The sequence below is a fragment of the Podarcis tiliguerta genome, assembly GCF_965153285.1.
Source record: "Podarcis tiliguerta genome assembly, chromosome: Z".
NCBI classification, from domain to species: Eukaryota; Metazoa; Chordata; class Lepidosauria; order Squamata; family Lacertidae; genus Podarcis; species Podarcis tiliguerta.
In genome coordinates, this window is record NC_139553.1 from 21,898,935 (window position 1) to 22,187,292 (window position 288,358).

A 288,358-nucleotide genomic window follows, 5' to 3' on the forward strand; every position below is an offset into this window, starting at 1 on the left:
TCTTTTTCTTTATTGCTGCTATTCTTGCTTTTTTGCATATTAGAAAGTATAAATAAAATCATGCACACACACACACACACACACGCACACCTCTGTAGAGCACCACATATACTTTGGTTCCATAGTAGTAAAGACTGGTGTTAGGCTAGCTATGTTCCAGCCCTCTAGAATGCAGAATCTTTTTATTCTATGTGGTCTCTCCCAACTGTTGTCATACTCCACTCAAGGCAGCTTATAAACGACAACAAAACTAAAGCACACTGTTATTTTGAAATAATTCCAAGCCATGCTCATAAAATGCTGCTGTATCAAAAAAATTAATTAAGAAAACTCCCAACATTTTATACCAATACATGATTTGGGCCTCTTATGTGGAAAATACTGTCCAGGGATTTGAAAAACCAGCAGATTTACTTTAAAGCTCAGGTCCTTCTTGATGGTTCCTCACAGGCATCTGGTGGGCCTCTGTGAGAACAGGATGCTGGCTCTCCATCTAGCATCTGGCAGAACTTGAGATGTTTGAAGAAGGCAGAAGGCCTTTTCAGTAGTGGTGCTTACCCTGTGGAATGCCCTCCCAGCAGGTGTCAAACTATCTGATATGTTATTTTTAAAAGACATCTGAAGGCAGCCCTTTTCAGGGAAGTTTTAGTTTCAGGGAAGTTTTTAGTTTTGATGCTGCCTTGTGTTTTTACTATTTTTTGCTGAGAGCTGTTCAGAGTGGCTGGGCCAACCTAGCCAGATGGGCAGCATATAATCAATAAATTATTGTTGTCATCCTCCTCCTCATGATATCTCCTCTCAGTCTTCTCCTTTCCAGGCTAAACATACTCAGCTCCTTCAACCATTCCTCATAACGCGTGGTTTCCAGACCCTTGAACATCTTGGTTGCCTCCCTCTGTACACATTCCAGCTTGTCAAGATCCTTCTTAAACTGTAGCACACAGAACCACACACAGTATTCCAGGTGTGGTCTGAACAAGGCAGAACAGAGTGGTACTATTACTTCCCTTGTTCTGGGAACTATACTTCTGTTGATGCAGCCTAGAATAGCATTGGCTTTTTTTGCTGCTGCATCACACTGTTGACTCATGTTTAGCTTGTGCTCCACCATGACTCCTAGATGCTTTTCTCATGTAGTGCTAGTAAGACTAGTGCCCCCCCCCCATCTTATATTTGTGTGCCTGGTTCTTCCTGCCTAAGTGCAGAACCTTCCATTTGTTCCTATTGGATTTCATTTTGTTAGTTTGGGCCCAGGTTTCTCAACTGTTAAGATCATTTTGCAAAAAAGGAGATTTCAACTAAATATTAGGAAGTACTTTCTGATGGTAAGAGCTGTTCAACAACAGAATGGTCTCAGGAGGTGGTGGGCTCTTCTTCCTTGGAGGTTTTTAAACATAAGTTGGATAGTGATCTGTCATGGATGCTTTAGTTGAGATTCTTACATTGCAGGGGGTTGGACGAGATAACTCTTTGGATCCCTTTTAACTCTACAATTCTATGATTCTAAGATAAAGAATTATGCAGAATTGGAAAACTGTTATAATTCTTCATGTCTTTTTTGGAAGAAAATGTATATTCCGCTAAGAACAAAAAAATAAAATTGTTAGTATTAAAATGGATAAAAGATAACTATTGTTAAATAGATGAATTGTTTGCAAATTGTTGCCTTTCTTTTCCTGATTTTTAAGAATGTGAGTTGTATTTGACCGTAAGTCATACTGAGAGAAGACCCGTTAAAATCCATTACCGGATTTTTTGCTCTATAAGACTCACTTTTCCCCTCCTAAAAAGTAAGGGGAAATGTGTGTGCATCTTATGGAGCGAATGCAGGCTGCGCAGCTATCCCAGAAGCCAGAACAGCAAGAGGGATTGCTGCTTTCACTGCGCAGCGATCCCTCTTGGTGTTCTGGCTTCTGAGATTCAGAATATTTTTTTTCTTGTTTTCCTCCTCCAAAAACTAGGTGCGTCTTGTGGTCTGGTGCATCTTATAGAGCAAAAAATACGGTAACAAGTTAGTCTAAACTAAGCCCATTGATTTCAGTGAGTCTATTCTGAGTATGGTTTAGTCATATATAACACGCGATTTCTAAACAAATCTCATGTGTAAATAAATCACAAAGTGTTTCTGCAGTGTGTATATTCCCTAGAATCTTATCTTAACTCTTTGTAACTGAAAATCCTTTCCTGCCATGATTTATAAAGTTTATTTACCTTTTCATGAAGCTGTAAATGTGCAGTGAGGAAGGCCAGCTTAGCTTTTTCTATGTAGCTTCAGTCACTTCACAGTGCTAACGTAGCATAATATTTTTGGATTTGCAGGTTTACGTGAATGTCTTTAGCTCTCTTTGTGAAAAATGGACATGTTTTCAAATTATGGCAGGCAACTCTACACTATTGCATTTAAAATTATCCGCGAACCTTACATTTTCCAGTGTAAACTATCTGACAACATGCCCTTTAATTTCACTTGCGCAGTAGACCAGCTGACTTCTACAAATGAAGCGTTGACCTTGCTACCTATGTTGATGTAAAGCCTGTCTTTCATTTCTTCAGTGAGTGATTTTTCTCTTCCCTCCCACCTACTCCTTTCGAGTAATATCATAATAATTGTATCATCAATTTGCTGCTCCTGATTTTCAAGAGGTCTCTAATTTAGTTTCAAATCTATCCTCATGAATGTGGTGTCCCTCCTGATTTGGGCAGGTAGGCTAATGACTTTTCATTTGCAGAACCCTATTTGTCCAAATTAAATGTATCAAGAGACCCCCACAGCTGAATTTACTGCAAGAGTTCTCTCTACTGTAATTGTTAAAGTACATTCTAAAATCATTTTTTAAACTGTTAAAAAATAAATAAATCTAGATTTAATTCTGGAAACGTGTGATGCTGCTGAACTCTTTGCTGTTTCCTGCAGAACGACAATGGCCACAAACTTAGATGGCTTTCAAAACTATTAGACAAATCCATGAAGGATTTGGTGGTGTATCAGTGGCCTTACTCCACATATACCCACTTGACCACTTAGATCTGCAGGACTAGCATTGTTTCAGGTGCCATATAATGCCAATTCCACATTTGTAGGAACTTGGTATTTTAGTGTGGAAGCACCTGCACTCTGGAACTCCCTGCCTAATGATATTGGGCAGGATCATTTACTGTACTCTTTTCGGTGCCTGCTAAAAACAGACAAGTCAATCCAAATATTTACAAAGTTGATGTGAGTTTTAATTTGTTTGTTTTTTTAACTTTTCAAAGGTTGAATATTATTGTTACCAATCCTTATTTACAGTTTTACTGTTTTATCTTTTTATGAGTTTGGGGAGTAGTGGTTTGTTTGTTTGTTTTTTAAACAATCAAGCAGTGTATCCATTTTATGATATAAATAGCAAATAAAATATTTAGCCATGATAGCTAAAGGAAGGCAGAGACTGTATATCTTTGGATTAGTTAGGGATGGTAGTGGAATTCGCTAATGAACTGGCCAGGAGTCTGCTTGTCCACTCTGCAGCAAGTAGATGTAGATTTTTCCAAACATGACATTTGTTACAATAAAATTTAGTCAGTTACCCTCATAATCAACAATTGATCTTAAGTGTCTGCTAACTGGGAACTGCTGAAATGTGTATTCACTGTAACTTCTGCCTCATTGATTCACTGTTGAGTTGATTAGGCTAGCTAATAACTACCATTAGCATTCAATTTTTTTGTTGTTGACCTCCCTCTTTTTCTTTTGCTCACTGTGACTTAGCCAAACACACACATGGAAAGTGCAGCCATTGTCTTACACCTTAATGTGAACCTGATATTTATTAATGAATCAAAAAAATGGGCTTTGCTTGTATTTTGTGAGTGTTAAAATGTAAGCCTGATGCATTTATTTTTTTCTAACAATATCATTACATGATATCATTATAACTGTTAACTTTCTAATCACCCTGTTTATGCTTACAACTTTTCATTATAAATCTTCCATCGTTTTTGTTATTTTTTTTCTGGGGGAAAGTGTGTGACTGGGTTTGGGGAGAAATCATAAGCACACACTGCAAGCTATGCCTTGAATAATGTGAACTGGGTTTCTTTGGGATGCTGGGGGTTGTGTGTTGCAGAATCATAAATACACAGTGCCCTGACATCTGTCCCATTCTAGAACTAAGTGGTGCATTTAATGGTTTGGGGAAAACATAGCATCACCCTAACCCCATCACTGTTCTACCCCTGCCCTGTCGAAACCCAAATAAAATTAATTTTACCACCACCACCCATTTCCCACCAGTTCATCCTAAAAAAAAAATATAGAGTTTCCATTTCTGGGGGACTGTGCTCCATGTACAATAATTTTTATGTATAAATTCAGCGGATATTAATTATTACAAACCACCCTTTTAACTTAAGCCACTCCTTCTGCAATTCATTACAATTTCAACAGTACCACTAAAAATTATAGCACCCAGTGGAGCCTCCACCTTCAGTGGCAGTCACTCTTTCTGCTCAGCACAACAAAGTAACCGGCTGCGATAAATTCACAAAGCATCCACTGTGCCCATGCTTAGCATGTGTGACTGGGGGAGGGAGAATTACTGGCAGCATTGAACTACAGTGGTACCTCGGGGTACATACGCTTCAGGTTACATACGCTTCAGGTTACAGACTCCGCTAACCCAGAAATAGTGCTCTAGGTTAAGAACTTTGCTTCAGGATGAGAACAGAAATTGTGCTCCGGCGGCGCGGCAGCAGCAGGAAGCCCCATTAGCTAAGGTGGTGCTTCAGGTTAAGAACAGTTTCAGGTTAATTACGGACCTCTGGAACGAATTAAGTACTTAACCCGAGGTACCACTGTACATTTTTTATACCACCCTTTAATTCTGGCCTATGCATAGTGTTATTTTGCAGAAATACAGTGCAGTCTGCACCACTTCAGTTCATGTTGTGGTGGGGAGGGCAGGGTGGGTTTGATAGGAGGATGAGTAGTGCCAGAGCAATGTCTCCTCTCCACCTAGGCTTGGAGGGAGGCAGGTGACCAACCTGCTGTGCTTTACAAAGCACTGAGGGCAGTAATTTATACAGCCAATCAATCAAAACCCCACACAGAGATAATTGCATTTGCAAATGTAATGCTATTTGCAAACTTCCCTGATGGACACCAGCATGTCCACAGGTCATATTATCACTTTTGGATTTTGCTTCTGGCTATTACAATTTCCCCTGCCATTTGCAGAGTATTTCTACAGGTCACTTTATAAAAGGGAAGTTTGTGTTGCTCTGGAGGTGATGGGGTAAGGGCATGGAAAAAATGTGTAGGCTTCAGTGAGGTAGCCCATGAACTGACCTGGCTGCACAAACTCCTCCTTTTAACTTCAGTGTCAAGTCCAAGCCCTGCAAACTTTTGGGAGGCACTGCCATTTGCAAGCAAGAACTACCATGAGCTCAGCTCAGAATACTTTAGGTGTTTTTCTCAAAGAGGAGTTGGTGGTGGTTGTTTTCACAAAACGCAAACCAAGGGTCAATGACATAGGCCACTCATTTGCTTGACAAGATAAGCTGTTAATAGGCTAGTTAGCTGACAAGGAACAGGCACTGAGGATTGATGAGTCCATCACTTCCTCATCCTCACATAAGCAGACAGATAGCAATCCTGAGAGCAAGATGCATACATTAATGTGCAATTATTGGCTCATTGAGTTTTCAGCCAGCTCATAAATCAATAACTGTTATTTTCGAAAAGATAAAGGATCAGATCAGGAACAGTTAAAAATAGTGAAGTGAGAACCCAAGCAAAATGGTACAAGTGTCCGTTGAATCGTTAGAATTGCATTAGATCCCTCCTTTAGGGAAGACTGTTGCATCCATGCCCTGCTTGTGTGACAGACAGGTGTTGTGGACAGTATCTCCATCTCTCATGTAGGACACTGAGGGTTTGGTGTCCTGTCAGGGAGTTCCCACTTCTTTAAGGGAAGTCTCCATGGCTCGGTGGTAGAGCCCATGCTTTGCGGGCAAAAGGCTCCTGTTTCAATTCCTGGGATCTCCAGGCAGGGTGTTGGAATCTGTAGACCTCAAGATGTCATTGGACTACAACTCCGAACATCCCTGGCCACTGGCCATGCTGCTGGGGCTGATGTGAGTTGGAGGCCAACAACATCTGGGGTGTTGTTGGTTCCCCATCTCTATGTTACAGGATTAAGGATTTCTAATGGGACACGGGTGGCAATGTGGTCTAAACCACAGAGCCTAGGGCTTGCCGATCAGAAGGCTGGCGGTTCAAATCCCCGCCACGGGGTGAGCTCCCATTGCTCGGTCCCTGCTCCTGCCAACCTAGCAGTTTGAAAGCACGTCAAAGTGCAAGTAGATAAATAGGTACCGCTGCAGCGGGAAGGTAAACCGTGTTTCCGTGCACTGCTCTAGTTCACCAGAAGTGGCTTAGTCATGCTGGCCACATGACCCGGCAGCTGTATGCCGGCTCCCTCGGCCAGTAAAGTGAGGTGAGAGCTGCAACCCCAGAGTCGCCCATGACTGGACCTAATGGTTAGGGGTCCCTTTACCTTTAAGGGACAATCCTCAGCCATTTGACACGATTTCCAGGATTCCTTGGTGGAAACCATGACAGTTGAATTGGTATAAAATAGAGACTAGCTTGCAGTGTACATGTGCCTCTAAAGGAAGGAATAGTAAGATGATAGAAGCACTCTTAAGAGTTAATTTATAAATGATCCTAACAGGTTGTTCTAAAGATTTGAGCCACGTTTTTTCTTTCTAAGAGGTCATCACTAAATCACTCAATGATGTGGACACACACACACACACACACACACACACACACAAACACACTATTTTGGCTTCTGAAGGTGCCTTAAAGGGATGTGTTCTTAATGTGGTGCAGGCCATAGTGAATTGTGGTATTCTTTTAAATTCTACAATACTTTTAGCTATAGGCATTTACAAACAATTACAATAAAGATGGATACAATATACATCTTTGTCTCAGAACAGAGGGTTACTTTTAAAGGAAACAACTATGATCATACATTAATAGAAAGAAAGAAAAAACTTATCAAAACTTAACAACATATCAAAACCATACTGAACTTTCCAGATGTCATAAAACAAATGGAGACCATACCTCTAGAAGGACTGTTTTGTTCATATTTCATTTCATCTTACATAATACATTGTTATTTTTACATCAGAGTTAACTCCCACAGCTTGTTTACCCCATCACTGCTCTAATGTTATATCTGAGTTTCCATTTCTGTCATGTTTCCACACCAGTCTATTATTTTTCTTTTTTTAAGAAAACAACAATCCAATGAAAAATCGAATTGTCGTTTGTTTTGATAGGGCAGTACAACACTGGGAGGGGAAAAAAGAGCACTCAGACACGACACTTTAAAGTGAGGACCTGTGCCTGCAAAGTGTGGGGCAAAACGCAAGTCTGGATGAGCCCTTGGTGTTTATTTCTCCTAATTTTTGTATGTAATATTCACTAATATAATGCATTTCTGCATATATCATTTTCACTAATACATGCTTTTTAAATGAACACTTTCCCCTAACATATGCAAACAATACACAAACAGAAAAGTTGTTATCCTTAAAAAGTCACATTTCTCTGAATTTTGTGATGCAGTTCTCCAGAAAAAAAATGAGCATAAAAGTGCCATGAATTAGTAAGAATAACAGAAAAATCAAATATATTGGGTGGAATTGCTTGCAAAAATCTGTGTCATAGACAAACTACACACAAATACGCTACAAATTTTCATGAGGGTTCCTTCAGGGCAGTGGTGGAATTGCAGCAAACTGCAATTTAAGATTGGAAAAATGAGATACTGAGATAAACCTAAATTGGCAGGTGTGCCCACCCCTAGATTTCCAGACAGTCCTACCAGCATGAGAGAAGTCCAAATTCATGAAGTATTTCTCATGGCAAACAGTTCAGCAAACAGGTGAGTTCAGCACCTTTTGAAAAGAAAGTAAGCCCTATGCATTTAATTTATTTTCCTTACTTTGTGCTGTTTGAGTGGCTTATCTAAATTTACTTCAACCAGGAACCTAGTTTTTGAAAATGGGTAGAAGATGTACTTTCATCCTATGACTCCATTTTAATGTGACAAGGACAACAACGTAGACCTAACCAGTGGGAGAAACCAGCTTATAAGCCAAAAGTTTTAGGCTTAATATGCAATTTTTAAGCTTAGATGGAGACTCAGTTCTATTTTAAAACTTAGTTTTTTTATTTGAGTTTTAAATATGTTGCACACTGAAAAGTGCATATGAAGGGAGGTGCACAGGGGGATAGACCTTTGCATTATCAAAGGAATTCAGTTTGCCCAGATCCTCTTCTTACTCAGTATTCATTATTGACTCACACAATAAAAGTTGCTGTCTCCAGGTTGGGTGGGGTCAGCTAAGTCAAATCCCCCTTTAAAATTATCTTTCCAGTGCATCAATATCAGTCATTTGGACACAGTAAGAGCACAAAAAAATCCATCTATGTTGTCTAGTTGTCAAATTCTGTATAGTAGGCACATAATTCAAGAGAATATTTTCCTCTGAAAATTTAAACTGTTTTCTGCAGTCATGCTTATACAATCCAATACTTTCTCCCAAAACTTAGTAAGCATTGGACATTGTAAAAAACATGTGCTTCAAAGAAGCATTATCCTTTTAACATCTCCAACAGAATGCTGTCTTAGACAGTCCTTATCTATATAAATGTAATGATAGCCAGTAAATTCTAAATATTATTTTCTGTTGTATAAATCATACTTTAAGATCCATAGTCACATTTACTATGGAAGCTAAAATACTTTCCACAGTTTAGGTAATATATGAACCTCCAATTTTTTGTTCCACCCATTTCTTAAAATCTTCATATTGGATTGATTTATTGATAACAAATAGCTAAAAAAAAATAGCCTTTTTGTTTCAAAGGATCTGATCAATTGTTCTAATATCTCTGGTATTCCAGAAGCTGTAAAAGCTGTCAGTCCAAACAAAGTTGTTAACAAGTGTCACAGCTGCAAATATTGCCATTGGGCTCCATCCGATAGATGGTATTTATTGCTTAAAACAGCATACGTGTAAAATTAATCTTCCTCATCTATCAGTTGATTCAAAGTCAGTATGCCAGTTTCCATCCAATTTTTCCATGTTACCATATTTTTCCAATTTCTGAAGTTGGGTTTCTTCATGAAGTAAATTTAGCATAGAGAATTTGATTGAATTTATTCTTTATTGGACATTATATTCCATATCTTTCTGAAAAAAAAAGTTTTGAGAGGCTCCCAAGTTCTACTATATTTGATCCTAATACTGTCCATCCAACCAGAGGACATATACATATACACATACACATATACACACACACATTCTAAAAGCTCCAGATTCATAATACTGAATCCTCCTTCATTAATTTGTAGTTGCATTTTTTTGTAAAGATATTTTTGGAGTCAAATAATTTATTTTTTGGAAATATTGTCCAGATATTTGAACTGGAATTCCCCTCAGAATATAGATTAATTTGGGAATAATATTCATTTTGGGAGATTTCACCCTTCCCCAAAGGGCAAGGTGTACTGACTCCCATCTATTAATATCTGAAGGAACCTATTTAATTATTTTATTTATATTACATGTTACTGAGTTATATCCTAAACCCAATGAAGTTACAAAAACAAAGGGTTGTGGGGCCTATCACACCTTATGACTGCTGGACAATTGTTGTTTGGTGGATACCATGGAACAAATTCAGTCCCTTGAGTCCAAGGCAGCTGAACCTGAGAAGCTGAGGGAGGCAAAAGAATCTTTGGAGGAGGCCTTCAGGGAGAAGATGCTAGTGTCCCGCCACCAGGGTAATACTTCGAAGCAAGATTAGGCAAGCCTTTGCCCATAAATGTTCAAGTGGACTCTGAGTGCACATGCGTCCTGCTGTTTTAATGGGCTGCTGACTCTAAGTGGTGGTGCTATTTTATTCTGCTCCTATCATGTTTCTATGGCTGTCTTGGGGGAAGTTATTTTGTGCTGCCTAATTCTAAGCCTTATGCTGTTATTGTGATCCAACTTGGATGAGACAGTAGTGGCCTGGTAGTGAGTCCCAACATATCAGATGAAGAATAATGAGACAAACCACCTAAAATTCTGCTTCCACTAGAATTTATCGATATTATGCAATAGGTATATCATATATGTATCTTATAACACGGGTTGTTACTTGTGTAGAGTTCCCTGCCATGATTTAAATTTGCCTCCATTCATTAATTACTCAGAGGTTTAGCTGACTGAAGTATCAGTTACACAGATTAAATTCTGCCATCCTATCCAGCAGTTTCTCCCTTTCCTCATTATTTGGAAAGGGCCCGGATACAAGGGGCATTCTGTGCATGTTTGTAGTGTTCTCTTTATTTTGAGATTCTAAAATCTGCAATTTGGCAGTGGAAAGCAGGTATGGGACTACAATCCCTGTTTTGAATGAGAGGTGTGGATTCTGCACATACTGCCATTATTATGATGCCACAGCTATATGCGTTAATAAGATATTAGTGCTGTATCAGGTAAAGGAACAAGCCTTTTGCTTAATTATACATTGGGTGGACACAGCTTCATATGTACTATAGAGCAGATCAACCCAATCTACTTTACTTCCTCCTTTCAAATGGAAGTGTTCTTTTTTTATTATGACTTTACAAGATTTTAGTGATTTTTAAAATTAATTTTGTTGATATGTAGGTTTTTAAAATGGTAAATTGCCTTCTGCCACACAGGTAAAGTTCAAATACTGTTACCAGATCAAAATGGTATATACAAGTCTAGGGGGACAAAGATAACAACTTGGTGCCTTCCAGATGTTGTGGACTAAAACTATCAGCCCCAACCAATGGATGGGGGGTCGGGGAATGGGAGTTTTGGCCACAACATCTGCATGGTAGCTACCTCTACTTTACAGCAGTCTGGCATGCAGAAGAGCCCCCAGGTTCAATCCCTGACCTCTCCTGGTATGTCTGGAGAAGAATGTGGTGTAGTAGTTAGTGTGCTGGTGAAGACCTGAGAGACCAGGGTTCAAATCTCCACTTGGCCATAAAACTCACTGGGTGACCGTGTGACAGTCACTGCCTCTCTGCTTAACCCACTTCACAGGGTTGTTATGAGAATTAAATGAGGAAGGGGAGACCGTGTATGCCACCTTGAGCTTCTTGGAGGAAAAGGTGGGATATAGCCACAATAAAATACATAAAATACATACACACATGAATGTGCATCATTCCCAACCTGATGTCCTGTGATGCTCTGGGTGGAGCTGATGAGAGTTGTGGCCCAAAACATTTGAAGGGCACCAGCTTGGGGAAGGTTGTAAAGACAGTGCTGGGCTAGAAGGGCCACTGGTCTGACTTCATGGATAGTATCTTCCTTTAGCCTGTAAATCAGAAAAGTCCCTTATTCAAATCTCAGTAAGCGGAGCTTTAAAATGCTTGGCTCCTCCCTCATACCTCCAACTTTAGGAGCAACGTGGAGACTGCACTGATCTCCTTTATAGGCTTGTCATAAGGATAGGTTAGGTATTGCAAAAGTTCCAAAGGGTAGTCATGCTAGTGTTGAGTCTTGTGGCACCTGAGCATGAAGTACGTGTATGAAGATTTATTTTTTTTGTAGTCTAAAGACAGAAAAGATACATAAAACTGGCTCTAATGTATGTGGCAAAGAGTATATCATTTGCTTTGTAAGCAGAAGGTCCTAGTTTCATTTCCCTGCCCCATCTCCCTGGAGAGCTTCTTCCACTTATTTATTTACCTTATTTATAGAAATACCACCTTGCTGGTGGAGATGTACTTGGTCCTCCTCTCCCCAAATTTTATCCTCACAAGAACCCTGCGAGGTAGGTTAGACTGGGAGCGAGTGACTGGCCCAAGGTCACCCAGTGACCTTCATGTCCGTGTGGGGATTGAACCCCGGCCCCTCAAAATCATAGTCCAGCACTCTAACCCCTGCACCACACAGGCTCTGCAGTAAGCGCAGGTAACGCTGATCTAGATGAACGAGTGTCCTAACTTGGCACGAGCGAGATAGCTTCCTAAACCTATTTTAATATAAATACGAGGTAAGGCAGGAGATGCGCTTGGAGACGAAAGAGCCGCCGTAGTTGCGGCCGTCGCCTTACGCTGCCGTTGCTTCGAGCGGCTTTGAGGAAAAGGGCCATTCTTAGGAGCGGCCCCTCCAATTTCAGAACTTTCTGCTCTCCTCTGTGATCAATACCCTGTGGCGGCGGCGGCGATGCAGCTCGCGGGAAACGGGAGCGGCGGCGGAGAGCAGGTAGCGCAGGGTCGCCGCTGGCGCGCGCTCGGTTGTGCAGCTACCGCTGCCTGCGCCGCAGCCTCCTCCAAGCGCGCCTCCAGAGCGCCGGGGGTTGCGCGCCCTTTATATGCCAGGTGGCCGCGCGTCGTTGCGCGCGCCGCTTTTCAGTGGGGTGGAGGAGGAGGAGGAGGAAAGACTGCGAGTGAAGAGAGGAGAGAGACTTCATAGTATTAAGGGGGTGTGGGGAGAGAGGGAGAGGCAGAAAAGCGAGCGCCGGCTCTGCCTGCCTAGCGGGCGAAGGGAAGCCTCATCTGCCCGTGAGAGCGAGACGGAGAGCGGCGCGGCTGAGGCAACAATGGCAGCGGCGGCGGCGGCGGCGGCGGCGGCGGCGCATTAGGCACCTTCTGAATGGGCAAAAGCAACCCGGGTGGGGGAGGCGGAGGAGGCGAGGAAGCCCCAGCAGCCGCGGAGGAGGAGGAAGGCGGCGGCGGCGAGGAGGAGGAGGAGGCAGCGGCGGCGGCGGCGGCAGTAGTAGTAGCGGCAGGAGGAGCAGGCGCGCCCCCCTTCCTGCCCGGCCGGCGGGAGCTGCTCGGGGCCGAAGCTTGCGGGCGCCGGCTGGCACAACTGCGGGGACCCTCGTGCCGCACGAGCCGCGCCGGCGGCTCCATCATCTCCATCTCCATCCTTTTCTCCTCCCAGAGGAGGAGTAGGTGGCGGCGGCGGCGGCGGCAGCAGCAGAGGCACCAGCAGAGGCAGCAGGAGAGGAAGGCGCGTCCACCTGCACGCGCTGGAGCGCCGGGCTCATGGAGAAGCGGCGGCAGTCCTGAGTGCCGCAGCAGCAGCAGCCGCCGCCGCCGCCACCACAGACTCGCTCTCACGCCTGCTGTGGAGCAGCCCCTGCCCGGGCAGGCCTCTCCGCCTCCTTCGCTCCAAGGTAAGCTTTTTTTCCCCCTTCCCCATTCTCGTATCAAGGCGTCGCCTACTCAGGGTGGGTAGACCCTTTTGTGCGAATCCGGCGGGGACAGCGGCGGCTCTTCTCTAAGGCTTGCTTGGCGCTGCAGCTGCATCAGACCAGGAAGGAGGGGAGGGGGAGCGCTGATGCAGGCAGCCCGAGCACTGCAATCCTTCGAGGGAGGGCCCCCCACCTCGGCTCTCTTTTTTTAATACGGAGAGGAGGCCAAATAAGCTGCAGGGATGCGCGCGCGCGCGCGTGTTTGTGGGGGCAGATGATGGCTAGGAATGGCTTTGCTTTCTCTCGCTCTCTCTGTCTTAGGAGAGAGCCTGCAGGTCTGGGTTGCTGGGTGGGGGGTGTCCGCCAGAATTGAAGCATAAATTGTGCCAATCAAAATACCTCCGATCCAGGGCGGTGAGCGCGAGGGGGATTGTAAAGGGTTGAAAGGAAAGGAGGGGGGAGCGTGCGAAGATGGTGGGGGAGCGCATGGTGTTTTAAGTTCATACATCCCTTTTTAGAAAATCTGTCAAAAAAGAAGGGGGGAAGAGAATAGAATCAAAATCACATATCCTCCCCCCCTTTGTTAAATGCGGGCTGCTTTAAAACCTGAATCCTCCTTGCTGGTTTTCTGTGGAATGCAGGGGCCAGAGGTTACCATAATTAATTAGCAGCTATTTTAATGTATGGTCCCCTGGGTGGGGAGAGGGTAGAAAAAGAGAGAGACTGTGTGTGCATGTGTGTGTGTGTATGCATGGCATTGAATATGTTGGCTTGCTAAAAAGTGAATGAGTGCTCCAAATTGGATGTTTCTCTGTGCGTGGATGCATGGAATCTGCTGATTTGGGGATGAAATTATAGGCCCCTGAATTAAAGATTTCAAGATGCCTCCTTCTTGACATCCTGTGGGCTTTCAAAAGTTAAATGCAGCAGCATTTTAAGCCATTTCTTGAGAAGGATAATGCCCACTTTATTTGTGTGCAGAGAAAAATGTTTATCAGATGGTTCTTCGCCAGGGGTGTGATTATTTATTTCATGGTTCATGCTTAGGAATTTAGTGTTCTGCTAAATTTTTGAATTAAAGCACTGTGTGTGTTCAGTGCAGGGAGGGGGCTGGAAGTGGATTTCCCTATTGCAGGGGTTGCTCCTCTGTTGGTCAGCAATTTGCTTTAGGTAGCAACTGAGAACTGCTCCACATTATGAAAAGGAAAGAGGTCACTAAGTGATCCTTCCTTGCCATCTTATTTTTTTTACACACTGGCCAGCACATGACTCTGTGCTTCTTGTTTACTGCAGATAAGGTTTTAATGAGGGAGAGAATTACTTTAGGGGGGGTGTAGTGACCAAGGAATGGCCAGAAGACCCTAAAAACATTAAAGTTTATTGTCACTTCCCATATTAAACAGGGTAATTGGACAATGCTGGTTGACTATCTGAAACTCTTCCCAAGTGAGAAACACAGCTATGAATATAATTAACCATCTGTCCAGTGAGAAATTGGAAATTGGGCTTTTATCCTTCACGTTCTTTAGTTTGATGCCTAAATTTATTGACTGCTTGTGCACATGTGCCACACAAGAAGAGGGCTTTGGCTTGCAAAGTGCATTTCACCTGTGTGAATATTGATCATGGACTTCTGGTGGTGGTTGTTTTATTAACTATACAGTACTAATTGCAGGTGATATGATAACAGTATGTCAGAGCAGCTCTGCAGAAGCTTAATGATGCAGTAAAGGGTTCACAGACATTGTCTTAAGTGCCACCTAGATAAATGTAGTTCCTACTGAAGATATTTCTTTCTGCTCCCAGCGAATTCTGTATGTTCACATTAATTGAAGAACTGTGCGGAGAGCCAGAAGATATGTGTGTGATATTTTTTTGGTGTGTGTGTGTGGGGGGGGGGACTCGTTCTGTGGTCATGTTTCACTTTTCTTTTTATAGCTTTTTCCACCCCTTTCCCCAGTGCCCTGCTAGCTTTTCTCCATAGCCACGTTCCCTTCCTAACTACAAAAACCCTTGCTTTGGTGGCAGAGCATCCGCTCTGCCTGCAGAAGGTGCCATGTTCAAGCCCTGGCATCTCTAGGCACAGTTGAGAATGGCTTCTGCCTGAAACCACGGATAGCTGCTGCCAGTCAGGGTGGACAGTACCGAGCAAGATGGACCAAGGGGATGACTTGGTAAAAGGCAACTTCCTATGTTATTTAGGCACCTATTGACAGAACTTCAGTGTTGCCTTGTAGTAGTCACCTAGCCAACTGTGTGTGTGTTTGTGTGATCCAGCCTGATTGCTAGTAAGTGAACTATACATATTTGGTGGGGGGGGGGCAGGTGGTATTTTATGTTTTGTAGCTTACTCTTTTCTATGGGCTTGGAGTATGTGATGCATGTAAAATACCTATCCTACCGAGGGAGTGACTTCTGTTTGTTTTCCATCAAAAGGTTCTGAAACCATTCAATGGATTGCGTTCCGACGAGTTATCCTTGCCTAAAAGGTAGCCTTTCTGAACCTGGTGTTTTCCCCATGTGGTTTGGACTACAAACAGTACAAGCCACTGTGCTAGCAGGTGCTGGTGGGAGTCCAAAACATTTGGAGGGCCCCTGGTTGGCAAAGGCCTGACTGTGGTGTCCAGGTAATGCTTTATTAGAAGAAACTTGTTCTTAGGTTCCTAGAGCTACAGTTTTCAGAGTGCTTTAACAATCAACCCCTCTTCACAGGGATTGTGGGAAATGTATCTTTTTGAGGGGAATGGGTCTCCTAACGTCTCTCAGCACCATGGGCGTAGCCAGTATTTATGTTGGCGGGGGGGGGGAGAGAATTGAGCTATCTGTGACGTGATCGGTCAGTTAGTTAAGTATTTTTTATATATTTACTTGATGGGGGGGGGTTAGCTGCATGGGAGCTATGCCATACTCAACCTTTAGCAAACTACAGCTCCCAGGATTATTTGTAGGAAGCCATGACTCTTTAAAGTGTTATCATAATGCTTTAAATGTATGGCGTGGAATTGGCATTTTCTTCACACAATATATGTATTGGAGTTTGGGAAGGGGGGATCTTGTGGACTTCCCACAGGCATCTGGTTGGCCACTATAAGAACAGGATGCTGGATCAGATGGGCCCCTGGCCAGATCCAGCAGGGCTCTTCTTATGTTATTTATCAGTAACAAAATCCAGAGAAGATCCAGTTTTGACTTTGAGCTACTGGAATATAGTGGGACTGAATATATGGGCCAGTGCAGAAAATGGCAATCATCAGCGCACTGCTTTTTAAAAACAAATATTTGACAAAAGAACAGACTGGTTAAATAGTCAACAATTATGTAAGCACATGAGTAGGGTCTGACGTGCTGCGTCTCTGTTGAATCAACCTGTTCAGTGAATAAATCTGCTATGCACCACTGCTTTTGTTTCATTTCTAGGAGAGAATAAACTTAACTTGCACACTCTGAATCTCTCTTACCTGTATTAGAATCTTCTACCCCCAAATCCTAACTTTGGAGAAAGGAGTGCCTATCCTACACACACGCACACACACACACACACACACACACACACACGTGCTTTAGAATTCATGTTGACAGTCATTCTCCATTGGTCTGTGTCTTGATTATTGACATTGAAAATGGCAATGGGCCGTGCAAGGCTACATGTATTTGGGGCTCTTGGCTTGCAGGGGCAGTTCCAGTGAATAATTATCCTCAAAGCGTTAGCCAAAGGATGGTCATTGAGCAAGTCAGTTGCGCATTATCTTTTCATACATCTGGCTTACAACAAAGACGGTTCAACTGTACTTTTTCTAGCCAAAATGAGATAGTACCAGAGAGGTTTGCCTGTTTCTCCATTTGTTTGGGACTCTCCTTACAAAGTGTTTATTATGTTTAAAAGGCTGTTGTGTGACTTTTCATTATTGATGCTGCTCAGAACATTTTATTCACGATATTGTCCATGCCAATAGGATCTTGAACTATATTCTGCTTTAATTGCCGTGGTGCATGTTTCATACGTAGAATTTTATTGGAATGAGAGCATTCAGTAGAAGGATTTCTTTTAACCAGAGGATTTAAATTTTTCATCCTCTTATTCGGGCAAGCTGCAAATGTCCATTGCCCTTTCTTGAAATTCATTTGTATCTAAGAGAAGGTAATGAAGACCATGGCTATTAAGCAGTAAGTCCTATTGGATTCAATGGGGCTTACTCCCAGGTAATTTCAGTTAGGGCTGCAGGCTCAGATTTTAAAATCTTTGCAGAATGTAGCTGATCCTACTTTCTTGGAAATACAATATCCGTTGTTCCATATTTGTTAAATTTTGATCTGCTTCCCTTACTCCCAAGTGCCTTTTTGTATTCCTTCCTGAACACTTGTTGGGCATAATCTGATCCAAAATCTATCAATGCCTCAAGGAAAATTTCTGTAACTATGAAGAAGCAGAAGACTTGGAGGCTCCACAAAACTAACTCCCCCTCATATTGCCTATCGTTTTTGGGTCTGCACTTCAGGTGAGTTGGTGGCAGCAGTTTAAAGACCTTAAAATTGGTGTGTGAAGCAATCAGAATGCCATTGCTGATTAGCAATTGCAATTTACAGCCCATTCATGGCTTTAGACAATACGACTAAAGGAATACTGGGAAGCAGCTCAATCTAACGTGGTACCTATTTTCATCTGGAAGGTAACCATGTATGTGGTGCCAGGCATTTCAAAAGGGGTTTAGCATTCACAATATAGTCAAATTTTCAAAAGGTGATAATCAGTTCTTGTTTACTGAAGGTGAAGTTTTGGGGATAGATGCTGCAGTGGGAGCTGTCTCTAAACCTTCATGATTTTTTAAAAATAAAAATCTAATCCCATTTATGTATGCAAAATATCGAAAAGTCATTCTCTGTAGACTTATTAGGATTGTAGAGTTGGAAGAGACCCCAAGTGACATCTAAACCCCTGCAATGCAGGAATCACAACTAAAGAATCCCTGATAAACCTCTCTTTTAAAACCCCAGTGATGGAGGCTCCATCCTACTACTGAACTGCTCTCACTGTCACAAAGTCCTTACTAATGTTTAATCGAATTGTCCTTTCTTGTAGCGTGAATCCATTTGTTTGGGTCCTACCCTCTGGAGCAGCAGGAAACAAGCTTGTTCAATCTTTCGTGCATCTTCTCCATGCCGTATATGAAAGTCTCGCCAAAAACAAACAAACATTTTCAGGTATCTCATTGCATGGAAACCATGAACATCTTTGGACACTACAGAACACTGAGCGAACCATTTTCTTCACTGGTCCTTTTTCTAGCCCTCTTTCACTGCAAGGGCTACACCATTTAGTCCTCCTTCACCGCACACAGTTATGAAAGGATAGAGAAGAGAACCATTGGGGGGAAAGGGGGGGGGATAGGAGGCAGAACCGTAGCTGCAGCATTTGGGAGATGAGAAGAACAAGAGCTCTTGGGAGTACGAGTTTGCACAATTAAAGCCACATATACTAACTTCTCTTGGGCCGAACTTTGCACCTCTGTTTAGTGAGAAGTGTCTGGTTGTGCTTTCCATCTTCCGATCCCAAGCGGGTGGCAGAAACCCTGAGCAGGTGTACGGAGGCATTTTGGTGTGGGTGAGGGCAAACAAGCTGCAATTAAACCAATACAAAGTGGAGGAAGTGCTGCGGGTCACTGATATGCATGGAGGTGTACAAATGTTTCTGGATGGCATTGCACTGTCCCTTAAGGGCTAGCTATGCGCTTTGGGGATGCATCTGGACATGTGCTTCCTCCCTGAAGAGCTGTAACTCAGTGGCAGAGCACCTGCCTTGCATGCAGAAGGATCCAGGTTCAGTCCCCAGCATCTCCAGGTATGGCTGAGATTGCCTTCTATCTGAAATTTTGTAGAATGGGTGCCAGGCAGTTTAGGCAGTACTGAGCTGCATGGACCATTGGCCTGACTCTGTATAAGGCTGCTTCTAATGTTATTACATAGATGCAGATTTTATTGGTGGATAGGTGTGATTTCCTCCCCAGCCTTAGCTAGTTTGTCAATTGCCACTGTATCTCAAGAATTCCAGTCTTGACTCAATGACACTTCAGTTGGTTATGTCCATTATTGTAATGGGACATTGTAAAGGCACATGCAATTCAGTGTAAGCAGGTGTAAAATGCTGCACACTGCGGCAAAGAATCCTAACTTAACATATTTTGCTAATGAGGTCTGAATTTGAGGTGACTGACCAGGAATCTTGGTTGTCATGACTATTCATCAAGATCATGGTGAATAGCTTGATGAAAATGTTGACCGAAAGTGTGGCAGCTGTGGAAGGCAAATTCTCTGTTAGGAATCATTACAAAAGGGATTGAAAACAAATCTGCCTCTATCATAACGCTGTTGAACAAATCTATGTTGTGGCCGCTCTTGGAGTACTGTGTACAGTTTCGGTCTCCATACTTCAAAGAAAACCATGTATAGCTGGAAAATGTGTAGGAAAAGGGCAATCAAAATGATCAAGAGACTAGAGTTTGCCAGACTTTTTTTGCCCATGGGCACATCTACAAGCCAGAGAAAATGCTGTGGGCACCACCCACACTGCAACCAAGTACATACCTGCAAGAACGCTCTACCCCACATGTGCCCACTCAACTATTTCCATCTGTGGAACTGGCATTGTTACAGGTGCCATACAGTGATCACTCTGCATTTGTAATAAATCAATCTTTTAGCAGCCCTCACACTTTGGAACTCTCTTCCAAAGGGAAGGCACCTTTGCTGTCTTATTTCAAGCTCTTTCTTTAAACATTTTGTTCAGGCAAGCCAACCCAGGTACATAGAGTGTTGATATGTGTCTTCATCTATTGGTTTTTAATGTCTTGAATGTTGTAGGTCATTTTTAACTGATTTCTCTCTCTCTCCTGATACTATCATTGTTTTATTCTTTTTGTGAACTGCTTTGAGGGTGCTTTTGTGTTGTTTTTACAATCAAGAGGTATATAAATTTGGTGAAATAAAACAAATAAATGCCCAGCACATTTCCTATTGACTCCTATAGAATGCAGCTTAGTTTCAGAGCAGGGAGGGGAACATGTGGGCACCAGACAAGGCTCTGTGAGTGCATGTGCACCTATGGGCATCAAGTTGATGACCTTCAGACTAGAGCAACTTATTTGGTTAACTCCCCTTCCCAGTTCACTAGAGGGATTGAATCTGGGACCTTCCACATGAAAGGCATATGCTGCCCATTGTGTGTTTTTTGGAACACTTTATTGCTGTGCAATGCAAGGTTTTGAGAACAAAGCACTGTTTTGGGGTTTCTTGACAAGGTTTTATCACAATAATTTCTAGGCTGTTGCAGGAGTTCAGAAAGACTAATCATTGTGAGGTTACTTGCAGTTGATCCTCATTCAGTGGATGTAGAGATAACAAGCTGTTTGTGCGTGCATTTGGTGGTTTTAGTAAATATCCCAATGAGAAAATGTTACAACATTTGGGCGTGTTTGGGGGAAAAGATGTGTAAAAGGTGGTGGGGAGAGCATGGTACAGCTTCATAAAGTTATGTATAGCGTGGAGACAGCAGAGAGGTTTTTCTCCTCCTCAGTGTTAGAACCTGGTTCATCTGGTGAAACTGAATGTGGTAAGACTCAGGACAGAGAAAAAGAGCTGTTTTTTCTGGCCACCAACTTGGAGGGCTTTAAAATAGGATTGTATAAATTCATGGAGGAGGATAAGGCTGTCAGTCACTGCAAGGCATGATAGCTATGCCCTGTCTTCACAGTTAGAGGCAGTAAATGTTTCTGAATGGAAGTTACAGAAGGGAAAGTGCTCTTGTGCTCTAATCCTGCTTCCAGACTTCCCATTAGGACCTCTGTTCAGTCAGTTATGAGAACAGGATGCTGGATTAGATGGGCCACTGGCCTGATCCAGCAGGGCAGTTTTTATGCTGCTTCACATAACGTGCTTTACATGAGGCTGCCTTTAAAGACAGTTCAGAAACTTGGTGCAGAATGTAGGTAGTCAGAATACTTGTAGGAGCCAGGGGCTCAAACCATACTGCACGTGGTCTGCATCAGTTGTATTGGCTGCCTGTTTGTTTCTGGCCCCAGTTTAAGGTGCTGTGTTTTTTATTTGGTAACATCATTTTTATTCATTTTCATCTCTAAGTTATTTAACGTGGTTGCATTTAGATATATCTTTGTTTACATTAGGGACGCGGGTGGCACTGTGGGTAAAAGCCTCAGCGCCTAGGACTTGCCGATCGAAAGGTCGGCGGTTCGAATCCCCGCGGCGGGGTGCGCTCCCGTCACTCAGTCCCAGCGCCTGCCAACCTAGCAGTTCGAAAGCACCTTCGGGTGCAAGTAGATAAATAGGGACCGCTTACCAGCGGGAAGGTAAACGGCGTTCCATGTGCTGCGCTGGCTCACCAGATGCAGCTTGTCATGCTGGCCACGTGACCCGGAAGTGTCTGCGGACAGCGCTGGCTCCTGGCCTATAGAGTGAGATGAGCGCACAACCCTAGAGTCTGGCAAGACTGGCCTGTACGGGCAGGGGTACCTTTACCTTGTTTACATTAAAGCATATGACACGCAGCAGCTACATAAAACTGAAAATAAAACAACAATAAGCAGATAAATGTTCCTGAATATATCAACTAAGTTGCCTCAAAGTTATTACAATTTGTTACAGATATGAAATGATGTATAGTAACGTCTATTGCTTAGATCGGTGACCATAAGTAAAAGGCATTTTGTGTCAAGAACAATTAGACTGTGCTGCAAACTATGAGTAAACTAGTACACTACAACTAGTACAACTACCACCTACCCCAGCAACATCATCAGTGGCTAGGGTTGATGGGAGTTGTAGTTCAGCAATATGTGGAAGGCCAAAGGCTCCCCAAACCAATTCTAGATATTGCTTATCAGTGGGGTGACTACTCTGGGACCATAGAAGTATGTTATGTTGCTGTTTTTTGGCCTGGACTTGAACCTTTTGGTACTGGCGTTCTTGAGGACTGGGAAATGAGTCTGCCTCCTCCTCTGCCAGCTCCAAGGGTTCTTCAGCAGGTCTCAACACCAACAGAGATTTCAGGGGAACTTGCCCACTCATCAAAGTCTGTGGGCTGTCTATTTTGACCTCTGTGAACTCCATAGAATTGTAGAGTTGGAAGAGACCCAAAGGTCAGCCAGTATCTGATGCCTGGCCAGGACTAGGTGTGACACTGTCTGGATATCAATAGATGGATTGCTGATGATGTTTGATGGATGCTTGTTTGTGTGGAAGATGAGGATTAATTTGCAAAAACGTTTTTTGTAGTTGGCATGGACAGTACCTGTGATGGAGGGCTTGTTGCATGTGTTATCTTCACTCTGTAAGGTCCTGTTCAGCTCCACCATTAGTGCTTTATTTACTACATTTATATTACATCCCACCCCTTCCTCCAAGAAGATCAAGACAGCACAGTATACCCGAGTTGCAGTGAGTTGCCCTTTGATTTTATACACTAAGTGTGGATCATACTTCTTAACAGTGCTTTTTAGAATGCACTGAACTTCCCAGACATAGCTGGAATACTGGAGTTGGAAATTGCAAAAATGTCTGGGATGTATGGCAACTTCATTTTTTTGCAATTTTGCAAAAAATGCTCAACAACTTTTATGTCCTGATGTTCACTTTTTGAAATATGGCAACTATATATATATATATATATATATGAGATTGGTCGTGGTCTAGGGTTGATGTAATGTTCCTGACATGGTTCTTGCACTCTCTGTTTTATCCTCCCAAACAGCCCTGTATGGTAGGTTAGGCTGAGATGAAGTGACTGGCTCAAGTAACTCCAGTGGGCTTTCGTGGCTGAGTAGGAATTTGGAATTCCCTGCTCCAACACTCCCTAACAATACCCCACACTGTTTTAATTCCCGGTGCCTTTCACCAAGTTAGCTGTTTGGTGGCTAACCTGTTGGAGGAGAACAGTGCAGGGAGCCATGACTAACCTATAGGAGGGAGCAAGTCGGCAGTGTCCATGTGCTCCTTTTCATTTGGAATTACAGCTGCGGAATCTGTGGTGAACTCCTGTGTTTTTAGGTTGGCTTAATCTGCTGCCTTCTCTTCTTCTTCTTTAAAAAGGTATTATTCTTTTATCCAGCACCATCTGTGCACATGGTGCTTTACCTTCCAGTTGTTGGAAGCCACAGGAGGGCAGAGTAGTCTTGTGCTTGCAGGTTTCCCACAGGCATCTAGTTGGCCACTGAGATCAGGATGCTGGCCTAGATGGGCCATTGGCCTGATCCAGCAGGTGTTTTTGTTCTTAATGCAATAGAATAGGTCCTTGCCCCTGTTTCTCTTGTGTCAAAACCTAGATTGTAAGCTCCTCTGGAGGTTATTGAAGGCTGCAGCACAGTGCAGGGAGGTGAGAGGTGACTGGTTTTGGCATCAGGGTACTGGACAGAGATCAGAAGGCCAAGATGAGATGACAAAAGACCAGAAAACAAAGGATTTTCTGCAGACTGTATGACAGCTTAGCTGAGTGCAGGTCATATTTTTTTCAAGGGAACTGAGAGAAATGCCATAATTTTGCTTCTTAATTTTTGTTGGGTTATATCTTTTGAAAAACTGTTGAAAGCTGCCCAGAATACAGTGTGCATAGTAAAATGTATGAATATTCAATTGCTGTTGATCTATGGGTAGGCTAGCCTTCACCAACTTGGTGCCCTCTAAATTTTGGACTATGACTCCCATGTGCTCAGTCTGAGCTGATGGGTGTTGTGGTCCTAACATATGGAAGACACCAGGTTGGCAAAGGCTGGTGTAGGAATTCCTGCATGGAAGTATACAGCAGAGAGTGGCCACAACAATAATCACACCTATGAAAGATCCCAATTGCCTTGTTGGTTGTATGGCAGAAACCTGTATGAAGTCTATGTAACAGGGGGTAGGAATGACTGAGGAAGCCCTCTCTTTTATTGCTACCTTCAGAAGGAAGGCGCACCCTGAGGAGGTCCTGTGTAGATTATCTTGGGGCTCCATTAGGAACTCATAGGAAGAGGCGTTTCATTAGGTACAGGGGTGTACCAAGCTGTATAGGTTAAAGTCAGCCTGGAAGCAAACTGAATGCCAGTGAAGGACCAATGTGATATGTGCATGATGGATGCTTTCTGTTAGTAGCCTTGTTGCCACATTTTGCACACCTGAAGTTTCTGCCCTGTTTTCCAAGGCAGCACTGGATAAACAGGATATTTACCTGAGCATGGGCCACAGAAACCAGGTTATTTGGTTATAAAGGGGCATAGCTGGGCTACACAGGTCAAAGGCACTCTGTGACACTGAGACCACCTGCACCTTGAGTATCTGTCTTGGATTCAAGAGTACTCTGAAGCTGAGAACTTAATCATTCAGTTCAGGGTTGGGTAGAAGATAGCTCAGGATCTGCTGGTAGATCTCTATCTATGGTAGGTGGTTTGCAGGACTGGTCAGGGTTTCTTTTAACAACAGCAGCAAAAAAATGATTTCTCCTTTTTTGTGGGAGAAACTATGAGCTCCATTCAGTTTTGGTTCTGAAAACAGATTCCTCTGCTCAGAACGTGCTTAGGGGCACCCTGCTATTTAATTTTAGCTGTGGTCACATAATTTAATGTGCATGGCATTCCCCTAAATAATCTTTGGAACTGTAGTTTGTTAAGGGTGCTGGAAATCATGTTTGTGAGAGAGGAGGAAGCCATGCTTTAAGTGTATGGTCTGGTGTGACCTGTGTTTCCTTGCCCTGGCTCTGGTTGGTAAATCTTGGTAAAGATAAAGGGACCCCTGACCATTAGGTCCAGTCGTGACCGACTCTGGGGTTGCGGCGCTCATTTCGCTTTATTGGCCGAGGGAGCCAGCGTACAGCTTCTGGGTCATGTGGCCAGCATGACTAAGCCGCTTCTGGCAAACCAGAGCAGCACACGGAAACGCTGTTTACTTTCCCGCTGGAGTGGTACCTATTTATCTACTTGCACTTTGAAGTGCTTTTGAACTGCTAGGTTGGCAGGAGCAGGGACCGAGCAACGGGAGCTCACCCCGTTGCGGGGATTCGAACCACCGACCTTCTGATTGGCAAGTCCTAGGCTCTGTGGTTTAACCCACAGTGCCATCCACGTCCCGGTAAATCTTGAGGTTGTAGTAAAAAAGAAAGGAAGTCCAAAAAGATTGCCCACCCAGCTTTAGGGGGAGTTAGCCCCACCCCACCCCAGTTAAACACTACTCATCTGGACAGAGGAACAACCTATTAATTGTGTTTGGGTTGAGCTTCAGTTTGATGGTTCTCATCCAATCCCAACTGATTATGGCAGGGATGTGGGACTGGCTTGGACATGACTCTAAACAGGGGTGGATAACATTTGCAAGACTAAGGGCCACATACCCTTCTGGCTGACCTTCTAAGGGCCACATGCCAGTGACAGCAGATATGTCTGGAGCAACAAGTATAATTTTCAACTTTGGGCAGGAGGCTAATTTCTACATATACACCCTCTCTCTGTCTTCCATCTACAAAAGTAAAAGGCATGATTACAGTTCCGAAATGGCAGGGAAACACTTGTGGGTGAAGCAGGGGCACTGGTCTGGGGAGAGTTTGAGGGCTGGATAAAGTAGTTCATAGTTAAACTATGCAACAGCAGGGATACAATCTGTGGGGGACCTCCAGATGTTGCTGGACTACAACTCCCTTTATCCCTGACATTAGACATGTTGGCTAATGGGAGTTGGAGTCCTAACAACAAAGGGAGGGTCACAGTTTTCTCCAGTCTCTGGTTAGGAGTTATATTCAAATTGAGCATAGCCTTTCAGAGCGGCCTGAGGAACCCCCAGTAAGTAGCCAAGGAATCCCAGGTTTCTCCACAGCATAGTTGTGAAAACCACATTCTTAAGAATATTTGCTAAAGTTATTTTGCAGTTCAGCTGAATAGCAAGATGAGCTATCTTTGAACAGTGTAAATATAACAGTCTTGAAGAAACTGATTATTTCACGTTTCAGGGTGTCAGAAATGGAGCTTTGCATATCGTATCTACTACTTAAGAGCTTTTGCAGAAATTGTGTTGCTAACTTCAATTTCATGCCTGCTAGCATATCTGTCTTTGCTGATAACCTAAGACACAACTGGATACTATTTCATTTGTTCTATGCTTTATTTTTTGAGGAGGTGGGATCTTTGGCCCAGAAATAATATATAATAGGGCTTCCTCAGAAACCAATTGCTTTAGTTTACTTGCATTGCAAAGCACTGTGGCTTCTGGTAGTCCCAGTTATGTTTTCGTTAGTGCACCATGGGGTTATTATAAGCATGTCGGCCTCACCAGATCTAGGAGTTGGAAGAGATCTGTTGCTTCAGCAATGAAACAGCTCACATTGAGTGTTTATATAGGAGTGGGAGGCTCCATCCCCTTCCAGTGCTCTGCCTGGCCCTGATCTGAGCAGGTGATCAGGGATTACCAGGAAAGGAACTGAAAATAAAACTGCCAGTGTCATGGTGCTGTTATACAAATCTGTGGCACTTGGAATACAGGTCTGGTCACCTCACCTGTAAAAGCTTATGGTAGAGTTGGAAAAGATTCAGAAAGGGGCAACCAAAATGATAAAGGGAATGGAACAACTCCCCCATGAAGAAAGGTGGCAGCATTCAGGACCTTTTGGCTTAAAGAAAAGGTGAGAAAGAGGGGACGCGCTAGAAGTTCAAAAATTATGCATGGCATGGAGAAGAGCTCCCTCCCAATAACACAAACTCATGGGCATCTGAAGAAGTTGAATATTGGAAGATTCAGGAAAGACTTCTTCACAGTGTCTATTTAAATTATGGGATTGACTCCTACAGCAGGGAGTGATGGCCACAAACATGGATGGCAAAGCAAAATATCTGTGCCAGCCAGCAAATGGGTGGAGTCCCACCCTGAGCTTCTTAGATAGTTAGCAGAGACAAAGCAGAGTGGAGAGTTTCATATTGCAGCTAGAGATGATGCCGGCTGGAGGAAAACAGTTGCACTCTGTAATATGCAGCAAACTGGAGCAGAGGGTCAGAGAGCCATGTTGGATTTCTGTTTGGATCCAGGGCTGTAGCTCTGGGGGAAGCAAGACCCTCTTGGGTTGTTAATGCTGTGAAGCCCTCCATTGTAGGCTCCAGTTGTATATATGTGTAAATACCATATATCCCAAAGACATCACAGTCCCCACTGTGCCTCATTTTCCAAAGGAAAAATGAACTTTGAGTGAGTGAGTGCCCAGAGCCCTGGAATCTCTCACCTTTCAGAGATTGGGGTGATGTGTAACAATACTCATGCCACACTTGTAAGAACTTGTGGCAGCCCTATACCTTGGAACTACCTGCCTACTGATATCAGGAAGACACCTTCATTGTACTCTTTTTGGTGCCTGCTAAAAACAATCTTGTTTAGACAAGCCTACCCAGAAGCCTAGAAAGTTGCTGCGAGTTTAAATCTGTACTGTCTATTTTTTTAATTTAGCTGTTAAAAAAATCTTAAATTATTGTTTTTCTCTCTCTTATTGGTCATTTTATTGCTTTATCTTTTTTGTAAACTGCTAGATTAAATTTTTTTTTAAAAAAACCTAATTGGTGTATAATTTTTATGAAGTAAATCATTTATTTATTTATATCCTGTCTTTCCCCCAGATCAGGGCTCAAAAAGATGAAAGAATTTCAAATAAATCAAACAGTATGGAATTGCTTCATTCTGGCAAGTTGAGAGGCTGGGTCTTCAGTGTGAACCACGTCCTACTCCCACTCCCTGACTGGACCTCATCTCTCCATTTTAAGCCTTCATTTTTGTGTCTCTTTATTCTCCTTTCTTGCCCTTTTGTCTCTGTCCTTCGGAACATTAGCCTGCCGACCCTCTCAAAGAGTTTCCAGGACATTCTGATGAGAACTTCTGTACCCCTGCATGTATTTCACTCAAGGTTTTTGTCTGTGATCCCATTTCTTAAAGAATATTCTGTGAAAGCGTTTTTTTTTAAGGGCACTTCTGAGCAGCAAAGAGACATTACTGTGTTGTTTGGTAGGAATTTCTAAAAGCTGCTCGTGAGTCAAATTTCCTTGTGGTAGTTCTGAATTTGATACTTCGTACATCTCATTCTGATGATGGCTCTTGGCTAAGCAACAATTTTTTGGTTTGATATGACGTACATTTCATTCTTTCTCTCTGAAAGAGAGAGGGGAGGTAGGGACAGCAACTAAATGTTGCAGCGCTGAATACTGCTGTGTGGGCTGCCAGTCTTTCCCTTCCTCGTGATATTTCATTCCGTTCTCACCCCACCTCATTTTCTGTTTTCCTCATAGTATTCTGTACCCCCTGAGCATGCATATTCCTCACTAAGCTATTTTGGGAGCTCTCCCTCTTTATGTCCCCCCTTCTAAACATCTGTAAATTTGGGTGTTTCCCTGAACCCCTGATACTTCTTTCTTGTGCACAACTGTTGTTGTTTTTCAACTTTGTAATGATCTACACCTGGAGAATGGGTTTCCTATTAGTGTACAGGTGACTCTCAACTTACACAGGGGTTATGTTCTTTGGATAGTGTGTGAAGTCAAATAGCAGCATATGGTCAAAACACACAGGGTTCAATGACAGGTGGGATTGCCAAAGTCTTTTTTCCCAGATGCTCGCCCCCTTTCTGCCCCTCCCTTTAATTTTATTTTCCCAAGTGCGTAAATCTGAATGTGCACAAGTTAAAACATGTGCAGCTTGCGAGTTACCTGTATAATATTTCCCCCCATCTGTATGTTTGTGTAGATTTAAGTAAGGGGCAGGAATCTTATTTACTAATACGATAAAAGTTGCAAACCAAAGAACTGCAGCTGGTAAACTGCAGTTTACAGAGTTGCCCCAGACTAGTGGTTGCTTTCTGAGTACATTATGTTTTTTTAATGTGCAAAGCATTTGTTTCATGCCTGAAAACCTGTGCTAGATTTTTGCTGTGCAAGTGGGAAAGGACATTCCCAGTCATCGGCCTTCTGTATGTGCAGGTCACAAATGTGCTGTTGAATGGGAGTAAACAGGGCAGCACTTTGGGACAGGGGCAGCAGATGCATTACAATATGTGTAGAACTGTGTGCCAGTACGATCCTGGCACTTTCCCAGGTGTGCTTTTCCTGCTTCTCTCTCTCTTTATGCAGAGCTACTCTCTAGTAATTAAACTGGTGCCACTTGGCAATAAAGATTTTGCAATTATAGAACACAAAGGTTGTCGTTCATTAGCAGAGCTCTTGCAGAGCCCATGTATTGCATGTAGAAGGTCTGTGTCATTGGGATCTTGGGTGGAGGGGGTTTCTGGAACGCAGCTGCCAGTTGGAGCAGGCAGCACTGCACTAGGTGCCCCAGTTAGGAACATAGGAAGCTGCTTTATACTGAGTCAGAACCTTGGTCCACCCACTCAGGAAGGATCCAGCTTCACAAATATAACATGGGGGACACCTGGCTTGCCAGTAGTACATATGGAAAGGATCTAGGGGTCTTGGTGGACCACAAGCTGAACATCAATAGTGTCAATAGTGTGATGCAGCAGCAGCAGCAGCAGGAAACAAACAAACAAACAACACCCCCCCAAAAAACTGACTCTATTCTATTCTAATGCTGCATCAACAGAAGTCTAGTGTCCAGATCAAGGGAAGTAATAGTCCCGCTCTGTTCTGCCTTGGTCAGACCACACCTTGAATCTTGTGTCCAGTTATGGGCGCCATACTTTAAGAAGGATATTGACAAGTTGGAACATATGTAGAGGATGGGGAGACCAAGATGATAAAGGGTCTGGAAACCAAGCATTATGAGAAGGTTTTGAGGGAGTTGGGTATGTTTGGGCTGGAAAAGAGGAGACTGAGAGGAGATATTATGTCCACCCTCAGATATCTCAAGGGCTGTCACATGGATGAGGGAACAAGCTTATTTTCTTCTTTTGCAGAGGGTAGGACACAAACCAATGGCTTCAAGTTACAAGAATGGTGATTCCGACTAAACACCAGGAAGAACTTTCTGACAGTAAGAGCTGTTTGACAGTGCAACTGATTCCCATGAGAGGTGGTGAACTGTCCTTTCCTGGAGGTTTTTAAGCAGAGGTTGGATGGCCATCTGCAATGAATGTTTTAGATGAGATTCCAGCATTGTACAGGGTTGGACTAGATGACCCTTCCAACTCTACAGTTCTATGATTCTATGTCTACATGACTAGAAATGTCTCTCCAAATTGGGGGGTGGGTGGGTCTCTCCTAGCCCAGCATGCAAGGCAGATGTTCTACCTTTCAGCTATAGCCCTTCCCTGTCTCAGTATAAGAAAGGCAACCTTTGCCAGATGTTTTGAATGACAACTCCTACCAGCCCCAGCTAGCACAGTCTGATATAAGGCAGCCTCACATGCTCTTCAGGCATCTTGGGTCATGGATGCTGCATTAATTAACAACAAAACCCGAAGAGGGGAATTAAACATTAGAAGTCCTCACAACTTTTAAGAAATAATGTTCTTTGCTTTCAGAATGCAACTGTGGACTAATCTTCTACCAGACATTGATTCCTGGACCTGTATTACCTGAAAGGCGGCAAGGTGTAGTGGTTAGAGTGTTGGACCAGACCTGGGGAACCAGGGTTCAAATACCCACTTGGCCATGAAGCTCTCACTGGGTGACCCTGGGCCAGTCACTCACTCTCAGCCACATGTACCTCACAGGATTGTTGTGAGAGTCATATGAGGAGGAAGAGAACGATGTACGCTGCCTTGAGGTCCTTGGAGGAAAGGTGGGATATAAATGTAATAAATAAATAATAATAATTAAATAATAACTCCAAAGTAGTAGAGTTCCACAACAATTGAATTGCCTTGGGAAGTTGTATGTAGCCTGTTTGTTGCTGGCAGGCCATCCCTGTACTAATCTTTTTTGAGTACTCAAATAAGGCCAGCCCTCCTAAAACATATAAATAATCGAAGAACTTGGCTTGGATAAGTCCTATCTAGCCATTTCCGATAGTGGTCTTCTGAGATGTTTCTGTGCAGGCTTAATTTCCACAACCCTATGCACTTCCCCTCTTCAACTGGCATTCAAAGGTATTCTGTACATGGAGGTCCGATTTAATTCTCATGGCTGATACCCATTGATAGGCCTGTTCTCCTCCATAAATATGTCCACATTAAAGCTATCTAAGTTCACAACCATCACCATACCTTGGCTTCTGTTGAGCATAATCTGTCCTCATTAGGTTTGTGTGAAGTTTGAGCTGTATTTGCGCCAGTGAGAGCCAGTGTAGCATAGTGCTCAGAGAGTAAGACAGAGAGTAGTACCTGGGCAGACCAGGGTTCAGATTCCCAGTCCAGCCACAAAGCTCACTGCCTCTCACCCTAGCCTACCTCACAGGCTTTGAGCTCCTTGGAGGAAAGATGAGATAGAGTTGAAAGGGACCCCAAGGGTCATCTAGTCCTGCAATACAGGAACCACACCTGACAAATCCCCAATAGATGGCCACCCAACCTCTGCTTAAAAGCCTCCAATGAGGGAGACTCCACCACCTTCCGAGGGAGTCCATCCCACTGTTGAACAGCTCTTACTGTCAGAAAGTTATAAATGCATTTTTTTTAAAACCTCCCCCCCCCCCCAATAAAGTAAAATTTGCTGTCCTGAGTACATCTGAAAAATGAAACAAACACTTTTCATACTTCTGGACAATCCCTCAGAAGTTGCTCTAGGCATTTCGAGTGCCTTCATGGCAACTACAGACCTTGGAAAACTAAGCAGAGTTTTGTGCCTGGTACAGTTTACTAAGGAAGGACAAGTCTTTGATGCAGTAATAACTTTGTGAGAAGCTTATTTGTTGGCATTAAAAAATATTTTAGTCACTTCAGTATCCACTAGCAGCCGTGGAAGAGCCCAGAGAAAGAATATTAAATCTTCAGAAGTTCTCTCCCTCCCCCCACATCCTTCCAGAGATTGCATTTTTCATAAGTAACTTGTGAGAGTTGAAATCTAAAGCTCCCAAAGCCTTTTAAATGTCTTCAGAAGTGCTACTGAGGCTTAAAAAAACCCCAAAAACTGGGGTTAGCTTTTAGTATTTTAGCTGTGCTTAGTTCCATAAATCAGCAAGGCTTCTCTCTGCTGTATCATTAGCAGTTGAGTCGTATATGTGTTCACTCAGAAGCCAAGCCAAGCTGAGTTAAATGGGACATACTCCCAGGTAAATATGTACAGGATAGCAGCCTAAATGAACGTTTTGGCCTTTGGCTTGGACAGTCATTTTTCCTCCCATGTTATAATATTTGGAACTACCTGCCTAGAGAGACCAGACTGGCTTCCTCCTTGTACTTCTGCTGGCAGATGAAGACTGCTTTATTCTGACACACCTTTGGGAACTGACTGTTTTGTTTTGTTTAAGGAAGGGGCTGCTGCTGCTGCTGCTGCTGCTGCTATTGCAAGAACACATTTCCTCTGGCTTGGTGTTTAGTGTGTGAGGAGGGAAGAGGGCTCTTACACTTAAATCCTGCTTGTGGGTTTCCCACAGGCATCTGGTTGGCCACTGTGAGAACAGGACATTGAACTAGACGAGCCATTGGCCTGATCCAGCAGGCTTCTTCTTTTATTCTCAACAGTCAGATCCATTTCAGCTGCATCACTCTTTCAACAGAGCCTAATTGTTGAGTAACCCAAAGCAATGAGACATTTTTTGATGTGTTTATTTATTAAATTTCTGTATCACTCTTTATCTGAGGATAACAAGCTGATTTACAGTAAAAAATATATATATATAAATGCATACCATAGAAACAAACAATAACACCCCCATGCATGGGTGGAACAGGTCAAGGTGAGAGTCTAGCGCACAGCGACCAAAATTCTGTCTTGCTTTAACTGTGACTGTATCCGTCTCCCACCCAGACTTTAAAGTATTTTAATTGGGCCTGAAATAGGTACACACATTTGTGTGTGTGTTGGACTTCAGGTTCTTGTGATACATAAACAGCACTTGAAATGGTCCCACTTCTAACCTAAGCAGAATTGGTGGGAGCCTGTGGGGTAGAGGTGCCATATTTCAAAAAGTAAAAATCAGTACACCCCTATGGTTGTTGAACTTTTTAAAGACAATCCCCAAAGCAAAAAAACCCACCAAAACAAAACACAAACACCAAAACAAAAAAAGTGAGTTTTTGATTGACTTGCCTAAGATCCAGGACTTGGTGCCACCTTTTGGAACCGCCCCCCCCCCCGTCACTTCCATCTTTGAAATCCCGGTAATGTCCAGACATATGTCAGCCCTACTGTGGGGGAGGTTTTCTAGAGTGCTTCATGAACAGCAGTTGTTAATTAGTGTATTGCTAATTGCAAGCTCTTGTGAAATTTTTGTTCTGGAGGGAAAGGCAAGAGTGTTTAAGGAAATATCTTTCCTGAAAGTCTTCATTCCTGAACTTTGATATGGAGAAGCAGGTTTCAGTTATTGGCTTGTGGTGAAAATCTGTTCTGTACATGCTCAGACAGTGTTTTTGAGGGACTTGCACACTCTTCACAGCTTTTGGTGTCTGACTCTGGTTCGAGGTGAACTCTTGCCACCTTACCAGCTTCTTAGCTGTAGAATTAGGTGAAGCCTCTGACAGTGGCTGAGCTGGTGTAATGGCACAGAATGTTAATGAATATTTCAACAGCTCGAGGAATAAGCTGGAGGAAATCTGCATTACAGCTTCTGTGACTGACAGCAAAGTTGTCAGTTTGCCTAGGATTTTTTCTCTTTTAAATGCACTCCTATGAAGTGGACAGGAGAGGGAGGTGTTGAGATACTGAGCAAGAAAGACATGGGATTTCTGAACTTAAAATTTTGACAAGAGCACTGTTCCTTTACATAATGCACTGAAGGTGAATTTCGTCAGCTCTGCATTCTACTGTAATGCAGCATCATGGTCTGAAAACCCAATGAGGGTCAAGCCCCAGTTGGGCTACATTTCACGTACTGATTCAAGCTACATCAGCTAATCATTTTGGCTGCAGGCTTCTAGGGTATTTTGAAGAGCTTTAATGGGTGCTCAGAAACTGTAACTTTGTACGTAGCCAAGAACTCGGTAAACCATCATATCAACTCTTGTAACTATTAATACTCCTGAAATGTCAAACGCTTTAAGTGTGTTGAAAGGAATGAAAAGCACCCTGTATAGTCAGCCCAGTCAAGCATGACAATGTGGAATAAAACTCTTTAGCTGAAAAGGCGCTGTGTGCGTGTGTGTGTGCGCACACACGTGTTACCAAACCCCCCAACATTCATTCATAAGATTGTGCTTTCATTCATAAGATTGGTAGTCCTAAAAAAGTAAGGCGAGCCTCTAGGTGTTGTTTAACTCCAATTCCCACCAGCCCTAGTCAGCATGGCCAATGGTCAAGAATGGTGGGAGTTGTAAATATAGGTTCTCCATCCCTAAATAGCTTTTCTAGTGCCCAAAAAACAGAATAAGCATTTGCCTCCACCCTGTTGATTTCCATCTCTGCATAGTGATCCTTGTTTGAACCTGCTGGAACGTATGCAGAGGAGGGAAACCAAGATGATAAAGTGTCTGGAAACCAAGACTTATGAGGAACAGTTGAGGGAGCTGGGTATGTTTAGCATGGAGGAGAAGAGACCAAGAGGTGATACCACAGCCATCTTCAAAGCCATCTTCTAAAGGACTGCCATATAGAAGATGGAGCAATCTTGTTTTCTTCTACTTCAGAGGGTAGGACCAGATTCTGACTAAACATTAGAAAGTACTTTCTGACCATAAGAGCTGTTTGACAGTGGAAACAATTCCCTTGGAAGGTTGTGGACTCTCTTTCATTGGAGGACTTTAAACAGAGGTTGGGGGTCCATCTGTCAGGGATTTTGAGGTAAGATTTCTGCATTTCAGTGGGCTGCACTAAATGACCCTATGAATCCCTTCCAACTCTACAATTCTGTGATTTCTTCCCACTGTGGGTTTTGCAGTTTGGAGGTTGAAAATGACCCCCCCAAACATTTAAGCTGCTTGAATAGCAGTTAGGAGAGCATGTGTACAGTCACACAAGTATTTGCTACTTCACCAGTACTGCAACAGAGTCCTAGAGTGTGGCAGCTGTTCCTTTGTGCCAGGAATAAGACCCTGGGAAGACATATGGCTTAAGCATCTGCCTTGCATGCAGAAAGTCCCAGGTTCACTTCCCAGCATCTCCAAGAAGGGCTTGGGAAAGACTCCCTGTCTGAAATTCTGGAGAGTTGCTACCAGTCAGTGCAAGCAGTACTGAGCTGGGCGGACCATTAGGCTTGCCTTTGTACAAGGCAGCTTTCTACATTCCCTCACTCTTCTCTTGTCAGGTCATTTTGCTCAACCAGTATTTGATGTGAGCAGGCTCTGAATCTGTTGGGCTTTGTAATTTGTTTCCAAGAAGGATAATACACCAGAGAGAACCAGAGCTGTTTCCCCTTCTTCCAAAATCATTTCAAAGGACCCCTTCTCTGATGTATTGCCTCTCCCTTTTCTCCTGTTCTTCCACTCTACTTTCTCTTTGAGCATCCTGCTCAAAGTTACTTGCTAGAGTCAGTCAGTTTCAGCACCTGAGGGGCAGTCTTCCAAATGCAGAAAGGAAAAACACACACAAAACAACCTGCAGTTATTTAGGATACAGCAGATGTCTTAATTTTAATTTAAGGAAAGTGGGAGATTGCAAGACTGTTCTTAATGCCTGCATTTAATTGGACCTGGGTCTCTGCTGTTTCATCTATGACAGTGATATATTAATGGTATTTATTATTTATTTAGCAAATTTGTACTGCTCTCTTCAGGCAATCAGTTAAGAAAAGACAGTTCCTGCCCCACAACCTAAAAACACATGACAAACAAGGGAAAGGGGACAGGGAGGGAAGAGGAAAATAGAAATCAAACACAGGCACCAATTATTAAACACAGTTCTTCTTTTCTTCTTCTTCTTTGGTGATCACTTATAGCCGAGTAAGATTGGTGTTCCATAAACACAATTTTAAGAGTGAGTCGATGAGTGACTTGTGAAGGCTAATTCTGGATCTACATGTCCTTCCACAGTGGGGACATAGGTTTCTGAGTGGGAGTTGATCATGGTGAGGGTTTGCCAAGCGTGCCTTCCTCTTAGCGTGTTTCTCCCTTTCGTCCTGAGTTCTAGTGTCTTCAAAGCCCATGACACCTTTGGTAAAGGCTGTTCTCCAATTGGAGCGCTTGCAAGCCAGTGTTTCCCAATTGTTGGTGTTTATACTACATTTTTTTAAAAATTGCCTTAAGACAGTCTTTAAACCTCTTTTGTTGACCACAAGCATTACACTTTCCATTTTAAAGTTCGGGATAGAGTAGTTGCTTTGGAAGACAATAATTCCAAAGACAACAATAATCATAGTTCTGTTAAGAAGCAAGCATTGTAAATGTGTGAAATGACCCACACTTTGGGCTAATTCCTGATTTGTTATAACTATTCACACAGTCATTGATTACTGCTGCTGCAACATTATTGATCTGAATGCAACAGAATTTAAGAGCTTGCATTGGGAAAGATGCATAGAATCATAGAATCATAGAGTTGGAATAGACCACAAGGGCCATCGAGTCCAACCCCCTGCCAAGCAGGAAACACCATCAGAGCACTCCTGACATATGGTTGTCAAGCCTCTGCTTAAAGACCTCCAAAGAAGGAGACTCCACCACACTCCTTGGCAGCAAATTCCACTGTCAAACAGCTCTTACTGTCAGGAAGTTCTTCCTAATGTTTAGGTGGAATCTTCTTTCTTGTAGTTTGGATCCATTGCTCCGTGTCCGCTTCTCTGGAGCAGCAGAAAACAACCTTTCTCCCTCCTCTATGTGACATCCTTTTATATATTTGAACATGGCTATCATATCACCCCTTAACCTCCTCTTCTCCAGGCTAAACATGCCCAGCTCCCTTAGCCGTTCCTCATAATGCATCGTTTCCAGGTCTTTGACCATTTTGGTTGCCCTCCTCTGGACACGTTCCAGTTTGTCAGTGTCCTTCTTGAACTGTGGTGCCCAGAACTGGACACAGTACTCCAGGTGAGGTCTGACCAGAGCAGAATACAGTGGCACTATTACTTCCCTTGATCTAGATGCTATACTCCTATTGATGCAGCCCAGAATTGCATTGGCTTTTTTAGCTGCCGCGTCACACTGTTGGCTCATGTCAAGTTTGTGGTCAACCAAGACTCCTAGATCCTTTTCACATGTACTGCTCTCAATCCAGGTGTCACCCATCTTGTATTTGTGCCTCTCGTGTTTTTTTTTGCCCAAGTGCAATACTTTACATTTCTCCCTGTTAAAATTCATCTTGTTTGTTTTTGCCCAGTTCTCTAATCTGTCAAGGTCGTTTTGAAGTGTGATCCTGTCCTCTGGGGTGTTAGCCAGCCCTCCCAGTTTGGTGTCATCTGCAAATTTGATCAGGATGCCCTTGAGTCCATCATCCAAGTCAATGATAAAGATGTTGAATAAGACCGGGCCCAAGACAGAACCCTGTGGTACCCCACTAGTCACTCTTCTCCAGGATGAAGAGGAACCATTGATGAGCACCCTTTGGGTTCGGTCAGCCAGCCAGTTACAAATCCACTGAGTGGTAGCATAGTCAAGACCGCATTTTGACTATGCATTAGGCATGATCCAGAAAACATTATTTTTTATCATACTAGGTTGTTTTTTTTTTGTAAACTGCCATGATAGCCCTCTGTGGTATTCAGTGGAATGTAAATGTTAATAATGCCCATGCACTGAACTTACCATGTCATTGGACATTCACCATGTGAGTAACATAAGCTATGAACTTACTCTGACTTCTCACAAATACCGTATGTTCACTCTTGCACTGAGGTCTAATGTATGCAAAATGGCTACTGCATGGAGAAGACTTTACATTGTTTCCGCATGCCAATTCTGTCCATGCAGCAGGCTGCGCGTATGCAGTCATTTTGCTATGTGGGTTGGTGAGTATGGCTTAGCCGCCTGACCGCAGTCTTCATGATGAGCTACTGCACATACAATACCATGTTCAAACATGTTCAGCACAAATAACCATTAAAAATTGCCTCCATTTGGGTTCAGTCACTGATCCTGAGGAAATAAATGTGAAGAGGGTGCTAAAAGAATGGAACAGTCCCCTCCCTTCCCTGGCCGAAATGAAATAGCTGAAAATATTTGTTGAAAGTGTGAGGCTCAGAGTCATGCAGAAGCTGTGTTTACCTTTTCAAAAAGCTGTTTATTAAAATAAAGTCCTCGGGACTTTTTGAATCAGGGATGCTGTCAGATCACCATTTCTACAAATAGTGCTTTTCCAAATTGCTTTTTAGAAGTTGTTACCTGTGCAATATGAGTTGGCAGAGGTCACTAAGGCCGTTCTGAAAGTGAAGAGAATCATGGATGAGATTAATATGTTTAGATTTCTCCTCCCCCTCAGTACTTTTGATGTGGTGAATCATGGTATGAAGCTTTTTGACCTTCCTTAGATATTTGCAGTCCTATATTAATATAGTCTTGTGTAAGCAACATTCGAAATTACTCAAACTTGGATTTTACCAAAATATCTCTACAGGTACTTAAGAGCTCTTTCAATGTGTTTATACTGGTGTATTGAAGACTGTGGAATGTGACTGGGAAGGAAGCAGCAGAGCACATGATAGGCATACAAAATGTCCTGAAGTTTGATCCCTGACATCTGTAGGTAGAGCTTGGAAAAGCTTCAGCCTGAAGCTCTGGAGAGGCAGAGTGGCAATACTAACCAGTTGCCATACTGATTTTTTCTTAAAGCAGCTCCCTGCAAAGCAAAACATCTGTTTAGCATGTAGAGGGTCCTACAGTCAGCCCTAGGCATCTCCAGGTGGAACTCAGAAGGGTTCCTGCCTGAGACCTTGGAGAGCCGCTGCTGGTCATAATGGAAGACAATACTGATCTAGATGTATTATGTGGCGTCTCCTTACTTTGCTGTGGCTACCTACTTTGAAACCAGACACATGGACTCACACTAGGACCCAGCACCTCAAAAAGTCTATGCTTCACCCACTAGGCAGCTGAGCTGAAATCTGTTGCCCCATGCTAACAGGATTGTGATGAGGCACTACAAATCCCTCAATGGGGACTGTGTGATGACAGCTTTACATTTTTATGTATATAGAAAGAAAAGAAAATTGTATGTGTGTGTTTTTCCATTATCATAAATGTAAGAAATTATGGCTGACTATTCTAGTTCTTAAAAACTATAGGATGTTGGCTTTGGACGCAAGAAGACTGCAATCATAGCTGGTGGGTGATCACATCCATTTTAATAATGTTGTTTGTATGTGATAACCAGTTTCACATAACCAACATACTTAAGTCTAATGAGGGATTAAGACCATAGAGTAAGCTGTCTGGCCAAGCTTAGTTCAACTTGGGAAGGACCATCAAGTCTTTGTTCCCCTAGTCTACCTGAGAAGCTCAACATGTGAGGAGGTCTGAGGGGGTTGCTCCAAGCTCAGACTGCTTAACTCTCACAAGCCACTCTTGCATTCCCTTACTAATTAAGCCAGGTCTTACTGGTTGTGCAATTTTTTCTAACTACTACTATATGGAAAAGTGCATGAATCTGTCTTTTGGAGCATTCGTAAGTAAAACATTTTAAACTTATCAAACGTGATCTTTTTCTATGTCAGGGGAAGAGGAGAACTTTGGAAGAAACTTGGAAGGGCATATTTTAAAAGTCCAACACCCTATATTTCCATGTGTACTTGGGGGCATATTATATGTTTATTATCTGTGCCACCTTGCAGTACCTCCTTCAATATGCTCAAAAAGACAATTGTATTATAGCTAGGCGTCTTCTTTAAAAACCAATTTAATTTTTATTTATTTATTTACCTTAAAAAATACAGGTACTTACTTTTATCCGCTTTAGGTGGATGCATGAATTCACAAGTTAGTGCCATTCCAGTTTGTGTCAGTGTGCAGATTTGTGTTAAAGAAATGAAACGTTCACCAAAATCAGAACCCCCCCTGCCCCCTCAAACTCCAAAAGAAATAAATTTTACAATGTGGTCAGAGTGCTTCTTCTTCTTTCTTCTTCTTCTTCTTCTTCTTCTTCTTCTTCTTCTTCTTCTTCTTCTTCTTCTTCTTCTTCTTCTTCCATTAAAGCAACTATTTTAAAAGCAAGCAATAACTAGCTAGAAAATGTGAGGACTGAGGCTTTAGGTGCCCCTGGGTGTGAGGGGATGCCATAACATGCCATCCCAAACATTTACATTTTGCCCTTGGAAAATCACCATGGATCTGTGCATTCTGGCTGCTCCAGCTGGCAACTGCTACTTTTAAAAAGTACGATCTCTCTTTCTTCCTCCTGCTTTTCCTCCTTTTTCTTCTTCTTCTCCTCCAGCCCTCAAACCTCCTTGTACAATTTGTTGTGCAGATTCCTCAGACCTGTGTTTTGCTCTGAACATTAGTTCAAGAGGTGTGACTCAAGTGAGTTGGCCCAGGAGTGAGTTTCCCCATAACAAATTCCTTAAGCGTTCCCACTGAGGATAGCTTTCATTTGTTTAATCAACTTTCAGCTTAATGAACCAATGCTTCTGCTCCTCCCCAGAAGGAGAGACAGTCAGAAGGGAACAAGAGAGAATATTACCATAAAGTACCATTATGAAATTGTCTTAAAAAACAATGAGCCAAATTTGCCCTTAACCGTGCTGATTATAATTGACCCCTGTAGATTAAAATCAGCCCCCTCACATTAATCAAGTAAACTTTATTTGATTGCAGCCCTAGTTTGGAGGAGACATTCAGTCATTAAGGTTCACCTGTTGGGGAACATGAATTCATAGCATTGAAGCCTTATCTACTGTTTCTTTTCTAACTTGTAATAGTTAATTTGGGCAGCAGAATAGACCTACTGGAGGCCCCTCTGTACAAAAACAGTTGTGTGTCTGTCAGCTGGCTCATGTCATTAACATCACTGAAATCACCTGTAGGAGCATCATTGATTGTTCCCCAAGTTGGCAAGGCTCATTTGGCAACCACAAGAAGCTGAACCTTTAATGTTGTTGGCCCAGTCCTGTGGAACACTCTGCCACCAGAGATTTAGCATGCTCCTTCTGTGCCAGCTTTTAAATGCCTGCTGAAAACTTTTCTATTCTATCAGGCCTGTGCAGGCAATTAAGAATACACTCTTCCACACTGACTGACTGATGTCTGTTTTTAACTTTTTAATATGGTTTTTATTGTACTCTTTTATGTTTAGTTCCTGTAAACTGCTTTGATATATTTTTATGACATAAAGGTAAAGGTAAAGGGACCCCTGACCATTAGGTCCAGTCGTGACTGACTCTGGGGTTGCGGTGTTCATCTCGCTTTACTGGCCGAGGGAGCCTACGTTTGTCCGCAGACAGCTTCCGGGTCATGTGGCCAGCATGATTAAGCCGCTTCTGGAGAACCAGAGCAGCGCACGGAAACGCCGTTTACCTTCCCACCGGAGCGGTACCTATTTATCTACTTGCACTTTGACGTGCTTTTGAACTGTTAGATTGGCAGGAGCCGGGACCGAGCAACGGGAGCTCACCCCGTTGCGGGGATTCGAACCACCGACCTTCTGATCAGCAAGCCCTAGGCTCTGTGGTTTAATCCACAGCGCCACCCGCGTCCCTTTTATGACATAGCGGTATATATATTTTTATAGTTAAGTTGGATTTGAAATGAAGATTGTGGTACTTACTAGGTGGCACTAAGTTATGATGTCCCATTTATGCAGTGGACTACTTCTTGCATAAACATGATTTACCCTTCCTCCCCTCTCTCCGAATGCTCCCATGCAACCCCAAAATCTGCTTCAGAAAGAAGGGGTATCCTTTGGCACCCATGGGGGGATATAGGGGAGAAGAGGAGAGGATAGGTATTTGTGCCACATTCACTGGCATGTGGTCTGATCCAAGGTGAGTCTACAACAGGAACACTACCATTGTGCAAACAAGAGGTTAAGAATGCATGTTTTGGTTAAAAGTAGGTCCCAAGTCTGAAAATGTGGGAAATACCTGGCTTAGAGGTTCTGTTTACAATCAAGTGGTATATAAATGATGTTAAATCCTGTAAATAAACGAAATAACTCATTGGAACTACCCAACATTTCTGACGGTCCCACCCAGACACACAGTCTCTACATTGTACTATTGCTGTCACTCTACTTGGGCCAAGGTCTTGATAGGCAATGAAAGTAGTTTCCAAAAGGAAACACAGCTTTATAGGTACACCAGCTTTCCTAGTTGCAGAGGTTTTGTGTGTGTGTGTGTGTGTATGTAGTCTGGAGTATCCAGTTGAATCTCCTCAGCATGATGCGAGGTGAGTGGCCTGCATGCCTCATAACTGTAGAGAATCCCAAGTCTTTTATCTTGTGTTTTCAGCATGACAGTGACAGGTGGTGACTTGAAAAATTGCTGGAGTCACAGCCTCCCTTGACCTCCTGATCCTACACTCAGTCTTACACAATTTCCTGAACACCTCTGAGAGCCTCACATTTATTCCTCTGCCTGGCTGCTACCATTCTAGATGTCTGATACATTTGCCTAGTTGCAGGGGTGAGGTGTTCTTCTTTCCTGCTAATGATAGGCGATTTGGAGTATAAATTTACTGGTTGTACTTCAATTTAGAATGCTGAAGTTCTATAAGCAATTTTACTTTAAGCAAACTATAATGCTGGTTTTAAATGTGTTTTAAGGTGTTTTAACTATGGCTTTTAATGAGGTTTTTATCACTGTGCATTTTATAATGATCATTTAAAGTGTTGTAAGCTGCTCTAATCCCAAATTGGGGGGGTCGGGTCAGGATATAAATTTATTAAATAAATAAAATGGACATTAGACGCATTTCTGTGGATTGTGATGCTTCTTCTAAGTTCGTTTGAAATGCTTTTGAGTTTAAGGCCGTGCGGCAGTTAATCTGGCTCCAGCGTTTTTCTTCGAAACTGTGTTTTATTGCTTTTTTATTATTTCATAAAATTTATACACTGCTTTATAGTAAAAAACAAACAGAACTTAAAAAGAGAATAAAATTATCAGTAAAAACAGTTTAAAAGAAATCTAAAGCATTCAAAACAGAAAATGAGAAATAAACTAAAAGCAAATAAACACACATACATTCTACATGTCTGGGTGGGTTTGTTAAAACAAAAATGCTTTTAGCAGGAGCCAGAAAGAATGCAGTGAAGGCGCCTGCCTGATGTCTGTGTAGGTGCTGCCACACTGATTTCTTTACATTCAAATTATTTTGATGTGGTTTCCCCTCAAGTGTCTTAAAATCACTTTGCTTATTCATTGGATGGTGATTCCAAGGTGTGTACTATGGAAACATTTGCTAGTCAGTCATCCCAGATGGATCTCTGATAACCAGGGGTGTTTGTGTGTGTGTGTGTGTGTGTGTGTGTGTGTGTGTAATCTCACTTCCTACCTTCCACTTCTTGTTTGCTTCTTGGGATCATTCTATTTCCAGCACTTGATTCACCTGTACTTTCCGACCTCCCTTGCTGACTAGGAAGACAAAAAGGTGCAGCAGCCTCACTTTCTCCTGCCCTTCTCCCCCCTCCCCCCACCACATTACAGGAGAAAATGGAGAGGCCCAATAATGTACAGTGGTACCTCGGGTTACAAACATTTTAGGTTACAGACTCCACTAACCTGGAAGTAGTACCCCGGGTTAAGAACTTTACCTCAGGATGAGAACAGAAATCGTGCAACGTCAGTGCGGCGGCAGCTGGAGGCCCATTAGCTAAAGTGGTACCTCAGGTTAAGAACGGTTTCAGGTTAAGAACAGACCTCCAGAACAAATTAAGTTAATAACCAGAGGTACCACTGTACATGGAATAAAAGTGTCTGGTGATTGGCTGTTGCTGAGAAAATAAACTCACAACATATAAATGATGAAAGGTGCAGAAAAAAATGGGCAATTGTTTTGCAGTATTTTGGCTATTGATTCAATATGCAAATGAAACTGCTCTTAAAGATAAACTCCCCAAAGCATCTCTACAGATATGGCTACCGTAGGGAGGGAAGGGAGAGGAAACAGCTTGAACCACACACGTGAGTCCTGGTTTCCGAACACAATGTGTTCCCAGGAAATTGTTCACTTAACAAGCTGGTGATTTCCATTATTTCCTATGGAAACATTTCTAATATGTGATTTGTCCATTCTGTCTCCCACCCACCACTCTTTCTGCCCCAAACTGCTGCAGCCAACCAGCAACAGCCAAACGAAGGAAAATCTCTCCATGGTTTATGCCCCAAACAGCTGCCGCCGACCCGCAAAACACAAACAAGTAAGCAAGTGGGCAAACTCTGGCTGATCAGATATCTGAATCAGCTGTTTGTGTAGCAAGGTTTGGGTATAATCCTTTGTGTTTGAGTAACTGAGATTTCAGATTACAAGCATTCTGATAGTGGAACCTGGGTGTATATTCTTCTGTCACGAATAAAACAACTTTTGTGCTATCCCTGGGACATTATACGACAGGCATTTGCATAACGTGTATGGATTAAAAAGATTAAATTATGTTAATGTACAACCTGATACCTGGGGATGGAATATGGAACGTTTTATGTTATATATTTGTTATTAAATGTAAAAAAAAATCCAATAAAATAATGTCAAATAAATGATATATTTCTCAATATGTGTGCTCAATTAGTCAAATGTTAGGGATGCTGGCTATGGCCTTTTGGGACACCCAGGACTATCAGATCTTAGGAATCAGGCCTTCCTTCTCGTATGAATCTTCTCAAGATCTGTGTTCCATTTCTGAGTTTCTCCTCATTGTCCCAAAAACAAGTGCTTTGTTTTTGGTGGAGGCAAAGCAAACTGAACTCTAATAGACATTTGATGCCCCACTCTGAAGCAAAGAATAATTATTGGGGAAGGGCTCAGTGGTAGAGCCTCTGTTTTGCATTCAGAAAACTCAAGGTTCAGTCCCCAATGGCATCTTCAGGAAGGGCTGGGAGGGACCTCAGCCTGAAAACCCAAAGAGCTGCTGCCAGTCAGTGTAGACAATAGGCTACACTGCTTGGCAGACCAATGGCCTGACTCAGCACAAGGCAACCTCCTGTGCTCCTCTGTTCCATTCCTTTGCAAAAAAAAGAGACTTTAGCAGACCGTGACAGCAGACTGTTTTGCCGGAGATGCTCATGGGTGGCAGGTCTCCCACAGCCAGAACTACAGGTAATATCTGAGGCACTGCGGAGAGCAGAAACAAACCCTCCAGATACTCTTGGAAAAAAAGAATAGTGTATTAGGTGAAGTGGTAAATGTGATGTGTCATTTACCACTGTGAATCTATGGATTTTAATGACAGGGTCTCATTTACAGTTAATGATCAGTTTACTAGAAATATTTCTGAAGAATTGGAGATACTTTCCTGACTTTGGTAGGAATATGCAGACATTTATTTTCTGCTATGTTTCTTTTTATTGCATTGAGATGTTTATACCGCACCTTTCTATAATAATTCCAACAATAATTTGCAACAATTGCAGTTGAGGTGTCCAGTGCAATGTCTGGCCCAGTGTTTTGGGACCATTTCCAGTTGAGGTGACCTGATGATGTGGACAGAATACCTGCAGTAATACATCTGACCGCCCGCCCCCTGCCCTTCCTGGCTAGTTAAGCTAGGCTGAGTGGGATGGCTTGGTAGGTCCAGGGTGTTGTGAATGCATTATAGTGTGATGGAGAGATGTGTCACTCATAAAGAGGCAGTGATACAACCACTCCTTTGAAAGCCCACCTTAGATCCAGTGGTGTGCAACAGCTCCCAGCCTATTGCGAAAACCTAAAAAACCATGCCAATCCCTACACCCCCTCTAGCGCTGAGATCAGCGAAAGGAACCCTCTTAGTAGTTACTTCACCCTCAGAGGCTCAGGGTTTGTGCGGCCCAGGAAAGGGCCTTCTCTGTGGCAGCCCCTAAGTTGTTGAACTTCCTCTGCACAGAAGTACATTTGGCATTTTCATAATACTGTTTCCAGTGAATGCTGAAGACACAAATCTTTACCCTAGCTTTTGACAGCTGAGGTGTATTTTTTTAGAACACACTTTTTTCCCGTGGCAGCAAGACTTTTAAACCATTTTTTAATGTTGTGGTGTCATGGTGTAACCCACCCTGGGACCTTAGAGTGAAGGACAGGAAAATTATTATGATGGGAAAGGTGGTGGAGTGGTGGTGGTGAAGCAACTGCAGGTGTTGCTGGATGATGATATCTGGATCTGCTTCAATTTGCCTTGGCTGCCTTGATGGATGACCTGTGTCAGGAGAGGGACATGGGGAGTATAACCCTGTTACTATTACTCAGTCTCTCATCAGGTTCTGATACCATCAACTATGGAATCCTCCAGGATCAACTGTGTGGGGTGGGTGCTGGAGGCATGGTAAGATAGAGGTTCCATTCCTGTTTGCACAGTTCAGTCCAGAAAGTAGCATTGGGTGAGTTCTCTTTGACTGTGCTATGAGGTTACACAGAGCATGAAGCCTCTGGGAGCTGTGGAGAATGGTGCCATCAGTTTACTGATGGTATGCAGCTCTGAATCAGGAGATAATGTTCAAGATCTGGACCAGTGTCTTATAATGCAATGGTGGACTGTATGAGGGTAAATAACCTTGAGTTTGAATCCTGGGAAGATGGAGGCTCTTTAGGTGGGTGATCTGTGTCCAGGAGTAGGCAAGCTGCCTGCTCTGAATAGGGTTGGACTTACTCTATAGGAGCAGGTTTGTTGCTTGGGGATACTCCTGCACACAACTTTGTCATTAAAGGCCCAAGTGATCTCAGTGCCTAGGACTGTCTAGCTGGTATGCCACCAATGGGTGTATCTAGATAACTTGACGACTATAGTCCATACAGCAGGAACCTCAAGATTGGATTGCTGCAATGTGCTGTACATGGGGCTGCCCTTGGGCCTGATCTAGAAGCTCCAGCCATGCACAGTGCAGTGGCTAATGGGGGCAGGCAGCTGATAGCATATGACAGCTCTGCTAAAACATCTGCACTGGTTGCTGATATCCTACTGGGCGAGGTTCAAGGTTCTTGTGTTATACAAAGCCCTGAACAACATGGGCTTAGGATGCCCTAAACAACTGTCTGAGCCCTCATACCCATCCCGATCACTGAGATGTTACTTGTCCTTCATATTACAGGAGCCTGATTAACCTCCAGTAGGCGTCAGGCATTTAGCATTACCAGTACCATGCTGTGAAGCAATCTTGCAGCAGACAGAAATTCAGCCGGCACCCTCACTTTTGACTTTCAGGCTCTCTTGGCAGGTCTACACAGTTATCTGAAATGTTCCTTGAGTAGCCAGTCATTTAAACATTGGGCCCTGATGTGCCCACCTGAAGGCCTTCTCAATTGTTGCTCCCAGACTCTGGAACTCTGGCCAGACTTGCTCCTTCCTTCTTGTCCTTCCTCTGGCAGGTGAAGACTGTTCGATTCTGGCAGGTGAAGACTGTTCTATTCAGAATAAGGGAATTTCCCTTAAAAAAGGGAAATGTTGACAGCTATGAATAGTACCTCAAGTTAAGAACTTTGCTTCGGGATTAGAACAGAAATCGTGCTGTGGAGGCACGGTGGCAGCGGGAGGCCCCATTAGCTAAAGTGGTGCTTCAGGTTAAGAACAGTTTCAGGTTAAGAACGGATCTCCAGAATGAATTAAGTTCTTAACCTGAGGTACCACTGTATATATTTTTAGCTTTTTATTATCAGTGTTGCTTTTATTTGTGTAAGCCGCCTTGAGTCGTGGTCTGGAGAAAATAAAAATATTATAACAACAGCAACCTTTTGCCACAGGGTGGTGTATTAATACTTCTATAAATGAACAATTAAGCCTCATTTGCGTTTAATGGCACTTACTCCCATTGCGTTTAGTAGACAAAGTTTTGTTCATGTTTTTCATGATTCTTTTTGGCTTCTGAAAAAATATGCTGTTATTCCTTTGAGACCTGTTTTCAGTTGCCTGTTGCACTGAAATTAGATTACCTCCCATGCATGGTGCTGAAGTCTCTGGTTTCCATTTGTTACCTACATACTTAAATAATTCCACACAAGCAATTATGGCCTATGGCCTTGAGCCAGGTTTAACTAATTCCCCCGCACACATTTAGATTTTGGCTGTAGTTTACATTCATGTACTTTAGAGATTTCTCTGGGGAGGAGATGTTTTCAGCTTGCAAAGTTCTTACGTATTCAGCCTTTGGTTCCTTGATTCTGCTGCATTCTTTCAAAACTCTCAAAACTGCCTTTGGATGCCGCTTTATTTGTGTTCAGTTGTGCACACAATCAAACAATCATACAGCCATATCTGCAGTTGTGTGAAACTGTTTTTAAAGCAATTGGCCAAGCTGGAAAGAGTATCAGGCTATAGGAACTCAGCACGAACTACCATAAGCATGAACTACACCTGAACTAGGTGCTTATGCCCAAATACAAAGCAAACCCCAAACTCCCCACAGTTTAAAAGAGCAATAAATAGAAGCCTGAGTGGTTAAAAACAGCAAGGCATCCTTAAAAACAGCAGTCAATGAAGAACCAATGGCTCTCTCGTTCACCTGAGCAGTTCTCCTCTGTCCCCAAAGTGTGTGATATAGCCTCCTGGGTAGCAAAGAGGTTTACCAGGGGTGTGCTAAGAGGCAAGGGGTGGCAGGGGTGTGCTGGAGCTGGGCCCCTCCAAGCACGTTAATTGCTGATTTGCAATTGACCAGGCTAGAGCCTGGAGTGAAACACCTTCCTCACTTCATATTTAAAGTTTAACCGCTCTTATCACTTTCAAAGCTATTTCATTTGGTAACATTTGTTTGTATTAACGATTCTGAGTCGTCACGAGCAACAAGACAACCAGTTATTGGTAATAGCTATTGATTATAAATTATTTACAGTATTGTACGTTTGTTGAAGCTGAATGTTTGTGCATGTTTGGTAAGTAGTTATATATACGTATAAACAAGTTATGCTACACATTTCCTTCAACCTTATGTGTGGTGTAGTGGTTAAGAGCGGTAGTCTCCTAATCTGGGGAACCGGGTTCGCATCTCCGCTCCTCCACATGCAGCTGCTGGATGACCTTGGGCTAGTCACACTTCTTTGAAGTCTCTCAGCCCCACTCACCTCACAGAGCGTTTGTTGTGGGGGAGGAAGGCGAAGGAGAATGTTAGCCACTTTGAGACTCCTGAAGGGGAGTGAAAGGCGGGATATCAATTCCAAACTCTTCTTCTTCTTCTTCTAGTTGGTAAGACTGCGTAAAAATATTTTTCATGCAATGAATTTTATTGCCATTATCTTCCTTAGTGGCTGGTGCAAATGACAGTTCTGAACCATGTTTTTTATAGGGTAAGGTAGGGGACAATGGGGATGAGTTCACGGAACCAAGGGGGTAAAGTTTGTGAAATACTTTTATAGAGCAAAGGGATGCTGTCTCGCTTAGGTTTTCAAATTGTCCTATTCTTCCCAGCCTACATCCAGGTTACTCTCAATTTTCTGGATTGGTTTTATGCCATGAGTATTCAAAAGACTCCACCTTCTTTATTCATAGGCAACCTTAGTGGAATTGCAAGGGCTGTTTTGCGTATTATGCAACAACAAACTTCTTGCTTAGGTTTGCCACCAGGGAACCTCAGCTGAATCCCAGCTCCCTGAGTAGTGTACCTGCGTGATACACTAGTGTCCAAACTCTTAGACATAATAGCTAAAGAACATGCACAAAGAGGCCATTGGCCCTTTATATCTTGGGTTAGCCTTAAAACAAGCTATTAAATAATAAAAGCTGTGCATATACCTGAAAGTGGACATAGCACAGCATTGCAGAAATACATAAAGGGACTTGGGTAGCGGAAAGTAATCTCAATTTAGCTTGAGGGGTTACCAGAAGCCTCTTCATTCAGAAGGGTTGGTTTTGCTAAATTTCTCCTTTTCAGCATTATTTATTTCAAGCGAAGCTCTATGTTTGTACATATTAAGCTGTTTTAGCTTCTTTTCCATCACTCCCGTCCTATAAAAGCGAGCTGTGGCATTGTTGAAACGATACTTGGGGCTAAACATTCTGAATGATGTTTCCGTCTGTGTTTATAACAAAGGAGGGGAGGGAGAAAGCTTAGCTTCGTCTGGTTCCCTTGGCTAGCATCAAGGATGGCTCTTTGAAAGGAAGGAGCTTTTTGGAGAGCAGTAGAAATTGCGTAATGAAAAGGTTCTGGGAAGAATTAGTGAGGGAAATTAATATGGAATTATTATTATTTTTGAAGGCAGTTAGATCTCTCTCTAATTCCACCCCCCCAGTGCATTTTTAAATTGGCAATGGGAACTGTTAGAAATAACCCCTTACACCCACACAGGGTATATATAGAGATTACACTTACTTTGCTGTACAGGCATCTACTGCAAGATGGCACATTAAAAATGTGAACAAAACAGCAGCTCATGATCTGCGCGACTGGATGCCGCAGTGCTGCTACTGTCTGATAAACAGTGTTTGAGCCTAGCATGTGCAAGTGGAGAATGTGCGTTATCCTCCCTTTGTCACACTCTCTGTTCCAGCATCCAGCCCATTATCCTTTCTTGATTTTGATTTTGTATTATTATTATTTAATTGCAGGGTGTAAACCCTCTCTAATCTGCACATACTCTGGAAAAGGTCAGGTAGCATTTTTTAAACTCCTACAGAAATGGACCATCACTGATTTCAAGCAGCTTAGGTTTTTTCCCCCCCGTAGCACCCTAGAACTCCCAAACTACTTCATTCTGATTGCAGTGATTACTGGGATTTTTATTCCTATATTTTTTGTGGGCCTGGGTATCTGGGTGGGGGAATGGCAAAGAGGGCAGATCAAAGGCAAAATTTGGCTTTCCTGAACAAGCTTTTTAAGGTAATGGTGCTCTGTGCTGGGTAGTAAGGGACAGTTCAAATGACTCCCCTCCCCAAACACAGCTTCCTGCATCATTTTTTTATGTGCACTGTTAACATAAGCAGAAATGTGTCAGCAGTAAGGGCCTTCCATATAATTAGGCAAGAAGCAGGTCTGAACCCAATCCAACGGCAATACTGCAGTATTGGGGGAGGGGAAAGCTGTGTTCTTGCCTTCCCCCTATTTTTTTTTTTTAAGGTCTCCAAAGGATGAAAAACACACACAAAACATGCAACAAGAGTCTTGCAGAAGCGGTGGCACGATGTGTATATGGTACAGGTGGGTGGGGAGAATTGGTGAGGGTGAGAATTTCTGCTTTGTTCATTGCTTGGGGGATAGCAAATTTTTGGGACACCCTGCCCAGTGCCTGTGCCAAGGCATCCTTGCCAATGAGAGGAGGCACCTGGACCAAGAAGGCGGATCAGAATCCTGGTGCAAGCTTGTTGGCTCAGGCAGGAAAAGTGGGTCAGATGACAGTGGGAAGGTGGGGCCAGTGAGGGGGAGAGCCCAGAGCTTGCTGGGCTAGTCAGAGGTATACTTGTTTTTGTTTAGTTAGTTGCATTATTTATATGCCAACTTCATAACAGAAGTTCTCTGGATGGGCGACAGGAGGAGAGGGAAGCATGGGTTGTAAGTTGCCTCTGCCCCAGACTGTTCTTTTCAAACACCAGGGAAGGGTCCTAGCTCAGTGACAGAGCATGTATATTGCCTACAAAAGGGAGAGGAATGAAGCTTAAGGGACGGTCACGCTCCAACTCCCATAGTGGCATCTCCCTCCCCCCTCCCCCACAATTGCCACCACAGGAGCATCTGAAGGACCATCTTGCCCTGAGTGGAAAGAAGAAGAAGCAGTAACAGCTTTTTCTAAAGGAACAACTGGTCTTTTCCATTCTACTGTAAAGTAAAAAATAAAATAAAATAATTGATGCTTGTTTTTGTAACTTTATGTAAACTGCTTTGTGAGGTCTGCCTGAAAAGCATTTTATAAATACTGTAAATAACAATAGTTGTACAGTGGTACCTCGGGTTACATACGCTTCATGTTACATACGCTTCAGGTTACAGACTCCGCTAACCTAGAAATAGTACCTCGGGTTAAGAACTTTGCTTCAGGATGAGAACAGAAATCGTGCTCTGGTGGCACGGCAGCAGCAGGAGGCCCCATTAGCTAAAGTAGTGCTTCAGGTTAAGAACAGTTTCAGGTTAAGAACAGACTCTAGAACGAATTAAGTACTTAACCCGAGGTACCACTGTAATAATAATCCCCAGCATCACCAGGTAGGGCTCAGAAAAGGCTCCAGTAAGAAACCCTCAAGAGCTTCTGCCAGTGAGTGTAGATGCTAGTGGGTTAAGTGGACCCAGTGCCCTGACTCAGGACAAGGCAACTTCCTGCGTTCCTATCCTATGTGGTTTCCTCACCCAGCTGTGCTTCAGTGCCTACCTGTCATGAGAATGCAATGGAAAGGAATAAGGGGAAGGGGACCCAACAGTCATCTGGTCCAGCCCCCAGCAATGCGGGAATCACAACTAAAGAATACCTGACAGATGGACAGCCAACCCCTGTTTCAAAGCATGCAATGAAGGAGAGTCCACCACCACCCAAGGGAGCCTGTCCCACAAGTCCCCTTACCTTAACTGGTGGCATTGCAGGACTGCACCTTCCATCCCACCATATTCTGATGGGGAGCTGTGACTCAGAGGGGTTTTCCTCTAAATGGTCCTTGTGCAGGCCAGGAAAGTGGATTGCAGCCTGCCCACAAATTAGCTAATCGTGGACAGGCTGCTTGGCTGGCTCCACACTGGGGGTAGGCCAGACGGAACCTGTAGGCTTCACTCAAGTCTGCCCTTTGGTATTTAAATTGGACCAGCTTCCACCTCCTCGTGCAGTTCCTCATTGGATCGGCCATCCTCCATCTCTAGGTTTTGGCAGTTATGCTGTGCTTAACCTTGTTATGTATTATTCGTTGGTTGCTGTATTCGCGACTGGGCAGGATTTTTTCCCTCGGACTAATTGGCCCTATCCTTTCCTTTTTTCTACCTCATAGCAATAGTCACCACTTTGGCAGCTTAGGCATTGGGTAAAATGAAGGGGGGAGCCTCTGCCTACCCCTCCAGTATTCAGGGCTTTCCTCTTAAAGGGATCCAGAAGGAGATGCTTCTATGCAGAAACCCAGACAGGCTTTCTACTTCATGTGTGTCATAGGACCCTTTTGCCTGAGGTTGACCCCCAACAAGTGTATATATACACCCCAGCATGTGGGTTGGTGGTTTAATGGATATACCCAGTGCCTAGGCCAAACCTCTACATCTGTAACCAATAAAGTTGTGGCCTGATTTCATCCAAAGTATTGCTGTCCTATCTGCTTATCTGGGAGTCAGGCATGGTGGGAGAGGGCACCTGTGCCACACAACTCTTATAGACAGAAAGTTCTTCCTAATGCATAATCAGAATGTTGTTGTTAGCTGTGGAAGAAAGAGGGAAGTGGAGTAGACAGAGCGGGGGACACCCTTTTCAGTAGCAGCTGTGCACCCCAATTTTCAGGCTGGAATGAGCATAGTGGAGCCTGAGTCCAGTTGCCCTAAGAAAGGAAGTCTGTATGCAGGTGTAGAAGCTGAGGTGGGCCAGTATTGAAAATAACTGAGGCGGATTAGTGCCCCCAAGCAGATGCGGAACTTGGGAGCTGCTGCCGTGCAAGACAGCTGTTGGCTCTGTGTTGGATTTAATTTTATAACATCAAAGCACACCCTAAATATACAAAAGCAGGATCTGAGGGTGGAATTTCATCCTCATCTCACCCTCTGCTTGGTGTTATGAGGATTTACGGAACATATGGTATGTAAGAATAACTCCCTCTTCATTGAGATCCCAGCAAAATCTCGGTATAACAAGGTAAGTTATGGTGGGGGATTGACTTAACTCTTTATTGCCCTAATTTCAGTCACATAATATTAAACAAACACACACGACATACAGTTCCTTTCCCCAATTTCTCTCTAAATTACTAGAGTAAGGTTGAAAGACATGTATAGCCTTTTTATCCAAAGTACATTTTAGGAATATTTTGCATTACATGTTTTCATCCTTAATTCTTAGGAAGTCATGATGCAGTTTTTATTTCATGGAGTTGTCATGCTAATTTTAAGATTGCTGATTACCTGAGCTAAATCAAGGGAAATGGCCAGAATTCCATATGATGCTGAAATTACACCACTGGCACTCAAGGTTTAATGTGTCCCCTGCAAGGGACAAATAGATGTTGTATATCAGATAGAATGCTACTTAGCTAGCTGCTGTTTGTCTCCAGAAGGCATATTTTAAGGAAGCCTTGGTGGCTATAATAATGAGTAGCAAGCTGAACTGTATCCCCAGAAAACAGAATGTTTACCAATCTTCTGCAGAGCACGTGAGAGAGTGATATTTGCAGATGTATTACTTTGCCCTTTTTTCCATTCCACTTCTACAGTCTCTACATGTACTAGTGGCTTCCAGTAATAAGGTGGAAAGGCCAATGGGCTAAGTGTAAAGCTCTCCTGGCCAGCTGTGTAACCGGCTGTTTGCTCTGGCTGAGAATCTCTAGTGGTCATGGTGCATGCTGGAATATGATGGAAGGCTAGAGGTGAAGAATTTTGCACTTCCTTGTGGGAAATCAAGGCCCTTTGATATTTGATAAACATCGTCATGTGACTTATAGGCAGGACCTGTTGCTTAGCAATGGTGTACAGAATTTGATTTGACTGGCTTTTTCCGAAACATCATAGGAACTTAGGTGACTGTCTTACATTGAATCACACCATTGGTCTATCCAGATCAGTATTATTTCTACACTGACTGGTAGCAGCTCTTCAGGTGACATTCTCTGCCTGGGGATTGAACCTGGAACTTACTTCCAGGTCAAAGCGGATCAAAGCAGATGCTCTGCCACTAAACTTTGGCCCTTTCTCAAAGGATCGTGGGATTGTGGGATTTTGGGAACCTCAAGGCATTTGGATGAGCTGGCTAACCTGAGTGGATTAAGGCTTTAAAATGAAGGTGGGGAAACTGTGGCCCCTGCATGTTGCTGGTCCATGCACTCCCATCATCCCCGACATTTGACCATGCCAGCTGGGACTGATAGGAGTCAGAGTCTCTTAACACCACCTAGAGGGCTGCAGATGTTCCCCACCCCAGCTTTAAAAGGTTAATCCAGTTTATACTGTTTTTTTGGGTTTTTTGGTGTGTGTGTGGTTTTTTTTAGAAAATAGAATGTTACTGACAAAACATATTAAGTCAGCACTGGATCTTATGTTATTTTTAGTACTGAATATTTAAAAGCTTGTGTGTCATGTACATCTATCCTTCTCAATGCAATCTGCTGAGCAGCTACCCATATTACTTGCTCATGTACATCATATTTCCTCTCTTTCCCTGCTCTCTCTCTCTCTCTCTCTCCCCACCCCCACCCCCAAATTTAACCTTGCAGTACAACTGGGAAATAAGTCTCTCTTGTTCTTGCAAACAAAGCTGCAGGACTAAAGGTGACAGTGCATTTATGGAAGCTTTGAAAGGTACTAGCCAGTAAAAAGATACTAGCCAGTAAAAAGAAAAAAGAAAGGCTAGCTTGCTGAAGGAGGAGGGAGGGAAAGAACTAAAAGGCAGTCTAGTTAAAAACAAACAAACAAACCTATTTTTGAATGAAAATGCAGCAGGCTGCTGGAGAAGGCCAGAGTTCCCTGTTCTTTCTTTACCATCCCATTTGGCTTCTGTGCCGGGCACAGGAGCAGGAGAATTCCTCCATCCTTGGTTTCTTAGCCCCTCCCCACGGCTGGTAGATTTGTGTGTGTGGCTCTATTATGAAAATTATTATGATTTATTTATAAAAAGTGTATACTTTACCACCATTCATTAAAAAAACCAGAGCAGTTTACAACAATTATACATAAAACAACACAATAAGAGCCCGAATAGCTCAGTTGGTTAGCGTGTGATGCTGATAGCGCCAAGGTTGCAGGTTCGATCCCTGTATAGGACAGCTGCATATTCTTGTATTGCACTGGGTCCCTTCCAACGCTACAATTTTATGGTTCTGTATCAGACAGGTAACAACAACCATATTAGAAACAGTAATCCCCTAAACATTGCATGGCAGTTTATTCTTGCCTGATGGAATGGCATAAGCCTGATGGAATAGAAACATTTTCAGAAGGTGTTTAAAAGTTGGCATTGGAGGCGCCTGCTGAATCTCTCTTGGCAGAGAGTTCCCCAGACCAATGGCACTCAAGGCTCAGTTTCTTCCCAACCTGGGGATTGACCAACAATGCTACTACAGATGACCTCAGTGACTGAGGTGGGATATAAGGGTTCAGGTGGTCCCTGAGGTACCCCGGACGCAATGGGATGAGGGTGGCGCTGTGGTCTAAACCACTGAGCCTCTTGGGCTTGCCGATCAGAAGGTTGGCGTTTTGAATCTCTGTGATCGGGTGAGCTCCCGTTGCTCTGCCCCAGCTCCTGCCCACCTAGCAGTTCAAAAGCATGCCAGTGCAAGTAGATAAATAGGAACCGCTGTGGCAGTAAAGTAAACAGTGTTTCTGTGCACTTTGGTTTCTGTCATGGTGTTCTGTTGCACCAGAAGAGGTTTAGTTCTGCTGGCCACATGACCTGGAAAGCTGTCTGTGGACAAACACCAGCTCCCTCGGCCTGAAAGTGAGATGAGCGCCACAACCCATAGTTGCCTTTGACTGGACTCAACTGTCCAGGGGTCCTTTACCTTACTACTACAACCACATATGGTTTCACTGCATTAGTTGTTTTGGGATGCTTTCCCAATGTTACTGCACTATTGCCACCTGTGCAAATAGTGCAGGACAACACACACACACACAACCCTGAACATCTGTGGTATAAGAAGTTATAGGTTTTCTACAGGAAGTTATGGGGCATATACTGACCGGAAATGTTTGCATACACAAACAGTATTGAATGAGGGATCACGTATGATGCTACCATGAATGCACAATAAAAAGGACACCTGGAGAGGCCCCTTAGCCTTCATCTAGCTATGATCTCCCAAAAGTCCAGTTTCCCCCCTTTAGCCACATCAAGTATAAAGTTAAGGACTCTCACAGCTTTAGATAATGGTGAGAGCAACCACAGGCTAGTGTACCTTATTTTATTTTTATTTACATCATTGTTATGGCACACATAAAGCAATTATGTTCTTTGGGGAGTGTATGAGCAGCTTTTAAAACCCCAAAAAGTTTTTAAAATTGGTTTTAATACAAGTTACAGAACCAGTAACTCACAAGTTTTAAAAAGCACTCATATATCTTTTTTGAAACTGAAAGGCCTGGGAAAATAAGGAGGTTTTCATCTGGCAATGAAAAGACCTTTCTGAGGAGGGTTTATCCACTCCTGAAAAAAGCCCTCTCCGTAGTAGCCACCCACCTTCCTTACCTTCTTTGGCAGGAGGCACCTAGCAAAGGACACAGGTTCATGCACAGATTCACATATGGAGGTTCATGCATAGACTTGCATGGAGTTGTGAACAGGCTGTTGAGTGTAGTAGTTCTGCATGTGAAAGCCTGTGTACGTACAGGAGTTGTATCCTCTGGCTTTGTGGGGAAAGGCTGTTGCTCAGTGGTGGAGCATCTGCTTTGCATGCAGAAGGTCCCAGGTCCTTGGCATCTCCCAGTAGAACCGAGAGTTCCTCCTATCTGAAATTCTAGATTGCTGCTGCCAGTCAATATAGACAGCACTGAGCTAGATAAACTAACAGCTTCACACAGTACAAGACAGCTCACAGAAGCTGAGGAATGGAAGGGAACTAACTGCAATTGAGCAATTGGTTTTTCAGGTCCAAATCCCAGGCCTTCTCTGTTGGTTCCATGGCATGGCTTTAACCAGTTTGAACAGATGAATATTACTGTGGAATATACTGCAGCATTCCACCACAGCAGCAGCAAGCAGTGTGTTTAGCTTAGCACCGAAGACTGCATTTGAAATATATCAGGAGCTGTAGGGCAACAACTCATTTACATATTTTATTCATATGCAATTTGTATAAAATTTGCATGAATGTAGCCGGTGCCTGGGCCTTGGCTGAAATAAGCAGTCTGCAAGGCCAAAGATGATGTTTTTCGTGATCTGAAGTGGCAGGCGAACATCTTCAGGTGACGTGGCAAAATGGATCACTAAATAGCTTAGATTGTTCCCCACTGTGGATGCAGGTAGCATCTTCTTCTAGCTGTAGTTTCTTCACACAAAATTTGCCAGATTTGGAAAGGATGTAGGTAGGTGGTAAAGCTCTTGAATGAACAAGCCCACAGGTTAGTTCCTAAGAGGAATTTGTGCTTAGAACTAGTTCCTGTGCTCACTCAACAGCTGCTCAGAGGTAATATGTTATTTTCACGTATACCTTTTAAACATGAATAGTCATTGATCAGACAAATTTCATTAAGAATAACTCTTAGCATTATGCCCCTCATGAATCCTGGCGTGCTTTTACTTCAGTAGGTAGATGTTGGACTTTTTGTAAAACGCAAACATCTGAACTAAGCAGACCTCTGTTGCAAGTTACCTGTAATTCAATTAAGGAGGATTTTAGGATATGAAATACCTCTAGATCCATTGCTTTCTTATTGAATTATTTGAAAGGTCTCCTGAATGAAGAACATAAAGAACAGGTTTTTCTATAAGCTGGCAGCAGCCAGAATTTTATACGGAAGAAAATGGTGATTGATAACTGTACCATTTATTAAATAATATATTGAGAAAGTGTGGGAGTTTGCCGTAGTGAGCAAGATATAACATTAGACTAAAAGAACAAAGGCAAAACCAGGATGATTTTATGGCTAATTGAATTAAATTTATTGAATACTGGAAGAAACACTGATTCCCACCAAATGTACATTATGGGTTTATAATTTTCCCTTAGGGCTTATCCACAATTACCTTTTTGCCCCACTCTTTCCAGGCACAGGCCTATACTTTAAAGCTTGGTCAAGCTGAGTTACCTGGTTCTCCCCCTCAAGACAGTTTGAGCCTATTACTACTGATCCTGGCTTGACTGTATTGGCTGCCAATTAGCCAATTAGCTTCTGAGCTCAATTCAATGTGCTGGTTTTGACTTACAAAGCCTTAAATGGCTTAGGATCCCAATACCTCAAGGACCGCCTCTCTCCATATATGAACCTGCTCAAACCCTGAGATCATCCTCTGAGGCTCTTCTTCCTGTGCCTCTTCCACAAGATGTCCAGAGGGTGACTACATGAGAACGGGCCTTTTCTGCAGTGGCTCCCATTTGTGAAATGTTCTCCCCTGAGATGTTCATCTGGTTACCTTCATTATACACCTTAAGGCGGCAGGCAAAATTGGTCCTCTTTGACCAGGCTTATGGCTGAATAATATTCTATGGCTTTAAAATGTATTTGTGAGAGGGAGTGTTATTGTCAGTGTAATTTTTTTAGAAGAGTTGCCAGAACTCACCATGAACACCTCCCTCGTTCTCTTAGAATGGCAATGGCGCCTACCTGAGAGCTGCCGGAACTAAGTTCCAGCTGAAAAAAAGCCCTGGCTGTTGTTTTATTTTTGTTTCAACTATTTGTGCTATATACTGTATTTTTATCTTGTGAGCTGTCCCGTGGTGTATATATATATTTAATAAATAAGTAAAATAAAAAATGAGTATGGAGCTTTAACTGGCTTATCTCACTGCAGTTTCCTTCTTTAGCAAGAGGGAGAGAGTGTGATACTCAGGCAGGATGAAGCAGAGTAACCTTTGCCAACCTGATGCCCTCCATATGCTTTGGACTATAATTTCCACCTGGCTTAGGCTGGTGAAAATTGTAATTGAAAACACAGGGAGGGTCCCAAGTTTGTTATGGATAGTGTAAAGGTGTGTTCAAGACCTGCTATGATCTGAGTTCCAGACAGATGCTTTGCATTGTATGTGTTGTCGTTGCTGTCATCATCAAGCATCTTTTAAAAATAAATTTAAAAATCTTTTAAAAATTATTTGGCAAATACATTAGAGATATTTAATCATCACTAGTTGTCAGGACATCTGCTTCGCATCTTCTGAAAGAAAGATGGTGTATGCCGGGTTTCCTTTTTTAGCACCATACATTGGCTTTGGCCCAATCCTGACTCATGTTAGCACTAACTTTTTTGCCCCTGTAAACATATTCTGTGCTTTTTTTGTGCATTCCTCACCTCATAAGGGCATCTGATATTTTCTAATCTTTCTACACTACTCTGATTGTGTTTTCAGCTGCATTCAGTTATGATGTGAGAATTGCTGCTTAGGGATGCAGTGCCTTGGAAGGAATTCACTCTGCAATCTGGTGAATGTAAATGATTACACCCAAACGCCTCACTCTTTTCTCTCCCCCCCCCCCGCCACCCCTCTTCTGTGAATCTGGGTCCTTGCACCGTCTTGGGTATTCAAGTGATAAACTCAGAGTCCCTTAATTTTCGCTGACAGCTAATATGGTGGTTAACCTTTTCAAGTTTGACATTATCGATAATAAATCAAGTCTTTTGGTTGGTGTTCTTTGTGTAGTGATGCAAGCTTTGGGGGAAAAAATCATCATAACAAAGGCTAAAAATACAGTCCTCAGATTATATTCAATGGAAGTCCTAGAACACAACGCAAATCAGTGGTAATGACTGTGAAATTCAGATTAATTTTTCAGAACTGGTGATATAAACGTCCTCATGTTGATTATGTGTAGTTTATGCAGCTAATACAAAGAAACATTGCACACATCATTTTCAGTCTCGTGATAGAACCTGCTGCTCTTGATGTTGCATTCCGAGCTTAATGCCCCCCATGGTGGTTCCATTTCTATCCTCTCCCCCATCCTTTTGGGGTAGAAGCTTTGAGGTTACTAAGGGACATGGGAGATCCATGATAGAGGCAAGCATAGTATCAATCTTTCTCCAGCCCATATTACACTTTTTGGACAGTGTTTCGAGAGTTCAGTAGTACCTTTCTATTGCCGGTGTTACCTTTTGTAGAAGCTAGCACTATTCTCCTCCAGGGGGTATGCAAGTTCTAGATTCTGAAATCACTCATTGCATATCTAAGAGCAAAAGACTTCCAACACATTCTTCTGGTTTCTAATCTTCAGTAAACTCAGATAATGGCTTGTCAAAACTTTGCTGATCCACCATAATGACTTGATCCCAAATAGAAATACTTAGCCATGTGAAGTGGCAGGCAGGAGAGATGGTATCATCACTGCAGGGCTTGTGCAACTGACATCTGTCTCTCGGTGTCTTCCCAATGTATTTTGTGTGTGGTCCTTGCTTGCCATGGCTTGTCCTCTGAAGTTGCAGGGATGCTGATAGATCCTGGTGCAGAGTGCATGCCAGGTGTCATTTGCTTCAGGTTACAATTTGTCACTCTGTATTGGAGTGCTGCTAAGCCATGCAATAGCTGCACACCCTTAACAGTGGTTTATGTTCCTGGAAATATTGTTAATTAATTTTTTATGGAGGAGCTGAGGCACACCAGCAGTGATCTCCTTTCGAGCAGAAAAGTAGCAGGCAGTTCCCAAAGAGACCTCATCTACTCTAATCTCTTATGAAAATAAGTTACGATTATGAATATGTGATGACTTCTTTTAAAAAGGAAATGCTGTGATGGAGAAGTTGTTTGCACCTTACTATTGTAAAAGGTGTGTGTGTGTGTGTGTGTGTGTGTGTGTGTACATGTCTTCTTTACCTTCCTGTCATGTCTGTCCTCATTTTCTCACCCATAAACTGTTGTCATCTCAATCACTACCAGGGATATATATGGGTGAAAGTGTGTTGATTCAGGTTCTGGGGGAGAGGAGTTGGGGGCACAGGGAGGAGGTCAACTGTCTGCTTCTTTCCACTGCTGTTGACTTTCTTAACTCCATATTTTATTTTAGAGAATTGCTTTGTCATTATTTTCCTTACAGATGTGTTTTTTATTATATTGCTTTGTTATTTTAACTAGAATGCCATTTAATGTAGTGGTTATTGTCAAGTTGCTCTGAGTTGAAACTCTTTTTGTGGGGGGGAAGATGGGCATAACACTACATTTTTATTTTATTTATTTCTTACATTTATATACCTGCTTTTCCTCCAATGAACTCAAGGTGGCATACATGGTTCTCCCCATTTTTCCATCACAAGAAACCAGTGAGGTTGATTAGACTGAGTGGGGATTCAAACTCAGGGCTCCCAGGTCCTAGTCCAACACTCTAACCACTACACCATACTGGCTCTCAATATTAAAACCAATTTAGGTGCACAAGTAGAGCTCAGCAAAGGAATGCTCCTGGGCCAGCCCCTCCTGTCCCCCTGAAAGGTATTGCATGTTCCCTTCCATTTGCCAGCCTAGAAGCGCATGAAGGGTGTGAGGAGAGGCACCTGTGGCAATAGAAGTTACTGCTCAACCACTTCAGGGCTCCTATCCCACCATCCGCCATGTCTTGTCTCAAACTCACTCTCCAAGATCACTGGCAACTGACCACATTGTAGAAATATTAGTACCTCTGATGTGTTATGTTCAGTGTGCCTTCTTTGAATGCCTATGGCATCTTTGGTATCCTTTAAATATTTTAAGAAGCATATGGATATTACACATGTTGAAAATCAAGGCAGTATAGAAAGTATACCATTGAATAACCCCAGCAGGAAAAGTGTATTATGTGTAGGCATTATCCTAACCACTCTGTCCCACAACCGTGTTATCTTTTTGGGTTTTTCCCTTGAGTTTCCCAGAGGCTGCAGTGTAGAGTGCAGGTGCCCACTTGATTTGCCAGCAAATTAATCATGCCTTGGGAAAGGGTCTCACCTGTCATTGCACTTTGACCATGGGAACGGCCACTTCCAAGGAAAGTGTGGGTTGATTCCTTGTGTAAACTCATATGTTCCTTTTCAATGAGTTTTTGTGGTGCATCAGGGAGCTGAACGATGATCTTCCAATTCAAAAGAATAGAGCTTACTGATTATCTCTGTAATGCTCAATAAAGGAACAGAGTTGTGTATTAAGAGACATTAAACCTTCTAGTCCTTTTATAGTGCACATGTTTGATAGCTCCGTTGGTTTACACATACAATATAATTTTCCCAGCATGACAATTTTGCTAGAGAATAAATGAATTCACCAATCAAAAAACACTGACAGTTTTAGTATTTTTATTTTTTATTTTTTTGCTGTTGAAGACTTTATTTTCCCCCTTTGCCACTGTTGTAATATTTGGCAGCTTGCATTTTATCCATGGGGATTCATCTGTATAAGATACATTTTGCAAAATTAGGTTTTGATCTGTAATAATGTAAAACACCAAAAACAAACAATGCCTGGGCTAAAATAATTGTGAAACAATGGTTTTGCTGCCGTTGTTCAAATTATGCTTCCATATTTTGCACCATGTTGTAGTTGCATCTTTCATTGTGCTGTGGGATTTGCTTGTCTCACCTTACCCTTAGTGATAAGGACATTGATGTAATGATATTGTCCCATCCTGCCTCTATGGAGCAAAGAACATGTTAGTCTGAGAGTGTGACTAGCCCAGGTAAAACCAGTAAGTTTTGTGACTGAGCAGAATCTTTAACCTGAATATTCTTGATCAGTGTTTAGTACAAGGACTATCACAGCATACTCACTCTTTGTGTATGAGTTATTTGCTCTTTGTATGTATGATTCTAACCTTCAATATCTATGTATTTATATGCCTCTAGTAAACACCCCTAGCTTTATACTGGTGCATCCAGACTTTCTTTACTAATGGTGATAGAACAGAAATGTAGCAATTAATCTATGGGTCAGAAAGCTAACTTTCACACCCCTTATAGGCCAGTTAAGTGCTCTGCAGAAAATGACCAGTGGTCAGGAAAGATGAGAGTTGTAGTTGTGCGACATCTGGAGTGTACCACGTTGACTATCTCTGGCCCAAACTAAGTCATTACTTTTTTCCAGACTTGGTTCTTTCACCCCGTGCTGCAAAATGTGAAAGATATTGGGGAAAATATTATATAAATGATCATAATAACCCTAAAAAAGTATGAAGTAATGGGTCTTTGTTAGCAGCTGCTTCAATAACTCTCTAAGTCAAGCTTCTTCCAATTCCCTCCATATATTGTTGACCATAACTCCCATAAACCTCAATCAGCATGGCCAATGGTTAAGGATGATGGTAGTTATAATCTCAAACATTTTGAAGTCATCAGACTCTTTTCTTGTCTTGGTGTTCAATTCCTTCTTTGCATAGTTTGTTCTGTTATCGCCAGGTTGGGCACTACTTTCCTTTTGGGTTCCGCCTTCTCTCTGTCACCCAAAATCATTTCTCCTTCTTCTCCATGCCTACTAGGAACCAACTACTTGTTTGTTCTTACTCTTGCTTCAGACATAGCCAAAGAAAATGGTTTTAAATTATTTTTAACCTAGTTCATTCTGAGCTTTGGCTCATCTTCTCTCTACAGCTGTTGGCTATTCGTGTATATTCTTCCTTTGCAATCCCCCCAATTTCTTATACATTCTTATGCATACAGATGTTTTTGAGACTACAATTCCCATCATCCCTGACCACTGGTCCTGTTAGCTAGGGATGATGGGAGTTGTAGTCCCAAAACATCTGGAGGGCCAAGTTTGCCTATGACTGCACTAGCAATAGCATTGGATCTGAAGGGGTTAGGTCAGTAATGGAAAACAACTTCAAATCCATCTCCTGAGCATTCGTACTGGTATAAAAACAATTCCCTGGGTTCGAGTTCAAATCTTGATGAATGCAATTTAATTGTTTAGCCACTGAATCTGATAGGGACTTAGCAAGCTCAGACCTATCTTGAGATCTTGAAGTACATCCAAACTGTCATCAGCTTCAATGTCTTTGCTGGCAGGACCTGTCTGTAGGGCTATAGTGAGAATTCCTTTCTCCACTAACCCAGCCAGTGGACCAATTACGGCACTGAAACCAGAACTGCTTTTTCCAGTGTGCCCATTCTGCTAAAGATCCCGTCTACTGTTTGTTTCCATTGAGGGAATTCCACTCTCTGTTGTGGATGAGTCTATTATGCCACAATTATTGTGCATTGTTGAAGTTTTGTTATATGAAGCATACTGAGGTTGCCTCGGATCATATGTATTAGCTCCAAACAAGCCCAGATCAATTGACCAGTTAGCTAAGCTTTCTTTAGAGAAAAATGTAGCAAAAATTCTTATTTGGGAGAAGGCACTTCCAGCCCGATTCTTGCGTACTTCCCATGTAAAGAACCAGGGCTGTTCATATAAGATAAATTAATTGCATCTTACTGCAAATGCTTTGCAGTTACCTCTGCGTCCCTTGCTCCAGCTGCTAATTCATAATAGTTCAGTGTAGATTTCTGCCCTAAATTTGGCAATGGAATTCTGGACGATTTATCAGAAGCATTGCGGGTCCATGCTCATGTGCTTCATATTAAGACTGTGAAAACTGCAGAGTCTTCTTCAGTTTAGATGAGCTTCTAATATTTCCTTATCAGATGAGCTAAAACAGCTGCTCTCCCAGTGCCTGTCCTTCAATTAAATACATGGCTTTTAAGCCCACTTAAAAGTACAATAGATAAAGCAGATATGCTCCTTACCTGTATGCTGCAATTAACATTAACAGCTGAGCCAACTGACTTTAAACTATTCAGAACAAAAACAAATTAAAACAGACCATGGAACTCAAAGGCAACCTTCATTACCAAGGTGAGGCACCAGTTCAGAAGTCCACCACACTGGCTTATGAAGTAAAGGAGAGATGGAGCTTTGTGGTGCCATCAGTATGCTGAGGACACAATCTAAAATTCCAAATGACCACTCAGTGTCTTTTCATGGAGATGTTAAACAGTGTGGGAGATAAGCTTGATGCCTACAGAGCCCCCCACTAGAGGCTCCCTAGTGCTGAAAAATTCCAACACTCAAGCACCACCTTCTGAAAGAGACCACTCAAGTAGGAGCAGAACCACTGCCTTCATTGTCCTCTATTCCCAACTTAGCCTTCAGAATTATATCATGAGTGATTATCTCAAAAACCACTGAGATGTTCAGGACATTTCATACAAGGCAACCAAAAACTGGTGCCAAAACTGGGTTGAAACTTCAATTCAAATGAATCCAGAGTGGCTACATGAGCACCTCATTTGGAGATTCCGGTAGTTATTGGCAAATAGCCAGTGGAAGAATAGTTGTAACCTTGTTGGACACATATTAGTTTCCAGATAATGTTTTAAATTATTTGGGAAACATAGAAGAATGACGACAGGCAGTCAGTATAAAGCTGGTCATTGGGTAGCTTTTTTGGGCAAAAGGTATCTACCCCCTTTTGGGGAGTTCATGTTAAAGTTGTTGAGCTTTTTTTAAGGAAGGGAAGCCCTGTTTTTTCTGTTTTTTTTTTGGGGGGGGGGTGGGGTCAGGCCAAGGTTGTTGAGCTTTTTTAGGTGAGCCAAAGTTGTTGAGCTTCTTCAGGGGGAGCCAGTGATCTACCACAGATGTCCAGTGATTTACCAGTAGATCGTTGGACATGCCTGATGGAGAGTGAGCAAGTGCCCACCCACGTTAATATTAACACCAGCAGATTTTTGCACCTGTAATAAGCAATCTGCTAATTATATGGAAGTATGCTAAAAATATTTCTACTTACTAGCTCATAAGATAAAGCCTATGGTTTTGGACAAGTGCCCTCTTTCTTGCTTTAAAACTATCCTATACAGCTAGGTTCTTGCATAAAACTACAATTCACTGCACATGTGCCGGTCCTATTTGTATCAGTATTGGTATCTCAGACAAGCATATAATAATAATAATCTAACAGCACCTGAGAATTCTGGATAATAAGCTAGTTAGACCTTTTTCTAATGTGCGTAGGAGGCAGGAGGCTAATTGTTCAGTGGTCAAATTTGACTATCATCCTTTGCCTTGTAGACAGTTATAAAAAGAGCACATGGAAGAAGTGTATTAAAGTAAATTTACAGTAACATGAAAGACTATGAGTTTAAGAAAAGAAGGCTTTGAACTATTAAATTTTCCTGCAATGCAGTTTTATTTTTTCACTGCAGATTTTAATTGCTCCCATGGACTCTAATGGGAGTTGTGTGGCTAAATCCTTCTCCTCCTCTCCCCTGCAAGGTATTTTGATGAGCATGTGGGGCTCATATGAAGGCAGAACACATAGATTTAGAAATGTGGGGAGGGGAGAGAAAGCAAATGCAAATTACAGTGAATGCTTAATTGTTTCTGGTGGTTTTTTGGGGAGGCATCTTGCAGTGTGTTTCTGAAAACACTTCCATTAAATCAGCTTCTATTTGTTAGCTAAATTGTTTAGAGCATACATGCTTTGCGGTTATGCATGCAGTAAAGGCATTTGTTTTATAAGGAGCAAAGCATGGCTCTTAAATACTGTACTTGAAAGAAAACAGAGAGTTGTGTGTTGCTTTTTTCTGAATAGTTATTTTGCCCTAAGAGTAGCTGTGGTTAGAAATGTTTTGGTGGGAGGAAAGAATGGAAGTTTATGAATTCTCCATGTGTCTAGGGAAGCAATTCTCTGCAGTTCTTATACATAGAAGATGATGTGTCAAAGCATTGTCCTTTAAATATCTACTCACTGGCTTTGGAACAATGATTTTAGTTTCTTTCCATGGTAGCAACTAGCAAGCATTCTTTTTGGTTATGTAAAATAATATGTTTGTCAAAGCTTCTGTATGGCTTTCTCACTGGAGAGGCTTGTATAAATGGAACTTGATCCTTTCCTGGGCACACACCTCCAAGCATGATAGGATGAGGCTGAAGAAAAACTAAGGAGAAAAATAAGTCTAAATTTTGAAGCTGGCTAGCTGGAAGGAGCCTTGGGTGGGAAAATACTCCAACAGTGTGCTTCTAGTGTAAATGAACTAATTTTGTTTTAAAGACAGGCATTGTCATTTCTCCAGGCTCAGTATTTATTTTTGTAAATACGGTATTACGAAAACACACAAGCTGCCACAAATGTCATCAACAGAACTGTGTTAAAAGGGGTGTGGACACTGTGGAAGAGTAAAATGGAAAGGAAAGTGGACATTATAAGATGGGCAAAAAGGGTATTACTATATATGTGGTGTATTAAATTGGAATAACAACTAACACTTTAGATACTGGTGTTATTTGCTTTAGCCAAAATTTTACGTGTTAGACTTTGGAAGGGAAGTCGTAAACAAAATCATTTCAAGCTGATTAGGAAGTTATGGGAGCAACTAGCAATTATCAAACCAATGGTGATGATGAAAAATCAAGAGCATTATAAAGAAGTTTAAAGTAGTTGAAACCCATTGGCCCATATATATTTAGAGGGAACTCAGAATTTCAGAAATGGGAATTGATTACATGCTTCTTACAGAATATAGGTTTGCATGACTAGGTAATGTTTTCTTCTTTTGTTTTTGTATAATGTAGCAAAAGATCAAACATTGTTAAAATTTTGTATTTTTATGTGCCTGATTAAATGATGATGATGGTGATGAAAATAATGACAACATCACGAGTCTCCTGTACAGTTTCCTTGCAAGTTTCCTTGCAGCAAATTTATTTGGAGAATGAAATGCAATAAAACAATTGTTGCTCTTAGATTTTGCATAGCATGTTTATGTAGCATATTTTGTGTGGTGAAAGGTGTTCAAATAAATTCAGATATTGGCTGTGTTTGGACATCACAGTAAGTTGTGTTTCTTGTTTATATATTGATCTAAGCAAGAGCCAAAACATTTTTTTTATGATATAGAAAAGGCAGTATTGGGCATGATATCTGAAATGAGCAATGAGTTGCATTGGAGCATGACACTAAACCATGGTTTAGTTGTATGTGGATGAGCTTGGCCTACTCCCAGGCTTGTTCACTCGCACTTCCTCTTTCTGTTTGGCCAAGAAGAAGAATTTCAAAGCCTTTACTTTTCTCTTCTCTTTGGTTCCATTGTCATCCTTAGTTTAAGGTTTAGCTGTGGTTAACTTCAACAAGCAAGTTCATGGTGTAATATTATGTTAATCTGTGATATAATGTTGATTTCTATTGAAAATAATTATAGTCATGGTTAAACCATGATCTCTGGTTTAGGTCAGATGGGAAGCCAAAGTTAATATGGAAGGAAAAGCAGAAGCTTATGAACTGCTGCTCTTCAGCCAAAAAGGAGGAGAGAGTACAGAAGAAACCTAACCTTTGAAGGCACTAGGTTCATTGCTCTCCTCATCAAATAGAGTTTTTCAATTAAAAAAATGTTTCGCAAAGTATAACATGTACAATTGATAATCTGTGCAGAGAAAAGCTTTTATTCTAAAGAGAAAATGAAATTCATTAATTTTGCCATATGTAAAATATGAAACATGCTATTTTCAAGTGAGCTCTTAGGATAATTAGAAGGCAAGTCCATCAACCTTTCTTTTAATCCTCCCTTTTTTATACTGCAACGAAGCCAAACTGTACATTTCCTAATTTTTGATCTATCAGCACGTGGCTGCTATGGTGCCTTCTGTGCATGCATGCAATAAATGGAGGCATTGGTATACAGTGGTACCTCTGGTTACGAACTTAATTCGCTCTGGGGGTCTGTTCTTAACCTGAAACCATTCTTAACCTGAGGTACCACTTTAGCTAATGGGGCCTCCCGCTGCTGCCGCTGCTGCCACCACGCAATTTCTGTTCTCATCCTGGGGCAAAGTTCTTAACCCGAGGTACTATTTCTGGGTTAGCGGAGTCTGTAACCCGAGGTGTTTGTAACCTGAGGTACCACTGTATTATTTCCTTTAGTGTGCATGTATGGCTCATGTTTTAGAGAAAATGAAAACATAGTATACTACATATTCTAGGGTCAGTGTGATCAGTAGCCTTAATTGTTTCAAGTTGTTGCACAAATGTATTACTTTTTAGCTAGACTCATTTTGGAGAACACTCATGTTCCACTCATCCATGTTTTGCTGGTAAAGTAGCATTCCTTTGAGTCCCCCTTCCTTAGTCCCTGTCACAACCCACAATTAATGACAGTGAAGCTTGGATGATTGCGTATACAGGTGTAGCAGTAGAACTGCCGCAAAAATGCTAGTTGTTGGTGCTGCCACTGGAGGCTACCAGCTTGGCACTAACCCACAAGAGGGCCTTTTCCTGGTTATGGAATGTCCTCGCTAGTGCTGCTATCTTGCACAGGTCATGTGACTTGAGTGGAAGCACATCCTGGAAGATGCACCTCCCAGTTTTTCGCAGCAACATGTTGGACGGTATGCTAGCGGGGTGCATCTGCCTCCATCATGATTAACTTTCAAGAGGAAGTTGAAAACCCCAGGCAATAGGGTGGCTGACAACCTTGAGATCACTGGCTGGAATAATGTTTTTAACTGTAACAATTCTGATTTACATGGCTTAGTGAGCTATCGGGATGAGGGTGGAGCCAAGCAGCTGCATTCCTCTCCCTGGGAGCCAGAATGTTTCCGCAGTCCTTTGGTTTGATTTAGTGTTATGTGTGACTGTGGTCAATGTGTAAAGTAGACCTTTTTCTGACTTTTTATTTGGTTAGCTGCACATTTGCACTGCCTCAGAAAATAAAATGTGAAAACAAAATCCAGTTAAGTAAAGGAAAAAGGAACAAGGGTGTGGCTGGAGATTGGTTTGTGCTACATAAACCTTTGAGGTTTATGTAGTTGCTGGGGAAACCCAGCCAGATGGGTGGGGTATAAATAAATTATTATTATTATTATTATTATTATTATTATTATTATTATTACTGAGGAACCATCTGTGTGGCGAGTGGGGGGATTCTGGATTTGTTTTGTTTTTGTTCCTGTTTTTATTATGTATTTTGTTGCTTTTATGCTGTGAACTGCCCTGAGATCTTCAGTCGAAGGGCGGCGTACAAATTTAATGAATAAATAAGCAAACCTAATCAAGTTCCATTGGCACTAGTAATGGGGTTTGGCAGCTAAAATGTAGTTTTAAGTTTTAAGTAGGATTTTCTTGGCTCGACCTTCTAATGCACATTTATAGTATGAGGGTGTTAATTGACTTCAGTGGGACTAAACCAAATCCTCTCTTGATTGATTCAGGGACTTGGGCTGTGTTATCATGGGGTAAGTGCCTCTTTTATGAACAAGCTGTTATGCTGATTTCCTCATTTAGATTCTCCAGAAAAGAAAGAGAAACCTGAATCTGATGTTGTGATGTGAAAGCAAGGAGAAAAAAAAATAATGGAGTGAAAATGAACAACTCTGATGTAGTCTTTCATACTTCATAAAGAAAGCAGTAAAGGTCAAGTCCATTCTTCGTGTGCTTTTTGTTTAATATTTCTAGGGGCTTTTCCATCAAGGTATTAATTAAATGTGAGGCAAAGACACTCAGTCTCTCACTTACACTTATGTGACTTATTTCTCTCTCTCTTCTCTCCCCCACCTGCTCGCCATCAAATCCACAAACTTTCTCTTTTGTTTTAAATCATACTTCTAACAAACCCATTTCACATTCATATGTACGCATATATATTAGAGGTGTGCATCTGCTTCAGCTGAAATTCAAAAACCAAACTAAGACACTTTGGAGGTTATTTGATCACCTCTGAAATGAAGGCGGTCTTTCTCAAAGCAGTTCAAAGTGAAGTGGGCAGGTCCCAAAGCTTCAGACCTCTTTTGGAGGGTATCAGGAGAACTGATAAAAGCCCAGTGTGCTTCTTCAGCAGTTTACAAGCACTGCTTCAAAGAAGGAAGCAGCACTTGGGCAGCTGACGTGATACACACACACTTTCATAGCCATACATGCTGGCATGGACTTGGTGGGAGTTGGGCTTTGCTTCAGAATCAGATCATGTTTGAGGGTACAGGCTCCACCACCACCACCACCACTAGGCAGGCCAATGGACACACTGATGCCTCCTTGGTTTGCATAGAGAAGGGTGGGGGGAGAGTCTGCAGCCCCAAAGATTATTTATTTATTTAAAAGATTTATATTCCACTTTTTACCATGTAGTTGTCAAAGTGGTGTGCAGTAATAAAGTACACTGTATACAAAATGTAAAACATAAACTAAACCTCCAAAACTTAAAGACTTATAAATTTAAAATTTGCAAAACATGTAAAATGTCTGAAAGGCATTCAGGGTGCAAAAACCTCCTGAAATAATGTTTTTTTGACCAGATGGCTGGTGGGGAAATCCCACCCAACCACCAACAAGCACCTTGCTGTCTGAATTGTCCTTGGGAAAGTGCCACCGTCGTCACCAGTTAGCCTGCTATTTCTACATAATATTGAAGGGAAACATGAAACCAGGTCTTCTAAATTGAGGTTCTACTTCAGCTGTGGGGCAAATCACTGTCGAAAGCAAGTTTTGACCCAAACCTAGTTTTCAGTGCACATTCTTAGTATTTATACATGTTTGGTGTCAAGTACGTGCATTGTATTTTCTGTAGGGGAAACCAATGGACCAGCTTCCTCATATCTATTTCATTAATTAATAAAATAATTAAAAGTTCAGTGCTACTGTGGCTTGATTTCTGCAGCAAGAAATCTGATGCCTACTATTATTAATTTTTAATTGCTGGATTAATTGGGATCCGGTTTTTGTAAATAGTTTTAAGAATTCATAGTAGAAGAGTGCTTCATAAAAGCAGGAAATCTGCAAACTGAACTGGCTCAGAATTCAGCTGGCTTAAATAACAATTGAGGTCCTCAAAATGCCAACTTCTCTGCTGAATACCTAACTTGATGGTCCTGGATGGTTACTACAGAAATGTAATAAATAAATAAAAATAAAAAATTGTCCAGTAGCATCTTAGACACCAACTAAGTTTGTTCTGGGTATAAGCTTTCATGTGCACGCACACTTCTTCAGATTTTTATTTATTTTTTATTTATTTTTTAATTTTTAAACTTTTTAAATTTATTTATTTATTTTGACTGTGTCAGACAAACACGGCTACCTCCCAAATACAGAAGTGTAAGTGTACACTGCACTATTTAACTATGATATATAGCAATTTCATTTAATTGCCTTGCCTGGAGATTCAGTTAACTGTTTAACAGGCTCAATCTATTTCTCATGAAGCATAGTTCTGCATAACCCACAACATTTAAAATCCTCCTGGGCCTGTAATCTATAGCTGCTTTCAACTTCTGTGGGGAAAGCAAGAGAAAGGAGTAACTTGAATTCCCCTCCAGAGTCAGGAGGCTGAGCTGATTGGCTGGCTTGGCTATTGGCCAGCATGAACCAGTTTTCAGATCATTGTATCTGCAAAGGGTGGTTTAAAATTTAACCCACAATGTTAGTAATGTCAATATCTCAGGTCATTTTTAGGTCTGCAGGTGTTTAGAAAGCTACCTCAAAAGGAATACAGTGGTACTTCGGGTTACAAACACTTCGGAGTATAGACTCCGCTAACCTGGAAGAGTTACCTCAGCTTAAGAACTTTACTTCAGGATGAGAACAGAAATCGCGCGGTGGCGGCGGCGCAGCAGCGGGAAGCCCCATTAGCTAAAGTGGTACCTCAGGTTAAGAATGGTTTCAGGTTAAGAAAGGACCTCTGGAATGAATTAAGATCGTAACCAGAGGTACCACTGTACCTAGGCCTTCTTTACACAACCAGATGTGTCAAGTGTTCACACATTACTGATCTGCCAGTGATATTAAAGCCTGATATTAAAGCCTGCGCCACCAGCACACAATTTCCATTCTCATCCTGGGACAAAGTTCTCAACTCGAGGTAACTCTTTCAGGTTAGCGGAGTTTGTAACCTGAAGCATTTGTAACCTGAGGCGTTTGTAACTCGAGGTACCACTGCAGTGATGTCCAGGGAATACTCTGGTATACAAAAGTGGGGCATAAATGTAATATATTTCTACTTCTTTCTTCCATCCTGAAAAGGCAGTGGGCCAGTTTACATGTACCAGGAAACTTTCTTGTCCAGTGGGAATGAGCTTGGTGATGTTCCCATTTTCCTTTCCTGCTTCCTGTGCACAATCAATTAGTGTTTTTTCGCCTCTCTTTTACAGAAATTGTAACATGATGCTTCATCTGAACTGACAAACTGTAGCTTGCATTTGCTTCCAATGCAGGATTGCAAAACACAGTTTGAAGCTGGTTTGGAGGGTAAGAGTAAACCATAGTTTGCTAGTTCAGATGCAGCATTAAACTACAGCTTCTTTGAAATAAAAAGCTTAACTGAGTTTGCAGGGGTATGTGGGGGGATGGGGGAAAGGGAGCATTCAGGCCCAAGGTTCAGCATTCCATGTGAACTGAACCATCACATACATCTTGTCTTCAGCAACATGCCCAGGGCTGGGTATATGCCATACTAACTGTGCCCAGGCTCTTACAGAACCTGAATATTGTGACCTGCATAAAGTATGTAATTGTATATAGCTGCTTAATTTACCTAATGCTGCACCTCCCCTCCCATTTTGCATGTTTTATTGCACTTTTGCTAATCATTGAGATTGACAATAAACTGTGCATGGCACTTCAGGAAATACTGTTGAATCTCCTCTCACTTCTGAAATTTAAGCAGGCATTACCATCAACACGCCTTTTCAAGGTTAACATGTAGAAGATTTTGTTTTTTTGCTTAAAAAATAGTTAAAGGTGAAATTCTCAGAAAGCTGAAGTCTGTTCCCAACTCCACATTGTGCATTTTTCCTACACTCCAGTGGAATTGTGCCCAACACCCAGTCTCTATTATACTCAGGATTTAACAGTTACGCTTGTCATGTCAACCCGTTGGTGAGTATGACTTGTAGGAACTTGAGGTTTGCAGGGAAAATGGATAGAGTATGGCCTCAGGTGAATAAAAAAAGAGATAGATCTTAGCATAAGAGCCACCTCCTAGGGACCTTGAGGCTTCAGCACCCATAATAAAATATTTGAGGGGGCCTGCCTTCCACAAAATTGATGGGCATTCCCATTCAAATGCTGTGTGCGCCCTGTGTCATGTGATCAATTATGTTGGGCAGGGCTTACCTTGGCCCTCACAATATTTTATTCAAGTTAGCACCCCTGGGTTTTAAGACTCTGCTGACTGAAGCATACTCCTCTAGAGGCAGCTACAGAAGATCTCTCTGCAGGGAGCTTGAGCCACCTGAAGCCTTACGCAGGCTGACAAAGACCTGGAGTGTATTAAGCTCTGCCTTGAGAACTGGCTGGAAGCTTAAAAGGCCTTTGCTATATGTTGCAGTCTTTGTTGAGGTTGGGGAGGAAGAAGTACTGCAAAGGACTCGCATCTGAGTAAGATTATAGCTGCAGTACTTGTGTGCCAACAGGTAGGACCCCAATAAGATGCTGTCAGTTCTTCCCTTCAGAAAGTAGCCTGAAACTTGTCCTCAACAGAGTCTCCTGCTCAGCACTGCAAGTGGAGACAGGTTGTCCCAGCAGCTGTGCAGTGATCCCTGCTAGTTCCAAAGTTGATGGGAAGGCTTTAGAAAATGCATAGCCTGGAGTGTTGTGGCCACACTGGGATTAGCAGGTTTTCAGAGCAGGAAAGGCTTGTTTGGATGCTACTAACTAAAGACATCCAGTGCGCCTTCTGTCTCACCCAGTTTTCTTCTCAGCTGTGTTGTTCTCAGGCACCACCCTCAGATCTCTGGTGCCATCTTCTCTTCCTCTAAGGTGCAAAGGCCTGAACCAGCTTTCTGCTAATTTAAACTCTCTTTATTTTTGCAACCTCCACAGATACCAAGTATCTGAATGAGTCCTACTCACTGTGTGGTCAGCCAAAAGTCGTGTGTTTGTGAAACAATGTTATTGATAACGGAAGTACTGTACTAAAAGGTTTTACTCTAGCTCAGTGTAGAGAAACATAAGGTTTTGGCTGTGTCTTAGCCTTTACTTTGCTTCATAGAAACCCTCCCTCTCCATTTAGCCAAAAGCCATGACCAATAAACACACTGACCTTACTTTGTCTCACTGACCCTGCTGCAACCACCCAAAGACTTTCTTCCACACCCAACTGCAATTAAGGTAAAGGTAAAGGGACCCCTAACCATTAGGTCCAGTCGTGGCCGACTCTGGGGTTGTGGCGCTCATCTCACTTTATTGGCTGAGGGAGCCAGCGTACAGCTTCCGGGTCATGTGGCCAGCATGACTAAGCCGCTTCTGGAGAACCAGAGCAGCGCATGGAAACGCCGTTTACCTTCCCACCGGAGCAGTACCCATTTATCTACTTGCACTTTGACGTGCTTTCGAACTGCTAGGTTGGCAGGAGCAGGGACCGAGCAACAGGAGCTCACCCCGTCACGGGGATTTGAACTGCTGATCTTCAGATCGGCAAGTCCTAGGCTCTGTGGTTTAACCCACAGCGCCACCCATGTCCCTTATTATCACCTTAGTTTTCAGCAAATACTCTAATATTTACACAATATCTTTTGCATATGCATTAGAACATCACACTTTCTCTCAGGGATGTCCAAGCTAGACTGCACACCTCCCACTAGTCTTTCCTTGAGGCATCAAGCCCAGCGGAGAAGTGGAGGGTTCTAGATGCGGCCCTGCGAAAGCACTTTCAGGATGCTTCCAGTCAGAGGAGTTGGTTGGAGATGCTGTGATGGGTGCGCACACACTGACCATTTTATTTTTAGTTAGACCAACAATGCTAGCCATAAAATGTAGATGCTTGGTTATAATTCTGACTGCAGTCTTGCTATTTTGTGGTGAGTGCATTTAAAGCTCGCTTGTTATTTTTGCAGAACCAGCCACCCCCACGTCATTCTGCAAAAAGCCATCAGAGAGAGGTGGCATTTGTTTTGGATATCCTATAATGTCTCACTTTTTTTCTTTTGGCTTCTGATTTATCTCATTAAAATAAATGATAGGATACCATTCAAAACCCTCCCTCCATTTCAGCTATCAATCTTTTGCCACCACAGTTATAGCACTTGTAAAAAAGAAAAGTAACTAGACAAACACTAGTCAAGTTAAAACTCCCAACTCTGGTGATGTTCATTTTCTGTTGTTATAAGTAATACACACCTTAGCTTTGAATGGATGAGATTAGCAAAAGGTAAACCTGATTCCCACCGCCATCACTTTGTTGTATATTGACAGTTTCACAGCTTTCCTTGCTGCATCACAGGTTTGTGTCAAAGTTGTGTTTTATTGTCTTCATAAACCACATGGAAATAATGTGTGTGTTTGTTTTGAACTGAGCAGCTCTCATTCTAGAATAGGATTAGCAACTTGAGGCACCAGTGCCATATCATGAATATTAGCTGTGTGACCACAATCACCCTTCCACCAAATGCCAAACACAAGCCAAGAAAGGAGCACTGAAGGAATGGCAGTAGCTTTTAAGCGTGTTACCCCTGCTATTTCCCACCCCAACCCAGTTTAGTGCTCTTCATCTCCTCCTCAAGGTGGTTGTCCTATGAAAGTATTTTCAAAAGTGTTAGGATCAAGGGAAGTAATGGTACTGCTCTATTCTGCCCTGGACAGACTACACCCAGAGTTCTGTGTCCAGTTCTGGGAGCTACAATTTAAGAAGAATATTGACAAGCTGGAAGATGTGCAGAGGAGGGCAACCACGATGATCAAGGGTCTGGAATCCAAGCCTTATGAGGAATGGTTGAGGAAGTTGGTTATGTTTAGCCTGGGGAAGAGGAGACAGAGAGGAGATATAATAGCCATCTTCAAATATCTAAAGGGCTGTCACATGGAAGATGAAGCAAACTTGTTTTATCTGGCTCTGGAGGATAGGACCTGAGCCAATGGATTCAAGGTATAAGAAAGGCTATTCCAGCTAAACATCTGGTAGGTATTAGCTGTTAGACAGTGGAATGGATTCCATCAGAAGATGGTGGACTCTCCTTCCCTGGAGGTTTTTAAGCAAAGGTTGGACAGCCACCTGTCATTAATGCTTTAGTTGAGGTTCCATGCAGTGCAGAGGGTTGGATTAGATGATCCTTGGGTCCCTTCCAACTCTACAATTCTATGATTCTATGAACAGCCTTCCCCCAAACTGATGCCCACCAGATGTTTTGTACTACAATTCCCATCAGCCATAGCTAGCATGGCTTTATGGTGGTGAGTCTAATGGGGGGGGGACCACGATTGATGGGACTTGTAGTCTGAAGCGTCTGATAGAGTAGCAGATTAGAGAAGGCAGTTGTAGAAGCAGCAAAGCTGAAACACTTGTTCTGAGTCTGGGGGTAGGCAACTTAGTGCCCTCCACATGTTGATGGACTACAACTCCCATCATCCTATACCATTGGCCTTCATGTGGAGAGCACTACATTGGCTACTCCTGCTCTGAGTTATTTTTTTCTTGACAGCATTTCAACTTGACACGTGTCTATATCTATTTTCAATTCTTCCCATACATTAATGTGCATACAGAGCGTTCAGCTCCAGAGTGTCAAAGAGATGATAAGTAGAAAAGGGCTCCAAAGTTGTACTGTGCCAGGGGGTGGTATTATTGGGCATCTGTTGAGGCCCCTGTGGCGTGGAAGCCATAATAAACCATTTATTCATTTTAAATGAAGTGCAAAAGATGAAAAAGGTGCTAAAATCCAAACACATGCTGCTAAAACTGCAATTTTCATGCCTTAAAAGATTAGTAATAATAATAATAATTAATAATGTTAGCACTTGATTAATATATTTGGAGAAGGAATTCTGTGCCTAAGGGTGACATTGCAGCAAAAGCTGTGTCTGCTAGCTCATGAACTCTGCCTCTAGGCCACAACACTTTAAGGTTTTGTAAAATAATTGTTAACAGTCACTGATGTGCCCCTTTCCCCACCATGCTTTCCTGTAGTGAACAAGCAGGGGAAGTTAACCCTTTCCTCCATCTGTGTGAGTCCTCCCTCCTGCCATGTCTTCTCATAACTACTATTAAAAACAAAGAAGGTAGCTTTCTGATCAAAGAATTATGGGTTAGGAACTGCCTTCTCTTCCTTGGTTGGATGTCTGTCATCAGCTCTGCTATTGGATCTGATATGGACTGATGGAGAAGAATCGAACAGGGGAGGGACTGCTGTTCAACAAGGACAAGGCCAGCAGAACTGCCACTATCATTTATAGAAAGAATTTGTGATTCAGCTTGCTTTTCCCTCCTCCCCCCTATTCCTTTTTCCTTGTGTGTCATGTCTATTTAGATTGTAAGCCTGAAGGCAGGGGCTCCCTTAGATGAGAGACAATCAGCAAGTTCTATGCACTAGGATCCAAATTACAGTTATTATTTTTTTAAATACTTGCTAGAAGTACAGTATGATTGTATGCATTTAACTTGTGCAAAATAGGGAGCTTAAATAATATTTTTGCCCTGGGTCTGCTTGGGGTTTCCTGACACATAACGTGATTTTAAGCTCTGCCTTACTTGCTGGGCAAGGCCCACTCAGCAAGCAAGCAGGTTCTGGGAGTGCTGGGGATACTCCCCGCTCCCAATCACCTGCTAGCTGCAAGGTGGTTCCAAGAGTTTGGGTATACAGTGGTGCCCCACAAGACAAATGCCTCGCAAGACGGAAAACCCGCTAGACGAAAGGGTTTTCCGTTTTGGAGATGCTTCACAAAACGAATTTCCTATGGGCTTGCTTCGCAAGACGAAAATGTCTTGCGATTCCTGGGGGGTTTTTTGTCGCTCCCTACCCCCTTTTTCTAAGGCACTAAGCTGCTAATAGCCTTTTAGCAGCTAATCCGCTAATCCCTTAAGCCTTTAATAGCCGCTAATAGCCGCTAAACCGCTAATAGCGCTAATCCGCTAATCCGCTAATGGGGTTGCTTCGCAAGACGAAAAAACCGCTAGACGAAGAGAATCGCGGAACGGATTCTTTTCGTCTTGCGAGGCACCACTGTACATACAGGTCTTACTGTCTGAACACAGTGCGTTCTCAGGGAATCGTTCATTAGATGAGCATACTCATAACAAGTTGATGATTCGTATAGATTCTTATGGGAAAATTTCTAATCTGTTCCCGACCAAGGAATGTTAACCCCAGAATGACGGAAACCTCCCTCCTCAGGAAAACCCTCTGAAACCTTGCAAAAGGAGAACAAGGGAGGAAAAGAATGCTCCCTTGTTTTCCGATCTCCCTCTCTTCCCCTTCCTCCACCTTCCACCACGGTATCTAGCAAAACAAGTGCTGCAGAGCAGCAAAACACACAAAAAATAAGGTTTCCTTAAGGTTGCTTATTTGATCTCAGTACTATGTACAGATCTGGCTGCCTGGATATTTGAATCTGTTGGTTTTCCATAGTAAGGTTTGGGGACTAATTCCACATGTTTGGATTAGTGAATTTTCATATAACAAATGTTTGGATAGCAGCGCCTGCTTGTACACTTTTGTGTGTGTATGCAGAACCTTTGGAACTGAACCCCCATCCCCCATCGTACCGTACACCAACATGGTACCCTAGCACTGGCTGTGAGAATATGTTTGAAAGCATGCTGCTTTTCACAGCGCTGAGCCATTTGATAGCTAAAACAAAATTCCTCAGCCTCACTTGTAGCCCATCCCTTCTAATGTTTTACAATTTTATTACCGTTTCCTTTTATTTCACATATTCCATCAAATGGCCTTGCAGATGAATTGCTATTATAGATTCTGCAGATTGTAACACAGAGGTCTGCTAGGGTAGTAGTACTGTGTAATATTGTGAGGAGGGGGATTACAGGCTGGGCTTATTGTTCTTCCTGTGGAGTGGCAGTACAGCTGGATTCAGTGAAATCTGGAAATGGGAAATATAATTATCCCATCTGTGCCAGTTGCGTAGTAATTAATGTTTAGCTCCCATCAGGTATTCTTCAGGTTGGGGGGCGGGAATGGGATGTGTGCAACATCAGATGTGGCTGTTCTTGTACATGCCAGCATAGAATAAAAAAGTGGTGAAACACTTTTATTTGGCATCATTTAAAAAAATGTCCCCCACAATAGTAATCTTTGTATCTGCAGGTGCATGTTAAACGGTGGGCCTTTCTAACTTCAGGTGCATAGTAGCAAGAGTAATACTAAGCAGTGTTTTTATTTTTGGATTGTGCACTCACCCCTGCTAAAAAGAGGGAGGGGGAAATTTCAGGTTTATGCTGACTTCTGTTTTGAGACCAGTGCTTGAGTAATCATGTAGAACTTTAATATCCCTGGTGTAGAAAATTAACATGTATACGTTTTATTTACCTATTTCAGTTTTAGATGGTCATCATTTGAAGGCATTTCCTGACCGTTGGGATTCTCAGAATTTGTCCTTTGCTGACTTTTGACTACCTGCTAAAGGGAGTAAAACTACAGTGACTGATAGGGAGGGGCAAATCTGTCACTTTGGGTTTCTCTCAGCTTCTCATTTTTCCTGCATTAAATTCATTTTTCAGCATTTCCTCACCAGTTTGCAATTTTTCTTTTTTCTTTTTTTAAAAAGAGCCCTTATGAAAATTCACCAGCATATTAATGTGCATTTCTCCAAATCTGCACATTTGTATTACAATATTGCCCAATATGCACATTTCTGCAAAGCAACTTTCTGTAATACAACGCACTTTTGTATGCCATTTTCACTAATACGTGCCTTTTTTATGTACAGTTTGTCCCAGTACATGTATTCCCCCCCCAACACACATTACTTGGGTGAAGGATTGTTTTCAGAATTCTGAGAAGTGTGGATTTTGAAGGATGGCTCTCTTTCATAAAGTGCAAAGTATGTAACTTCACCTATAAATGCAAACATAATTGAATTTCTTCCCACTCTCTATGTATGCATATATAGAAACAGCTCAAAGCACTGCAGGTGGCCTTTGAGACCACTTTTCAATGTATGCGGGACAGTAGTATAGCAGTGAATCCTCAGCTGCTGTGCTGCAATCACTTAGCTGGCTCCTGTGTTGTTGCTGGGGCCATCTCCTCCTCAGATGGAAAATAACTCTTCATTTTTCATCAGCAGGTGGCACTGGCTGCTGCAAATAAGTTCCCTGTGTGTGAGAAGAGGGGGAAAGAGGAATTGTGTGAGGATAGGGCTGGCTTGCTTGCCATTCTTGTGCAAAACAAAAGTGCCCCACAGCTGTGGCCCTCTTCCATCTCGGACAAATGACTGCAGACCTCTTCACTCCCTGAGCAAAGAAGGCAGGTATAGCACAGCTGGCCAAGCTACTAGCACAGATGTTGGGAACCTTTCAGGCATAAGACCACATTCTCTTCTGGGAAGCTTCCCAGGGGCCGCTTGCTAGTGGTGGGTGGGGCCAGAGGCAATAGTGGCCAATGTTTCCTTTATAAAGTAGACTAGTTCCTGCATTCACACACACACAGTCATTCACACACACCTCTCTATCTTCCAGGGTAGCAAGAGGCATTATTAGAGTTCAAGGACAGATTCCACTCGAGGATGTGGAAGTAGGGATGCTGACGGGTGTGGCTTTGGTGGGGGTTGTGGCCTGGGGACAGTCCTGGAGGGGCTGCATTGGCCCCAGGTCTAAGGTTCCCCACTCATGCTATAGCATATCATTGATTAGCGGCCATGCCACAGTCACAGCATTGAAAACAATGCTAAGCTCTGAATCTCTCTATGATTTAAATGAGACAGCCCCCCATAGCTGTCATGGCTGCCGGAATGTCCTGAGGCAATTCTACCAAGTCAACATCAGTGTGAATATAAAAGCCCCCAGGACATTTAGCCCAGGAGGCTCCATCACCACAGTTGAGACTAGCTCGGCCAAGAAGACTGATTTTTGGGGGGTGGGAGTGGGGGTGGGCTCAGGGCTGGCCTGTTCATGAATCAGAGTGAAGCAACCAGCTTCAGGTAGCACGTTCCACAGAGGCGACAGATCTGGTCTCCAAGGAATGCATTTCCTGGCAGACACCAACTGTAAGGTCACTGTTGTTTCTTTCTCTTACAGTTTTTACCCATATGCTCTCAGTCTGCCTTCAATGCTCCCAACTCATGGATCTATTCACTAGTGTTCACATCCTTTACATATAATGCTACCCCTCCCTTCCTGTTTGATCTGTTCCTTTTGAGCAGGATGTACCCCTCAATTTCTACATTCCAGTTATTTGTCATCCTTTATTAAGAGCTCAACTTCTTCTTGCTTGTTTCCCATACATTGTGCATTCATGTAGCGACAAGAGAAACCACGAGTCATTTCTCTGCACACTACTGCCTCTGTTTCCCTCTGTAGGGAGTCACCTGCCACCACCACACATCTCTTTCTTTTCTGGGGAGTGGCAGGGATCATTCTGTACACTGTGCCTTCCACTTACCCCTTGGTCTGCAACTGCTGTACTTGCTTTTCTGCCTGAGAATCGGTGTCAGAGATGAGGGCATGGAATCAGTTTTGTAGCTCCAGAGACACTGCATGAAATAGCTAGTTTGCCTTAGAAACCTTGGTGGTACCCTCATGGAATCCCACTCTTGGGGAAAGATATATGAAGCAGCTTTTTAAAGATGGGGGTTCCAATTAATCTTCCTGTGTAATGACACAGGAAGTGGCCTCAGACCAATCACAATATCTGAGCCTTGGTTTCCTGGTCAACCTATTTGTTTTTATGATCAATGTGAAAAAGGCTGTACATTACAAGTGCCAAAGAAATGAGTAATAATGTGCTTAGTTTTAAAGTGCCTAACGTTTTCTAGAGACTCTGTCAAGGTTTAAAAATACTGTCCCTGCCTGCAGGCTCAAAATAATAAGGGAACATAAAAAAAGGAAAGTGGAGGGAACAGGAAAACAAGCAATCTTTTCTCATATAAGTTACTACAGGCATCCCCAGATTCGGCCCTCCAGATGTTTTGGGACTACAACTCCCATCAGCCCTAGCTAACAGGTCAGGAGTGATGGGAATTATAGTCCCAAAACATCTGGAGGGCCGAGTTTGGGGATGCCTGAGTTACTACAGAGATGTTTAATGATCAGGTGGAACATTCACCAAGAAAAGCAGTTCCAATAGAGGAGGAGCAAAATGACCCCCTTTGGTCCTAGCTGAAAGGATAGAATAGGGCTTAAGGTATCACCTTAGCTGTTCTGGGAGAAGAGTAGCCAAATGGCAGCTGGTTCCAGATGTGGCCCCCAGTAGTGGACCTACATTTTGGGGCCCCTGAATCTCGAACTATTGTGGGGCCCTTTTGCAACCAGCAATGAGATATGGATAACCACTGCACTGGATGCTGTACATGCCCAAGTCTTTGGGGTGAATAAAAATTCCTATGCCTTACAGTTTTTTGAGTTATTGATGGAATTAAAATTAGGGGAGTGTTATATACATGCATGAATAAAGTCACTTCTGGGATATCTCCAGGATTGGGAACTCTGAAGCTTAAACTACATTAGTTGCATAGTAGACCACCCCTGGTGACCCCTGCACCATACCCACAGCAATCATGGCACAATACAAACTCTTCACAAGGGCCCCCTCCCATACACATACAATCCCATCCCATACAACCTTATGGATTGTGAATGAAAAGTTTCAGTTAATTCTGATATTACATTTTCTGTGTTTTGAAAAGCCCTGGCCCATGCTGCTCCTGCCTTTCTCATATATAGCTTGAGATGACTGGCTCCCGCAAATCTCATTATGGGGAACAGTATGTAAATATAAGAAAATAAGTTTAAGAGATTCCAATTAAACATCAGAAAGAGCTTTCTGGTAGTATGAGCTGCTCGACAGTGGAACAGACACCCTCGGAAGGTGGTGGAGTCTCCTTCATTGGAGGTTTCTAAAAAGAGGCTGGATGGCCATCTGTCAATGGTGCTTTAGTTGAGAATCCTGCATTGCAGGGGGTTTGTCCAGATGATCATTGGGGTCCCTTCCAACTCTATAATTCTATGAATACAAGTCCCAAGCATTTAGCCTCATTTGCAGCCTGGACTGGACGCCTAGAGCTTCTGGCTCTAATGAAGTGTTGCATTCCCTCCGTCCCAGTGAATGGGCCTTTGGTGGAATAACAGCTAAGTATTTATTTAAAAACATGTAAAACAGTAAGATTAAAATATTAAAAACAAAAATATGAATACTGATACTGACATTCACAAAGACAGAGGAAACATTAAAATAGCTACTGATATGAAACGGATGCTGCTTTTAAATAAAAAAGAAAATGATCAGGACTGAACATGCTACATATGCAGCAGTGTGCTTCAGTTTTGCTGTACATCTCCATCAAACAACTGATGAAAAGCAAGCAGGGTGTGTGAGGGGGACGGAGTATTGGAGAAACATTGCTTAATAACACACCACTCACTTTCTCACCACAGCAGTACCTATGTATCTACTCACACTGGTATGTTTTCAAACTGCTAGGTTGGCAGGAGCAGGGACCGAGCAACGGGAGCTCACCCAGTTGCGGGGATTCGAACTGCCGACCTTCTGATTGACAAGCCCTAGGCTCTGTGGTTTAACCCACAGCGCTACTCGTGTCCCTATGGAGGTAGAGCATAGATTTCCTTGGCTGGTAGCCATAGATAGACCTCTCCTCCTTGAATTGGTCTAAACTTCTTTTAAAGCCATCCAAATTGGTCTCTCTCACTGCCTCTTATAGGAGAAAGTTCCATAGTTTATGTGCTACGGAAAGACGTTCTTCCTTTTATGTGTCCTGAATCTTCCAACATTTAGCTTCATTGGATGCCCACAAATTGTAGTGTTATGAGAGAGGGGGGAAAAACATTTTTCTATCAATTTTCTCTGTGCCATGCATAATTTTATAAACTTCTATATGTCATTTATTACTTCTCTTTTATCTAAATTAACAAGTCCCGAATACTACAACCTTTCTCAACTTTTCTCCGTAGGTCAGTGACTCCATTCCCTTGATTGTTTTGGTTGTCCTCTTCTGAAACTTTTCTCTTATCCTTTCTGAGGTGAGGCAAACAGAACTGCATGCCGTATTCCAAGTGAAGTCACAACATAGTTTTGGACAATGGCATTATAATACTGACCGTTTTATTTTCAATACTGTACTGCAGTCCTATCTCTCCACCCTGATGTAACTTGCGCTGAGATCAATAGAACTTACTTCAGGTCAGCATGCATAGGATTACAGCCCTAGTGGAAATGAGTCCCCCCACCCTCTTTGTGTCAAGGAGAATTGCCCGTGCAGGTGTGTTGTGATGGTGAGTCATTTTTACAGTCCTAAAGGGTAGGAGTTGCCACGAGAAGAAATTCGGCTGTTGCTTGTAAATTCATAATGATTTGCCTTGAATTCTAGTAAGCAGTAAATTTTGCTAATTGCCTGCAGAACATTATATGCAGTTGGCGCAGCTTCTGCTAATTTTAAAACACAATATGAAACTGTGTCTAGCAAAAGCTCACCAATTCTCCTTCCCTAATTATCCAATTAGAACTCAAATTGCACCCCTATTGCACAACTTTCTCATCAGGGATGCAGCAGAGGAAACTTCAGTAAGACGTGACAAGACAGTGCACACTTTTCTACTCCACTCTCACTCTCTTTCTCTCTTCCCCCACCCTCCCGTTACTTGTCCACTACATGTTTAATTACTTGCAAGGGCTGTTTTCACTGCCACACCTCCCACAAGTGCAACCAGTAATCTAGGATTTAAGCCAAAGTAAATTAGCAGCCTTGAAAAACAACAACACAAAACCCTTCATTTCCAAAGCCAAGAATTTCAAAGGTTTTTAGGCGTCTTCATACTTGTTGGCAAGTGTCTTGTGATATATTGTGGTAAAACAAATGGACTCCCCAAATTGCAGCCAGCTCTGTGCTTGTTTAGCAGGAAAGATGGACAGCTGGAAAGTCTGAAAGGAATATGTTAGAAATTATGGGAACAAATGGTTTAGAAATCACTGTGTACCTGCCCTGGCTTGTTTTTAGAGGGTTGATTCCTAGCCCCCATTTTTCACTTTTCATTGTTGGAGGCAGGCAACCAATTGCTTTGTCATGTCAGAATGCTGTCTTTTCTCCTAGCATCCATGGGGAGAAATGATATTGAAATTAACAAGCCTCCTTAGTTACATTTATATCTGGCTAAGTTCTAGGAAAGAAAATATGCTTGAAAACAATAGCATAACTAAAATTAACTCCATTAATAGGAATCAGATTTAGACTCCCAGAATGCACTCCTGAAGGTGTTCTGTATTCTTCAATGGGTTTCAAAGTATTTTTTGCCGATATTGAGTCCTAAGGGCAGTGCTTGTCTAATAGTCTAGTCCTACTCAATTGTAATACTTTTATTGCTAACATTGCTACATTTGAATATTTGGTCAAAGCAATTTGCAGCAGTGTTAATTGGTAATGTGTAGCTATTGTTTACAAAGATTACTTTAAAAAATATTTATCATTCTGAAGGAGAAAACACAAGTGTTTTCCCCCCCACCCCCAGTTTCCCCCAAAGAAACATAAAAATAGAGGTGGGGGGAGATGTCTCTTTTTTCATATATCTCCTGGGTGTTAATATATATATCTACTCTTTCCCCCAGGCCACATTTATTAGCATGCTTATCTGCAGGATGCACTGGTTCTTTTTGCAAAGCTTCACGAAAAAGAAAAGGATAACAACAACAACAACAACAACAATAATTCATAATAATATTCCTTGCACCCCCGCCCATCTGACTGGGTTGCCCCAGCCACTCTGGGCAGCTTTCAAAAAAATATAGAAGGAAGGTAAAAATGAAGGTGCGAAGTAGAGATTTGTAGACAATATTAAATCTTTTGATTGTTTACAACTATTGGTAAAAACCATGAGATCTAAAAACTACAAATGAATTGTGTTCTTTCTTTTTATAACAAATTTAATCTGGAACATTGATTCAAAACCCAAAGTTTGTTCAGCACACAAAGGAAAGGTAGTGCTTAGACGGCTTATTCTAAGATAGCCCTAAAGTCACAAGCCCAGTTTCTTCTCTGGTATGCGTGCTGGACCTTTGCATCATTTGTAAGAAAGACTACATTATAAAGCAGGGGAATGTTGGTGTCCCACCCCCACTCCCACAAACAGCTTATTGTAATAGCAAATAGCACCAGGCAGAACATTACAGTTAGATCTTCTGCTATCCAGATGGCTCCTGCATGCGTCTGTCACTTGCACAGTCTCCCTACTGGGGAACATTCTTGAAGGCCGATGTTCTCAAACTTTTCTGCACTAAATTTAGTCAATGCCTGTTCAAGCCTCCCCAGGGAAGGGTCAAAATGACCTTTTGAAAGCCTGTTCATATGGCAATCATGTTCTCACCAGGGAGCTTCAGTCCCATTGAGGACTACTCCTCTTATGTTGGTAAAAGGCCATCCTGTGTTGCATCTTGATCTGATGAAAGCTTTAACTTGACCAGGCAGTTATGGGAAAATTGCAGTGATCAACCAGATAACATGGTTGTGAGAATCTGCCACATGGTTCTGTTGTAGATGCATCCCCTGGTATTCGGTTCAAGCAGATCAAAGGAACAGAGATGGAACAAGAGCTGGTTCTGTGTAGTAGACACTCTGGTCCCTTAGCATTATTGATACAAATGAAATGCACTCAGGTTAATATTAATAATGCATTTTATCATTTGATCTGTTGTGTGCCACTTTCATGTTCAGATAGCTTACTTTGACTTGTACTTAATTAAAATTGTGAAAAACATTTTATGTATTTTTGTTTTGGTTTTTGTATACGGGTGTGTTACATGCATGCACATACACATCAGCTGCAACTACATGTGTGTTTGAACTTGCATATATATTAAAAGCAATCAACCTGAAGAACCTTTTAGCTATGCTAGAACAGTTTTTGTTGAAGAATGAGAATACAATATGATTTGCTGAGAGCCCCCCCCCCCCATTTCGATGTTTATGTTGAGTGTCAAGGATATACAGACAAAAACAATTAAATCATCATCATGAATTGCTTTGGAATGCTAGAAGATTTCTGAAGAAAATTGTTTGTACTAAGCATTATTTATCCACTAAAAAAATAAAGGTAGGACTAGGAGAATATTGAGCTGTAAATGCGCCAGTGATTTTGGCTGTCATATACAGGCAGAATGAATTGTTTATCTCTCACCTAATCTTGAATATGTGGGCTTTATTTGTGCTTTTCACAGCATTGGCTTCCTTTTTGCAGTTGACTGGGCCTGGCTGGCATCCTCATGGAGGATAAAGCTATCAATAGCTGGTAGCCATGGTGGCTGTGCTCTGCCTGAACACTCAATGAGTCAGAAATGCTTCTGAGTACCAGTTACTGGGAACCACAAGAGGGCAGGGTGCTCTTGTGCTTGGATCCTGCTTGCATATTTTGCGCAGGCATCTGATTGGCCACTGTGAGAACTGGATGCTGGACAAGATGGGCCATTGGTCTGATCCAGAAGGGTTCTTACGTTCATTTTAACCTCAGCTGGCCACTTATCCATATATAAAACACCATCATAATAAACATCTATTGCATTGCACTATATTATTATGTGATCTCAATATATCTTCACAAATATTTCCTAATAGTCCAACAGTGAAACATTGCCTGTGAGAAAGCATTAAAAAAGCCTCTGTGTCTTGTGAAGTAAAACCCAAATGATTTTTCTTGCGCTCTCTCTCTCTCTCTCTCTCTCACCCACCCACCCACATGCACACAAAAATGACAAAATAGTAAAGCTTGTAATTTGGAACATGTATGTATGTATGTATGCATGTATGTAGGGGGATTATAATTAGTAAATATGGTTAGAAACTAGATTTTAAGGCATTGCTGTGGGCTAGGTCAGTATTCATAACAGCCAGTGGCATGCAATCAGTGGACATGGGGGAGCCAGGCTAGCCTCCTAAATGTTCCCCTGACACGACCTTCTGAAATCCCAGGAAGCTTCTGACCAGCTTAGGGAGTGAGATGCGATGCTCATGTGCAAGACGTCAAGGCATCACACATGCGATCTCATCCCCCCATCACCCTTGCAAGCAGTTGCCTCTGGCCCTAACTGTACCCCTACAAAAAAATTCACCGCACACCACTGATAACAGCAATTCCCCATTCAAATTCCAACATCATATTTGCCACAGACTCCAAGGAGCATAGGGACGCAGGTGGCGCTGTGGGTTAAACCACAGAACCTAGGACTTGCCGATCTGAAGGTCGCCGGTTCGAACCCCTGCAAGAGGGTGAGAGTCCGTTGCTCGGTCCCTGCTCCTGCCAACCTAGCAGTTCAAAAGCACTTCAAAGTGCAAGTAGATAAATAGGTACCGCTCCGGTGGGAAGGTAAACGGCGTTTCTGTGCGCTGCTCTGGTTCACCAGAAGCGGCTTAGTCATGCTGGCCACATGACCCGCAAGCTGTACACTGGTTCCCTTGGCCAATAAAGCGAGATGAGCACCGCAACCCCAGAGTCGGCCACGACTGGACCTAATGGTCAGGGGTCCCTTTACCTTTACCACAGAGCATATGAAGTGGAGCAGAGCTTGCCCGTGTCAACGCCATTCCTCAGAAATAGCACCATTTCATTTTTACATGAATATTATTGTTGTTGCTTCAAGCACGTAAGCCCACACCCGGTATTTTGAACAATAAATGGTCGGTTGTGAGGTAGGTAATCAACTCACTTGCTCAGCTTTTGAAACTCCTGTTGCTGTGCAGATCTTGGTGTGTGTGTTGGCTTTCATTCTTCTTATTATTTAGATTTATTTACCACCTTTCATCAAAATATCTCAGGGTGGCTCACAATATAGGAAACAAGATATAAGTTCAAATCAATAGTTAAAACAGAAACAGCAAAACAATTAACACATACCCCCCCGGCAGGTTTTTTTAAATAATAAAAGTAAATAAAGCCAATTATTTAGCTGAGTGGTGGTCTTAATCTTATTTAGCTTTCATAGTTCTGGAGGGATCAAGTTGCTCAAAATTACTTTTTTCTTGCTTTAATTTAGTCACCTTATAAGAATAAAGCTGGAGACAAAGGTGGAATTCAGTGATACAGATCGGCTTATGTGAGGCATCATTGTTGCTTGAGAATATCTCTTGCAGTGCGAGGAGCTTGAAACCTGCAGGGTGTCTTTCTGTGAAAAGGCAAATATAGACTAATCTGTATGCATAGACCACCTGTTGGAGGGAGTTTCATCTTTGCAGTTTTAAACGATGTGAGTGCTTATTGCAGAAGAAAGGACAAATAAGATGTTCAGTAGCTGAAGGGCTGGTTCTGTAGGTGACTTGTAGCTGTAAGCACAAAGGCCTGTTTAAATTATAAACAAGAGAGGCTGGTGCAGGCAGAAACAAGCTGGCAAGAGAGCCCAACATCCTTGAAAAAAGATGTTCTGCACCAAAGGGATCCTAGCTCTCTCTGAACGCAGTGGCAAAGCTTGGGATGGGCCTTAGAGATAGAGTCCAGGGCCCCACAGCCCAGGAGGTCTCTAAATGATCACCTGCATAACAGCAGGTAGAGGTATAGGAATATAGGAAGACATTTTGAGAACTTAAGAAGGGCCTGCTGGATCAGGCCAATGGCCCACCTGGCCCAGCATCCTGTTCTCACAATGCCCAGTTGGAAGCCTGTGTGAAGCTCAATAGCAGGTTCCAAGCACAAGAGCACTTTTCCCTTCCATGGTTTCCAGAAGCCACAGTGTTGTTCAGCTCAGGTTCTCCTTTTGGGCTTCCCACTGGCACCTGATTGGCCACTTTGAGAACAGGATGCTATATTAGATGGAGCTTTGGCCTGATCTAGCCGCAGGCTCTTCTTATCTTCCTATCAATTTTTCGTTGAAAACGTTTACTGTAACACATCATTTCACACTTGATGAAGACCATACTGCGTACCCAGCAAACTGGCTTGGTATAATGCTGAAGCAGAAACTGGCAACTTCATTGAAATAGCCCGCAGAAAGGAGATTCTCTCAACTCTGTCATGGTTGGCGAAACATTTTGCTGTTAGGGTCATGAAAAACCAACAACATTCAATGCTTGCAGAGAAAGTATATATGGTTGGAAAGTCATTGAAACAGCATGGAACTCCAAGATACTGTTTTTTGGAATCACTTGTCAGAGTAATAACAACAATCTAAACAGTGACTGCAGTGATAATTACGCCCTAAAATGCAAATCAGTAAGTATTTCATTAAAATGCTGAATACTTTGAAGGCAAAGAATGATGACTTTGAAATGTGAGGAGGGGCGTGTTGTATAGCAGGTTGCATTAGAGGAGATGCCATAATTGGGTTTCTTATGCGAAGATGCACTCTGGCTAGGATTCATTTTGCTACCAGAAACACACCCAATCTCTTTCTCGACTGCTTTGAACTGTGATGCCTTCCACTACTACCCCAAGATCATAAACTGCTTTTAAAACTTCCTTGAATCTTGGAACTAGTTTGCTGTGTGGAGCATAGGGCTGAGCTGTATTTTGAGAAACACAATTCCAGAACCACCATGGGCATTCAGAATTAGTTGCACAGTTGTTTTGGGTCATAGCCTTTGTGTTGTGGCATTCTGAAATTAGAGATTTGTGACATGATAGAAGTTTATAAAATTATGCATGGACTGGAGAAGATGGTTAGAGAAAAGTTTTTCTCCTTCCATCGTAACACCGGAACTTGTGGACATCAAATGAAGCTAAGTGTTGGAAAAGATACAGGACAGAAAAAACAGAAAGTACTTCTTCATGAAGCAGTTAAACTGGGGAACTTGCTGCCACCGGAGGCAGTGATGATCACCCAAATTCAATGGCTTTAAAAGAAGCTTTAGCAAATTCATTGCAGATAAGGATGTAGCCAAAGGAGGGGACAATGCTGTTGCACTCAGGTACTGCTCATGTGGATCCCAAAGGGTCATCTAGGTTTTGCTTGGTGAGACGGGTAGTTGGTCTGATCCAGCAGGTTCTTATGTTCTTATGTGCAATGGTGGACTGGATGATGTCAGGAGCTGGAATCAGGGGGAGGTCAGCAATAAAACAACAAATCACCCAATGTCAGTGAAGTTAACTCTTTATTCTGGTCTGCTCTCTCTCTTCTCTCTGGCCACTCATCGTTGTCCCACCACCAATCTACTGGCTCTGAGCCTTCTTCCCCTGGGGGTTCCCTAGCAGTTCCCTACCTGGTGCTTCCCCTCACTCCTCTGTATCTAGCCAGCCCATGACAGATGATGATTCTGCTCTCTTCCTCTTATCCCCAGAACAACCCTTTGCAGCAGATTAGGTTGAGAGGTACTGTCCCAAGCTTCATTGCCTAGGGAGTGTGTGAACTCTGGTCCTCTATGCCTTAGCCCAGTGTTTCTCAAACTTGGGTCTGCAGCTCTTGTTGGACTACAACTCCCATCACCCCTAGCTAGCATGACCAGTGGTCAGGGATGATGGGAGTTGAGGTCCAACAACAGCTGGGGACCCAAATTTGAGAAACAATGCCTCGCAACACTACACCACATTAGCTCTATACAGAACAGAAATCAAAGGTTTCAGGAGTGTGTGGCGGCAATCTTCCTCTTCCCCCACCCCTGCCAAGCCCTGAATACCCCAAGGCCGCAGTTCTATTCTAACTGGAACTGTGAATATGGGCCCTCATATCTGGGGACATGGATACACTGTAAACTTTATTGCTGCCCCATCCATATGTGTGTGTGTGTGTGTGTGTGTGTAGTTCTTGTTAAGTCACTCTTCCTCCTTGTCATTTTCTTGCGCTTCAACAGTGGATTGAAAATAACATACTTTGCTAAGAAGATACCCATTATATGCCTTATAAACACTGATGAATAGTTTTTTGCTGCTCATACAGACATTTTCCCATGTTCTGAGAGGGGAGCTGTTGAACACCTCGAATCCTTTTCAACGCAGTTGTTTCTCCTCTTGTGCCCAAAGGTGAAAGTGGATGGCGCTTGTGTGGTTGACAAGGCTTCCTAACGGAGGGACAGAACCTTTATAAGCCATGTTGACAGGAGATGCAGCTTCTGCAAAAACTGGCTAATTACAATAATTCAGTGAATCCTGCGTAGAAGTCGAGGCTCCCTAATGGATGAAGAGGAGGGTGGGAAAGGTAGCAACTAATTGAGAAAGTGCCTTTCAATTAAATATTTGAAAGTAATGTGTTTTGTTTTGTTTTAAGTGAAAAAGGTAATTCTGGGGGTGGGGGGGGGAGGCGATGCGGATGAGGAGGAACAAAGCCAAATCTGGCCCATAGCAGTGAGGAAGGGGGGATGATGACAAAACATTAATTAGGGCTTGAACTATATTTTGAGTAATTTTTGCTTTCAGTTAGCTGTAATTAAATACTCACAGAATACGAATTAGGTCATACATTATGTAAATAGGATGAGATGTCCACTAGTTGTAGCTATCCTTGCAAGACCTTAAGGATGTCATTTTATAACATACATAAATGATCTCAATCTCGCTCATGCTTTCTCATTTGTCTGTTCAGACCTTTAAACCTCCCCTTTAAATAAATTCAGATAAGACTCAAATTTTGGTTTGGTTTTTAGGCTACAACTTCATTGATTACAGAAAGTGAATGGTTGCATAGGCTCTGGTTCGACTAGCTCCCTGCCATGCAGGTAGCACTGACCCAGGGTTCCAGCATAGGCCAGCCAAGGCTGAACACCTGGATAAGTGGAAAGCTGGGAACAGGCTATCTCCGCCACCTAAATGTCCCCCTGGACTCAGACACTGGCACAACCCCCTCTCAGGGGTTGACCAAACCATCGAGTCCCTGGATTCCTTTAATGGAATACCCTTCACATAGGGAAGGGTATCACCTGAACCACAGCTTATCCACCACATGAGCACCTGCGCTCGCCACCAACCACTCACACCTGTAAACAATCCCTTAACCCCGCAGACACGTAGGTCAGCCATAAATCATTCCCAACCACAGACAGATGAACCCCATCAAGCCTGTAAAGGCCAGAACCTTCTTGGCCACTGCGCTCTGCACGCGCCTCCTGGCCCTCTCAGTGGCAGCTGGGCAACGACTTCCTCTCCTTTCACAACACTGCAGGAGTTGCGACCAGAAAAGTTTGAGCCCAGGGAGAGCTGCTTTCAACTCTTCCAAGTCCTCCTGCACGTGGGTCTGCAGGCTTAAGCCGGGAGCTTCTGGCAAATCGTTCTCACCCAGCTGCACCACCATCACTGCAGGCGTGTCTTCCCCAGACATCTTCAACCGCACTGTCAGGAGAAGCTCCTCCCAACGCATTCCTCGTCTGGACACCCAGGAGACGCTCACGTGGCCTGCGTCCGAATCCAGACTCCTCCACCCTCTTGCTGGCCCAGTGGACAATGCTGTGCCCGACTATCCAGACGTGCAAGGTGGGCAAACCTAGGAATGAACAAAACAACATTAGGAACTGCCCCTCAGCACCGCTTCCGAACATAACTCTTATATGTTTCAGATTTCCAGTGACCCAGATCCTTAATCCTGTTGACGGACAGGCCCCAATGTGCAGTGGTAGTTGCTGCCCAAATGCGAGAGGAGTGAGGTGCAAACTCACTGGCCGACAGGCTGCACGCTGCCAGCACCTTGCACATTACTGCAGCAAATTGATGTCTCTTTAGCAAGGACCCATCCTCATGAACCAGGAAGGGACCATTCCTAGGTGGGTAAAGTGATATTTCTTGGCATCCTTAACCAGACAAGGGCCGGGCTTACCAGTGGCAGGCAGCCTCATCAAGGCACCTCTGCCCAACTGGTCAGTTTTTGAATTGCGAATAGTGAGCACCAGCTCAGGATCAGACAGCTGAACATCCTGCAAAAGCAAACCCCTGGGAGCCCTTCCCTGTGCTGACTCCAGCACCACTTCACCCACACGCAGTGCACCAAAAAAGGTAATTGAAAACGCTGCTGAAAAGAGTCTTGCCTCATAAGCAGACCAGCAAATTAGCTTCTCCTTGTTGCACATAGCACAAAGAATATAAAATGTGACCAGCCTCCTGCCTGGAGCCCTAGGTGGCTGCAATCTGGCCCAGCCCTCCGGAGCCTTGCCCACCACAAACTTTGCACAAGGGTCCCTGGAATAAAGGGACCTACAGAAAAATGAAATGGCAGACGACTGAATTCGGATGGACTTCACCGCACAACTCATAAAACGCAAGTGAGCCAAATACTGCAGCACCTGCTGTGTGGATGGTGACTCTGTGCTAAGACTGGCTGTGAACTTTGCTCTGAAAGCTAAAAAGCATCCAGGCCTTCTTATAAGACCTTGAGGTCGAAGGAGAAATAGAAGCTACTACTCCCCGCAAAATTAGCTGTTGCCAAGGTTCCAAAGTTGAACTGGGAAATATTCTGGAAACTGCTGGGCACCCCGAGCCAGGGATCTGAAGCGCTCCATCTGAGAACAGGATAGGGCATCAGTGATATCGTTATTGGTGCCAGGAATAAAACGGGCAGAAAACACAATATTTGAGGGACTCTCTGCAAGTTAAAATCGGCTCCAAGAATTTCCAAGCCCCGCCGCTACAGCCGCAGCCGGGGAAAGGGGTGAGCCACTGCACAAAGCCAATTAATGGCAGCGGCAAGCTCACCAAGCTCAAAGGGCCAAAGCCCCATGGGTCAAAAGCCTCTCAAGGGGGAAAGGGAAAGGGAAGGGAAAGAGAAGGCAAGGATGGGGATTAATGGGAGGGCATAACGACTAAAGGAAAAAGCAGGGAAAGTGAAAAGTGGAATAATGGAACCAGATCACCAAGCAGAATTGTCGAAGGAAGATTGCTCTCTCTCTCGGCTCACAGTGGACACGTTGCTGGTGTTCCGATGCACACACCGAAAGAGGAAGCTCTGGGTTACCTGCATAGGTATATATAGGTCCCTTGATCCGTTTAGCCTGCATCCCATTGGCCTGATTAAACCCAGCATCAAGGGACCTTCCAACTGGGTGTTGTGGCTAACCAATCATCCCCACCCACAACATAGGGTTTGGCTGCCAGGTCTTACCACAACATGTGCCCTCTTTAAGGGAGGACCCAATATACCCAATTGATCACTGCACTCTGCAGGAGAGGTCAGCCTGCAGGTGACATCTTACCAGGAAGCCTGCTATATACATTGGAGGAATATGAAATTAAGAAGATCCTGCTGGATGAGGCCAAATACCCATCTAGCATTTGGTTACTTTTTAGTGATGGCCTTTTATATGTTTTTAGCTTTTGTATAATATCTGTGTTGTTTTCATTTGTGTAAGCTGCCTTGAGTCCCAGTCTGGGGGAAAGGCAGGATACAACAACAACAACAACAACAACAACAACAACAACACCTATTGACCACTCTGGTCCTGATCCAGCTATTTTGCAATCATTTTGCAGTGGTTCTTGTGCTAAAGATGTACTAGTTATGTATTTCCTTTCATTAATAACATTTGTTTGGGGAGGGGTAAAAAACCAAGTGATATTTCGCATTTGAACTTAGGAAGGGAGAACCTTCAGGAAGCTTGGGTTAGACTGTGGGTTTGTGATAAAGCTGGTAGTTGTGCTGCAAAACTGGACCTGATTGTGCTCCAATGGATCAATGGTCTGGCTCTCAATAAAGTATCTTCCTCTTTTCTCTGTTTCTTGGAAAATACATTGGAAAGTGTTGGTTTCTGACCGCAAAGGCTGGGGGAATGATTGGCATTTCATTGTCTTTTTAAAAGTTTCAGTAGCAGTTTGTGGGTGTTGCACCATGCAGACATCATGTTATTTAACGTCTCTTTAGCATTGTGATTCTGGCTGATTCTTAAAGAACAATAATAAAGCAAGGACAAACACAAATGCCTTGCTCCGTATTTAGAGTACTTTCTTCTTTTCTTCTTCTCATAATCAGTTATGCCAACTTCTGCATTGTTTTCTGTATTACTGCTTCTACTCCTACTCCTAAACAATTTATTTTAGCACCAAGTGTGCTCAGTGCAGGACAAGAAAGCAGAACAGATACAATACACACAGCTGCAGACATCTCTTGCATATTGTATCCCTGAAATTCTCTACTTAAACAGAGAGACTTTGGTTTCTCTGATTCACTAAGTGGAAGAATTTGAAAATTAAAGTACTTCCACAACCGAGAGATAGTTGGAATAGGGTGCCCAAATAGTAAAAGACGACTGATGACTAGAGAAGATTGACAGCAATACATGATAAAAGGATCTAGGGGTCTTTGTAGGCTGCAAGTTTAACATGAATGAACAGTGTGATGCAGCAGCAAAAAAGCTAATGCTATTCTAGGCTACATCAACAGAAGTTAGTATCCAGATCAAGAGCAGTAATAGTGCCACTCTGTTTTGCCTTGGTCAGACCACATCTGGATATTAACAAGCTGGAATGAGTGCAGAAGAGGTTGACCAAAATGATCAAGGATCTGGAAACCTAGCCTTATGAAGAATGGCTGAGGAAGTTGTTTAGAATAGAAAATAGGAGAAAGGCGATATAATAGCTAACTTCAAATATCTAAAGGGCTGTCACATGGAAGATGGAGCAAGCTTGTTTTCTTCTGCTCTGGAGGGCAAGACCAGAAAGGATATTCCAACTAAACAGGAAGAAATTTCTGACAGTAAGAGTTGTTTGACAGTGGAACAGGCTTCCATGACGGTGAGGGACTCTCCATCCTTTGAGGTTTTTAAGAAGAAAGGGACACACACACACACACGTGCTTTTGTGTGCAGCTTGCAGGCTTCACTTCAGCCCAGGAGCTGGCTGCAAATTATACCACAGACACTCGGGAGCGTCTGCCCTCCTTTGCTCCCTATTCCTAGTTAACCTTGGTCTCCATCATGGGGACCCTCCCCATGACATCACCAGGGGCTGCCCCTAAGTCTCATGTTTGGGCCTTGAAATCTTAAGGTCTGGGCAGTTGTTGACCTGGAAACCCTAATTAGGATGCTCTTAAACCTCAAATAGTGCAAGGTTGGAGGATGAGGCAGCGGCAGAAGATTTGTTGGTTCATTTATAATCTATTTTATATATAAAAATAAAAATCCCTAAGTGGATTATATGTGCCTTCATTTCCTTGCCAACTTTTAGGAGCCCACACCAGCTGTTTATTGATGAAGGGTGTTAGGTAATTTTTTTAGGTTAATGTCTTCTTCCTCATGTAGCCCATTTTGCAGTAAAAAGAAGAGAAAATCCACCTTACACGATTACACACACACACACACACACACACACACACACACACAGAAAAACTCTCTCTCTCTCTCTCTCTCTGCCTCTCGGCTGGTGTGAGTATTCTTTTACGTTCCAGCTTGTAAACATATGCTTGTGTCTGTCTGTCTTCATTACTCTTATAATAGAGAAGGTCTTCCTTCCTTTTTATTACCAGTAGAGATGGATTTGGAATTCTTTGTTGTTGTTGCAGTGCACATGCCTTGCAGTGTCCTTATAAATGAGCCACTCACTGTGGAAAAGAAGTAGGTCACTGTGGAGACACTTCCCAGCAAAAAAAAAAAAAGCCTAATTTTGTACAAAAGTAATGAAATAGTGTTCTCTTCCTTTTGCCTTAGTGAGGGCTCCCCCTCCTCTTTTTAAAACTGCATTTCATTCAGATCACTGGATTGAAGGGAGTTGGTGGTGGGAGGTGAAACCAAATCTATGCATGCCAGAAGCTGTAGAAAAGGAATATATGTTGTGTGTGTCCCTCCCCCTTCCCATTCCTCAAGCCCCTTTGAGTTCTAGGAGGGGAGTTTCAGCCTTGAAAAATTTGTAGTCCTGAAGCCATTGCAAACAGCAGTGATTAGCTCCGTGTTCTAATGAGTACACAAAGCTGGATTGTGAATGTGCCAGTGGACTCTTTGTGAAACCTTGGCCTTCACATAATCCTTTATGTGAGGCCTGCTTTTTACACAGAGCTGGCAATTTAAATCTAATTTACACTACTCTGGGCACTGCGCCTCCTCACACTGGCAGTACCACTAATCAATGAAGTTGACATTCGTTTGCAGTTCGGAGCCCCTCATCTGCAGCTCGTTTTTGCTATGTTGCATATTCTATAAACAGACTAAATCTTCAGCTCATGAGCAGCGTTGGATTCCGTGGCTTGGAATTAGTGCATAATAAACAGAAAACATATTACAAGTCCAGGGGATGCACAATGATCTTCAACGAAACTAACACCAGCATATCCTTTAATGATAGTTTTCTAGGTAAACTGAACATGTGAGGGGTTAGTGGTAGGAAGGAGGAAACTGGTGTGTAATTGAGAGCCATCAAATAACTTTCTTTGCCATGCAGAAAGTATTTCCTAGGTGGAAAGGAAGACCTCCTGGACTGTATACAATTCTTTGTATCCAGCATTATCCATTTTGCCTTCTTACAAATCCTTTATTTTTCTCTCCTGTATTGTTGTTTGTTATTATTTATTTGTTTATTAACATATTTTTGATTCCACCTTACATCAAACGGATCGCCTTAACCCTTATATCCCAATTCACCGAGGTAACATGCAGGAGCATTGTTTTCGTTGTTGTTCATGAGGCTCATTTGACATCAATGCAAAATAGAGCCTTTGGTGTCATTTGCTCAGTCAACAGACACCCTCTGTGTCAACCTCTAAACACCTGCTGAAAACTTTTCTGTTCCTCCAAGGCTGTGTACACAATTAAGAATATATCCTTCCACAATAGTTAATTGGTGTCTGTTTTAAACTCTTTGATTTTTTAATGGTTTTTATGGAATGGTTGTTTTTTTTTAATGTTTTACTGCTGTAAACTGCTTTGATTTCTTTTTATGACATGGTGACATGTAAATATTTTTTTACATATAAATAAATAACAAATAAATTGATCTCAATGTGGGTTATAAGAATACATTTCAACAGTCATTACAGTAATGAAACAAGAACAGATGAAATAAATAAATAACAATCTTAAAAAACACAGAGCACCTGACTGCCCTGTTATTTCACAATGAACAATTAATAATAATAATAATAATAAATTATTTGTAACCTGTCCTCCTGACTGGATTGCCCCAGCATTGTAGCTGCAGGTGAGAGCAAAAATCAGCGCCGTAGCTGCAGTTAGAAACAGCACCAGCCATGTAACTTAACTGTGCTTGTGCAGTTGTGTAAAAACCCGAGAGGATTGACAGCAATTGGCATGGAGCTTCCTAGGCAGGGCATAAATAAGCTTTATGGAAAACTGCCTTTTTGTGTGGTTGGGTTTAGTCTGGTAAGGTGAGTCCTGGTTCCACAGCAGATCCCCATAAAAAATCAGTTTCACAATAAGGGATTGACTACCAACCCCTGAAGTTTCTGTAGTATTATTGCATACCCTTTTTGCCCCCTCTGAGCAAGCAAGCTGTGAGACAGGCAAAGAGAAAGGAGGGATACTTGCTGCATGCCTTGTTCTCACCTTTTAGGAAGTGGTGCTGTGGTTGAACCACCACATAGCCTGCTCCCCAGAGAATGCAACCAATCAATGGCATCTTGCCAGGAAACATGATTTTATATTTATGTGTGTCCAGAGGCAAGTGAATGGTCAGAGACAACAACATTTTCCAGCTAGTCTTTTGAGTGATCAAAGTGATGAGTAAAGTGCGGGAGAGGTCATAGATATGATGCAAGTTCTTAAGATTAACTAAACAAGGTTTTGTAAAGTTGGCACCATCATGGTTTGTTCTGGATGTTAAGCTCAGTTGTGGTTTGGTGTCCCCCCCCCTTCTTCCATGGGTGTGGCTGCAAAAAGATCAGGAGCGTTTGCATCCTTTTTGAATTCAAGGCACCCCAGCATTGGTTCCGAACCCTAAACTATGGTTAACCTTAGCAGTGGTTTGTTGAAAGAAGACAACTACAAACACAGTATCTTTAATTAGGCTTGTTTCCATAAGCTATAGTTAAGATTAATCACAATTATTTTGGTTTGGATATAACATCATGGTTAGTTAACAAAAGCCTCAAATCTTATTCTGACCAGAGGTTTAAAGGATGAAGTGGAGCTGGAGAACCTAAGACTCACATAATGCTAAACCATATAATGTGTTCAAAAGCAGCCAATACCATCACAGAAGCTTAATACCACCACAGTGCAGGATAATACACAGGAAGTAGATGCTTGGCTTAATATATACTCATGTGTTTTGTTTTGTTTTAAATTTTTGTTGCTTATTTCTGGGAAGATATTGAGCCCATAAATAAATTTACAGTGGCAAAGTGGTTCCCAAACAACCCTGAAAATTGCTGGTAGTCTTGGCAGACCGCTTAATGATATTTCTGCCTGTTTTAGCAATTGTAATGTTCTGTGCTAGGTGCTGTATGATTTTTAATTTAATTTCCATTGCTTATTTTATTTCTTATATTGCATTTTATTTTTTTACAATCTGCATTCCATAGAATTCATATCATAATACAATAAAATATAATATAAGAAATAAAGGAAGCAATAAAGTACAATTAAAAATCAATATGAATATTTCGTGTGAGCATGTTGTGGACCATCTGAATGAAACTCATGGACCACTGGTGTTCCATGGACCACAGTTTGGAAACCCCTGATGTAGTGTACTTTGGAGGCATTGGAACACCAGTGGATGCTTCACCATTTCCCCAGTATGGCTGCTTTGCTGCTTCATCACATTTTCCTGAATGCCTCTGCGAGCTTCCTATTCATTACTCTGCCTGGCTGTTGCTTCCTAGATCTGGGACACAGTTGCCAGGCTGGAGTCTTCTTCTTTCCTGCTAATGATAGGATATATGAAGAATAAATTTACTGATTGTAGTTCAATTTTGAATATTGTTAGATTTCTCTCTCTCTCTCACTCTCCCAATTTTAGAACTGTGTGTGTAATGATGCAGTTCTATAATCAGTATTTTACTTTAAGCACACTATAATTCTGGTTTTAAATGTGTTTTAAATGTGTTACTATCGTATTAACTAGTTTGTTTTCGTGTGCATTTTATAATTTTATACTTTAGTGTATTTTATAATTATGTATTTAAATGTTGTAATAATATAATACTACTAATGTAATTATACATATAATAAAATAAATATAATACACTCCTTCTATCAAGGTAAACTTGAATTGCTCTTTTGCTCTATATTCAACATGAGCATTTAAGCTTTTCTCATCCTTTCCATCTTACTGTATAACCAGCTTCTGTAATTCTGCAAGAAAGGAAAAAAAAGAATAACCAAACCTTCCCTCTTGTTTAATTTTTGATACGTTCTTGAGCAGACAATCTCCTCCATAACCTTGCTGACCCCAAAACTGGGCCCTGGGGGGCAAATAGGAAGTTGGGCTTCCTCAGAGCTGTCAACTCCTGTGCTTTTAAAACGAGACTAATGATGCTGAGCCCGATATGATTCTTTCACACTTGTCTGCTTCAATCTTCTGCCACTAGATGAGTCGGAGCTGTGAGGAGGGGCCGCTGAAAGTCATACCATGGTGGAAATCTGTAAAACATAATGCTCGGTGCAAAACAAATGCCATTCAAAATCCTGAAATCCTTGGCATTTTTGTAGCATTCACCTAACGGGGAAGCCATTTCTATTCTGAGCACATACCTGCGTGTGTACGTGCGTTACACACCAAGATTCCCCCCCACTCCTTGCATATGAGTGCTTTAATAAGGTGCTCCTGTCTTCCATATCAACTTCTGATCTCGTCTCCCTACCCCTTCTTTCATTTCTTTCTGCTTCGTAGCAAATCATCTTCTCTCTGCTCCCTGTTTGTCTTCTTTCTGTCGCTCCGCCCTCCGTTTCTTCAGCCATGTTTCTCTCTTGTGCATGAAACATCTCCCTCCATCAGTCCATCAAAACGACTGCTTATTTATACAATTTATATCCTGCCTTTCCTCCCAAAGGAGCCCAGGGTTCTTCCAATCTCTTATCTCCTCCTTTAAAACTTGGCTTAGGGCCCGTTTTTCCTAGGTGGTGGTTATCTTCTCTCTGCTGACCTAACTCTGCCCTACCTCATATTTTCTCAGGTTTAGTTGAATGACTCTGGTGCCTCTCTCTGCCCCACTCGCCCAGTTAAATTGTGTTTGCTTTGCACAGTACCTAACACACCATCAATGACTTTGTTGTTATGTTATGTGTTGTTATGTTATGTTATGTTATGTTGTTATGTTATGTTATGTTGTTATGTTATGTTATGTTATGTTATGTTATGTTATGTTGTTATGTTATGCGCCACCAGCTTCAGCCAAACAGGCTCAAAAGATGACTCACCCAGCAAATAAACAGATACATACAAATACAATCATGCAAACACAGACAATGCAAATGATACAAAGCAATTCAAAACATATCAACAGCATTAAAAATCAAACTCATCGTTGTTCCTGCCAAAAAGGCCAGGAGCATTGCTTACAAAAATGTTAAGAGAAGACAAGAATACTTAAGCGGCATCTTCACCTTTTAAAGGATCCCAGGCAGGGGGTGGATCAAGGCAGATGGGGAAGCTGGAGCTCCTTGATGGGTCCAGCAGTCTCTCCCCTTGCAGCGTACAAGATGCCCAGAGCAGTATATTTTCTAAAATTAAAAACTGGGGAAACAACAAAGTGTGGGTGGTGGAGAGAGGTTCGGGTTTCATCATAAGCTTTACTGCATTAAGGTGTGAGAGAAATCAATAAATCAAAACACAGGCAATAACTTGGGAACTCATGGTGGGCTCAGATCAAGATCCTTGTATTAATATGCAAAGCCTTCAGCAACTTAGGTCAGGGTAGAGCCATTGGCCCAGTTCTCTGCCAACAGAGATTCAGCAGGAGCCTTCTGAAGCAACTTTTAAAACCCTGCTGAAAACTTTCCTATTTTGCCAGGGCTATGCAGGCAATTAAGAATATATCCATAATAGTTAGCTAATGTCTTCTTATTATTTTTTTATCTATCTATATATCTATATATAGATATATCTATACACAGTGGTGCCTCGCAAGACGAAATTAATTCGTTCTGCGAGTTTTTTCGTTCTGCGAGTTTTTTCGTCTTGCGAAGCACCAATGTGTATTGACGGTTTCCCATAGGAATGCATTGGCGGTTTTTTTTAAAAGGCGCAAGACATTTCATCTTGCGAAGCAAGCCCATAGGGAAATCCGTCTTGCAAAGCAACTCAGAAAACGAAAAACTCTTTCGTCTTGTGAGTTTTTCGTCTTCCGAGGCATTCGTATTGCGAGGTACCACTGTATCTATATCTATCTATCATCTATCTATCTATCATCTATCTAATTGTTGCAAACCATTTTGATATTTTTAATGAATATATAACTATTTTTCAAAGATAAATAAATCTCCATAACCTCCAGACTAGAGATATGGCAGTAACTCTAGACCTGGAAACTTGCATTGCTGCTAAATGTTGGGGGGTGTGTGTGTGTGAGTAAAGGGGGTGGGGAATTGGGAGGCATGGAGAGAGAGGCTTCCACCTCACATTCTTCCTGCAGTCGCATTGGCATTACATTTGCTGGAGTGCCTCTTTCCAGAGTAAAAGCCTGATTTTACTAGTCCAGCAAAAGCTAGTTATTCCCATGTGAGAGAGACTAATTAGTCCCAGTTTAGAGGCATCAACACTTTCCTGTACTAATGCCACTTTGCTGTGGATTACAGTTTGTTAAACTATGATTGTATAATACAATATATCTGTGCATTAAACTCAGGGGTGTACAAAAAAATAAAGCTGACAGAAGCATTAAATTTGTGCATTTTACATTCTGAACAATTAATATCTGCCTGCCAGTATTTGGGGGGGATTATAGGGAAAAGATATCTAAAAGATCTTAAAATGTACATAAGCAAAACTCAGAACAGCTTGGTAATGCAGTATTATATGTTCCCTCTTGCTTTTCTGAAATGGATTTACAAATACTTTGCAGAAACAATAATTGGTTTTCTTTCCACTGCATTTTGCGAAATCTCTCCTCATGGGGCTTAGCTCTCGTCTTTTTTTTTTTTCTTTGCCATGTCTCTTTGGGCTGTTTCCTACATGCTAGTTGCTATTTAAATGTTGATATTCCAAGCGTGTGAAATGCTTGTATACTCTGCCAGATACAGTGTTTGCATATGTGTAAAAATAATTGGGTTCCCCATTAAAAAGTAAGTGTTAACAGTGGGGGCTGCAGATTCACACATTTTAGAGGAAAGAATGGTGGAAAGTGTCTTTGTCAGGGTGAGAGACTGGTTGATCATGGAGGGCTGAGTGCAGGACAAAGTCACATGACCTACACATGACACGCAGGTGTCTCTGCCCCCTGAGAGGTGGCCAGGACCAGTGAAACATCCCCTCTGGGCAGGCAGAGCTACTCCCAAGTTTCTGATGGTGCAGAGTTGATAACATTTTACATTTTCATGTATATTGCAAGATATATATAAAGCGGGGTGTGTGTGTGTGTGTGTGTGTGTGTGTGTGTGTGAAATTTTGTAACACTCTCTCTCCAGTAAAAGCTATTAATATCTAAAGGCAGAGCTCTTTTCAACTGGAACGCTCAGGAACTCAGTTCCGACACCTCAGGTGGGCTCCATTGCCATTGTTGGAGAACAAGGGAGGTGTTCACGATGTGTTCTGGTGCCTCTTTTTCTGGAGTCAGCTTACAGTTACATTTTTGTGTTAAAAAACAATATTATTATTTTCCTTTTCATTTCACTTTTACATTGTTATACACAAGGCGGTTTAGAAGCTGAAGAAACAACAAGATATACAAGATCACACACCTTACAACAATCAGAACCAAGGCAAATAAGTCATGATAAAAAAATATGACTTAAAATAAACAACCTACATCAAAAAAGCAATATTCATTAATTCATTAAAATATAATTGTGCACAATTAAACAGAAATTCACTCTCAGCTATTATGGTGAATCGTTACTAAATTATGATCTATAAAAATAACAGCAAAATTACAATACATATGATACCACAATACATGGAAAAAAAATGTAAAAAGATGGAATTGAGCAGCAATGTGACATAACTTAGAAAATGATTTAAAGAATCCCCCTCCCCTGCTGAACTCCTCTTCCCAGCTTCATTTGCTGGGAGGTTGATGTGCAGCTGGGCTTAGCTAAGGGTGGGGGAGGCAAAGCTCTCCTGCCCTCCCTTGCATTTCCCAACTGTGGGAGCTGCTGAGATGCCTAGGCAGACCCAATTAAAATGAGATGGAGTAGCAAGATGTTTTAGCTATTCACATCCATGTGCTTCTTTCAAAGCAAAGAACAGGAACTATTTTTAAGGTGGGCATAAGGTATGAAACCAAACTGCGGGAGGCAGTGGAAGACAGGAGTGCCTGGCGTGCTCTGGTCCATGGGGTCACGAAGAGTCGGACCCGACTAAACGACTAAACAACAACAAGGTATGAACCTAGTCAGACTTTTTTGTTACAGAAAAAATATAACCAAAGGGGATTGTTCTTTCAGTAAAAACTGAAAGAACTTGGCCCTAACCTACCTCACGGGCTTGATTTTCCTGTTCTTAGAGGTTGTGCCTCTGTGTTTTTATTCTGTCTTCCCCTGCTTTGATGGCTTTATGTGGTGAAACAGCCTATAAAATATATAAATAATAATTCTCTTTATTGTTCCAATATTCCCAGAGAATATTGCTTTTATTGCCATTATATCTATCTTGGCAAAACTTCACAAAACACAGAGGTGGGCTGAGTGGCTCTAGCACTGAAGAATCATTGCTCATGATAACAGCTGATGTCCGTGTTACACACAAGTGTTACATAAGTTGCTTTCCTTGGCTTTGCTTGATCCTGCTGATAGCTTGAGTTGTGAGACAATACTTGTCTAATTTTCACAAACACACCAATTCTATCAAATTTTTGAGTCCACCATGTTACACATGGCACAGTCATTCTAGTTGTACTGTACTGCTAGCCTGCCTCAGTATTTTTTTTTGGTGGAAACAGATTCGGAATTGGATTGCAAACTTGAATTACACCAAGAACGTCAGGTTTTGCAGGTCAGCTTGATTACTGACTGTTGGGATGTTCTCATGACCTGCAGCTGGATATTTTCCATTTCTTTTTAAGGCAGGCACGGTGGGTGCAACTTGCACAATGTCTGATGCAGTGTTTTTTTCCTGGGGGTACGCAGGGGTACACATACCCCTAAACTTTATGTGAATCTAAGTTTGGCGTCATTGAGGGGCAGTATTTCAATATGAATAGGAAAATGAGAGTACCCCTAAACATAATTTTTTTTTGGGGGGGGGGGGGGAAGCACTGGTCTGATGAAGCTTTATCTTTGGTACATGTCCTTGTCTTCTGCTTTTTGCAGATATGCATAGCTAAACAAATATAAACAGTGGTGCTTCTTTGCTTTCTCTCTCAGACCATCCTCAGTGCCTTTCTTTCACTTTCATTACATCTAGCAAACTCTGATGCCTTTATTTCAGAAACTAAGTTTCTGTTTCTCAGTAAAAGGATTTTCTCAACCTATTACAGTTCATGAAAAGCTTGTTAGCACTTGTGGTTCCTACTCCGCTAGGTTGCATTTGGTTTCTGTTCTTGGTCACACACACACACACACACACACACCTGCTCCTGAAAAAGCAGGGCTGGGTCCAGCAGCACTTTCAAGTTCTTCATCTGATCACAAAAATGCACCACAACTCCTTTGTTTATAGTGGTGGTTCCCAAGTGTGTGGTAACACGCCCCCCCCCCCCCAGAGGGGAGATTACTTAGGGTGGGTTGGGATGGCAAGGGGGTGCTGGATGTGCAAATGGTGATAAGGCTTTGAAAAGCTGGCACAACTGGATAAAATTCAACAGTTTTCATTAAACCAAAGAGTTTTAATTGGATTTTGAATAAATGTGAAATAAATAAATAAATAATACCAATAATTTTATTGTTTATATGCTGCCCATCTGACTGGGTTGCCCCAGCCACTCTGGATGGCTTCCAATAACATATTAAATCACAAAAAAACCCATAAACATTAAAAGCCTTCCAGTACAGGGCTGCTTTCAGATGTCTTCTAAAAGCCAGGTAGTTGATTTTTCCTTGAAATCTGGTGGGAGGGCGTTCCACAGGGCAGGCCACTGAAAAGGCCCTCTGCCTGGTTCCCTGTAACTTCACTTCTCGCTGTGAGGGAACCACCAGAAGGCCCTCAGGAGCGGATCTCAATGTCCAGGCTGAATTGCTACTGTTTTAGATTTTATTGTCGAAACAAAATTTTAAAAAATCCTTCCAGTAGCACCTTAGAGACCAACTAAATTTCTTATAGGTATGAGCTTTCATGTTCATGAACACGTGTGCATGTATCTGAAGAAGTGTGCATGCACACGAAAGCTTATACCAAGAATAAACTTAGTTGGTCTCTAAGGTGCTACTGGAAGGATTTTTTAAAATTTTGTTTCGACTACAGCAGACCAACACAGCTACCTACCTGCATCTAGATTTTATTGTGTTATTATCTTCCTTAGTGGATCATGCGAACCACTATTCTGATTAATGCTTTTTACAGGATAGGGCAAGGGGCAATGGGGATGAGTTTGAGGGGGAAAGGGTGGCCTGAAAAAGTTTTGGAACCACTGGTTTATGTTATCATTGTATTTCTAGGGTTTCCAAGCCTTGTGAAATTGGCATCATTGGATCAGAGCAAACAGCATTCAGCTGAGCTGCTGACTGGCCCAGTAAGACTGTCCTCCAGAAAAATGAGTTTGGCAGCCACAATCAATTAGGAACAGACTCAGAGATCACTCTGAACCTCTTGTGTCTGTGAACCTAAACATGAATAAATGCATTTAGGATTCTGGGGAGAGGTAGCACTGTCCCCCTCCATGGATAAACCACGCAGCAATCAAAGCATGGAGGTGTAGAGATGCCTGCTTTCTTGGCTGTTGGTGTATGTTTTTATTCCTAGTGTCCTTTCACCTCTTTTTTGCCTGTGCTATATTACAAAGTGTGCAGTTACAGATGTTTATTTCCCCCATCTCTTGCTGTATTATAGGGAGGAATAATTGGTCGGTGTCCCATCCATGGGGGTTGCTGGGGTGGATTGGAGCTCCTGATATAAACAGATAAAGGGGTTTGGTCATTTTTTGGTAGCAATTTTCTCTGTTTATACATTTTATTCTCGCAGCAAGGTTGCTGTGTCTTAGGCTAAGAGATAGTGATTGTCCAAGGGCACTGTAGATATCACAGCTTTGTGGAGATTTCAAATCCTTTTCTGCTCCGAAATGAAAAAGAAAGAAAAATCACTATAGTTTCATTAAGGCAAAGGTAAAGGGACCCCTGACAGTTAATTCCAGTTGCGAACGACTCTTGGGTTGCGGTGCTCATCTTGCTTTACAGGCCAAGGGAGCCAGCATTTGTCCGCAAACAGTTTTTCCAGGACATGTGGCCAGCATGACTAAGCTGCTTCTGGCGAAGCCAGAGCAGTGCACGGAAATGCCGTTTACCTTTCCGCTGGAGTGGTACCTATTGATCTACTTGCACTTCGTGCTTTCGAACTGCTAGGTTGGCAGGACCTGAGACTGAGCAACGGGAGCTCACCCCATTGTGGGGCCTCAAACCACTGACCTTCCAATCAGCAAGTCCAAGCAGCACAGTGGTTTAAACCACAGCGCCACCCGTGTCCCCCATAGTTTCATTAGGACTATCAATAAAGGACCACAACAAATGAATACAATACTGTCCAAATCTTGAATTATAGTAATAACAAAATCATAGGATCATAGAACTACAACATTGGAAGGGACCCAAACCTGTGTTTAAAAACCTCCTGTGAAGTCCACACTTTCCAAGGTAGTACCTTCCACTGTTGAACAGTTCTTATCATCAAAAGGTTGCCAACTAAGATGGGCCACTGGCATGATCCAGCAGGCTTCTTCTTATGCTCTCCATAAGTGGCAAGAGCAAGGGAAATGGAGCAGCAGGTTCTACTTGCCTTAGCATCTCCTTCTGGGCAGTGGAGCAGATTGGCCCAGAAGGAGACAGGTCAGGAAGAAGGGAAATATTCAGGGCATTTTGCTTAAGGACATCACAAAACTTGAAGTTAGCACTGCTGGGGCCACAGCCTTGTGTCTTTCCCACCCCAAAATTTTCTTGTTTTCAAAGCTGGATGGTGTCCAGTTCTCTAGGAACAGAATGCTGTGGACTCCTGGTGATTTTCAGTTTTGCCTCTTGGTTCAGCCTTCGTGTGTGTGTGTGTGTGTGTGTGTGTACGTGCATGTGAGTGTGTGTTCCCCTAACATTGTTCTCACACCCCCCCCCCCCCGCATGTCCACCGAGCAACAAATCAATGGCTGTTAAGACACAGTGAGAGAGGAACACCAGGCACTCTGAGAGTGCAGATATTACAGATCTTTTGAGTGGAAGAAGAGAACTAAGAATCTTTAGCAGTTTCATAGCAGTTTTCACTATGAAATTCAAATCGCTCTACAAATGTGAATGAATTTAGCCTCTTCTACAAAACCCTTTGAGACTGGAAGCTTTTGCCATGTTGCAGATGGAGAGAGGCAGGAAGAAGTCAAAGGTTGCATTTTAAGCCCTGGTTCAGCCAGCAAAAAAAGCCTGTGATCAGAAACCTTTCAGGACACTAAGAAACAAGGCACAAGCCCCCAAAGTGTGTTTTACAATAAATCCAGGGGTGCAATTTTGATTGTTGCCTTGGTGGGAGTTACCAATATATCTTGCCCACGTCTCCTGACTCCAATTCCTTGGGGCACGTTTTCAGCAATGCACTTAATTTTTTACTCTTGGGTGGGGCATGGGGATAGACATGCAAATTAAAAAGTCATCAGCTCCCATGATAATGTGTGAACAAGCAAGCCTGATGGCTGATCTAGTGCTCAACACTGTGGAATGTACCTTTGTGCCAATTACAAAACTGTGGATGAAAAATCCACTACATTTGCTCTTAAAACTTTACATTTCACCTGCACCCAAAATGCAGAGCTTTTAGCGTTTGAATCCTCTTCCAGTGAATGGGGTGAGAAAAGTATGGTGGGCCTTATTGAAATCTGCAACACCTGTCCCTGACTCCTAAATTTAACTGCATCATGACCTCATTTGTAGGCTTCTAGGAAATTCTAGCAGGTGAGAGGATAATTCAAACATCAGCAGCGGGGGATTCAGTCTTCTAGATTGTGTCAGTTTCACATGTCTTTATTCATTCATAAGTCAATTTCGTCCTGCTTCTGGCATCAATCTGCAATTCTTTTTAACTGCATAGAAATTCACATTTTTGCATGCAGTTCTTCCTAAAATGCTCGCTCCTTGATATATTTTGTTGAGGTTAGAACTGTACTAGAAAATTTACAGGTGTGAAAACAGGAGGGTTCCATTGAAATCGGGTTTGTTTGTTTGAAAATCAGACTGAATGAAATCATTGTGCCTCCCTAGCATGGGGGGGGGGGGAGCAGTACACACAGGTCCCATTATCAGAATGCTCACCACCAAAACACAATGAATTATACCCAAATCTTGCTGCACAAATGACTGATTCAGATATTCAAGTTTGTTCATTTCAATCTTGACTTTCAAATTTATTTATTTTTTAAAATGATTCCATGCAGCAAGAGGAAAACAAATGAAAAAATACATGAAAAATACCAACAATGCATCCTTCTTTATTAAAAATCTAAACAGCACTGAGACAAAATTAAAACCAGTACTCCTCAGCAAGTGTTATTTGTGAATCTTTATAGCTTGCCTCTATCATGGACTGACTTTACTCCAGGTCCTTGTTGGGCCTGCTGCCTGAGTACTATGAGGGGACCAAGGCAGGAAATGCTGCCTGAATCAACCTTAACAAAACAACAACAAACAGACCTATGGTCACGTAAAGCATCTTCAATAAACACACAAGATGTAACTGGCTGTGTTCTTAGATAAATAAGGTATACTATTCATTGTATCAGTGGTCCTTTCACAGAGTCTAGACAAGGATTTCCAGAATATTGGCCTTGTTTCGCTGTCCTGGGCTTCATCAGTAGTTTCTGCAGATATGCACTATGTTTCAAGTTTTATTGCGGCAAAAGCCAGTAACACTAAACACCACAAGATCAGACAAAGATCAGTAGGGCTTCATCAGTAGCTAAAGCACATATGTGATATTACATACAGTATATGTAATATACAGCTACTACCATGCCATAAGATCCACTGTCCTGTAATATCACATATGTGCTATAACTACTGATGAAGCCCAGGACGACGAAACAAGGCAAATATTCTGGAAAGGATTTTGTGGAACTGTAACAACCTCTCATGTGGATTGTTTGGACTTTATGAACAAACAGGTGGAATAGACACCATTACACAGATGGACCTTATGCATGAACCGACTAGAGAATGATCTGATCCACTGGGTCTTCTGCTTTGTTCGTTTGTTGAACTTTATGAATTACTTCTTTTGAAATTTGATACAATGAATAGTATACCTTATTTATCTAAGAACACAGCCGGATACGTCTCGTGTGTTTATTGAGCCTGAATCAACCTGGCACCTTTGTGACATCCTGCTATTTCTGTTATTGATACTACACTTGGATGGGATTGCATTGTGCATATTTTTTTTTGTAAGCTGCTTTGAAAACCCTTTGTGGGTGTGAGTTTGGATGTGTAGGTATTGCAAATAGCTTGGGATACAAACTTTGCTACTGATTTAGTTACACAATTGCGTATCCTTGCCTGTATGAATTCTGTCTAATAAACTATTTAAAAATCAATTTTACCTAATATACACATTTCTGCAAAGCAGTTCTCCCTTATATTGCACTTTGGTATGTTATTCTCACCAGTATATGAATTTAGTGTGCACTTTTACTCCAGTAATACATTTTTGTGTGCATGCCACTTGGCAGGAGAACTGCATTGCAAAATTCAGATTAGGGTGATTTTTGAAGGACGGTTCTATGTTTACATATTGTTCACATAGTCATGGTTCACATATTGTTTTGGAAAGTGTGAGAACTGTAGTTTAGCCTTTAAATGTGAACTAAATTGAATTTCTGCCTCATCCCTGGGAAGAGATTGGCAGTAGGGCATCTGCCTTGCATGCAGAAGGTCCCTTGTTTTGGGCATGTCCAGGCAGAGATGGGAGAGATACATGCCTGGAACTTGGAGAACCACTGCCAGCCAATGTAGGCAGTCTAGATGGACCAATAGTCTGATTTGGTGTAAAGTTGGGTTTTTTCCTGTTACTGTGTTTTATCTCACACTCTACTGAGAGAGAGAGAGAGAGAGAGAGAGAGAGAGAGAGAGAGAGAGAGAGATTATCTACATGGGGGGGGGGAGGGGAGGTTATGATTATATGTCTCTTTGGATCTGTCCTAAGGCCTCATTCCATCTGCTCTCTGTCATATTAGTGCTGCTCACAGCCTTGAATTACTGCAGCATTCTGGGTTGTATGGCCTCTAGAAGAATCACTCTTTCCCTCACTGCCAGGAAGTGCCATGGGAGAAAGGGACTTTTGTCCAGCTGTAGATGTGATGGAGTAAAGAACTTTTTTGAGGGGTTCAAAACATTCATGGACCACCCAGGAGTGGAATCCAAGGTGATTTGCAGAGCCCTGTTTCCCCAGTATTTTGTCTGTTTATAGATGGGGTCTCAGGATGGACCTTAGACCCACTTGGGTCCCTAAGATCTCTTAGGCAGAGTCCCACTGCCCTATAGCTATGTAGGCCTTGTCTGACACAGAATTACTGTTGGAAATATCTGGGTTTGGGATCACCACCACCACCATTATTTGTACTCCAGTCATTTGTCTGGGTTGCCCCAACCACTGAAAGTAGTTTCCAACAAATATAAAACCTTTCTTCTCCATGTGATCAGGAATGATCAGATTTTTCTCTCTTCATCTCTATACAGAGGGCAGGCCCATTTTAATTGTTATTATATATTCATTTATACACCATGTAAAAATGATACACAGAAAATAGCATTGTGAGGGAGAACCTTGTTTCTTTAGGGCCAGCTATTTGTGTACAATGAGCTGTTGTTTCCCCATCCTGGAAGCATTCAGACATGCAACCCCTCACCTGCACCACAGGGGCAGAGGAAAGGGGGTGCGGTGGGGGCTGGCCACCCCGGGTGCCACCACAGAAGGGGGTAATAAAATGCTGGGTGGTGCTCACCATGGGGCCTGCAGCACGCCCGAGCCACACGTCACCCCTGGGAGAGACGCGGTGGCTTGGGCATGCGCAGGCTCTGCGCTGCCCAAACGGTCTGCCCGCTGCCTTCCCCCCAGCTGTAGGGCGGCTGAGTGGGAGGAAGCAGGCAGATTCTGGAGGCCGCATGGTGCACCCTGCCCCTTGGTGCACCGTCCCAGGCAGCGGAGCGGCTTCCTCTATTGCTGCTGCCCCATACACTCCAGGAAAAGCATTGCTACCTGTTTCTACTTATTTGTACTTATCAGTCAGCCCTCAGACTTTTGTCAACTAGGTGCGATACTTTTAAGTCTTGTAACATTCAAAGGAAGCACGTGCTTAGGCTGCAGGTTCTGTAGTCCAGGTCCAGCTTCCGGTAATCCCAAGATTGCTACAGCAGTGGTAGCATTTGTGATGCTGCCTGTTTAGAGCTGGTTGTTATAACATGACCTGGGGGAACCTCGTAGTTCCCCTGGCAACTGCTTGCACTTCCACAGGAAAGCCGCCTGACAGTTGGAAAACTCGCTGTGGACTATTTTTACTCCTCAAAGCACTAGGAAGAAAAACGACAGTTTAGGGCTGACCTGAGGATTTGAGTCTGATTCCTTTAGTGCAGACAGATCTATGAAATGATGCAGTAAGACAGCAGACTTTTCAAATCCCTCCTGCCCCGCCCCCTTTAGCTGTAGGGGTGTGTCTGATTAATATTTGCCCTTACAAAAGCAAATATGGAAGCTGGGGGAATAAATCCTGCTAACAGTATGCCCCCAAAGATGTGTCACTTGTGTAGCTATTTACTACTGCAGGCAAAACAAATAGCATCACAAGCGTTTGAATAGGGGCACTCCAAAAATGAGCATCAGATGCCTGCAAAAATGCTCTAAATGAGGAGGGGGTGTCCTGTTGTGCAGCCTGCATTTCTCAGTCTTGCAAGTGCCTGGCACTGCTGCTTCTGCCTCCCTCTTCTTCTTCTCCAAAGACCCAGTGACCTGTTATAGCAGCACACACTATATCATCATAGGAATTTGTATCCCATCCTTCCTCCTAGTGAAGCCCAGGGTGGCAAACAGATATACAATTTGGAAAAAAATCAAAGCAAAGGACATTCTAAATCAGATTTAACATTCTAAAAAAAGAAAGAAAAAAAGCTTAGGGGTACTTTCATTTTCCTACTCATTGAAATACTGCCCCTCAATGTGACCAAACTTAGATTCACAAAATGTTTAGGGATATGCATCCCCCTGCATTCCCTGGGAAAGAAGCACTGCTAAAAACAACTGTAATTATAAAACCTCAGAAAGCAGCTACTGTTAAAAACATTCTAAAAACAATTGACAATTAAAAACATTCCTCCATCCAATTATTTCAGGGTGCCCTAAACAATATTCTTCAGTTGAGGCAAGGAAGAAGGGCTACCCCTATGCTATCCATATAATCAGTTATCAGTAATCAATGGCTGCCCTGATGACTCCCAAGAAGAGAGGAGAGGAGGCTGAGGGAATACTCAGCAAGGCAGGATGTTCGAAAAAAGTGTGAGAGGCTGTCTGCTCTGCAGGCAAGAGGTGACTTAACTGGGCTCCTGAGCCCCACAGGAGTGCCACAGAAAGAATGTAGCTGATCAAGGGAGCCGTGGACCCAAAAGGTTGGAAACCTCTGCACTAAGATTTCAGACTCAAATCACAGCATTCCCATAAAGCTCACACTGTCACTTTGAGCCTTTTTCAGCCTCTCAGTATAACCTACATTACAGGATTGTTGTGAGGAAAAAATGTGTGAAGGGATCATGTACAGATCTCCAACAGATAAATGAAGTGAAATAAATTTTAAAATAGATAATTAAAATAGGCCTAAATATATCTCTTAAATTTGTTGTTGTTTAGTCGTTTAGTCGTGTCCGACTCTTCGTGACCCCATGAACCAGAGCACGCCAGGCACTTCTGTCTTCCACTGCCTCCCGCAGTTTGGTCAGACTCATGCTGGTAGCTTCGAGAACACTGTCCAACCATCTCGTCCTCTGTCATCCCCTTCTCCTTGTGCCCTCCATCTTTCCCAACATCAGGGTCTTTTCCAGGGAGTCTTCTCTTCTCATGAGGTGGCCAAAGTATTGGAGCCTCAGCTTCACGATCTGTCCTTCCAGTGAGCACTCAGGGCTGATTTCCTTAAGAATGGATAGGTTTGGTCTTCTTGCAGTCCATGGGACTCTCAAGAGTCTCCTCCAGCACCATAATTCAAAAGCATCAATTCTTCGGCGATCAGCCTTCTTTATGGTCTAGCTCTCACTTCCATACATTACTACTGGGAAAACCATAGCTTTTATTATACGGACCTTTGTTGGCAAAGATGCTGTCTAGGTTTGTCATTGCTTTTCTCCCAAGAAGCAGGCGTCTTTTAATTTTGTGGCTGCTGTCACCATCTGCAGTGATCATGGAGTCCAAGAAAGTAAAATCTCTCACTGCCTCCATTTCTTCCCCTTCTATTTGCCAGGAGGTGATGGGACCAGTGGCCATGATCTTCGTTTTTTTGATGTTGAGCTTCAGGCCATATTTTGCGCTCTCCTCTTTCACCGTCAGTAAAAGGTTCTTTAATTCCTCCTCACTTTCTGCCATCAAGGTTGTGTCATCTGCATATCTGAGGTTGTTGATATTTCTTCCGGCAATCTTAATTCCGGGTAGGGATTCATCCAGCCCAGCCTTTTACATGATGAATTCTGCATATAAGTTAAATAAGCAGGGAGACAATATACAGCCTTGTCGTACTCCTTTCCCAATTTTTAACTTTTAAATAGATTCAGTTTTTAAAAAACACATTATTATCTTACAATATATAGTTCAAAACAAGCCTTTCATTGTGACTTGCATTGCATGCCCATCAACACACAGAGGAAAGTTGCCTCCAATGCCCAATTCAGGCATAGGCAAACTCGGCCCTCCAGAGGTTTCCTACAATTCCAATCATCCCTGACCACTGGTCCTGTTAGCTAGGGATCATGGGAGTTGTAGGCCAAAAACATCAGGAGGGCTGAGTTTGCCTATGCCTGGCCCAATTGGTTAATTTTACAGAAACTCGGAGAAGGCAGCCAAATCTGCAATCCTAGGCACACTCACCTGTGAGTTATGCATCCCTATAGCCACTTTCCCAGGCCCATTAGCCACAAATGGCTGCATGCAACACCCTTTCCTATGCTCATTAAAGCCACATGAGGAACTTGGGCAAATTGCAAAGGTGCTTCTTCCAACCTTGTTGCATGGGGCATGCTCCAAATGCTTCTCGTTAACAACTAATCACATCCTCCTGCTAAGCTCTTGGTCTTAGAACTATTTCTTTCATAATTCATTCATTCATTCATTCATTCATTCATTCATTTTATAGCTCTTTTTCTCCAGTCCCACTTCAGATGGTGGTTTTTTGGAAGGCAAGTGCTAGACATAGTTCACTGATTTGGATCCCATGGCAGAATATGGTTTAGAGCTCTCTCATAATTCTAGAACTTGTGCTCATCTAGTGAAACTGACTGGGGGTCAGACAAAAGGAAGTAGTTCTTCACATATGGCATAGCTACAACTATTAACTTTGCTAACCAGAAGATTTCATGATAACCCCCAACATAGAGACACTATGCCTCTGAATGCCGCCTGTTGAGAAACGTGAGTGGGAAAGGACTGTTGTGCTTATGTCCAGCTAGTGTCCTTTCCAGAATCATCTGGCTGGCCACTATGAGAATAGTACACTAGACTAGAAGAGTATTGGTTCTGATCCAGCAGAGCTCGTTTTGTAAGAGGGAAGCCACCTGCAAGAGGGGAAGTGGGAACATGTGAGATATGGTTTTGAGAAGCTTTGGGCAGCTTCCTACTCTCCAAATGTTTTGAACTACAACTCCCTATTGTACCAAGTCTGCATATCAAACTTACATTCAGTCAGAAGCTTAGCCTTACTGGGAAGATCACAAGAAAACAATTTTCAGACCTTAGCATCTGCATTTGCCTTATCAGGGTCTCAAGGCCAACTCTGACCAGTGTGCTAATTGGTAATGCATTCCTCAATTCGAAAGTCAAGTGGGCGTCACCAGCTGGGAGTTTTAAAAAGTTAGCAGCGCCTTCTGATTAGCTACCAGTTACATGGTACGGCTAACACCACAGCTGTGCCCGCTTTTGCCGCATTTTTCTTACTTTCTTTCCTGATCATCTCCTTGAGCAACATCTCTCTGAGGGGCCAAGGTATGCCAGTAAGAAGTTATGCTGTTTAAGTTTCTTATTTTATTCATATTTGGTAACAGGCTCATGCTATACTGCTAAATTATTTAATCTAATTATTTAATTATTATATTTAGAATCTAATCATTATTTATAAATGTATGTTCTACAAGTTGGTGTGGTTATTTGGTAGTTTTTGTCTAAAATGTTTGAAGGGCACCAGGTTGGCAGCTGTTGCTTTGGAAGATTGTCTGAGTTGTCTTGAGTCAGTGTTGATAGACTTTTCTGAACTGGAACTTTGCTTAAGCCTTAGGAGAAAATGAGCCTAATTTCTATTCTGATAGATAATAATTGCTTTTGCTGCCTTGCAGTCTGGGAGCAGTTAGTGTGTACTGTTTCTCCCCATTTCTTCATTGGTATGCATTGAGCCTTGCTATCCTTACCTGCTCCTGGTTCATAAGACCTCTATTCTTGAACATACTGAATTTTGCTGGGCTGTGTCTGCAAAACACGTTTTCCTTTTTGCAACTTGGTAGCATTGCAAGTTATGAAGTAGAAGGTGCGCTGGATTTCTTGTGTATGTAAGTCAGTGAGAAACAGTCTTGAAACTGGACGCTGGGAATAGAGACCTTGATGTCGGGTAATCTCGGGAGCGCAATTTGTTAGATTTAATGCAGCAACCATGAAGAAGCAACTGAACCTCTGCCATTATGATCAGGGTTTACTCTTCTTAGCTCCAGCTGCAGCTTTTATTGTGTCCTTTCTGAGAAAACAACTTCAAATTGCAGGGCTTTGTAGCTTCGCTAAAAGCACTGTCCCCATTTACCCTCTGCAGCTCCAGTTTCTAAAACAAGCAGGTTCTTATGGAGTTAACATTGCTTTTAGAAATAAAATAAAAATAAAGCAAGCGCTTGTTGCATAATACTATCCGTTGTTTCGTTGCCACCCCCCAACTCACATTTTTCATACCTTCTAAAATGTACCATAATTGGTGGCACCTTTTCTTCCAGATTTAATGCAAACTTTCCGTGGGAGTATGTTTGTGTGTTAAACCTTGAGAAGCCTGCCACCATCAGTCCTGGGGAAGAAGCATTGCGTTTGAATTAAAAATGGGGGTTTAAAATTGTTGTTTAGGCTGCATTCTCTCGAGGTCATCTGTAACGGCTGTATGTTGGCACTGGGTAAATGGTCACCATTTCACTCTTTCTGTTACCCTTTTGTGTCTCTTTCTCCCCTTTACCTGATACTGTATAGGCAGCTTGGCTTGGAAGAGAACTTTTTTTAAGAGAACAAAGACACACACACTTTCATCTCTTTACTTTATACCTGGCCATGCTCAGTTGTTTTCCTTCCTTCCTTTTTTTCACCCCCCCTTGAATTGTTGGACTTTGGAAGAGAGTTTTAAAAGGGAAATGGGAAATGAGATCAATGTGAGAATAATGTCCACTGCAAGGCAACTCCATATATTGTGCATCCAGATATTGTCCTTTACACTAGCTTGTGGAAAATGTGACCTCTGTCTCTCCAAAGCAATTATCCATAAGTTTGGAAGTGTATGGGGTTTTCTGTGTTTTCATTTTAAACAATGACTCTGTTCTACATCAATAGGCAAGGGCCGTAGCAGCCTCCTGTCTTCCTATAAATTTGTGCGCACAATTTCTCTGCCTTAAAAATGAGTTCCAAATAGCTGTTTCCTCACTCAGCTAGTAAGCATATTGTTGCTTCATTAACCTACTTGTTTTAAATGTTTCTAAATTTCATAGAAGGTATGCTGTTAATGAAGGAATTCACCTTGTGTGTGAATTATTCCCCCTGAAAAATCACATTTTAGGTTAGCAGCTAAACACTGACTTTAAAAAAGAGAGGATACTCATGTGGTATGTGTGTTAACCCAGAAAGGCATTTTAAATAAGTAGTTTGGAAATTACAAATATTAAAGCTTGTACTGTATTGCATTGTGTTGTTTAGTCGCTTAGTCGTGTCCGTCTCTTCGTGACCCCATGGACCAGAGCATGCCAGGCACTTCTGTCTTCCACTGCCTCCCGCAGTTTGGTCAAACTCATGCTGGTAGCTTCGCGTACACCATCCAACCATTTCGTCCTCTGTCATCCCCTTCTCCTTGTGTCCTCCATCTTTCCCAACATCAGGGTCTTTTCCAGGGAGTCTTCTCTTCTCATGACGTGGCCAAAGTATTGGAGTCTCAGCTTCAGGATCTGTCCTTCCAGTGAGCACTCAGGGCTAATTTCCTTAAGAATGGATAGGTTTGGTCTTATTGCAGTCCATGGGACTCTCAAGAGTCTCCTCCAGCACCATAATTCAAAAGCATCAATTCTTCGGCGATCAGCCTTCTTTATGGTCTAGCTCTCACTTCCATACATCACTACTGGGGAAACCATAGCTTTTACTATTTGGACCTTTGTTGGCAAGGTGATGGCTCTACTTTTTAAGATGCTGTCTAGGTTTGTCATTGCTTTTCTCCCAAGAAGCAGGCGTCTTTTAATTTTGTGGCTGCTGTCACCATCTGCAGTGATCATGGAGCCCAAGAAAGTAAAATCTCTCACTGCCTCCATTTCTTCCCCTTCTATTTGCCAGGAGGTGATGGGACCAGTGGCCATGATCTTCGTTTTTTTGATGTTGAGCTTCAGACCATATTCACCATCAAAAAAATGAAAATCATGGCCACTGGTCCCATCACCTCCTGGCAAATAGAAGGGGAAGAAATAGAGACAGTGAGAGATTTTACTTTCTTGGGCCCCATGATCACTGCAGATGGTGACAGCAGCCACGAAATTAAAAGACACCTGCTTCTTGGGAGAAAAGCAATGGTCCTCAAGAAAGGTTGGAAACAGAGGATAAAGATATTCTGCTGTTTCCTCTATACAATTTATAGCCTATACAATTTATAGCCTATACGATTAAATTAAATTCTACTCAGTGAAGACCCAATGAAAATAATGAATCCACCGTGGAAGAATGGCAGATGAAGGTGATAGACTACATGGAACTGGCAGAAATGACCGGCAGAATTCGAGACCAGGGAGAAGATCAGGTGGAAGAAGATTGGAAGAAATTTAAGGATTATTTACAGAAATATTGTAAAATTAATGAATGTTAGAACGATGTTGGATTTTGATTAAGGGGCTCTCTGTAAAAAACGAAGAAGTAAATGGAAAAAATAGTGTAAAAGAGAGGGAAGGGTAAAGCCAAAATATTAAGATAAGAAGGGAGATGAAAGTAAAAGAGGGAAAGGATTTGCTGATCGAACAATGGAAATGGAATACAAAGGAGGGAGGTACGGGGAAGTCCAGGAAAAAGCTAATGCAAGATCTATTTTGAAAAGTGAAGTTGCTTTTAACCGTGTTATATTATGTGTTAATTTCTTGTTACGTGTTAAGGTGTTTTTTTTTTTTTCTTTATTGTATCTTTGTTGTTGTTGTCTTGTTGTTTTTTTGTTATGTTTGGTTTATATTATACTATGAAAACTTAATAAATATCAATTAAAAAATAAATAAATGAAAATAATGAATCAACTTCATTGTGTCTACTCTAAGTAGGACTAACATTGAATGCCAGTTGGTAAAGGAATCAAGTCATCAAAGCATCTGCACTAATAAAGTAATTATAATGAACAAATTGATTTTTGGGTGGGGTGGGGTTTGGGGAGCAGCAGAGATATAATGGCTTGCCAAATGAGAGGTTTGGAGAGGTTTAGTGCTGCTGATGGAAGAGATTATACAAGGTGTTTGTGACATCCTTGATGTGCTAAGCTGGAAGTAGATATTTTTGGTCCATAATGAAATTTATAGAGGTTCCCCTCCCCCCCTGCAATTGTGCATTATGTTATTACCATGCCCTTTCCCCAGTGTTGCTGCTAGACAAATAACTGTTACTTTAGCACTTCTGTGCCAGCTGTTGAAATTTCTGTGTGTTGACTTTTTTTAAAAAAGAATGCTTTAAAGGCAGAAGCAAATTAGTAGGCAGTAGCTTTTAATGTATTTTAATAGAGTGTTTGTCTGCAGAGAGGAAAGACTGAAAACCTCTCTCTGCTACCCCAATCCTTTTGAGAAAGAAGCTGGAATAAAAATCCTACAGGGTCTCCCTCTCTCCCTCTCACACATGCATGCAGTGCCTGCTGCAAGGCATTGATGCTGCAGTGAAAGGCTTTCAAAAGGTATGTGCACTGATTTGTCAGAAAAGATGATAGCTCATCATTAGGCAGTTTGGTCACATATGTTATGTCGGGCAGCAGTTTGATCAGTTGAAGCCCATGTTGTAACACAAGACAAAATACATTGGTAAAGCTTGCTTTCTTAGTGTGGAGCAGCGAAAAGACTCCCTGAAATCTAATGCAAACATCTATTAATGCCAATGATGTCCTCATGTAGCATGCTTGAGTCGAAGCAGCCTGCTTTCCACACCCTTCTGCACCCTCCTTCTCTCACTGGAAGACATAGTGGGACAAGAGGAAGTTCCCCAAAGAAGAATTTATCCAACCAGCCCTGCATTCAGTTAGCAGTTATTTTGCCTCTGAGTGCTGCATTACAGCTGCGCCTGCTCTCCGAGGCATTGGGAAATATGCACAGTGGAAATGACTTGTAAATAGAGCAGCGCAGAGGGTTAATGGGAGTACACAGCATAGGAGTGCAAAAGGTGTTCATAAAGCCGTGTCTGTCTGTGTTTGTGCACAGAAATCCTCTCCAGGATTGTTAATTAGGGCACCTGGTGTAGTTCCTTTTTTTTGGAGGGTGGGAGCCAGCTTTATCAATCAACATAGAAAGTTACACTGCAGGTTTCCTCATTTTGATTAAGATGCTTGTATAAATAATTAGGCACTTTTGGTTTATTGCTCTTTCTCTCTTTCTCTCTTGCTCTGTCTCCCTCTTTTAAACCTGTTTTTCATTTCCATACACAGTAAAAATTGGCAAATGCATTTTATTTTGAGGAGGCAGCACCCCCCCTTCTAACAATAAACAAGCACTTGCTGCTTTATAATGCACAATTGCCATTTATGTTCCTTCTGTTTCTCCCACCAATAAGTCCAATGGGCTAAATAATTGGGATTTCAAGAGCTGCCTTTTCATATTTTGGTTTCCACAATGGCAGGATCAGGAATGCAGGACCCCCTCTTTACAGGAACAAAACATCCCCAAATCTTTCTCTCACACACCCCTTTTAAATATAGCAGCCCTAGGTAAGGTGCTAGGTTTCTTTTTTCTTCCTTTCCATTTTTAAGCTAAGAGGGCTGCATTTAAACTGGAGCTCAGCTTTGTATCCCACTATCTGAATAGATCTCTCAAACATTACATCTGTACTTGAACTACTCCTCCGTAGAACAAAAGTGATGCCTTGAACTCCCCAGGTTATTGAGGAAATAAAACACATTCAGAACTAAGCAGTGTTTTCATGGGCTGCAGAGAGGGTTGCATGTATTTCTTGTGGCCATTCTCACACCGCACACAGAATTTAGTGTCTGGCTCGTTAAATGGCGCTTTGAGAAATTCAGCTTTGCAAATTCTGGTTTATTTCCAAAGATAGCAGCTGTCTAAAGCTGCTGGAAGAACTGGGAAGTCTGAATCTCCCTCCTCGAGTGCCCTGTGTGGCGAGGCATTATACCTACCTGCAAGTTGGAACATCTCCCTGGGTAGTGGAAGGGTTTCCAGGTGTTGGAGTGACTACGTCCATCTAGGTCAGCCACTGGCTTTCCTTAACAGGAAGGACTACAAGGGCCTCCTGCTCAGACTGGAACTTTGCCTAGGCAACAGTGGCCTTTCTGAGTAGCCCCCTGTCTGTTCTCTGCCTTAACTGCCTTAGCACTGACCCTTGAGACCCTTACTTGCTTCATGCTCCCATTTAAAGACACCAGAAGAGCCCTGTTGAGTCAGACTAAACCCTATCTAGTTAGTTCCCACAGTGGTCAACCAAAGGTCCATGGGAATCCCCCAACAAGGACCTGAGTTACAATGGTACTCCCCCTTTCATAGACTCATAGAATTGTAGAGCTGGAAGGGACCCAGAAGGGTCATCTAGTCCAACCCCTGCAATGATGGCTGATTATGGTGGAATCTAGACACACACAAAAAGCTATGAAAATTTGCCATAAGCTCACCATCACCATCTAGTGTCACATTTGTATAATGCATTTAAAACATCATATGCAGTCCTCTGCTTTCTCTCTTCATGCTAATGGGAACTGCAAAGTGAGCATGTGTTTAATTTGCGTATGATAGAATTCAGAATTTTGGGAGGGTATGAAATGCAGCATATGTAGATTCCTGAGAGCAGATCTTGTGTATATGACAGAATTGTGTCTTTAACCCACAGTGTCTGTACATGCCAGCTTCCCATGCTGTGACATCAGGCCTCAGTTCACAACCTTAAGTGCGTTGTTTATTTATAAAAGTATTTCTATACCACCTTATCCTGCTGTTGTAAAGCTGCCATGCTGTAGCTCGCGTGTCTGCCAATAGGTGGCCACAGCAACTCCAGGGTGATGACAGAGCAGGCAGGTGAGCAAGTAAGCAGCACAGGTGGCAGGTCACAACACCAGCAATGTAGAGTGTTAAAAAAGGCACCATGTCTTGATTTCACTACCTGGATCAGTCTACTGTCACAGTGTGTCAGTCAGTAAATCACGCATAGTTCAAAGTTGGAATTTACTCCTCAGCAGCAAAAACACAATCAGACTTGGCTGAGCATCAGGTCTAATGAGCACAGAAGCTCATTCCCTGTGGGTCTGACTCCATTAAATGGAGTGGGTCTGACTCCAAAACTGAAAGTCCCCACCTCCCCTTAGCTAAGTCCCCTCCTTTCCAGGGCTTGTTCCAAGCAATTGGAGACTGTGCCTGCGTGCATGTCTTTCCAGTCCATGGCACCTATTCTACATGAAGAGAGGGAGAACCCAACACAGGGCTGCCATTTTCAGTGGCATACCATCATGCCCATTTCTGCCCAAAGAAGGCTCACTACTGAGGCTTTTATGTTTGATTCTCTTTGTCTGCTTTCTAACCTAAACAAATCAACAAACCAAGTGAGTGTTTTAGAAGTTAGAATGAGAAGATCACAGATTCTGTTATCATGGAGCTGGGGCTTTGCCTCTTTGCTTGAAGCAGTCACTAATTGCAAACTGCTTTTGTTCCGTTGTGCTGATCTCTCTCATGTTGCTTCACCCACCCAAGCCTTTGCATTATTTGTTCTTAATCCATTCCTTCTCTTGATGTTGTTTGCAGATCTCCTGTGTTCCTAGCACTGTTCCTAGGAGTGTTAGAGACCAGCTGGGGAGAAGGGAATGCTTCTAAACAAGCCTATGGGTATTTCTTACTGAGGACTGCTTCCATGGTAAGTCGGCAAAGATGGTGCATACATTTCACATTTGCATAGTATCTTCCCATTGGATTTGCTGCCGGGAGTACAAACTCTGCTCTGGGAATGCCAGCTTTGCAGAGCCTGATAGTAATGTGCACCTCCAGCTCCCCCTGCTGCCCCTCTTACTTATTAAAAAGGTAAAGGACCCCTGACAGTTAAGTCCAGTCGCTGACGACTCTGGGGTTGCGGCGCTCATCTCGCTTTACTGGCTGAGGGAGCCAACGTTTGTCCTCAGTTTTTCCGGGTCATGTGGCCAGCATGACTAAGCCACTTCTGGTGAAACCAGAGCAGCGCACGGAAACACTGTTTACCTTCCTGCTGGAGCAGGACCTATGTATCTACTTGCACTTTGTGCTTTCGAACTGCTAGATTGGCAGGAACTGGGACCGAGCAATGAGAGCTCACTCCGTCGTGGGGATTTGAACTACCAACCTTCTGATTGGCATGCCCAAGAGGCTCGGTGGTTTAGACCACAGCGCCACCCGCGTCCCTCTTACTTATTAGCAGCCCCCAATATTCCCACCACCCCTTCATCCCTTGGGGGCAGTGCCACCCAGTTTGGGAACCACTGGACTATCCTATCTTACAAGGGTTTTTGTGAGGATAAAAGGAGTGGTGAACAGAGCTGTGGACACACTGCCCTAAGCCCTTTGGAAGAAAGGAGGAAATAGAAATGCAGTATATACTCTTTTAACTCTTGACACCCTCAGGCAGTTAATATTTGCTAATGAAGAGAGGATGTGAATTGAAATATCTATGAGATGCTCAGTGGGACTCTAGGAATGAAGAGATAATTTGGTTAAGAGAGATGCATGTTGATTTCACTACTTGTAATTTCATTCAGCTCTTTTCTGATCTTCAGCTGCTGCATTCATCTTTGCTTTGCCAGTCTTTTTTCTGTGACGACCTTTTGCCGTTACAATGTGAGGTATTCCTGCCGCTCCCTAATGAAAAGGAAAACCTTTTTGCCACATCTCTCTCCTGACCTTGGTGTACTTGGGAGCCAGTGCACTCAAATAGGAGAGCAGGGAATAATAATTGCACTCTTTGCGCTGTCTCTCTCGAGCATTGATACCTGCAGCTCCTGTGCCTTGACAGTTAAATCTGAAGATTACAATTGTTTTGGGAGAATCACAGTCACTTTGCTCTGCTCCTGCAAGCAGTGTTTTATGATTCAGTTAAAAATGTGTATTTTTGGAATAGGTCTCCAGTAGATCTAAGGAAATTAGATCTGTGACTGGTTGTCTGGGTCTTTTTCTATCTGTGTCAAGCTGACAGCTATGCTGGCATTGGGTCAAACTACACATTACATGTGAACACTGCATGTGAGCCATTGTGGTGGGAGTGCTGGGTTAGAGTACTGTTGAGACTGGGGTTCAAATCCCCACTTAGCCATGAGCTCACTGGGTGTCTTTGGGCTGGTCACCACCTCTCAGTCTCAACTACCTCACAGGGTTCTTGTGGGGATAACATGGAGAGGAGAAACATGTACTCCAAGGTGTACTCCTTGGAGGAAAGGGTGGGATAGAAGTATAATAGCAAATGACGAAGCACCTGTGACTGTTGCTTGACATACCTTTTCATCTTCAAAAAGCCACTATTTTGGCCCTAGAAGCATTGTAGCTCAGAGCATCTGTTTCACATGCAGAAAGTCCCAGGTTCAATCCCCATCATATCCAGGTAGAGATGGAAATGCTCCTGTCCTGAAACCCCGGAGAGCCACTGCCAATCATTGCAGGTGATACTCAGCTAGACGGACCAGTGCTCTGACTTAATATAAGGCACCTTCCTGTGTTCTTATGTAGATAGGGGTGACTTTAGATGGTAGAAATGTGGCCAGAGTTACCCATTTCCCACCCAATGTTCTCAGTCCTGTCCTCCTGAAGTGGCTTTTCAACCATGCAAGAAGACTACCCATAGGTAGTTTGGCTCATAAAACCGTTTCTAAAACTTCACTTATGAGAGCAAGTTTAAGAGGACAGCACTAATCTCTCCCCCTGTTCTGGGGTGACCCTCTGCTGAAGTTTGGGATAAAGGAAATGGGATGGGGGTAGAGATGATGTGCAAGGGAACTTAGGGCCTGCTCAGAAATGGGCACTTAATCTTTTAACTGTTGCTGTATTTGCCTCAGTTCCCCAGACCAGTTACGGTACTCAATATTATATTTCTTGTTTTGAGTTGTGTGTGCGCACCACAGAAGCTGAGTAAAGTGGTTAAGCTCACCTCAGGAAACAGGTGTGTAGCAGTTATCTTTACTAGGCCAACACTAACATATACTCTTTATACTTACACTATTTACAGATGTTGCAAGTAGTCATCTCTGAGCTTATTCAAAGTCCTGTCTGTGCTTGGCTCCACATGCCAAGTCCTGAGTTCAGTGGCTTGCAAAGTCCTGCAACTCTTCACAAAATCTCCAAAGTGTTCCACAATTGCAATTCATCTCCACGCTGTTGCAAACTCTGCATCAAGGTTTTCCTCTGGAGGCCTTAGTTTCCTCCAGGGAGGAGTGAACTGGGGTTTCCAGAGAAACACTCTATAAAGTGCATTTAATGGATAACACATGGGACACATCAACACTGAAATTTTGGTTGTTGACTTTCCCAGTTCTACTTGATTGAAATTTCTGGGTGAGTCATGAGATTGAGACATACTGGGGGCAAGGCTGGATTTGCCAAAATGAAAAGATGTTTGTGCAGAAATCTTCTGGAGAACTTGGAATCCCTTTTATGATACCCAATTGACTTGGGAGTTAAACAAGGATAGCTGATGTGTGCTTTTGAAGATCCCAGGTGATTCTAGAAAGGAACCATGAAGCTTGCTGAATGTTCTCAAGGGAAAATATAAAGTTTACGTGTCCTGTCACTTGTGGAGTGTGACACAACTGTGTTGTTTTTTGTTTTGCTTTGCTCAGAATATGCATATTGAGAAGTGGTGCATTATTCTCTGATTAAGCCTAACTTGTTTTTCTTTAGTAGCCTGGTAACCAAAGGCAAACTTGAATTGCATGGAGGTGAGTGAATAGGTTGGTGTAGGAAAGATGAAGCACTGCAGCCATCCAGGGCAGGCCACTTTCCCATCTCCTGGATGTGAGAACTTGGGATGGGCAACACCACTGCCTTTTTAGGGTTTGGAATGATCATGGAAAGGTCTGCCCTTTGTCAGGAAGAAAGACATCACATTATTGCTGTGCCAGCTAAAGCTAGTAAACTGCACCCACTGCCACCAGCATACCTGCTCTTTGGGTATGAAACATTGTGTTTCAGTCACACCCAGTTGCTTTCCATTGTGGTTCATTTGTGTGTCCACCATACTTCCATATGGATTTGCCCACCCACCACAGAGCACCATTTGGGTGCCTTCCAGATCTGATGTTCATAGAGAAAAATACAGTGGGAACTGTCCTAGAACAATGGGGTTTCTAGCTACACTATTTATGGTTTATACCATGCTCAGTTCTCTGGCTTCTTAAACTGTTTATAGAATCTCAGTTTATCCTCCTGATTTTCATTAATCTTAAAACTTTGATTAAAGCAGTTGTTGGTGGGGGAGGAAGTATCTGTTACAAAGGCCAATAGCAATTACATCACAGGAATGTATTTAGATTTTACTTTCTTTCTGGGGGGGGGGGGGGACTCCCAGAGGAATGACCATGTTAAGCTGTGAAGATACTGGCGGAGGAAGTGTGCTAAAAAGCAATTAGTCGAAAATTTAGCAAAGTAGATTGAAAACCAAGTCTCCCTTCCCTCAGAATTGGCAGATTTGTGGCTGAGGCAATCCATGTGTTGTATTCTGGACAGGAATTATACAAAGGAAAGGGTGGGGAGCATTCTACAGAGAGATATGGGTTTGGTTCTCCAGGAATATATATTTGGGCCAGGTGTGGACTTAGGTAGAACCGCCGAACAGGTACAACACTCCAAAACAGATGGGATTTCTCAGTGCCTTACTGTGGCCAAAAAAAAAAAAAAAAAAGATTTATAAAGGAAGTGTGTGAATGTGGGATGCTGTCTTTGACCATATTATTGTTTCTGTTTTGTGTCCCCCATCCCCCCGCCCTGCTTTGTTAAAAAGCTAAGTAAAATGGGCAGATTGGCCTGCCTGGGGAATAAAACAGAACAGCTGGTGCAGTTCTAAGGAGAATAAATGGTGGAATAAATGGAAGGTTGCATGAAGCACCCCCTCTTTTCTTTTGTAGAGGGAGCCAAATATGAAAAAAGAGAAACCAATCTTGCTCTGACAGTGAAGCAGAATGTTGATTTTGCTCAGCCCCTCCCCCCTTGCCCTACCCCCACTTCTGGCATGCCTGTGCCACAATTGTCAGATGCCCAAAAGTTTCCTCTTCCTTTAAATAGCTTTGCCCTTTATGTATATATTTCACTTAATTTATGAATAATTTCCAAAATGATTTCACAAGAAAAACACCAATAACAAAAGCAGATTTAAAAACAAGTTTAAATCCAGACTGGGATAGATAGATAGATAGATAGATAGATAGATAGATAGATAGACAGACAGATATGCACTTGGAAAGGCTTATTGGAAAACTAAGACCTCCAGCAGGCACCAACGAGATAATGGAGATGGCACCTGTCTGATATGCAGTGGGAAGAAGTTCTAGAGGACAGATGCCACCAAACTAAAGGCCTGTCATACAGAACAGCCTCCCTCTTGATATGGTATCTACAATATCAAAAGCTTGGGGATAGCTGGGGTGTAGAAGTGGACGTTCCCATACTGACCAGGTCATCTAAGGAGGCTTTGTAAAAAAATCCACTCCCACATCCTAGAATGGTAAGAATTGGGGACTACCAGTATCACTATGCCTCAAAAGACTCTCTTGTCAATAGTTTAGAAATCCCTTTTCCAGAACCTATGTGGTGGTGGTGGAGGGGGAGCAAGGATTATTGTCTCCTTCTATCCTATCTGCAGTTATTAGCGTTAAGGCATCCTTTCTCTCAGAGAAACATGCATTATGTGAATTGTGGATTTTAATGTAAAGGTGTCGGGTAACTCTAAATATAAATTAAAGGAATGCCAAATGTAAGACTAAACAAAAGGGTAGAGACACAGGAAAAAAGAGAGTAAATGAGGTGGAAATTGCAGGCAAATAGACAATGGGAGAAAGTCTATGTAGCAAATTATTCTCATTTGCACAAAGAAATGCATCTTCATATTTTACAGAAATCTTTTAAGTTCTCTCAAAATACCTGTTCTAAATATATCTTAAAAGCAGAACTGAATTGATTATTTTACAACAAAGAAGAAAACTAACGAAGATTGCAACCAACAACCAAACAAAACTATGTTGACTGACAGTCCTAATCTACCTTATTAGATGTTGCAATTAACACTCTACATGTCATGATTTCATCATGGCAGAGGGAAATAAATGCAGGATCATTCCAGCTTTGGCCCAACAGCACAATATTGCTCCTTCCTCTTTTTGCCATAATGTTACAGATAGGGGTAACAGAATTTGGTGGTGCCAGGGGACCCATAATGGAACCCCAATCAGCAACCTGGCTGCTGCATTATGAACCAGTTGAAGTTTTATAGTCATCTTTAAGGACAACCTTAATAGCTGGGGAACACTGAAAGTATTTGGTACATGTTTATTATTTTTTTGGAAATTTTATTATATAGATATTTGGGAATTTAAGAATAGCAGGGACCCGCAACAAAATGATATTTGCTTCTTCCAGTACACTGGCATTAGTTTGCCTGTCTTCCCAAGGGATATGTAAAAAATTTGGGAGACACCATTGATGGAATCTTTTAAGGAGTTAGAGATGGTGTTTATAAATGGTCCATGTTTCACAAGCATACAGTAAGGTTGGTAGTACAATAGCTTTGTAAACAAGCATTTTGGTTTCCCTGCGAATGTCCCGATCCCCAAACACTTCAATTGGGAGAAAATTGCACTCTCAGAGCTCAGGCAATGCTGGATTTCAGCAGCAACGTCGGCCCTTGTGGAAAGATAGATACCCAGGTAGGAGAAGTGATCAGCACTTTCCAACGGTACACCATTGAGTTGGATTTGTGTCACTGCAGAGCAATTGTTTTATGCTTGTTGGTGCAGCACTTTGGTTTTTTGGATGTTGAGTTGGAGACCTTTGGAGGAGGCATTTTTTTAAAAAAAAGTTTTTTATGAACTGCCCTAGTAGGGCAGTAATTGCTTCTTGATAATTTGTCACCCCCTCCATCATGGAACCTGGGGCGGCCTGCCCCCCTTCTTACACCTCTGGTTCTGCCTTCACAGCAGTGCATGGTGTTCTTCCTACTTCCTTTCTGTTTCCCAAGACCCCTTTTCCCAAGCAATTCCTCCTGTTCTGTCTGCTTGCTCCCCTTATGCAGATGCCTGTTTTTCAAAAGGGCACATTTTTTCTGTGTGACATCTTGCTTCCTGTAACCTCCCTCTCACCAGTAGAGTACCTCTTGCCACTATTATGGTTTCCATTGATGGAAATGGCTTGCTTCCAGGACCTTTGGTCATTCTTACCAACTTCTATACCTGGCTGGCACCTTCTCTCCAATACTCCAAATATTAAATTCTACCATTCATTAATTTCCTAATTCGAGCACCCCCAAACTCTGTTATCCCAGAGCTGTAATAAAGGATTCCCAGAGGCATCTGGTTGGCCACTGTGAGAACAGGATGCTGGACTAGATGGGGGGGGCACATAAGGTTATCCAGCCCTGTGATATAAAAACCAATTTAGAGACAGAAGAAATGGTGGTGATTGATGATAGAAAGACAATTGCTCTTGATTTCTGCAGTACTCTTGTATCATTTTTATTTCTTTATTTTGTGTTTATGTAAATCAAGAAATTGATGGGGGTGGAAAAAGAATATTTATACTAAAAATGAAGGTGGAGAATGGGGGACGAAAGAAACAGAAATGTAGACATTAAAAAGGCCTTTTGGTTTGAAAGCATAGTGCACCCAAGACCCATGCAGGGTACATTTTGTGAGTTCAGCTGGAGCAATGTCACTCTTGTTAGATTTGCATAATCTAAGGGGGGGGGGGAATTCGGCCACTGCAATAACATTCCAAATCCAATAGTTTCTTCTGTTCTGTAGGTCTCTGTGTTCTTCCTTCACATTTGCCCCTTCTCCAGACATAATACCAGGCATAGTGCAACCCTTTCTTTTTTACATCTTCTCCTCCCCTCTCCATTAAGGAGTATGGCACCACCTGCTTAATTTTGGGTTACAAAGAATCTAAGCATTTTTCAAATTATTCACACACACAAGCTGCCTGCTAACTCCTTTTTAAACTTGAATTAAATCAGGTTTGATGGGAAAATTTAACTCTGTATATACTAATCACCTGAGAAAATTATTTCGGGCTCTGTCACAATAATTGCAAAAGGTGCAGCCTGTTTTTTTAAAACAAGAACACAGCAACAACAACATTTATTATATATTTGATTGCATTTATATGCCACCTTTTTCTCCAAGGAGCTCATGGTAGTATACATTGTTATTTCCCCTTCTCATTTAATCCCCACAACAACCTTGGGTGACTGGCAGGACATACCCTCTGTCTCAAACAGCAAAAGTTCCCTTTGGCACTTAGCAGAGAGTTTCTTTTGGTGGGGAAGGGCTGTAGCTCAGTGGTAGAACACTTGCTTCATGTGCAGAAAGCTTCAGGTTTAATTCCCAACATCTCTTGGTAAGGATAGGGTTGGCTCCTGCCAGAAATCCTGAAGAACTGCTCCTGTTGGTGTCAACACTGTTGAGCAAGATGGATGAATTACGGTATCTGACTCAGGAGCACAGAAAGCTGTCTTATACTATCTAGTTGTTCATGCAGCTCATGCATTCATAACAGTCACCAAAGACTTCTAGGGTCAAAGCCAGTGGTCTGTGTGAAATGATCTAAAGGGTTAGTTGGGCTGAGTTGTATTAGAGAACTTTCAAACCATTTATGGATTCATGCAATTACCCAGTGTTTTATTCCAGTAGTCCATGGCCATACATCATTCCTCACTCCACAGCCTCACATGCCATGCTGTGTTCAGTGGTGTGGTGTTGAATTTTAATAGTGCTGGCAGTTTTGAACAGAGGAAGTAGAAGACCACTGCCCTGTCACACTCTTAGTAGCTAAGAATAAAGCTATTATTTTGAGAATCTAGATCCCCAGTGCCCTAATGCATGTAGGTTGCCTGGTGAAATGTGTATGATTGCTAATGATTGTGCAGGTTTTCATGAAGGCATGTCTAATTAGGGTGTGAAGGCTGCTAAAAAGTTGTAGTATGACTTGGCAATTGAAAAAAAATGGTTAAATTAATTTAGTTTTGCTTGGTAAGTAAAATGTATGTGAAATTGCATATACCATACTTTTCTGTGTATAAGACTAGGTGTTTTTTTTTTTTTTTTTACTGAAAAAGAAGGTTTAAAAACCTGGGGTATCTTATACACAGGTAGTGGGTATGGGTGATGAGCGATTGGTTGCAGCCATGAGCAGCAGACTGTCATTGGCGATTTGTAGTGTGATTGGTGACTGCAGCAAGGATTTCTTTGCATTGGCTATGGGAAATGGGTGTGTCAAGGGCTGCTGAAGATTGGCTGCCACTGCGGCAATTGTGCTTCCTGTAGACTTCCACTGTTGGCGATCGGGTAGACGCTTGTAGCAGACGCGAGCAATCGTTAATGAGTGGGACGAGCAATTGCAACCATCAGGTTAGTGATTTGCTGCATCCCCCCCCCCCAAAGCTCAATAACTCTGGGCAGTTCTACCCCCAAAAGCTCAACAACTCCTATCCTTTGGGCCATTTTCTGAAATTGGAGTCCCGCCAAGTAGGTGTCTTACACAAAGGAGCGTGGAGTAAATTGTTAAAAATTATTGCCAAGTACTTGCAGTTTTTTTATCATCATCATCATCATCATCATCATCATTATTAAGCATTACCTGACATTTTCAGAAATTAAAATTGTTTGATTTTCCAAAAGCAGTTTATGTGCTTCTTCATCAAACATAGACTTACCAAGCTAAACGTTGTCCAATCACAAAATAGCACATGATAGCAGATTTGAATTCCTCACACCCCAAAAACCTATTTTTAAGACCCATCCCTGAAAAAAATTGCAGAAATTAAGTTACACCCTAAAATGACAGAAATTAAGTTACCCCCTAAAATGGCATGCCCTAATACCTAATAAGTACAAAATAGCACCATTGACAAAGGATTCTGAATATTGCCTAGTTATTGTGGATGATGAAGGATGTGACTTGATGCCTTGGATGGTGCCTGACTCATCTGCATAGCCTCAGCATCAGTTTCACACATTGACCAGGAAATGTGGATAGTCCCCAAGGGGAAAATAGGTTCATTTGCTGGTCAGTGTGCACATTACCCATTTGATATTGCCTACTTATATGCATAGGGACGCGGGTGGCGCTGTGGGTAAAAGCCTCAGCGCCTAGGGCTTGCCGATCAAAAGGACGGCGGTTTGAATCCCCGCAGCGGGGTGCGCTCCCGCTGTTCGGTCCCAGCGCCTGCCAACCTAGCAGTTTGAAAGCACTCTCGGGTGCAAATAGATAAATAGGGACCGCTTACTAGCGGGAAGGTAAACGGCGTTTCTGTGTGCGGCTCTGGCTCGCCAGAGCAGCGATGTCACGCTGGCCACGTGACCCGGAAGTGTCTTCGGACAGCGCTGGCCCCCGGCCTCTTGAGTGAGATGGGCACACAAGCCTAGAGTCTGTCAAGACTGGCCCGTACAGGCAGGGGTACCTTTACCTTTACTTATATGCATTCTCCATCATTTGGAGGATCTGAATGTTTGCTTCAGTGAGCAGAATCTTCTGTTCATGTGTGCCTATTTTCCAAGCCTTCATTACTGTTCATCGATTTCCCCCCCATTGAATTTGGTAAATTGCAGCCTTAAGACCAAATGGTTGATGCATATAGTGTATATACAATTTGGGCTTTCCCTAACTGCAAGCCCCTCCCAGCCTCCACACCAGTAGTAAACTCGATTAATCAGTACCCACTAGAAAAGAGATACTGAACTGTATGGGTTCTTTGTGTGGCATTCCATTGTTTTGGTCAACCCACCTGCACTTGTTTTGGTCTGTGCAGCAGCAGGTGTCTGCACCAGGTGCTTGCAGGTCTGGAATGTACTCATTTAACAGCACCAAGCTTTCTCTGTGTGTAGGTCTTTTAGAAAGCAACTCTTTATGTTCTTAAGCCCCTTTTATACATCTGACAAGCAAGTCCCCTTTAAGTCAGTTAAATCAGTTAGTAAAATCAACTCTGAATATGTGTCAGATAACAACAAAAAAGCAATAGTTGTGCAAATTAATCCATTGTAGCTCTGCAACTGTGTGCTCTTATATTCTGTAGAGTTGGAACGAAGAAGTGTTTTGCTGTCATTATTAAATAACACACCCAATGAAGAGAAACAGTGTTAGCATAGTGACATTTGCCGAGTTGACTTTGAGATAGAATGCAGTGGAAATTGCAGATGCCTTTTATGTTCTCGTTAAGGCATTCAGAGGCAGAAACTCCTTTAACACATGATCACCAAAGCGAGTTTATCTTGCTTAATGAAGTTACACTAAGGGTTATAATTTGTTCCTGAATTTCACAGATTGTTATATATACCCAGAACTTCAACTACTAAGGTTTCCAGCATCTTGACCTAAAACTGCCACAGTTTTACTGGAACTTGCTCTCTAGCAGAGGTAGCCAATGTGGACTCCAACTCCCATCAGCCCCAGCCAGCATGGGCAATGGCCAAAGATGGTGGGAATCGGAGGGCGCCATGTTAGTTACCTCTGCTGTGCTTTCTTTCATTCCTTGCAAGTATAATAGCTTTGTTTCAACAGTCTGGCCCACCCATCCTCTGCAGATCTTTAGATCCATGGTTGTCAGACTAGGATGCTGGTGACATCCCTTTCCAGTTTTCCCTGTTTGAAAGCTGCTGCCCATCTTCTCCAGTCTAAGTCTGAGGGAAGCCCAATCAATAGATCCAATTATTAGGAGATTCTTGGGCACGAGCCAGAAGTTCACTCTTCAACACCAGGAACCTCAACTAACTTGTTGTGCAATAGCTCAAGTTTAGGCCCAGACACTAGATTCAGATCATGGCAAGTCACACCATGACCAAACCAGCAGGTAAAGAATACATATTTATTTAAAGGTTTGAAATAGGCTTAGTTTGGACCAAAAAAAAAGGAGAAAAAGATATTTGATATTAAGTTTTGTATTTTTCTCTATAAACCCAAATAATTTTTTTAAAGAACAAAAATAGCAGCTACAGAAAGATCTTGTTGCTCAATAGAATAAAAGAGTTACATAAAAGATTGCAAGCTCTAGACATCTTGATGGGGAAGAGCAGGTACAATAAAACAATCTATTTTAACTAACCCTAATACTTCACCATCATTCTCTCCCCACTGCCCCATGAGAAATGGCTGCAGAGTCCAAACCCAGCTGTAAGTATCGGGCAAGGGAAGCAGAATGCTAGTTAGGATTTAGCCGGGGACCTTGATTGATTGATGCAAATGGGTTTTATACAGCTGGACATTTTTGTCCAAGTCAGCCAACCCTGAGACTCCTTAGCTGTAACTTCCCATGACCCAGAGCAGGAAATGATAAAAAGGGAGATGTTTGTCTCTCTCTATGGCACAGCTGGATGATTGCTCTAATTGCTGAAGTCTTAGAATGGCTTTGAAGGGTTGCCAACCAGATAAGCAGTTGCTGCAAATCTGCCTGCTATCTGAGAATGAGCGACCAGGAATGAGTGTCCAGAGCTTCACCATTCTCATAAATCTATCCCTCTCAGATGAATCAAAGTTTGGTTTCTCCCCCCAACCCTAGGTGTTAACCCTTTGTTGGAAGCAAAGGTGTTGCAGGAGTTGTGTAGGCTCCCTGCATATTTGAGAAATGCAGAAGATCAGAGCTTTAGTAAGATCAGAGCTCTTGTAAGGATCTTATGCATGTAGAAAGGGTGCCCTGCTTCAGGAGCAATTCCTCTAATTCTTGGAGGGTGATGGAGATGGGGCGGGGGGGGGGAGCTATTGTGCTTCAGTCCACTTTCCCACTTTATGTTAGGGATTAAAAGGCCAGGATAGGGCTTTTGCAACCTGAGCTTTCATGCTGCTGAATTCCTGGTTATTTAAATAAGAGTTCTCCCAGAACATGCATTAATTCATTTTTTCCCTTCTCTCTCTCTCTTATATATATATATATACACACACACACACACACACCACACACACACCTTTCTTCCATCATGAAATTCAAGGACCAAGTAAGTGGAATTCTCAGGTGGTCTCTTCCTGCTGCCCCACCAGGCACTGCTGCATCATGTGATTTTTCATTCCATAGTCCTGGCATTTGGATGCAAACATTAGCTGAACCTTAATTGTCGTCTGATTCATAGTCTCTTTCTCTCTCTGCCCCGCTCCTCAGTTAGCCTTTATCCCTGACTCGTACCCACATTGCATGCATATTATACATGCCTACCAGGCTGCTCAAATACAAAACTGCACTGTGTGCGCACATAAATGTACAGACAGAGATCAGATTGTAATAGCTAAACTTAATCAAATAATTGTTTTCTTTCCCCCGAAGGTGAAAGCAAACAAACATAGATTCCTGAGAATCCTGCTTTTACAACTCATTTTATCTCTCCCTCCCAATTTAGTAATTTTGCATACTCTAGGTTTTCTTCTCATCCCTCTTCTGATTTTGTGGTCCTCTTGCTGTCTAGCTAGCTTCCCTTCTCTGTCTCCTTTCTCCTCCTTACGTCTTTCTCATGGCTTCTTTAGGACAGAATTATATGGTAGCCAGTGTGTTTGGTTCATTTGCTCTTTTCTCCTGCATTGCCCTGGTCTGGTCTTGTGGAAGAGGCCACAGAGCAAGGCAGATCCATTGTTGCAGCACCATGGACAGCAACTAGCGCTGGAAGTGACTTGAGCACTTGTGAGCCTCTCCCATCCCATACGCCTAGACTGTGCCCCCTTATGGGGAACTTGGAGCAGTGACTCCTAAACTTTTTTCAGAGAACCCTTTTGGTTCCATGAACTCAATCCCCATGCCCCCACGCACTCCAGCCTACCCTATAGAAAGCATTATTCAGAACAGTGAGCTGCACAACCCACTAAGGAAGGCAATAACACAATAGAATTCAAAGCAGTAACAATTAATTACACATTTAGTCAAAATCCAGTTAAAAGTATTTAGTTTAATTAATTGAACTAAACTGGTGAACTTGATCCAATGATACCAGTTTTTCTAAATCTGATAGACATTTATACCTCCAGTGCCCCCTGCCCACCTTTCCCTTTAGTACCCCTTGGTAATCTCACTGCTCTCAAGGGGCATTATCACCCAATTTGGGGGCCACTGCCTTAAAGGGTTGACCCTGTGGCCTGAAGATGGGCATGTCTTCTGCATCTCTGGTATACTACCTGTTCCCCTAGATTGGTGGTGTCCTGTAGAAGGCATTCAGTTCCTCACAATGAGTGGAAGGCATTTGTGAGGGCTCTGACGTCGGTCCTACACAGACCTTGATACTCTGTGGAATAAGGCTTGGTAGACTGTTGCCTACTAGCCTTGGGTTCAGTGGTCCCTTGACAGCAGCACCAGGCTCAGATCAAAGTACCCAGCCTGGCTCCTTAACTGGTGACACCATAACACTGTGCTCTGGTCACTGCCAGACTCTGGGTACATGGCACCCATCAAGGTTAGTGGTGTGATCTGAGGATGTCTCATCATAAATTTTGGCACCTTTAATTGGTTTGTGCTCCTGCAGGTGGAGATGGCTTCACGTGTTTTGAGGGAGAGAGAGGAAATGCAGGCCTCCCAATCGTGGCAAACAGCTGTACACTGGGTCATAAGTGAAGTGGTTTGTAATTTTTATACAATGCATTTTAGGTTCTTTCAGAAGCGTATAATGATAATGAAGATGAGGATTGTAAGTTTTCTGATTTAGCAACCTGGTAGGTGAGATAGAACTATGAAATATTTTTTTAAAGGGGAGAGGGGAGAAAAAATTAAAAATCATGCCCAGTTCAGTTTTTGTAAGAGATTAACTTAGGTGACAAGCCTATGTCATTTATCAGTAAACTGGGTGGGGAATGGCTGTATTAGTAATCCACCCACCTTCCCCATTTTGTATAATGATCTTGAGCTAATTAAACTAGCTCTGGCTGGAGGAAAGAGATCAGAATGGTAGTGCTTGATGACTCATTTTATTAAAACTTCACCATGCATTAATAGAATATTATGGAAGGTTCTCTGCATGGAAAGTACTCTATCCTTACAGTCATAACTCCCCCATTGCTTTTCGATTCTGTTCCTTTGCTTTGGCCTGCCTCTTTCAGAATGTTGTTTTCTATTTGTTGTTTATTGAACTTATATCCCAGCCTTTTTTCCAAGGAGCTCTTGGTTGCCTTTAATTCTCACATCATCCCAGTGAGGTAGGTTAGGCTGAGAGGCAGTGACTGGCCCAAGGTCACCCAGTGTGCTTCATGGTACAGTCAAGATTTGAACCTTGGTCTCCCAGGCCCTAGTCCAACACTCTAAACTCATGCTGCTCTAGAACAGACACCTTGTTCAAGCCTCAATGCACCTCCCTGCTTGGTCATCTAGCTCCACATCTTCCCCCTCCTTCTTGGGACCCACCTATCCCCTCCATATCATCTTCACAGGACTTATAAGCGATTTACAAATATATAAGATACCAAACATCTTGTCAGTCAAATGACCCAACCAGCAATTTATATGAGCATAGTCCCTGTTGCGTGATTTCTTCAGGTTGAATCTTATTTCCTGGTCAGTAGAGTAGTATGCCCTCCCTATGTGTAGCCCCCTAGACATATCTTATTTTGGATCCAAGGCTCCATTCTACAACTCCTGGGTCTTTTCCTTCCCCTTTCTCTGGATGACAGTCCTCTCTCCCTCTGTTGTTCTTGCCTGTTCCTCCCAGTCCAGATTTGCTGCCCAGATTGGCTACCACTGTTGTTTGGGGTTTAGATCCTGCTGCCATCAATGGGGTGCTGTGCTCTTTTTGCCATTTGCCTCTGTGTGGATTAGCCATTGCCGTAGAGACTGCAGACTTCAGTCCAACATATTGTTACATGCCACCCCAATCTCTGAGCGGTGTGAGATTCCAGGGGTTCTAGGCGTGCTTTACCCAGGGTTTCTTTTTGGAAAATGAGGCATAGCTGAGACTGTTGTGTCTTTATGGTTTATTTACAACCTGGTTATATATACAACCTGAGCCTAAGATGAGGGGGTTTATAGCATTACACTTCAAGAGGTCCCTGCTTCTCCCATAGCTGCAGCCCTGGATTCAAACAGACACCAGCCATGGCTCTCTTTCTCTGCTTCCATCTTGCTGTGTTTAACAGACTGTCACCTCCCCACCTCAAGCTCATCCTGCCATCTGCAATTCTAAGCTATTGCTAACAAACTCAAAGCTGGAGGAGGGGCGCCTGCCAGGAGCCCTTGGCAAAGTCTCCTCTCTCTGGCTTTCCTAATGGCCCATTGCCTTCCCTGTGGCTTTGTCTTTGGCTGATTTCCCCAGGTGATTTCCTGAACACAAGAAGCTGGTTTCACCTGTATTTTAACGCTTTGCAAAATCCAGTGTCTGGCAGCCAATTTTAACACTCCAAACACTGAACCGCCTTGAGACCTCTGGGTATAGGGCGGTATATAAATTCAATAAATAATAAAATAACTCACATTGGACCCAGGAATTTAAGAGGATCTGGCACCTACAAACCCATACACCCACAACTCATAACAATACCGAGCTGATAGCTTTTGGCTCAAGGTGCAGACCTCTATCCCCATCCCAGTTGGCACTTTGTCCCAATGGGAAGAAGTTGGGGGGTTTTTTGGGAGATGCATCCTTTATGGGTTATGCAATTACTCAGTACGTGGATAATTAAGAGGTGTTACATATTACACCGAGAAGTAATTTTATTGCTAATATTAACATTGCTATTAGATAATGCTGATTATATTTTGCACTAAGAGGATTGAAAAGGGGATGGCAAGATGAGATGAGGCGAGTGCTCTTCTTTCTTGCCTGTTCTAGAAAGAAAGAGAGAGAGAGAGAGAGAGAGAGAGAGAGAGAAAGAAAGAAAGAAAGAAAGAAAGAAAGAAAGAAAGAAAGAAAGAAAGAAATGTGTGCTAGAGTATAGTCTTCCATTCCATAGGGGGAGAACAGCTGTGTCAGGGCTATGAAATACATTGAGAGTGATAGCATTGAATTACTGGGTGCATCTGAGGCAATGTTCACATTGTGGCAATTTCACCTCCTTCAGTAACAGAACAGGCCGCCTTCTACTTTGATCATGGATGTATATTTTATTTTATTTTAAAGAGGAAGGAAAGAAGACAGAGCTTTGGTTCAAAGTGTGTGTGTGTGTGTGTGTGTGTGTGTGTGTTTAATGCATGCCTGGTGATGATGATATTTTTCTATGAACAGCATTCTGCTGCTTTTAAACAATGAGTTGGAAGATTCCTGTTTGAGCAAGGTTGATAATGTAGAACAGTGGTTCCGAAGGCAGGAGGTGAGATTACCTGGGGAGGCTGCTAAGAGGCATGGAGGCAGCAGGGGGCCGCTGAAGGCGTAATTGACTATCAGACTTTGAAGAGCTGGCATCACTGGATCAAGTTCATAAGTTTAGTTGAATTAATTAAACCTAATAGTTTTAACTGGGTTCTGAATAAATGTGCAATTAATTGTTACAGTTCTGAGTTTTAGTTGGTCAAGCAAACTGCTATTCTAAATAATGCATTTATTTATTTATTTATTCATCCATCCATCCATCCATACATACATACATAACACACCTTTTTCGCAATTGGAACTCAATATGGCTTTCATATGGTTGGGTAGGAGCCACTGGGGATGAGCTTATGGAACCAAGGGGACAGTGGCCCCAGAAAGTATAGGAACCACTGGCATAGATGGGGAACCTTTTTCATCCTGAGCACCACACTTCCTTAAGGGGAACTTTCCAGAGGGACACATGCCAGTGGTGGGCGGGGCCAAAGGCAAAAGTGAGTGGATCTAGAAGGAAAAGTGGGAGGAGCAACAGGTGTGTCTCTCACCTTTGACAGTAGCCACCTTTGACATTTTAGCCACACAAAACTCAAAAGATTTCTAAACACATACCTCTTTCCCTCTCCCTCTCTCCTAATTTAGGTAATCAAGAAGCATCATCATAGTCCCAGGATACAATCCGGACAGGCTTAACATTCTAGGTAGGTGTGGAGTTCATCTTGCCACATCTCTGTGTTTGCACAATGTTTGGTAAAGTGTTAATTAGAAATGTGAACTGAATGAAATTTCTCACCCATTCCCAAGTGGAAGGAGCCCCAAATGGAGCTAGGTGGGATTTAGGGAAAAACCAGAAATGGGCTTTTGAGAGTAGGAGTCTGCTTTCTAATTGGTTTGTTCTGACTTTAAGTATTATGATCTCATAGTGGTGGTGATCCAGGGGAAATCACATATTTGTTGTTTGATTCTGACAATTTGGTGACACAGTCGTGAGATTTGCAGCAGCTGCCCAAAAACTGAGGAGAAATTTTAGCAAGGTTAATATTGTGAATTGCAATGTGTGTTATTTTAATGTGTTGGTTCCTTTCACCTTTCATATTTAGATATTTTCTCATTTTTTAACCTTTATTGTTATCATCATCATCATCAGTGCTTTTTCCCCCTAAAAAAAATGTTTTAGGGGTACTCTCATTAAACACTCGCTTCTGTCTGAAACTCAGGAAACACCGTGACAGGAAATGAGGCCACCATCCGGGGTAGCAACGGAACTGATGGTTCACCATTCTAGAGAAGAAACTATTTTTTTAAAAAAAAGATTCAGTTTCTTGATTCACAAAATGTTTAGGGGTATGCGTACCCATGCTTCCCTCCAGAAAAAAACATGGATTATTATCATCATCATTATTATTATTAGTAGTAGTAGTAGTAGTAGTAGTATAAAAGGTAAAGGGAGCCCTGACCATTAGGTCCATTCATGGACGACTCTGGGGTTGGGACGACTCTTGCTTTACTGGCCGAGGGAGTCGGCGTACAGCTTCCGGGTCATGTGGCCAGCATGACTGAGCCGCTTCTGGCAAACCAGAGCAGCACAGGGAAGCACCCTTTACCTTCCCGCCAGAGCGATACCTATTTATTTACTTGCACTGTGGGCTTTTAAACTGCTAGGTTGGCAGGAGCTGGGACAGAGCAATGGGAGCTAACTCTGTCGCGGGGATTCGAACCGCTGACCTTCTGATCGGCAAGCCCTAGGCTCTGTGGTTTAACCCACAGCACCACCCACGTCCCTCCCAGTAGTAGTATAGAGTAATGTAAAATTATATTTTGGTTGGTGCTGTTCTTTAATATTGTGTTAGTGTATATATTTTTTCTGTGGTTGATATGACCATGATGGTCAACAAAACATCAGTAAGTTAAACATATTTGGTGATGTGCACATTGACACTGCTAATTTAATTACAATAGTATACTTGCTAAGGAGGAAGACACAATGTTTAATCTCTAAAAAGAGACATGCTTCTTTTGTCCTACAAGTTTCTGTCCATGCCTTAGAGAGGGAAGGATGCAGGAAAGGGAAGGCACTCTCTGCATGCTCAGTCAGGCACTTTTACTCTATTCTCACTGTCTAGAAGAAATGCTTATTGGTTACCAAGCCTAGACAGTTTGCTGACCTCTGGTTAGGTTCATTTTGACACAATTGCATAACAACACAAAAGTTGTTGAGCTTTTTTTTTGGCATCGGTTTTTAAACATCGGTTTCCGACTACAGTATTCCAGCTATGTCTGGGAAATTGCAGACATATGGAAACCTTCGCATAACAGCCATTTCCAAAATTACAATGCTAGTTTAACACAACTGCATCAGGGTAAATATATTAATGAGACATTCTTGCTGGCATGAGTTTGCAAAAGGGAATTGCAGCATTCAAGCACCCACTAATATGGTAAGCCTTGCTGTCATGTAGCTTGAGGTGACACAGGAAAACAAATTTAATTGTCATGCCTTCTTGTGCATCCTCTCGCATGTATGTTCTCAGCAACCAACAAGACCCTTTAGTGCAAGGTCCTTTTCTAACAGCACATCAGTAGTAAGAACATACAATGAGAATCACAGCAAAGGAATAATTACGAAACACACACACCAAACAGCTGCATTGAGTTGAATAACAGATTTAGAAAATGCAGACTTTAATTAATCTGTGTTTTCTGCTGGGATTTCAGTACCCTCTGATTTGCCTTTCATGGATGAAAAGTATAATTGTAGCTCCCCCCCAACACCACCTCCTTGTAGCTGCAAGTTTATCCTCCCAAGAAATTGATTCAGTTCTTCTGTTTCCTAAAGAAAGCTCAATATGAAACTAATAGTACATGGTGCAAGGCACAGATAATGGACTAGGTCTAAATGCCAGCATCGTCAGAAAGCTGGAGCAAGCGCTGCGACGTGAGGCTTTCGGAAGTGCCTCCTGTCAGTGCTGTCCGTTAACAGTTTGACATGCTGGTTTATGGATCCAGAGCTACGTCTTAAGAAATGGCATTGGTGTGGAACTTACCACTCAGTGGAATGAATTGTTTGTGCAGTAGCCCAGTTTTAAAAAAGCAGCAGCATATAAAAATTTATTCTTGGAAAGGGCCTTGATCTAACATGCAGGCAGGTGTTAGTGTCAGCTTGGACTTAAGGGTTCAGCTGGCAGCAAAACTCGTTTGCTCGCTGATACAGAACTGAACTTGGGCCACAGGGCACAAAAGCCTTAATACTGTGGAATTTCAGTGCAGCAATATGACCATCTCAAATGGAAGTATTCACAAGTAATTTCACTGTTAGGAAAGATCGACGTCAGTTTTGTTGTGCCAGTTGTCTGTTCTCATTCCCAATATTCAATCACACTAGCACAGGGCTTCCCAACATTTGGCAGCATATTTGGAATTCTGAGTGTGTGTTTGTGGACGCAGCCACAAAATGATTGCTGTGAATGTGTGTCTGTTCACAAAATGGCCACTGTGGTAGGAGAGGCAAGTCACAAAAACATCAGGCAAATTGGTGAGAATAAAAGACAAGTAGTTTGCCTAATAGCCTAAGTGCAAGGCAAGGTGGGTGTGAACTGCAAAACACAAAACCACATGGAACCTATCTGTTCCATCAGTGAACCCATTTCACAGAAACATGCTAAGTAATTCCTCTAAAACACTTCTGAATAAAATCTTCAAAAATGTATTTGTTTGCCTCAGGTTAATAGGAAAACCATCCCCAAATCTATTTCACATGAATTCATTACCAAGTCAATTCCTGTTTAATTTTCAGTCTACTCATTTCTCCTTCAAGCCAACTTCCACCCACTCCAATCTCCTCCTCCTCTCCAAACCACAAACCAAACACACACTCTCTTTTCCTCCTAGAAATCACCACCACCTGCACATACCTTTTATTTCAACACAAGCACACACACACACCTTTTGTCACTCAGTCCGAAACATACACATTATCTCTCTCTCACTATGCCCTGCCACTCTCTCACACATCACATGCACAACATATGTTTAAAGCACTTTTATACCACTTGAACAGCTTCCCATGTTAAGAGTGCAAGGAATGGTAGCACTATGAGGGGTCTGCTAGCAACTCTCAGTACCCTTAACAAACTACAGTCATACCTCAGGTTACAGACATTTCAGGTTGTGTTTTTTTGGGTTACGGATGCGCCGAAACCCAGAAGTACCGGAACGGGTTACTTCTGGGTTGTGGTGGTTGCACATGCGCAGAAGCGCCAAATCGCAACCCGTGCGTGCGCACAAGCGGCGCTGCAGGATGAGAACACTGCGGGTTGTGAGCGTGCTTCCGGCATGGATCATGTTCACAACTTGAGCATCCACTGTACTGTCTCCAGGTTTCTTGTGGAGGGGGTGAAGATAAAGAGACACTATTACTGGTAAAGTCTTCTAAGAATACCTTGACTGGATGGTTCAGGTGTAGCTACAGACATGTCTCTCCTTTCTCCATCTTCTCCCCTGCCTTGGAAGCCCACTCCCCGCCATTCTCCCACACTCCCATTTATTCTCATTGCTTTCCACTGTCACCCCCCCCCCCAACCCTCAAGCTTACAAGGCAGCAACAATGGTGGGTCCAGCCTGTGGAGAGCAGGTGCCCCAGCATATTTAAGGGCTTTCATGTGGCCATTGCCTTTAAATGGCTGAAATTCAGACTTAATTGTTTATTTAGAGAGGTATGCCAAGAGATGTAAATATATTAGGGTAGGGGGGGCAATGGGGGTAGGTATATGGAACTACACTACTGCACCATGCTGGCTCTACCTATTTCTCATGTTGAAAGTTTTGTCCTGCAACTAATTGACCTTACAAGGAATCAACATGACACTTAAAATTGATGTTTATTTTCATCTGGGATGCATAATTTTTAGGCATTGCATTAAAATCATCACAATCATTTAAGACTTTTTAACACCGTCAAAAATAGAGGAAGTTGGTGTGAGTTTTGACATTTAAAGTAAGGGCTTCGTGTGCAAAGCCAAACATCTAGTCCAGTGTTAGGCACCCCATTTATATTCAGAGTGTAATTTCAGATGGCTGCTAATCTGAACAAGATAAAAAAAAATCATCTTGATGGACTTCAAAACTTGTTTTAATTAAGTTTCCCCTTTCATCTTACCAAAGCCCTGCATTAGTTTCTGCATTCTCTCACAAAGATAAATGGGAGAAGTCCCAATTACAGAAAGACTTGCACAGTCCCAACGCCACTCCCCGCCCAACAGAAGGAAGGCCAAACCAGGATTATTATCTCTGTTTTCTTGCCACTTGAGACATTAATATTGCAGAACCCCTGAGAAAGGGGGGAGCAATTATACAGACAGTGACTGGGAACATTGTGAAGGCCCTGTGAATGAGTGGCTGAGCCAGTCCATTTATTATAGAAGTCCTTTGGAAACGAGGGTATATCAAAAGGGGTGTGCAGGTGAGGGAAGCCTTTCCCGTGCCTTAGAACCTATAGCTCAGTGGTGGAGCATCTGCTTTGTGCGTAGAAGATTCCAAGGCCAATCCCTGGCATCTCTAGGTAGGACTAGAAATGTTCCCTGTCTGAAACCTTGGATTGCTGCTGCCAGTTAATTTAGGCAAAACTGAGCTAGTATGACACAGTATAAGTAACCTTCCTACCTGAGCCTGTGTCCCCCTTGCTTTCTATGTAAACAGGGCACATATATGCTATGGTGATTAGTGGGACACCCAGCTTTATGCATATTGTTATTGTTGTTTAGTCGTTTAGTCGTGTCCGACTCTTCGTGACCTCATGGACCAGAGCATACCAGGCACTCCTGTCTTCCACTGCCTCCCACAGTTTGGTCAAATTCATGCTGATAGCTTCGAGAACACTATCCAACCATCTCGTCCTCTGCCGTCCCCGTCTCCTTGTGCCCTCCATCTTTCCCAACATCAGGTATTTTCCAGAGAGTCTTCTCTTCTCATGAGGTGACCAAAGTATTGGAGCCTCCGCTTCAGGATCTGTCCTTCCAGTGAGCACTCAGGGCTGATTTCCTTAAGAATGGATAGGTTTGATCTTCTTGCAGTCCATGGGACTCTCAAGAGTCTCTCCTCCAGCACCATAATTCAAAAGCATCAATTCTTTGGTGATCAGCCTTCTTTATGGTCCAGCTCTCACTTCCATACATCCCGACATCATTGCATATTACATCAATGTTAAAATACTGACATTGACTGCCTGCTAGCTGCTGAACCACGTTCAAGTTCAGGATTCTAGCGCAAGAGCACTGTCCTCTCCTGAAATTTCCAGCAGCTAGTATTCAGACGCATCGTATGGGCAGAGCAATTGAGCCATTCAGGAAAGTGAGAGGCACATCCCAGCCACACAGTGGTGTGGCCTGTAGAGAGTTCTGGGAGCCAGATAGTGGGCCATTTGTCTCCTGGGCTTGAGGGGACATCTTCTGGTGGGTAGGGGGAGAAACACTGTGCTAGCCCTCAAGGCACAGCTGCTTACTTTCTTCGCAAGACAGTAGTTCCAGCTTTCTGAGTTTATGTATAAAAGTAGCAAAGGGGTTGCTAGGTATTCATTCCATCAGCTTCAGGGTCTCTTTGGCTTATTGTCAACAGACCTTTCAGGAAATCTTTTTTTAATGCTCCCAGTTTCCTTTTAATGTCATTTGTATGAATTGTTAACTTTGAATTGTTAGTGTTCAGTGATACTATTTTTAAAAAATGTATTATGTCTACTACACTATTTGACCAATAATTTCCTGTAAGCTGTTTTGAGAACAAATGCTTCTGTGGGAAATGCGGCGTATAAATGATCTATGACTAAACACTGAGAAATGTGTGATAAATGAAAGGCAAAGTCAGCCCACAATTAAAAATAAATAAATAATAATAATTAAAGGCAACCTCTTCATTTGACCTACCTAAATGCCACATTGATTATTTGCATGATTTCAAGTTGTCTGGACTCCTTCATCAGGCATCATGGTAAACAAAGCAATGGGAGGGAAGTCACATATAGAAGGCAAAATATAAATTAATAACTAGTAATATATTTATCAGTCCTAGTGGTTGATGAGAGCTGTTGCCACCAAGCCCTGCTTGTAATCTTCTGAGAAACAGCTGGTTGTCTGTTCTTAGCCAGAGGCCACTGGACTAGATGGACCTGCTTCCTGAACCAGCAAGGCTTCCTATGTTCTTATGCAAAGCACAGGGGTCCTATTTTCTCCTCCTCTTAACTTCTCTGCTTTTCTGATAACTATTGCTGCCTCCGCTCCCCACCCACCTGATGCTCTGTCCCTTGTCTCCTAGTGTAATGCTACGTTCTTGCAACATAACACAGGTGACTGCATTTTGTTAGGAAAGTGTCAGCTACATTTGTCAGGATAATGGTTCCCAAGCATTTCCTACAGGGCCCACCAACCATTGGCATTTGATTCAGGCAGCTGATTTTGTTGGTTCTGATTGCTGCTGTTCATATTTTGGTTGTTGAGTTAGGGTTTTGTTTTGTTTTGATTTATCATTGTACTACGTCTTCAATGCTGGAAAGGCATCTAATATATAATTATAATAAGTTAACAAAAAGCATCATTCTGTGCCCATTGTGATGAGATGCCTGTCAGTTCCCACCCATGATGTGGAGGTGAAATTCCTTTCACCTCCAAGGCAGCAAGGTCCCCAGTGACACGTGAAGGGATGCTGAGTAGATTTATAAGCCACAGGGCAAAGGTGATGTGCTAATGCTTTATTAAATGACCCACATAAGTGATGTAAGATCTTCTCCCCTAAGCAGGCATTTGATACAGAGTAAAGCAAGAGTGGTCTCATTTTAGTCAAGAATATAAAATAATTGTGTCGTTACATAATCCCCATCAGAGGATTTGCAGTGGCTCATCATAGTCCTGTATCTGCACAAATTTGGGGTGGAGTGGGGTGCAAGTAACAAAAGACAAGGCAGGTTGCACAACATCAGTGGCTATGGCCTAAGGGAGGGATGCTGAGAGGGGGGTTTAAAATTGTGGGAGAGATCCTTCACATAGTGTGTTTTACTCCTGGAATCAAGGGTTGTCTTCAACATGAAGTACCAGATCCAATGCAGTAAGTTAGCACAGGTATTTTATTTGAAAGCAAACACCCATATATGCACAACACACATCAGCTGAACTCAACCTTCTCTTAACTGAACAAGGTAACTGGCAGCTTAGCTCTTAACATTCTGTTCATTTCAAAGATATAGTAACATATATAATGTAACATATATCCTCCCAGGTGTGTGTGCAAAGGGGTGTTGCATAATAGGAGAGAGGAGGAGGCATGGAGTTTTGAAAAAGTAGACAATGGCAATGACAATAATCCACCAACAGCATACAAATCAATATGGCTAACCTGATCCAAAACACCCACCCACCCCACTCACACACAAAAACAAAGATCACCACAGCCAATCACAAGCAAACAATCACACCCTAGGCCAACCCCAACCTCTCTCACCACCAAAGGAACACAAGTGAACAGCACGAGCAACGCTGACACCAAACCCTACATACATTAAGCAGAATAGAAACATCACCACCTGACCCCCCCCCCCCATGTCTCAACAAATGAAACTGATTTGTAAAAATGTTACATGGAAAAAATACGAGAGACATTACACATACTTCTGTAAAACAAGAAAATTTTTAATTAAAAAAAAAGGAGGGAGTAGGAAGCATGGGATTGAAAGGAGGGACTGCAGGATAGGAAGGGGTGGTGGCTACATACTTCGGCAGAAGTGAAAAGTTTGCTTAGTAGTTGCAGCTCATAGCAGGAGGAACACGAAGGAGGTCACCAGGAGGGTGGTCTGTGCACAGGGGTGGGTTGCACAAAAGGAGGAGGCATGGACATGGAGATGAAGGTGAAAATGGGTGCAAAGTAGGACTGCAGAGCAGAAAAGGGAGGTGACTTCCAAAATGGGGTTGGGGAGGTGAAAAGCAAGCTTAAAAGTTGCATTTGTGGGGAAGCAGAAAGCTCTAGGTGGCTAATATGGAGCCACTGGCCAGGGGGCCATCCTGGATGTAGCATACTGTCATCATGATTAGTAGCCCTTGACAACCTTACAATACCCAAATTGATCTCCTTAGAGCAGGGGTGCCTTCTCTATGTTGTGGATTGCAGTCTCACCTGGGACCTGCAACCCCACTTCTGTCCTGGGATTCCAAGACTTTCTAATGGTCCCTCCAAGTGGGCATGTTGCAGCCACCTTGCTGAAGTTAAGTGGGCCTCATTCTGGGTGGTATGTCACCTGGGAACTTCAAGTACACCAACTTGAGTTCCAACTTGAGAGATAGGATTCAGACTAAATAAATAGAACAGGAAATGTTAAGCAGTGGCCTTAAAGGGGGGAGGGAGCTCCCTCCTGCAGTAATCATTGTAAACATTTAACGGTGGCTGGTTTCAAATTATTGGGTCATGTTTTATAGATGGGAGGGCTTGGCTCCAAAGGTTAGGGATCATAGTCAAGGATCATTACAAGGAAAAGCTTGGTGACAGAACCATGATTAGAAGCAATCATTTCCTGACACTTCAAAGACCTATCTGTGTTTCTTTTTGATCTTGGTCAGGAAATTCTTTTGTCTCCAAAAATCAAACAGCAGCCTAGAAGACTACTGCTGCCTTGGTCTAAAGATTTCTGAGTGCTTAAAATGCACCAAGGGAGAGTCTTTCCCGCACCCAACCCTTATGGACAATAAACCGTAGCAGATTGTACTGGCACCCTAGCCCTGATACCATGATGACCTACTGCCTGAGAACTAGTTCAAAGTAATTATATGCCATGGGATTCATTCACAAGGATCCATAAGTGCCATCATGTTATGTTTTTGCATTATTTCTCTTTGCACAAGGCAGAAGCTGGGTAAGGGGAAAATGTAATCCTAAAGGAAAAGAGGATTGTCGTAATTGTGTTCCTGTGTGTCTTCAGATTCATCTAAGACCTGAAGTTATGTTTACTTGTTGCTTGGCAATACCCATCTTAAAGTATCACCACCATAACAACTTCCTTTCTCTTCTTCCTCCCTTTCCTCCTCCTCCTCCTCCTCCTCTTCTTCTTCTTCTTCTTCATCTTCTTCTTCTTCTTCCTCCTCCTCCTCCTCCTCCTCTTCCTTCTCCTTCTCCTTCTCCTTCTCTTCATTCTGCTCCTCATCCTCCTGGTACAATAACATTGAAAATGGCAAGGATGGGTGGTAGAATAGGTGAATAATTGGGGGGGGGGGATTTTTCATATCCTCCCATCAATCCCCTAACATTACAATGATATCAGGTGGTGATTGTCAGGACTTCAAAGCACCTCACACAGCTTCCAAAGAGATCTATGATGCATTGATAAGAGTGTCACTGATCAGCAGCCCTGAAGTATCACTTATCAGCTGACAGGAAGAGACTTCAAGCCTGCTTTCTGGTTGCACAGCTGTGTTCCCCAGCAAATCCAGCCATTCCTGTACTTGTTCCACACCCGACAGGTGACCATGGCTTGGAGAAAACAGCTTTGCAGACCAGATTTGGTCAGTAAGTTGGAGGTGTAGCCCCTTCCACTGGCTCTGTTCCCTCAACCTTCTGTAAGCCCTGGAGATTCATGGGCCCTTGTCAGGCCAATTTTGATGGGATGATATTGCAATTTATGCACTTCCATCCCACTGTACATATATAAACCCCCCAGAATATGTAGAAACAACTCCCCTTTTCTGGGTGGCCCAAAGTGTTTCTAAATGGCTGGATAACCAGCCACCCAAATTTCCTACTGCAGGGAATGATTTCAAGCATCATATATTCAGAACTCTCAAAAAGTTTGATGAATTAAAAATAAGGAATATGGCCTTTTAAAAAAATAACCATGATTTACAAAAAGCTTATTGCTTGGTTATCTTTTTATTATTTGTTTTGCTTCTAATTTTTCCTCTTTCTTGCTGTTCACCATAAGGTTTATTCACACGCATGATCAGACTGCAAGCTTAAGGAACCTGATCAATAGCTACAGGGGTTAAAGAAGCGTCCTTGCATTTATGAACTGCATAAGTGCATTAGGGAGACATTTTCAAATCAATGGGCATAACAGCCGAGTACTGGGCGAGGTGCTTGACTTCATCGCACTAGTTGAGCATTGCAAATTACTTGTTGCAAAACATTTAATATATGTGCACCTGCACCCCTAATCAAAGCAGAAAGCTTCGTTTTCTTGTGTGCATTTGCAAATTATAAAAAAGTGGGTATTGACTTTGGGAATATTGTCTCTGTTAATTATTTGGGGAATAATGTCTGCAGCAGGAAAATAAAATAAAAACTAAACCAGGCATCAGAAAGTAAGTGATTAAATGCAGTAGATTAGATTCCGGATCAATCTTGGCACCAGAATAAGAGCTGGTGTTAAGACTGTTTTTAGGACAGGCCAAGGTATAAGCTTTTTAAATAAGTAAAATAATTGTGCAGAATGAAATGGCATAATTTTCTACTATGTGCTTTTTAATTTTTTTTTTAATTCTGCACCCCATCTGTAACCCCTAAACACATTGCTTGTAGCAAACTAGCACACAGAAGAGAGAGTCGTAGTGTATATTCTGTTCTTGGTGTGCTGCTTTACTAAATGTGGGGGAGTTTAATGTCTGGTGAGGAACATTCAAAAATAGGACCCTTCACCAATGGTAAGATGAGGCAAGTCTAAACCTAACATTGCTGCAATTTTTAACCTGTTTTCATCACAATAGGGCTTGTACAGCACTTACATAGTAATGCGTCCTGTTACTGTTGTGCAGAGGGTCGTTTTCTTCTCCTCTCCCTGAAAAGAGAGAGAAAAATTAATTATTCTCTGCACATCTGTGAACTGGGAAAGAGCTTCCATGTAAGTGGGTCCAAGCACAATTTTCAGACAAGATTGACTCCATATCTCTTATTTAGAAATTAAGCCATAAAACCTGACACAAGTTTTTGAATTCATGCATTGTTTACACCTACACTTCCTTTGCCAATGAACCTAACAAACAGAAAACTTATTTCCAGTTGCAGGCAGTTCCGCACCCCACACCCTGCCCATAAATCAAGTCAAGTCAACAAACAATTGCAGTAGCACCTACTGACTGATAACATACGGCAAACCCCTAACGTTGAAACAGTTCACCTCCTCTCACGATTTAGCTGTGCCAGTGAAATACAGAATCCTCAAATTAAAAAGTTGTTCACAACGTTGATGCGAGATTTAATCTTCTGTTAGTCTATTGTTTGTTTAAACAAACTTTTTGTAAGCCTTAAATTGTTATTAGTTCCTCCTACAGATAATTTTATTTTAGCTTTTTATGTAAACTGCTTTGGGGGTTGTTGTTGGTTGTTGTTGTTTTTACAACCGGTGTATAAATTTTATGAAATAAAATATGTAGTTCCAGGATGTGGCCAAGGAGGTGTTCCATGGAGATACAAGAACCTCTCCAGCAGGTGACAGCTGTAAGTCTGGGTGCATATCAACCAGCCAGTGCTTTTTTCCTGGGGGTACTCAGTATCAGGGTACCCTGTATCAGGTTTACCATGGGTACGCAGTATCAGGACCTTTTTTCTATTTTTTTTAAAATCAAATTTTTATTAGGTTTTCACATAATACATCTTAAGAACATCATACGCTACCATTCATATTTTTCTGTGACTTCCCATATTACTCGATAAGACCTTTTTTTTCCCCTAAAAGAAAAGCACTGGTTTAAAGTGTGGCATGTACTGTGCCAACTTCATGGTGAGTACCAGCTTCTTTTTCTTCTTCTTCTAGAAGAAAAGCATTGCAACCAGCAGATGGCATTACCCGCTTCTGGTTTCTGCAGCTTCAGCCGAAAAGAAGTGCAATTAAGACCTGCCCCTGCCCCAGCTGCTTCTTGTGTAGGTCACAAAATTCCCCATCAAAGAATGATTTCAGCCAGATAAGCCTACGTTTTTGCTGCTTTATGTAACAGTAACTGCAGTGGTGTTGGAATAGTTCAACTTTTGTAGACATGGTTGCAGCTGCGGTCTACAGCAATCAGTCTTCTCCCCACCAAACAGGAGAGTACCCCACAACCAGTGGCACTGTGGTCAGAGTGAGCCAGCCTGGCTCTTACTTGTTCAGGGTGGCTCAGGAGATGGCACAACAACCCCCTAGTGCCATTTGTTGTTTTACCTTTTCCAAACTGTTACAATGAAGCATATTGTACAGTAAAAAGGTTCACTGGATGGATTTGGTTTTGCTTTGCTGTTTTGATGCAGAGCTTGCGCACAAACAGCATGGGCTGCCACTTCCTAGTTCACACTAGAAGCGATTTTTAACTATCTCCAGGGGCACAGCTGAAAACCAATGAAGAAATCAAATTGAACAGGGACTGGACCCAAATATGCCACACACACACCCCAAACCACCCAAAATAACAGGGGGAATACATGCAGAAGCACTCCGTGCACCAGCAATTTAGTTGCAAGGCTTTACTTGTTACCTCTACTTTTTATTGAAACATTGCTGTAACAGCACCCATCCACCTACCTGCCACATACCTTGCCCCGATCCACAAATCAATTTTGCAACTTAAGACCAATTTCTTTTGCTCAGGTGAAATATAAGCATAAATGTGGATAAAGCCATAAACGCTGCATATATGGTGACAAGTTCACTTGTGGCATGAAGGGAGAGGCAACACCAATGGACTGATCCAGTACATATAGAAACATACACCTGTAGAGTTGGAAGGGACCCCAAGGGCCATTTCGCTCAGCCTCCTACAGTGGAAGGATCACAACTAAAGAGTCCCTGGCATATAACCATCCAACCTCTGTTTAAAACCCTCCAAGGAAGGGGAATAGCCTGTTCCACTGTCAAACAGCTCTTACCGTCGAAAGGTTGTCCGCAAGGTTGAGTTGTGATCTCTTTTCTTGCGATTGGGATCCATTGCTCTGGGTCCTAGGCTTTGGAACAGTAAGGATCAACTTTTCTCTGTCTTCCATGGTGCAGCCCTCCAGGTGTTTGCATGTGTGAAAGAGAAGTCACAGAGCTGTATTCATATAGTGGGCGAAAGACCTTGTGCATCCACGCGTGAATGCCAAGCCCATGCTCCGCCTCCATGGGCTAAAAAGTTTCTTGCTACATATAAAAAAACAACACACCAAAAACCTACGCCTGTTCATAAGTAATTATTTTCTCATAGGATTAGCAGTTTAATATCTGAAATTGCAGGTCAGAAAGCCTTCGGAAATGTTGACTGTCATCTCTGATTACTATCGGTGTATACAGTTGCTACATTTCTTCTCTTTTAATTGCTTCTCTTACCCAAAGCTGGAGCACTCCCCCCCTCTTCCTGTAACCTTGCACTTTAAAATCCAAGTTACCTAGGAGATCAAGGTTAGGGTGTATCATTAATGATTAAGACCATATGCCAAAAACATATGGGTGTTTATCATTTGTAGCTTTGATGTCACATTGCAATTTTGGCAGGGCACTTGCACAGCTTTGCATCTGAGGAGTCTTTGTGAGGTCCTGAACCTGACTCTTCCTGGGGTCTGGCTGGAAAACAAGGCATGGCATCATCTGAGCATCTGAAAGGATACAGAAATTCTAATCCCAGAAACCAAAGTTCATATCCTTAATGCAAACTCAGCACGTATGCCTTGCACCTGGATTTTGAATATGATCTTACGCTCTTCCTCCTCACCCTAGTGCCATTATTATTATTATTAGTCACTTTTTGCCGTGGCAACTCATGGCAATTAGTCACTTTTTTACCACCACTTACGAAATGGCTTACGAAAAGAAAACACATAAGCATATTAAAACCAGAAGGGAAAAAAATACATTAAAACATCCCACCCACTCTAAAAGGCCATAGATAGTTAAAAGCAAAGGTTAAAATCCTGGTTAAAAAGGAAGGTTGGTGCCAGGTAAGCCTCCCTGGGGCGAGCATTTCACAAGCAGGGAGCCACCACAGAAAAGGCCCGTTCTCATGTTACCACTCTTTGGACCTCTCATGTAGGAGGCACACAAAAAAGTGCCTCAGATGATGATCTCATGGTTTGGGTTAGTTCATATGGGGAGAGGCAGTCCCTGGGCCATTTAAGGCTTCATAGGACAAAATCAGCACTTTTAATTAGAGCAAGAACAGCAAGGAGTCTTGTGGTGCTTTACAGACTTAATATATTTATTATACATACATTTTTGTGAACTAATATCCTTTTCAGCTCCTGCCAACCTAGCAGTTCAAAAGCACGTCAAAGTGCAAGTAGATAAATAGGTACCGCACCAGCGGGAAAGTAAGTGGCGTTTCTGTGCACTGCTTTGGTTTGCCAGAAGTGGCTTAGTCATGCTGGCCACATTACCTGGAAGCTGTACACCGGCTCCCTTGGCCAATAAAGCGAGATGAGCGCCGCAATCCCAGAGTTGGTCACGACTGGACCTCATGGTCAGGGGTCCCTTTACCTTTATCCTTTTCAACAGGCATACAATTTAGGGTTGGCTTTTTGTGATCCTTTTTTTGTTTAAATATTAGCAATTTTAACATAAACATTTGGAAACTTGCCTCTCTCCCTCTTGTGGGGGTTATTTGTGTGGAAATGTGACTGTGGGGTTTTCTGTATTCTGTGTAACTGGGGTGAGTTGGGGGGGGAGGGAATAACTCTGGCCTGCTCACTTTTCAGTTTCAGCCCCAACTATCCTGCCTTAAATCATTGGGAAGGGCAGCATGTGGAGTGCAATTCAACATATCTCCAGTCACAACACCAATTACCTGCATATATATACCCCCAAATTCTGTTCAGTGGTACCTCGGGTTAAGTACGTAATTCATTCTGGAGGTCTGTACTTAACCTGAAACTGTTCTTAACCTGAAACACCACTTTAGCTAATGGGGCCTCCTGCTGCTGCCGTGCCGCCGGAGCACAATTTCTGTTCTTTTCCTGAAGCAAAGTTCTTAACCTGAACCACTATTTTTGGGTTAGCGGAATCTGTAACCCGAAGCGTATGTAACCTGAAGCATATGCAACCCGAGGTACCTCTGTATTATTTAGCACCACATCAGACGTGCAAAAATCCAATGTAAATCTCATGACATCTCCCAGAAACCCACCCTTACTTCTTTCCTTCCAGTGTATATACCATGGAAACAAAGCTTTATAAAAGTTTTGTGTTCATCCCACTATAACATTTAGTGTTAAACCTCTTTGACAGGCGTAACGCTATTGCTCTGTCGAAATCCCATGTTTTAGTCCAGTATGTGTTTCCTGATCCTGAATTCAGGTTCTGGTGCTTTGAACTTATCTTGCATAGGCTTCATTGTAAATATAGGGACTCACATAGATTGCAGTTGCACAGTCCGTAACTCTGTCATAAATGGCACAATACAGTCATGCTAAATTCTCTCATATGATAATATGGATGGAGACATACCCAAAACTGGATTTACCGGTGAACCCAATTGCCTACCTGACTTCAAGAACTTTAAAAAAAGTCATCAATAGCATAGACATGTGCACATAAATGGTCAGCAACTAAAGAACTTTGCTCCAAATCTAGGCCCCTGAAAGGAGGTTCCTGGCCCCTGATTCACCAGCTCGGAGACAAAAGTGGTGTGGAGGTGCTTCTGTGGCTACGAAACTTACTAGCTTACAATTTTGGAGGGTTGGACTTGAAATGATTGGTTTTTGAAATGATTGGCCTCCTAACAAATGCAATGGCCGACCAGCCATTTGTTGGGGGAACGAATGAAAACATCCATGAAGGCACCAGAAATCCAGGAACTGTGGTTTTTGCAGCATTTGTTTTCCAATGACACAGCTTCATGTCTATGTGTGTTTTTAATTATAAAAATCTGAACAAAACTGAAGCTAATTGCTGCAGTCTTAAGTGATGTTGGCATCATTTTCTGTAGTGAGAGATACATTTATTCCACAGTGCAAAGGGCCAAGGACCCCCAAATTTAGAACAATCATGATTTACTGTGTCTCTTGAGCGAAGTGCATTTGTTACCTTGGAAACAAATAGCTGCAGTGAACAACTAGATAAAATTTATGGAATCATCATCAATAAAACTTGATTATAAATGTGCAAAAACATACACAATTTGATGTTGATGTGCAACATGGTGATGCAGTGAATAGCCATTATATATCTACTTGCATTTTTGGACAGTGGAAGGATGTTTTTTTTACAGTGGGGAGGTGTTGTTGTTATTAGGCAGTTTGTGAAGAAATCGTCTGCTCTTTTTCATATTTGGGGGCATTTAATTTTAACTTTCGGTTTAGTGTCTCACAAAAATTGTGTGCTGTCCTTGGTGTAAAAAAAAATTCCAGAATGGCAGCAATGAAAACTGAAGAATGTGGCTGCGGATTATTCCTGCTCTTCCCCTGTGTCTAGGGGTACATTTTATTCAATATAAAGAAATTACCTCATGCTTAGTTGGTATCGCTACTGACTTGGATTTTCTTAGAATTTGGGTAACAAGTATACTCAATAGTATGCAAAAAACGAAACAAAATCCACTGAGATCTGCCCTGTCACTATGTACTCATGCTGGCTTCTAATTTAAACCTGTTTATTTATTCCAGCTTTTGGTATTTCTTAGCCTCATACCTAATGAGTGTCACATTGTGTTTTAAGATTATTCATTGTTGTAAAATTTACCTGGCACTGATTTGTAGTTGAATTTGCTGTTTTAATTGTCAGCGTAACGGACCCTGAACACATTCTGTACTCTGTAAACCGCTCTGCACACTGATGCTGTTAAATTGGGACCTCTAAGGAGCCTCATATGGTCCCACATCCCTTACATTTTAACACCTCAGAGGTGTTAAAACTTAAGGGATGTGGGACCATATGAGGCTCCTTAGAGGTCCCAATTTAACTTATGGAGACCCTTCTGTAAATACACAAATTAGTCAACCATCTTCATATGCTTTAAGTTTAGGGTAGTTTTTAATGTTTGATGTTGTTGCTTTTTTATTATCACTATTGATGTTCTGTTGGGAGCCGCCCAGAGTGGCTGGGGAAACCCAGCCAGATGGGCGGGGTATTATTATTATTATTATTATTATTATTATTATTATTGCTAAAGAGCTGAGTTGCTGCCAGTTCGTATTGCTGAACTCATCTTTGCTAGCTGATGGGCAGAATTGAGAGGGTGAATTCTAATGAAATCCTACAAATCCAGAGAGTGGGAAGCTCACATCAGGCATTCCAATCTGCATAGTGAATATAACATCTAGACCTGCCCCTAGAATCCAATAGGGTATTGAGGGATGTGGAAAAACCTATTTAGTTTGGATAGTGCTTTTTTCCTTTAAAAAATGTTTAGGGGTACTCTCATTTTCCTAACCATATTGAAATTAAAAGGCACAGGTAAAGGACCCCTGACAGTTAAGTCCAGTTGTGAAGGACTCTGGGGTTGTGGCGCTCATCTCACTTTACTGGCCAAGGGAATCTGTTTGTCTGCAGACAGTTTTTCCGGGTCATGTGGCCAGCATGACTAAGCCACTTTTGGCGAAACCAGAGCAGCGCACAGAAACGCCTTTTACCTACCCACCTATTTATCTACTTGCACTTTGACATGCTTTTGAACTGCATCCTCTTCTCTGGTTTTTGGCAGGATGCAGAAATAGGGCAGCTGGAGGCTTCATGGTCTTTAGGCCAGTTTGAAGTAGATGGTAGACATGTTTTAAATTTCTTTTGTTGTCCTGTAATTCTATATTAATTGCCCTTAGCATAGGGTTTGGCCTCAATCCCAGCAAATATTAATTTGTTATGCCACTGGTAGTCATGGCCCTATGACATTTTAGCTGCAATCTCCTCTCTGTTTGTTTCATCTGTCATCTCCTTTGCTCTTGGCTTATTGCTAACCCGTGCCTTTTTGAATCCTCAGCCACAGGTGAGGGGTTTTGGCACTAGGAAATATGGCTTGATATCACCTTCCATTCAAAGGGGATAAATTTTCCACCTGCCCTTAATTTGCATTTAGGTGGTGTTGCTGCTCTGAGACGTTGAGTGCCCTTCTTTTCTCAATGATGACAGCATTTGGGGTGGCAGGGAGCTGAGGGTGCTCAGCCCCAGCCCCCAGATGCTCAACACATTTAAATATTAGGACCTTTTAATCTCGAACTATGAGCATAAGAGCCCTACAAAAAGAAAAAAGGCTGGGGAGTAATCATTCAGGGTTTTGCACCGGCATCAACAATTACAAGAAGGTTAGCAAAAATCACGCTTAGATGATGGAATAAGCGCAATCAAGCACTTGTCATAGGATAATTACAGTGTATTTTAATTTATTTTTACTAAGCATATTTGCAATCCCATTTAGGATCAAAATGCAAATCTCACTTGAATCAAGATCCCATTCCCTGCAAACCCGAAAGGTTCACTTTCTCTCTTCAACTCAGTGTACAGCTCACGATTTTTAACTGCGGTTAGCTATTCACATTAGCATGCAGAAGTATACGACAGGTTGAGCCCCTTTTGGAAATAAATTTAGTGACTTGCTAAATTCTTTCTGTTATCTTTTTAAAAGATCTAATCCCCGCTTTGTGGGGACTTGAGGGGACTTTTTTTTAAAGGGGGAGGGTGCATTGTCAATAACAGCAATGGCAGGCACTCCTGATGAATGAAAATAAATATTTTAAAGTCCCAACCAAAAGCAAAGCCTGCAAGAGTGAGAAGGGAGCAATATATAATTTGGTGTGGCATTATGAAGCAGAGCAGCTCTTGACAAGTGAGTGATGTTAAAGGTCATCTGCCATTGCTTACAGCCTTTTTGGAATGGTAGAATTAAGTTCAAACTCAGGATGTTTTTTGTGCCTTAAATTTCTCTAGGGATATCCTTCATAATGTCTTCATGCAGGATAACACTGCAGTAAACGAAACACAGTGCACAGGATTAAAGGGTTATTTCCCTTGTGTGTTGAGCTGACACAGAATGCTTAAACCTCAGGATGTTTTTGAGTTGTCTCTATCTTCTGGAGGTCCTCCTTCTTCATGACAACAGCTCTTTCTAGCTTTTGCTTGGGAGGCTAATTTTGCCCCCAGTTTAGAAAAAAATTGGAGCCATTTTTGTGCACCAGTAAAATAAAACTAATGTATCTAAAATGTGCTGGGGCACCTATTTTTTCAGTTCTGGTGCTGTATAAACACAGAATGGCTGCCCATCTGGTTGTCTAACTCAGGCTCCTAAACAGATACTGTCCTGATCACCCACAGAGACTAAAGAATCTGCCCCAGGCAATTAGAAAGAGGACTATGAATTGGTGAATTGGACAAGAGCTGAGCTTCCCCTTCTATTTTGGGCCCCATCCAACTCTACAGCTCTATGATCTTACAAAGAGGGGAACTGAGAGTGTGGGCATTGCTAGTGAGTTGGTGGCTCAGCTCAAGGTTGAGCTAGGTCCTTGTTTCCTTCTTTTATCAGAAGCACTTGGCCTTACCTGGCAAAAGGTTAACCTTCCCTGAGCTACTTCCAGAAAATCCCTTTGGAACATGAGGAACCTGTTCTTGCTCCACCATGAGGTCCAGAGGCTTCTGATTACACTCAGCAGCATCTGGACTTGGCTGGCAGCACAACATGGCAACCGTTGGCGAGGTGCGATTCTTTGCTAGTGAAGTCTGCCTTCCTCTCCATGCTGGCTGGGCCCAATGCAAGCTGTAGTCCAATGCATTTGCAGGGCAATCAGGTTAAGAACATAAGAAGACCTGGCAAACCTGGAACTATACTTAATAATCAGATAATGATAGTCCTTATTTGGGCTTCGTTATTGTAATTCATATGCAGCTACTCATTCTAAATGCCTGTTTTTCATCTTTTAATTTTCATTTGTTATAATTGTTCTCTGTTTCATATACATTATAACATGAAATAATAATAAACTTTACCAAAAAAACAACACAAAACCACAAGAAGAGCCTGCTGGATTGGGCCAATGACCCATTAGTCCAGCATCCTGTTCTCACAGTAGCCAACCAGATACCTCAAGAGGAAACCTGCAAGCAGGATCCGAGAACAAGAGCACTCTCCCCCTTGTAGTTTTTAGCAAGTGCTGTTCAGAAGCGTTTCTGCCTCCAACCATGGTGGCAGAACATGGCCATCCTGGTTACTAGCTACTGATGGAGCCTTACCTTCCATGAACTTGTTTAATCCTTTTTTTACACCATCTAGGTTGGTGGCCTTATGAGAGTGAGTTCCATAGTTTAACTATGTGATGTGTTAAGAAGTACTTGCTTTTCTCTGTCCTGAATCTTCCAAAAGTCATATTCATTGGATGACCATGAGTGCTACAAAAGAAGGGGGGGCAGGGAGAAAGAAACCCTTCTCTATCTCTGTTCTCCATCCTATGCACCAGTTTTTCAGCTTCTGTCATTGTCACGTTTTATTCGCCTTTTCTCTAAACTAAAAAAAGTTGGGGGAATCTGTTCTAAAGATACCATCAAGTATTGTCTTTACCTCGGGGTAAATGCAAAGCCAAATACACACCATTTATTGCAGCAAGAGTAGAAAGTGATGATGTTGCTAATAACACTTCTGCTTAAAGGCAACCAGCAATATACCAAGGTGCATCTGCACAGCACCTTATCTGTTGTTCTCAAAGCATCTTGGGCTCTTTTCCCAGCTCTGCCCATTACTTTTCTGAGTGGTCATGAGCAAATCAAGCAGGGTTGTCTTCATTCAGGTTTGGCTTTTGCTTATGCCAAGCAGCTGCTTGAAGCTCCAGGCTTTGCGGAGAATTTCAAGAGCTCTTTCAGAGAACTATGTAGGCACGTTACAGATTGCCACTGTTTGTGCTGCAGTCAACCATTATTTATGAGTCTCCAGTTCTGCATAATTCAACAGGGATATCACAGGGTCCTGCACAGAGAACCTGATTACGTATGTTTGCAGTGCCCTACAAAAACAAAGGGAGAAAACCATTAGCAAGAGATGTCAGAAAGGTAGGAAATTTTGGTTTGGAGTTTTTGAACATTGAAGCTTTGGTGAGGATTTTTTTGTTTTATTTTAAAATATATACATAATGGCAATCAAAAATAGTATCCATTCCAAATTATAGGAGCAAATAAGAGACCCTAATTGTGTTGTGGAAACATCTACAAAAATTAGATTGCAGTAATCAGGGCTGCTTCAACAGAGGTATAGTTTCCAAATCAAGGGAAATCTATTCCCAGAGTTCCTTGAGAGAAGCATTGACTGTTAAACCCCACTGGAGTCTGTAGTTCTGGGACAGGAACAGGGGGTCTCCTAGTAACTCTCAGCACAAATGATAGGTCCCAGAATTCTTTGGGGAAAGCCATGACTGTTTAAAGTGGTATCATAGATGTACGGTGATATCATGTATGGTGTGAATGTGACTTGTCCACCACTTGGGGAAATGTGTCGGGTCAGTTTAGGAACATATATATTGGCTCCTTGGTAAACCAAGGGGACGGGTTTTGGCGGGGTCGCAGAGGGCGCCTACGTGCGATCTCATTGATGGCTGCCAAGAGCCAGTTATTTCAGCTATGAACAAGCTCATCTAATGAGCCGCCAGGGGAAGCAGGGTCCCGCAAGGCCTGATGGAATCCATCAGGATCCATCAGCCTCCATGGGTGAACCCAAATCAGCTTGCCACCCAAGCAGTGGGGGGGCCGGAAGTCAATCCTGGCTTTCAGAACTTAGTGATCAGACCATGGCAGCTCTACAGGGGAGGACATCATCACATCTATAACTGTGCCAAAGATCAAATCCAGTGTGTGGCCTGCTTGATGTTTGGGGCTCCAAAACAAACTGGGAGAGTCCTAGTGTCACCCTGGAGGACACCAGGTCCAGAGCCCATGAGGAGGGGGTGGCATGGGCATTGAAGTCCCCCAAAACCAATAGGTTAGGGAACTCCAGGGCTCAGCCTGCCACCACCTCCAGCAAGCCTGATAGGTGGCTGCTGGTGCACTAGGTGGCTGGTACACCAGCCAGACAGCCAGGTTCTCCTTGGTGCCCCACACCAGGCCAACACATTCAATGCCAGAGATCGATGGCGCTGGTAGAGCCCTGAAAGAGCAATCCTCTTGGATTAACAATGCCACCCCTCCCCCCAGACTCACTTTGAAATTTTAGCTTATTTTGAATATTTATTACATTTATATCTCACCTTTTCTCTGAGGAGCTCAAGGTGGTGTACATAGCTTACCCCTTCCCTTTTTATCTTCACAACAACTCTGTGAGGAAGGTGAAGACTAAGGGACAGTGAACAGCCCAGGATCACCCAGTGAGCTGCGTAAATACTTGTTTCTGCTGCTCCTGTCAGTGACACGTTTCTTCAAACGTTGCCATAATCTGCATCCCCAAATAAAATTACAAAAGAGGGAGAGATCAGAAGAAGGTGGACCAGGAGCAAAATGAAATCACAGAACTGTAGAGTTGGGACCCCAGGTGTCATGTAATCCACCCCCCCTCCAATGCAGGAATCACAGCTAAAACATCCCTGACAGATGGACAGCCAACCTCAGTTTAAAAAACCTCCAAGGAAGGAGAACCCGTCACCTTCTGAAAGTGTCCATTCCACTGTTGAACAGCACTTGCTGTGAAATAACTTTCAATAAGAAAATAGATGACTTCATCACTGAACAGGCATAAAACTGGGAGTCAACAGAATAATGGGCAAAAGTTACTGGCCCAATCAAAATACATTCCACCCCAAGGAATGACAGAGGGGTTCAAACTCTTACAGAATTCTTCCATGGACCCTTCTTGCAGTGCATAGTTAAACTGTGGAACTCATACTCACAGGAGGCAGTGAAGGCTTTAAAAGAGGGTTGGACATCAATGGCTGCTAGCCATGGTGGCTGTATTCTGCCTCCACAGTCAGAGCCAGTGCTGCTTCTGAACACCAGGTGCTGTGGGTAGATCACCTTCCCTCCTGACATTCCCTCCTAACATTCTGGAATCCTTTTGCTATTTAATGGATATTTTAATTTTACAAATTACTTTGGCTTTTCTCCTCTTCCCCAGCCCCCCTGGTGCTGCTTCCATGATAACTGCACTTGAGTTGACAGATCCGGTATTTGTATGTAGGAATAAAAACAGTAGGAGGCACTTATGTGGATGCCACTAATTTAATTTAGCTTGATATGTAAGCAGAGCACGGGTATTTTTGCGCTAACCTGCTTGCCTTTATTTTACAGTCATCTTCAGCCTTCTTACGTCAGTTGCTGAAAATCCTTCCACTCTTCTCTTTTCCTGCCCAAAGACGGGCGCCAGGAGAGTGAACCTTGGGAGGACAGAGGTCTGCAGACGCAACTGTGGAGAGAAAGAAAAAATGTGCTGAAATTATTTCAAAAGGTAAGAGGAAGGAGAGCATGTGTACCCAACTGAAATAGCTCTGTGAGGCCTTGCATATGAAGAAGGTCATATCCTGAGAGTTTCTGGGAACTCCAAGGGCAGCACAGAACATCCATTTTCCCCACCCATCCACATCATTTTTGTGGACAATATGCTCTCTGAGTGGCGTGATTGCCATCGCCTTCATGATTGCTGCAGCAGTGTGTTGAAAATGTCTACCCTTGTGGTCAGGATGCACTGCTCAGTTACGTGCTGTACCTGTGACACCTACCTATATAAATAAGGAAGTTGTAATTGAAGGGAATGGGCTGGTTCTTAAATGGCAGGTTTGGAAGCAGTCTTTAGGGTCAATACTATAGCAAGCCCATTTCATTTATTGCCATTGTCGTCGTCATCATCACCACCACCATCACCACCAACCACCACCACCATTCATGAAAATTTCCAGGCCCTGTACAAACTTTTTTTTTTTTTAATGACACAGGCAACTTCACTTGGATTCTCAAAATTTAACTTGTCTTTGCACTGGTGGACTGCATATTAATTTCATCCAGCCAACTCATTTCTCCAAATCAACTGTCTTTCATATTATGACAAAAGTTGTTTCAAAAATGGGAAGGGAAATTATGACGGTGGCTAAACTATATCTGTCCTGCAATATCAAAATTATCTGTATATAAGGAGAGAGAGAGAGAGAGAGCAAGAGAGAGAGAGAGAATATTAAGCAGAGCATATTTCCCCTTTTCTGGCTCTCCAGAGGGGTGTGTGCGTGTGAGTGCACGCGTGCAAAGTGCATTTCTTGTCCTTCCGTTTTGAATGGTTTGTGTTCTTTGCTACTGCTGCTGCTCTTCTTATGTATGTCTGTCTTTCCTTTTTTTTTTGACCTGCTGTTGAAATGTGTTTGCCTTCAATGAATTCATTTTTGAAAGCATTGGAGAAGCAGCTAATACTTGCTTTTAATAGCAATAATGATAATAATCTTATGAAATCAGATGGAAAGTTAGACAAATGCTGACTTTTACATCTTATTCATACTTTGGATTATAATGAGTTTTGATCATTTGATCATTTGATCATTTCTGTCCTGATTAATTTTAATGATATACTACATATATTGTTTTTTTCTTGGCCAGTATTCATTTAGCCCTGTTTGGCTGCAAGATGTTGCTCTGCCACTGGCCCCTTACTTGTTTACTGCAAGGATTGCTGATCCTGGCTAATGCTGCAGAGTGCACACCAAGTCATGGCTGCATCATTCATTAAGTGTCACTTTAGCAAAGTTCGCTCATGCAGGGTTCGTAGTCAGGAGACAACATAGAACTTCGCTTGTGAGTAAAATGAGAGGAAATAGCGGAGCTAAAATGAGAGATGCCATCATTGCAAGAAGAGTGAATAATGAATCGACCCTCATCTGGTGTGCCATCTGCAACATGCATTTCAATACTAAAATATCATTTATGTATCTTTTTGTGGCATCGTGTCCTTACTGATTGACTGAGCTTGTTTTGATTCCTGGGAGGGAGGAAACAATTTTCTGTTATTTCATGTTAGTTTGCCAGACATATTTTCCACAAGATAGACTATTCCCAAACTGAGCTGTGAGAAACGAAAGGGAATTGTTGAATGTTGGAAGATTCAGGAAAACATAAAAGGAAATACATCTTTACACAGTTTGTAGTTAATCTGTGGAACTCAGTCCCACAGGAGGCAGTGATGGCCACCAACCTAGATGGCTTTAAAAGAACACTATACAGATTCATGGGGCAGAGACTATTGATGGCTACTAGCCATAATGGCTCTGTTCTGCCTCCACAGTTGAAAGCAGCAAGGCTTCTGAATATTAGTTGCTGGAAACCCACAGAAAGGGAGAGGGTGCTTCTGCTTGGTATTGCTTGAGGGTTTCCCACAGGCATTTGGTCAACAACAGTGAGAACAAGATGCTAAACTAGACGGGTCACCAGAACGATCCATCCAGTTGTTATGTTCTTAAGTCCAAGTTCCCCATCTTCAGAGCAGGCTGCCTGTTTTATACCTGTCTGCATAACTGTTTCTGCTCTGCTTTCCTTTGGGGGGGGTGTGTGTGAGAGAGAGATTAGATCACACAATCAGAGTAGGCTGCTTGGTGGACTCCTGCTATGCTCATTCTTACTCTCTTACACACTTTGGGGAGTGAACTATGTCTCCTGTTTTGACTCAGACAAAAGGGTGTGCCTCAGCTATCAGAAATTTTGAAGATTCTTGAGATATAGGGATAAGTTTGGGGAATGTGAGAAAGACAGGCTTGCCTGGTACCTGGTGGGAACCTCATTGCTGGTGGCAGCCGGCTGAATTTTTGAGGAAAACGCATTTTTGGGGTAGTGTAATCTCTCCCCTGCCCCCGTCCTCCATGTTAGTTGCACACTGCATAATCCCAACATTTGAGCATAGGGTGCCTTTGCAAATGCCACTTGGATTAGCGGGTTAATGGCAGTTAGTGAAATCTACTTACCAGTATATGCCCCTTTTGGTGCAGAGGTTTACAGCTGGAATGCAAATATTTGTATGGAAACTTTATAAATAAGAGGCATCCTGAGACGGGGAAGCCAAATGGGGTTTAAAAATATAAATAGTGGGTTGTTTCCTGCCCTGTAATGCCATCCCAATATCTTCTGTGTGATTGCACCCTTGTATGTGGCAGGACCAGCCCTAATCATGTTTTCTTCCTTGTTTTTCCAGCAGAGGCTGTAACCCTAGATGCTCTCACCCAGAATTGTGTCCCAATGAACTCTGGGTCCAATTAAACCTGTTTCTTCAATAAAAGCACTCAAGTACATGGCTGAGATGCCTTTTCCCTGTAGTTAAGTTGTTGTTTTTTCCAAAGCAGGGTCTTCTCATTGAATGGGGACTGCATAGTGACCTACTTTAACCCCGTTTCCCTGGTGAAGGCTTGGGTAGTTTTTCTCTTCCACTTTTGCTCGGATAGTTGTATAAGAGATACTTGAGAAAAACTCTAGTTGCGTGTTCAGACCCAGAAATCTCCCCCCTAAATAAATCCACACTTGACTCAAATTTTTGGTTTGGTTTTTGGCAGAATTTAGGCCACAACTTTATTGATTACAGAAAGTGAATGGTTGCATAGGCTCTGGTTTGACTAGCTCCTTGCCTTGCAGGTAGCACTGACCCAGGGTTCCAGCATAGGTCAGCCAAGGGTGAACACCTGGATAAGCGGAAAGTCGGACATGGGCTATCTCCACCACCCAAATGTCCCCCTGGGCTCAGGCACAGGCACAACCCCCTCTCAGGGGTTGACCAAACCATCGAGTCCCTGGATTCCTTTAATGGAATACCCTTCACATAGGGATGGCAAGAGCATTCTCCCATCCCTATCACCTGAATGAGAGCCTATCTGCAGCTTTACAAGTTGTGATGATTTGCTATGCGGCAGGCGAAACCCAAATGGCAACAGCCAGTCAGCCAAGTTGTGAAGATTCCTGCCGTGCCCCTGTCCCAACGACAGACAACACACAACGGCATAGCAAGGTCAAGCGCAAAACCCTAAAAGTAGGGAGAGGTGGGCGGGTCTCACCACAATACGTGCCCTTTTTAAGGAAGGACCCGATATATTAGATCGTAACGGCCCTTATTTTCTCCTTTGATCCCTCCCTGCCTTATGATGCATTCTCCACTGTGGACTGAAAAGAGTATGTGTTTTGCACTTTCTCTTCATTGAGGATGCCACTAATGTATTGTGGCTATAGCTCCAGTGAGCTATAAGACTGTTGTAATGCTGATGGATAGAAGTTACCCAGAAACCTGGCACAGAAGCGGACATATTGCAGGTTTATTCCAATTCTGGTCATCCTGAGCTTCACTCCTTCCCTCCTTCCCTCCCCCCCCCTCTCTTACTTGTTTGGGTGAATCACAGCAATTTGGCTTCTGATCACCACCTCTTTTTCTTGCCCAAATCCCTGCTGTGAGAGCCCTCTCCCTTCCCTCCCCCTCCTCGTTTGGAAACTGTTCTGTCTCTGCCATACAAAAGTGTATTCTTAAACAGACTATGGTGCTTGGGAATGAGGGCAAAAGGGTGGAAACCTTTCTTTGGAACAACAATCACATCAGCAGCTTAAATAATTTGAGGCCACATGATCAGGGTGTGTAGTTTCAAGGTTGGCCAATCAGATTGTGGCAACCCCTGTGGTTTGCCTCTAATGACACCTGATATTTTGTTAAGGGCTTGGCAAATAAAGTCATTTTGGACATCTGAGGGGCAAGCTTAGCAGTAAAGCATCTGCTTCACATGCTGAAGGCCACAGGTTCGGTCCACAACTTGCATCGGCAGGTAGGGCTGGGTTTGTCTCCTGCATGAAATCCTGCCAGTTAGTGCAGACAACACCAAACTGAATGGAGTAGTGGTCTGACTCAGTAGAAAACCGCTTCCTCCATTGGAGTGTGGTGCAGAGCATCCATTGGTCTAAGACTTGCGCTCTGTTTCTTTTGAAAGGCTCTCAAGATTAGCAAAGAGATTTGATTGTTGTAATGTTAATTTTCTTCAGCCTCTCATACAATCTGTTGCAGATGGAAGGCGTGACAAGTTCTTAAAGCACTGCCATACCAGGGGACATAAAATGGCAGCTGATTGGCAGAATGAGCGCACTTTTGTTCTCATATTAAAAACTTATTTTAATATTGTATTTTTAAATTGCTGTAACCTGCCCTGGGACCTTATGGTGGAGAACAGATAAGAAATCAAATTAATAATGAAATACCGATATAGATTGGTTCATATTTTGCATTTGCAGCCTAAGGTTCTTGCAACAATGCCTAAGATAATGTCTGTGGAACCCTTTGTGCCCCTGGGAAAAATACTATAAGGATAATACAGTATTTATGGCTTATGTAGCAAATTTCAAGTGCTAGAAATGTTTCATATAAATATTATGTCAGCAACCCCTGCAATCACCCTGCATGGCAGGTCAGCTACTTTTATTGTTCCCATGTTACTGTTGGTTAATTTACTAAAAGGAAAAATAGATATGGTGAAATAAAAGGAATCCCCCTAGATGCCAAAATCCAAGTTTGGGACAAGTCATGTTTTGGGTGAGAACCCAGCAGTGATTTAAAATCACCAAACAGGCAGATAAGTAAAGTGTGGCAATAACAGCTGTTAGACTTTTAAAATATCCTCTCTTTAATTGCTTTCAAAGCTCCCCACTTCCCTTAGCATAGGAAGAGACCACATGTTTGGTAGGTTAAAAATGATTTACTTAGCAGTAGGGTTCACATGGTGGAAGTGAGAGAACAAAGAGTTTGGTAGCCCTTCCTTCCAAGGTGAGGGGGAATGACCAAGCTAAGCTGGCTGGACAGCTCACTCTATGGTCTTAACCCCCTCATGCACTAATTAGTCTTCAACATGTTGGTTATATTAGGCTGATTTATCCCACAGCCACAAATGAAGGCCATTTTGCATCAGAGAGTTTATTTTGTATTTTGATATGTTCTATGTTCTAAAATCAAAACAACTTGGAGATCCCAGCAAGCCTGAGGCACTTGCATTTCAAATGCTGAGATATTTTTTTTGTTTAAAAAAGAAAGGAAAGGGAAAGGGGGGGGGGGGTTAAGCGAAACCAAAAATGCACATCATAGACTTGTTAAGTATACGTTGAAAAAAATAGCATAGATATAGACATTGAAGTACTTAATATAAGGCACATTTATTTATTTTTTAATGAAAGTGCACTAAGATCTAATTGTAAGGGGGAAATATAGACAAACTAGGCAAACCATGGATGAGGAAAACAAATCCGGAAAATTCTGGTTGAAGCTTATACCAGATGAATCAGTGCTTATTCTGAGACTATATTGAGATGCGGACAATTATTGAGATAGGTCATAGAGATACCACCCAAACACCTGCCTAATCCCCAGGCTCTGCAGTACCCCCACAGGATGCGTAAGCTTTTCCATAACAACCACCTTCGCAACCTTTTTAAGCTCATTATTTATTTGGAAATTTGAACCATCTTTCTATCCTTGGGCTCTATCAGGTCAGGCTGCCACCACAAGGTAAAGGACAGAGGTTATTGAGGCGTCATTGCTTTTAAATGTAGGGAGCAGGGCACAGAGCCAGATCTGGCTGGAGTAAGTTACGAATAACGGTGCCTATTTACCTAAAAACTGCAGCCCAGAAAGCAGGGACCAAAGACCCAATAGTCCCGCATTACCTCCAGGGAGACACACACACGCACACAGTGGTACCTCAGGTTATGAACTTAATTCGCTCTAGAGGTCTGTTCTTAACCCGAAACCGTTCTTAACCTGAGGTGCGCTTTCACTAATGGGGCCTCCTGCTGCTGCTGTGTTGCCGGCGCACAATTTCCATTCTCATCCTGGGGCAAAGTTCGCAACCCAAGATAACTACTTCCGGGTTAGCGGAGTTTGTAACCCGGAGGGTTTGTAACGTGAGGTACCACTGTGTGTGTGTGTGTAGTGTATATATATATATATATATATATATATATATATGCTTTCGTAGATTTTCACGGGTACAGGAATGCAGGTTTTGGTGTCCTCGGGTGTCTTCCCGTGTAAAAGTTGGGGTGTCTAGGCGACGTTTCGACGAGGTCTCACTCGTCATCTTCAGGCTGGTGCTTTCGGCTTCTTGTTACTGGAACAGAGCAGGATCTCAGTGTTTGAGTTCCTATAAATACTGTTGAGGAGGTGTGGTGTATAGCCTCCAATGTTCTGGGCAGAGAGGAGGTTCCCAGGCTAGTGTGCCTTTTCTTCTTTTGTTCCTTAATTACTTGAGGGATATCTTGAGTGATTTCTTGAGTGATTTCCTGAATCCCACTTAGGTGGGTCATTAGGTGTGGATTAGTTGCTAAGGCCTTCGTGTCTTGAACTCTTGAACTTTGTGAAGAGTTTTTCTGAGAAGATGGCTGTACTGCACTTGGTTGTGCTCTGGCTTGGCTTCGTGTATAGGGGCGAGCTGTGGTTTATACATGCATGTACCAAATTGAGCATCAGATAGTAAGAGCTACCAGCTCACTTGCCAGCTGGGAACATTACTCAGAATGCAGCTCACCCCAATTCTTGATGTAGTTTCGTAATTTAGAGTTTTATCATTTTATAACAATAGGCATTGCTCTCATGTTGCCTGACAGGTATAAGTAGCAATTAGCTAATATATGTGTGACTCCCTCCTCAATGAGCTATGTATGTTTCTGTGTATATATTAGAAAGCAGCATTAACCCAAGTGTGATGAGGAAAACCTATAGCTCTCCAGTTGTTGTGTTGCTTAGCATGTAAGTGATCCCTGGCACTACTCACAAAATTGAAGTTCAGAATCTTAGGGGGAAGAGAGTGGCAACGATTGCCATTTTCTTTTGGTTTACTTGCTTAGTGCATTTATATCTCAACTTTCCCCCAAATCTCAATGTGACACACATAGTTCTTCTCCCCATTTTATCCTCACAACCACCTTGTGAGGTGTGTTAGTCTGAGAGTGAGTCACTGGTCCAGTTACCCAGTGAGCTTCATTGCTGACTGTGGAATTACACCCTGTTCTCAAGATCTATGCAGCTTTTATCAGAAAGATTCATGTACATTCAATATCAGCAGACCCTGCTCACTAGCAGAAACTCCTGTTTACTTACCTGGAGCACAAATGCCTGTCATTTGCCATGTTAAGGCTTCCGTCCAACTGTTCCTTCAAAAGAAAGAGGCAGGAGGCATTAGGTTCTTGGATCAGTGCCTCAGCTCGTGCTTAGCCATGCAGTTCCCTGCTGTGCCTTTAACCCTTGACTTGCTTATGGATCACTCAGATTTGTGCATTAAAGAGTTTGGCAGAAAAAGAAACCCAAGTTCAAGTACCTTGGCAGGACAGGGAGAGGGGCTGTGAGGGGTAGCACCTCACCTTACCCCATAGCCAGAAGCTGCATCCTGAGTCAGGGGCAACATTTATAAGGCAGCTCTGCTGTTCTTGCAGTATTAAAATATAGACAGGAATATTTATTTAATAAAACGTATGCACATGGGACGCGGGTGGTGCTGTGGGTAAAAGCCTCAGTGCCTAGGGCTTGCCGATCAAAAGGTCGGCGGTTCGAATCCCCGCGGCAGGGTGCGCTCCCGTCGTTCAGTGCCTGCCAACCTAGCAGTTCGAAAGCACCCCTGGGTGCAAGTAGATAAATAGGGACCGCTTACTAGTGGGAAGGTAAACAGCGTTTCCGTGTGCGGCTCTGGCTCGCCAGAGCAGCGATGTCACGCTGGCCACGTGACCCGGAAGTGTCTCCGGACAGCGCTGGCCCCCGGCCTCTTGAGTGAGATGGGCGCACAATCCTAGAGTCTGTCAAGACTGGCCCGTACGGGCAGGGGTACCTTTACCTTTACCTTTATGCACTGCTTCATTGTATTGTAAACAAAAACAAAAACCAATAGATAGATAGATAGATAGATAGATAGATAGATAGATAGATAGATAGAATTATCAATAAGAAGAATTAACAAGAAGAACTTAAGACTTTCAGAAAGTTAATTTAAATTTAAAAGTTAAAAAGCTAAAAACAGATAAAAACTTGCAAATGTGCTTGTGCCATTGATTTATTGATACAGATTATGATGATTCTTCTGGAGTTCATTTTTCCTATGCACCACAAATCTTCTGTTGCATAACAGACATCCTATTCACTTAGCTTTGGTAAGAATTGTGCTTTAGCAGCTCAAAGACCGGACTCCTTTTCCTCAGCATTCCCATCAAATTCTCCCCATAAAGCTCTTAATAAACCTGCATTTGCCATGAGGCTATGTTGCTGCCTGAAAACCATTGAGGGTGCATCAAAATCAATCATGGCTGCAGAATGGGCTGATGGGTGAAAAGGGTTTGCATAGAGGTAAAGCAGGACGGCAGTGGCAGCATAAGGATGAAAAGACTGCATTGCCTAATGCGCAAGGAGCAAATATAATCTGAGATCACAACAGGGGAGATGACTCTGTAGAGGCTTCTACAGGAGAGCCTGAAGCTTACTCTTTATTTGATTAATTTCATGCTTAGTGTGGCTTCTCTTTATTCAAGATGAAGTCAGAGAGGGTATGAATAAATGCAAAAACTGTAAGGAGTACAGAATTGGTCTGTCCTCCCCACTCAATCCAGCCCCCAGCCCCCTGCTCTAGAATGTCGTTTTGTTCCTGTATAGTTTCTTTGTGATATAAACTGATGCTTGGACTAACGGTAGTAGTGGAAATATGGGAAGAGGCAATTAGGAGTTTTCACTTAAAACTTGCTGCTGTATGTAAATCAGCTGATGTTAGGCTGTGTAATGTGGTGGATTTCTTCAATAACCACATCATCGTGATATTTAACACAACTTTACTTGGTCATAAAACTGGCTACTGGGGAACCTACAGAAGTAGAGTTTACAAGTCTATAAATTACACAGCCTTATATAAATGCATGGGATGCGGGTGGCGCTGTGGGTTAAACCACAGAGCCTAGGACTTGCCAATTGGAAGCTCGGCAGTTCGAATCCCCATGATGGGGTGAGCTCCCGTTGCTCGGTCCCTGCTCCTGCCAACCTAGCAGTTCAGAAGCACAGGTACCGCTCCGGTGGGAAGGTAAAGGGCGTTTCTGTGTGCTGCTCTGGTTCGCCAGAAGCGGCTTAGTCATGCTGGCCACATGATTTGGAAGCTGTATGCCAGCTCCCTTGGCTAATAAAGCGAGATGAGCGCCTCAACCCCAGAGTCAGTCACGACTGGACCTAATGGTCAGGGGTACCTTTGCCTTTACCTTACTAGGTGCAAAATGTTTGTTCTCCAGCCAAGCTATGGCTGCTTCATGAAAAGTTTTGTGTAAAGTAGTTTGCCTTGTAGATCTGTCCCTTTTCCCCACCCCACTGAGAATTGCAAAGGAAGAAGAGGTTGCAGTAGCTTGGCGACTCATGAATCGCCAAGTAGCTTGAGCGCCGCAACCCCAGAGTCGGTCACGACTGGACCTAATGGTCAGGGGTCCCTTTATCTTTATATAAATGCATACCTTATATAAATGCATCAAAATAAGCATATCCTCCAATATTTCTCTGATGAAAATAGGGACGTCCCATTCCATAATGATAATTTTACTATTTATACCCCACACATCTTACTGGGTTGCTCCAGCCACTCTGGGCAGTTTTTCCAACATATATAAAAACATAATGAAACATTAATTTTAAAAAACTGGGGGGGGGGGGGGTCACATTACTCCTTACCCTCCAACATTTTCCCAATGAAAATAGGGACGTCCTAAGGAAAAGCAGGATATTCCAGGATCAAATCAGAAATTGGGATGGCTTCTCTAAATCAGGGACACCCCTGGAAAATAGGGACACTTGGAGGGTCTGAATTAAGTCATATTTGCAGAGGGAAAGCATGCCTGCATTGTGTGAGCTGGATGCCTCCTCTCTCTCAGCCTAGCTCAAGACTGAGCTTTTCCTGCACATTCTCGACACATTCTTAATACACTCTGATCCTCCCAACAATATCCTTTCATACTTTCTTTTACAGTTTCTACATATTTGCACATGTAGCTTGTCTATCAAAGCATATACCACAGTACACGCTCTGTACACACTCTGCATCCAGTGTGCTCTCATCCCTAGTTTAGAACCAGTGTGCACAAGGTCTTGTGCCATGTTGTTTCTTATGAAATACTGTGTTTTAATATTGTTTCTCCCATACAAGCTTGGATCTGAACTGGGAAAATGAGCAATTTAGCTATGTTTTAATCTGTTAATGTCTATGTGGTCTGAGGATACCGCTAGAATTATAACATAAATTATCCTCAAAGGCCACTTTAACAGTAGGGTTGTCATATTTCAAAAAGTAAAATTCCTGACCCCAACATTGTTGATCTTTTTGAGGGAAACCTCTCCCAAAATAGTGATTTTAAGCTTATGGAGCTGTTTCTGCTGCTTTTTCCATCGCATTGCAGAAAACCTATGTGAAGGGCACTCTGCTGCAGGAATTAATACAGTGGTACCTCTAGTTATGAACTTAATTCGTTCCGGAGGTCTGTTCTTAACCTGAAACTTTTCTTAATTAGTGTGCTTTCACTAATGGGGCCTTTTGCTGCTGCTGCTGTGCTGCCAGCACATGATTTTCGTTCTCATCCTGGGGCAAAGTTCTCAACCCGAGGTAACTCTTCCAGGTTAGCTGAGTTTGTAACCTGAAGCGTTTGTAATCTGAGGCGATTGTATCTCAAGGCACCACTGTATGCCCTCTGGTGGTTGGTCACAAACCTGCTTCTCCCTTTGCCGAAATGACTGCCGCACACACGTGCACAAACACACACACACCACTTAGAGTAAAACAACAACAACAACCCTTCATACACAGTATTTATACATGGAGATGACTTAACATGCAGGTTGAATGTGCATTCTGACATGGAAATGCCTTCCTGGAAAGAATTTTATAACATGTGAAGTAAACTTCCCCCTGATAGCAGATGCTGGAGCTGCTTTTTGGACTCCACCTGCTGACTTTGCTGTGCAGTAAAGAAATACATGGACAAAATGGCACCATTTGTTTTTGTTTGGTGGGTGCTTTGGTGGGTTGCGTGCTGTGCTCTGGCCTCTCTTAGGCTGTTCCAGCAGGCATCAACATCAGAAGAGCTCCTATTTGCTTAGTGCAGCTTCTGCAGCCAGAGGGTCTCATTGTGCAATATACTCCTTCCCTGAATGAGGTGTAAAATTAACTTTGTATCTCATTTCTGCCTTTATTATCCTTACACTTCTCTCCCCACCTCCATTTCATTAAACATGGCAGAGAGGCATTTTTACAGGAAGATGTTTTCTTTCTCCAAAACGTTTGCAGATTATGCCTCCATTTTTATTTTTGTTGAGGGAAGGATCCCTCCTTCCACCAGAGGACGCGAGGATTTTACAATTTACAAAGCAGCGTGCAAATGCCAAATTATTCGGCAAGACTTGCTGCTGATTTAGGAGGCGGTTAATGCTATCAATGTGCCAAGTGCCGGTAGAGTGTTTTTCTGCAGATGGAATGGCTGAAAATATTGGAGGAAATCCAAAAGTTTAATCAAATTCAACCAGTTTTCCCAACTGCAGAATTCTCTTGGGGGAGGGGAGTTGAGGTGGTGGACTGTACCATTGCTTTTAGAATCAAAGGGAGGGGAGAGGTTTCCATGGGTGGAAATAAAACTGGTTCTGTTAGCACAAACTTGAATATGCAGGTACATTTCACAGTGCAATTTGCATGTGCCCAGCTGTATAGACGGTTCTTAAGGCAGCAAAAATCGGGTATTTCTAACACTTTTAAAAGAAGAAGAAGAAGAAGAAGAAGAAGTAATAATAGAGGGTGGTGGTGGTTTTCGAGTTAGTAAGGCAAGGGTGCAGAAGAAGCTTTGATTTCCCTCTGAACTGATTTCATTAAAATCCATGATGACCAGAAGGGGGAGGGGGAAAAGCCCAGAGCCTGGTAATTGGCATGGAAACATCATCTGCATGGAATATAACACTGCAGATAGGAGTCATGACCATGCCATCTATAAGATGTAAGCTTTTCAAAAAACCACACACAACTTAGACTATGGTCAAATGCAATTAAGCCCCTTTCTTGCAGGGCATATTACCAAATAGAGGCCCCATTGTCACATGAAATTATAATTGCACAATACATAAAATGCTGCCCTTAGTGCATTAAGTTGTGTCATACTACATAATGGAATTCACCTCCCAAAAAACGACTCCCTCACTTTTAAACCTACAAATACATTTTCAAGACAGTTTAGAAATATTTAAACACAATCAATCCAGCCAAAGCCATTAAGTGACACTTAAAAATAGAGAAAGCAAAGTGGGTTTTAACTTCAAATCTAGAGTCCAGGTGTGATGAAATTCACTACCTTGACAGGAAGCCAGTCAAGCTTGCATCCTGCTCGCACTTTTAGCTCCATGTATGTAGCTTCATGTAAGAAAATCCTAGGCTTATCTGCATCATGGAAAATGTGTGCATGGGCATAGCCAGGATTTATTGCGGGGGCAGGCTTTTTGTCAGGGGGGCCAGAACCAAGTTATTAGCAATGCAATTTGTCAGTTAGTTAAGTATTTTTATTTATTTACTTGACTTGGGGGGCAGCTGCCTCTCCTGACTACGCCCATGAGTGTGCCCTCTGCCTCTTTGAATGTCCTTTACAACATGATGCTGTACAGATCTTTTAGGCTGCTGGGTTGCCTAGGGCTGGTGGGAGTTTCAGATCCTGGCTTGATTACAAGCCAGAGTTTAAACAAACCACAGCTTCCTGAGTTCAGGTGTAGTAGGGAACTGCAGCTTGATTAAAAGCAGAAATGGAAGCTTCTGCTATCTTCCTCTGATGCACAGAAGAGGAATAGAAGAGAAGAGAATATGCAAACCCAAGTTTTGTTGGCACAGTGGGAAAGCATGGCTTCTGGGCCCCAATAGCTTTGATGCAGCAATTCACCCTTGCTTTGAAGCAGTGTATATATTAAGTGCATCCAAGAGCTGTAAAAATGCCTTGGTTTAGTAGTGATTATATGAAAAATCCTACCATGAAGCACTTGCTTCCACATAAACCTTCTTATACACTCTGAGATCACCTAGAGACCCCCTTCTTTGGGTACTCTTGCTGGGGAAAGTTAGGCATGGGCTGCCTTTAGGTCAGGCTCTTTCTCAGTGGGGTTCTTTGCCTGGCACATAATCTTAAGAGTCATGGCTGCAAGGTAAATAGGTGTTTATCTGCTCAAGACTAGGGATGCTTCCACGATGCACCAAAAGCTAAAGAGCAGTAGGAATAAGGAGATTCATGTTAACGGATACTTTTTTCTCAAAATTGAATTCATGTGATAGAATTTTTGTAATTCTTCTATTGTCATTGTTCTTAAATTTTCTACAGAGCACAAGATGTGTCCATCTGGCCACAGCTTTCAGTTAATGTGAACACCTAGCCTCATCCCAACATTGCCAAAATGTATGTGCACTGCTATAAAAAAAAACAACCCAACCCACCAACCTTTCAGCAATTGCATTAATGGGTGTGCAGAGATTCTTTTGATCCATTCTTTTGGTCCATCTTTTTGTGTGCATTGATAAAACTACATACAAAAAGAATCTTGCTACAACCATACAAACAATTGCAACAAGACTGCCTTTTTCACAGTTTTTATCAATTCACACATGTGCTGTTGTAAGCCCTGTTTAGACTTTGGATTTTGGCGAAAGGGAGAACAAACGTGTGCACAAGCTGTCCCATCCTCCTTGAGATTGGAGGATGGTTGTCTGCAGAAAGAAGCCTCCTCTGCTTCCCATGCAAGGTAGAATTGGGATTCTGCATGGTGTGGGAACATTCCCCCCCCCCCAAAAGCACAGGAAGTTTAACTGCTGCAGACAGGCAGGCACCCTCCCAGCTCCTAGAGGGCAACTGGGAGCAGAGCCAGGGTACATATACCCTCTCCCCCCCCCCCCATTCCTCACCCCAAAAACCCTGAATTGGAGTGCAGACTCCAGTTCCAGAATAAATTTTAGAAATTATCCTCATTAAACTGGAGTGGAACAGAGTGAACTGATGAGGAGAGTAAAGGGGCAGAAAGTGGCAAATCTATTCATCCTTTCTCATGTCTTTTGGGCTGCGCTGCTTTGTTGCCCTGCAGGTGGCATTGCTTTGATGGCTCCTCTCTGCTGTTTTCTTATTGTGCTTCTGTAACTCATTTCTTTGATGGGGGGTTTGTTTTTAACAACATTGTATGAGACCATAAAAATACCTGACTGAAATACCCGGTAGTTTTTGGTGTGTGTGTTTTAAAGTGCATATCAAGAAAACCTGGAGTTGGAATGCAGGCAGCAGATGGAAAGACTGCCTTATGCCAGGTCACACTGTTTGTTTTGGTAGGAGGGAGAAATTTGGTTGACGTTTCAGTGCAAAAGCACTTAATTTACACTTCACAAAACAATCAAATAATTTGTACAGGAAAGAAATCATTTATTCAGGGAAAGTGAGCACAGAAATGCATATATCAGTGAAAACAATGTACAAAAAATGTATTGCATTACTGGAAATTGCCTGAAAACTCAGATTCTAGTGGTGGAAAAAGAAGAAGAAAGCAGGCTCATTCTCATGGTGTGTAATGAAATTGGTTTCAACCCCTAGCAGTTCAGTTGATGGGGGAAGATTTTAGGACACCTACAGAATCAGTTTGAATCCAAATACCTAATTTCCCTCTAAACATCCTTTTTGTGTCTTCTTTTCTCTCTTACATTTAAATGTGTGTGTGTGTGTGTGTGTGTGTGTGTTGGCATTTTCTGTGGGCAGAGAGATTTAATGAGGCAAATAGCAAAATGATTATTTGCAGTTTGTTTAATATATCAGCTGATGATTGCAGAGATGTTTAGCTTCAAAACAGGCAGGATTTTTTTCGGGGCGGCAGGGTGTGTGTGTTAATGATTCCTTGTTTTCCTTTGTTGAATTCTCTTTACCTCAAGAAAGATCATTACATGCAATCCCAAAGCCACATGTTATCATAAAATTCCTGCTATTTCTCTCTAGGCCTGCTGTTTTTCATTTGCGGTCCAAGAACTAGTGCTGTTGGGTAGAAAACTTTCAGCCACTGTGGGTTGGTTCCAGACTTGGTTGCCACCAGCAGTGCTGGGTTTATGTACAGGCTAAGGGCCTTGGGCCTCTAAATCTAGGGGGCCTCACCAGCCCACCCGCTCCCCAAAGGCAGTCTCCCCTCTCCCAAAATTGCAAACCCAAGATTCATGCGAGGGCAGGACAACTTGGGCCTCTAAATCTAGGGGACCTCCCCAGCCCGTCCTCTCCCCAGTGCCACAGTCTCCCCTCTCTCATAATTGCAAACCCAAGACTTCATGCGAGGGCAGGGCAGCTCGGGCCAACAACTATGAGACTCTGGGGCCCAACTTGAATTTTTTTTGTAGAGCCCATTTCACAGCTGAAGTCTGCAGAATCTTAGAGATATAAATAAAACCCATCTAGATTGCCCTGGTATGTGTGTGTGTGTGTAGGGGGGTCCTTAGGAGCGGCCCATGGGTCCCTGGTGCCACTATTCAGAGTACAGACTCAAGGACTTGTTATGGAAATGGGGGGGGGGCACTTATTGGAAATCAGTTTTCCTAAAAATCCCTGGCCCAGGCTGCAGGTTGTTAACTGGACCTCTTCCCAAGGGAAAATAAGTACAGTGCTACCTCGGTTTACGAACATAATCCATTCTGGAAGTCAATTCTTAAACCAAAACCGTCCTTAAACCGAGCGGTGCTTTCCCTAATGGGGCCTTCCGCCACCGGTGCCCTTCCACCATTTGGATTCCGTTCTTAGACCAAGGTAAAGTTCCCAAACCAAGACACTATTTCCTGTTTTGCTGAGTTTGTAAACCAAATTGTTCTTAAACCGGACTGTTCTTAAACCATGCTACCACTGTATAGGGGTCAGTTCAGGGTCAGACGAAATGCATTTTGTCTTATTTTACTTGTGCCCAGTGGTGTTTTCCTTTTCTGTGTTTAATTTAAACTGCCTTTTGTGTTTAAAATCCTGTTACTTGTAGATAGTGAAGAAAATATTTGTTCTTTGTTTAAAAGCCCAGTCTAGTGCTGTGCCTACAGAGTCTCACCCGCTCTGTCCACTACCAGTGCCTTAAGACGGGTCCTGGGAGGGAAAAAGCCCCAAAATGTGCAAGTGCCAGCCCTCCAGGAGAAACCCAAACATCTCCAAACCCCAGGAGTCAGCCAGGGGGGTCTCACTGTCCCTCAAGAAAGGCATAGGGAAGTCAGTGAGTGGTGGCAGCTACGGAAGAGTGACAGAAGCCCAAGTTTATCCAGTTGAAGATTAAATTTTATTTTTATTTTTAGATTCTAATCTAAGCATGAGTAAAAGATTTGAAAGTTGTGCTGGCAAGCTCAAGAGACAGAGACTCGAAAATGCTATGACAATGAAATTAAGACCAATCACTGCTTTCGTGCATAAACCACTCATTGAAGCAACAAAAGTGAGCAGTGAAGCTATTTGGTCTGAACCAACTACAAGCATTCAACCAGACAAAAACCTCCCTGAAAGAGAAACAGTGAAGCAGGATGTGGAACAGCAAGCTGATTATGAGGAGGCAGCCATGATGCTAGCTCAAACTGAAAATATAGAACTAATTCAAGAGTCACTTACTGGGCAGGGAGAGGCTAAAGAGCCACAAGAATAGAATGTGAATAGTCAGATTTTGCAGTTCACACCTGATACGATAGTAGGCCAAGGTGTTCCGGATGCAGATAAAGACGGTGCCAAATATAGGCCTACTATACCAGATGTTGGTTTGTGGTCAGAATTATCACATGAGGAAGTATCCTATTGAGTAGAGAGGGGTCCCTCTCAAGTTCTGCATCATTGTGGACCGTTTTCAGATTCCAAACAAGTGTACAAAAAGCAGTCCAGGTTTTGTACAAGAGCTCTTTTCCAGGCCTTGCATCTTCTTCCACAGCTTTAGCTGTGGATTTGATGACTGGGGGGGGGGGAATACCCGTTTTACCCAAAGTCATGAAAACTCAGAGAACCATAGGAATGCCATGTTGGCCTACCTAACAAGGAAGTGCGGGCAAATGTTAACTTCCAAGCTAGAGGAACAAATAAAAGCAGAACAGCAGTACTGGTGGCATGTCATGGAGAGAATTATTGCTGTAATATGCACTCTTGTAGAACAAGGCTTACCATTCAGAGGAGACAATGAACACTTTGGATCTCCAAATAATGGCAATTATCTTGGTCTTTTAGAACTAGTGGCAAAATTTGATCCATTTTTACTTGCTCATATCCATTGGTATGGACATTCTGGATCAGGCAACCCCTATTCTTTGTAAAAAAAACTATATGTGAGGAAATTATTCAACTCATGGCAAAAAAAGTTAAGGATGCAATTCTGGCTGATGTGAGAAAGGCTGGATATTTCAACCTTTCAGTAGATCCCACTCCTGACATTTCACATACTGATCAGTTGACTTTAATTATCAGATATGTATCATCTGAAGATGGTTTGCCAACTGAGAGACTTTTAACTTCCCTTGAGCCAAAAGACCACTCAGGAGAAAGCATGGCTGATTTAGTGTTCAACTATTTTACTACTAAGCTTGAAATTGACTTCAGAAAATGCTGTGGGCAGTCTTATGGCAATGCTGCAAACATGGCTGGCAAGTACAATGGTATGCAGCAAAACATCATTGAAAAAACCAATTTGCAAAATTTATTCCATGCGCAGGTCACTCTTTAAATCTGGTGGGCCGTTCAACTGTGGATTGCTGCCTTGATGCAGTGAACAGTTTTGACATTGTTAATGAAATTTATAGCTTCTTTTCATCCTCCACAAAGAGATGGGCAGTTCTAAAATCATTTTTGCCACCTCGTTCTAAAGTGCCTAAATATTTATCAGACACTAGGTGGACACACACGCAAAAGCCACAGAAGCTGTTTTGGAAAGTTACAGTGCTATCACTGATGCCCTCAGTCATTTGTACTCTGATGTTAATGGGAAGGGGGAGACCAGGCTCCAAGCTAACAATCTTTTGCAGAAAATGGAAGAACTGGAATCTGTGTTTATGCTGCCTTTTTGGACCGGTGTGCTAGGTCATTTTCACAAGGTCAACAAAGCCCTTCAGAAATCAGACCTGTTCTTGTGCAAGTTTGTACAGTTCACTTCTGGATTTTTAGAGGAAGATTAGAGATGATTTTGATGAGCTTGAGAAACAAGCAAAAGCCACCTTGCCAAATGTCAACTACAAAACAATGAGACAAAGAGTGAGGGAACAGCAGATAAATGACAGAAGTGCACCTGATGCCTTAGATGCACTTTCTTCAAGAGATAGGTTTAGGATAAAATCCTTTATTCTTATATCAGATGCACTTGAACCCAGTTTTTTTTTTTAAAGTACTGTGTACAGTGATGTTGCACAATTGTTTGTCATTCTTGCTAATTTGACAGCATCTAAGCAAGAAATTAAGCAAGGTGTTGAACTGTTGATGGAAGCATACTCAGAAGATACTGGCCTGAAACGTCTTGATGAACTTTTGCACTTTCACCAGTATGTGAGACAAAGACATAGGATTACAGCAGAGCACTCTCTGCCTTTATCAAGTTATATACAAGGAAAAAATTCAGATGGCCTTTCCTAATGTGGAAACAATATTGCGGCTATTTCTTAGCTTTATGGTCACTAACTGCTCAGGAGAGAGGAGATTTTCAAGACTCAAAAGAATTAAAAAATGAATTAAGGGCCACAATGTCTCAAGAGAGGTTGTCCGCACTGAGCATTATGTACACTGAAAGTGACAAACTTAGACAAACAAATTTTGATGAGGTTTCGGGTGATTTTGCTATGAGGAAGGCTAGAAAATTTTTTTTAGCCTTACTGTATTTGAGGGTTGTAGTTTACTTCTTAATATGTATTTTAAAACTGACTTTTTAATGGCAACTTAAAGTAGATTCTAAAAGTGCCGCACTGTCAGGTAATCATGGTCATATTATTTACACTTCCCAGGCAATATATTTTGTAAACTCAAGGTGTGTTTTTTTAAGAATAACATTACAACTTTATTTTCCTAAAAATTAATGCTTATTCCACAAAAGGTTTACAAAGTTCAGTTATTGCAAATGTTTTTCAGTGTTAATTTTATGCATTTTTAAAAATCACCATGATTTTTAACAATAACATCTTATGTCTTTTAGAGGAGAAATTGTGAATTGCAGAATTTTAAATACCAACCGCATCTTTGGCTTCACTCAATTTTGTTTATAACACTCTTCCATTTTCTTCTAGTTGTGAGGGTGGGGGATGGGGAGGCCCTCACAAGTGGAGCAGCCTAGTGCAGTGATGGCGAACCTTTTAGAGAGCAAGTGCCCAAACTGCAACTCCAAACCCACTTATTTATCGCAAAGTGCCAACACGGCAATTTGACCTGTATATCTCATTTTTTTCTCTGTGTTTCATGTTTCTTCTTTATGACTGCTGTTGCAATAAATAATCCTACATAGAAGTTATTGCATTGCATACTTCAGATACAGTTCCTGCATTTGCTAAGTGATCAGACTGCACAGTTTTTTTAAGTTGAAGATGATGGTGGTGGTGATGATGAATTACAACACAATTACAAGAATTACAACACAACATTAAAAACAATTAAAAACAATTTACAACCACAAAAATAAGGCGTGTCCTTAAAATATACATGCTAAGTATCAAAATCCAGGGCAAAGAGGTGTGTCTTCAGCATTCTCCAAATCTGTATGATGAAGATACACCTCTGTGGGAATGAAGTTCCATAGCCCTTTCCTGGACTGCAACCCACTGAGCCTCTGAGGGTGGAGGAACCACCAAGAGGTCCTTCTCTACCAATCTCAGCACCCAGTATATCTGCAAGGAAGGACGTGGTCATTCATATATTTGGGGGCTGTGTCATTCAGGGGTTTAAACATGCTAAGCACTTACTGGAAGGAGAATGCTAAAATCGATTGGCTAATGGCATCTGTGCAATTAAGGATGTAATCCCATGCACACTATTTATGATAAACAAATGCCATTCAAAATGGCATACTGTCAAATGAAAATCAATGGGATTTACTTAGTAAATAACACAAGCCTACAGGTCTGTTGATGCTGTGGTCATTCAGTGTGAAACTTACTTCCAGTCTTGCATCAGGGCCTGTTCATCTGCACAAGCAACATAAACAGTTGTTGACAAGATCATATAGCAAAAATTGCCTGCTCCCATTTTAGTGTGCCTGTTTCTTTTGATCTTCCTCAAAGTGCAAGACCAACCCTACCATTAGGCAGTGACATGGCCACCTCTGGTAACAGATGCTGTAGGCTGTGGTAGCAATGATAGCCCAACCCCTGTATTTTCCACCTAAGACCTATCATTGGTCATCCCACTCCACTCCTCTTGAGTTGGTGCCCCTGCAACGATAACTACTTAAGAACAGAAAAGCTTGCTGGGTCAGGCTAGTGGCCCATCTAGTCCAGCATTCTGCTCTCACAGCAGCCAACTAGATGCCCTTTATGGGAAGCCTGCAAGCAGGAACTAAAGCTTACTTGTTATTGGGCGAGCTGGATATCTCACCTCCTCACTTTCTCCCAGTATTTCATGAAGAGCACACTTGAGAAAAGCCCCTGATGGAACGGCAGACACCCAGCCTGTGATTGGAGGCACTGCTCTTCTCGTGTGACACGTGTTGGTGATACCATTGCTGTCTTGCAGCACTTCTTTAAACAGGCAGTGAGCAATAAGCAGACAGACACTTGAGCAAGCAGTAATGTGGTGGACAGAGCTGTGAGTAATCCCTGCCTCTTTTTTTTTCATTTCGCCAGCCTTATTTTGGAAGAACAGTTCTTGTAGTTGTTAAGAAATGGGGGCGGGGGGTTGGAAATCTTTGGGATTCTGCTGTGGACCATGCAGAGGTTTTCGAGTAGTTCTCAACTTTTGCTTTTGACCCACCCCTTTTGTAAGCTGCCTAAGATGTTATGGTGGGAAGAGGAGAGAAGATGCCTCTTTTGTGCATATTATCGTCTGCTGTCTAACAAATCCTGATAGAGCTGAGCCACTTATCAAGCAAAAGTCCGGGGACCTGATCCAAATGCTCCTGATTCAACCACCTTGCTGTAACCAAGCAGGTCTAGATTTACCCAGTGCCTACATGAGAGGCTTTTTAGGAATATATATAGGATGCTTTTGGTTCCTTGGAGGAAAGGCAGGATGTAAACATAATAAAATTAAACTTCATTGAAAGAAACAAAAACAGCTCAGGACTAGTGATTGCAGCAACTCTTCCCAGTAGGAAGACCCAGTAGGTCTTGCCCCATTGAGGCTGTTGCAAGGACTGAAGGCCCCCTCCTTCTCACTGCTCTCTAAGACTCCTCCCTCAGCAATCAGAGGCACCTTCGTCTCTTTCTTTGCTCCACCCTCTTCATTCCTCTTCATGTTCTGGGTGACTAGGGAGGAGGGGAGCAGGAGGAGGGAGAGACTCCCTGTCTTCTTCCTCAGCCTGCCTCCACTCTGCCTCCCATCCTTCCTCCTCTGCAGCCTCCACTTCTGCCTAATTCTGCTCTCTGCTACAGCCTCTTCTTACTCACTAAACTCTGTTACCTCTTCAGCTTCCAACACCTCCTTTTCCTGGTCTGCTCCCTCTTCTCCTTCTGACTACTCACCAAACACGTGGAGCCTTCTTCCCCCGGCTAAACACACACATCTTGCATACTCAACACTTGTCTCCAGGTGTCCCATTGAGACAGCTTGATTCAAACCAGGTGAATCTTTGTGGAACCCTTGTTCATATAAGATTTTAACCTCTCCTTCCTCCAAGGACCATAATAAGCATAGTTTAGAATGAGGAGTGTTGTAAATGCCCACATTTTGCTTTTGGGAAGCATGTCTGCGCCATACAAGTAACACCTATGTGCATAATAGTAAAAGTGTGTGGCTATGGGCTTTGGTTTAATGGATTTTGCTGTGTCCTTCTGTCATTGAAGAGCTGCCCTGCTGATATATGAGGTGCTACAAGCCATTTCCCTCCATTTCTCAGTTTGAGCTTTTGAATTCTGTAAGAAGGGCTTTTTAAGTGCAGGCGTAGATTTTTATAGTAATCTCATTTTATGGTGGTCTTGTTGATTTATGGCAGAGTAATAAATAAAAGGAGGCAGTGCCCAGCATCCTTCCACAATTCTGCCATGTAGCTAGTTTATAAATATGATTCCTAATTAGAGGGCGCAACTTCACCCTGTGCAGCAGATCCACATAGCAGCAGAGTTGTGCTAAAAGATGACCCATCAAAGAGGCTCTTTATCATGCCACTTAAGCATCTTCGGTTCCCTTCTCCACTGCCCACTCTGGGTACCATAAATGAGCTGGTGCTCTTCAATTATGATGACACTTGATCTCATGTGCCCTATTGTACCCTACTTCCTTTCTTTCAGACCAGCAAAGCTTTAGCCACTTACATGTAGTCCCAGAAAGAAGCCACTGCTCTGGATCCACCTAGGAGAGCTCTTTGTGTAGGTATATTAAAGGAGGTGGAGGGTATACAGCAGAAAATAATAAAAGCAGGACATTATTAGAACATCCCCCAACAAGAAAGGGCTGATACATAAGTAACAAGGAAAAGGTATATCAGAAATCTATAGTATTGCTTGTTTGTAAGGCTTCCAATTTGTACAGAAATCTTTTTGTGTTTGTTGCTCTTGTTTTATGTGCAACCTTCCAGGGGCCACATGTCAGTAGCAGGCAGGGCTAGAAGCAAAACCAGGCAGAGTAATAAATGTTAATCTTAACTTTGTACCATAGGCTTACACACACACACACACACACACACACCTCTGTCTCTATGCTTCATCCAAGTAAGCAAGAAGCATTATCTGAATTTCCAGCCTGGCAAAATCACACAAGGAAGGTGCAAAGTGGGGCCAGTGAGGGGTGTGAGGAGAAAAGAGTCCTGCAGACCAGAAAGAGATGCCTGGACTGAAGGTTCTTCATCCCTGCTGTGGCATATGTAGTAAGGTCTGCCACCGCTTTGCATGCTATAAGGCAGAAGTGGGTGCATGCTATATTCTTAACACAGGAAGCCTGTAGCCCTCCAGTTGTTGTTGTACTTCAGCTCTCATCAGCCCCAGCTAGCATGGCCAACGGTCAGGGTGAGGATGGGAATTGTAGTCTCGCAGCATCTGAAGAGACATAGGTTACTCTACCCCTGTATTAGCATGTTCCTTACTTGCTGAAGGTGTAAAGCCAAGAGCTGTAGCTCAGCACATCTGCTACAGCACACACTATGCATGCAGAAAATCCCCAGCATCTCCAGGTAGAGCTAGGAAAGTCCTCCTGAGTGAGACTTGGAGAATCATAATGCAGAGCTAGAAGGTCCAGTGATTTGACTTGGCATGAGGCAGTTTCTTATGTTTCTATGCAAAGCTGGTGTAAGAAAAATATGAGAAAATTAAAAGGGAGGCTGAGCCCTGCCAGGGTTTGGAAGAAGCTTGCCAACAGGGGTTGGGCGCAGACAACGAGAGCAGGAAATAAATAGAAAGAGCAGGAATGAATTTCTACAGTCATGGGTTGAGAACTCTGTTTTGGAGAACAAATGCAACTAGAGGTGGCATTCAGGACCCTGGACAGAGCACAAGCAAAAGTCCTAGCTCCACATGAGCCTTTGTAGATCTCTTGGGTCTAACTGGTCCTTCCGTTACCCTGAAGGAAGTTGTGTAAGCTAAATATATTCATCAGGCCCTCCCTCCCTCCCTCTTCTCAGCTCCTTGGATTTCACCAGGTAGGAAAAAGAAGCTGTTTTGCTGTCCTCAAGGCTAGCCATTTCTGCATTGCTTTATCTTTACCTCCACTTTAGCTGCATCACTGCCTCCTAGCCTCCCCTTGTGGTTTATCTGAATCTTCCATCCATCCTAGCCTGGCTTGTTTCAAATGGGGTCAAAAACCCACAAGAAGCAGACCAGTGTGGCACACTGTGTTCTGTGCCATTCCTCTTGTTAGCACTAAATAATGCTATAATATGTAGTAGCCATATTTAATTTAATTCAAAGAAAATGGGCAAACTTGTTTAGAAAAGGCATTAAGGGGGAAAGGTGCATAATTTAGTCATATATGAATCATGCTTGTTAAAGCTTATTAGGATTTTATTTCCTTGTGGTTTAATTCTTGCCTTCCATAGGGCTATGGGCTTCTATTCATCTAATCAAGCTTTTAAAAGGCAGCTGTTGGTTTAAAGATCAAAATACTTTAAAAGAAAAAAAACCCCAACAACAACTGGAACAGGTTAAAAATCTAATTTACTTTTCACCACTGATGCTAATAGATTATATTTCCACTTCATTGGGTTGGGAGAATGAATATTGGGCTGATTATTCTTCTTTTGATGCTTGTCAGTTTCTATCCAGAATCACTTCGAAGCACTAGGCTGTAATTTAGGCTTTGAAACTGAAAGTATTGCAGAGAATTTTTATTTTTATTAGGGGTGGGGACTGAGACAGATTTTGATGGTGTGTGTGTGTGTTGTATATATTTTGAAGCTGATGAGCAGCTCAATACACAGCTACAGTCTGTAAAAGCTGGTCGTGGATGTTGAGTACTGCTTAGTTTCTGCAAAGCAAGGCTGTCTCAGGCCACAATATATATTGAAAGGCATCACTTTTAACATGAAAAGTAACAGGATAGAAACCTGTCTTAAACTAAGTCAGAACATTGGACCATCAGGGGGTGGGACAATCCCAGACCTATTTGGAGATGCCAAAGGTCAAACCTGGGACCTTCTGGATGCAGTGCAATGTGCTGTGTCCATTCCCTACAGGTAATGGTCCAAAACCTTCAAAGCTGCTAACACACATCCTGAATCTTTCCCCTCACAGATCTTTAGTTGGTTAGGTGATTTTTAAATGGAAAAAATCAGTCAAAGAATGAATGGGTTAAGAACCTCCCTCCAGCTCTGCTGAAGTTTGCTGCCTCTCACATCTGCTTCTCATAAAATAATAACAACAACTATCAAGGAAACGTACCTGACTAAATGCCATGTGTCACCTGAGTTTGGATGGGGGGACTCTGGGAACTTCTTGGGTGGGGGGGGGTGCAATTAACCTTCCTCAACCTATCCATTAAGTTTGAGTGGGTGGCAAGCTGGCACCAGGTGGAGTGGAGAATAAACAGTGGCCTGGTGTTCAAGATGACAGAACTGGCTGTGCCAGGTCACCTGCACTGCGCCTGATGCCCTAAGCCAGGGTTTCTCAGTCTTGGGTCTCTGGCTATTTTTGGACTACAACTCCCATAATCCCTACGTAGCAGAACCAGTGGTCAAGGAGGATAGGAATTGTAGTCCAAAAACAGCTAGAGAGCCAGGTTTGGGAAACCCTGCCCTAAGGTATGGTGGTGGTGCTGTCCCGTCCTCAGTCCTGAAGCAAGATTCAAATGTGTGTTCAGTCAGCTTCTGCGTTTAGAGCAAGGAGAGGACTGTCTTGTCCACCCTTCTCCAGGTGCCCTCCAGATGTCTTGTGCTACAACTATCTGCAGCTATGTTGGCTGGGACTGATAGAAGTTGTGGTCCAAAATATCTTCCCCTGTTAGGGAAGGCTGGGACAGGTTCTTGGCAATAAATGTGTTGTGAAAACGTCTGCTCTGAAATACCTCAGCAGCTCAGGGCTGCTTCAGATTCCATTCACATCAGGGATGGGGAACTTTTGGCCCTCTAGATATTGCTGAAGTGAAACTCATGCCAGCCTCAATAAGCATGGCCAATGGCCAGAGAGGATGGGCATCATAGTTCAGCAACATTTAGAGGAGCAGAAGTTTCCCTACTCCTTGTTTACACATAATGGCTTTAGTTGAAACCCAAGTGTGTGCAGCTGCCTGAACTGCATGCATATAAGATCAGGTAGTTATTCTGAATAGTACAAAAAAGGCTATGCAAGAGAGGAGATTAAATCTGGCTTCCTGGTCCCCATCCCAAAGTGCTGATTTGTGCTATTCTGAGTTCTGTAGCTTGGTAGTAGAGCACATGCTCTGTGTACAAGAAGCCCCAGATTAAACCCCTGTTATTAATAATAATAGATTTATTTTTCCCAACATCCTTCACCAGCAGGTCCCATGGTAGGTTATAGCAATCTAAAATTCAGAATTGAAAATAACTGATACAAATTACAGCTGCAGGAATAGAGTTGTCTCCCAGGATTTTGGGGAAATATAATATCCGTATAGATGTCAGTAGCACTGGGGAAACTATGGTCTACTGTTGGATTCCAACCTCCCATCAGCCATAGCCAGCAATGCCAATGATTAGAGATGGTGGGAGCTGAAGTCCAACAACACCTGGAGAGCAGACCATAGTGAGCTAGTTGGACTTATGGCCTGACTTGATGGATGGCAGATCCCTCCCCTCGGCCATGTTCCATAATAGATATTATGGGCTGGCTGGCTGGCTGTGGGTTGGGCTGGATCTGTTGGGCTTCTCTCTACTTGCTGGTAGCCACAGTGGCTGTGCTCTGCCTCCATGGTCAGAAGCAGTCATGCTTCTGAATAACAGTTGCAGGAAACCACAGGAAGGGAGAGGGTTCTTGTGCCGGTGGTCCACTGGGGGAACAAGATGCTGGACTAGATGGGTTGTTGGTCTGATCAAGTAGGCCATAGCCTGTGTCTGTGATCTAGATCTGAGTGGGCATGTAGGGTGTAGAATGTGAAGTGATCAGTTAGTGATTTCCCCATGCTATGATGATTATTCCAAAAACAGGTGTTTGAGTGTGGGTGTATGCACAGCTGAGTGTCAGTTCCTTGTGATAACATGCAGTTTATGTGATTCTGCATGTGCTTTCAAACCTTATAATCACGAAAATCAGAGCTTTTGTTGTTTTTCAACAGGGGGAGGGGAATCCAAAAACCTTGATGCAAGAATGTCAATAGTTGATAGGACGCTTGTAAAATGATAAACATTTTTATTGTGCTGCTATGCTGCATAATAGAGACAGCTTCAGGAACTCCATATTAAATTAACTTCTATTTTTTTAAAGACAATACATTCGATATCTTCCCCCTCCCCCCTTTGCCTCCCTTTATAGCATCATTAGAGGGCTTTTGGTATTATTAAATATTGACTTATTTATATATTGCACCAATATATTTAAATGACTCAAGGCCATCAATCAATACACATAGCTAGTCTATGTAAAAACACGTTATGATCAGTGATACTCCTTTTCAAACACCCACATTCATTTGGATCTGTTTGTTGTACCATCTGTTGTGCCTTCTCATAAATCAGATCTTTGTAACAACCATTGCCTTTTAGTGTGTGTAGGCATTGTACTCTGCAGCACATGCTGGCAACCTGTAGCTGCATGCTTTGGGAGTCTCCAGTGTGGGCTGTGGAGGTGGCCAAGTAGTCCCTGATCCCTAAACGGTGCCCTTCACAACCCATAACATTTCCCCTGCCTCTCTCCCAACAGAGGTCATCATACAAGGCTACCAAAGCAGTTTCTGTGCCAAAACAAGGTCTAAACCCCAGTTGAAATGGATCTAGAAAACCAATTTCCTCCAAGTGCACCTGGATGTGGTCTGCGACCACCTGCTCAACAACCTTGCCCAAGGAGGGGAGATTAGCAACTGTCCGGTAGTTACTTAGCTTTTCCAAGTCCAGTAAATGTTTTTTGAGGAGTGGTTTTTCCACTGCCATATGAAATTACATTTTAACTATATTCAAAGTCTTGGTGCAGCACAGGGAGGGGGAGACACCAAATTATGGCAGTGAATATGGATGTACTAAATACCCAAAACAGATCGGTTGTACCGTTTTTCCTGCCTTTGCATTCTCTCCTCTAATCTTGTAATTTCAGTAGCCACAGCAAAAAGGTGAAATCCTGGCTACATGAATAAATATTTAATCTCACTTTCCAGTGGCAGACTAGTTCTGGCTTTTGAATGAAATGATGCCACATAAAGGATCTTTCTTTCTCCCACCCCTCATATTTTTTCCAATTGAGTATCCAATGCAAAGAAGATAATGTGAAGGTATATTTTCAGCGCAGATAATGAACACAAAGCCATCTTTGTTTGCAGTGCTCCCTATGAAATTTAATGTGGATTGACAATTCCTAGTAGCATTCATTTATTTCTCCTCTATCCCCCCCCCCTCCCATTACAAGTGTTAAAGAATATTTTCAGTGGTGCAGAGAAGAATGCACTTTATGCATATGGGATCTTTACTCTCAGACACAAGACCTGAAGATTCAATATGGGATTTTCTGGTCAAAAGTGTTTATCGTTGTTAATGCCTAATGAGAAATCTGGACATTGTGATAACTAGGACATGCCCGCAGCAGCCAAACCAGAGTTCCTTTTTCTCACAATACTCTTTGATTAAAATCATTATAGTAACTAGTGGCAACACTACAGTTAATCTTGATCTGGCACTTCTCGTTGGACTGCTACTTGGTTCAAGCTGTCAGTCCTTGTGCAGCTGAAATACAGTGGTGCCAAAATGGTCTCAGTCCGCTGGGCCATTATATTTTAAAAGGCTCACTTTTTAAAAACAAACAAACACCCTCTTCTAAAATACTCAAGATATAATCCTTGGGGTTTCTATAGCTCCGTTTATATAAAAGTCTGTTGTGGCGAAATAGTAGTAACAGAGAAACAGAAGGCTGATATAACAAAGAACTACAAAATCTATATAGCAAATATTTTGTAAACTGGTAACTAAACATAATACAGGTCCCTTTTATGTCAGGGGGGGGGGGGAGTTTAACCCTAAAAGAAATATTAGGATATATATTAATGACTTAACCAAATTCACTTATAAGCAGTAGGTGGGGCTTGTCCATGTCTCTTCTTACTTTCATATGTAGTAAAACAATGTATTATTGCAACTTGTAATTTATGTGTCCATTTTTCTAAGACGACTACTTTTTCTAAGCTACATCCCATACCAGTAAGTATGGTATGGGATGTACCAATAAGTATGTTTGGCTCTAGCTTGGGCTTTCCGAAAATGGGTTATATTAACCCTGGCAGCAATTAATAAATGAAGAATTAACTAATGTGCATATTTAAGGCAGCCTCTTCATAAATGGACAATAATGCAAATTGGAAGGGGACAGTATGGCAACCCATAATTGCATTAATTTCTCAAAAAAAAACCAGTGGACCAAAAGTTTTGAACCTTCACGCAACTCCCACCATTAATGGTAATGCACTCCAATATCAGAACATCCACGTTAATGTTTTGGGAAGGTGGATGCATAAAAATATGGCGTCCATCTGGGGATCATTTACCATTTATATACTATAGAGTGATTTCTTTGTATCTTGCCTAAATGGTATGAAAATGACGTTTAAGCCACTTTTTTTGGCCGTAAGTATTTTTCAAGTATGTAGAGCATCAGGCTCTTAAGCTCAGGGTTGTAGGTTTGATCCCCACGTTGGGCAAAAGATTCCTGCATTGCAGGGGTTGGACTAGATGACCCTCAAGGGTCCCTTCCAACTCTACAACTCTATGATTCTACATTCCAGTCCAGATCTTACAGTAGCTCCATGACAGTCTTAGTCTTGTCTGGCCATTAGGTTCATCTTAAAAGTAAAAATGTATTTATTTTAAAAGTTTATATATTTAGAATTTGTATATTTTATTACCACCTTTAAAGGTGATGGTAATTAAATTCTCAAATTCAGTTAATTTATAGGTGGCAGCAGTTTGGCTGGCTTTTTTTATTTTAAAAGGTGGAAATTTAGCACCATAACAACCATGGAACATTAATGTTTCTTAATTTGTGTTTCCTTTCCATCTCCATACTAGAAGCATTCTCAAAATAAAATTTGCATATTTATTAAAGTTCCCTGACCCTCCCCTATTATAATATTATGTGTGGTTCTTAGTATAAAAAAGGGGGTGGAAGGCAATTGAGAATGTACTAGAGCTATTAGTGTACATTTTCTGTTCCAGCATTGAAACCTTGTTTGTAAAAGGCCTGTTTTTGAACCATATATTCTCTCTAGATCCTCTTTTGGAAAATTAGAATACGCTAACCCAATCTCTATTTTCTCAGCCTCTATATGGGTCTATTGTTTATCATACCAATTTAAGTATATGTCTCAATTGAGCGGCCAAATAACATAATTCTAAATTAGGCAAACCCCCATCCTCTTTCTTTAATAGAAAAATAAAGCAATTTATTACCAACCCTTGGTCTCTTTTGTGCAAAAATAAAAGAATTAATACAGGGAGAGTTTGAAAAAGATAGGTAATTTTAGGAAGAACAATACAATCTATCAAGTACAAAATAGGTTCCCATTTCCCATTTCCCATCTTTTAATATCTTTATTTAATAAAGACCATGTTTTATAAAAATTATCATTAAAAAATCTTATTAAAATTCATTGTGGTATATGCACCCAAATATCTCAAATGTAGATGACACAATTTAATTTGGAGGAATACTGATACCTTATTCTGGATTGAAGGAGGGACATTAAAGCACATTACTTCGGATTTTGGAAAGTTGACCCACAGGGTCCCTTAAATGTGCATATCAATCCATCTCTCATTTTAAAATTTTAAAAACCTTCCACAGGAGTAGGAGGTGGTAACCATTATATAGTCTGCATAAAGACCCAGAACATAGGAAGGTTAATATGAATACCCAGGTGATGCATGTAAGCAGTTCCATTGCCCAAATAAAAAGAAAGGGGGAGTGAGGACAGACTTGTTTTGTCCCCTGTTGGATATCCGTCAGTTCTGATTTATTATTAGTCTGAATTGTTACTTTGGAAATAAAATAGATATGCTGAATTGTTTTAATAAATTTGGGGCCAAATTGCATCGTTTCCAAAGCTTCAAACAAAAATCTCTACTCCAGGCAGTCAGAGGCCTTAAATAATTACAGTGGTACCTCGGGTTAAGAACTTAATTCGTTCCGGAGGTCCATTCTTAATCTGAAACTGTTCTTAACCTGAAGCACCACTTCAGCTAATGGGGCCTCCTGCCGCCGCGCCGCTGGAGCACGATTTCTGTTCTCATCCTGGAGCAAAGTTCTTAACCTGAAGCACTATTTCTGGGTTAGCAGAGTCTGTAACCTGAAGCATATGTAACCTGAAGCGTATGTAACCTGAGGTACCACTGTATTGTAAGAGGGGATCCTAACTACCTGGAGTGAAAAAACAATATTCAATAATTTTCTAAATGGGTCAGCAATGTTCTGAAGTGGGACTAAACCAGCTAGATCTTAACTAATTAATTTATGCAAATACCTTTTAATTCTGTCCACCCAAACATCTTAATATTCATGATTTGTCACTGGTACTGGATTGTATGATTTCACCAACAGGGGGTCCTTGTATGATTTGGGTATAGTTACTATTTTTGACTCAAGCCATGCTGTGGGTAAAGGTGCCACCTCGCAGATATCATTGAACAATCAAAGAAAATAAGGCATCAAAATCTTTAAATTGTTTATAGAACAATTTGTAGAGGCATCCGACCCAGGAGCTTTACTTGAATATAATCTTTTTAGCATTTAAGTTATTTCTATGGAGGACATTTTACTGTCCAAAAAGGATGCATCTTCCTCAGTTATTGTAAAAAGTTCTTAATCTGAGCAGTATCTGGGTTTGTGGAGTTGTAGATGGAAGCAAATTCTGTGGAAATACCTTTAGGGGTGTATTTTTCCTTCCATCCTTCCCCCTGATAGATTATACTGTATTATTATTTTTTGCTCCTGACATTGATTGGCTAGAAATCATGATCCTTTCCATCTGAATTCAGCATATATTTCTTTAAAAAATAACAAGAATATCAACCAACCAATAATTACACGGAGACCCTGTGGATACATTCCAAATCATTAGTTTCCATAACTAGGTCAGGTATCAGCAGCTTGAACCAATCAATAACAAAGGAGGCTAAATCTTTAAGCTCTGCACCCTCCAGGTTTGCCCTTCAGACTATGTCCTCAACTTCTTTGAGCTTGTATCTCAAGATGCATTGTACTTGCTTCTTGTGCCTGAGGCCCATTTCCTTTGCAGAGTTTGCCGTCTCAGTGAGCATGTTAAGTCTTGCACTTAGTCACCCAGCTGTCCTCCATTACAGACATAAGTTGTTTCCATGTCTCTCGGACTATGTTTCTCATGAAGGGCAGCTGGGTGGCAAACTCATCCCTAAGATTAGGACCGCCATTTCATGCAGAGTCTCCCTCATTTTATAAAGTGTATCCCATATTAGGCACAACTTGCAGTTGATCTTGTGGTAGGCCTCTGTTGTGTTTACCTTTACCTTATGGTTTGAAGAAGGCAGAGAGGTTATTTGTTTTCCGTTTGTTGAAGTCCACTGGCACTCCAAAACACAGGGAAATGCTGTGACTTTGGAAATAAGTACTACATCAATATGTTATACGGAGTTGCTTCTGCTGTTCAAGAGAGCTGTAAAGCTATCTTCTTCAGCACTGGCTATACCCTTAATTGTGTTTAGCCTCCAAATTTCAAAATTATCTAATATTCAAGCCCTTGGAAACAGCTAGGGATGAAGAAATGTGTCAATTTCAGTTCCCCCCAGTTATTCTGTTATTATCTGCCTTAGTTGCATTGCTTTTTTCAGCTGGAACTCACCAGAACTCGGTTATGGCACCTCTCAGGTGGGCACCATTGCCATTATAAGAGAACAAAGGAGGTGTTCATGGTGAGTTCCAGCACCTCTTTCTCTAGAAAAATAGCACTGCTTAGTTGGTTTTGCAAACTACCATACTGAATGCTTTTTATAGAGTAGGCTGGGAAGGGAGCACTGGAAATAAAACCAAGGAGACATGCCCCCCCCCCCCCGAAAGATTTAGGAACCACTGAGCTAAAATATGCAGCTGGAAGTAGTTCCTGATACCCAGTTCCTTACTGAACACTCAACTGAGGGAATTGCCTGAACAAGAAACAGAAATTTACCTAATTTTGAGCATTAAAATGAGTGCTGGGCTACTCCAGTTCAGGCAGTACATACCTTCTCTTTCTTCTTCCTAAATCTTGCCCTCAGGGCATCATGTGTTAAAGCTCACTGTGCAAGAACCAAGTTTTAAGATGGAGGTGATGCTGGTGTGTACTGTCTCCAGTTCATGGTTTTCTAATTTTCAGGTGGAAAGCTTATTTATTTAGGGATGTAATGGTGTGTAAATGTCAGCTTCTTATTCTGGCTACCCTTAAGTAAAGAACTGGGAATCAGGGACCAACTTTGGCCTCATAGCAAGCTTTGACTCCAGTCAGGATGCATCCGGTAAGGGCTTTAATGTCAAGCCAACCCTTCCGTATAGAGAGGAGAGACTACAACTGCCAGATCTATTGTTTGATGAGGCTCTTCAGTTCCATTAGATGACTGCTGAAGTCTGTTCTTGAGATATGCCCTCTTTTGGTGAGCTGCCCTATTTTTTCACGAGTGCTTCTTCTTTTTGGCTAGAGCTGGATAGTAATTCTGAACCGGTAGCATTTATATCTGGCTGAAAGTAGAAGCTCTTGTGGAGGCTTTTCTTTCCTGCCAGCCTGTTTCATGGCAAATAAAAGATGGATGTCAGAAGGTCAAGCCATAAGGTAACACAGAGGCTTAGAGTGAATTTTGTAGAGTCCTTTTGCAATTTTTATTACAAACCCCCACAAAGAACAAGGTTGTCCTTTAAAATACAAAAGCATACATGCTCCTGAAAAGCACTGAAACACCTGAAGTGAATTTGCAGCTTAGCAACTCAGGTAAATATCTCCATAATTCTTCATCCTGCTTCTTTTATTACATTTTCAGACACATTGTGGGTAAGTGACTGTCCATACATGTGTTTTACACTGAGAATGGGCTTCACTATTGCATTAGGATTTGTTTTCTTTTCAGCTTGATATATACCACTCAAAGACATGTAAACATTCATAATATGTTGTTACATTCCACATGGGCCCTCTGGGAGGGTATATTATATATGTGACATTGCTAACACTAATAATAATGTTTGTATAATTGATTTTTATTTAATTAGTTTGACTAATTGAGATGTTCAGTTTACAAAGATAAGCACTACTTATTGCCTTTGCCGTCGCAACTATCCTGTAAGGGAGGTTGTTGCCATTCCCATTTTACAGGTGACAAACTGAGACTTTCCCAAGACCACATAATGAACCCCTGGCAAGAGGTATGGCTTGAAGCCACATTCAATGTGGGGAAATTTACAGGCAGTAACTGCTGCCAGTCATAATATCTGTTAGTGCATCCCTGTTATGTATTACTGAATAACAATAAATTTAAAACATTTAGATAGCAGGAAAATTAGGGTTAAGGGGCTTAGTTAATAAGTTAATTAACAAAGGGAATGTTTGAGCCAAAGTTAAGCACTTTTATGTTTCATTACTTTCACTGGGAGTGATTAACACATGTGTTACCTGTTCCATAAACCAAAAGCAACAGCAGGCTTAACTTTGGTTGCTGTGTGCCTTAAATCTTTAAGTAATTACATTTGCTTTGTTTATTTGAGATGGTTCTGAATTTTGCCCTAAATAAGGTCCACAGGGCAGCTTACAAGAAAATAAAAGCACAATAAAAAATAAAATTTAAACTTTTTTTTAAGAACCGTAGGAAAGGTTAGCTCTTGATTGCCCAACTGTGTCCTTTTCTCCTGACTTAATGTGCCCCCATTTCACCCTGTCCGGTAAGCATAATGTGCCTGTATAGACCATATAAAGCTGCACATCTGTCTGTAACAGCAGCAGGAATCATACCAGCTTCACTGTAATTGCACAATTTTCATGACTTGTTTTCATCTTTAGATTTCTACTGCAAATAATAATAATAATAATAATAATGCTTGCCAATCACCTTGCTCTAGATGTGTGAGGCGGAATACCCCCCCCCCCATAAACCCTGCTTCTCCTGTCCAAAAACATTTGTGAGAGTGGGCTGTAAAATAAATCTGGTCCACAGCTTCAACTATTGGTGCAGTATTTATACGAAGTGGAACACTGACTGTAATATTCTCACCCTGCCCTCCAGTAAGTCTCACAGGCCTTTTAACCGAGGAGAGGGGAACAAGAATGTATGTCTAAAAGGCAGTTTAAAGAGATCAAAGTCCTAGGTGGACTTTGTTAAATCCCTTGAAGTACATTGATTCTGGGTGAGTGAGTGAATTCTGCCACAGTGAAAGAGAAAGGGAAGGAGAAAACACCCAGCCCCCTCACCTGGTGAGAAACTGTAATTAAGGATGTCGTATTGTTCATTTCCCCATCATAGCTGACTCTTCACAGGATCCTTTCCCAGCAACTATCATATTAAAGACAGCCTCTCCCTCTCTCTTTCGTCTTGTCTACAGAGACAACAGTAGATATTAAATAGTCTTTTCTGGGTGTTCCTCAGTTTAATGGGTATTGGCATTTCAATATTTATTTTTCATGGCATAGCCTCCACCATTTCTCTGATGAAAATAGGGACATCGTAAGGAAAAGCAGGACGTTCCACAATCAAATCAGAAACCAGGACAACCTCTGTAAATCCCAGAAAATAGGGGCACTTGGAGGGTCTGTCATGGTACCTGGCAAGAAAGCTAAGCACAGCCTGCTCTCATCAGAGGGCATGAATAAACAGTGATGTAACTTATTGAATCAACGCTGCCATGCTTATGTCAAAGAGCACTTAAGGAAAACTAGCAAAACTTATGCCCTTCTTGATGGTGTCATTCTTTCACCCTGTTAGCATATAATACTAAAGCAGAAGCATGGCTTTGTGAGAATGAGCACGCATGTAGGAACCCAGAGGCAAAATCAAGGCTGCCTGAATCATCCCCCACTTCTGCTGCTGCCACACTAACCAGAGCTAAATGATGGTTTGGCTTAGTGTTATGTCCAAACCCAGGCTTGTGGTTTGTCTTCCCCAAATCATGAGTGCTTAAGTCCAGAACATATCTTGGTTTCAGCCAGAAACTTGTTTGGGAGTGAGATAAATCATGACCTTGGGTTCCCATGTAACAGTAAGCCAAACTATGGCTTAGCTCTGGGTAACATGTTGGCAGAAGAACCGGGGGGGGGGGGGGCATAAAAGACATATTTTTCTTTGCGTGCCTACAAAGCTTACTTGCTAAGCCACAGTTTGGCTTTGCATTATGAGTGAACCAGGCTTTTCTGTAGCTCCAGTTCTGCCTAAAACCAAACAAAGATTATCAGAAATTCTAAATAACCGAAGCTTTCACTTTTATTATCATTATACTGTGAAAACAGTGTTGCACAAATTTCTATTGCTTTGTGTTTTGTGCTCATTTTTACTGAGAAATTGGTTCTGTAGTTGCCCTTAAGTGAGCAAAACTGTGATGAATTAACTAATGTCAGATGTGGAGCGTTGATCAATTTATTATCTTTGCTGTAGTATTGCCCATTAGGGTTTCCTCTGTTGTTTTCTACCCGCCTCCCTTCTGTGTTTGCTGGAGCCTTGGGCAGAACCAGAATCATTCTAATGAAACAATTAGAGCTGAGCCGCTCAATATGCAAAAGCGAGTACCTCCAGCACAATGTGATTAATGCCTTTGTACATAGGTGTTCCCCTTACCCAGCCCAGAATCTTTTCTAGGTAAGAAGAGTGGTGAGATGCCTCTGCTTTCATCCTTATTTAGATAGGAAAAGAAATTCACAACCCCCCTAAAACAGTGGTGGGTGTTGGGCCTTAAAATTTCAGTGACACCAAAATTTGGTGCCCCCTCTTGCCTTCCGTAGTTTATTGTTGTTGTGGTACCCCCTGCAATACCCTCTTGGCTTGGGCCCCAGTGCAGGCGAATTGGTCGTACTCCCCTAAATCTGCCTCTGCCTAAAATCTATTATTTGAATAGATTTAAGTCTTTAGCGTGCAAATACAACAAGGAGAGAGAGTGGTTTCAAGGCCAATGATGTATCGGTGTTAGCTGTCAATATTCCTGAAGCCTCTCGCAACCTACTGGTGGTATAATTAGAAGGGGACTCTGAGGCTGCTTGCTAGATCATCTGGTAGCCTCTCACTCACCACCAACACAAAAGTGCAGATGCTGTGCTGGCCAAGGATGCATCTGAGAAAGCTGATAGCCTTCTCCCCAGCTCTGTGTTGACAGCACACACAGCCCTTTACCTCCGGCTTATGGAAGATAACAAGGTTAAGCACAGCAGAGTTTTGATCCAGGAAAAGGCTCTACACACCTTTCTTAATTCATTGGATGCAGAGGTGTTGGAGCTTTCTGACCGAGTGAAGCTAGGCAGGATAGTCAGACGGGCACCTTCGTTTGAGACATTCACTCCATTCTTTTCAGAGGAAAACAGGTATGTGTGTTTGATAACAAGGGTGAAGGCAAAGACAACATTTTGCAAGGTAATGGGGCTGATTTTGGAAGCATTTTGCTGCAGCCAGTTTACTTTTTCCTTCCAAGGAGTAAATTGTCCAGAGGACTCCCTGGCAAGTCAATTATTTGGGACATTTTAGTTGGTCCCATTAATGTTATTGCCCAGCTGTGCGTTTTGCAGTTACCTTCATTATGATATAATGACTTGTTTCTGATTTCTCTTGGATTCAGTACCAGCATTCACTGATATTCCTGGAGAGGATGGAGGTGGACCAGGAGCCATACAATGTAGTCAGACACTTCTGAAGCCAGAGATAAATGGGAGCTCTTGGCTTATACAGCTGAATTTCATGGGTGAATAATTCAGCCCTCAGAAAAATGCTTCAGCCGCAGTGTGACATCTCCCGTCAGTGATTATCCAAGATTTAAGCAAACATGGCTTTCCCTGGGAGTTAGGAAAGATGTCCAGATAGTGTCTTCTTTTCTTTTTACCTTTGGTCTCCTTAAATACTTTTGTCATTAACATTGTTACCAGGATACAGGTTTAAAAAGAAAGCCGAATATGCCTTACAAGTGACTCTTCCAAGCACAGAACTTTGCGCCTTACAAATCAGAGTTTAAAGTATGACTGAACTTGATTTATTTTAAAGAGGCAATTAAACGATACATCTTTATGTCTAATGATGACACCTTCAGCTAATTGGGTGAATTGCTAATGTGCAAATTTGTGCACACAGCTGAGTGGGAATTATTTTATTTCTTTTTAAATCAGCCCTCCAAGCCAAATTTGGCAGGTTGGCTGTGCATGCAAGGAAATAATGGAAGGGAGGTAGTGGCTCTGATCCAACAAAGTGCTTGCATACAAAGATGCAGCCAAGACTTCCTGCATATAGCAAAAGGCTGTAATTCAAACATTCAGCTATTTGCCTCCTCAGCAGCTGGCCTGCAGGAGTCTAGCTTTTTTGTTTGTTTGTTTGTTTGCAAGGGCTAGTATGCATAGAGTTCTGGCTGTTGGTTCAGGCTGGAAAACTGCACATCTAGTCCCCATTTACACTCAATATTACCTGCCCAGTATGGGATAAGAGTATGGAACCCACCGCTGCCAAGCTAATCTGCCGCGTCACAGATTCTAGGAAATTACTATGGTGTTTGAAAGCAGTGATGGGTTGGAGGTTGGCAAACAAAACAGAAGTGATTCTGGCCATTGGAAAAGCCCATCTGCAAATTCACCTTGTTTGGGCTGATGATGCACTCACTCTGAAATACCAGGTTCACAATGTGGCAATGTGTCTGGACCCAGCCCAGTTCCTAGAGAGGCAGGTTGTGACTGTGGGCAGGACTGTGTGTATTCAATTGCAGTTGGTGCGTCCACTGTGAACCTTCCTAGAGAAGTCAGATCTGAGCACCATCACACAGCTTCGGTTGTGTCCAGCACAACTGGTGCTAGCATTTGGATTCCCTGGCTAGCTGCCAGGGTTCCAGGACTTGATAGGACCCCACCTGTCCCTGGGGGCGCATGACCAAGTGGTGGGATGTGAAGAGCCACCATCTTAAATTTTCCAGACTGCATCAGAGCCTCGATGTAGTTTTTGCTCCAGAACATTGTGAGAAATTGAAAAGGGTGAAAATCCAGCACAGATTACAGGGGCAGCTACCTGGTGCCAATCAGAAGAGTCCCTGAAGATGCACACAGAGGATACAATGCCAAGGGCCCCAAAGCATAGATCCAGCCTTGGCATCCAGGCTAGACTTCTGTGAGATTGAGGCCCCTAATCATATTGGGGGTCTGCATGCAAGCAACTGGCTTTGTTATTTCAGAAGTCTGCACTAATCTGGGAACATCTGGGAACTGGGCTACCAGCACCGCCCCACTCTGTGGTAATTGCATGATGTATTATTTATGCCTGAAAGGGAATGGAGGGTATAAACAATTGTTTGTGGGTGAGGTGTATATCTGGTGTGCATTGCAGAGACTTGGACACGTGTGTGTGTGTGTGTTCTTACCCAGCTTTCCCAACTGGGTATCCCGTGGAGCACAAGTCTGAGGGCATAGGGATGAGGAGAGGGCATGGCAGTAACTCATAAAAACTCCATCCTTCTCACTAGGAGGCCAGTCCATTTGGGAGATGGATTTGGTGGTTTGTACTCGGTGCTGGGAGGCAGAGATGGGACAGGGATCTTGTTGGTGAACTATCTGCCCTGTGGCCCAACCACCTTCCTGACTGAGCTGGCAAAGGAGGTCTTTGGCATGGTGTTGGAGAATCCTAGGACATTAGTTCTGGGGGACTTCTGTATCCAAGACAGGCTCTTCTCTGTAGTGACACCAAGACTATGGACCTCTCACTCAGAAGAAGCTCCTTAACGCAGCCTGGCTCCTTGTCTTTAGATGGCTGCATAAGACAGTTGTTGTTTTTCCAAGAGGTCTTTGGCACTCCCTGGTGGTTAGTGAGGAATTGCTTGTTCATGACATGATTGCCTTTTTACTCTGCTTATTGGGCATTGCACAAAATAGTTTTAAATAGGATCACTTTATTCCATACTTTCCACCCATACGTTGATTGATTGATTGATTGATTGATTGATTATTAAAACTTTTAAAATATCTCTAAGCGGTGTACAGAAAACTGAAGCAATGACAACTTAAACAAAATATTACAAAAATACACAGAAGCATTTAAAAAGGTTACATTAATACAAAGTCATATGCATACATATATATGTCACTTCATTTTCCTTCTGGCACACACCCTCCCTCTCAGCTTCTGGGTTCTCACCCAGGGTCCAGACAAACTCTCAGCTCACCCACAAAAGTCTCACAATAAGAAGGGCTTCTGGAAGCAGCAGACATCACATTAGTTTCTCATGCTAGACTTGCTTTTTATGGGCAGGCCCAAGGTAGATGGTACTTCCTTAGGCTGCCCACAGCTATGTCCCATTCAACTGCACTCTCCACACCCAGTTCCATGTGTAGCTCTTTTTTCATCCTCTGCCCTCTCCTCCTCTTCCTCCTCCTCCTCCTCCAGCTGCTTTTGGGTTTCTAGCTATGTCTCAGCTACTATAATCTACACTTTTATGCTTTGTGTATAGTATCTATGAACTGAAATTTCATTATCATTATTGAATTGCTATGAAGTGATTAACATGTAGCCAAGCATTTGGACCCTGTAAAGTTGTGCTAGTAGAATTCAATGCAACTGCTTTCTGGGCACAATGCAAGGGATTGGGACCACAAACAATTCATAATGGATTGTTTCCCCTCACCCCCATTTGCATTCTTTCCTTTGCATTGAAATGAATGGGGTGGAACAATGTAGTGACAATGTAATTCATGTAACTTGGTTACGTAAGTTACATAATTTTGCCAAAGCTGACAGCAAGATGAATAACATAGGTGAAAGACTAACTAGCAGAATGCAAACAGTACTACATGCAAAAAAATACAAAGCAGAATGGAATATGATGCCTTCTTGCATCCCTGGCTCACCTTAGCCTCACCCCACCTGCTGTTGGGGTGGATAAAAATCAATGATTTTTTTAAAAAAATCAAAAAAGTTGGATTTTTTTTTTTGTTAAAATCAGATTTTTTAAAATTTAAATCAGATTTTTAAAATAAAATGCTTTTGGAGGGAAAAAATCTTTCTAAAGTTTTCTATTTAATTTACATTATAGTCCAAAGGCTATTCATCAGGAAATAAGGATTTGTTTAAAGTTTTTCATGTGTGCTAAAACTGTCTGTTTTCTTCTAAAAAAAAAAATCATTTAACCACATCAGTTAACAAATATGGATACATATGCTATAATGTTATTGTTTCAGTTTAATAAATTGTTTAAATTGTTATCAAGGAAATGATTATTTTTCTCCTTCCAATAAATTACAGCAGAAAAGTTGTCCAAATAGAAACAATAATTTCATAATTATCTGCCTATGTATTTCTGATAGTATAACCAAATCAGTAATTTTTGATATAACTGTAAAAACTACTCTAAAAATTTATTATTCCAAAAATGAAACCTTCCTCTGGTTGTAAATATTAAGAGAATGCCAGCAAGGTTGAACCTTCCTGTAAAAATGATTTAAATCAAGTCTTACTGACTAGTGATTTAAATCATGATTTAAATTGATTTGATTTAAATCAAAACCACCCTGCCTGCTGTTGTTGCCATTTGATGCTTTTTTCACCATACTTTGATTCAGTTCCTTCCTGGTTTGCAGTAGTTGTTGTTTGCTACAACTGAAGCAATAAAGTATTTTTAAAATAAACTGCAGCTTCCCTCCAGACCAGAACGTGAAACCCAGTCCAAACTATGGTTTCTGATTCTGGCTTGGAGACAAACTTTGGTTAACAGTGGAAGCAAATAATATGTAATGTGAACCAATAACTGAGAAAATGAATTGGAGTTTGTAAAGAGAGATGGGATGGGGGAGTCTAAGGAACAGCCCCAAAGTAGGGATGGAAGAGAAATTTAATTCAGTTTAAAGGCAAACCTAGATGATTCATACATTCTGAAACAATAAGCAAATCTAAACTCAGCCATCCCACAAAATTCGGATGTCTCCAAATTTTGTAATGTTGTTCTCCAGCCAAGTAAGGTGTACTAAAACGTATATACTAGGCTAAAGTGTGCATAAAAATCCATATGTTAAGTGAAGATAACATACAAAAAATTATATTAAGGGAAATCATTTTGCAAAAAATCTGTGTATTAGAGGAAATTCTACACACAAATTTGTACCTAATGAATAATTTGCACAAAAATGCTGGTGATTTGTACAGTCTGAAACAATAAGCAAAAAATCTGTGTATTAGAGGAAATTGTACACAAAAAAATTGTATATAATGAATAATTTGGTCTAAAATGCTGTGGTTATTCATAAAAGAAAATTGTGAACCAATCTGGAGGGCTGAACTTGAGATTGAGAAACTGAGAGAAACCAAAATTGCCAGATTGGCCTATGCCTACCTCAAGGGCCAAACCATGATTTCGTGGTGACATCTAAACCAAACCATTGTCAGTTCCCAATCTATGCTGATCATCTCAGTCTTGTTCACCTAGTATTCTTCCAGGTGGAGGCTGAATACTGTAAAAGCATTGTTCAGATATAACAAATGTGTTTTAGGCAACTGATTTGTTTAATTTAGAATATATTTTTTCTGGAAAGGGTAAAGCCAGATTAAACGTTTGGTGAGGATACAGGCTGACATTCTGATGCCAACAGCATTGTGTGGATGCTATGGAAAATGAGCATACATAAAGAGCACCCATCCTACAATAAAAGCCAGTCTGGAGGCATCCCCAGTGTAGAATATAATTGCCCTGGATGTGACCCATATGCCTCTGGGTTCTGGGCAGTGCTTTGCACACAATTGGGGCTGTAGAAGTGTTGTGCGGTTGTGGTAGACATTGTTTGCTTCTGACCTGATTGAAAAACACAGTTGACATCAAGATAGGCCAGTTATTTTGCTTCCACATTTCAGTCTTCTTAACTGAGCTTTTTTTTCACTCACAGGGCTGCAAATTGGTTTGGGGGTTCTAATGTCCTGTAATTTTCTTTTTGTACATGTGTAGGCTGGACGACTTCAATTCAGAATGGATTCATGAACTCATGACTGAATTGATGGGTGACCAAGAAGATAATAAGCGTGCCTCAGAAGACCCAGAACCAATCCCAATTAATGGGGTGAAAGAGGATGGTAAGGAAATCTATTTGTAGCAAGCGACCCACTGCCAACTCCTAATGGAAACTGATTTACTCCAAGATCTGTCCCTGAACGTCAGCCTGCTTTCCTTGTAACATTTTCTTAATAAGATTAAATATTTCACGTTCATGCAATCCTTTTGAGTGCACACATTATCCACGAGTCATTTATTATCAGTTGCATTCCTTATAATACCCCTGTAAGGTGGGTGAATATTATTATCAGTATCACCATATGGAGGTTTTCCTAAGGATCCCTCATGAGTTCATGTCAGGGGTGAGATTTGAACCAGAGCCCTTTTCATTTGTAACTATGTCTCTCGGTCACTTTGCTATGCTAGACTCTCTAGGAAGCTTGGAAGTTTGGGCTTCTTTCTTATGTTTCGATTTCTAATTTTCATAATTGGCAGGATTTAAAAACAGAGTGGTTGGGGTTAACAGGCAGCTTGTGAAAAAGCTTTTGTGAAGAGTACATTGTACTCTTTGCTCCGAATATATTTTTTTTACCATGATGCTCACAGGAATACCAGAATTCTCATGCATAATATTTTATTTATGACTTTTTTCACTCCATTCCATTCCATTTCATTTGACAATTGGTTAGTAATTAGCCTGACCATCAGGTAAACATAGGCCAAAGCACCAGAGCCCTGGAGAATGGGATGGAAAAAGGGTTTTCCCCCCCAATGTGTTTGTGTATGGAGCTGTCTGCTTCGAAATGATCTGAGCTGCATATTATGCATCAAAGCTTAGTGAGTTAAAAAAGAGAGTTTGATAATGGTGTTTTATATATATATATATTAAAAAGCCTCCTCCACAGTGAAATTTTGCTGCAGAGCATGATCAACAAGCATTATAGGGGAAGGTTAAATAATTAATATTGTTCATGAGTCTGTCTACATGGAAATTAAATTTCAAACTAATAGCTGGGTTGTTGTTATTAAAATTTCTCTGTACAGTGACCTAGTCTGTGGCCAGCTTGATGTGAGAATATTAATTTAGAGCATGTTTTAAATTTAAACACCAAACAGGGATTAGCTGTGCTGTTCTTCATTGGTACGTGGCCACGATATGCTAGTTTAAGGGTTGTTTTTAATTTGTGAGTGAGAGTGTATATGCGTGTGTGTTTTAAATGTAACATCAAATAAATTAAGTGAATAAACATCGGTATACTGACAGCAATAATAATAATGCTATTTTTCACATCATTTGGTTCGTAGGAACCATTTGCTCCACCCTCCATGGAGGGATGAAGATTCAGATTGAAAATTCCGAGGGTCTTATTTTTCCTGCTCCCTTTTCTCTCCACCCCTCCTTTTTCCTCTCATTCTTTCAGAGTCACAAGACCTGGATGGGGAAGAGAAGGCTTCGCAGGATGCAGAGGCCGCAGTTCCATCTCCACCGCTGTCATTCCCAGGTGCTCTGAAAGAAAGCCAAGGGGGCAGCCGTGCCCAGCAGGCCCCGGCTTCAAAGAAGTCCTGTTGGCTGAACCCTCCCTCTCCCCTGAGGCTGGCTGATGTAACTGACCACATTTCTGATGACTCCTCCTCTGTACACGCCATTTCACTCACATCATGCGTCTCCAAGGGCATGAGCACCTGGTCCCTGCCCGGAGACTGTGAGAAGGCTCCATTCAACATTATGGAACCTGGGAGCATCTCAGCCCTCACCGGTGACTGCTTGATGCAGCCGAGCCGGACCTGCCTGGGCTACTTTATCGAATCAAAGGATGGCATTGATTCAGAGCCAGGAATAAGCCTGAAAGTGGGTGATATAAATAGGGATTATGACACCTGTTCAGTCTCTGATATAGGGATTCATTGCATGAGCACAGGGGAAACCATGAGATATGGGGATCAACTGCTTTCAGACCAACTCTTAAGCTTCCCTGCGCATAAATCAAGGGCAGCAGACAAGAGAGATGCAGAGAAATCTGACAGCGATTCAGAGGACCCCACTCAGAAAAATTACTATGAGGGATTACTCTTAGACAAGTGCAATGGGGAGGAACCTTTACTAACAAATCCCAGCCAGGAGTGGGGTTATTTTGAATCTTTCATCAGTGAAAGCAAAATTGAGCTGCTCGACCTTTGCTCCAAAAATGAGCTTTCTGTGAACCTGTTTTCTGAGGAAGATGTGGATAATTACATGTTTGATGACGACTCAAACTTGGGAAGTGACGTCTGCTCCTTAAAAATTCGGTATGAGTCCTTCCAAGACAGTGTGAAGGAGAAGGCAGGTTCTCTGCAGGACGATGCCCAGCTTAATTTCTTCCCAAACGTGCTCAGTGGATGCCCTAAGAAGGAAGGCCGAGTGGCCTTGAAGAGGGGACCTCGAGGGGCCACTGATACTTCCCAGTTCAAATCTGAGGAGAGCATCATTTGGGGGGAAGAGGAGGCAGATGGAGGAAGGGAGGATGACGACGAGGAGAGTGAGAAAGTTGCCTTAAACAAATCTTGCACCAATACAGAAGTGGTACAGTACATTTCTCCCAAAAGAAACCACTTCTTGGAACTTGTTAATTCCACAGAGGATCCCGGGGACTTCAGTGATGACAGCACCTGTACTGAATCTTCTTTTGATGTTCTCCAAAATCTTAAGGACTGCAATAAGTACCTGCCCAGAGACCACTCCAGTTCCTTCATACAACAGAACTATGGCCTGCGAGCAAAGAGGAAAGTGAGATACAGTGATGATTACCTATACGATGTGGATTCCATTGAGAGCGAGAAGATTGTGGATAAGAAGGAGGAGCACCCAGATGGACCCAAGGAGGAGGATGATGATGAATGGTGCCCAAAGAAAAGGAGAAAAGTTTCTCGCAAGGAGCCCCCAGTCATCATAAAATACATCATTACCAACCGTTTTAAAGGGCAGAAACAAATGCTTGTCAAGCTTTCCAAAGTGGATCCCAGCGAAATGACAGTGACCCTGGATGAAGAACGTTTGAAAAAATATGCCAAGATGGCCCCCCTGAAGAGCTTTTGGCAAGAGAAGTGGCAGAACCGACTGAAATCAGAACTTCAGAGCAAACATGGTTTATATCTCAATGGCTCTGAGGTCTCCTGCTTGCCTCACCCACGGAAGCGAAAAGGCAAATTGGCCAATAGGCACAGGATTCAGAGAATCAAAGCCATTGAGCAACCCATGGCCAAGCCCGGCTCTTGTTCTTCAGACCCAAGGCAGGTTTGCCGCAGAATTGGAGATAGCGATGCAGGCCCGAGAGGGATGCAGACCCTGGCTGTTGCAACACCCAGCTGTGCAAACGGCTTGCAGCTGAATGACATCGCGAGCCTTGCCTCACCAAAGGAATTCAAAGGGCCTGAGAGGAAAGTGTTGCGCAGGATCAAGTTCAAAAGCGAAGCCAGGCTGAAGTGCAAGCAGATTAAGGCCAGCCTGGCAGAGGCCTCCCCAGCCTTGGAGAACCAGGAGCCTCTTGCAATGGATGAAAGTGGTCCTTGCCCTGCAGATGGCTCTCGCCTTACCGAGCACAAGGAGGATAAGGTTGCTAAAAATCCTCCGGCTTTCCTAGCTACCGCCTGCTCTTCAGACAAGGCCCTTACGTCTGCTAATCTTGCTGCCAGTGTGCCCCTCATCCCTGGAGGGTATCTGCAGACACTGTTAGATGCCTCTGATTTGTCAAGCAACACTGGGATCTCTTACTTCAGTCATCAGCAGTCAAAGCAGCAGCAGGAGGAGCCCCTCCCTGGCCTTCTTCAAGCAGAGAAGGCATTCTGCACTCTGCAACCCGCCCAGAGCTGTGTCCTGTCCCCGCCAGAGTCGGAGCTGCAGCAGTCACCAAGCCACTTGGAGATGGAGCCCAGCAGCTTCGGAGGCCTCTGGCCAGTAAGCAAAGCATCCGGTGGCAGCAGCCAGGAATTTCCGAGTGATTTGCGGGAGGCTCCTGCACAGTCGGCTGCAGAGTTCGGGAGCTGTGCAGGTGCAGATGGCCCTCCAGCCTCTGGATACAGTCAAGTTAACCTGAATAGTAGCAAACTGCCATACCAAAAAAAGTACATGTCAGATAGCCAGCAGTCTCAGTCAGAGGAATCTTTCCAGTCGTGTCATTTCAATAATAGAGAGGGGCATTTTCAGTTCCAGCAAGGTGCGCTAAGCACAGACGACGGGAGGCTGATTAGCTTTGATTCAGTGGGCTCTTTGTCAGTTAGTTCCAGCAACTTCAGTTCCCTAAGTTTAAAGTCCTGTGAAAAGGATGGTGAAGATGACATTGCAGATGATTTCTTGGCCCACTGCAGCCCCAAACTAGTGATTCAGCAAAGCATAGATGAAATAACACCTTTGAAGGAGTCTACAGACCTTTTGGACATCTCCAACTTCACTCCTGACAAGTTCCGCCAATCTTCTCTTTCAGAAATGTCTCCCCCAGATACCCCTAACCTTTCCCCACAGATAACTGGGTCGGAAGTCAAACCACTGGGAACAATGAAATGTTTTCCCGAGAGCTCGCAGGCTGTGCTGAATAACCCTGAGAAAGTCAAGTGGGGATGTGGGGTTCTCCAGACACACCAAGATCAGGCTGATAATGGATTTACTTTAAATAATCACCAATTCCAGTTCCATATGTTTAATGACGAAGATTCTGTCGGCCTTCTTGAAAAGGGCCCGTGCCTGTCAACATTTGATGAGCCATCTGGCCAAATTAACAGCAACGGTAAAGTGTCAAAGCCGAAGAGGAAAGGTTCATCCAATAAAAATATGGGTGCAACCCCAAACCCTCCACAGAAAACCGTACGGAAGAAAGCACCCAAAGCCAGCAAAGGGACAGAGAAGGGGCAAAGCAGAAATTCTAGACAGCCTCCCAAATCAACAAGGAAAGGGAAGAATGTGGCTGGAGCTCATGATGAAAAGGCTTTGAGCGTTGGCGGGAGAGCAGCAGCTCCACTGAACAACTCAGCCTCAGCGACAAAAGCGTTGGTGGAATCCATCCACCGTGGTGGCCCGACCTCCATCCAGATAGGGAAGCCTAACGGGCTCCCTGGGGAATGGGCCCTGGGGAAGGACAACAGCGGAGGCTGGTCTGAAGTAAGCCTAGGTAATGCTAACAGCCTCCTCAATGACGATCAAAGGGAATTTGAGGAGCCGTCCAACATTTTGTCAAACATAGCATCTGGAATGGCAGATGTTCAGAGATTCATGAAGGTCTCCATTGAGCCACTGTGGGGGCCCGTTTCTCATAACAATGCCTCTGATGTATTCCAGCCCCCTGAATCAAACAGCCTGAAATTGAAAACTCTTAAGATCCTGGCTGGCACAACACAAGAGTCCAAGAAAAAGGTGAATGGTGGTTCTTCTGCAACGGCAAAGAGTCACAAGCCAGGGAACAAGGGTTTGAACAAAGCCAGCGGCCGAGCTGCCTCCTGTGATCCTGGACGTCCCAACTGTTCAGCTGGGTACTCCCCAGACGTTCACTCTCCCTTTTTTGATAAAAGCTATAGTAACCTGAGCACTTTAGCCAAAAACGAGCCCACCCATAAAAAGCTGTATCGGCATAAATCCACTTCTAAGTCACTGAGAGATGACAACTGTAAAGCAAAGCAAGCGGAGCGTGAGCAGGTCCGTAAGGACCCGTCTGTGACGGCTTCATTTGAGAAACTGAGGTAATGCTGCACCAAACTCGCTGGAATGCCCCCTCCCCCTACTACCTGCTAATATTTTTTGGTGGTTGTTCTCCTTTATGTTCTCAAAAGTGCATGAAAATACTTATTTCTTGCAAGCTACCTAAAAGAATGACCAAACTTTTTTTCCTCTGGCTTGGCTGGGGTTAAAAACAAATTAACAAGGCTACTCCTTTTTTTCTTGCTGTTTGGCTTCTTCAGTTTGTATTCGTTTGTTTTATTTTTAAGGGCTTGTTTTGTGCTCTCCCTTTTTATTACGCTTTCAAAAAAGGAAAAGACTTTTTTAACTTTTCAGTTTGAAAAATAAAGAGAAAAGAGAGGTGGTGCATCCCCCCTCCCCCTAAAAAAGCCAAACAAACACAGCATTTAGTTTGCAAAATGACAACTCATTCCTAGTTGTGCACCATGTGGCTTCTGGGTATGCATTCTAGCCCCCTGCTGTTTATATCCTAACTGGCACCATAAAGCTTCATCTATCCAAGTTAGAGCATACATGACACCACCTGACCTAACTAAGATGGCATAAAACGTTTGGTTTTTCTGCAGGGAAACAGACTACATTCTTCTTAAAGCAGAGAGCATTTTTTAAAAACCTGTATTTGGAGAAGAGACACCTTTTTCTAGAAAGACATTTGATGCTTGCTTGGGTTCCTCCCTTTTTTCTTTTTTTGTCCCCCCCACCACTTCCTTGCTCAAGAAAGATATATATATATATAACAATGCCTTGTAATATGTTCAAGTGTTTAAGTGCTGAAATCAAAACTTTGAAATTGTGGGACTTTTCATCTTTAACAGCAAATCTAACATAGTATTCCCTGTGTTTCAGAAGTCATACTGTTGTACAGTTGTTGATGCACTATTACTGACAACAACCACACAAATTGTGCCAAACTCTGAAGAATTGATGTACTGTACATATTTTTACAACTCTTTATCAACAATGGGTTGTGAGTGTTTACTGGAGCTATTTTCTTTCTTTCTTGATTTTTCTTTTGCCTTCTGATTTACTGTAAACATTCCACTGATACGATTAGCTACCCCCTTCAAAAGCAACCACTATGAAAATGATGTTCACTTTTACTGTAATGTACCAAAAGTTTTATGGGCATGACTAAACATGTGTGTGCCAAATTAACTTACCTCATTTCATGAATTTTTGCCCTCTAGTAGGGAGGCCAGGAGGACTTTAAAATGGAAACTGGGAAATTACAGTGCCCTCTGGAAAGTATTGATGAAATACTTAAACCTCATTCTGTGAGTGTTTGATTGGAGGGTTTTAGACATCAAACAAAATCACTCTAGGTAAATTTACTGGAAACTCAAGTGTGTACATTAGTCAGTGAAATGAAGAGCAACAGTTAAACCGTCGCCTGTTTTCTTTCAAGCAAAACCTGTAGCTGAAGGTTATTTCAAAAGCAAAGTTGTATTGTTCATATTTGTAACTCAGTTTTCTATATTTTATAATACGACTTGGGATAGATTCTAAAAATAGTGACGGGGGGAAATGGGAACCAATGCATTTCATATACACTGTTTTGGTATTTTGTTTTGAGCTGTTTCGTAGCCATTTCTACGCTTCTCCTGTTAGAAGAGCTCTCTGCTCCAAGCTTTGGTGTTTTCTAAACGATTAAAAGAAATTATTGTTTGAAGGGTTGTTTTGTTTTTTTAAAAAACAATTTCTAATGCAATTACGAATTTGTATGTTGACGTCATATATCATACAAATATGGAAGTGGAACTCTTTATGATCTCGTCAAGTTGGGGACTAGATATAGGGGGGTAAGTGCATTCTGGGGACAGTAATAAGTGCTGGCTGCTTAATGGCAATGTACTTTATCAAAAGGCCTTATTTCAAATCTTACCCCCCACCCCAAGTCTCCTCGAAGGGAAAAAAAAAATACATTTGTGAACCTGAGCCTGTACATTTTGCTACTGATTTTTATGAAAACTTGATAATGGAAAAGGTCTCTCAGCTGGGTAGCCTTTCGGAAGCAGATGTAGCTAAGATTAGGACCTGCTGCACTGGGAAATGATAAAGTGACTAGGGATTTAAGGGCATTTCCAAAGAGGGAAGGAAAGCATTGAAGTGACCAAGGGTCTTCAGCTACTTACCACAAAGTCCTGTTTTGTTCCTTTCAGTGTGGCACAGTCATGACTCCCACTCCTCCAGATTATATCCTTGGGGCTCATAGGATGCTTCCATGCAGCAGTTGATTGTGGAAATGCTGCTGCTCACATTTTGCATGGGATCTATACAATACCGTTTTCATCAAGATGCCATCCCATACTGCTTCACATTTCAATCGGGATTTACCATTTCCACAGCAAATCTAGCAAGTAAAACAAAAATAAAAACCTCATGGAAATTGAAATCTGAATTAAATTCCAAGGGCAAGGTGGTGGTTGCTTTTTGAGTCCCATCATGTGGACTCTGCCCCCCCCCCCCAAAAAAGCCTGCATGCATGAGCACAACAAGCTGCCATGTGGAAGCACCTATAGCGGTGCCTATTTTAATATCTTTCTCCTTCAGGCAGATATTGTATCTGATCAACTAATAGCAAAGGTGGAAAGGGACATTAAAGACAAAACCTGGTGATTTAATAGTTCTATACAGGAAAGTTATGGTTTGTTTTGGCCTGGTTGGCACCTGACCTTTCTTTCACATTCATTGGGGCTGTCTGAATATTTAGCCAAGTTCCTCTTCCTGTAAATTGGAAGATAAAGGATACCTTAACCATTAGACTGCTTTGCTGCAGCCCTGAAAGCAATACACTTGCACAGCTTTCTGCAACCTGGTGCCCTCCAGATGACAACTCCCATCACCGCAGCCAGCTGTGTTGGTCCAAAACATCTGGAGAGCACCAGATTGGAGATATCAGCCCTAACTGATTTACATTCTGAAGAAGGAAGTGTCAGATTGCTGACTCTGGGTCAGTCTTAGTGCTACTTGGTGGTTTCGTTCTAAGATCACATAGGAGCCTGATAGGGCTGCCCCAATACATTTTGGCACTTGAGGTGAACCACAAAATGGTGCTTCCACACCAGGGAAGAAGGAGTGAGTGAAGATCTACATCAGGAACAGGGGCAGGCAAGGATAAATATCTACACTGGGAGCAAGAGGAGAATAAAGATTTACATTAGGAATAAGAGGGGAATAGAGATCAGTATCAGGAACAAGGGGGAGAATCAAAACAACCTTACACAAAGGTTGAGGTGTGAATAAAAGGCCATCACTGTGGGAGGTGAGGCATGCTTGGAATTATGCTTGGCAGGAGCAGACTCTAGTTGACCTAAGTGGGTAGCCTCCTCCATTTCCTCCCTACAAGTAGGCTCTGCAACCTGAGGCAATTGCCTCATCTTGCCTCATGGGTGAGCTGGCCCAGCACATTTTGGCACCTGAGGCAAACCACAGAATGGTGCCTCTCCTGCCAGTTTAGCTGTGGAATAAATTTTACTTTATGGGGGGGGGGGGTAGAGTACAAAACCAGACTTCTAAGCACAACTCCAATGCACATGACTGTAGCCACCACCCACTGATGCACACAAACATCAAGTTGTTTTGTGCTCTCTGGAACTTTGAAGCCGTTACCTGCTTTTAATATTCAGTTCCGATGCCAAGAATCATTGTGTGAGCCCTGCATTTCCCCCGCCCTGCCTGCTCAATGCATACAGTAAAACACTCGAATATCCACTTCAAATCCCAACCTTCTCATAAAGCTGACATGGTCACCTTCAGCTCTCAGCCTAGCCTACCTCACACGATTGTTGTGAGGAAAGAAATTTGTGAGGGAAGGGACTGTGTACAACACCCTCAACAGATAAATGAGATGAAATAGATTTAAAATAGGTATAGTTGGGGGGGGGTATTGTTATACAATATACAGTTCAAAACAAGATAATCTTCCCGCAGTATCCAAAATGGCCACCTTTGCGTTGCATGGTGCCTTGCTGTGCACACCCATCAACATATGTGCACACAGATATCAAATGCATCCTGAGATTAATAGGTTTTGCTGTGAGTACTGAAGACTGGCTAGCATGTAGTAAATTTTATAATGGATGCTAATATTTGAACAAGACATGGTTTTCTATATGTTTCCTACATCCACATGCCTCCACCTTTTGCATGATTATCAAGAACTGAAAGGGAAATGGATATCTTTCCCCACTCCAAGCTAGTTCCAGCTGTGGAATACAGTCTGGAGCACTGTCAACAAGTTTAGAAATCAAGGGTTTTAAGGGTGACCCAGTAATCAGAGGTTTTCTTTTTAAAAAAACAAAAAAACATGCCTGCTAAGCAGAGCAACCAGAGAAAGGGAAAATTAAAATAAGCATCAAGCAACCAAAAACCATTTTTTAAAAAATGAAACCAATTTGCCTCTGCCATGGTCATGATTTCCCCTCTAAATTAAATTAAATTCACAGCCTAACCCACAACTAATACTTGGAAGTAGAGAGCCAGCAAGGTGGTGTGGTTAGAGTGCCAGACTGCAACCTTGGGAGACCAGGGTTCAAATTCCTGCTCAGCCATGAAGCTCCCTAGGTGACCTTGGGCCAGCCAATGCCTCTCAGCCTAACCTACCTCACAGGGTGGTTGTGGAGATTAAATAAGGAGATTAAATAAGGACCATGTACACCACCTTGAGCTCCTTGGAGAAAAAGATGGGATATAAGTGCAATAAACAAAACAAACAAACAAAAACATAAATTCTGTGGAAATCAGTGGGGTTTACTCAAATCTATGCATGCTTGCCCAGAAGTAAATCCCATCAAATTACATGAGATGATACTCTTAATTAAGCATGAAGGTGTTAGTGTCATTAAAGGCAATGTTTTGATTGCATGTGCAACCCACTTTTGTGCATGTTTACTTGTAAGTCCCACACTTTCCCTAGTATATGTGTTTAGAAAAGAAAGAAAAAGCCCATTACTACCAATCTTTTTAGGAAGAGGGCAAAGAGTTAAGTTTAACAGGAGAAACAACTTTGATTGGCAGCTGCATGTGGGACCAAGCCGTCCATGAGCAAAGGTGAGGTGAGGTGACCTCAGGTGGCAGGATCCACCTAGGGCAGCAGCTCCCAAGGTTGATCTTTATCCCCCGATCCTTCCCTTGTTCCTGCTGTAGATCTTCCCTGACTCCTTTCTTCCCTGGCGAGGAGAGGGAGCACCGTTTTGGAGTCCTCCTCAAGTGTCAAAATGTCTTGTACCAGCCTGGCTGTATTTGGAGAGGGAATCTGCCCAATCCATTTTTGAACAGGCGAGATCCAAATGGCCTGTCAAATTACACGCAGGGTAGGAAGAGGAAACCCCATGGATGTTCAACAAGAATCAAAGCCCTGGCCAGAATTGCAGCCCAAGAATCAGAGGCAATCTCTCTCTGCTTTCAGTCACCGCAGAACTGAACTGACTCAGGAATCAGGGGAAGGGAAGTCACTGGAGCCAAATGGAAACTAGGTGAAATATACAAAGATTCTCCCAAAACGAGCACAACCGGTAGCAAGGGCAAGCTGTTAGGTCTTCATACCTGGTTTTTATACATTTAATGATCTGCGGAGGGAGTGGAGATCCGCACAGGGGAGAAGCAGGGCTGAAGATCAACACTGGTAAAGTAGTGGCTTAGACTTCTTCTCCTCCTCCTCCTCCCCTTCCTGGTCCTCTCAACTACTGCCCCTCTCTGGCCTTGGTGAAAAGTCAGCAGAGTTGTTGCCTCACGGGGGGGCTTCTGGGTGAAAAGGAGCCAAGCCAGAAGACAAGGCCAAGGAAGGAGAGAGGCAGCAGCTGAAGGTAGTTTTAAGCAGAAGTGGCACCTATGTGTTGGGCGGGGTAGATCTGCTGCCCCTGTGTATTGGGCAGATCCTGATGTCTGAGGTGGACATCTCACATGGCCTAATGGGTGGGCTGCTCTGGTAGGATGCTATGATCATGATACTGTACAGTTGGAAGGGACTCCCAAGTTTCAGCTAAACCAGGGTTTCCCTAACTTGGATCTCCAGCTGTTGTTGGACTACAACTTCCATCATCCCTGACCACTGGTCCTGCTAGCTAGGCATGGAGAATGGGAATTGTAGTCCAAAAACATCTGGAGACACAAGTTTGGGAAACCCTGAGCTAAACTAACCCCCTGCAATGCAGGAATCACAACTAAAGAATCCCTGGCAGATGGCCACCCCACCTGTTTAAAAACCTCCACCACCTTCACCTCCTTTCCACTGGTAGGATCTCACTGGTGCATATACGAAGTGCCCCCCACCAGCAAATTTATTTGTTTTAAGAACATCCTCTATCTCAATTTGCATTTTGCAGGCGCTTCTCTTTCTCCCTTTGCCTAACCCCACTGATGTTTATTACCTTCCTCCCAGCTGTAAAATACAGAGTTAACAAGCAAACTCAAAGAGTATTCTTTCTCATCAGGCTCCTTCCTCTGCTAACTGCAGGGTAGACAGGAGATGCCACCACAGCCCACATACTTGGCCCCATGTCTTACTCCACAGCACAATCTCCCACTGTGGCGGGATTTGGATAATGTTGATGCCATCGCAGAGTGGATTTCTTTGGGGCCAATGGCTGCTGGTGATGTGGATGCTCCAAACACACCATTGGCCCATAGCAAGTTCAAGACTTGCTATGTACTTGAAACAAACCATTGAGCCAGACCATGCTGAATCCCTGTCTTGGGATGTGCTTGTGATGTGTTGTTGCAGCTGCTGCATGATCAAATAGCTTGCACAAACCCACACCCACCCAATACCCTGTCTTGACTTTCATGCTAGGTGCTCCTCTTTATTCCAAGTACCTGTGAGAGACCCTGTGGTTTGATTTCTACAACTGCAAAATAAAAAAAACTACTTAGAATCATAGAATTATAGAGTTGGAAGGGAGCCTAAGGGCCCCTCTAGTCCAACCCCTTGCCTGAAATACTTACTGCTCCCCATTCCCATTAACATGTCACAGTGCACCTCTGCGATGCTGCTTCACATATAGTAAGCATGTGGACACTGCTTTGTGTCACTGCCATTCATGGCTGGCACCAGGGGGCAGGGTGGGGGCTTCTGCACAGGCTTCATTTTTAAAAATAGCTTAAAAGTTTACACTGGTCTGAAGAACACTGTGTGGCCCAAACTGCATGGGGAGCTGGTGAACATGAAGCTAGTGAGGTATAAAAGCCTGGAACAAGGTGGTAGAATGGATGGTACCATTACAGGCCACAGGTGGGGAAGGGATTACATTTTTTTTAACGCTCCCCAATGTAAAAAGCTCCCTGCAAGTAGAAAACTAGCACAACAAGAAATAGTAGAAATTTAAACATCATGCACTAGGGTTTGTTTTTTAAATTAAAAGAAGCACTTCCTACCCACCTCTAACCCCCACAATCCAAAACAGTATTCCCAGCTGGCAATCTGAAGTGGTAAATCTGTTCTACCACCTCATTCTGCTGCATATGTGTATTCTGCCTAATTTAAAGTGGTCACCTCACAGGGGAGCTGAGCCTTAACATGTAAACTGGCCCTGTATGCTATGCGTGGAAGTAATGCTGGCTTCCACTCCCTGGACGGGGCAGGCAGGTGTAGGTGAGCAGAGGTGCCACCCTACACCTTTTGCAGAGACAGCCCTGGGATATGAGCTGGTTACTGTTGTTCTCCAGCCTGCACAAACCTGGCACTAGATTTGAGGAAGGTTGGCATTATGCACCTGCGGAGCCTTCTGAGAAGTAAATGCCCAGTCCTGTGAATGTGACACAGCTGTGCTTTTTCAGCTCTGCTTCCAGTTGGGCTTCTTGAGAGGAAAGGGGGGGGGGAGGATTCCCTCACGGTGGAAAGCTTGGCTTGCTATGGCTGAGGTCTTTTGCCAAAAGCAGATTCCCTCCACTCTGACCCTGAACCGATGTTTAGTGCACCCCATGTTCCTACATAAACCTGTATCATGATCCATACATTCAACACATAATAAGGTATGTTGTACTGAAACATGCAGCAATATTTACTGTGTTTCCTAAATGTGCAATAGGACATGCATACAGGATGTAAGGACACAGTGGCTCTCTCTTTTGCAGCATATTGACAAACCTGCACTCTTAATACAGGTGTCGCCCTCCCCACTTGGCAACTTCTTCCCATTCCCTGTTTTTAGTTCAGACAGGTGCTGCCTCCTCTGCTCGCTTAGCTCCTTGTGTATCCGCCTTCCCATGCACACCCTATTTCTCTCAGCCTTTTGTCGTCTTACCACTCACCCTGTTAAAAGTTGTTTGTACTCAATTCTCACACCCCCACACATTCATTTGCACTGCTTGAGTTCTCAGACTCACTCTCCACCCCTTCCCTTGGAAACCCCCCCTAGAAAAACAAACAAACAAACAAACATATTTGTGCACAGCCAACCTGTGTGCTGTGCACCTTCCTTACTGCTACCTCAATTTAGCATTGTCATAAGCACCTTTTTTCTCATTCCTGCATTTGCCAAAAACCTCATCCCCATCTCTACCATCACTTGGCTCAATTTGGTGTTTTCTGTTTCATTGCATTGTCCACCCCCAAGCTAGAGATCTGGAACATTGCAGCTATGGTGTCTGCTGCTATCGTACATCTCCCTTTCCTTCCCTGTTGCTTTGCCATGAAGCCCTCATGCCCACCCTCTGGCTTGTTCCTGCAATGACACATCCTTTCCTGCTTCTTGGCATCCTCTCCTTCTCTTTTTTCCCTTCTGTATCGGCTGCCCCACCTATTGGTATAAACTGGTTAACTTGCTCTCCTTCACAACTCTTCTTAAGTGGTGCCTGGGTTTCCACTGGCTCTTGTTTCGTTCTTGCTCTTAAAACGCCTGTGGCATTTATACACGAAGTGAGAGCAAATCCTGGCATGTCTATACAAAGATTATCAGGCCAGCAACCCTTCTGAAAACTGTTTGCAAACCAAATGTCAAGCAGGGTTCTAAACAGAGTTAAAAGCCAACAAGTATATGAGGTAGAGGGTGAGAATGCAATGTTTTTGTCTGTTGGAAGTCCAAATTGATGCTGTTTTCAAGCAAGCTGTCCCATGCGCCCCTAGTCCAGAGCATCTGAATTTATTCCCATGCTTTTTTGGGGAGAGGTTTGCCTCTAAACAGGAGAGGCCACCTAATTATACACCGAAGCTGGACAGGTATTTTTCAAAAGGGGTCAAAGGGGTTGGAAAAGAAATAGAATTCCCCGTGATATGTACACACATTTCTTTTTCCCCCATGTTCCCTCTGCTCAAACAGATTTTTTCAAGGAATACAAAAACCTACTGAACTTATTTCCCAGAGGCGGAAAGTGGTACAAACCACCAACAGTGGTCCCTTTTTCAGCTCTGTGCCAAAACTACCATGTGTTTTCAACCTCCAAATGTGAAGATTAAGCCACTTTTTAAGATTTTGGTATTAGGATCCAAGTGCAAAAATGCAAGGTTCATCTCCATTTTGACTGTTGCAGCATACATCTAAAACCATGCCCTTTCCCCTCTACATACTTGCAGATAAGAGCCCAACCTACTCCTGGCCACCCATTGTGAGTGTTTTGAAGGGAAAGCTGAAATGTAGACGTGTGGACCCTTCAAAGCTGCTGCCCTGTGGCATGTTTTTTCAATGCAGATGTCAGAGAGCCAGAGTGCAGAATTGTTTAAAGAGCAGGGACTTTGGCATTCTGACACATTTAACATTATAATGTGACAACTGTCATTATTGTGGCTACCACAAGGCATTTTAGCACACACTCTAAATCCCCAGGAAGCTTTGAAGCAAGTTGCCAAATGTGAGATGCTCAACAAAGCTAGAGAGGGTAGTTTTAGGAGATAGGAGCGGCTTGAGAGAGACTTTGCTGCTGGTGGCTTACACACATTACTTTTGACCCAGATTTACCTGTGGTCAAACAGTGAAACACACTCCAAGCTGTTTACCAGAAGGGAACATGGAAGTAGTATCCACACCACAAGCTTGGGTCCACACCCATATGGCAAAACTACTTTCTTATATAATATTTAAATAAATAAAGGTCATATAACCCACCCATTCTCTTTTATTGGCCCCCGCCCCTCTGAGCATTACTTGCACCAGTGGAACTACGGAAAATGATTTTGCATTATGCCTGAACCAAGGCTACTGAGATCAGTGTTTAAGAAAGAGGCAAGTCTGTGAACTATAGGTTGCATTAGATTATAGCATTTAAAGCTTTGCATTCTCAGCTCTGCATGATGCAATTCCCCCAAGCACCTCTGAGGAACTGTGGCTTGAGCCTCCACAATATCAGTTTGAGAATGAGCCCCTCTCTTCTTTTCAATGAGCTAACCATTTTTTAAAATAAAAAGATGCAAAAAAAGGGGGGGTGGAATTAAAATAAAGTATGGTATATCTTTGGCTGAACAAAGGCTTTTTCTTAAAAAAACAAAAAAACAAAAATCTGTTTCTCAGGTAATTAAGTGACACTAATGACAATGGAGTAAGAGCCATTGGGGGGTGGGGGGTGGGGATAAATTGGAGCTGAGGCAAAGCAGAAGGATGTTTGAGAGAGAGAGAGAGCAGAGTTAGCAGGTGAGTTTACTGAGACATTGAACACGGTGTGGGGAAAGGGAAGAAAGAAATAGCCTTTTTTAGTTACCACTACCCTTGTAGAGACAGAATCAGAAGCACAAAGGGGGTGTATTTAGAAACTGTGAGATAGGTAAGGGAAGACCCAGTTAAAACTCCCTTTTGTCTTTTACTCCCAGTAGGAAGCAGGGTAGAAATCTAAGGAGATGCTCTGTTTCGTAACCCGCAGCCCTGGCTGTGGGCACTTTTAATTGCTGCCTACAGAGATTTGAATGTACTGCTCCTTAAGTTTAACTTCCATAGAACCAGAGGCACCTCTTTATTCAGTTGCTTACTGTTTTATGGTGCTAAAGAAAACTTTTATTCCCCTTGAGTATTATGGAAGCCCTATATGGCCCTTGAAATGAATGTAACATATCCATTTCTGTTTTTAACAGTGTACACACTGCAAATTTAACATGTTTTGGGGATAATTTGCCTTTCTTCTTCTTCTTCTTCTTTTAGAATGAGCTTTATAAATATTCTGTAGAGTCAATTGAAGTATAATTCTTAAGGATCACTCTAAGACGCCTACAAAATCTTGTATATTTTTAAGTGTGCCAATTTGTAAAATATTTTGTAAGTGTATATTTTTCTTAGAAAAGTGCTGTGAAGTGATTGTATGTGTGAGGTTTCCCCTTTTTGGCACCCCCTCCGGGTGCTAATAAAAGGATGTACACTTAAAAGGTTTCTGGTTTTAAAAACCAAAATACAAAGAAAAAAAAATTTAAAACTTTTTGTTGGGAATTTTGTAATAAAAAAGAAATTGTCGTGAAAGAGTGTAGTGATATTGTGTAAAGGAAACTGGAAAAAAATTGTGAGCGCTTTGCTGTTTTATAGATCCTCTTGTAAATTATTCTTGTAAGATTTTTTTGGTTTCGTTGTTCTTGTTGCAAAGGTTTTAAATATTTGTGACTGACTCTGTACGGTGGAAACGTCATACTGTTAACTTGCTGAGTTTTGTTATATTGTTTATGGAATAAATACAAATAAAAATCTCATTTTAAGATGATGTATGTGAAGAAATCAAACTCTCATTTATTGAGTATCAGAAGGCAAACTGAGTGGTACCATTGTGTGGTCTCTGGCTCGAGTTATCCATTCTTTTCGTAGACTTTTGCTTGGGGTCATGTTTGAAATGTTCCCAATTCTAAATTTAAAACAGCAACAGCAATGCCTTTTCATGGCAGGGGGCAGGGAGAGAACAAAAATCGCTCACATTTGGTTGTGTGTAGTCCCCTTAGAAAACCAAACTTCAGTATGAACGGAGCAGGCTATGGTGAGCCTTGGATTGGCATCTTCTTCCTGCATAGCCACAAGGAAGAGTTTAGCAGCTTCTCCTTCCATTTATGCCTAACCACAGTTTGCAGTGTCATCCAAACTGTGGTTTGAAGTTGACTTGCTTCAAATAAACCATAGTTAATATTAGCCAGAGTTTGAAACTTTGAACTTCACGACAAGCCAAAATGGAAGCCAAAGCTTCCACATTCCCTGTAGCTGTTGGGGCAGTGCGGAGTACACAAGCCTCACTGTGGCTCATTCAAGTCGTATTCAGCTATGCTTTAGTACAGATATAGCCAGCATGGTATGCTACAGATATTGTTGGACCACAGCTCCCATCTTCCTTGACAAGTGGCTATGCTGGCTGGGTCTGGTTCCAGCCATTGTCAGGAGTCAAGAGTCCAATAGTGTCTGGAAAGCACCACAGTGGCTTTGCTTGGTGTGGTGTCATGCCCAAATGCAGCCAATGGGTTTTTCTTTTAATTGTCTTTCACTACACTCATCAGATAATTCTGCGCTGCCTGTACAGCTTCAGAGCTGGCTTTCTGTGTCAGCAGTGACCCCATTACATTTTTAGTTTGAATAATTTAGCCATTCAGTAATTAAATCTGGAGATTCCCCCAGCTCATAGCAGCCCATTTGAAGACATCTCAAGAGTCAGGGAACTCTTCCCTCTTCAGCCTCCCTCTTGCCTAGTCACATACAGACTTGGAATATGCAGCACTCAGCCTGCTGACTCCTACCCCATCACACTGCACAATTCATACAATGCTGCCACTCATCCAATGCAAACTCATTCCGTTTTACTCCTTCACTTCACATACCATCCACCTAATTCATTATCTCCCTCACAGTTGCTAAACTATCAATCACTCTACTGAAAAGATACTGCAATACCAGGAGAGAACGAAAGCATTCATTGTTGCTTGCAGCAATTTGACTTCCACCCAGGTTGCAATGCCCACTCAGAGATGGGTGGAACTGCACCCTCTCCCTGTTCCTCCTTCCTCTCACCAAGGAGTGCCCTCTGAGATAACCCACCTCTGCAAGCAGGGGTGCCAACTTGAATAAAAGATTGGGGGTAAGCCCCGTTCCACATAATTGATCACATGATCCTGTGCACGAACACCATTTGAATAGCAATGCCCATCAACTTAGTGGGCTGGCCCTTTCAATTATTTTATTGGAGGAGGGGCAAAGGGACCCCAGCCCCTGGGAGTTGGCTCCTACATTCACAGGAGACATTCCACACACACACGCACAGCTACACTTGGTTCTACTCACCTCCTCTGCAGTTCTGCCCCTAGAAGGATAGGTAGGGCTATCTGAGAAGACAGGTGTTCTTAAAAGCCTTCATCCCCACTAACCCATTGGCTGTCGTAGTGGAGTACAGCCTTGCTGAATTTCCAGTAGCCTTGCTGAATTTCCAGTAGCGGTAGTTATGTATGATATAGGTGGAATCTATACACATATAAAAACCATTCTGAACATGTGTTTTTTAAAAGCGTTTTTAAAAAATACATCGAATTTTACATAAGGCTCACCATCGCCATCTAGTGGCACATTGTATCTTGCACTTAAAACACACTTACCGGTAAAACGTTTTATTTGCAGCTGTATAGCTGAAGCCATAGATTTCAGTAAAGATTCAGTTAGGAAACTGCTATCTGTTGAGAGAGAGGGGGGGGGGTATATGGCTTTATTCAGACATGTATTTTCAGTCACTTGAATAAATAAAATGATTACTCAATACTGATTATTCCCCCTCCGGTATGAATATCTGCAGCTGAGATAATGTCATAGACAACTGAGATGTAAATAATTCGATCTAAGAAGCAGTACAAGTTTTTAAAACATCTTTCTAGCTGCAGAAAGCCTCTTATGTAAAATCTTTATAAAACCTTTCTTACATTTTATTGTGTGGAAGAACCAGTAAAGAGTGAAATGTTGCAATGCAGTCACGTTTAGGAGTTCTAATAGTGTTTAATACACAATAGTATATTTGGAAAATATATTCAAATGTTATTATAATAAAATGATGACCAAGATGATGACCAAATTGTATCTGCCCTCTGAAAGACTTCCTAATATAACTGGAACTTAACTGAGAAAAAGTACTGCAAGCTAAATCCACATATAGTGGCCAAGTTACAGTAGCCAAGGGATGTTGATCTCCACAGTGAAACAGACTAGAGAGAATAAGGAGTGTGCAATTTGAGCCTGTTTTATTTTTATTAACTGCTAACAAAAAGGAAACAATCCTTTTAACATCAGGTTCTGTTAGAGAACGGATATCCAGTCTAACTGGCAGTAAGATTGTATTGTATAGTGGTTAATAATGGCATAAAGGCTCAAATCCAACAAAATATAAAGCAGAACTATATTAGTACACTGTTATGGCAATCTTTACAAGCTATTCAAAAGTGGGAAAGGAAGGCAGAAATTTAACACATTTAAGCCAAGTTGGGCAATGTTTATTGAGTGTTAGTGTAAAAAGCCCCACCATCTTAAGATCCAAAATATTTATTTGAGATGATATTTTTTAAAACTATGATATTTCCAATTTTCCTTTTATTAATTTCCTGCTAAAATGTGTGTGTTTGCTTCATAAAACTGAATAAAAATATAAACTGAAAGGCAAAACAATGTGTGTTCGGTAAAATCAGCTACGTCAGATTTAACAATCCCACAGAGCTGGTCCTCCCTTTAGGTGGAGTGGAGAAGCAACTGCTGAGGGGACAGGAGGAAGCCCTCCCACCTTTGCCCATTCCCATTCTCCAGGGCTGGTGCTCCAGTGCCAGCTGTGTTTGCTTGTTGCTTATCTGGGCCCATGAACATAGCCAGGATTTATGTTTGGGGGGAGGGCAAAGCACCCACCTGTTTTTATCCTCTGTCTGGCTCTATCTAGCAGATTCAGAATGAAATGTCTCGACAACGGTTGTTTTAAATTGCTTTCTTTCACTTTCTTTCCATATGAACGTACCTGGACCCTGAGATCATCCTCTGAGGCCCTTCTTCATGTGCCTCTTCCACGAGATGTCCGGAGGGTGGCAACACGAGAACAGGGCCTTCTCTGCAGTGGCTCCCCGTTTGTGGAATGCTCTCCCCAGGGAGGTTGGCCTGGTGCATTCATTACACACCTTTAGGCGCCAGGCAAAAATGTTCTTCTTTAACCAGGCCTTTAGCTGATTGACATCCAATGGCCTTTTAAAATGGGTGGGGGGTGTTATTGGGTTGTTTTGGTTTTTATTTTGATTATGTATTTTGTGTTTTTGATATTTTATCTTTTGAACTGCCCTGAGATCTGACGGTATAGTGAAGTATACAAATTTAATAAATAATAATAATAATTTTGACCCCAAGTGCTCAGAAATATCCGTCAAAATCTTCAGTCATTTGAAAACCAGGAAGTTAAATTAAAAAACAACATCAGGGAGTACCTTTCATGTGGTTAATGAGCATATTTTGCAAAATTACAAAGAACATGCATTTTTCATCTTATTTTTTAAAAACATCTAAACTAAAAAACGTTTTCTTAGATAGCAAAACAGGTGGAACTTGTGCCAGAACTGTTGGTTTTCACAGTCATCTAAGTGACTAAGACTAGATTTATTTTCATAAAGATGTTTCATTTTTCTTGAAAATGCCTTACTTTTTTGGCAGGCTTTTTTGGGGGGTAAGTCCCTTTAAGTCCCTTTCCATCTTTTTAAAAAGTGACTAACAAGTGCAATATATAATAATAAGATGATCCTGGCCTTCCAAGCTGTTGTTATTTTGCTAGTCCCTTAGATAATTAATTGTTGCTTCTTTTTAAATGCTCTGCTTCCATCTTTAAAAAAACCTGTTTGCTTTGCTTTATTGCGGTAAGCAACCGGGGTGCGGGTTGGGGAGGGGGAGGGGGAGAGATTTTTAATAAGTAACAAATACACAACGTCTCCTAGTCAGTATTTCGTTTTTTCCCCTTAGGTCAAGTGGCTGAATATTGAATGGTTCCAGGTTAAATCTTGGCACCATCATATCCCAGGAAGGATTAAATTTCACATCTATTCCCCATACTGTTTTCCCATTATGAGATTACCTCTGCTTAAAGGCTACTCTGCTGTACCTTTACTCAAAGCTACCTTAATTCCTTTTCTAATAATCCTAGCCTCTGTAAGATGAGAAATGGTTTTCTTCCATGCTCTGCCTACCAAAGAGAATGCATCTATTTAAATGCTTAGCAAATGGGATGTGTGAAATCTCCTTCTCTTGCTCTCTGACCAGGGCTGAAATATTCTTGTCCTCAGAACAAGGAAAAAGGAAGAAAGAAGCAAGCAAGATGTGCAGTCTCACTGGCATAAGACCCTGTGATCTGAATATTAGATCAAAGGAGATGGCAGATGCTTAATGGTGAATGTGAACAGGTGCACAGAATGCACCTAAACCTACAAGGTGTTTGGAAGCCTGTGCTCCAGGTAATGGCAATAGGTCCCTGCTATTGAATTATATCCCCTTCCTTATCTTCCACCGTTTATTTTCCTATATGTAAACCCCCTCAGGCAGTGCCTGGATTTGGCCACAAAAGCACCTACAAATGTATTCCTGCAGTTCGTGTCTCTGTCAATATTGCCCAGCTAGGGAAGGTTTGTGGAGCAGCTGCTAGACTTTGTGTCATATGCGAGTTCTCTGCTTGGGAAGAGGAGAGGTTCTATTTTTCTTGCAAACACAGTTCAATCAGTGTACTTTAAATGTATTGGGTTGCGGGGGGAGCGGGGGCTGGGGATGGGAATGAATAAAGTGCTTTCTCTGTTTCTATTAAAAGAGTTCATTTCTTAATTTCTGCCTCTCGATATTTTCTATTAAAATTTATTCTTCCAATTCACTTGGGCTCTGGACAACTTCTTCAAATATAATGCAGAACAACTGAACAATTTCTCTCTTGGTATTTTAATTTCATGAACCATACAGACAACAGGCCATTCTGCATTCAAATGGAGCACTTCATCTCCCAGCGAGCCCATCTACTATGAATATTTGCCATACCCCAGCAGAATGAAACAGTTTCACATTCTTTCTTAAGATTACTCTCATTCAAAAAGGAAGCAATATCTTTGAATGTACAAATGATGATTTGTATGTCTTCTTTTGCCCCAGCTGTTCTTCTTAGTTCAATTTGTATCCAGTGCGACAAAGTGGACAGATGAGAGGGCTACCTAATTTTCTCTTTACAAAAACTCTGTGAGGTAGGTTGAACATAGAAGGTCTGGTTCAGTAACCTCCAGTTACCTTCATGGCTAAGCAGGGACATATGCCTAGGGTGTCCCTTATCCAAACCCCAAACACTGGGGTCCTGCCGTCTTCCCCACAGCATGTCCCCAGAAAGTAAGTTTCCTGCCTTGCATGCAGAAGACCCCTGACTCAATCCTTGCTATCTCCAGTTTTATGAAAGGATTGTTTCTGTACAAAACTCTTTTAACGCATGGCTCCAAGTGAAAATTACAAATAAGGAGCTGGAGGTATGGTCCCCAAACTAAGCTTTGGGCCACTCAAAATCATACACTCACCTTCCTACAAATCCTCAAACAAATATACTCCCAAGCCTCAGCAAAATGCAGAACTAACAATATTGACTCTAATACTATAGCAATCCAAAGAGGCACGAAACAAGGATGCCCACTGTCTCCCTTCTTATTTATCTTGGCTCTGGAACCCCTAGCAATCCGAATCCAAGCAGCCACAGACATCAAGGGAGTGGAAATAAAAGGCAGAAGCTATAAATCAGGGCTCTTTGCAGATGACCTAATGGTCACAACACCAGACCCCATAAGCACAGCAACCTCCCTAATCAGAGAACTCAACACATTTGCAATGGTGTCGGGTCTACAGGTAAATTTTGCAAAGTCAGAAGCTATGTGCTTCAACACCCCTCCTCACACCAAAAAAGAACTCACTAATGTCACCAAGATAAAACTTTGCCACACCAAGTTCAGATACCTAGGGGTACAAATAACCAGAAACCTCAAGAAATTGTACCTCCACAATTACAAGCCCCTGTGGTGACAAATTAACAAATACCTAAAGAGATGGAACAACATGAATTTCACTCTCTCAGACAAAATAGCCATGATCAAAATGATCACCCTCCCAAAACTAACCTACCTATTCCAAACCCTCCCAATCTGGATTCCCCAACCCAACTCCGCAGATAGCAGAGAAAACTACACTCTTTTATCTTCTCACAGAAAAAAACAAGAATAAGCCCCAAATACCTGCACCTCCCCACCTCAGAGGGAGGATGGGGAATCCCCAACATAGAAGCATAATACATTGCCAACCAAATACGCCACATAATCCCATACATACTAGGAGATGAGACAAAACAATGGATACACCTAGAGAGGGACACAATTGAAAATACCTGCACCACAGCATACCCACTCCTCCCAAACAAACAAAGGAAAACTTCCACAACACTTAACAGGTACACACAGACCAAGCTCAAAGCATGGAAAACACAAATAGGCAAACTATCCCCAACCCCATCCCCACTAACTCCCCTGGCACACCACCCATTATTCCACCATGCAGCACAAAACCTCCAGATAAAAACCTGGCAAACCAAAGGCTTATATCACTTAATAGACTTCTACAAAAATAACAAACCTTTGTCAACACAAGAAATACAGGACAAACTAAAAGATACCCAAATGCCCTGGTTAGCACAACACCAATAACATGCCCTCTTAAACAATCCAGCAGTAAAAGCAGCAACTAGGCCCCTGACCACCTTTGGAAGCATCCTCCTAACAACAAAAGGACACAGTAAAGGGATGGTATCCGCAATATACAAAATACTACTCCAAAATCCCACGAACCCCCTAAGACGCAATCAAAAAACAATGGGAGGATGACATAGGCTATGAGATTAACCCCACTCAATGGACCAGAATGTGGTCTAAACCCCCCTTTAAATCCATATCAACGAAAAGAAAAGAACTCACTCTGAAACTCACCTATAAGTGGTACCTAACACCAAGAAAACTAGCGCTAATACGCCCAGGAACTTCACCAAAATGCTGGAGAGGGTGCACCTCCACAGGCACATACATGTGGTGGGAGTGTCCCACATGTGGTGGGAGTGTCCAAAAATCCAACTATTCTGGACAACAGCCATACAAGAAATATTTAAAGTAACTAAACAAGTATTAGAAATCACCCCAGAATTGGCTCTACTAAACATCTTCCAAGACAATAATGCCCATTTACACCACAAAGAACTCATAACCCACCTACTTTCAGCAGCCAGAAACATCATAACCAGACACTGGAGAGACCTGTCAGGAGTAAGCATGGACCAATGGTACCAAATAGTATGGGAAACAGCCTTACTAGAAAAATTAACCGATAAACTGAAACTGACACGAGGACAAATAGAGGCTCCCCTTTATCACATACACAGCCCAACATGACAATGACAATAATCAACCAACAACATACAAATCAATATGGCTAACCTGATTCAAAACACCCACCCACCCACCCCAGTCACATATGAAAACAAAGACCACCACAGCCAACCACAAACAAACAACCATACCCTAGGCCAACCTCAACCTCTCTCACCACCAAAGAAACACAAGTGAATAGCAGAGAACCTGTACAAGCAACGCTGACACAAAACCCCACATATATTAAGTATAATAGAAATATTGCCACACGACCCCACCCCCGCTCACCTTCCCCCCCTCCACCTCTTTCCCCCTTTTCTTACTGATCTGTAAAAAATGTTACTTGAAAAAAGAGAGAGAGACTTTGCACATACTTTTGTAAACCAAGAAAATCTTTAATAAAAAAAATCATACACTCATACTAGGAATTGAATTTTCTGAAAATCTCAATTATGAGCTTATTCGCACAGATCCCCCCATTCCCATCTCATTCTGTGATCTCAATGAGAAGCAACTCACTTTTTTACCAGTTATACAAAAAAAGAGCCACTCACACAAATTACTGTGCATACAATATAATACACTCCAAGTTCCCTAAAGAAACCAGCACATGAACAAATAAATACAGCAATGCATAAAACTGTATAAAAATACTTTTGTATTTATGCTTTAAAAATTGTGCTGCAGAAATATAGCACTGAATGGGTCTTGATTCTTTTATATGTACTATATACAGTGCTTTTTCCCCGGGGGTTCTCAAGGCTATGTATGGCACATTAATGAGCATTGCACAAAAATGACAGCTTTGACTGGAGAGAATTGCTCTCTGTCCTGAAGAGGCTAGTTCCCCAGACATTAAGATACATGAAATGAACTTGTTATAAAGTTGTTATTATGATTATTTGCATTTATATTCCACCTTTTCTTCAAGGTGGCACTCCTGGTTCTCCCCACGTTCTCATTTAATCCCCACAACAATCCCCCTTGTGTGGTAGTTTGGGATGAAAGGCAGTGACTGGCCCTGAAGGTCACACCCCATGAGCTTCATGGTTGAGTGGCGATTCAAACCCTGGTCTCTTCCAGTTCCTAGTCCAACACTCTAACCACTACACCACGCTGTCTCTGATTTACTGAATGTGTTTAAAGGTTCCTCCAAATGAGTAACTGGGGACTAGTAACCAACTTCAGTCTTGTATTCTGAAGAAACTGCTTCCTAGAAGGTGCAACTCTTAATATATTCCAAGGATATTCAGGCAGTCTAATGGTCCATTAGTGGCTTCTAGGAAGGACCAAATGACTCGTCAACTCCCAGCGCACTGAGTCATTCCAGAAGGACATCGTGCTAAATTTTGTTGAAAACTGTTGAGAGAACAAATAGAACTAATAAGATTGTGCCCCATGTCTCCTCCCGAATAAAGGTCATTAAGCAGGAGGACCAAGACTATTTTTGAACTAAAACTAGGTCTGAAACCAGACTGAGGTGGCCCTGCATAGCCTGCTCTCTCCAGGCCACCATGCCCTCTAGCCACCTTATCTGTGGCTGTGATCATTGTTTGTACGCACCCTGTGATATAGTTGGTCAAGGTAACAGGACATTCGGGGATGGCAGAGGACAAGTGGGTCCCTAAACCCCATTGTTCCTTTGAAACCATTTCCCCATTTCCCTCCCATTGACTTCTCCCATTGAGAAGAAAAATCGAGAATGTAAGAGAAAGCAGTCCCACCAAGCTTAGGGAACTATGGCAGCTCTGCCACAGACCCTCCTCACCACCATCATAATAGGCTTGATCCATTAGCAACATTGCCTCTCTGGATGGTTGGGGGACATTTTATTATTCATTTACAAGAATGCACATTAGAAGTGAGATATTCTAAGATTTAGTGATTCAGGACAGAAGGATAACAAATATGCCAGAAGATTTTGGGTGTGTCCACATCTATGTTTTTAAAACATAAGTCCACAAACACAAGTCCACAAAAGTCAGAATAGAAGAACAAGTGTCATCAAATCATGGCTATATGCCTGGTACAGTCACACCTTGGTTCTCAAACAGAATGTGTTCTAGGAGTCATTTCGACTCCAGGAACTGTTTGAAAACCAAGGTGTGGCTTCTGATTGCCTGGAGGAATGTCCGGCAGCCAATGAGAAGCCATGGAAGCCACGCCAGATGTTCAGCTTCCGAAAATCATTCGAAAACCAGAACACTCACTTCCAGGTTTCAATCATTCGAGAGCCGATTTGTTCGGGAGCCAAGACGTTTGAGATCCAAGGTACGACTGTAATTAAATAGTGACAGCCAGTGTTTTTTCAAAATTTTAACTGTGATTCATGTACCGCAGGGGGTTGGACTAGATGATCCTTGAGGTCCCTTCCAACTCTAAAATTCTGTGATTCTATGTGATGCTCTTTGCTGCATGCACATTCCGTGGGTTCAAAAACCTAGAGTGGGGACAGGGCCTCTCCAGCACAGCCTTCCCCAGCCAGGCACCCTCCAGATGTTTTGAACTGAGAACGATGAGAGCTGCAGTCCATAGGAGCTGAAGTGTCTGGAGACGGTTGGAGGACGGATGGCAGCTAATGGATTGAAGTTGAATCCTGACAAGACAGAAGTACTATTCTTGGGGGACAGGGGACGGGCTTGTGTGGAGGACTCCCTGATCCTGAATGGGGTAGCTGCCCCTGAAGGTCCAGGTGTGCAGCCTGGGAGTCATTTTGGACTCACAGCTGTCCATGGAGGTTCAGGTTTATTCTGTGTCTGGGGCAGCTGTTTACCAGCTCCATCTGGTACGCAGGCTGAGACCCTACCTGCCCGCAGACTGTCTTCCCAGAGTGGTGCATGCCCTAGTTATCTCCCGCTTGGACTACTGCAATGTGCTCTACGTGGGGCTACCTTTGAAGGTGACTCAGAAACTGCAATTAACCCAGAATGCAGCAGCTAGACTGGTGACTGGGAGTGGCCGCCGAGACCATATAACACCGGTCCTGAAAGATCTTCTTTGGCTCCCAGTACGTTTCCGAACACAATTCCAAGTGTTGGTGCTGACCTTTAAAGCCCTAAACGGCCTCGGTCCTGTATACCTGAAGGAGCATCTCCACCCCCACCATCTAGCCCATACACTGAGGTCCAGCGCCAAGGGCCTTCTGGCAGTTCCCTCACTGCAAGAAGTGAGGTTACAGGGAACCAGGCAGAGGGCCTTCTCGGTAGTGGAGCCTGCCCTGTGGAACGCCCTCCCAGCAGATGTCAAGGCAATAAACAACTATTTTACCTTTAAAAGACAACTGAAGGTGGCCCTGTTTAGGGAAGTTTTTAATGACTGATGCTGTATTGTTTTTAATATTCAGTTGGAAGCTGCCCAGAGTGGCTGGGGAAACCCAGCCAGATGGGCGGGGTATAAATGAATAAATAATAATAATAATAATAATAATAATAGTAATAATAATAAAGGGCACCAGGTTGGAGAAGTCTGCTGCAGCACCTCTGAGCAAGGCCCATAATGTGTTTCCTTTCCTTGCACTGCATTCTTCCCTTGGGGGTTTATGAGCAGAGACTTTAAGCCGTGGGCTTGGAAAAGATGTCGCAATAAATCACATGCCATTCTTAATAAGTAAGCTGAGGTTCCTGTGAGTGCATCAGTGCCTGCCTCTTTCTCCACGTATTTTAATGAATCTAACATGCCGTGTCATCGCCCTTGAGGAGTTCTGTGTTGTGAGCTGTCTACGGAAAGGACAGATTCCCACCACCACTTATTTCACTCACTGGTTTAATGTAATGTATTAGTTGCTTGAGGGGGGGTGGGGACTCAAGTGAACAGATCTGCAGGATGCAAAAATGTGAGCCAGTAGAGGAGAGGAGAGGCAGGTTTCTAGCTAGAGCCTGGCAGACCTTGATATGAGGAAGAGGGGTGTTGAGCAAGAGGGCATGGCTACACCTCAGTGGGCATTCACGCTGGCAGTGTTAGCAGGAGAATAAGGCTTCTTTGTTTTATGGAAATGCTGCTGATGACATTTCATGGCTGCTTACAGAATGAACTGATTAAAAAAAAAAAAAAATACACCACCCAATGAAGCAAGGCTGAGGAACCTTATGGGGACAGACTGCACCCAAGGAAACGGGGGCAATTGGCAGGTCCTCAGCTCAGCTAGGCAAACTCCGGTCCTTGGTGCAGCATAAATCTGCAACCCAGGCTTTAGAATACTGTGCACGCTACTCAGCGGAGTAAACGCTGCGCAAACAGAAGTGGCACAAGAGGCTGTGTGAGCATATTGACAAGCAGGTTTTATTCAGCGTAGATCATGACAAAAGGAAACACGTCTGATCTCCGTCATGTCCAAAGCAAAACAGAAAGCTATACACAAACGGAAGTTCCCAGCGTGCAATGCTGTTATGTGTTACAGACATGTGACACGCAACAGTCCCACGTCTGTTCCTTACAGTGGAATGGAACATCCCAACAGGGCCAGGGCCAGGCCTCGAATGGGTAGAGCCAGGAGAAAAACTGGACAGAGCACTAGCTGCAACTCTTTCATAAAGGGCACTACATTGCAGCCACGCCAATGCTGGAGCAGTGGCTCCCAAACTTTTTCAGGCCACTGCCCCCTTGGTTCCATAAGGGCCCCCTACTCTACCTTATAAAAAACATTACAGTGGTACCTCAGGTTACAGACGCTTCAGGTTACAGACTCCACTAACCCAGAAATATTCCCTCGGGTTAAGAACTTTGTTTCAGGATGAGAACAGAAATCGTGTGGCAGCGGCATGGCAGCAGCAGGAGGCCCCATTGGCTAAAGTAGTACCTCAGGTTAAGAACAGTTTCAGGTTAAGAACGGACCTCCAGAACGAATTAAGTTCTTAACCCGAGGTACCACTGTATTCAGAATAGCTGTCAGCATGACCCACTAAGGAAGATAATAACACAATGGAGTTCAAAAGAGCAACAACTGCATATTTAATCAAAATCGAATTAGCTCTATTTAATTTAATTAATTCAACAAAGCAGATGGCATTGATGCAGTGATGCCAGCTATTCAAGGGCTGATATACATTTATACATCCAGCGCCCCCTTGCCTCTTAGCAGTGGCGTAGCGTGGGGGGTGCAGGGGGGGCCGGCCGCACCGGGCGCAACATCTGGGGGTTAGGGTTAGGGGGCGCAAATCCACGGTTAGGGGGCGCAAATCCACGGGTTAGGGGGCGCAAATTACTTGCCTTGCCCCAGGTGCTGACAACCCACGCTACGCCACTGCCTCTTAGTACTCCCTAGATTACCCCCCCCCCGGGCAGTACCACACACTTTGGGTTCCTACAACACATACATACCCTCCCACATTTTCCCATCCTACTGGCAAGAAGCATCTCAGTCCAAGAGCACAAGAGCACACACTCCACTAAGGCAAAAGCACTCAGTGAGGGTGCAGAGGGGGGATGGTGAAGGGCAGGGCCTGGTGAGACAGGGGTGTCTTGCAGAGTGGATTCAGCCATAGACTGGAGGTTCCCCACCCACATGCTTTCAGCTACCAAAGTGATGACTTGCAGCAGCTCTGAAGGGGAGATGTGTTGTGAAGCCAGAGTGAGGAGGTCTCGGTCTCCTTGCCTTTCCCTCTGCTGTGTTCCTCTGTGTCAAACGCTGGCCTGGGAGTGCCTTTGGGCAGGAGGCCCATCCTTCTGTATTCTGCAAGACACAGTGAATTTTGATAGTGTGAGAATTATAAGAATAGCTTTAGAAGTTCCCCCAGCCTGCAGTCTGCAGTCACACTTCTGGGAGTTGGAACTCCAGCAACACCTGGAAGGCAACGCATTGGATATTCCTACCCCAGGCTGACTTTTTTCCATTTGCTTAATTAGGGGGGATATTGTTTATTTAGATAATGCCATGAATGTGCAAGATGCTTTATAAAGTGTACAAGAGCGCAGGTCCATGCATCAAGGGGGCTTAGAATATAAACCTTGATACAGCAAAGGCAAAGAGAGAATAGAGGCATAGACAATTTGGAAAGAAATAATAATAATAATAATAATAATAATAATAATATACACACCCTTCATCAAAAGATCTCAGGGTGGTTCACAGAATAAAATACAGAATAAAGTAAATGCAAATAAATAATTAAACCAAAACAACAAAACGATAACCCCCTCTTCCCACAGACACATTTAAAAGGCTGTAGGATATGCATTTGTTTCAGCTACACATCTTAAGGCTTAGGCACAGCTCCAAGTGCACAGAGCAGCAAAGGAGAAAGGATGAAATCATATGAGAGAGGAGGACAGGGGAGGGGTGGCACTGGAGGAACAGCATCACAGGCAGGAGTGTCTAAGCAGCACGTTTTTACCGATGCTTAATGTAGTTACAGCTTTTATCCACAGGGTGTCAGTCCTTCCAAAGCCATGAGAACAGGAGAAGCTGCCTTAAACGGAGTCAGAGCATTGGTCCAGCTAGCTCACTGTTGCCTACAATAATTGGCAGAAACCCCACAGTTTCAGACAGAAGATATCCTCACCTCTACCTGGAGATGCTGAACACGGGACGTTCTGTATGCGAAGCAGATGCTTTACCACTGAGCTGTGGCCCTTCTGCACCATAGCTGTCAAATGTCCCTTATTTGAAGGGACAGTCCCTTATTCCAGCGCCATATCCCGCTGCTGTCGCTTATTGATGGATGTCCCTTAAATGTCCCTTAAATGATGTCCCTTAAATTTCAAAGGAAGCAGCTCCTCTCCCTCCCTCCCTGCCGGCCAGGGAGGAGGGAGGCTCCAACTGTGTTGCTTGGCTGTGTTGCTCACCCAATAAGAAGTCTAAGAACGACTGGGGGGTGGAGCTTGCATGCCTTGTGTGTGGCTAGTTAATGCAAGCTTAGGGGGGTTTTGAATGCTGGACGCCATTTTGTTGCACGTGCTGCTGCAAACTTTGCAGTGCAAAGCCAGGCCGGGGAGCCATCTTAAGCTGAGGCTGCATAGGCCTTGTGGTGCATGTGATTCAGATTCTATTCAGTTGAACCTCTGGTTACAAAGTTGGTTTGACAGTGTTCTTGAAGCTACCCAGCATGAGTTTGACCAGACTGCAGGAGGACAGGAAGACTGGAGTACCTGGAACAGGTGAGGCTGCAGGTCCCTTATTTTGGCTGCTGGTCCCTTATTTTCAAGGCTGCTGGTCCCTTATTTTCAAATCTGTAAGTTGACAGCTATGTTCTGCACTAGAACATTCGGTGTGATATGAAACCTGTGGCCCTATTAATGTTGTTTGACAGGGAGCTGGGAGTTCAACAATGTCTGCAGGACCACAGATTGACCCAACCCTGCTTTAAACTAGCTGCTAGTTCATTCTTGTCTCATCTCCCCCTCGACAATGTTGCCAGCTGTTTTTGAAATGTTGTTTTAGGCACAATAGGGGCATACACAGGGACATAAAAAACTGCCTTATACTAAGTCAGACCATTGGTCCACCTAGCTCAATATTGTCTACACTGGCGGGCAGCAACAGGGTTTCAGGGAGGGTTCTATTCCAGACCTACCTGGAGTTGCCAAGTATTGAAAACCAACTCCTTGATCTCCTCCATTTCTGAACCATTAATGGCAGATTCCTTGAGGACAGCATTTTTAACGGCACCCAAGAAAGGGCAAATCAGCCCAGCACAAATAAATGCTGTTAATTTCCAGCTCTTTATCCTGGTGCAAGATTTGGCATTGCTAATCCAATGTCATCCTAACTGGATGGAAAACGAGTCCCAATTGTCTTGCTAGATGCTCTGAAGAATGGAATCAAATGAACTGTTAATGTGGTGGCCAACACAAGGAGGTGTTCTATTTTAAAGACCCATGCAATTAGGCAAACAATATATGGGGTAATATATTTGCTACTATGCATTCACACACTGCCCTCTACTGGGTGGAGTTGGCATCGATCATCTGTGGCTTAAACCAGGCCCTGTAAGTCAGAGCTTTCTAAACTTTTCATGTTGGTGATACACTTTCCGGACATGCATCATTTCACGAAACAGTAATTCAGTTTTACTAGCAAACCAGAGGTTAACCTAACCCCTTTCCAGCCCCGGAAGGAGTGCAGAGAGCGTTCGCGTGACACACTGCAGCTGACGCACTAATGTGTTACAACACAGTTTGGAAAGCTTTGCTGTAAGTAGCATAGGTATAAGCGAGTTGAATGGGTCTCTAAATTATATCATATGTGACCCAAGAACACAAAAATATAGGTATGTGGGAAAACGGCTTACAAATGGAAATCCCAAAAGAAGTATGGAGTTTCTTTTTCTGCTTTCATTTTCTGCTCAAATTTTACAACAGCCACAAATGACTGAGAAAATTATATTAAGACGGCATTAGAGTGGCACTGCTCACCATGGAAAAGCAAAATGGCAGGGGGACAATAGTAACTGAAAACACTGGTTTCCCAATGTTTATACACATCTGGTGGAAATGCTGAAAGTGGTTGTATTTTCAGTTATTAATGAAATATTTCAGCTGTGTTTGATTACTAACCTGCTACAAGTTCACTGAATCATGTAAATGACCAAATGATACTAAATACTTTTTGCATTCAGGTCCTATGCATACTAACATTAGATAGGATTCTATTTGGAGAGACATGCAGAGATGAATGGAACTGGTTTGATGTTTATGGGAGCAGATGGGCATAGTTAAACTGACAATGGTGCTAAAGGAACACCGAAATTTTAAAGAAAGGTTGGGTGATTGGAGTCCAGCTGTGCTATATATAAAAAGAGGGATTCTATGGACATGATGCTGTTATAACACAAGCAAATATTTTAAAAGGATATTAAATGTTCTTGTATATATTTTTATATCCTATTTACTATATATTTTATTCATTGTGTATTAAGCTTGTAATATCTGTACAATCTTGTATTTTAGATATTGGCTATTTAGAAGAATGAACAGATAAAATGTAGGAATTTATATGAAATTCATAGGCAGCTGTTTGACTAATCTCCCAGGTGAGGGTGTGTGTTTGCTTAGTTGGATTTAGTACACTCATAATTGAAAACTATGCTATGCCTGACTTGCTATCCTGCTCCATAGTGAAAACAAATCTATATTTTTTATTGGACTTGGCATTGTTTTTAAAATATATATTTTTAGTATTGATGTTTTATTGTTAAATTGCTTCAGAGTTTTATAAAAATCATGGCTTCCCCCATAATTCTTGTAGCTGTGTTTTGTTAATGGTGCTGTGAGTTGTTATGAACCCTGTATTATTTCCCCCAAAGAGCTACAGTTCTCACAGTGGTTTGGCAATCATTCCATCTTCCCAGACACTCTAGAACAGGCATGTCCAACAGATAGATCATGATCTACTGGTAGATCTCTGGACGTCTGTGGTAGATCACCAGTAGATCACTGGCTCACCCCAAAGAAGCTCAACAACTTTGCCCTGGTGAATCCCTAAAAAGGGGGCCTTCCACCTCCCTTAACAAAGTTTGACAACTTGCCTTTCTCCTGGGCATGGTTGGCCAATTGGTGTTAAAGAAAGACAGAACTTTCTTTATGTATGCTACAACAGCAGCAAGAATACTCATCGCGAAGTATTGGAAGACACAAGAACTACCCACTCTGGAAGAATGGCAGACGAAGGTGATGGACTATATGGAATTGGCGGAAATGACCGGCAGAATCCGAGACCAGGGAGAAGAGTTGGTGGAAGAAGATTGGAAGAAATTCAAAGACTATCTACAGAAATATTGCAAAATTAATGAATGTTAGAATGATTTTGGATTGAGGTTAAGGGTTTTTTAGCAATAATGTTATGAAGGAATATGCAAAAATGGAACGTTAACAGGTGAAAAGTTAAAGTTATAATATATTAAGATCAAGATAAGGATAAAGGTAAAGAGGGAAAGGATTTGCTGAATAAATAAACTGAACTGGAATACCAAGAGGGGAGGTGTGGGGAGGTCCGGGAAACAAGCAAATGCAAGATATGTTATGAAAGATTGAACTGTTTTGAATTGTTTTTTATTTTTTTATTTTCAATTTTCCTTTTTGTGATGTTATGGAAAACCTTAATAAAATATTATTTAAAAAAACAAAACAAAGTTTGACAACTTACCCCCCAAAAGGGGGTAGATGACTGTCAGTTTTTAACTCTATGAGTAGATCACAGTCTCTTGGGAGTTGGCCACCCCTGCTCTAGAAGTTATAGCTCGGGGGGGGGGGGGCGGACAGAAGCCTCCTGACCACTCACAGCTTCCCTAACAAACCACAGCTCCCAAAATTCTTTAGGGGAAGTCGTGACTGTTTAAAATAGTATCACTGTTCTTTAAATGTGTGGTGAGAATGTGGCCTGAGTCTGCTTCCTCCCTGCCATGATCACCAGCTGCCAATGCTCCTCTTCCTCACCTGCTTGCTTGCCTGGCAGAGAGCCAGTGGGCAATCAGATAGTGGCACCAGAGTAAGAAGAGACGGGTGAAGAAGCAACCAGGCAGCAGTGGTAAAGAGGTGCAGATCCATGTGGCTTCTGACAGTGGGCTCCTTGCTGGAGCGTCCTCAGCTGATGCCCAGCTCATGGCGGCAATCCTGCGTTTGTTTGAATCATGAAGGAAGCCAATGGTTTATGAAGCTGGTTAGTTTCAACAATGCATAATTAACTACAGCATAGGATTTGGGCATAATGCTACATTGCGGTTAACCGAAATAGGAAGCAGAAGCTTCTAATCTCCTGTCTGCAGCCACAAGAAAGGAAGTATGTTTCTATACTGAGAAAGCACAGTTTGTCATGGTATCGAAACTCAATGTGTTCCAGAAAGACTTGCATGACCTGTACTCACACTTCCATCCTTGGAGCCATCGTTTGGTCAAACTTTCAGCTTCAGTGAGAGCATGTCATTGGTAGGGATTAACAGTATCTTGTATTCCTATAGAGTTTGTGAAAAAGTGGACAATCTTCAAGGACCTAGATGATCCAGCTACCCTTTCCATGTATTAAAGAAATCACAAGGGGGGGGGTGCAGTTAAACATATTAACAGATTGTTTGCTGAGTGTTTTCCTTAACAGGGACTCATTAATATCAAAGTTAATTAATAGAGCTCGTTCTTGTGCTTCCTCCAGCAACCATGAGCCCTTAAGCATCCATTCCTTTTGGGCTGCTATGCCTTTCGGCATTAATTTGGATAGCTGCCACCCAACCCAAAATGCCTATGCATGCTGAGTAGAAGCATCTCACTCCTATGTCTTTAGACACTTGGTGCTGCTTCATTAGGCTGCTTATTTTTATGCTCCCAGGAAGAACAAAACGGAGAGAGAGATCATTAGCTTCTGATGGAACAGCTGCAGATGACAGCAGAGGCAGGCTCTCTTCTCAGCACTTTGCAGCCTGGTATTAGAGTCCTTACCCAGATATCTAGTCACATTTCAATTATAATCTGTTCCTCTACAGACCACCCTCAGCCCCCCCTCTCTCCCCCCAAAGCTGCCAGCTCAAAATATGACACTGCCTGAAAAGCTTTGGACTGTTGGTTTGAGCAGAAGAATTGCTAGAGAGCATTAAAGCTGAACCAGCTGAGCCAGAGTTGTTATGTCCCTGAGGCTAAAACACTTTATGGCTAAGATCACAGGCTTAACAGGTTGTTTGTGAATCACACTTGTAATAGCAGCACATCTTTCAGTGTTATTGCTCATAATGTATATTAATATAATAACCACCATAATGCTTCCATCTAAAAATCCAGTCCTGATTTTTGCAGAAGCACTAAAAATGAGTCGTGTATAATAGCATCCTTGAGACAAGGGGAATGCATAGGGAATTCTCAGTCCTGGAAGTGTATGTGTGTTTTTAAAAAAGAAGTAGCCATTGCTTTTATGTTGTAAATATTTAGGCCAGCCTTCCCTAGACTGGTGCTCTCCAAATGCCCGGTTAATGCTTATACATGCTGGGGCTGACAGGAGTTGGAGCCCCAAAACATCTGGAAAGTACCACAATGGGGAGGACTGCCCTAAGATACACTTCAATTCAAGGCTCTTAGCAGAAGACCAATAAAAATACAGTAGAAAGTTAGAACGATATAACCATGCCCAAAGGTGGCCAATATGCACCTTAATTTGCAAAGGGCAGCTCTGTAGCGGAAGAACTGCACAGTCCAAGAATGGAGGAGGGTGGGCTTTAAAGTTGCCCATCAACAGTTAGCGGCAATTGGAGAACAGACTGATCAGACACATGAGTCACCTTGTCAGTGTCTTCCCCTCTAGGGTGAGATGTACAGTATTTCTACTTGAATTAGAGCCATTGTTTCTAATTAATTATCTATATACCTATAAAATTAGCACAAACCAATTTCATGCAAATCTTATTAATTAATTAATGTGCCAGTTATATGACCTCTTGGCCTCTATGTTTTTAGGGTTTTTTTGGTGAGTGTTTTTTGTGAGATACAACTGGCCACCCTGTCAGACTCACCCAGCATTTTACAGCTAGAAATAAAGGCATGCTGGCTACCCCAAGGATTGGTGCCTACCTCCCCACATGGTCAAAGACTCTTCTCCACTACTGTAGGAGTCTGTGCTCCATTGGTTTTAAAGCTAAGTAGTTTTTGTTAGCTTGGCAAAAGATACAACCTGGTGTTAGCAGATCAAAACACACCTCATGCAGCAACAGTGTTTGAATTAGGCCATCAGGGTGGGTACAGACAGTCACAAAATTGCATTAAAAAAACAAACATTCAAGAGCACGCAATTAAAATCGTACATGAACTCTTGAGGTCATGCCTGCACTACAATTTGTGTGGCCCTGGCAAAAATGCCCTGAATGAGTCCCTAACCACCACCTCCCCATTCAAACACTTTCTCCTTCTGTGGCTGATTTTGCTAGCCTGGTGTCTTCCAGGGATTTTGGACTCCAACTTCCAGACCCAGCTAACACAGCTGTATTCATGGAACTTATCTTCAGCAGTCAGACATACCACGTTGGGTGAAGAGGATAAAAAAAATAGGAGAGGTCTGTTGCCTTTCAGCCTTCCTTGAGGGCTTCTGAGAGGCATCAAATGGATCACTGGAAGTTCCTTTTATGGTATGGTAGCTTGCTTCTGACTTTTTGAGAGTTTATTTATTTATTTTTTTAAATTGCCTCTGTAGCTCACAAGAGAACCATAGAATCACAGTGCTGTACAGCTTGGAATGCTTGGAATATTTTGCCCAACATGGGACTTGAACCCACAGCCTTGAGATTAAGAATCTCATGCTCTACCAACTGAGCTATCCCAGTATGGCCTGAGTCCATCCCCTTTCTCCTCCCCTTTATTTTAGGAATTATTATCACCACGGTCCTCTCCAGACTGATTCATTCAATAACAAGTCATTGACTAGCACATTAGTGGTGGATTTATACCAGACCATCCATACATCATTCTCCATTATTAGTTCTACAATGTTACCACAAATTTGCTGTCTGGAGGGGCACTCCTACACTATAGCACCACAAAAGCAGGGCAACATTCTTTCCTCACCCATTTATCGCATAAAATTATAGTGTACAGTAATACCTCCACAAACGTCCGCCTCATCTAGCGTCCATTCCAGTGAACATCCGCAGCAAACCCGGAAGTACTGGAATGGGTTACTTCCAGGTTTGCCACTCGCGTATGCAGAGAAGTGCAAACCGTTCCGCGGGCGCAGCACTTTGCCCTGCATCCTTTTCAGCTAGCGGCCGGGGCTCCAGAACGGATCCCAGTCTCAAAACAAGGTACGACTGTATAAGATTTCATCCAAGGAGTTACAGCACATGCACTGATTAGAAATGAAGTAGTGTTTCCACCATTAGGTCCAGTCATGACCGACTCTGGGGTTGCGGCGCTCATCTCGCTTTACTGGCCGAGGGAGCCGGCGTACAGCTTCCGGGTCATGTGGCCAGCATGACTAAGCCACTTCTGTCGAACCAGAACAGTGCATGGAAACGCCATTTACCTTCCTGCCGGAGTGGTACCTATTTATCTACTTGCACTTTGATGTGCTTTCGAACTGCTAGGTTGGCAGGAGCTGGGACAGAGCAACGGGAGCTCACCCTGTCGCGGGGATTCGAACTGCCAACCTTCTGATCGGCAAGTCCTAGGCTCTGTGGTTTAACCCACAGCAGTAAATTCTACTGAAACCAGCTGAGGCAATTCAATTGGTTAAAACATCTGGCTGACCTCTGTGGGAAACGATGCCAGACTAGTTGGACTCTTCCTCTGGCCCAACAGGGCTCTTCTTAACATGCCTTGTTAAGTACATTTGCTTTGGATCAGAGTGCAAGAGCTGTCCCAGGATGTTGATCCACTTTTGGGCAGAAGAGAAATACGTGGTTTCTCCATCTGTTACTGAATACTAAATAAACAGTTTTGCAAAACCCCTTGGGAATAGAAAAACAGATTCATGATGCCAGCTTGGAAAGAAAACACATTACATCCACTGCTAAGGGGTGTTATAACTGTCTTTCTCTTCCTACTCCTTATACAATAAAAACACTTTATGAAGAGTTTTACAATGTACAACCTTCCTATTTAAATTTTTGTGCTGAGGGTGTTTGCATGCCTGCTTGTTCTCTGTAACTATTCTCTTTTGCATATACTGGTATCTCGGGTTAAGAACTTATTTCATTCCGGAGGTCTGTTCTTAACCTGAAACTGTTCTGAACCTGAGGTACCACTTTAGCTAATGGGGCCTCCCACTGCCTCCACCACACGATTTCTGTTCTCATCCTGAAGCAAAGTTCTTAACCAGAGGTACTATTTCTGGGTTAGTGGAGTATGTAACCTGAAGCGTCTGTAACCCGAGGTACCACTGTACTTCATATTTCAACCCTTCTCAGAAAAAATTGGATCTAACATTGTTATGGACAAATTAGGTGCATGTGCATAAATGACCTCTTCATAAAATACACACACATGAGTGCATTCACACCAACACACAGAAATAAGGCTTAACAACTCCATTATCAACATAGCCCTGAAAACTGCCCAATCAAATCCCTCCTCCTTTGACAGCCATCCAATCAGAACACTGAAGGCCTTAAAAATTTAAATCCCCTTGCAGAGTAGCAGCTCTGCAAACCCACTTCAGAATAGTTTGTCAACACCTCATCCATCAAACAGTGGGGGGCAAAATGGAGACACACACCTAGTGGAAGTCATCAATTAAACCTATGAACCCTATTCTGTGAATGGAAATCAATAGAAAAGCACTGTAAATGTTTGAATAAATTGTTTTATTTGTACAACAAGAATCTCAAAGACATAAATAAAGTGGTCCCAAGCAGTAGTGCTGGTAAAGTGAGGGGCAGTCATAATCCCTGAAGCGCAACAGCACAGTCTCATACTTGGACCTCTCCCTGAAAACTGTCAATGGGCAAAACCTAACCTAACAAAATAAAGAAAGATGACTTACAAAAAGGGGCTATTTGGACAAGAGACTCAGTAAATTAAACTAACACAATTGTAATATCAAAGTTCTGTAAACGTAAATGCTAGCTTGACTGACAGGTGACAAGTCAGAGACTCAAATATCAGTCTACCACAACACTGTTTTTTGTGATATGGCATGACATTTGTAATACACCTTTGGGGGAGAGTATGATGGGGAAAATGGAACGTTTAAAAAGAAGTTGCTCTCTTCTGTTCAGGGCTTCTTCTTTCATGCTTAGAGGTTGAAACCTGTTGCAACAATAAAGATCAGGCTTAATACTTGCCTTTTACTTAGTTATGAAAGTATCCTAGCCTCCTTTTCAAATTTCTTTTAAATTATGTTTATTTATATGAACATTTATGTAAATTTAATGAATTTTTGTTGTTTTTAACTCATCAGCCATTCTTTCTTTAACTACATCATTACCCTAATAGCAATTCTAAATCCAATCTAGCCTTCAAACACCTATATCAGATGCTGCACTTGCCGTGAACTTATTATCTGAAGGTCTTCCCACAGGCAGGCAGCCAGTTCATTAGATTGAGGCTTTCCCGCTCACAGGTGGTGATGGTTTTTATCTTTTACTTTTACACACAAAGTTCGGGCTCTTGGACACTCACAAATGCATGGTTGTTGCATGACAAGCCAGCTGCCTTCTCTCTACACCAATGTACTGATTTGGGTAGGAACAAGCAAACAAACTTTGGCATATTCTCCGTAAGGAGTTATTTTGGACCATATTCAGAAAATGCCTCCCAACAATCAGCTCAAGCCCCCTTTTGTCTTGGAAGCATGAACAGCGTCACCTGCACAAAACAACACAGAAATGCTTTTATGGCTCATTTGAGAGCATGCCAAGTAGGAGATGATAAAAGCTCAACTGTATTATTCCCACACAAATTGGACAAACAGGAAGTAAAATGTGACTTTGCTTAACCCCTTTAGTGAATAGCACAGAATCTTGATTATGTCCACTTATGGAGCACTACACTTTCAGTTAGGTATAATTATATATACTTCCAATTAGAAAAAAATTAGTCTTTTGGTCTGAGTTGATATAAGGCACATTCCTGTATCGAATTACCCCATCCATATGGTTATTGATGCTCTCAACACAACCCTCTCAAGGAAATGTTTAAACATCAGATGACAAGACAACAGATCCAGGCCCCTTATTTATCCCTCCCTGAAGAAACTGAATAAAATAATGAATACTGTGTAAGGTAAGATCCACTTCAGACTGGGAACACCAAGGCAGGTAAGCTGTTCAGGTGGTGCTGTAATTATGACTGGTTGATGCCCTTCTGTAAGCCAGCAAGGCATTAAGGACCTGCCAGAAAAGCATCTCAGACAATGGAAAAAGGATATTATAAGATTTATCTAGAAAGGGAAGAAACCAAGAATAAAATAGAAACTTCTTACTGACATTAAAGACAGAGGAGGTGTCTCTCTACCAGATTTAAAATTATACTTTGAGGCAACCTGCATTTCCTGGATTCGGGATTGGATTAAATTAGAGAATACACACTTGTTAGACTTGGAAGGGCGCAATAATAGATTTGGTTTTTGCTTACTTACTTACTTATTTAATTTCTATACTGCTTTATATTTTTAATAAAAAACCTCAAAGCAGTGTGCAGCATTAAATCAATAAATCAATAGCCATGGGATGTTCCTCCGGCCTCATGAGGAGCCTCTTCAGTAGGGCTTGTGAGTGTGGGTCCCACCCTCCTAGGCCAGGTGGAAAAGACCTTGCAGGGAGCTGCCTTCACACTCACAGCCAGGCGATGTTCCTCCAGCCTCATGAGGAGCCTCTTTTTGGCATGCGTATTTATGGTATTAGAAAGCAAAAGTCCACAAAGGATTTCATAATCATATAATAAGAAATGTGATTTTTAAGGTACGGGAAAGATATAACAAAACAAACAAACAAACAAAAACCATGGTGGATATCCCCAGTAGAAGCAATATCTTTAAAAAGGGTAAATATGAGGACTAAATGGCCAACATACAGAGAGCTGTTAACAGAAGTGGACAACTAATTAAAGTTAAAAGAATTTGAGGAAATTAGAGAGAAGGTAACAGATTGGTTACAGTATCTTCAAATAAATGAAAAATTTAAAAATGATAAAAAGAAAGGTTTTAGCTACACAATATCAAGATTTCAAAGAGAAATTGTAGAAGATAATACTGTACAAAATTACTGTCGAAAATGTATAATTTGTTGTTGGAATGGGAAATCAAAGAGGAAGAGGTTAAGTGTGTAATGATAAAATGGGCAAAGGATTTGGGACACAATATACGAATGAGTGATTGGAAAAGGCTTTGAAGAATGGACTTGAAATTTACTGCATGTTTCTCACTTAAAGAGAACTATATGAAAATGATGTACATACTGATGGTACTTACCGGTAACTTGCTAAAATGTATAGAACAAGTTCTAATAAGTGTTGGAAATGCAGAGAAAAGGAGGGTACATTCTATCATAGGTGGTGGGAATGTCAGGTTATTAAAAGCTTCTGGGAAATGATCTGTGATGAACTGAAGAAAATGTTTTGAACAACTTTTGTTAAAAAACCAGAAGCTTTTTAATTAGAATTGATAGGAACTGAAGTACCTAAGGAACAGAAGAAAATATTTATGTATGCTACAACAGCCACCCAAATACTGCTAGCCCAAAGATGGCAGGAAGAAAAGAAACCGACAAAAGAAGAATGGCAGATCAAGTTAATGGACTATTCAGAAATGGCTAAATCAATGGCAAAGCTCAGAGACTACGATAATGAGAAATTTAAAAAAGAGTGGGAATCGTTTATTGTTTATGTGCAAGAATACTGTAAACAAGTTGATACATTGGCAGGCTTTTAAATAACACTTGCAACTAGTAGAAAATTAGGTAAAATTAAGGGAAATAATAATGGGAAAAGTTTAAGAATGGATATGCAGAAGAAATCGGTTAATATAAGGAACCAGAAGAGGATATGGAATGAAGTCCAGAGATTTAAAGAATCTTAAAAGAGAAAGTTTGTGATAAGGTATTTGTTTTTATTTGTAAAAATGTAACTGTGAAAAACTAATAAAAAATATTTACAAAAAAAAGGACCTGCCATAAAAAAAACTAGTGAAGTCAGCCTCCAGGTGAAAGAGCTGTCTGGTGGAAGAGGTCTGGTTGAGGATCTTAACTGAGAAGATATGGCAGAAGGAGCCAGCTCCATGGTTCTCATTTCACTAGATTCATTGTTGGCATTCATCTGTCTCAGGATTTCCTTTGGAGAACGAGGCACAGCAAAGAATGTGGTGATGGAGGGTCTCACAGCATCAGCACCCAAAAAGGGTCTTATTTCTCTCATAACCACAGCCTTGGATTCAAGCAGAGCTCCAGCAGGGTTCTTGCTGTTTTCCTGCTAGTTCACATCACAGTCCTTCCAACTCCATTCTAAAACTCTGACTTTTGTCTCTTCCACTGTCTGCGAGATCAGTGAGGGGCACCTCCCATTTGCCTGTCTCCAACAGAGCCCCTTCCTCTGCTCTTAAACTTCAGCAGGAAGCTAGCCTGGCTTGATTAGCTTCTATCACTTTTTGGATCCAGAGCTTAGAGGAGTCTGATAACCGGCTTAACTAACACACACACACACACACACACACACACACACACACACACGGTCTGGAATCCAGCTTAACACCACAAACTCATAACAATACCTTTTCAATAGCGAAAGAAGCCTAACTTGAAACTAGAAAAAGGGCAAATCCATCCTGTAGTTTCATGTAGGAGGGTAATTCCAATCCATCCTTTTGAGGAACCTCTAAACTCTTCATGAACTCATGAGGAAAAATGAATTACTTTAAAACTGAAGCTCTTTAGAAGAACCAACTTGCCCTTATACATGCCTCTATTTTTTTGTAAACTGCTTTGAGGTTTTTTTCTTGTGATGAAGTGTATATAAATTTTATTGGGATGCGGGTGGCGCTGTGCGTTAAACCACAGAGCCTAGGACTTGCTGATCAGAAGGTCGGCGGTTCGAATCCCTGCGATGGGGTGAGCTCCCGTTGCTCAGTCCCTGCTCCTGCCAACCTAGCAGTTCGAAAGCATGTCAAAGTGCAAGTAGATAAATAGGTACCGCTCCAGTGGGAAGGTAAACAGCGTTTCCGTGCGCTACTCTGGTTCGCCAGAAGCTGCTTAGTCATGCTGGCCACATGACCCGGAAGCTGTACGCCGGCTCCCTCGGCCAATAAAGCGAGATGAGCGCCGCAACCCCAGAGTTGGCCACGACTGGACCTAATGGTCAGGGGTCCCTTTACCTTTACCTTTATATAATTTTTATTAAATAAAATAAGTTATCCCTAGGAGGAGGGAAAGTAGGAGGGGGAAGACAATGTTTTGAATCAGGCATGCCAAACATTGTGGAAGTCTGTCGCTGCAGCAGAAGGGCCCAACGGGAGTCAGTCAAAAATGCAGCACCTTTTTGAGGGTGCTCCAAGCCTTGGGTAGGGACAAACAGCTCTCTAAAGAGAAACATGTTCATTCTGAAATTCTAGCACCTCCATGGTGGGGTGGAAGAAAAAAGGCGGGGGGGGGGGACGACTCTACAGCTAGAGCACTGCTCCCGTATCTGTGCCCAGCTTGACCACATCACTGTCTGTTCTGAGGAGAAGTGTATAATCTCTTCAAAGAAACAATCCTGAATTACTCTCAAGATTCCTCACCCCTTAAGTTCCTTTTAAGTCTTTGAGGGAGAAGGGAACGGACACAGATAACTTGAAGGTTTGAGGGAATCACTTTGCAACCCCTCCGCATAGAGGGAACACAAAATCAGAAAACCGCAGTGTGACATACCAAACGCAGAGATTACACTACTCACATTCACAAAAACTAGCCCAACTAATTATTGTGAAAAATTACACTCTTGCCCTGATTACATTACACAAGTGCGTAGCCTCACCCCTTGACCTATACCCCCAGCAAGTCTGGGCTAGAACACAAGTAGGGAGAGGATACTTTGTCACCTGTAGTGAGTTCTGACTTTATGCATCTCCCCAAATCTTGATAGGTACCCTTGCTCCAGCTAACTGAGTAAATGGACGAAATAGCAGTCATTGAGGCAGTAACAAAAGAAAGCCTTAAACTTAGGGCTTGAACACACGGTTGCTTGTCTCGCCACTTTCCCCCAGGGGAAAACCTGCTCTTTAGGCTTATCTGCACTTATTTTTCTTCCACTCTTTCCATGCGCAGGTCCGCACAGCCTTAGACTTCTTACTGACACACATTGGACAAAAACTCCTGGAGAAGGAATCCCAGGGAAGTTGGGAGGCAGTAGATGATGAAATGGAGAAATCCTTTGCAAACATGTCTAAAGGAATGAAATAGCTAAATGGCAGAGATATGATGTTGGAGGAGTGGAAGCAAGTCATGGACAGAGAGATCAGGAGATAATTTGTAGTCAGTTCAGAGGAAAAAGCTGCCCAGCTCTTGGAAAAAGAATGGAAGAAGCAGAAATGGAAGAATTTTTTTTTTAAAAAAAAATATTTTAAAAGTTTGGGAAATCACAGCAAATGGGATCAGAAGATATGGAACTGGGTGTGAATTAATGAATATCAATAAGTGAATAACTATGGAATGTTATTTTAACATATGAACACAGTGGAGAGACTCTTGTGTGAACAAAGACAAATAAATAACTCATTTTAGACTTTTGTATGGAATGGAAAATGAATGAATTTGAGACATTTGGATCTTAAGATTGGGAAAATATTGCTTAGCAGAAGAACAGCTGGATGTCATGCTAACAGTGGATATTTTGAATAATCGTTTTGTATGTAACTGACAGATGGAAAATGGGAACCTGATTTTTATTTCTCTTTTCCCTTTTTTTATTTTCTCCTTTCATTATTTTTATCTCCTCTCTTTTTCCCTTGCTTTGTTTTCATTTCGTTTTGTGTCCTCTCTACTCCGGGCCATTGAGGGAACTGTACACTCATTAAAGTGATGGCTGGCTGGTGAAGGAACCTGTGTGAGAATAAAAGGAGGGAAGATCTCCCAGATTGGGAGGCTGGGAGAAAATAAGAAAGCTCCCAAGTGAGAGTTGGGAGGGTCCCGCCCCTGCTGTGTAAGAGGGCTTTGTACTTTCTTTGTTTCATTGTCCTTATTTTATTGCATTGTATGATGAAATAAATTCGATTAAAAAATTAGAAAGCATGGGGCAAGCAGAAAACTGCTCAGACCTGTACTTTCTATGCAAGGGACAAGCAGAAGTGTGGACGAGCCCTTTAACTGTGTGCTGCATAAAGAAGTACTCTATTTTTCCTGAATCTTCTAACGTTCAGCTTCCAGGAATAATTCTATAAACTCCCAGCAGTGCCTCTTACTCACTTTTTTCCTAAACTTAAATGCCCCAAGAAGTGCAACCTTTCCTCACAAGAGAGTCGCTCCAACCCCTTGATCATTTTGGCTGTCCTTTTCTGGACCCTTTCCAGCTCTGCAATCTCCCATTATACCTGACCATTGGCCATGTCTAGCTGGGGCTGATGAGATTTGGGTCACAACACATCACACTTGCTATGCTTGAGACAGAGAAATAAATATGCCTCCCACTGATTTTCTCTTCTGCAGGTTAAACGTATCCAGCTCTTTCAATCTTTTATTGTTTCGACTTAAAATGTGGCACCCAGAACTATAGAGATTTAGTACAGAGGATTTATACCCCCATGGCATTGTGCATTGTGGTATTATACCCTCACAACACAGATGTACCCTGTGTGCTACTTGTACATTACAGGTACTGTGTTCAGACACAGTGCGTTCTCAAGAAATCATTTTGTTAGGCGAGCGTTCGCCTAACAAAATTTCCATTGATTTCTTCGGGGAAATTTCTAACGCGTTCCTGACCACAGAATCTTTACTCCAAAATGAAGTGGGGGGGGGGGGACCAGCCCTGAGAAAACACTGGAAATTGCTCTAATACCTTGCAAAAAGCAAACAAGAAAGGAAAAAAATGCTCCTTATTTGTCTTGTATCTTCCCTTGCCTCCCCCTCTGGAAAAACTGCCGTGGACCAGCAAAACACAAAAAGGCAGGCTTATTGAAAGCTGCTTATCCACAGTACTACACACAGATCTGGTTGTTGGGATATCTGAATCTGCAGTGTGTGTAGCATGGGTTTGGGTACTAATTCATTGTGTTTGGATAAATGGATTTTTGTATAACAAGCATTTGGATAGCGAGACCCACGTGCATTGATTAGGAAGCCGCACAGCGAGCTTGGAAGAATTCTGCATATTTCCTTTTTTTAAAGCAACCCAAAAGCCCTGTACTGTATATTGAGACATCAGCATGGCAGGCAATCTTTCCCGCCCGCCATACTACTTTTCTACGTGGAGTGGGGGGTGGGAGAATACTAGGGTTATTATTCTTTTAACTGGAGGAGCATTCCAACATGTGAGGGGCCACCTATACTCTGACATGGTACAGCCCAAGCACTGGTTGATTATCTCCTTCGGGAAGGGAATTTAACCTGACACTGCCGCGGGCTACATTCTGGAGCCACTCTATACAGAAACACAGCCATTCTCAAAAGTATGCTATGACCTGTTTTGCTTACTCCCTCTCTCAAAAATTCCCCAACTCTCTCAATTCCTTAAAAATGAAGAAGAAGATTATAATTACGGAATCTCTCCCCCCCCATTCCTCTTTAATTGGTTTGGCTCTTATTAAAAATGTACGCCCCAAAGACCAGCGAGTAGAAGTCCGCTCCCTCCTTTCCAGTTTTCCCGACTCTATGCTCCTTCCCTTCGGCCTTTTACACATCACGCTGAAGAGGCGCATGCGCTCGCTGGAGAGGATCTGAGGTGTGCTGAGGTGAAGGGCGGGGAAAGTGCGTCACTTCCTCTGTTGCGCGCGCCGTCGAAAGCCAACGGAGTCTACTCCTCCCCCCTCCCTCCCCCGCCGAAGCGCACCGTTTCCGGCCCCCAAGTTCCTTAGTAACAATGGAGAGTAAGATGGCCGCTTGAGTGAGCGACGGGAGAGGGAAGGGAGAAGAAGAAGGAGGAGGGGTCGGGGGTCGGGCTCCAGACGCTGCCGGGGCTTTAGCTACGACGAGGAGGAGGAGAAAGAAGAAGAAGGGGAGCGGGACGTGACGGACCTGAGCTTCAGGCCGCTGCGGGGCTGATCGCCGGACGGAGACCCCGGAAGGGCGGCGGACGAGCTGGAAGAGGAGGGAGGCGGTGAGTGACCGAGCCGAGCGGGCGCCCGGGCGGGCTCACCGGTCTGGCCGCGGAGAGCCGGCCAAGCCTGGCTCGACGGCGGTGGTCTTTCCACAGCCGTACCGCTTCTCGCCGGAGCGGGCGGGGAACACGGCAGCCGGAGCCGTCTTGTTGGGGCTGGGTCGCGGGTAGGCTGTGAAGAGGGGGGCAGGGGTCCCTACCGGCCCTTTCAGCCGCCGCCTATTCACCCACCCGCGTGAGCTGCTCGATTTCTTTCAGGGGCCTGCCCAATATATCGCCCTGGCTGAGGTCCGCTGTCACCGGTGGGCCTTGCTGGCTCGCCCAGGGTGGAGGTTTTCCTTTAGGAACATAGGAACGTTGTCGTATACCGACTCCTAGAATTGTAGAGTTCGAAGTGGGCCATGAGGGCCATCTAGCCCAGTCCCCTGCAATGCAGGAATCTTTCAGCCAACGTGGGGCTGAAACCCACGACCTCCGGATTAAGAGTCTCATACTGTACTGACTTGAGCTAGTGATCCGGTCTTCGGTCCATGTAGCGCATTGCTGGCAGCACTGGCTGGCAGCAGCTCTTCGGGATTTTAGGTATGGGTAAAAATAAACGTGAATGACAGAAACATGGCTATGAAGGTGCCTTGGTTAGAAATGAGGAAGATATATTTCATAATGTGCTTGCCTTGATGGGGGAGTAATTAGTTGTTTACTGAACTGTATTGTCTGCGCTGACTGGCAGCAGCTCCCAGGGGTCTCAGCCAGGCATGAGTCCCTTGTCAGCCCTACCTAGACATGCTACACTCCCCCATGTACAAAAGGCATAATCAGTAGCCTAATCTTCCTTTTTAGGGAAGGGGGAATACAGTGAAAGACCCGTTGATTTTTTTTGCTGCTGTGAAAGAAAGTGAGTTCTTAGGCTGGTAGCCCAACTTAAATATTTAGACAGTTTCAAGGAGGGTATCACTGAGGTTAGTTGCTATATCATTACACCTCCTCTTGTCATTGCTGTTCACTGAACCTCATAGTCCTGGTGTGGAAATCCCACCCAAAATTAGTGCTTCATTGATGTTCTTCCAGAAATCTGGTCCTCCTTTTTCTGTGCTAGAGATGTCTTAATTTCTCAATAATCTCTCTCGGGGGTAAATCTCAACATGCTTATTGCGTGATTCTGTCAGGAAGGGCAAAACACTACATTTGTTTTCACTTTCTGAGGTTTTATACTATAACCTAAATTATGGAGTACCTTTTACTGCCTTTGGCAGGTGATATTCTGGGGGGCTGGGGTGGATCAACAGAAACCACGCAGCTTTTAAAATAGGAACAATTAAAACAATATCCTTTGACTTTTAATTTGAGCTTTGTTTATCATAAAATTCAAGTCATTGTATCAGAATATTTGGATTTTCACTTATAATTATATTGATGAACTTCGGACAATCTTTACCTGATACTAACTGGAACTAAGTTAAAACTAGGGGTTAGATTACTTCATGATGTGCAGAGTGGGTCCATGAGAGTTACATTGTTAGCCTGAGGTGCCTTCTTTATTTGCCTTATCTACTGTGCTAGGTATGTTCGTGGTACAGGTAAGGTAAAGAAGCTGTTCCTCTCCAAATGTTGGCATGGAGAAGAAAGTGCAACTGGCTTCAACTGATGATCAGAGCAGTATTAAAGTAAACAAGAGATATGGGTGGCGCTGTGGTCTAAACCACTGAGCGTCTTGGGCTTGCCGACCAGAAGGTTGGTGGTTTGAATCTCTGTGACAGGGTGAGCTCCCGTTGCTCTGTCCCAGCTCCTGCCAACCTAGCAGTTCGAAAGCACGCCAGTGCGAGTAGATAAATAGGTACCGCTGTGGTGGGCAGGTAAACAGCGTTTCCATTCACTATGGTTTCCGTCACAGTGTTCCGTTGCCCCAGAAGTGGTTTAGTCACGCTGGCCACATAACCTGGAAAGCTGTCTGTGGACAAACACTTGGCTCCCTTGTCCTGAAAGTTAGATGAGCGCCACAACCCCATAGTTGCCTTTGACTGGACTTAAGCATCCAGGGGTCCTTTACCTTTTTTTTTTACCTTTAAAGTAAAATACTTCAATCTTTAATAGTCAATATTAAAGTCCAATCCAAGTTTTTAGAAAGCTGTTATATGAGGGCATCATTGTGCATTATACCTTACACAAGTAAATGAAGGCAAAAAAGTTGGATCTCAGACCCTGCCCAAAACATCCTGCAATCTAAACTGGGGGAACAGACAACCAGGGAAGGCAAGAATAACACCTGTATTTGCACACATTTGCTCCTTAACATAACATTTATTCCATTTGGGGATGTGGAATAAAGGCTTGAGCTAAAAGCCTTCACAGGAATGGTGGGATTTAAAGACCTTGCAGGTAGCTGTTGTGGGAGGAACCTTCAAGGACAAGGGGCAGGCAGACAGTGGGTAAAATTGTTGGAGGGGAGGAGACTTTCCAGTATCTTAAAAGTCAGGGACATAGGAAACTGCCTCATACTGAATCATACCATTGGTACATTTAGTTCGGTATTATCTACACTGACTGGCAGAAGCTGCCCAGGTTTTCAGGTATGGGTAAAAACAAATGGGAATGAAAGAGAATACTGTAAAGGTGTCTATGTATATTTGTTTGTCATGATAGGGGAGTAACCAGTTGTTTACTGACTAATAACTGTTAAGCTTTATTTCTCTCTAGAGGTGTCACTGTACCTCTGGTTACAAACTTAATTCATTCCGGAGGTCTGTTCTTATCCTGAAACTGTTCTTAACATGAGGAGCCATTAGCGAAAGCGTGCCTCCTGCTGCACACGCGCCTCCGAAGCGCGATTTCTGCTCGCATCTTGGAGCAAAGTTCGCATCCGGGAGCAACTACTTCCGGGTTAGCGCAGCTTGCAACCTGAACGCATGTGCAACCAGAAGCGTTCATATCCAGAGGTACCACTGTGCTGTGTCTCACTTCCTGCCAAGCTCAGAAAAAAATTAACGCCAAGAATGCCAGTGTTTAATTTGGAGCAGTTATAAAAAATCTGGGATATATTTGTGTGATTTGACTGTCCAGGTTAGAGAAGAATTGTCCTCTTATTTTGTGTATTGTGTGGTCAGAAAATGATATGCATGGGGTGTTTTTTTTTGCTGCTAGGGTCTTTCTAAAATGTTTCCTGCTTAATATTTCATCTAAAAACTGCAAGTCTCAAAAACTTAACCTTGGTGGCGAATTTTACTAGTATGCTTATATAAAGGAGGAGGCTTACAGAAGTGGGTTGTTCCTTTCTAGGAACCCATATTGGAATACTTAACTGAAACTGATGCCTCTGCATTCACAATTTATGTATTATTATTTTTTAAGTGAGCTACACATGGCCTTGCAAATTTTGTGTTTATCAGGATACCTTTACTAGACTGAGTGGATCAAAAACAATCCTAAATGGTAGATTTGTTATAGTGAGGCAGTGAGATTGTAATACTAATTATGTTGCCTAAAAGCACAATGGCTTGATCCTCTTGAAGTGGCCCTACATGTACAAGTGGGGAGGTGCCTGAAGGAGGCTCTGGAGTGAGTTAAAACTGCTTTAGGCAAGTGAAGTGTACAACTGTCAGTTCTTCTCGCAGTTACTACTTGCTGTCTTTTCCCTGTCCAGCTTGTTTCTGCTCCTACAGTTTCTACTAAAAATGCAGTGTAGTTCTAGTGTTTTATATGCACTTTTTGTTGTTCCTCCAGGCTTTGAGTGGTTCCTGTAAATTCTGGGGTGAGGGGTTGCATCACTTGTAGCTCTGTGCTTAAGAGATAAGCAGGCCATCTCTCCCTGCCACCCCAGTTTTTCTTAACCACAGTGTAGCATTAATCGGCTTCTGCAATCCAGTTTCAAACCCTGGTTAGCATTAATGATGTTTAGCAAAGGTACAAACATAACAGTAGACATTGATTAATGTGATGTGTGTACAGTCGTACCTCTGGTTACGCACTTAATTCGTTCTGGAGGTCCATTCTTAACCTGAAACTGTTCTTAATCTGAAGACGACTTTAGCTAATGGGGGCCTCCTGCTGCCGCCGCGCCACCGGAGCACGATTTCTGTTCTCATCCTGAAGTAAAGTTCTTAACCCGAGGTACTATTTCTGGGTTAGCAGAGTCTGTAGCCTGAAGGGTATGTAACCTGAAGTGTATGTAACCTGAGGTACCACTGTATTCAGTTGTTGACAAGGTTGTATTAAGAGGGTCTGATACTACATATAGTCTAGCATGATCTTACTTATGGAATGTTGCTCTTTGGGCATTGATTCTGATATAGTGTCTGAGTATTCATTGGCATTCATGTGGGGTGACACATTTAGGATGGGCTTGGTTGCCACTGTTCCTTTCCAGAGGGTACTTGACCATTGTGGGAGCAAAATTGGTGGTAAGGGGGAAACAACAGGTCAGTGTCACTGTCACTTGAACCTAGTCTTCAGAGACCTTTGGGACTAGTGAGAATTGTAAGACCTCTGCTTTCCTGAAACATTTATAGTGGTGGAATTTTTCATCCAGTCTTTGAGAATGCTGTCTTTAATAGAATCCTGTACTCTGATTGGTTTCATATAAGCAAAATAAATGGCAAAACTATTTCTGCACTTCGTGTTATCACACTGTTGCCGTTTGTTTTACATAATGCATTGTTTTGACATTTTTAATTCTTCAGGTTTTAAAAAGTTTAATTTGTTTAAAATTTTGTATTTTTAATTGTTCTAAGACATTTTGAGTCCACCATGGTGAAAAGTAGGAAATGAATTTTTAAATAATTATGTTGGAGAGAAGGCCTTGTGATTTGTAGAGACTTAAATATTGTGCTTAAAGATCCTGTTTTGACCTTGCAGTTAGGTATTATAAAGTGGAAGTTGGTACTGCTTGTTCTGGACACTGCAACCTGTATTTCCAGGAATCGTGTGTCTAGTGTCACTTGACTTTCCCTTCTTGCTGAAAAAAAGTATTGCATTTTAAATTGCTTCTCAAATTCAAAGAAGTTGAATTTGACAATTTATGTAGACATAATTAGGTCTATGATATCAGATAATTTTTTAGAATTCATGATGGTCAACGTATTGAATAGTATAAAATGCTTTATAAATATGGTAATATCAGAGAATTGTAGCATTGGAAGGGACCATGAGGATCATTTAGGCTAACCCCCTGCAGTGCAGGAATCTTTAACCCAATGGTGGGCTCGAACCCATGACCCCGAGACAGTGTTAAAAATTAGCCGGGTGCTAGGTGCATTTTGCTACTGGTGTGGGCCCAATTGTGACCATGTGGAGATCTCTGGATGCCAGGATGGCAACTGACATCTCCATCTGGATAGCCTCTCCAGCTTTCTTAAGCAGGTAAGCAGAAGAACTTACTTATTGCATTTATATCCCACCTTTATTTCCAAGGTGGAATACATGGTTCACCCCCTCCTCAGTTAATCTCTGCAATCACCCTGTGAGGAAGGTTAAAAGGCTGTGTCTGGCCTAAGGTCACCCAGCGAGCTTCATGACTGAGTGGACATTTGAACCCTGGTCTCTAACACTACACCACACTGGCTTCCCAGAGCACTTCTGCTATGGGGCAGTGATATAAATTAAGTAGGTAAATCAATACAGGGAAAGCAAAATGTCACCTAGAGAAGGATCTGAAATATTTTCATTGAAGCTTGAATTTGTTTTATTCTGGATTGTTTTATTTGATGTTTTAATGTGTTGTAAACAGCTTTGATATATTTTTTTTCTTCTGAGCTCCACCATTTGATAATAAATTGTGGGAGATAGGGAGGATAGTGACAGGAACTTGGATAGTGTCAAGAATCCAATTAAGTAGAAGTGTTCCCTTCTCCTCTGGGAACACTTCCAAAGTTCTTGTTGGCCAGCAATGCTGTTCCATTAGTGTTGGTTCCATTGGTAGGTAAAATAAAAGCCTGTGGCACCTTAAAAACTAAGACGCTTATTATGGCACAAGCTTTGGTGGACTCTTCATTTCCATAGGTTTATAACCCAACTTAAAAAAACAAAAACTTCCCAACAAGATGCATCAGACACAGGTTACATTGGCCACACATGTATATAAAAATGGTAATTACAACATATAAGTGTAAAAATGAGTACAGTGGTACCTCGGGTTAAGTACTTAATTCATTCCGGAGGTCCATTCTTAATCAGCACTTTAGCTAATGGGGCCGCTGTGCCGCCACCGCACAATTTCTGTTCTCATCCTGAAGCAAAGTTCTTAACCCGAGGTAATATTTCTGGGTTAGCGAGTCTGTAACCTGAAACGTATGTAACCTGAAGCATATGTAACCCGAGGTACCACTGTAACAGTAAAATAATTATGAATATAGTGAATAGCCTGTGAATACATTAAAACAGAAACCTTACCCTGTCAAACCTTAAAATTAAATACAGTGTCAGTAAAGTAGCACCATATAGTTCAGCTGCCTAAATAAAATCAAGAAAAAGCCATAGACCCACATATAGGCTTGATAATGAAGAGCTTGTCTTATACCTGGATCAGGTTCCACAAATGTGGAGCCGTTGTTGAAAAAGCTCTTTCCCTTGTATACACACACACCCCAGCCTGATTGCTCTCACAGATGGTCATAGTTGGCTACAATCCACAGGCTCTCTGCTCATCACTGTTGTAGGCAGGAGTTCTTCTGGGCTTCTGTGTGCTTCTGGAAGAGCCTTGGGGTGAAAAGCAAGTTGATAGGTGTATTGACTGGTAGCTATAGTGTCATGATTCAGATTTTCACTGCATCCCTGGAAGCAAATGGACTTTGAGCTTTGGCTCAAGCTCTTGTGACCATGATAATAGAATCATAGAACTGTAATGTTGGAAGGGACTCCAAGGGTCATCTAGTCCCCCCCCCTGCAATGCAGGAATCTCAACTACAGCATCCATGAAAGATGGCCATCCAGCCTCTGCCTATAAACCTCCAATAAAGAGAGTCCACCACCTTCCAAGGGAAAAATATGTACTGCACTCTTACTGCTTCTCAGTATTGCATGTTAGATATTCTGTAATAAATTAGTTTGTAGGGCAGTTGTGCCTCACTCTTCCATGTGAGTATGTGTAGGAAAGGAGATTTCGGCTCTATGAAGAAGTTCACTCCTCAGATACCTTTAATCTCTTACTTACTCATTCTAAACCACAGGCTTGGAAAGAGCAACTTCCCTAATTATGTGGGATAAGAATGTTGTCCAGGTGACAAACAGGAAAATGGTTTTCAGTCACTGCTATGCCACCAATGACTTTCAAAGGCATTTGTTTTCTTGTCATTTTTGTATTTACTTCTGGCTTGGTACAGAAATCCAGGATCTGCCAGGTAACAGGCCATGCACCCCCTGTTTTGTGTGTGTGTGTGTGTGTGTTTGTGTGTGTGCGCGCTATATAAAAATCACAATGTGGGAAAAGCTATGAAGCCAGCCAATGCCTCTACATAACTCCATCCTTATTTCATACATTGTGATATACTGGTATGTCATGATGTTTAGCTGATGATATAGCACAATGTTGAAAAACAGATACTGCACACATATTGCACTTCGGTTTTACTTAAGGAGTTTGGTGGCACTGCTGATTGCCTGAAATAGAAGACCCATACCTTATTGATTTTTACAACTGATACGATGTTTCAGATAGAGACTTCTCACATCTGGACTAAAACCAGGGAAGATTAGATTCAAATCTTTACTCAACCATTATTCTCTTTAGGAGCCATTTAGCCAGTCAAATACACTCCCTCTGATCAACCTCACAGGGTTGTTGTGAGGGAACTATGTACATTACTATGAACACTTTAGGGGAAGAATATATTGTTGCTGCTGCTGCTGCTGCTGCTGCTATTTTATTTTATTTTATTAATACTCACCCTTCACCCTAAGGTGTAAGGGCAGGTTACAACAATCTAAAATACATTATAAAGTAGAACAGGAAGGAATGCATACAAAGTAATTAAAAAAAACCTCACAGACTACGGAGAGTAACTTTAAATTAATCCATTTATTGATATACAAAGCTTTAAAAAATAAATGAAACAAAACACGTTACTTAGAAAATAGAATGGGATAAAATTAGATAAAATATTATATTTAAAGCATAAGGCAATTGGATATGTTTTGCATATGAATTAAGTATAATTGACAAAGCAATCAGTCAAAGTGATTTTATATCCTTTTATATCAATTAGCAATGGAACCAGGGGGCTGGACCTTTCCATTGAGTTTTTCCATTAATTTTATTGTTCCTGTGGGCAGACCCACATAAGATGTAGACAATGAATTACCACCATCTATCCCGGAGGCAGAAAAATGGGCAACTAGGGCCGCTGCTGTATCAGCTATTCCTCATGCAGGGAACTTTGACACATATCTAGTGCTGGCTTGCCGAAACACGTTATTCCTTAACTTTTTTGTTGGCACCATGGCTCCTTTTACAGGCACTCCAACCGATGCCAAGGTCTTCATGACCCTTATTGAAAGCAGCAAATATATACACAAAAGTCGACTCGAGCAATTTCTTCAGCTGTGACATAGTGTCATCCATTCTGATCCATCATGACTGCTCTACAGTGTGCGTAAAACATACCATAACTGCTGGGTGTGATGCATATGTAGGCCTAGCAGGACCCAGATTTCCAGCCTGTATAGGGGGAGTTTCACAAACAAGGGCTTGACAGAGAGAATGATGACCTCTCCTGGGCCACAGACATACAAGCTTCTGAGGGCAGAACTACCAAGATTTTACCAATCTTAACACATGAAAAAGTGTGTAGGGCTGTTTGGGGCCAGAGTTGTTTGGGGCTTTAAATACTAACATGAACACCTTGAATTGGGTCCAAAAATGATCTGGCAACCAATATGGCTGTTGAGGTTGTGTTGAGATCTAAATGAAACCCCAGCCAGTAATCTAGCTTCTGCAGTTTGTTTGGACCAATGGAAGTTTCCAAGCTGTATTCAAGGGCAACCCCTGCAGCAGAGCATTGCAGTAATCCAGTCTGGATTACAGTGGCCATGTTATTCCTTTCCCGAAAGGGTCATAGGTGGTGGATGAGGCAATAATTTTGTTGTAAATATCTCATATGAAAAATTACATGGCATGTTTCAAATAACTTTTATTTATCGTCACCTGATCTAGTAGTGATGGTAATGCCCTCAAGTTTGGGGTTTTGTTTTTGTTTTGTTTTGGGCGCTTAGGGGTGCTTTTAATCCTTTGCCCTAACTCTGTCTCCAATTTGGCTTGGTGGGCCATGCTAGAGCATTTTGCATTAGCGGGGGGGGGGAGGGGGGGAGAGACTTTCCATTTGCATCAAATTTCTGGTGGTGGGGACAATAGCAGGGGGCAAAGGATTAAAGCATCAGCCCCCATGTTATGCTCGTGATCCCCTTTAGACCCCTGCTCCAATTTATGGAGAAGAAAACGAATGTACATCCTGCGCTTCAGGGCACAGATTTGGAGCTAACAATTGTCTACTTTGGCCCTTATTTTGTTTTGTATTATTCTGTGTCCTTTATTTTGAACCTGATTTTTCCCCCCAGTGTGTGCATGTTTCACATTTAGCAGACTGCTAGTAGCTGTAGTTTGAAGAAGCGATTGAATATTTGGTTGCAGGATATATTAAAACACTCTTTCCACTAAGCAGTCTGCTTGCAGAAACCACATATAAGCCCTCAAACATCTTTTCAGTTATGAGGTGCTAATTTTGTGGTTGTGGGTGTTTTTGAATATATAAATTGATGGGAGCTAAGTGGCCTAGCTGGTAGAGAAGTGTGATGGTTTTCTGGTACTTCTCTCAAAAGTTATTCACTTAGGCTTGGATGACAATGCTGTGTGGCTTATCAAGTGATTTCTGGTTGGCAGCATGGTCCTCTGGTCATAGTAGACAATGGAAAGCCCTCCGCTTATGGCCCCTGATTAATGGAATAGATTACTGCAGTTAAAACTAAAAACTAAATATGTTTGTATCTTTACAAATCATGCAGATCTTCCTTTGCATATTTTTTCACTGTTCTGCATGGTATTCTCTTTTATTTATGATGCCAAAGCAGGTAACAAAAAGTAAGAATGTACACCATTTTTTAAAAAAACTAATAATTAAAATTTATTATAGTCAGCAGCAAAATGTAGGCCAAAATTGTATAAATAGGAAGAGAAAAGAGCAATAAAATTGGTAGCCACATGTTAAAATTCTTGGAGAATAAAATGGTCTGAATGTTTCTCTTGGGATCTTTTTTGGCAGCCTTCAGCAACATTTGACCCCCCCCTTTTTTTTTTTTTACACTGCCTTCCCAAAGCTGGTAAATGAAGTGCTGGGCTTTGGAAAGGAGGCCTGAGGCTTAGAGTCCTCCCGCCTCTTTCCCAAACCCTCACTAGCAGAGATTGGGGGGGAGAGGTGTCAAATTTTGGCTTCCCCCCACACCAAGACAGTGTGTGGCCTGCAGGTTTCTGTGTCAGGAAGTGTGCTTACAGCCCACTTGGTATGAGCCCATTTGGTAACTAGACCTGGGCTAGATAATTAGGATTGGGGTTTTTTAAAAAAGAACCTGAAATACTTAAGAAACAGAACCATTATTTAACCATTATTTCAGACTGTTATTTTTTAATGTTTCTGTAAAATTATGTTGCACCCACAGATTAAAACTTAACTCTTCTGGTATATAGGGCCAGTATTATATGGTTCTCCAAACAATTTTACTGTTTCCTTTTTTGTAGACAATTTCCCTACTTTGATCAACATGGAAAGCTCAGATTCTAATAATAAAGGAAGTGTCGCTCAATCTGAAGCACAGCGTCGGAGTCAGCTAGACCGCCTGGATCGGGAAGAAGCTTTCTATCACTTCGTGAATAATCTGAGTGAAGAAGACTACAGGCTAATGAGGGATAACAATTTGCTAGGCACCCCTGGTATGTTACTTCATGTGCTGGATGCAATTAAAATCCTTTTCAGGTGTGGAAATTCTGCCACTGAGATGTGATCAAAATTTACTAGCTCTTAACTCAGAAACAAGGGTTGAAAATAATTGCTTATGTCAAAATTGATTACACATGGTATTCTGAAGGGCTCTTGCTTTCAACATGTAAGGCATATTGTGTTCTCCAGGAACTAGTGCTGGCCCTGCTGGTCAGCTGTCTTGGTGGCATTTGACCATGATATCATTCAAAGAAGCAATGCACAATGAAGCGAAAAAGCACTACTGTGCAGGTATCAGCTTCACTTTACTAAAGGATTGAAGGCAGCTCCTCTCCCCACTCCCCCAGCCCTGCTGCAGATGAGAAGCAAACCTAGTTAAGTGGCAGAGCAGAGATGCTACTTCTGACCACCTGTTACAACTGCAGTCCTCTCCAGACAGTTTTCTATGGCAAAAATCACTACCTTCAACTGCCCATGTCTCCCATCCTTGTGTGGGCTTGGGGTGCTTCAATTTTTTTTGACAGACTGATGGTCAACCAAAAATGTTTTGATCCATTGATTCCTGACCCTACCAGCTACCTTCTACTTTTCTTTTCTTTTTTCTTGATGCACATGCATTGTTTAGCTTTTTTCTTTTCCATAAGCTGACCTTTTAAAAAAATCAGTGCTGATTTGGACTGTTAGCTTGTGTACACAAGTGCAACGCATGTCCATTCTTTCACTATTGACATTTTTCCAGCTGTTTATATTTCTTACAAATCCACGTCACCACTCAGGTTTGTTGTGGCTATTTAGCATTTGGCAAAAACAGTTCTAGTGTCCCCCCCCCGCCCCCCAGTCCTGTCTTAGAAACATTTTTTTGCCCTCAGCATTTGTATTTTTTGAACTTGGTCACCCTTTCTATTGTTTTACTTGTGGTATATTCATTAGAATAAATGTCTCTCCCCTCTTATGATTGCCTGTTCTCACCACTTGGTTATAAAAACAACTTTGCTGATTCCTATCGCCCCTATTATGGCCTGTATTATACAACACTCCCTCCTGCTTCCATTTATTTAATTGTCTGTTCAGACAATATACTTTCAAACAGGTATTTCAGAGCATTGCAGGTCACTCCTCACTAGTTCTTTTTGCACACCTTTGTGAGTCTTGGACTAATTGTGATTGGTGGCTGAACTTAAATTGAATATCATTTCCCTTTTCTTGTTAAGTTGTTCCCTTTGGAGGTGTTTTGTAAACTCCTTCGTTCTCTTTTCTTTCAGTTTCCCCCCCCCCCAAACCCAGTTTATGTTGCTGGTTCTTGCTTTCCTTTAGTGCAGACCCTGCTGTCAAGTTCTAATTTTTTCTTTCCCTTTTCTCTTTCTGTTATTTGTTATGGACTATTGCCTGTCTTTGATTCATCATGCTTCCTTCTCAGTCTTGGAACTTCATTTTGGGTTCAGTCTGCTTCTACTGTTGTCTCTTTTTAAAAAAAAATATATATTTAGATGTGGTGTCTCACTTCAACAATCTCTGGCATGCTGAGATTTATATTATGTCAGACCTAGCAGCATCTGAGCCAGTAGTTTTCTTTTCCTCCTTGCCATCTTACTGCATACCAACCACATTGGCTTATAATTCTAAAGTGTGGTTAGCACTGCACAGGTGGGCTGCCTTCCCTCCTCCTGTATTGTTGGGAGTAGAACTTCTGTGGAGATTTTTTTCACTTTATAAGAATATCGCCATATGTCCTGTAAAGAATCAATCCAGTGTAACAAGCCACCTTCATAACCCTTGTTTTGAAGCTGTCATGTTTCAAAGCTTACTAGAATTTGTTGTAAGCTGTAGCTCTTTGACGTAGCACTAAACTATAGTTTAATGTTACATCTGAAGGTAGCTATTCAGTATAGTATAGAATAGAATGCTTGCTTTTGTTCTTACTACTATGCCTGACTTTTATTGAGTTGGATATTTCTCTTTTCACTTCTTATTTGCTTATGGGTGCACTGCTTTTTTTCTGAGACAAAACAGACATCTCTCAATTCATGTTTTATTTACTGTTCTTCAGGTATACAACCTCACAAAGTAGTTGTACAAAATTTTGATATACTGTAGTTAAAATAATACAACAGAATTGAGATACATACAACAGAAGGCGATGGTCAGAAGAGTATTTTAAAAGCCAGATAAAACCTATCAGTTGTAAATGATGGTCTTCACCTGGTGCTGAAATACATCAGAACCAGCTGAGCTACCTGGCAAGGGTAGGTGAGGGTCAGTTTTGCAGACATCTCTCTCCCTTAGCATCCAGCCTGTCTTCTACACATGGGGTGCTTGCTTTCCTAAGAGGGAGTGATGCAAGCATTTTCATCATGTTCTTAGTTGAGCACAGCCATGTCCTTAAAGCCACAGTCTCAGCAAGTCTTTCCTCATGGCTTTGCAGGCATACCTGATTCCTATACTATTAACTCATGTGAGCAAAGAGTGCTTTCAAATAAGGAATCCTTGGATGTGAAAATTGATCTGTAGTGGTATGTGTACCTCTCATCTTTCAATCCTTGCACAATCCTCACACAAACTGTTTAGCAGTAGTTTAGGAATTGAACTGTCAAATACCATACAGGCTACATACCTGCCTAGTGGGCACTTCCCGGATCCTAAATAATCTGGATCCAGTGAGATGCACAGCCCTGGAAGTCACAGGTCTCTCTTTAAATATACCTGACCTTTGTGCCAAAGAAAATATACTCTTTCAACAGAAGGCCTATCTTGGAGAGCTGCCTCCATGTGACCTGACTTCTTATACCTCTTTAAACAAGTGGCATCTCTGATAGCTTATTGTTTCTTGGTCTGTGCCATCCCCCCCCCCCCCACTTTTCTTTTCTCTAATCTTTCGCTTGGGAGCCTCCCAGGATAATGATAATTTGGAAAGTTGTTACCTGTGCTTATCAGATTCATCAGAATTTTAAATAAAAATCATGGTTTATCTGGAACACCTCTTGAAAACTATTTCCACAGGTGAAATTACTGAAGAAGAGTTGCTGAGAAGGCTGCAGCAAATCAAGGAAGGCCCACCCCAGCAGAACATGGAAGACAATAGAGGTATGTAATATTCATTGAGAGCAGCAAAAAGAAACCTCTAGCCCTGGGTTGCCTTGAATGATGGTCAGGGGTGCTGCCAGCAATGCTGGCCTCTGTCCCTCTTTTCTTCCCTCCCTTCCTCTGATGCCCTATCACATCTCTGCCTCCCAAAGGCTTGCACGGATGTTTGTTGCAGCAGCCCTGGCTTCAAGCTGCCCAGGTGAATGGTGCCTCTGGTGCTGGCCAGGGGCTGCTGGCTCTGCAGGCAAGGGGTGACATAACTGAACTCCTGAGCCCCACAGGGGTTCTGCAGAAATAATGTAGTTGGTCAAGGGAGCCATGGACCCAAAAAGGTTGAAAACCTCTGTTCTAGCCTGTGGGCCCATCAGACTGCTTTCTCATTTGGCCAGTAAGACAGTTCTGGCCAGGCCACGCCCACCTGACACTGAATTTGGGTTTTGCAAAAATCACCAATCAGCTGGTCATCCAAACCCTGCAGTTTGCAAGTGGTGCAGTGATCATTTGCACTTGCAGAGCACTGTGCATTGGCCTATGTGGTTTGATTTCAAGAAAACAAGCCACCTGAAAGCCTCAGCTGAGGTAAAACATCTTACATTAGGAATTGTGTTAGAAATTGGAGGAATAGAAATTCTGAAGCCAGGGATGTGCAACATGTCAAATAAAACAAATTCTATCATTGTACTCCTGGGATTGCACTTAGTCCCATCATTGGCTGCTTTATTGTGGCATGTTTTTTTAAAAAAATAGATCTGTTTGTTTGTTCACATCCCTGTAAACAGCATTTTATTGACCTTTACCTTCTGTCAGACTGAGGCTACTTGTTCTTTCTCCTCTCATGCGACTTCATACCTGGGAAGTAGCCTGTAAGCCTCAACATTTTATTGTTGATGACATTATTATTAAATCCTGAGATTTTTATAAGAAGCAATTAATCATAAATGGAATGAAAGTACAAAGCATGCTGACTAGGAGCTAAGTCTTGTTGAAAGAAGTAATGATTCAAACATGATTTTTCCAGGCAACGAACATGTCTAATATATTTTCTGAGCTAGCTTCTGCACTGGCATGCTTAACATTGGGCATACAGTGGCTGCAGGCCTGGTTTAAATAAGATTCTTAGCTTATGCATGGATGATAACCTACCTGGTGTTGCACTGAAACCAGGCCTTAGTGGGAAAGCTTTTAAGTAAGTGTGCATAGGACCCTGCTGCAGGTGTTTCATCTTAAGAGGTGGTGCACAGATTGGATCTGCTGCCTCTGCCATAGTTAAAAGTACAGGTGGTGACCATTTTAGGTGCATCCAATTGATGAGTGATTGCCAGTGCCCAGGTCCTTTTGGACCCAGAATGAGGCAGAGTGAGGGTGGGGAACTAATTGTCTTTTTTAAAAAATCCAACCACTCCTGCATGTTCCCTCCTATGAGTCTGCGTGCTAAATGTCTTGTGACTTCCATAAGACTCCAAAATGGTGTCATTATTATTATTATTTTGTTAATGCTTACACTTTCTCCATGTCCATTTTGGCATGCTGCTCCTGAGAGTTGAGGCCAGTGTGGCCCTCAGCCCAAAAGAGATTAACCACCACTGCTTTCAAGTACCACAATACCTTTTCATATTGCTTAGCCCTTACAAAACTGATACCTTAATGACTGCCTGACAAGGTTTCTGTTGCTGAATAGACATTTGAATCGCATGCACCCTGGATTGAGTTAACCTGTCTTAATGATTTTTACTGCAGCTTTGCTGTTCTTATCAACTTAGTGAGACACAATGAGCTTACAGGGTCTCTTAGAGTGCATTTATAATTACCTTTATGGTTCCTACAATAAGTGCATGCATGTGAAAGTATCGTGGCTCATACTTGTTTTCAAAACCCTAACTCATAGCAATGTTGGGAAAGTGTTTAGCCCAGAGTTTCTCCAGTTTCCTAACTCTGGCAGTTGCTCTTGTCTTGCAGGTGCAGAGTCCGCAGAAGATGTATCTAATGGCGATTCCATAATAGATTGGCTTAACTCAGTTCGACAGACTGGGAATACAACACGAAGTGGGCAAAGAGGAAACCAGTCTTGGAGGGCAGTGAGCCGGACTAACCCAAACAGTGGGGATTTCAGATTCAGTTTAGAAATAAACGTCAATCGTAATAATGGTAACCCAAATCCTGAAACTGAGGGTGAGCCATCTGTGGAACCGCCCAGCAGAGAAGAAGTGGAAAATAACCAAAGTGATGCTGAGACTCCAAGATTTGAGACTCCTCCTGTTGTAGGGCAGCCTGGACCAGAAATTAGTCCCCCTGAAGTGATAAATGAAGCAGTTGCTCCTCACAGAGGCCTGAGGAGATCAAGAAGCCGAAGTCCAGAACAGCGGAGGACACGAGCTAGGACTGATAGAAGTAGGTCACCCCTTAATCCAGTGAATGAATCTGCACGTCGGGTGCATCATAATATATCTTCTCAGACACCTGATCTTCCCCCAGTAAGTGAAGCTGAAGGGAGCTCTAGAACAAGACAGCATATGGTAATAAGGCAGCATACAACTACATCTGAGATGCCCAGTGAAAATACAGTGCTATTTTCAACTCCTGAAGCAAGACCCTCTCCTCAAGCGACAGCTCCTCCAGAAACAAATGGCAGTGCAGAGTCTGCAGCCCCTGGACAGAGGCCTCCAACTATTGTCCTTGACTTGCAAGTGAGACGAGTCCGTCCAGGAGAATACAGGCAGAGAGACAGTATAGCCAACCGCACCCGATCAAGATCCCAGACCCCAAACAATACTGTGACATACGAAAGTGAGCGTGGAGGTTTTAGACGCACATTTTCACGCTCAGAAAGGGCAGGAGTGAGAACTTACGTCAGTACCATTAGGATTCCTATCCGTAGAATTTTGAATACAGGCCTGAGCGAGACGACGTCTGTTGCCATTCAAACCATGTTAAGGCAGATAATGACTGGCTTTGGTGAGCTCAGTTACTTCATGTACAGTGATAGCGATGCAGAGCCTGGTGGCCCAGCACCAACTCCAAATGTAGAAATGGCAGAACCGCAAGGTGGAAGTGTCAGTGGAAGTAGTAGTGGCTCAAGTCATGAAGGTCCTGATCCTTCTGCGCCAGGAGAGGCGTATGAAGGCAGTAATGAAGGGGCATCCACAGCTAGTGCTAGGCGAGAAGGACGGAATGCCAGGGGTTCTGTTACTTTTGAAGAAAGTGGCTCACTCCCATTCCTGAGCCTGGCTCAGTTTTTTCTGCTTAATGAAGAAGACGATGACCAACCCAGAGGCCTCACCAAGGAGCAAATTGACAACCTAGCCATGAGAAATTTTGGTGAAAGTGATGCTCTGAAAACCTGTAGTGTCTGTATTACAGAATACACAGAGGGGAACAAACTGAGGAAGCTGCCATGCTCTCATGAGTACCATGTGCACTGCATAGATCGCTGGCTGTCGGAAAACTCTACCTGCCCAATTTGCCGCCGAGCAGTCTTGGCTTCTGCTAACCGAGAGAGTGTTGTCTAAGCAAGGTGTGAACTTTGAGCTGAGTGCACAAGATGAGCTAGCAGTGGGCAAAGAAGCCACCTTTCTGTGGCCACTTTTTGTGTGGTAGGTATAAATGTAAAACAATCCTCCCGAAATGATTTATTTTTTTTAAACAACCCTCACTAGTGGGAACCTTCTTGATTAAGGTTCTGAAAATGATACCGGGTTTGTGTCATCAGTTAAAACAAAGAAGCAAAAAACAAAACAAAACACCACTACATTTGCCCAAAGACACTTGCCTGCTGTGTTCTCAGTTTATTCCAGCACAAACAAGGTTCACATCTTTCCTCTCCCATCCCAGTGAGTGGTGAATTCTGAAGATCCCAGCATTCTGCTCTTCCCTGTGAAGAATATGACTGGAATCATTCAGCTACATATACAGCTCATGTTTCACTGTGGATTAAAACAAAAACTGAACAATAAAATTGCACCCCTGAATATGATTTAGTTCCCTCCTTGTATAGGGTATTGAACATGGCAATGTAAATAACACTAATATTAGCCCTCTCCCACTGTACAGCTGTTTTTAGCCCAACACTATGGTATGCCATAGAATGAGCTGGTAGTTTTAATGGGGATATTTATCTTGCTGTGGAAATATGTTAATTGCTTATGCCTGTTATAAATGAACACACTTTTGTTTTTAAAAATGTAAAGCTTTTTGTATAGATCAATAAAGTTTTAATTGCACTGCTGTACTAATGCCTTTGGAATGAAAACCATTATGGTTAGAAATAATGCATTGGTGTGACTCTCCCCTGCAGAGTGAGCAAGATAGCAAAGAGCTGCCCCCGTCAGTATTAAAGTCACAGCATGACACCCAAAACAGCCCAACAGATAGAAATGGGGTGTTCATAGTTCACTGCTTGGGTGTAGGGGTGCCACTGAAAAGACACAAATTGAAAAACTTGGTGCTACAGGGACCTCTTCCTAAAATACAGATCTCTTTGATGCCCCAACCCTGCAAAACAATAATTGATTACATCGGGGTGGCTAACCTTTAACCCTCCATAGGTTGTTGGATGCCTAGTTCTCATCATTCCCAATCTTCATGGCCCGTAGTTGGGGACGATGGGAATTGTGGTCCAAGCAACAACTGGAGAACCAAATGTTTTACATTACTGGCAGCTTTGTAATAAGTTTGCCTCTCCCCCAGATTGTGTATTACAGGCATATGTATACAATGTGTTTTCTCCGGGCAAAGTACTTTTATTGCTCTGCCTGTTCTTTGGGAACCTACAGCTTTCAGCATAAATCCCTCAAGTAGTGGCTTGTGTATTTTTCTAAATAACAGTTAAATTGAATGGTACCACTTCTTCCTTCCTTTGAGGTGGAAGAGAAACTAACAGTGTATCTGTTCAATTTTTAAAATTACAGAGTGAGTGGTTTTATCAAGCTTAGAATCCTGTGAATTTATCCATACATAAAACTGTTAAGGCAGTTAATTTAGAAATTCCTTTATAAATCAAACAAGTCCCTGTCCCATACATACTAAGAGTCAAGTTTTACTGAGCAAAACAGCACTGTATGTTGCTTTTGCTTACAGACTCTTGATATTTGCATAATCTTGGATATATAAAAGGTAAGTTTTCAGTTGGCTTTATACAGGCAAAAACAAACAGTCTTGCTGTTTTAATAAAACATTTTCAGCTAGAGAAGGATTTCATAGCACCTCTTCTCCCTCTCCTTTGCTACCTGAAGTAGATTATATATAAGTACAAAATTTTATGTGCAAGGTTGTTCCTCTACCCCAGACTATTCATACCTTTCAACTTAGAGCAGCTTTCAAATAAAAAATGCAGATAGAGGTACTCTTCTAATCTTGTTGGGACATGCATTCATTTTTTTCAAACATTAAAAGTGATTAATGGAGGAAAACTTGTTTGTATTTTCATTCAGAAATGTAGTGAAGCCCACATTAAAAGCTTTGTTGCAGATGTGCTCTTGACCTTTGCTTTAAAAAGGTAAAGGGACCCCTGACCATTAGATCCAGTCGTGACTGACTCTGGGGGTTGTGGTGCTCATCTTGCTTTATTGGCCGAGGGAGTTGGTGTACATGACTAAGCCGCTTTTGGCGAACCAGTGCACAGAAACACTGTTTACCTTCCTGCCGGAGCGGTGCCTATTTATCTACTTGCACTTTGATGTGCTTTTGAACTGCTAGGTTGGCAGGAGCAGGGACCGAGCAACGGGAGCTCACCCCGTCGCAGGGATTCGAACCACCGAGCTTCTGATCGGCAAGTCCTAGGCTCTGTGGTTTAACCCACAGTGCCACCCGCATGCACACGAAAGCTCATACCAAGAACAAACTTAGTTGGTCTCTAAGGTTCTACTGGAAGGAATTTTTTTATTTTGTTTCCACTATGGCAGACCAACACGGGTACCTACCTGTAACTTGTACAGTGAAATCAGGTTTCTAAATAGCAAATTGCCAGGTTCCTTATGGAGAAAGGCAGGAAAGCTTTAAACAAGCTGGTTTCTTTTCCTTTTAGGCCCCAAATGGTTAACACAAGTGTATGTGCAGCAAAGCCTAGTATAAAACAGCTTTTGCACAACCTGTGGACTAACTTGAATGCTGAAGTTGCTTTTAGGAACTTGGCATGTTGCAAGACAGCTGTGGGTGGGGAGGGATGGAAGGAAGGATGGATGGACTTATCTCTGGTTCTTGGATTAATACTAAGCACCTGTATAGCTCCTGTTCCCTAAAACAAAACATGAATAGAACAACCTTCATTTGTTGCTGCTGTTGCTATGGTAAACTGCCCTTGAATGAAGGTCTCCACCTTCAAGGACAGTTTACCACAGCAACAGCAGCGATGTAGCTATTGCCTCTGCTTCCTTTCTTATTTATTTATTTAGAGCATTTCTTGCCTGCCTTTCAGCCAAAAGGACTCCAGGAGTAGCTAACATATAGTCAAAATGAGACCGACCCTACCTGTAGGCTTACTGCCAAGGGAAGAGTAAAATAAAAACTCAGGTACCAATTGCTAAACAGTTCCTATAATGTCCAGCTGGCATAGCTGAGGGAGAGGAGGTGCCTAATAGAGCTGAGCCCCCAGCAAAGATAATGTAAGGAGCTCAGCTTATTTTCCTTCCTGAGGCTGTCTGGTGGAGTGACTGCCCCCAGAGGGGAGGGGAGGGCTGGCATTTGTCCAGTTGCCTTTTACAGCTGTCTTACTTTACTGTTAAAATGGCCAGGGGTTGTCTGAGGTGTTTGTGTATACTAATTTTAGCTCCCTATATTTCTCCCACCCCTGCTTCAAAAACTGAAGGAACTTCCGCAATCTTTTGGTGGCATGGAGCTGTGTTGACTATGAACCCCCCAAATTTGTAATCCCCTCCAATCCTATGCCAGATTTTTGCAGCGCCACCAAAATTGCATGACACATAATGCAATTAAAGCAATTAATTCAGTTTTGTCTGAGTCATTCCAAACCTGTGCTGAATATTTCGGTCATTTTTCAGTGCCCTCAAAATGAAGTAATTGATGTATCAAACTGGAATTCCTAGTTTACACCACTCGAAATCCAACACTGATCTACTCTAAACCTGTGCCATAATTCTGCAGTTGTTTTTGCAGCAGCCTCTACCAAACTTGTATGTTTCTATGCACTGTAAATCAGCAGGTGCCAAATTATTTGTATTTGCTGCATAATGACTTATTGTTCCTTAGGTCATCATATTCCTCCCACATGTCATCATGTCTCTGACAGTGTGCCACATAATGCTCCATGGTGTTCACACTGATCAGTGTTACCAGTTCCTCAAGAAGCCCACAGCACCTCTTAAGAACATATGTCACATCACCTAGTTTTGCCTGGATTGGTGTCTTTCCAATTTGCACAATACACTGAAGCAGATTCTTGTCATTAGGTTGGGTAACCTCTAGAGAGAAGGATTTCACAGTTCTTCTGGTTCTGTCACCTTTGCATTCTGCTGGCATTCTGCTTGTAGCCCTTTTCTTATGGTGGTAGCAACAGTATTTCTCCTGTGTGACCTCCACCAAAAACACCTCCAGTTCTTCTAGTTCCAGTCCTGGTAAATTAGTGTGGCTTGGCTGTACTCTGCCCTTTGCTGCTCTGGACATTTGCTACCTTCTTTCACACTTGTAAATTTTTGCAATAATTCCGGTAACCAAGCTGCATTCTGCAGTTTCACAGCTGATTTTAGCAATACCACCTGGCAATGGTTCATGGTGGAATAAATCGGCCAGATACAAAGAACTTGCCCTTCTTTTATATGTATGAGCAGGCACACCCTTTCTCACTATGCTTGATGCTTTGTTGCCCAAAGTAAACTCATTCACACTGTCCACAAATTCCTACATTTGATTGGCACAGAATATCTGTAAGACTGGATCAAAGGCACATGTATTTATTACTATTGTTAATATCTTGTTTACCCGAACTGATCTCAATTAGTCTTGTCAGGAGACTGTTGGACAGTACAAGTTTGGCCTGACTGAGGTCCATGTGCCACCACTCTGATTATTTTGTTTTCTTGTTTCCTTCAACCACCCCACCACCACCCCAGTTCTCATTGTCATCTTACTTGACCATACAGTGGTACCTCGGGTTACATACGCTTCATTTACAGACTCCGCTAACCCAGAAATAGTACCTCGGGTTAAGAACTTTGCTTCAGGATGAGAACAGAAATTGTGCGGCAGCAGCAGGAGGCCCCATTAGCTAAAGTGCTTCAGGTTAAGAACAGTTTCAGGTTAAGAACGGACCTCCAGAATGAATTAAGTACGTAACCAGAGGTACCACTGTAAGTGATTGCCAGATAAGAAGAAACATCAGAAGGGCTTTGACTGGGATGGTTCCATGCACTTCTTTGGCTGTACACAAACTGTCAACTCTGCTACAATTATACTCTGCCATCTGTCAATCACCTTGTCTTCATTCCCCAAACTTGTGCTTAGTACACTGTTTGCATTCCTGACCTGGGTATTGCTACTAAATTTGTTTTTCTCTTGAGCACTGTCATTAATTACATGGGATTCTGGGAAACTGCAGAGATCCTCATTTGTTTCAGAAGCACATCGAGCACTCACATTTTCTCTCAACCATTTATTTCCCGTCATCCTCATTGATCACAGATGTCATTTGAGCTGCTGCAACTTGCTTCATGATACCCTCCAGTGATTGAATGTGCCTAAGAATGAAGTCTCACTGGAAGCACTGCTGGCTGTGACACCACCATACCCATAGAACAGAGCCATCACATCTATCCACAATGGAATCCCATCCGAAACTTTTAACTGTGCCATTTGCGAGGTCTGGAAGCATTTGCTGGTTACCCCAAGTTCCAGGAACAACTTTTGTGGTGACATTATGATTCATTTCCTTTACCATGAGCATGAAAGCATTGCCTTTGCACCTTTCCATGGACCCAGGAGGAAAGCATGCTTCATTGCAATATTCTTCCTTTGCATCTGCCTGAGGAGGAAGCCCGCTAATTCCTTGCAAAAGGATGCCTTCACTTGATTCACAATTGGTTGGCTGGCCTGTATCCTTGTCCCCTGGTGTCAGTCACAGCAAAAGTGATTGTGTGTCTCATCAGGGGCTTCACCACTTTTATATCCTGCTTGTGAAACCTGAGCCATACTCTATCGTAGAAGGGACAAGTTAGGCAATGCCGTCCTCGCAGACTAGGCCATTTTGCCATCAGGCTCATCATATGTGCTATGTTATTCCTGATGTAGCAATACAGCAGATTTGGCAATCCCTGATTTTCATTCAAAATCTTAGTTCATTTGACAGGGGTGGAAACTGAATGCCAGAATGCATTCTGACTTGAGAACTGGTGACATGTCCACAACAACCTCCTTAGGCATTGGTGCACCATTATGGAGCCCAGGGCTGGCCTGCACAGGAGGTGGGCTGAGGCAGCTGCCTCAGGCAGCAGAAGTTCATGAGGAAGTCTCTAGACGTATCTCACTTCATCTGCCACCAGCACAGAAGCAGGAGTGGCAGGATCTTGTGTCTTTGGGGTAATTTGCATTAGGGAGAGATTTCAGTTTGCACTGAAAAAATTCCTCATGACCTACAACAACCCAATTTAACATGCTTATTTTGTTCAGTAAACAAACCATTGTCATTGGAGAATTTTAAAAGAGGATTAGACAAATTCATGGACAATATCAATGGCTTCTAGCCATGACAACTATGCTCTGACTCCACAACTGGAGATAGTATGCTTCTCGATTCCAGTTGCTGGAAACCACAGGAGAAGATAGTGCTCTTTGCACTTGGGTTTTGTTTGTGAGTTTATCTCTGAAACATCCAGTTGGCCCACTGTGGGCACAATGCTGGATGGACCACTGACTAGATCCAGAAGGCTTCTCATATGCTCTCATAACAAACCAAAACACATTGAAGCTTGCCTAATACTTAATTTGCAATAGGCGCTGGAGGATTTATGAAATGGAAAAATCTTCCCTGGGAAAATAAAGTACCTGAAAAGTTTTCAGAAAGTTTTTTGTTGGGGGAGGGGGGGAATAATTCTATGTTACTCCTAGTTGTTTAACAAAATGAAACACCTTTTCTCCCCAAGAGAGTTGGGTGCAGTGCCACCTCCTGGGGGGAGGGCAGTGGGATTTCCCAGTGGGGCACTTAGAAGCAATAGGGTGGGCAGCATAGGCGTAGCCAAGGGGGGCAGAGGGGCAGCTGCCCCCCCAGATCAAGCAAAACAATAGAAATACTTAACTAACTGACCACTCACATTGGTTCTGCCCCCTTAGCAAAAGTCCGTCCTGCCCCCTCTAACAAAAATCCTGGCTACACCCATGGTGAGCAGGGTAAGTTGGAAGTGTAAATGACTATCATACTTTGAAAAGCTAGTATCACTGGATCAAGATCATCACGTTTGCTGAATTAAACTAAATAGTTTTAATTGGATTTAATTGCAATTAATGGTTACCATTTGGGATTTAATTGTGCTGTTATCTTCCTTAGTGCAAACCACTATTCTGAATAATGCTTTTGAAAACAGTATGGTAGGGAGCACTGGGGATGAGTTTATGGAACCAAGAGAGCAGTGATCTGAAAAAAAAAGTTTGGGAACCACTGATCAAATAAAACAACAACCCAACAAATTATTGGACTCATAACTAATTAATTCTAAGTGTATGTATTTTGCATCTCTCTTTGGATGGTGGTTCACAGAGTCCTACTGAAAGAAAAAAGGTAGATCCTACAATCTTGTAGTCACTTATGCTAATCAAGTTGCACAAATGACTTAGATCAGCCTTGGACAGCATGGTCTGGTGGCTGCGGTTGATGGGAGTTGTAGTCCAACGACATCTGCAGGGCACTAGGTTGGTCAAAATTGACTTAGATAATTCAATCATTCTTGTTGTCATGCAGCAGAATTACCCTTAGCAGACGCTCATTGGTAGGAGAGGAGGTAATAACAGAACAGAGACTTGTGCAGGGATGCAGCAGGCAGCTTCCAGTGTGGGTGGGTGTTTGGGGCTCTCAAGAGCCTGTCAACATTTAGTTTTCTTTCTTGCCGCCCAAAGAATGAGCATCAATGCAGTCTGAATGGCTGATGCTGTCACCATTCTTCTTGTAGAAACCCAGTTGACCAGAAGAGGGGGATATTGTATAGCAAGAAAAAATAGTGCATTACTTGAATCAGCAGGTTTTTTTTTTTTTTTTTTGGTGTGTGGGGGAGTACCGGTATTTAACATGTGCTTTTTCGTTGTTGTGACAAGTTTGGGAAATGTATACAACCTGGCCTGAGATATAGAACTGCTAGATGCAGAGGGTTTATTGACAATAGAAGTTTAGGCACTGCTGACTTGTTTTACTACTTGGTTGGAGGGGTCGGGCAGCTTTTTTCCCTTTGGAAGAAAATGAACATTCTGACATTAAATGCTTCTGTTTTGAATTAACGCAAGATGTGAGTGCTTGGATCCTTATGCATGTGTTGTGTTTGGCAATTCGAGCCCAAAGGCTTTGGCTGCTGTGAGGTCCTTGGTTAACAAAGCCTTTGCTTGATCTGTTCTCTGGCTCACTCTCCCTAATTGCTTATAAATCTGTCTGTCTCTCATCCCTTGGCCCTTGTAGTCAGGAATGGTGGACTGAAACCAGACTCCTTATGCAATCATCTGGAGAAGCAAAGCATTCCTGCAAAGCAGCTATATGTGAAACAAACACCACAAAAACCTTCCAACTCTCTTGACAATATTATTATTATTATTATTATTATTATTATTATTATTATTATTATTCACTTTGCACCATACAAAAGGTCTAAAAGTGAGTTGATAAAAATAAAAGCAATTTAAAACAATGACCAACACAAAATACATAAAATGCACATCTAGAAACATGTTAATAAGGACAAAGTCTACCCATTCCACTACCCACATGCTGTTGGTGGCAAGGAAAATTGAGTACATAAAAGGAGAATTCCCTGGATGCCAAGATCCAGGTTTGAGGCAAGTACTGTTTGGTGAGAGAACCCCAACAGATATTTAAAATCACAAAATATGCAGCAAAGTAAAGCATAGAAACATAGGCTTAAACCTTTAAAATATGCCTTTCTACGTTCTTTCCAAAGTTCCCCTAAGCATAGAAAAAGGCCACAAGTTTGTCAAGTAAACCATTGGTTTACTTACATATTCTTCAAAGGTCAGGTTCATGTGCTTTTCTTACAGCATTCAGAAAACACAGGCAGCAAAATTTGGCTTAGTTACAATGGTGAAAGTTCCAAAACGTATAGGAACACAAGAATGGCTTGTAAGAGCCATGCGATCTGAGCTGCAGCAACCAGCACAAAAACAACTCACTTGTTGAGCTTCTCAGGTAGACTGAATAGGAACAAAGCTTGATTACCTAGTCCTTCCCAAGGTAAGCTTACTCTGTGGTCTTAACCTTTTCATGCATGTTGGTCATATAAGGCTGGTTATCTCCCACGTGGCACAAGGTTCTGAGCATCTGCTTGGTAACCCCTCTCCCAATTTAGGGAGGCTTACAAAGCTAAGTCACTGAATAGGCAAATCGTACGTAACTGATAGTAGACTAGACTCCCAACCTGGTTTTTACAGGATCACTCCCCCCACCCCTGAGCTACTTTTGCTGCCTTCCATTTTCTGGTCTAGCTATGGATTTTATTGCGCTTGTTTTTGTTCTTTTATCTAATGAATTTAGGGTAGCATTTACAATACAACACATGTCAGTAAGGGCATGGAGAGACTGCTGGGGTTCAGTTTCTGTTCATCTGTGAAGTACACTGGATGATCAGGAATGTGTTCTTCCCATTTGGCCTCCCTTCTTCATAGGGTTGTTGTGGGGGGAGATGGCTAAGGTCAGAGATGGGGAGACCTGATGTTTTTGGACTCTAATCCCCATAACCCATGACTCTTTGCTATGTAGGATTGGGGGGCGGAGTCCAGCAACTGCTGGAGGGCCACTGGTTCCCCCACAAACACACCCCAGGCCTAGGCCCACCATGCTGAACTCCTTTTAAGAACATAAGAGCCAGTAGCCCACCTAGCCTAGCATCCTGTTTTCCTGGTGGCCATCCAGGTGCTTCTGGGAAATGCACAAATAGGACCCAAGCACAAAAGCACACTCTCCTCTTGTGGTTTCCAGCACTGGTATTCAGCAGTGTTACAATCACGGAGGCAGAGCATAGTCATCGTGACTAGTAGCCATTGATAGATACCCTTGTTCTCCATGAAGTTGTTCAACCCTCTGCTTCAAGCCATCTAGGTTGCTGGCCATTCAGCGGTGCCAGCATGAAGAAAACATTGAGCGTGGATTTGCCTTCCTGCCCACGTGCTGCACCATGCTCCCTCTAAGCCAGGAGTCAAGTCAGCGTGTGCCCAGGTAGGTGCACCGAGTGCAGGCGGTTGGTGTGGTGGTGGGCAGCATGGCCGGGGCACTCCCTCTGCCTACCTCCCTTTGTCAGCTGCTTCCCCCGAACCAGGCACCTGCCTCTCTGACGCCTGCCACCACCCACTGGCCAGGCGCGCTCCATGCTCGGGCCACCACCATAGTAGTTTGCAGGCGGCCCCCAAGGGGGCCACTATGCCTGCTGTGGGAGGGTACCTCTTCTGCTGGCTCACCAGTCCATGTGCTCCTGCTGGGCTGCTCCATGCCAGGCTGCACAGAGGGAGCAAGTCGGCCATGGCCACTGCTTCACCCTTCCCCTCAGACGCCAGAGGCTCCATCTGAAGGGCCAGGAGCCCCTTTCAATATTCTATGGCCAGTCACGGGCCCCATCAGGCCTTCCTGCAACCACAATGGGCCTCGCCAAGCTTGCCCACAGCTGCGACGGCTGCCTGTGTTATTAGAGTTGGATGCCTAGTTTAATAAGAACAGGGTGCCTCCTTTTGCTAGCTCAAGGCTGAGTTTTTCCCCCTGCACACACATCCTTGACTCATTCTTAATACAGTCTGAGTAAGCAGATTCTCCTAACAATAATCTTTCAGGCACTCTTTCTTACCTCTTTTCACATGTAGGCTATCTATCAAAGCATATTGTATAATTCTCAGTTTACAAATGTCAGCTGATGTGTATTGGGACCAAAAAAATCTTAACCACATACAGTGGTACCTCGGGTTAAGTACTTAATTCATTCCGGAGGTCCGTTCTTAACCTGAAACTGTTCTTAACCTGAAGCACTTTAGCTAATAGGGCCTCCCGCTGCTGCCGCACAATTTCTGTTCTCATCCTGAAGCAAAGTTCTTAACCTGAGGTACTATTTCTGGGTTAGCAGAGTCTGTAACCTGAAGCGTATGTAAACTGAAGCGTATGTAACCCGAGGTACCACTGTATACAGTAGGGCTGCCATATATCCAAATTTTCCAGGACATGTCCTGGAATTCACCTCTGAAAATGGCGTCCTGGACATTTTTTTGTAAATCAGGCAAATGTCTGATTTCACCATGGGTTAAATTGTGCTGAAAATGCCAACTTTTGGAGTGTCCTGATTTTTACTTATTGAAACCTGCCATCCCTATATATGTGCAACATGCACTAATGGTGTATGGGCTGGCAGTGACTGACTGACAGGAATGAGATTGTGGAGTCGTCCTGAGTAGCTTGATGTGAAAACATTGATCTGGGGAACATGAAAAGGTCTGAAAACAAAACTGGCAATATCATAATAATTGTTATAAAAAATTAATGGTGCAACCACACTTGTAATACAGTCTATAGTTCTGGATGAAAAATGGTAACTGGAGGAAACTGGAGGAAAATTAGAACTTTGGGGACTTTTTAGAGAAAAGGTGATTAAGTGGTGACAATTATTGTTCTTATTATTACATGATAAAGGTTTACAAATTTATGCATGGTGTGGAGAAAATGGATAGAGAGAAGCTTTTCTCACTCATGATACTAGAAGTTGGGGGTTGGGGTCATCCATGTTGGGAATATCTAAGCAAGGCATAACTTGGAGCTATGGACTAGCCAGTAGGATAATGTGAGAGTAATAGCTCACATGGTTCTCTCGAGATGTTAGAACTGTCATCCCTAGCCATTGTCCTTGCTGCCTGGGGTGGATGGGAGCTGGAGTCCAATGACCTCTG

The 288,358-nt window shown here is 42.6% G+C and overlaps 2 protein-coding genes across 3 annotated transcripts; both read left to right on the forward strand.

Moving 5' to 3' along the window:
• Window positions 1-12,278: 12,278 nt before the first annotated feature.
• NEXMIF (neurite extension and migration factor) lies at window positions 12,279-220,220 on the forward strand. 2 transcript variants are annotated; one of them, XM_083423392.1, is made up of 6 exons: window positions 12,279-13,216; window positions 126,290-126,398; window positions 143,602-143,660; window positions 167,099-167,255; window positions 210,622-210,746; window positions 212,088-220,220. In XM_083423392.1, the coding sequence occupies exons 5-6, from the start codon at window positions 210,659-210,661 to the stop codon at window positions 216,371-216,373; spliced, it is 4,374 nt and encodes a 1,457-aa protein (XP_083279518.1). In that variant the 5' UTR covers window positions 12,279-13,216; window positions 126,290-126,398; window positions 143,602-143,660; window positions 167,099-167,255; window positions 210,622-210,658; the 3' UTR covers window positions 216,374-220,220. The 2 variants fall into 2 exon arrangements, with proteins under 2 accessions (XP_083279518.1, XP_083279519.1); XM_083423393.1 differs by lacking the exon at window positions 167,099-167,255.
• Window positions 220,221-258,962: 38,742 nt separating this feature from the next.
• On the forward strand, window positions 258,963-277,500 carry RLIM (ring finger protein, LIM domain interacting). Its single transcript, XM_083423716.1, has 4 exons — window positions 258,963-259,289; window positions 270,004-270,195; window positions 273,200-273,283; window positions 275,240-277,500. Exons 2-4 carry the CDS (start codon window positions 270,027-270,029, stop codon window positions 276,787-276,789), a joined length of 1,803 nt encoding a protein of 600 aa, XP_083279842.1. The 5' UTR covers window positions 258,963-259,289; window positions 270,004-270,026; the 3' UTR covers window positions 276,790-277,500.
• The last annotated feature ends 10,858 nt before the right edge of the window (window positions 277,501-288,358 follow it).

Coding starts and splice junctions, on each gene's coding strand:
- NEXMIF (XM_083423392.1), top strand. CDS start 210,659: ATGACTGAATTGATGGGTGACCAAGAAGATAATAAGCGTGCCTCAGAA. Junction 210,747..212,087: donor TAATGGGGTGAAAGAGGATG/GTAAGGAAATCT, acceptor TCATTCTTTCAG/AGTCACAAGACCTGGATGGG.
- RLIM (XM_083423716.1), top strand. CDS start 270,027: ATGGAAAGCTCAGATTCTAATAATAAAGGAAGTGTCGCTCAATCTGAA. Junction 270,196..273,199: donor CAATTTGCTAGGCACCCCTG/GTATGTTACTTC, acceptor CTATTTCCACAG/GTGAAATTACTGAAGAAGAG. Junction 273,284..275,239: donor GAACATGGAAGACAATAGAG/GTATGTAATATT, acceptor CTTGTCTTGCAG/GTGCAGAGTCCGCAGAAGAT.